Source organism: Capra hircus, chromosome 2, assembly GCF_001704415.2.
Source record: "Capra hircus breed San Clemente chromosome 2, ASM170441v1, whole genome shotgun sequence".
Classification (NCBI taxonomy): domain Eukaryota; kingdom Metazoa; phylum Chordata; class Mammalia; order Artiodactyla; family Bovidae; genus Capra; species Capra hircus.
The window spans coordinates 129,840,670-130,129,027 of record NC_030809.1 but is presented as its reverse complement, the minus strand read 5'-3'; the positions used below and the strand labels follow the sequence as shown (position 1 = coordinate 130,129,027).

At 38.8% G+C, this 288,358-nt stretch overlaps 5 protein-coding genes across 12 annotated transcripts; 2 read left to right on the top strand and 3 right to left on the bottom strand.

The window, feature by feature from the left end:
* PMS1 (PMS1 homolog 1, mismatch repair system component) lies at positions 73,219-183,639 on the bottom strand. Of its 2 annotated transcripts, XM_005675860.2 has the most exons (13): positions 183,533-183,639; positions 175,722-175,873; positions 171,086-171,268; positions 157,318-157,420; positions 128,059-128,222; positions 99,918-100,034; positions 96,530-96,652; positions 95,452-95,595; positions 94,359-95,248; positions 82,428-82,913; positions 79,011-79,141; positions 74,199-74,359; positions 73,219-73,563 (listed from the first exon to the last, which is right to left on the bottom strand). In XM_005675860.2, the coding sequence occupies exons 2-13, from the start codon at positions 175,851-175,853 to the stop codon at positions 73,399-73,401; spliced, it is 2,799 nt and encodes a 932-aa protein (XP_005675917.1). In that variant the 5' UTR covers positions 175,854-175,873; positions 183,533-183,639; the 3' UTR covers positions 73,219-73,398. The 2 variants fall into 2 exon arrangements, with proteins under 2 accessions (XP_005675917.1, XP_013823220.1); XM_013967766.2 differs by lacking the exon at positions 171,086-171,268 and having other exon boundaries at positions 73,222-73,563.
* On the top strand, positions 183,738-198,935 carry ORMDL1 (ORMDL sphingolipid biosynthesis regulator 1). Of its 2 annotated transcripts, none has more exons than XM_018065586.1 (4): positions 183,738-183,840; positions 185,426-185,606; positions 190,605-190,756; positions 193,607-198,935. In XM_018065586.1, exons 2-4 carry the CDS (start codon positions 185,433-185,435, stop codon positions 193,740-193,742), a joined length of 462 nt encoding a protein of 153 aa, XP_017921075.1. In that variant the 5' UTR covers positions 183,738-183,840; positions 185,426-185,432; the 3' UTR covers positions 193,743-198,935. The 2 variants fall into 2 exon arrangements, with proteins under 2 accessions (XP_017921075.1, XP_017921069.1); XM_018065580.1 differs by having other exon boundaries at positions 183,751-183,878; positions 193,607-198,716.
* On the top strand, positions 202,584-218,806 carry OSGEPL1 (O-sialoglycoprotein endopeptidase like 1). 4 transcript variants are annotated; one of them, XR_001919790.1, is made up of 9 exons: positions 202,585-202,789; positions 204,132-204,372; positions 208,820-209,207; positions 209,984-210,188; positions 210,265-210,413; positions 211,206-211,336; positions 211,461-211,532; positions 214,089-214,272; positions 216,974-218,806. XR_001919790.1 is itself a non-coding variant. In XM_018065560.1 (8 exons), the coding sequence occupies exons 2-8, from the start codon at positions 204,152-204,154 to the stop codon at positions 214,168-214,170; spliced, it is 1,248 nt and encodes a 415-aa protein (XP_017921049.1). In that variant the 5' UTR covers positions 202,585-202,789; positions 204,132-204,151; the 3' UTR covers positions 214,171-214,634. The 4 variants fall into 4 exon arrangements, 3 of the variants coding, with proteins under 3 accessions (XP_017921041.1, XP_017921049.1, XP_005675919.1); XM_018065560.1 differs by lacking the exon at positions 216,974-218,806 and having other exon boundaries at positions 214,089-214,634; XM_005675862.3 differs by lacking the exons at positions 214,089-214,272; positions 216,974-218,806 and adding an exon at positions 213,017-213,169 and having other exon boundaries at positions 202,672-202,789.
* Positions 215,876-268,316, bottom strand: ANKAR (ankyrin and armadillo repeat containing). The gene is made up of 22 exons (XM_018065546.1): positions 267,681-268,316; positions 258,308-258,745; positions 256,557-256,720; positions 255,852-255,955; positions 254,536-254,716; positions 253,251-253,470; positions 247,565-247,766; positions 244,559-244,767; positions 240,555-240,659; positions 239,006-239,247; positions 237,002-237,170; positions 233,163-233,404; positions 232,857-233,010; positions 232,611-232,772; positions 231,122-231,228; positions 228,781-228,903; positions 225,633-225,791; positions 224,489-224,606; positions 221,826-221,935; positions 220,137-220,333; positions 217,459-217,505; positions 215,876-216,147 (listed from the first exon to the last, which is right to left on the bottom strand). The coding sequence occupies exons 1-22, from the start codon at positions 268,279-268,281 to the stop codon at positions 215,900-215,902; spliced, it is 4,302 nt and encodes a 1,433-aa protein (XP_017921035.1). The 5' UTR covers positions 268,282-268,316; the 3' UTR covers positions 215,876-215,899.
* ASNSD1 (asparagine synthetase domain containing 1) lies at positions 275,767-284,794 on the bottom strand. Of its 3 annotated transcripts, XR_001919788.1 has the most exons (7): positions 284,597-284,794; positions 282,337-282,390; positions 281,244-281,319; positions 279,069-280,621; positions 278,613-278,794; positions 277,232-277,313; positions 276,063-276,118 (listed from the first exon to the last, which is right to left on the bottom strand). XR_001919788.1 is itself a non-coding variant. In XM_005675863.3 (6 exons), the coding sequence occupies exons 4-6, from the start codon at positions 280,527-280,529 to the stop codon at positions 275,845-275,847; spliced, it is 1,917 nt and encodes a 638-aa protein (XP_005675920.1). In that variant the 5' UTR covers positions 280,530-280,621; positions 281,244-281,319; positions 282,337-282,390; positions 284,597-284,794; the 3' UTR covers positions 275,767-275,844. The 3 variants fall into 3 exon arrangements, 2 of the variants coding, with proteins under 2 accessions (XP_005675920.1, XP_005675921.1); XM_005675863.3 differs by lacking the exon at positions 277,232-277,313 and having other exon boundaries at positions 275,767-276,118; XM_005675864.3 differs by lacking the exons at positions 277,232-277,313; positions 281,244-281,319 and having other exon boundaries at positions 275,767-276,118; positions 284,597-284,776.

Here is a 288,358-nt window from a genome sequence, read left to right as displayed (position 1 = left end):
CTATATGGGAAAAGAATCTAAAAAGGAGTGGTTATATGTATATATATAACTCATTCACTTTGCTGTGTAGCAGAAACTAACACAACATTATAAATCAACTATACTCCAACGTGTGCCTGCGTGCATGGTAAGTTGCTTCAGTCATGTCCATTCTTGTGACCCTATGGACTGTAGCCTGCCAGGCTCCTCTGTCCAGGGGATTCTCCAGGCAAGAACACTGGAGTGGGTTTCCATGCCCTCCTCTAGGAGATCTTCTCGACCCAGGGATTGAAGCTGTATCTCTTACCATCTCCTGCATTGGCAGGCAGGTTCTTTATTACTAGTGCCATCTGGAAAATCCACAGTCCAATAATTTAAAAAAAAATAAAAAGAATAAATAGAGCATCAGTGAGCTGTGGGATAACTTCAAGTGAAAATACATGTAACTGGATTCTTTGAAAGGGGGAGAAATGGACAAAAATAATCTGAAGAAATGACTAAAATTTTTCCAAATTCAGTAAAAACTTTAAATCAATAAATACAAGTTCAATAAACCCCAAGTGCAAACAATATGAAGAAAACAAAACAAAAAACAAACCAAAAACTCAATGCTCTAAAGCAATTAATTCAATTCAAGGAAAAAGAAGACAAAAAGGCAACCAAGAAGGACAAAATGACTTGCCAGTTGATTAAAGATAGCAGGAATGACAGTTTAATGCCTTTAATGACCAGCCTTTAAAGAAATTGAAAGTGAAAGTGAAGTCGTGTCCGACTCTTTGTGACCCCATGGACTGTAGCCTACCAGGCTCCTCTGTCCATGGAATTTTCCAGGCAATACTACTGGAGTGGATTGCCATTTCCTTCTCCAGGGGATCTTCCCAACCCAAGGATCGAACCCGGGTCTCCCACATTGTAGACAGACGCTTCACCGTCTGAGCCACCAAGGAAGTCCTGGAAAATGGTTATTTCTAATGACTAAAATATGCAGATGACACCACCTTTACAGCAGAAAGTGAAGAGGAGCTAAAAAGCCTGTTGATGAAAGTGAAAGAGGAGAGTGAAAAAGCTGGCTTAAAGCTCAACATTCAGAAAACAAAGATCATGGCATCCGGTCCCATCACTTCATGGGAAATAGATGGGGAAATAGTGGAAACAGTGTCAGACTTTATTTTTGGGGGCTCCAAAATCACTGCAGATGGTGACTGCAGGCATGAAATGAAAAGACGCTTACTCCTTGGAAGAAAAGTTATGACCAACCTAGATAGCATATTCAAAAGCAGAGACATTACTTTGGTGACTAAGGTCCGTCTAGTCAAGGCTATGGTTTTTCCTGTGGTCACGTATGGATGTGAGAGTTGGACTGTGAAGAAGGCTGAGCACCGAAGAATTGATGCGTTTAAATTGTGGTGTTGGAGAAGACTCTTGAGGGTACCTTGGACTGCAAGGAGATCCAACCAGTCCATTCTGAAGGAGATCAACCCTGGGATTTCTTTGGGAGGAATGATGCTAAAGCTGAAGCTCCAGTACTTTGGACACCTCATGCGAAGAACTGACTCATTGGAAAAGACTCTGATGCTGGGAGAGATTGGGGGCACGAGGAGAAGGGGACGACTGAGGATGAGATGGCTGGATGGCATCACGGACTCGATGGACGTGAGTCTGAGTGAACTCCGGGAGATGGCGATGGACAGGGAGGCCTGGCGTGCTGCGATTCATGGGGTGGTAAAGAGTCAGACACGACTGAGCGACTGAACTGAACTGAAAGTAAACTAACTTTTAAAAAATGACATTGTATAAATAGTCAAATTTCTAGATTAAACTAAATTTAGTCAAATTTCTACATATTTCTACTCGACTGTTTCTTGTATGTATGAGTGTGGTCAGAATCATGAGATATTTGCACCAGTTCAGTTCGGTTCAGTCGCACAGTCATGTCCTGTCAGCTGTCTTGTAAAACTTCAAAAATTGCAAAGTATTTACTGTTATTTCCTACAAACACAATGTGGCTATTCAGCTGTGGATTAATTAAAAAATCTAAGTGGTGTGTTCTCCTTCTACCTTATGTAACATTTCCTTAAGAGTTCTTCTTCCCATACATTTTCTAGTTTCATGATTCAAATAAAAGGTTTCATTAATATGTAAATCCATACCCAGTATTTCATAGGGAATTTTATTTAGAAAAGGTATATTAGAAGCTTAACTTAAATTCATGGAATGAATGTTACCTCTCCTTTACTTGAGATGCTAATAGTGCTTAAAAAGGAAATAGATATGGAGGTATGCTTACATCAGATTTCAGTTTTAAATAGTGATTAACAATAAAGAAAACCTGGTCATGCTTCAATTTTTACAATAAAGCAAGATAATCATAAATATGATAATGTATTACTAATGCATATTAACCCAAATAAATTTCTATTTTATGTAGTAAATAAGTGAATTTTAAAGAATTCAAATTTTATTGCCAGAATAGATCTAAAAATCAGCTATTGAAAATCAAAAGGAATTTTCACAGTGTTCTACAATTGTAGTTTTATCAGGTTTTAGAAAAGCAAGGAAAAATTTAAACTCAAATGTCACATATTACAGACTAGAAGATCATCAGTGCATTATCTGGGGTGTTAAAGAGGAGGGTAGAGAGAGAAAGATGAGAGTGGTAATCAGGAGATTGAAAGAAAACAAATACAGACCTGGGGACATGCCTTTTTTTTTTTTTAATCATCTCTGCAAACATTCCAAATTCTTATGACAGTGTAGTTGATTAGAAAAGTATAATTTGGCATGAAGTTGTTGGTTTAAATTCAAATTGGCTTGCCTAGGTCCACTTTCAGGAGAATACTCAAGTAAGTATATTACTGTGAATCAAGACTTTTGTCATACTATAAAGCCAAAATGTTAAGAACTGTAAGAAATACACTGCATCCAATGCTGGTTAAGGCTGCAAATGTTATCGTTAACCTTGTTAAATTAGTTACTAAAAAACATTCTCTTATTTTCAGATTTCTTATATAAAAAGTAAGTAAGTAAGTAAGTAAGTAAAGTCGCTCAGTCATGTCCGACTCTTTGCGACCCCATGGACTGTAGCCTATCAGGCTCCTCCATCCATGGGACTTTCCAGGCAAGAGTGCTGGAGCGGATTGCCATTTCCTTCTCCAACGGATCTTCCCGACCCAGGAATTGAACCTGGGTCTCCCGCGTTGCAGGCAGACGCTTTACCGTCTGAGCCACCAGGGAAGCATTAGCATGGCTTATACGCAAAGAGTGCTTTCAATGTTTGTTCTAAAGTAACTGAAATATGTTTCATTTGCATATTAATTTATTTGACAAAGTATCATAATTCAAATAAACAACTGCCCTATCCATTTCAAATGATAAATTCTTGAATCAATAAAATTTGGACCATAAGGCTAAATTCAGAATATGCCCAATTTCAGAATATATACACAGGAAGCTAATCCAAAAACAGAGCTAAAGTAAAACATATATTCTAGATATTTGACCTGTGTTACAGAAACCATTTTTATAACTGAAAAATACCTTAACAAATTCTAAATGTAAAATTATTATAATTATCACTACTGAAATCAGTATTTACTGATAAAGAGTTTGAGATACATGGAAAACAAAGTTAATTAACCATTAATAAAATATCAATTCAAATTTTTGTATATAAATACTACAGCTTACCATGTTGGTGTCGACTTCTTTGCTGAAAAATAAAAGATAATTCAGAAATCAAATGATGTTAAAACATTATAAGGACATGGGTTCATCTTTTAAAAGGCTTGGGAGAAAAAAAAAATCAATATTGACACATATAATCTAAGCTATTCCTTATGACACCTACCATCATTGAGCATGAACTATATGTGAAATACTATCTATAACTCTGCACATGGATTATTTGTGATCTTTAAATCATCCCTACAAGCTGGAATTTTCTAAATTTTATAAATAAGGTGACCATATAATTTACTGACAAAATTGCTACATTTCTGAGAATAAAGGCAGTGAGCATTATAACAATCATGCTAGGAGGACAGGTTATAAATCATGATTGTTGTAGGAAAAGTATGGTACATAGTCACTATACAAATCAAGAAACTGCCTCAGAGAGGTGTATTTTAAAACTTAGTTTGAAACACAGTATAAGAGAGGATTCTAAGTTTTTTGTACAAATTGATAAGGTAATGCATGACTATGGTTCTGAATAATTATACAGTAATAATCATTACACTTCTCCAATGATTTATAGCACTTGCTTTTTACATTCTCACAGGTTAAATATGAGTCACCTATTTAATTACATTGATACCTGCTTAATCTTATGTTACTAACACACTGCTTCATGTACTGAAACCATATAATTATTACCTGGCCCCACCCCTTCTTCTACACCTGCTGTTGTTGCTTATTTGTTTTTTCCAGATTAAAGTTTAAATCTAGATAATCAAACTAGATAATCAAAACAAGATTGAGGAAATAAAAATTCAAAGAGAAGAAAAAAGTTTTTAGAAACAAAAATAGAAACTGGCAAAATGTTGGTTAATTTAACAATTAACATGACACTAAGCTGTGGGTTAAAACACTGAAATAAATTTTCAGTAACTATAGTATGAAACTGCTTTGTACATTCTGTGGGTTAAACTAAATTTGTCTTAATCAGGGAGAAAAAAAGATGATTATTACCTTTGCTAAAAAATGTATATTCAAGAATTTATTTTAAACGTTTAAACATAACCATTAAAAACAATTACCACCAAACAAAAATCAGGACTATAAACTACTACTTCCAAACCAGGGGAGATGGAAAAGGGAAATTAATTTTATTATTTCCAACAGAAAGCATTAATAGGAGGAAAGACAGACACAGACACATTAGTCTGATAAACAAAAAGCACAAAATAAGATAACAGCAGTGTGTCTAAGTAGATCTGTAACCACAATACATGTAACAATTTAAATCAATCCACTAGCAAAAATATCATATTGTCAAGGAGATGAATAAAGCTATATACCCAACACTGCTATAGGGCTAGAGGCAGAAAAGCCATGCTGCCACCTGGTTTCAATTTTCTACATAAAAAAGGATGGTGATCTAGTATAAAGTAGTATGGGCTCTCTTTTACAAATTCTCTCCCCAATACCCTCACCAAAATACTATCACCCATATTGAATAGTAAGATCTCCTAGCCTTTGGGTTTCTAAAATGCTACTAAGCCGGCTTACCCTCCAGGAATGAGATTAAAATATTCTTCCCTTAGGAATATGACCAGCCCAAAGAAAAAGCCTAAAGATAATCCTTATATTCTGGTTTCTCCAAAGCAGCAGTCAGACACAGCTTTTCCATGAAGCCTTCAATAAACAAGCCCCACTCAGCGAGCTATTTAATGCCACTTACTCTTAATATAAGAAGGCAGCCAAGATCACACATCTGAGAAAACTCACTAACATAAAAGACTGATGGGAAAAACTGAAAGAACAACTTGTAGGGAACAAAGGGATATGAAACCTGCAAGAGAGTTAACATTTCCCATGGAGAAAAAGGATCAGTGGTACAATCCCTGAAAATGTGGGTGTATCTAACAAAATTTTAAATGCTTTTACCCTTTGACCTAGAGGTCTTATATCCAGAATCTATCCTGAAAATACATCTCCACTAGTTAAAAAAATATGCACAAGGTTATTCATTGTGTCATTAGTTGTAATAAAGACCAGAACAATACAAATGATGATATCAGAGTACTAGCTGAACAGACTGTAAAATATACATATGACACAGCCATAAAAGAAATGAGGAAGCTCTCTATGTATTGATTCAGAGCAATCTTCCAGATAAATTGTTATATAAGAAAGAGCAAGGTGTGGAACAATGAATTAGGAAAATTATAACTAAGAAAGCAGGGAGAAGCTATATATGTGCAGGTATGTATGTGAGCATGTTTTCTTTTTAAGCTTTCGCTTTATTATTTTTTTTATCAGTTCAGTTGTTCAGTCATGCCCAACTTTGCAACCGCATGGACTGTAGCACTCCATGCTTCTCTGTCCATCACCAACTCCTGGAGTTTACTCAAACTCATGTCCATTGAGTTGGGGATGCCATCCAACCATTTCATCCACTGTTGTCCCCTTCTCCTGCCTCTTTCAATCTTTCCCAGTATAAGTGTCTTTTCAAATGAGTCAGTTCTTTGCATCAGGTGGCCAAAGTATTGGAGTTTCAGCTTCAGCATCAGTCCCTCCAATGGATATTCAGGACTGATTTCCTTTAGGATTGAGACTGGTTGGATCTCCTTGCAGTCACAGGGACTCTCAAGAAGTCTTCTCCAACACCACAGTTCAAAAGTGTCAATTCTTCAGTGCTCAGCTTTTTTTTTAGTCCAACTCTCACATCCATACATGACTACTAGAAAAACCACAGCTTTGACTAGACAGACCTTAGTCAATGAAGTAATGTCTCTGAGTTTTAATATGCTGTCTAGATTGGTCATTGCTTTTCTTCCAAGGAGCAAGTGTCTTAATTTTACACTGCAATCACCATCTGCAGTGATTTTTGGAGCCCAAGAAAATAAAATCTGTCACTATTTCCCCATCTATTTGTCATGAACTGATACAACCAGATGGCATGACCTTAGTTTTATGAATGTTGACCTTTAAGCCAACTTTTTCACTCTCCTCTTTCACTTTCATCAAGAGGCTCTTTAGTTCTTTGCTTTTGGCCATAAGGGTGGTGTCGTCTGCATATCTGAGGTTATTGATATTTCTCTCAGCAATCTTGATTCCAGCTTGTGCTTCATCCAGCCCAGCATTTTGTGTGATGTATTCTGAATATAGGTTAAATAAGCAGGGTGACAATATACAGCCTTGATGTACTCCTTTCCTGATTTGGAACAGTCTGTTGTTCCATGTCCAGTTCTAACTGTTGCTTCTTGACCTGCATTCAGATTTCTCAGGAGGCAGGTCAGGTGGTCTGGTATTCCCATTTCTTGAAGAATGTTCCACAATTTGTTGTGATCCACACTGTCAAAGGCTTCAGTTCAGTTCAGTTCAGTCACTCAGTTGTGTCTGACTCTGTGGGACCCAATGAATCGCAGCACGCCAGGCCTCCCTGTCTATCACCAACTCCAGGAGTTCACTCAGACTCACGTCCATCGAGTCAGTGATGCCATCCAGCCATCTCATCCTCTGTCGTCCCCTTCTCCTCCTGCCCCCAATCCCTCCCAGCATCAGAGTCTTTTACAATGAGTCAACTCTTCGCATGAGATGGCCAAAGTACTGGAGTTTCAGTTTTAGTATCATTCCTTCCAAAGAAATCCCAAGGCTGATCTCCTTCAGAATGGACTGGTTGGATCTCCTTGCAGTCCAAGGGACTCTCAAGAGTCTTCTCCAACACCACAGTTCAAAAGCATCAGCATAGTCAATAAAGCAGATGTTTTTCTGGAATTCTCTTGCTTTTCCTATGATCCAACGGATGTTGGCAATTTGATCCTCTGCCTTTTCTAAATCCAGCTTGAACATCTGGAAGTTCATGGTTCATGTACTGTTGAAGCCTGGCTTGGATGATTTTGAGCATTACTTTGCTTGTGTGTGAAATGAGTGCAATTGTGCGGTGGTTTGAATATTCTTTGGCATTGTCTTTCTTTGGGATTGGAATGAAAACTGACCCTTTCCAGTCCTGTGGCCACTGCTGAGTTTTCCAAATTTGCTGGCATGTTGAGTGCAGCACTTTGACAGCATCATCTTTCAGGATTTGAAACAGCTCAGCTGGAATTTCATCACCTCCACTAGCTTTGTTCACAGTGATGCTTCCTGAGGCCCACTTGACTTCACATTCCAGGATGTCTGGCTCTAGGTGAGTGATCACACCATTGTAGTACCTGGGTCATGAAGATCTTTTTGTACAGTTCTTCTGTGAACTCTAGCCACCTCTTCTTAATATCTTCTGTTTCTGTTAGTTCCATACCATTTCTGTCCTTTATTGTCCCCATCTTTGCATGAAAACTTCCCTTGGTATCTCTAATTTTCTTGAAGAGATCTCTAGTCTTTCCTATTCTCTTGTTTTCCTCTATTTCTTTGCATTGATCTTTGAGGACGGCTTTCTTTTCTCTCCTTGCTATTCTTTGGAACTCTGCATCCAAATGGGTATATCTTTGCATTTCTCCTTTGCTTTTTGCTTCTCTTCTTTCCTCAGCTATTTGTAAGCCCTCAGACAGTCATTTTGCCTTTTCTGATTTCTCTTTCTTGGGGATGGTCTTGATCCCTGTCTCCTGTACAATGTCACGAACCTCCATCCATAGTTCTTCAGGCACTCTATCAGATCTAACTCCTTGAATCTATTTGTTACTTCCACTGTATAATCATAAGGGATTTAAGTCATACCTGAATGGTCTAGTGGTTTTCCCTACTTTCTTCAATTTCAGTCTGAAATGGCAATAAGAAATTCATGATTTGAGCCACAGTCAGCTCCTTGTCTTGTTTTTGCTGACTGTAGAGAGCTTCTCCATCTTCAGCTGCAAAGAATATAATCAATCTGATTTCAGTATCACCATCCAGTGATATTGCATAGGAACCTGGAATGTTAGGTCCATGAATCAAGTAAGTTGGAAGAGGTCAAATAGGAGATGGCAAGAATGAACATCAATGTTTTAGGAATCAGTGAACTAAAATGGACTGGAATGGATGAATTTAACTCAGATGATCATTATTTTCCATAAAGACAGTTTGTTTATCTATTTGTGGCTGTGCTGGGCCTTCGTTGCTGCACAGGCTTTTCTCTGGTCATGGGGCGTGGAGGCTGCTCTCTCGTTGTGGTGTGCAGGTTTCTTATTGCCTTGCCGTCTCTTGTTGTGGAGCATGGGCTCTGGGGTTCACGGGCTTCAGTCGTCATGGCGTGTTCGCCCAGGCGTTGCAGCTTTAGGGCTCTGGAGCACAGGCTCAGATAGCTGTGGTGCTGGGGCTGAGCTGCTCCGGGGCATGTGGGATTTCCCTGGATCAGGAATTGAACCCGCATCTCCTGCACTGGCAGGCGAATTCTGTACCACTGAGCCACCAGGGACTCCTGAACGAATGCCTTTGTACATTTTTGCAAAAAGAAGTAATGAAAAAACAAAACCTAATGAAAATGGTTGTTTGTGAGAAATAGGAACAGAATGGGATAGTGGAGGGGAGAAATACTTTTTCATTCAGGTGTTTACTTTGAACATTATACAAATGTTTTACATAGCTTAAAATGAAACTAAATACAAGTAAACTCTGAGACTGAAAACTGAAGCAAAAACAATGAAACTCCCAAACTGTGTAACAAACCAATAGTAAAACCAGATGAAAACCTTATGATATATTCTCAGAATGCTGACTTTCAGACATTTAAAAACAAGCCAAACATGCAGATTCAGTGCTTAAATTTCATCCAGGACTTTTATAGTTAGTAATAACTAATGGTTTCAGATAGTACTACTGAAGCCAAGACCAAAAACAAGGAAAGCCTTTAAAGTTTTGTGAGAAATTTTATTTTATACTAGAGTTCTCTATCCTATGTAAGTGATTTTGATATGCCAAGTCTCAAAATATTCAATTCTCAGGCACTATTTTTCAAATAAACTAATAGAGGAGGCACGCTCCTAAAATAAGGTAGTAAAACAAACCAACCTAGATAGTGTATTCAAGAGCAGAGACATCACTGTGCCGACAAAGGTCTGTATAGGCAAAGCTATGGCTTTTTAAGGAGTCATGTACAGATATGAGAGTTGGCTCATAAAGAAGGCCGAGCCCTGAGGAAACAATGCTTTTAAACTGTGATGATGGAGAAGACTCTTGAGAGTCCCTTGGACTGCAAGGAGATCTAACCAGTAAATCCTAAAGGAAATCAACGCTGAATGTTCGTTGGAAGGACTGATGCTGAAGCTGAAGTTCCAATACTTTGGCCACCTGATGTGGAGAACTGACTCACTGAAAAAGATCCTGATGCTGGGAAAGACTGAGGGCAGGAGGAGAAAGGGGTGATAGAGGATTAGATGGTTGGACGGCATCACTGACTCAATGGACATGAGTGTGATCAAACTCTGGGAAACAGTGAAGGAAAGGAAAGCCTGGCGTGCTGCAGTTCGTGGTTGCAAAGAGTTGGACATGACTGAGCGACTGAACAAAAACAGCAAAATAAGAAAGAGCAAGACATGGGATCCAGGAAATGGAAATCAATTCAAGAGAGATGTAAAAGGAATCCCCAGATGATGGTAGACCTCTGGATATAAGCTGTGTATGACTCACTGATGACATTCAAAATTAGAGCAGGCCCAAGTCTCTAGTTAGTCTAGTCTAGTCTAGTTAGTCTCTAGTTAAAGTGAAAGTGTTAATCGCTCAGTCACGTCCAACTCTTTGTGACCCTATGGACTATAGTGCACCAGGCTCCTCTATCCATGAATTTGCCCAGTCAAGGATACTGAAGTGGGTTGCCATTTCCTTCTCCAGGGGATCTTCCTGACCCAGAGACCAAACCCCAGTCTCTTGCATTGCAGGCAGATTCTTTAACTAGGGAAGCCTCTAGTTAGGTGACTTTAAGAAAATAGAAACAATAGGCTGCAAGATGTGTATAAATATACTGAAAGGCAAGTTAGATAACGGGCAGATTTGGGGGATGAATGAATAACAGATGTAAAAATCTTGAATAAAAATGTGTAGAAATTTTATTTTTATTTACTTTTACAATGAAAAAAAAAAGAGTCTTTCAAAAAACTGCTACTTATTAAAGCTGTTACACTATACAAGTAATACTTTTATCCCCAACATAGCAAAAAAAAGTTATAAAGTATAGAAAAGCATTTGGGAGAAAAAAAACCACCTAAAATTCTACTACTCAATAAATAATTACTGAATGCCCTTTATAAACCCTGCTCTGTTTCAGAGTCTGTGATTCAGCAATGACTAAAATCTTGTTTTCATGAAGATTAGATTCTAGAGAGTAGTGAGAAATGACTAAACATTGACTAGGTCAGTGATAAAAAGAAAAAGTAGGATAAGTAGCAAAAAGTGATAGGAGGAGAGCAATGCTATTTTTTATAGAGTGACTAGGGAATTCTTTTTTGATAAAATGACACTCAAGCAGGAATATCAAGGAAGTCAGTCAACAGACAGTGCTGATATTTAGAGTGTTTTTGAATGAAAAGTAACTAGAAAGACCCTGAGAAAAGAGCATGTTTGACACTTTGAAGGAGCATCCAACGGCCCAGTGTAGCTACAGAAATGAAACAGGGAACCCGATGCAGGGTATTAAACTCAGAGAGAAAATGGAAGTTGCAGCTGGGAGGCATAAATAAGACTTTGCAGGCCATGGTGAGGACTCGAGATTTCACTGTGACAAAGCACTAGAAGCTCTGTGCAGAGAAATGAATTTCAATGGTTTCTGTAGGTAAAGCAGCTTTGGCTGTTATGTGGAGGACTGATGATAAGGAAGGAAGAGTGAAATTAAAAGGTCAGTTAGGAAGCTCTTTAAATGTTCTTGGTGAGAGATAATAGCACCTTATTTAAGACTTAAGTGTAATTCCCTCTAGTATTTGCCCATACAGTTTAGCATATGTAAAATTACCATCATTGGGATTAACAGATATGTACATTTAAGTGTTATGCTTATAGGAAAATATTTTCAAAATTTAAAATTGTCATACAAAGTAGTAATTATGTGTTTGACAAATATTTTCTTGATTCTTTGCAAATTTAAGTGTTATGTCAAGAAATTTTAAATTAAAAAACTGGAGAAACTATATCCTAAATATTAAAAAATAAACGAATGTTTTAAAAAAATGATAGTATATCTATCTATCTGCTAAAATGAAAAGTGAAAGAAAGTGAAAGTTGATCACTTGTGTCTGACTCTTTGCAACCCCATGGACTATGCAGTCCTTGGAATTCTCCAGGCCAGAATACTGGAGTGGGTAGCCTTTCCCTTCTCCAGAGGACCTTCCCAACCAGGGATTGAACCCAAGTCTCCCACATTGCAGGCAGATTCTTTACCAGCTGAGCCACAAGGGAAGCCCAAGAATACTGGAGTGGGTAGCTTATCCCTTCTCCAGCAGATCTTCCCATCCCAGGAATTGAACCAGGGTTTCCTGCATTGCAGGCAGATTCTTTACCAACTAAGCTATGAGGGAAGTCCATATGCTAGAATAGTATGCAGCTATTAAAAATAACACTCAAAATTATAAAACATGGAATAAGGTTTGTATAATGGAAAGTTCAAAAAGCAAAATAAGACTATATATACCAAATGTTCTCAACTATTATATATATATATGTATATATATATATATATCTCAAATACACTGGAAGAAATATATAAAATATTTTTCTATGTGGTAAGATTATGGATATTTTATTTTCTTTTGTATCTGTATTTGAATTTTCTTCAGTGAACTGGAATTAACTTTGTAATTTAAAAAATACTTTCATATTTTGAAAAACTAAGTAAAGGGGAGCAGAATCTGTGACCCGCCCCCCCCCCCCCCAGAATAAAACACTTTCACACATTATTTTGAGCTAAAGGCAATCAAAATCCCAGCAGATTCAAGAAAAGCTCTTTTCCTCACCCTTCAACTGCCTAAATTTATACTGGAAAGGGGGTTGATATTAGGAAGGGAGCGATTATCAGAGGTGCTTTTTAACCTAAGACACTTATCTGCATAACAGCACAGCTTTTGTTTTCTCTGCTTCCTACAATGGGGCATTCCTTGCCTTTGCATCCCCGGGCCCCTGCCCCTTCCCTTTTCTCAGGACGTTTGGCTGCATTTTCATTTTCTATAACTGTATTTGGTGTTGGCTGCGCTGGGTCTTTGGCGTTTTGTGCAGGCTTTCTCTGGTTGCTGCGAGCAGGGACTCCTCTTCGATGCGGTGTGCAGGCTTTTCATTGCAGAACATTGGCTCTAGGTGCACGGCCTTCAGTAGCTGCAGCTCATGGGCTCTAGAGTGGAAGCTCAGTAGTAGTGGTGCAGGGGCTCTGATGCTCTGAAGCCTGTGGAATCTTCCTGGACCAGGGATGGAACCCATGTCCCCTGCATTGGCAGGTGGACTTTTAACCACTGTGCCACCAGGGAAGTCCTGGCTGCATTTTTGTATTTGGCTGAGTCTTTATATCTTTATGATGATCCTGTACATATGTAATTTTTTTTTCTCTTGTTAACCTGTCTCTTGTCAATTTGATTAGAAGGACAGCCAAAGAACCTAGGAAGGTAGAAGGAAAAAGGCAGAGCCTAGAAAGTCCCTTCATAAGGAATACAGAGAATTGAAAGATATAGGTTCCAATGCCTGATATGACACTAATCAGCTATTTCTTGGACTAGTTTTTCTCTTAAACATCAATTTCCTCACTTATAAAGTGAAGATAATAGTATCATACTCAAAGAATGACTCTGATAATTATGAGTTTAGTCAACACAGTATCAGTTCATTTCAGTTCAGTCATGCTCAGTCGTGTCCGACTCTTTGCAACCCCATGAATCACAGCACGCCAGGCCTCTCTGTCCATCACCAACTCCTGGAGTTCACTCAAACTCATGTGCATTGAGTTGGTGATGCCATCCAGCCATCTCATCCTCTGTCGTCCCCTTCTCCTCCTGCCCTCAATCCCTCCAGTATCAGGGTCTTTTCTAATGAGTCAACTCTTCACATGAGGTGGCCAAAGTACTGGAGTTTCAGCCTCAGCACCAGACCTTTCAATGAACACCCAGGACTGGTCTCCTTTAGGATGGCCTGGCTGGATCTCCTTACAGTCCAAGGGACTCTCAAGAGTCTTCTCCAACACCATAGTTCAAAAGCATCAATTCTTCTGTGCTCAGCTTTCTTCACAGTCCAACTCTCACATCCATACATGACCACAGGAAAAAACATAGCCTTGACTAGACAGACCTTTGTTGGCAAAGTAATGTCTTTGCTTTTTAATATGCTATCTAGGTTAGTCATAACTTTCCTCCCAAGGAGTAAGCGTCTTTTAATCTCATGGCTGCAATCACCATCTGCAGTGATTTTGAAGCCCAGAAAAATAAAGTCTGACACTGTTTCCACTGTTTCCCCATCTATTTGCCATGAAGTGATGAGACCAGATGCTATGATCTTCGTTTTCTGAAGGTTGAGCTTTAAGCCAACTTTTTCACTCTTCTCTTTTACTTTCACCAAGAGGCTTTTTAGTTCCTCTTCACTTTCTGCTATAAGGGTGGTGTCATCTGCATATCTGAGGTTATTGATATTTCTCCCGGGATCTTGATTCCAGCTTGTGCTTCTTCCTCTTAACATATTAAATGCTTGATAAATACATTTCAAAAATATGAAAATGTGATGGTTTGAGAATTCATATTTCAAGTAAAATGCTAAATCTCACTGTTAGGGAACCACTGACCGAAAATGCCCATCTTGGCAAGGCAGGACAATAAATGCTTGCATGAATTATCTCACAGTAGGAGGTCCCAATAAGGAACACAGAACTGACAAGCTACCTACTGCCAACTGAAATAACTCTGGAGGGGCCAACAGGAGGAAGGACAGTATGTCTTGCCAGCCTCCCAGAAACCCTCATGCTAGAAACCATCTTGACTGAAAGATGTGTGCACCACCAGGAAGAGCTTTGAATCAGACCAAGTATGGGCACAAGCAAGATGACTGGCTAGAGACAACCTGGAAAGCTAACCCAATTACCATGAAACCTGAGGCTGCAAGCCATCTGGTAGAGTAGTTCTCCTGGGTTTCCGTACCCTGCAGCCCTCAGCCCAGGCACCCCTTTCTGATAAAGTCTTTTGTTTTATCAGTACAGGTGTCTCCTTAGCCAAGTCAACAATTCACTTCCAAGTGTTAGACCAGAGCCTGCTCTCAGGCCCTGGAAGGGGTTCCCTTTTGGTAACATCACACGAAGACCTGATCCAAAATGAGTGGAAAATGTTATCTACTCTTTTACTCTGCTCACTGTTGTCTGCAATCCAGCTCAAACTGGAGAAAAATGACTTTAAAATTAATGCAAAAGGTAAACTAAATTGTTAACTTCTGTCCTTGGGACATCTGCCTGCCTGATATCCTCCCTAATGCTGGAAACAAATTTTCAGTCTTTGCTGCAAAAATCCATATTCCTAAAGCTGAATGTAAATGTTAAAGAAGAATCCTCAAGTTCTCTTTTGTTTAAGCTGATGCTACATGAAAGGGATTAAAGCAGTTTCCCACTGCTGCTGAGGGCTTAGAAACCATGTTGTTCTGACTCAATTTAACAGGAAATCATCAATGGGCTATTGATTGAGGATGGGCTTCCCTGGTGGCTCAGACAGTAAGAATTCACCTGCCAATGCAAGACACTCAAGAGATGTGGCTTTGATCCTTGGGTCAGAAATATCCCTTGGAGAAGAGAATGACTACCTACTCCAGTATTCTTGCCTGCAGAATTCATGGACAGAGGAACCTGGTGGGCTACAGTGTATGGGTTTGCAAAGTGTTGGACACAACTGAGCAACTAAGCGCAACAGAACAATAGACTGGGAACAGGAAGCACTTTTAACAGAATAAATACCTAAATTTATTTTAGCCAAAGATTCACTTTGGCCAAAGAGTCAATGTAATCCTGTTGACTACAGATTTTGAAGACAAAGGATAAAAATTTCCTTTCATGACAGGAATCTAAAACTACCTTATTTGCTACAGATTTTTTTCCCAAAAGGATGAGGTTAGATTTTGATGTGTGTGGCAGGCAGGGGAACTGTGACTCTCAGTTACATCCGAGCTACCTACTTCTAGCTATACCCTTTACTCAGCCAGCCCTGGACTGAGGTAAACTTCCTTATTTTCATTTTTTTTTTTTTGCCAGTCTTTTTATTTTTATTTTTCCATGGTTTCTTCTTTTTTTTTTTTTAAATTTTATTTATTTTTTTATTTTTTAAATTTTAAAATCTTTAATTCTTACATGCGTTCCCAAACATGAACCCCCCTCCCACCTCCCTCCCCATAACATCTCTCTGGGTCATCCCCATGCACCAGCTCCAAGCATGCTGTATCCTGCATCAGACATAGACTGGCGATTCAATTCTTACATGATAGTATACATGTTAGAATGTCATTCTCCCAAATCATCCCACCTTCTCCCTCCCTCTGAGTCCAAAAGTCCATTATACACATAAAAAGAATAAACAATTTCAAATTACTTCTCTAAGCAGCTCCATAGGAATGGAAACATGGTATACTGTGTATGAGGGCTTCCCAGGTGGCACTAGTGGTAAAGAACCTTTCTGCCAGTGCAGGAGACTCAAGAGACGTGGGTTCGATCCCTGGGTCAGAAAGAGCCTCTGCAGCAGGAAATGGCAACTCACCCCAGTATTCATGCCTGAAAAATTCAAGAGGAGCCTGGTGGGCTACAGTCCGTGTGGTCGTGAACAGCTGGACATGACTGAGCACATGGAGCATACTGTGTATTGGCAACTAAAGCACTGATTTCTAAGGAAACACAACTGCAGTTGTCTCTACTTTCAAGATTAAAAATCTAGGTTTTGAGAACAAATAAATTATGAAATAGTTACAGTACATAATGTATCTTATTCTTATCAAAGACTGTATCAAGTTTTCTTTTAGATGGAAACTTCAGTCCTGAATTTAAATATTTATTTGTAAATCTTACTTATTGGTGATAGAGTTTTAGAATCAGAGGGTTCTATTTAACCCCATCCTTCTCTTTTGGATAAAAATGTGACAGAGATACATAAATATACATTAATTTAGTAGCAATAAATTAAAATAATTATATAGTATTTTTATATATATGCTCTTGTTCCATCAAATAATTCTGTTAAATGATAAAAGTATTCTTTTCCCCATATTTCAAGTGAGAAAGCTGGAAAAGAATCAAAGGTGATAAATGACTTTCCTACAGTCACTGAACTAGTAAGTTCCAGAGTCATTGTTTGAACATAGGCCTCTTCACTCTAGATCCAGTGTTCTCTGTAGTATAGAAAATCAACTTTTTTGCCATATTTTCTGTTGAGGTAGATTTTATTGTAGTACATGTGAGGATTAAGGACTGAAATTCACTATAGTCCATTATTGCACACAGATTTCCAAAACCATTCCTTCTTTTCACATATCTTATCCCAAAAGTGACTTTAAAAAACAGGTTCTGTCTTTAACATGGCCAAAATGACCCACCAGGAAACTGTTTTTATATTTCCCACTAAAGAATCCAGTTAGGTACTCTTTTCCCATGCTCTGTTAACAAGTTTAATACATTTAGAGATGAAGTTATGATTAACACAGACAGCATATTAAAAAGCAGAGACATTACTTTGCTGACTAAGGTCTGTCTAGTCAAGGCTATGGTTCTTCCTGTGGTCATGTATGGATGTGAGAGTTGGACTGTGAAGAAGGCTGAGCGCTGAAGAATTGATGCTTTTGACGTGTGGTGTTGGAGAAGACTCTTGAGAGTCCCTTGGACTGCAAGGAGATCCAACCAGTCCATTCTGAAGGAGATCAGCCCTGAGATTTCTTTGGAAGGAATGATGCTAAAGCTGAAGCTCCAGTACTGTGGCCACCTCATGCGAAGAGTTCACTCATTGGAAAAGACCCTGATGCTGGGAGGGATTGGGGGCAGGAGAAGAAGGGGACGACAGAGGATGACATGGATGGATGGCATCACTGTCTCGATGGCCGTGAGTTTGAGTGAGCTCTGGGAGTTGGTGATGGACAGGGAGGCAGGGCGTGCTGCGATTCATGGGGTCGCAAAGAGTCGGACAAGACTGAGCGACTGGACTGAACTGAACAGAACTGATGGAGTGAAGATGAAGCCTAACTGACTGCACGTATTCTGTGAGGTCGGATGACCCCCTATGGGAGTAGGATGGCCACCAGAGAACACCATGAACTTAAAAATAGCTGAAGCAGTCTATACAGTAGTCACAGAGGAGCCAGGACATATATATTAATATCCATATATTGACTCATGGCTAGGGTTAGCTCAAGACCCTCCTACTTGGACAAGGTTCTGTGTCCAGAAGGGAAAGAGAAAAACATTAATGGCACAAAAATTGACTGATGATCAAAAAGGAAATTCTACAGGATTTGGACGGGGATGACCTGACCCCTTCCCCATACTGGATAATGACGCACCTGCCTCCCAGTTCTCCACCAGGACCGGAGGCCGCCTTACTGCCCAATCCAGGGCCAGGTGAAGTTCCCGCAGCAGCCACTGCTCTTCCACCAGCTCTCCCAGAGTACATAGAGCCACCCTTTCGGCGGGCTGCAATCCCAGCTATGGAGACCTCTGGTCAACGCCCCCAGAATTCCACCTCGGCTGGACCTCTTAGATTGTATCCCCCTCTACTGGTGAGAACTGATGGGAAGGGGGAAGAAACCACAGCAGTTAGACAGAGGCTGCGCCCTGCCAGGGAACAGGGGGAAAGAAGCCCACTGCAGATGCCCCTCAGAGAGCTACGACAGCCTCCAGTTCAGGACACATGGGGCACTACCATCAGCTCCCTGTAGCCTAGTATTCCCAGCCATTTTCCTCCACGGATACATTAAACTGGCACAGACAGGCTCCACCATACTCGGGGCAGCCACAAGCCATGATTAGGCTGATGGAGACTACTTTTCGAACCCACTGGCCCACATAGGATGACATAATCCAACTACTAGTCTCCCTTTTCAGCACTGAGGAAAGACACGGGATCCTAACTGAGGCCAGAGAATGGCTAAGAGAAATGGCACCTGAGGGTACTGCAGACCAGCAGCGGTGGGCAGAACTAGCCACCCCCGATGAGAGGCCCAACTGGGACTGTAACACAGAAGAGAGGGACCACCTGGAGAAATATCAGCTGACTATTTTACAAGGTCGCAAGAGGGGGCCCCAAAAGCTATGAGTATCGCAAAACTATCCGAAGTGATTCAAAGAGAAAGCAAATCACCCTCTGAGGTCTGCGAAAGACTGTGCGAGGCCTATAGATTTTATACACCAATAGACCCAGCCAGAGGCTGCTGGGTCTCAGATGGTGATAAATGCAGCCTTTGTGTCTCTAGCCTACCCTGAAAATGTCAGATGGGGGGATTCCAAGTGACTCATGAATTTGTATACATCCCTGAATACCTGGTACCTTTGTTAGGAAGAGACTTGCTGTCTAAATTGGGGGCACAAGTCACCTTGCCCCCCACGAAAGACCCACTGTTCCAGTGGGCACAACTACCTATTCACACTTCCTCTCAGTAACCCCTCAAGATGAATGGACATTGCACGATCTCCCGGAAAGGGAATTGGACAGGCTAAGCACTTGAGAGACAGAGAGAGAGAGAGTTAACTCAACAATTCCTTGAGGTCTGGGTGGAAGACAACCCACTCCAGGCTTGCAAAACAAGCCCCTCTGGTAATAGAATTCAAACCTGGTGCAATTATTTCAGCACCCACCTGGGGCTGCCAGACCCTGCCAAGCCGCTTACTCTTTACATGACTGAAAAGGGCAAGGTGGCCAAGGGAGTGCTGTCCCAGATTATGGGGACATGGGACAGACCAGCGACTTACCTCTAATCAGCTGGACAATGTTGCCACTGGGTGGCCGGTATGCTTATGGGCAGTTGCTGTGGTTGCCTTACTGGTCTGGAGGCACCGAGCTGACTTTGGGCCAAGATTTGTTCGTAAAGTCCCGCATGAGGTCATCAATCTCCTGTGAGAGTGTTTATCCCCATAATAGCTGTCAACATCCCGGATTACTCAATACCAGGGACTGTTACGTGAGAACCCCCACGTTTACTACTGAGCCTTGTCAGGTTCTGAATCTGGCCACTCTCTTTCACGTGGGAGAAGGAGGGCCCTCACATGATTGCCAGGAAATATGCCAGCAGACCTGACTTGAGAGATCAGCCAATCCCAGACCCAGATTTGGTCCTGAACACCAATGGCACCAGCCTGGTGAAACAAGGACAGTGATTGGCGGAATATGCAGTAGTCATGGAAGAAACCATCATGGAGGCTAGCTCTTTGCCATCACTCTGGTCCGCTCAACAGGCCGAAATATACGCTCCAATCCAGGCCCTCCAGCTGTCAAAAGGTAAGAAGACAAACATTTATGCAGACTCCAGGTATGCTTTTGCCACACTACTGGGCTCTGTATAAGAAGAGAGGCCTTTGACAACTAGTGAAAAAGATATTAAAAATAAGGAAGAAATTAAGACCCTATTAGATGCTGCCTGGAAACCAGAAAGGGTTGCAGTCAAAAGGAGGATACCCCCTGGCTCAGGGAACAGACTGGCTGATAAGACCACTAAACGAGCAGCCAAGGGCGTGGGGGTGACAAGTGAAGCCCCTATTAAAGCTCTCATATTGGCGGAGCTACCTGAGCTAACGCTAGACTCTCCAAACACACTGAAGCCCAAAAGCAACTAGTCAAAGCAGAAGGGGCCATCAAGACTGAAAAGGGATGGTGGGAATTGCTAAGTGGCTAATCATTGGTACCGGAGGAGCTGGCACCCACTCTGGTAAGCCAAACACACCAAGCGACCCATCTAGGCCATGATAAACTGGAAGAGCTAAGTTGAAAATATTTCTTGGTTCCCCCTATGCAGGACAAAATCTCAGAACTGCACTGTCTGCTCACAGGTCAACGCTGCCTCTCGGCATAGACATAAACCTCCAGGGATTCAGGTAAAAGGCACACTGCCCTTTGAACACCTGGAAGTGGACTTCACTGAAGTGAAACCTCACCGACACTACCATTACCTGCTGGTCATGGTACATACGTTCTTGGGATGGGTAGAAGCTTTTCCTATCCGGACTGAAAGAGCATCAAAAGTAGCCTGGTGCCTGCTTAGGGAGATACTTCCCAGATTTGGATTTCTTACCAGCATTGGATCAGACAATGGCCCCGCTTTTGTAGCTGATTTAGTATAACAAGTAAGCCAAACTTTAAACATCAAGTGGAAATTGCATACAGCATAAAGGCCCCAGAGTTCTGGGATGGTGGAAGGAACCAACTGGACACATAAAGAGACACACTCCAAGTGGATCTTAGAGACTGACTGTTCCTGGGTGGACTTGTTTCCGACGGCTCTGCTCAGACTCAGGATGACCCCACAGTCCCATGGCTCTTTTCCATACACAGTTGTGTATGGGATGCCCGCTCCCACAATAAAACAGGTGTCAACAAATTTGCCCCAGGTAAGGGGAGATGAGTTTCTCAGCAGATGGAACAACTGGGTAAGGTAATAAATCAGGTAACTAAGATTGTACAAGAAAGGGTGCAGTCCTCATTGGGGAACAGATTCCCAATTTTGTGCCTACAGATCAGGTGTGGTCAAGGACTGGAAACTCGACTCCTTGGACACACATTGGAAGGGTCCATATACTGCTGTTCTAAGCAGCAATACTGCAGATGGTGACTGCAGCCAAGAAATTAAAAGACGCTTACTCCTTGGAAGAAAAGTTATGACCAACCTAGCTAGTAAATTCAAAAGCAGAGACAGAACTTGGCCGACTAATGTCGATTTAGTCAAGGCTATGGTTTTTCCTATGGTCACGTATGGATGTGAGAGTTGGACTGTGAAGAAGGCTGAGCATCGAAGAATCGATGTGTTTGACCTGTGGTGTTGGAGAAGACTCTTGAGAGTCCCTTGGACGGCAATGAGATCCAACCAGTCCATTCTGAAGGAGGTCAGCCCTGGGATTTCTTTGGAAGGAATGCTGATAAAGCTGAAACTCCATTACTTTGGCCACCTCATGCGAAGAGTTGACTCATTGGAAAAGACTCTGATGCTGGGAGGGATTGGGGGCAGGAGAAGAAGGGGACGACAGAGGATCCAGAGAGGCTGGATGGCATCACTGACTCGATGGATGCGAGTCTGAGTGAACCCCTGGAGTTGGTGATGGACAGGGAGGCAGGGCGTGCTGCGATTCATGGGGTCACAAAGGGTCGGGCATGACTGAGTGACTGAACTGAACTGAACTGCAGTTCAAAGTGTGGGTGTCACTCCCTGGATCCAGCTCACGAGAGTGAAGGGAGCATACCACGCAGATCCGGAGGACGCCGAGTGGACTGCACACCAGGACCCCACTGAGCCCCATGAAACCAAGATCATCTTAATGAAGAAACAGAGATGAAGCTCTACAATCAACTGCTGCTACAAGGACTTGCTGCTATCATCTTGAGACTAACCATAGTTTCATTACAAAGAGGGACCTGCGCTATAATTAAAGTTGAATGTTGTGTATATATTCCTGATTTATCTGGCTATATATCAGCCACCCTAGATGACATGAAAGTTCAGGTAAAAGTTATGTCTGATGATAATCTTCCTTTTTGGACTTCAGTCCTATCTTGGGTGAAGGGTATTTGGTGGAAAACTATATTTACCATTGGTACAGTTGTCTTGATTGTTCTGCTTTGTGACCCTGTATTTTACAATGTGTTATGAACTTTGCAACACAAAGGTTGATGGCGTTCTCCCAAATCGGAGGTCGGAGAGGCAGGATGCATTATATCCCTATAAATGACAATCATACTATGAGTTAAGAGCGTCAAGAGGCGGGAATGAAGGAGGAAACAGACAGAACAGGCTCCATCTTTGGAAGCAGGACTCCATCTTGGGCCGAACTGTGGACTTTGAGCTAGGCACCCAGTATCTATGGAAACGACGTACCAACTGGAAAACCAGGCCCTCTGGATGGAAGAGCCCCAGGGCTCATACATAGACTCTCTGTTGCCTAAAAGAATACCCTAATTTTCTGTGTAACCGAATAGAATCATAAATTCTATTACGCTTATTGGGGTATGACCACAGGCCTATTGATAATTTCCCCCTGTTAACCACCTAGGCTTAAGGCATATGAATCACGGGTTAACTCTGATGGTATCTTTCTTTTCCTTTGTTCAGACTAGTTTCAGGGAATTTGGGGAGGTGGGTTTGGGCATGTATGCTTAGGGTACATAAGGTATTTCAGAAAAACTGGCCAGGGTCCTTGGCTTAGAGGAGACTCTGCTTTGGGCCTGCCGGTGTAATAAACTGCACTCCACTATCTGCATTGTTCTTCTGAGTGAGTTTGTTTCCCGGATCGCGTGGCTACAACATTTGGTGCACAGGCCGGGAAACCCCTCACTTAAGACAAGTCCCATTTGGGACTACGCCGAGGCCTTGCGCCTGGAATCTTCTGGGGGGGTGGGGGGAGGCGCCTGGCCCTTCTGGAAGGATTGTGCTTCTCAATGCCAGGCCCTTCCATGTTAGCAGGTAGTGGACAGCAGCAGGGCAACTGAGCGCTCAGGTGAGGAGGAACCCTCCCGGCAGGGTGGAAGAGGGGGCCTGGCCACCCCCCTGGGAGGGATTAGAAGGGGCACAGACCCACAGGGGCCTGGAATAGGCAGGTGGCAACGATTACTTGGTGCACAGGTTGACGAGCGTGTTAGGGCTTAGGAAGGAAATTTGTGAAGGTCATTTAGGAGGCGGTGTCCATGCCGTCTTGGGGAAAATTATTACCAAGCAATTCCAGGGGATTTTTAGGAGAAGAAACTTGGCTTTTTGCGCTCGTATTCTGCTCTCCCCAAGGAGATGTCCCATCTGCTATGAAATTCTTGTCCCCCTCGGAACTGTCAGGCTAAAGGACGGGGATACATAAGTGAGTACGAATTGGCTTTTCCAGAGATGACCTGGGACGTGGGATATTTAACCCATCTGTATTTTCATCCGTAGCTGATCAAGCCCTCCAAGGCAGAATGGACTTTAAAATTAAGGGAGAAACCGTCTTGGATCACGTGTGCTGGTTTGGCTGTGCTGACAGGTAGGTGAAGACACGCCGATCCCACTTCTCCCTCTGGGATCTGGCAGGTAAGGCTCTTCTCACCCCAATTAGGAAGGAGGCAGAATGGCAATTTAAGTGTCATTGAATGGAAATATCAGAAGTACATAGAGGACTGAGAACTTCGTAGACAGAACGAAAAGGAAAAGGAGAAGGTCCGAGAAGGGAAGCAAGATGAGGGGAAGTGAATCTAAGGCAACTGTATTGGGCTGCATGATTAAAAATTTAAAGATGGAAAGAAAAGTTATGACCAACCTAGATAGTGTATTCAAAAGCAGAGACGTTACTTTGCCAAGCAAGGTCCATCTAGTCAAGGCTATGGTTTTTCCAGTGGTCATGTATGGATGCGAGAGCTGGACTGTGAAGAAAGCTGAGCTGCGAAGAATCGATGCGTTTGACCTGTGGTGTTGGAGAAGACTCTTGAGAGTCCCTTGGAAGGCAAGGAGATCCAACCAGTCCGTTCTAAAGGAGGTCAGCCCTGGAATTTCTTTGGAAGGAATGCTGCTAAAGCTGAAACTCCATTACTTTGGACACCTCATGCGAAGAGTTGACTCATTAGAAAAGACTCTGATGCTGGGACGGATTGGGGGCAGGAGGAGAAGGGGACGACAGAGCATGAGATGGCTGGACGGCATCACTGTCTCGATGGCTGTGAGTTTGAGTGAACTCTGGGAGTTGGTGATGGACAGGGAGGCAGGGCGTGCTGCGATTCATTGGGTCGCAAAGAGTCGAACATGACTGAGTCACTGAACTGAATTGAACTGAACTAATGTGGTGAAGATGAAGCCTAACCGCCTCCACGTACTCTGTGAAGTCCAATGACCTCCTATTGGAGTAGGATGGCCACCAGAGAACACCATGAACTTAAAAATAGTGGAAGCTGTCTGTACAGTAGTCACAGGAGAGCCAGGACATATATATCAATATCCATATACTGACTCATGGCTAGGGTTAGCTCAAGACCCTCCTACTTGGACAAGGTTCTGTGTCCAGAAGGGAAAGGGGAAAATATTAATGGCACAAAAATTGACTGATGATCAAAAAGGAAATTCTACAGGATTTGGACGGGGATGACCTGACCCCTTCCCCATACTGGATAATGACGCGCCTGCCTCCCAGTTCTCCACCAGGACCGGAGGCCGCCTTACTGCCCAATCCAGGGCCAGGTGAAGTTCCCGCAGCAGCCACTGCTCTCCCACCAGCTCTCCCAGAGTTCGTAGAGCCACCCTTTTGGCGGGCTACAATCCCAGCAATGGAGACCTCTGGTCAACGCCCCCAGAATTCCACCTCGGCTGGACCGCTTAGATTGTATCCCCCTCTACTGGTGAGAACTGATGGGAAGGGGGAAGAAACCACAGCAGTTAGACAGAGGCTGTGCTCTGCCAAGGAACAGGGGGAAAGAAGCCCACTGCGGATGCCCCTCAGAGAGCTATGACAGCCTCCAGTTCAGGACACATGGGGCACTACCATCAGCTCCCTGTAGCCTAGTATTCCCAGCCATTTTCCTCCATGGATACATTAAACTGGCACAGACAGGCTCCACCATACTCGGGGCAGCCACAAGCCATGATTAGGCTGATGGAGACTACTTTTCGAACCCACTGGCCCACATAGGATGACATAATCCAACTACTAGTCTCCCTTTTCAGCACTGAGGAAAGACACAGGATCCTAAATGAGGCCAGAGAATGGCTAAGAGAAATGGCACCTGAGGGTACTGCAGACCAGCAGCGGTGGGCAGAACTAGCCACCCCCGATGAGAGGCCCAACTGGGACTGTAACACAGAAGAGAGGGACCACCTGGAGAAATATCAGCTGACTATTTTACAAGGTCGCAAGAGGGGGCCCCAAAAGCTATGAGTATCGCAAAACTATCCGAAGTGATTCAAAGAGAAAGCAAATCACCCTCTGAGGTCTGTGAAAGACTGTGCGAGGCCTATAGATTTTATACACCAATAGACCCAGCCAGAGGCTGCTGGGTCTCAGATGGTGATAAATGCAGCCTTTGTGTCTCTAGCCTACCCTGAAAATGTCAGATGGGGGGATTCCAAGTGACTCATGAATTTGCATACATCCCTGAATACCTGGTACCTTTGTTAGGAAGAGACTTGCTGTCTAAATTGGGGGCACAAGTCACCTTGCCCCCCACGAAAGACCCACTGTTCGAATGGGCTCAACCACCTATTTACTCTTCCTCTCAGTAACCCCTCAAGATGAATGGACATTGCACGATCTCTTGTAAAGGGAACTGGACAGGCTAAAAAGTTGAGAGAGAGAGTTAACTCAACAATTCCTTGAGGTCTGGGTGGAAGACAACCCACTCCAGGCTTGCAAAATAAGCCCCACTGGTAATAGAATTCAAACCTGGTGCAATTATTTCAGCACCCACCTGGGGCTGCCAGACCCTGCCAAGCCGCTTACTCTTTACATGACTGAAAAGGGCAAGGTGGCCAAGGGAGTGCTGTCCCAGATTATGGGGACATGGGACAGACCAGCGACTTACCTCTAATCAGCTGGACAATGTTGCCACTGGGTGGCCGGCATGCTTATGGGCAGTTGCTGTGGTTGCCTTACTGGTCTGGAGGCACCGAGCTGACTTTGGGCCAAGATTTGTTCGTAAAAGTCCCGCATAAGGTCAACACTCTTCTGTGAGTGGAGCCCCATAAATAGCTGTCAACATCCCGGATTACTCAATACCAGGGACTGTTACGTGAGAACCCCCACGTTTACTACTGAGCCTTGTCAGGTTCTGAATCTGGCCACACTCCTTCATGTGGGAGAAGGTGGACCCTCACATGATTGCCAGGAAATATGCCAGCAGACCTGACTTGAGAGATCAGCCAATCCCAGACCCAGATTTGGTCCTGAACACCAACGGCACCAGCCTGGTGAAACAAGGACAGTGACTGGCGGGATATGCAGTAGTCATGGAAGAAACCATCGTGGAGGCTAGCTCTCTGCCATCACTCTGGTCCGCTCAACAGGCCGAACTATATGCTCCAATCCAGGCCCTCCAGCTGTCAAAAGGTAAGAAGACAAACATTTATGCAGACTCCAGGTATGCTTTTGCCACACTACTGGGCTCTGTATAAGAAGAGAGGCCTTTGACAACTAGTGAAAAAGATATTAAAAATAAGGAAGAAATTAAGACCCTATTAGATGCTGCCTGGAAACCAGAAAGGGTTGCAGTCATACGCTGCAGAGGACCTCAAGAGTAGGATACCCCCCTGGCTCAGGGAACAGACTGGCTGATAAGACTGCTAAACCAGCAGGCGACGGCTTGTGGGTGACAAGTGAAGCCCCTATTAAAGCTCTCATATTGGCGGAGCTACCTGAGCTAACGCTAGACTCTCCAAGACACACTGAAGCCCAAAAGCAACTAGTCAAAGCAGAAGGGGCCATCAAGACTGAAAAGGGATGGTAGGAATTGCCAAGTGGCAAATTATTGGTACTGGAGGAGCTGGCACCCACTCTGGTAAGCCAAACACACCAAGCGACCCATCTAGGCCATGATAAACTGGAAGAGCTAAGTTGAAAATATTTCTTGGTTCCCCGCCTCTCTTCCCTATGCAGGACAAAATCTCAGAACTGCACTGTCTGCTCACAGGTCAATGCTGCCTCTCGGCATAGACATAAACCTCCAGGGATTCAAGTAAAAGGCACGCTGCCCTTTGAACACCTGGAAGTGGACTTCACTGAAGTGAAACCTCACCGACACTACCATTACCTGCTGGTCATGGTACATACGTTCTTGGGATGGGTAGAAGCTTTTCCTATCCGGACTGAAAGAGCATCAAAAGTAGCCTGGTGCCTGCTTAGGGAGATACTTCCCAGATTTGGATTTCTTACCAGCATTGGATCAGACAATGGCCCCGCTTTTGTAGCTGATTTAGTATAACAAGTAAGCCAAACTTTAAACATCAAGTGGAAATGCATACAGCATATAGGCCTTAGAGTTCTGGGATGGTGGAAGGAGCCAGCTGGACACTTAAAGAGACACTCTCCAAGTGGATCTTAGAGACTGACTGTTCCTGGGTGGACTTGTTTCCGACGGCTCTGCTCAGACTCAGGATGACCCCACAGTCCCATGGCTCTTCTCCATACACAATTGTATATGGGAGGATCGCTCCCTGAATAAAACAGGTGTCAACAAATTTGCCCCAGGTAAGGGGAGATGAGTTTCTCAGCAGATGGAACAACTGGGTAAGGTAATAAATCAGGTAACTAAGTTTGTACAAGAAAGGGTGCCGTTCCTCTTTGGGGAAGATTCCCAAATTTATGCCTGGGGATCAGGTGTGGTCAAGGACTGGAAGCATGACTCGTTGGCCCCACATTGGAAGGGTCCATATACTCTTGTTCTAACCAGCCGTACTGCAGTTAAAGGTGTGGGTGTCACTTCCTGGATCCAGTTCATGAGGGTGAAGAGAGCATACCACACAGACCCAGAGGAAGCCGAGCAGACTACACACCAGGACCCCACTGAGCCCCATGAAACCAAGATCATCTTAACGAAGAAATAGAGATGAAGCTCTACAATCAACTGCTGCTACAAGGACTTGCTGCTATCATCTTGAGACTAACCATAGTTTCAGTACAAAGAGGGACCTGCGCTATAATTACAGTTAAATGTTGCGTATATATTCCTGATTTATCTGGCTATATATCAGCCACCCTAAATGACATGAAAGTTCAGGTAAAAGTTATCTCTGATGATAATCTTCCTTTTTGGACTTCAGTCCTATCTTGGGTGAAGGGTATTTGGTGGAAAACTATATTTACCATTGGTATAGTTGTCTTGATTGTTCTGCTTTGTGCACCCTGTATTTTACAATGTATTTGAACTTTGTAACACATAGGTTGATGGCGTTCTCCCAAATCAGAGGTCGGAGAGGCAGGATGCATTATATCCCTATAAATGACAATCATATTATGAGTTAAGAGCGTCAAAAGGCGTGAATGAAGGAGGAAACAGACAGAACAGGCTCCATCTTGAAAGCAGGACTCCATCTTGGGCCGGACTGTGGACTTTGAGCTAGACACCCAGTATCTATGGAAACGACATACCAACTGGAAAACCAGGCCCCCTGGATGGAAGAGCCCCAGGGCTCATACACAGACACTCTCTTCCCTAATAGAATATCCTAATTATCTGTGTAACCAAATAGAATCATAATATCTATTACACTTATTGGGGTATGACCGCAGGCCTATTGATAATTTTCCACTGTTAACCACCTAGGCTTAAGGTCTATGAATCACGGGTTAACTTTGATGATATCTTTCTTTTCCTTTGTTCAGACTAGTTTCAGGGAATTTGGGGAGGTGGGTTTGGGCATGTACACTTAGGGTATATAAGTTTTTTCAGAAAAACTGGCCAGGGTCCTAGGCTAAGAGGAGACTCTAACATGGGCCTGCTGGTGTAATAGACTGCACTCCACTATCTGCATTGTATTCTGAGTGAGTTTGTTTCCCAGAATGTGTGGCTAGAACACTGCTGCTGCTGCTAACACTACCAGATATTAAAACTTATTACATGGCAATAATTATAAAAGTATGGTTCTGATAACAAAATAAACTCAACAATATTAGTAACAAAAATAAATAATAACTCATTTATTTGGCACATATTATGAATCAATCACTGTGTTAAATAAAATATGTTTTATACATATTTGTATTTTATTTATGACACATAGGCTTCTTTCCTGGTGGCTCAGAGGTTAAAGCATCTTCCTGGAATGCAGGAGACCCGGGTTCGATCCCTGGGGCGGGAAGATCCCCTGGAGAAGGAAAAGGTAACCCACTCCAGTACTCTTGCCTGAAGAATCCCACAGAGGGAGGAGCCTGGTGGGCTACAGTCCATGGGGTCGCAAAGAGTCAGACACGACTGAGTGACTTCACTTTCACTTTCACTTTATGACACATATTTAGTTCTCTTAATAAATTTATAAGTAGTATCTTGTTTTACAGAAGAGGAAAGAAAAGTGCACAGGTAAAGTAATAGTTAAGGGTATGGAGCTAACATATTTGCATGTACATAACTGCATATAATAATTTAGTATATGATAAACACAGCATTTCAGGTGAATGTTCATTTACATGATTTATTTATTAAGTTAGCTGGCTAACATTTTAGGAAAAAAAGTAGAGACTCATATCACTTTTATACAAAATTAATTTCTGTATGAATTAAGTTATTAAATTTTAAAAGTACCATAATTATATTTATATAATTTTGAATTAAGAATACTGAGAACAATAACCTAAGAGAAACTCATAATATATTTGGTTCTATAAAGTAAAAAAACATCTACATAGCAAAATTTGCTCTCATCAAATTAAATATTAATTTAATTAATTAATTTTAACTAATTTAATTAACTAAATTTAACTAATTTAAGTTAAAATATGCTGCACTCAGTATGCCAGCAAATTTGGAAAACTCAGCAGTGGTCACAGGACTGGAAAAGATCAGTTTTCATTCCAATCCCAAAGAAAGGCAATGCCAAAGAATGTTCAAACTACCACACAATTGCACTCATCTCACACGCTAGCAAAGTAACACTCAAAATTCTCTAAGCCAGGCTTCAACAGTACATGAACTGTGAATTTCCACATGTTCAAGCTGGATTTAGAAAAGGCAGAAAACCAGAGATCAAATTGCCAACATCCTTTCGATCATAGAAAAAGCAAGAGTTCCAAAAAAGCATTTACTTCTACTCTACTGACTATGCCAAAGTCTTTGACTGTGTGGATCAACAAACTGTGGAACATTCTTCAAGAGATGTGAATACCAGACCACCTGACCTGCCTCCTGAGGATTCTGTATGCAGAAGCAACAGTTAGAACTGGACATGGAACAACAGACTGGTTCCAAATTGGGAAAGGAGTACATCAAGGCTGTATATTGTCGCCCTGTTTTTTTAACCTTTGCAGAGTACATCATGAGAAATGCTGGGCTGGAGGAAGCACAAGCTGGAATCAAGATTGCTGGGAGAAATATCAACAACCTCAGATATGCAGATGACACCACCCTTATGGCTGAAAGCAAAGAACTAAGCCTCTTGATGAAAGTGAAAGAAGAGAGTGAAAAAGTTGGCTTAAAATGCAACATTCAGAAAACTAAGGTAATGGCATCTGGTTCCATCAGTCATGGCAAAGAGATAGGGAAACAATGGAAATAGTGTGAGACGTTATTTTCTTGGGCTCCAAAATCACTGCAGATGGTGATTGCAGCCATGAAATTAAAAGACGCTTGCTCCTTGGAAGAAAAACTATGACCAACCTAGACAGCATATTAAAAAGCAGAGACATTACTTTCCCAACAAAGGTCTGTCTAGCCAAAGCTACGGTTTTTCCAGTAGGCATGTATGGCTGTGAGAGTTGGACTATAAAGAAAGCTGAGCACCGAAGAATTGATGCTTTTGAAATACGGTTTTGGAGAAGACTCTTGAGAGTCCCTTGAACTGCAAGGAGATCCAACCAGTCAATCCTAAAGGAAATTAGCCGTGAATATTCCTTGGAAGGACTGATGCTGAAGCTCCAATACTTTGGCCATCTGATGCAAAAACTGACTCACTTGAAAAGACCTTGATGGTGGGAAAGATTGCAGGTGGGAGGAGAAGGGGACAACAGAGGATGAGATGGTTGGATGGCATCACTGACTCAATGGACATGAGTTTGGGTAAATCCCGGGAGTTGGTAATGGACAGGGAGGCCTGATGTTAGGGAGAGTGGACACGACTGAACAACTGAACTGAATTAAATGTTAATACACATAATAAACCAGTAATATTGGCTTTAATATTTAGAACAAAGTCTACTCTCTCCAATATAGATCTTCTTACAAATAATAAAAATACTGGCATTCAAATAGAAAAAAATGGTAAAGAAGAGGACACTACCAGAGAAAAAAATGGAATGATCAATTAACACAAGAAAACATTTTTATATTTAGTAGTAATCAGTGAAATTCACATTAAAATAATTGGTAATATTTTACTTGCCTAATGGGCAAAGATAGCTGGTATTAGGAGAAATATAGTAAAATCTCCACTCAAAATTATTGCTGATATGAGACTTACTGACAACATGTTTCAGGGGAATAAATATGTGATGTGTAAAGTATCTTTTTAAAAAAGTCATATTCTTAGATTTTAAAAATCTCACATCTTATGAATTTACCCTAACCAAATAAATAGGCATACATTTTTGTAAAAATATGTATATATAATGGGGATAACTAATTGGAAGCAAACTAAACTGCAACAATTCAATACTGTTTCAGCAAGTTCTATCAAATCAATATGTATTAGAATATACTATGCTATGACTAAAATGGTGATTTAAATCTTTATATACTGACATGAAAATGTATACAAGATTAATGATAAGAAAAGCAAGATACAGACAAGCATACTTAACACTATCCTAATTTCATTAAGGGATAATATACGAAAAAAGCGACAGCAGATTCCCAGATAATAGGGATGGAAAAGTGCGATAGCCAAACAGGAAAAGACACAAAATTTGGATCGTAAATAAAAATTTAAAACTATTATATATATGGAATTTAGAAAGATGGTAATGATAACCCTCTATGTGAGACAGCAAAAGAGACACAGATGTATAGAACGGATTTTTAGACTCTGTGGGAGAGGGAGAGGGTGGGATGATTTGGGAGAATGGCATTGAAACATGTATACTATCAGGTAAGAAACGAATCGCCAGTCTATGTTCGATACAGGATACAGGACGCTTGGGGCTGGTGCATGGGGATGATCTAGAGAGATGATATGGGGTGGGAGGTGGGAGAGGGGTTCAGGATTGGGAACTCATGTACACCCGTGGCTGATTCATGTCAATGTATGGCAAAACCGATACAGTATTGTAAAGCAAAATAAAGTAAAAATAAAAATTAAAAAAATAAAACTATTATAGAAACAAGTTTGAATCCATGGTCTAATATCTTTGAAAGGAGTATGGATCAAAAAAAGAGCGGAGGATGAAAAACTCACTAATTATCCCATTTCTGATAATACAGTCACCAATTACCTCAGTGAAAAGAATAACGTGATGACTTAGTCATGAGCTACTATTTTATAACTTTGCACCAACAACTGGACACTCCTTTCAAAAACATTTAGCACAGAGACTTCCCTGTGGCTCAGTGGTGAAGAGTAAGCCTGTCAATGCGGGGTACATTGGTTCAGTCCCTGGTCTGTGAGAATCCAGCTTACTGCAGAGCTCCTAAGCCAGAGCATCACAGCTATGGAGCCTGTTCTTTAGAGCCCAAGAACTGCAAATACTGAGTCCACATGTTGCAACTGCTGAAGTCTGTGCACCCAGAGCCTGTGCTCTGGCCACCACGGTGAGAGGACCATGCACAGCAACAGGATAGTGGCTCCCACTCTCTGAAACTAGAGCAAGGCCCGTGCAGGGGTGAGGATCCAGCACAGCCAAAAATAAAAACAAATAAATAGAATTATCTTTAAAAATTAGAACAGACATATTTTATAAAACTATAACAATTAAAAACTACATATTAACTCTGAGACAGACAAACAGACTAATGAAACAGAATAGGAAATCCAGAAATCAATGGAGGAAGGATGGAACTCTGTAATAATAAATATCATTAGGATAAAAGAAAATTGATAATTCATATGATAACGAGCACTATTTGAATATACACAAAATAAACTCTAGATGAATTCAGTCCGTAAGTGTGACAATGTTGAACTTTATCTGAGGCTTGTGTTCCCTAGAAGAAGTGATAGCTGAGAAATCCTTTTATCTTTTTGTGTTTGCAGAACTGACTACAAAAGGCCACCCTGCCCTCATATATTCTTGATATGACCCACATCTACCCTTCCTCAACGATTACAACTTCCTTTTCTTCCCTTCTTTATAAAACCCCAAGTCCCCTTCATTTACTCTGAAACGGTCCTTACTGATGAACATTGTCCCTATTGCAAAAGTTTGAATATAATCATCTTAATTGCCTGTTGCCTCTGACAAATATGAAGAGCTAAGTAGTAAAACTTTTAAAAGAAAACATGAGAGAAAATCTTGGTAATACTGGGGGGCAGGTAAGAATTTCCCAAGTAGCAAAACATGGATAAGCCTCAAAAATACTGTTCAGTGAAAAAAGTTGCAGGAAAATATTTGTGTTCACATGTGTATAATTAGGGATACAAACTAATGTGACAAAACTATGGACAGGAAGAATGCAGAGGATAGCTATTAACTTTTTGTGAGAGAGAGGTGAAGATGGTAGGAGAGGAGGAGTTTAGCTGGAAACATATCCTCCTTTATAAAAAGATTTACAGCAAAGTTTCAAATAATTTGGGAATTTTGTTAAACTGTAGATTCTAATTCTTTAGTACTGAGGAGATAGGGGAGGTACTAAGATTCTGCAGTTCTAATAAGCTATGTGGTTAACTTTATTAAACCTATGTAGTGAACACAAAAGGATCTATATTTTTACATGTTAGAAATAGTTCATTAGCAAATATGAAGTTCAGGAGAACTAGTAACCTCCATAAGGTGCCACCAAGCAGTAGTGAATAATCCCTCTGTTAACTTTACATATGGTATAAGGCTGTTCTAATTCTGTGAAACATAAAATAATATGTAGAAATATATAAACACATGAAAATAAGGAAAGTACTTGGGATTCTAAGAAAAAAGGCAGGATAGTAACTTAAATTCTTATAAAACTATTTTATAGTGAATTATTAATAAATACTTTTTTGTCATTTACATCCAAAAAGTTGACAAATTTCATAGTTAACTTAATCCTAACCTCTTCATCTGTCATTGATGAGATACTCCTGAGGGAGACTTTTTGAGGTGTTCTACACTGTATTAAAAAAAGAGGACTATAATAGCATTCATTTACATTAACATTTAAAATAACTTCAGATTACTATCTATAGTAACATACATAAATGATCTCACACATATAAAAAAGAGTAAACTCTGCTTCATGAATGGATATTTTCTGTATCTGAAGAAGTGGGTTTAACAAATTTAAATTATACAGTCATTAAGCAGAGAATATAATAAGGTCTATGAAGGCCAGGGCTTTGGTGTGCTTTGTTCTTTACTGTTGTGTCAGAATCTAGAATGCTCCTGGTATATAAAAGCTCTCAACAAATACCTGTCAATGAATAAGTTAAATTTCATTTAGTGACTTCAGTATACCAGGATATTGTAAAATATACAAAGATAAAATCAAAAGGTGGCCTTAACCTGTTAGGGTTTTTAAATCTAGCAGAGAGAACACAGACACATAAACTTAATTAATATATTATACACTATAAAATTATATATTTTATAGTATTGATTATTTAGAAACCTATTTATATGTTTTTATATAGTAGAAAAAAGCATGGTAATGGAGAAAAGAAGGAAAGATATGTATTCAGAGAGAGGATTTATATGATGAAAAATACATAATATGAAAAATAAATGAGGTAGTATGGATGGATGGTAAAATATATGCAAGTTGCTATGAAAACACATTAAGGAGTGAGTGCTCAGGGAGATCGAAATTAATTTTCAAGAATAAATATTAATTCTGAGTCTGGAGAATCCTCATGGACAGATGAGCCAGGCAGGTAATCCTGCCTCATGGACAGATGAGTCCATGGTGTCACAAACAGTTGGACAAAATTGAGCGACTAAGCACAGCACAGCACTGGGTCTTGAAAGATAAGGATAAGTAAAAGTTTGGTGGGTGGACTTGGACTGATGTGGAGAAGAGCAGGCATTAGGTAGCAAGAAATTGGAGACATACTCTGAAGACAGTAATAGATAGAGAAGCAGGAAAAAATGGGTTTATTTTGGAAAAGTTCAAGCAATTTAGCATTTCAATGTTCAGGGTATCAGACAAAAATGATTGGAAATGAGGCTGACAAGACAGAAAAGAGGGAAGACTAAGACATATTTGGTATATCAATCATGCTAAGAAATTTGACTTATAACTGATTAATATCAAAGAGTGATTTGATTAGATTTCTATTTGAGAAAGATTCTTCAGTAGCAACATCAAATATGGACAAGAAGTTCATATGCTAATAACTTCAGATTACTACTTTAGATTCCTAGCTAGGAGAAAAAGAGACTGGAGGTTATTTAAAATGGTTGAGGCCAAAAGTGATTAGAGCTGAACTAGGGCAGTGGCCTTGGGAGGCGGAGAAGACACAGAAATGCAGGAGATTTTATGAAATAGAACCGACAAGATCATCAGGGAGGTGTTAAGTCCTATATCCATGACTTGGGAGACTGGACTGATTGTGAAATAGATATTATGTGTATACTGGCACATGTGTGAACTAAAAGCGTACACAAAAGACTGAAAGATGTGAAGTAAGCATGTGGGCACACAGGAAAGTTAAAATATGTAATATATAAAATGAAATATATACTGGGGAAGAGTGGAGAAATAGCTCCAGAAAGAATGAAGAGGCTAAGACAAAGTGGAAATGACACTGAGTTGTAGATGCGTTTGGTGATGAAAGTAAAGTCCAATGCTGTAAATACTGCATAGGAACCTGGAACATTAGGTCCATGAATCAAGGAAACTGGATATGGTCAAACAGGAGAGGGCAAGAGTGAACACTGACATTTTAGCAATCAGTGAACTAAAATGAATGGGAATGGGCAAAATTTAATTCAGATGACCATTATATGTACGTTTGTGAGCAAGAATCCCTTAGAATGGAGTAGCCATCATAGTCAACAAAAGAATCCAAAATACAGTTGAACTGTTCAGTTGCTCAGTCAGGTCCAACTCTGCAACGTGGACTTTGTAAAGTCCATGGTTTTTGCATGGCAGTCTTCCCTGTCCTCTACTACCTCCTGGAGTTTGCTCAAACTCATGTCCATTGAGTCGATGATGCCATCCAACCATCTCATCTTCTGTAGCCCCCTTCTCTTCTTTCCCAGTACCAGGGTCTTTTCCAGTGAGTCAGCCTTTTGCATTAAGTGACCAAAGTATTGAAGCTTCAGCATCAGTCTTTCCAATGAATATTCAGGGTTGGTTTCCAAAACCCAGTAATTGGGAGCAATCTCAAGATGACAAAATGATCTCAGTTCATTTCCAAGGCAAACCATTCAACATCACAGCTATCCAAGTCTATGCCCCAACCACTAATGCCAAAGAGGTTGAATGGGTCTAAGAAGACTGACAAGATCATTTAGAATTAACACAAAAGATGTCCTTTTCATCATAGGGGACTGTAATGCAAAAGTAGAAAGTCAAGAGATATCTGGAGTAACAGGCAAATTTAGCCATAGAGTACAAGATAAAACATGGCAAAGGCTAACAGGTTCTGCCAAGAGAATGCACTAGTAATGGCAAACTCACTCATCCAACAACATAAGAGACAACTGGATGTCAATACATGGACATCAACAGATGGTCAATACTAAAATCAGACCGATTATATTCTTTGCAGCCAAAGATGGAGAAGCTTTATACAGTCAGCAAAGAAAAAAAAAGACTGGGAGCTGACTGTGGCTCAGATCAGGAACTCCTTATTGCCAAATTCAGACTTAAATTGAAGAAAGTAGGCAAAACCACTTGACCATTCAGGTATGACCTAAATCAAATCCTTTATGATTATACAGTGGAAGTAAGAAACAGATTCAAGGGATTAGATCTGATAGACAGAGTGCCTAATGAACTATGGACAGAGGTTCGTGACATTGTACAGGAGACAGGGATAAAGACCATCCCCAAGAAAAAGAAATGCAAAAAAGCAAAATGGTTGTCAGAGGAGGTCTTACAAATAGGTGAAAAAAGAAGAGAAACAAAAGACAAAGGAGAAAGGAATAGATACACCCATCTGAATGCAGAGTTCCAAAGAACAGCAAGGAGAGATAAGAAGGCTTTCTTAAGTGAACAATGCAAAGAAATAGAGGAAAATAATAGAATGGGAAAGACTAGAGATCTCTTCAACAATATTAGAGATAGGGGGCGGTCCTAAGATGGTGGAGGAATAGGATGGGGAGACCACTTTCTCCCTCACAAATTCATCAAAAGAACATTTCAATGCTGAGTAAATTTCACAAAACAACTTCTGAGTGCTGGCAGAGGACATCAGGCACCCAGAAAAGCAGATCATTGTCTTCAAAAACAGTGAACCTCTCTGGGTGTCCCTCAATGTGGAGAAACTTTTCATCTCTAACCTAGTTGTTTTATCATTGGTGCTGTATAGATGGAGAAGTCTTGAGGCTACTGTAAAAATAAAACTGAAAACCAGAAGCAGGGGGCTAAAGTCCAAATCCTGAGAACATCAGAGAACTCCTGACTCCAGGGAACATTAAGCAATAGGAGCTCATCAAACGCCTCCATACCTACACTGAAACCAAGCACCACCCAAGGGCCAACAAGTTCCAGAGCAAGACATACCCTCTAAGTTTGTTGTGGTTAGGTCTACAGCAACACAGGAGCACACCCCTGAGCTTCAATATACAGGCAGCTCAAAGTTACTCCAAAACCATTGACATCTCATAACTCATTACTGGACACTTCATTGCACTCCAGAGAGAAGAAATCCAGCTCCAGCCACCAGAACTCCGACACAAGCTTCCCTAACCAAGAAACCTTGACAAGCCACTGATACAACCCCACCCACAGTGAGGAAACTCCATAATAAAGAGAACTCCACAAACTGCCAGAATACAGAAAGGCCACCCCAAACGCAGTAATATAACCAAGATGAAGAGACAGAGGAATACCCAGCAGGTAAAGGAACAGGATAAATGCCCACCAAACCAAACAAAAGAGGAAGAGATAGGGAATCTACCTGAGAAATAATTCCGAATGATAGTGAAAATGATCCAAAATCTTGAAATCAAAATGGAATCACAGATAAATAGCCTGGAGACAAGGATTGAGAAGATGCAAGAAAGGTTTAACAAGGACCTAGAAGCAATAGAGTCAGTATATAATGAATAATGCAATAAATGAGGTCAGAAACACTCTGGAGGCAACAAATAGTAGAATAACGGAGGCAGAAGATAGAATTAGTGAAATAGAAGATAGAACGGTAGAAATAAATGAATCAGAGAGGAAAAAAGAAAAACGAATTAAAAGAAATGAGGACAATCTCAGAGATCTCCAGGACAATATGAAATGCTCCAACATTCGATTTATAGGAGTCCCAGAAGAAGAAGACAAAAAGAAAGACCATGAGAAAATACTTGAGGAGATAATAGTTGAAAACTTCCCTAAAATGGGGAAGGAAATAATCACCCAAGTCCAAGAAACCCAGAGAGTCCCAAACAGGATAAACCCAAGGCGAAACACCCCAAGACACATATTAATCAAATTAACAAAGATCAAACATAAAGAACAAATATTAAAAGCAGCAAGGGAAAAACAACAAATAACACACAAGGGGATTCCCATAAGGATAACAGCTGATCTTTCAATAGAAACTCTTCAGGCCAGGAGGGAATGGCAAAACATACTTAAAGTGATGAAAGAAAATACTGATTACTGCACCCAGCAAGGATCTCATTCAAATACGAAGGAGAAATCAAAAGCTTTACAGACAAGCAAAAGCTGAGAGAATTCAGCACCACCAAACCAGCTCTCCAACAAATGCTAAAGGATATTCTCTAGACAGGAAACACAAAAAGGGTGTATAAACCCGAACCCAAAACAATAAAGTAAATGGCAACAGGATCATACTTATCAATAATTACCTTAAACGTAAATGGGTTGAATGCCCCACTCAAAAGACAAAGATTGGCTGAATGGATACAAAAACAAGACCCCTATATATGTTGTCTATAAGAGACCCACCTTAAAACAAGGGACACATACAGACTGAAAGTGAAGGGCTGGAAAAAGATATCCCATGCAAAAAGAGACCAAAAGAAAGCAGGAGTAGCTATACTCATATGAGATAAAATAGACTTTAAAACAAAGGCTGTGAAAAGAGACAAAGAAGGCCACTACATAATGATCAAAGGATCAATCCAAGAAGAAGATATAACAATTATAAATATATTTGCACCCAACATAGGATCACTGCAATATGGAAGACAAATGCTAACAAGTACAAAAGGGGAAATTAACAATAACACAGTAATAGTGGGAGTCTTTAATACCCCACTTACATCTATGGACAGATCAACTGAACAGAAAATTAACAAGGAAACACAAACTTTAAATGATACAATAGACCAGTTAGACCTAATTGATATCTATAGGACATTTCACCCCAAAACAATGAATTTCACCGTTTTCTCAAGTGCTCATGGAATCTTCTCCAGGATAGATCACATCCTGGCCCATAAAGTTGGGCCTTGGTAAATTCAAACAAATTGAAATCATTCCAAGCATCTTTTCTGACCATAATGCGTTAAAATTAGATCTCAATTACAGGAGAAAAACTATTTAAAATTCCAACATATGGAGGCTGAACAACATGCTGCTGAATAACAACAAATCACAGAAGAAATAAAAAAAGAAATCAAAATATGCATAGAAACGAATGAAAATGAAAACACAACAACCCAAAACCTGTGGGACACTATAAGAGCAGTGCTAAGGGGAAAGTTCATAGAAATACAGGCATACCTCAAGAAACAAGAAAAAAGTCAAATAAATAACCTAACTCTACACCTAAAGCAACTAGAAAAGGAAGAAATGGAGAATCCCAGGGTTAGTAGAAGGAAAGAAATCTTTTTTTTAAATTTTTTTTATTTTTTGCTATTCTTCTTTTAATAGGCCCTCAAGTACAGAGTCCATTATAAGATAGGATTTCATTTTTATCATGTATAACAGTCTACAGAAAAGCAGCTAGTGTTTAAAGCAAAAGAGAGCTCACCAAAATCCTTCAAGTGCAGGAAGGAGAGAAAACACAGCAAAACAAACCCTTGATGTCAAGTTATATTTCCAACAAACATATCCTTTTAACAATTAAAAACAAAAATTCATTGCTAAGAAAATTTCTCTAGGAGATTAATCTTAACATTCAAGGAAAGAAATCTTAAAAATTAGGGCAGAAATAAATGCAAAAGAAACAAAAGAGGCCATAGCAAAAATCAACAAAGCCAAAAGCTGGTCCTTTGAGAGGATAAATAACATTGACAAGCCATTAGCCAGACTCATCAAGAAACAAAGGGAGAAAAATCAAATCAATAAAATTAGAAATGAAAATGGAGAGATCATAACAGACAACACAGAAATACAAAGGATCATAAGAGAGTACTACCAGCAATTATATGACAATAAAATGGACAATGTGGAAGAAATGGACAGATTCTTAGAAAAATACAACTTTCCAAAACTGAACCAGGAAGAAACAGAAAATCTTAACAGACCCATCACAAGCACGGAAATTGAAACTGTAATCAGAAATCTTCCAGCAAACAAAAGCCCAGGTCCAGATGGCTTCACAGCTGAATTCTACCAAAAGTTTAGAGAAGAGCTAACACCTATCCTACTCAAACTCTTCCAGAAAATTGCAGAGGAAGGTAAACTTCCAAACTCATTCTATGAGGCCACCATCACCCTAATACCAAAACCTGACAAAGATGCCACAAAAAAAGAAAACTACAGGCCAATATCACTGATGAACATAGATGCAAAAATCCTTAACAAAATTCTAGCAATCAGAATCCAACAATACATTAAAAAGATCATGCACCATGACCAACTGGGCGTTATCCCAGGGATGCAAGTATTCTTCAATATCTGCAAATCAATCAATGTAATTCACCATATTAACAAATTGAAATATAAAAGCCATATGATTATCTCAATAGATGCAGAGAAAGCCTTTGACAAAATTCAACATCCATTTATGATAAAAACTCTCCAGAAAGCAGGAATAGAAGGAACATACTTCAACATAATAAAAGCTATCTATGACAAACCCACAGGAAACATTATCCTTAATGGTGAAAAATTGAAAGCATTTCCCCTGAAGTCAGGAACAAGACAAGGGTGCCCACTTTCACTTCTATTATTCAACATAGTTCTGGAAGTTTTGGCCACAGCAATCAGAGCAGAAAAAGAAATAAAAGGAATCCAAATTGGAAAAGAAGAAGTAAATCTCTCACTGTTTGCAGATGACATGATCCTCTACATAGAAAACCCTAAAGACTCCACCAGAAAATTACTAGAGCTAATCAATGAATATAGTAAAGTTGCAGGATATAAAATCAACACACAGAAATCCCTTGCATTCCTATACACGAATAATGAGAAAGTAGAAAAAGAAATTAAGGAAATAATTCCATTTACCATTGCAACAAAAAGAATAAAATACTTAGGAATATATCTACCTAAAGAAACTAAAGACCTATATATAGAAAACTATAAAACACTGATGAAAGAAATCAAAGAGGACACTAATCAATGGAGAAATATACCATGTTCATGGATCAGAAGAATCAATATAGTGAAAATGAGTATACAACCTAAAGCAATCTACAGATTCAATGCAATCCCTATCAAGCTACCAGGGGTATTTTTCACAGAGCTAGAACAAATAATTTCACAATTTGTATGGAAATACAAAAAACCTCGAATAGCCAAAGCAATCTTGAGAAAGAAGAATGGAACTGAAGGAATCAACCTGCCTGACTTCAGGCTCTACTACAAAGCCACAGTCATCAAGACAGTATGTTATTGACACGAAGACCATAATATAGATCAATGGAACAAAATAGAAAGCCCAGAGATAAATCCACACACATATGGATACCTTATCTTCGACAAATGAGGCAAGAATATACAATGGATTAAAGACAATCTCTTTAACAAGTGGTGCTGGGAAAACTGTCAACCACCTGTAAAAGAATGAAACTAGAACACTTTCTAACACCACTCACAAAAATAAACTCAAAATGGATTAAAGATCTAAACATAAGACCAGAAACTATAAACCTCCTAGAGGAGAACATAGGGAAAACACTCTGCAACATAAATCACAGCAGGATCCTCTATGATCCACCTCCCAGAGTAATGGAAATAAAAGCAAAAATAAACAAATGGGATCTAATTAAAATTAAAAGCTTCTGCACAACAAAGGAAACTGTAAGCAAGATGAAAAGACAGCCTTCTGAATGGGAGAAAATAATAGCAAATGAAGCAACTGACAAACAACTAATCTCAAAAATACACAAGCAACTTATGCAGCTCAATTCCAGAAAAATAAATGACCCAATCAAAAAATGGGCCAAAGAACTAAATAGACATTTCTCCAAAGAAGACATACAGATGGCTAACAAACATGAAAAGATGCTCAACATCACTCATTATCAGAGAAATGCAAATCAAGACCACAATGAGGTACCATTTCACACCAGTCAGAATGGTTGCGATCCAAAAGTCTACAAGCAATAAATGCTGGAGAGGGTGTGGAGAAAAGAGAACTCTCTTACACTGTTGGTGGGAATGCAAACTAGTACAGGCACTATGGAGAACAGTGTGGAGAGTCCTCTAAAAACTGGAAATAGAACTGCCTTATGACCCAGCAATCCCACTGCTGGGCATACACACCGAGGAAACCAGAATTGAAAGAGACACGTGTACCCCAATGCTCATCGCAGCACTGTTTATAATAGCCAGGACATGGAAACAACCTAGATGTCCATCAGCAGACAAATGGATAACAAAGCTGTGGTACATATACACAATGGAGTATTACTCAGCCATTAATAAGAATACATTTGAATCAGTTCTAATGAGGTGGATGAAACTGGAAGCGATTATACAGAGTGCGGTAAGCCAAGCCAGAAAGAAAAACACCAATACAGTATACTAACACATATATATGGAATTTAGAAAGATGGTAATGATAATATGGGTTATCATTATTATCATTACCATCATAACCCATGGTAATGTCTCTTTTGCGAGAAAGCAAAAGAGACAGATGTATAGAACAGACTTTTGGACTCTGTGGGAGAGGGAGAGGGTGGGATGATTTGGGAGAATGGGAGGATGGCATTGAAACATGTATACTATCATGTAAGAAATGAATCGTCAGTCTAGGTTCGATACAGGATACAAGATGCTTAGGGCTGGAGCACTGGGATGACCCAGAGAGATGATATGGGGAGGGTGGTGGGAGGGGGGTTCAGGGTTGGGAACTCATGTACACCTGTAGCAGATTCATGTCAATGTATGGCAAAACCAATACAGTATTGTAAAGTAAAATAATAATAATAAATTTAAAAATATATTTCTAAAAAAAGAAAAAATATTAGAGATACCAAGGGAATGTTTCATGTAAAGATGGGCACCATAAAGGACAGAAATAGTCTGGACCTAACAGAAGCAGGAGAGATTAAGAAGAGGTGGCAAGAATACACAGAAGAACTATAGAAAAAATGTCTTAATGACTTGGATAACCATGATGGTGTGGTCATTCACCTAGAGCCAGACATACTGGAGTATGAAGCCAAGTGGAACAAGTAGGAAGTATTACTAGGAACAAAGCTAGTGGAGGTGATAGAATTCCAGCTGAGCTATTAAAAATCCTAAAAGATGATACTATTAAACTGCTGCATTCAATATGCCAGCAAATCAGGGAAACTCAGCAACTCAACTGCACTTATTTCACAATGCTCAAAATCCTTCAAGCTAGACTTTAACAGCACATGAACCAAGAATTTCTAGATGTACATATTGGATTTAGAAAAGGCAGAGGAAATAGAGATCAAATTGCCAACATCCACTGGATCACAGAGAAAGCAAGGGAAAGAAAACATCCACTTCTGCTTCACTGACAATGCTAAAGCCTTTTGACTGTGTGGATCACAACAAATGGTGGAAAATTCTGAAAGAGATGGGACTACCTCACCACCTCACCTGACTCCTGAGAAATCTGTATGTAGTTCAAGAAGCAACAGTTAGAACCACACATGGAACAATGGAGTGGTTCAAAATTGGGAAAGGAGTATGTCAAGGCTATATACTGTCACCTTGCTTATTTAAATTCTATGCAGAGTATATCATGCAAAATATTGGGCTGGAGGAAGCACAAGCTGGAATCAAGATTGCTGGGAGAAATATCAACAACCTCAGATATGCAGATGGTACCACTCTAATGGCAGAAAGAGAAGAGTAACTAAAGAGTCTCTTGATGGGGTGAAAGAGGAGAGTGAAAAAACTGGCTTAAAACTCAACATTCAAAAAATTAAGATCATGGCATCCAGTCCCATCACTTCATGGCAAATTATGGGGAAAAAGTAGAAACAGTGACAGACTTTATTTTCTTGGGCTCCAAAATCATTGTGGGTAGAGACTGCAGCCATAAAATTAAAAGACACTTGCTCCTTAGAAAAAAGCTATGACCAACCTAGACAGTGCATTAAAAAGCAGAAACATCACTTTTCTGGCAAAGGCCTGTATAGTCAAAGCTATGTTTTTTCCAGTAGTCATGTATGATGTGAGAGCTAGACCATAAAGAAGACTAAGTGCTAAAGAACTGATGCTTTCAAACTGTGGTGTTGGAGAAGACTCTTGAAAGTCCCGTGGATAGCAAGGAGATCAAACCTGTCAATTCTGAAGGAAATCAGTCCTGAATATTCATTGGAAGGACTGATGTTGAAGATGAATTTCCAGTACTGTGGCCACCTGACGTGAAGAACTAATTCACTGGAAAAGACCCCGATGCTGGGAAAGATTGAGGGTAGGGAGGAGAAAGGGGCCACAGAAGATGAGAGGGTTGGATGGCATCATCAACTCAATGCACACGAGTGTGAGCAAATTCCAGGAGACAGTGAAGGACAGGGAAGACTGGAGTGCTGCAGTCCATAGGGTTGCAAAGAGTCAGATGCGACCAAGTGACTGATCAACAAATATATTGGGTTGGTCAAAGGGCTCATTTGGGTTTTTCCATAACAGCTCATAGAAAAATCCAAATGAACTTTTGGGCCAACCCCATACAATGTGTGAGAGAAAAGATGGATGTAGATCCTAGGTGACGCTAGTGGTGAAGGACCTGCCATCCTGGGGTCAGGAAGATCCCTAGAGGAAATGACAACCCATTCCAGTATTCTTGCTTGGAGAGTCCCCATGGACAGCAGAGCCTGGAGGGCTACAGTTTATGGGGTCACACAATATCAGACACAACTGAAGCGACTGAGCTTGTACACAAGAATACAATGTGTGAGAGATAAGATGGACATAGGTGGGAAATCATGTTTGCTGAGATGGCTTCTTTAAAAGCAGTCCTCATTTTTAACTTTAAGTTACCTATACACTAACTTTTTATACAGGTCATGGGATTCTCATGGCAAGAATACTGGAATAGTTTTCCATTCCCTCCTCCAGTGGACCACATTTTGTCAGAAGTCTCCAGTATGACCTGTATGTCTTGGGTGGCCCTGCATGGCATGGCTCATAGCTTCACTGATTTTCTAAAGCAAACCAACCCTGAATACTCACTGCAAGGATTGATGCTGAAACAGAAGTTCAATATTTGGCCACCTGATGCAAATAGCCAACTCACTGAAAAAGACCCTGATGCTTCAAAAGATTGAAGGCAAAAGAAGAAGAGGGCAACAGAAGATGAGATGGTTGGATGGCATCACTGATTCAATGGACACAAACTAGGGCAAACTCTGAGAGATAGTGAGGGACAGGGAGGCCTGGCACACTGCAGTCCATGGGGTCACAGAGAATTGGACACAACTTGGTGACTGAACAACACAATAAGCTACATTTACAATTCAGGAAACACCTTCTCTAAGTGAGTTGATTTATATACATATATATGTAATAAATATGTATAAGTATACAAAGTAGAATAGAGTATAACAAGTTTTAAAGGAATATTAGCTACTTTATTTTACCCTGAACCACTTTTAGTCCCTATTTTCTTTTTATTTCATTCAATTCTGAGTTCTAAATAGGGTATGGTAAAATCTCTGGGAAACATATATCTTTCAAATTCGTCAATGATATCTGTCACTTCGAGCATTTTGTTGAAATAAAGATGATCTGTTTATTCAAAACAAGGAGAAGCTAGAATAGGAGCTTTCATTAATTGCTTATATGCCCCAGGAAATATATAAAACTTACCCACTCCCAATAGGTATTACATTAACAGTGATTTCATATCTAACTTAGAAAGATATTCTGTATCATTGAGAGTTAGTGCAATCTGTTTCTCAAACAGAGTTGTGAGAGAAGAATTTGAGAAGAAAAGGATAAAGAAATTTAAAAAATTTCCAGAGTTGGAGCTGGACCTTCAAAACATTCTCTTATTGTTTTCTTTGAAGAACTATAAATCATCAAAAAATTGCAAATAGAACTACCTTATGACCCAGCAATCCCACTGCTGGGCATACACACTGAGGAAACCAGAATTGAAAGAGACACATGTACCCCAATGTTCATCGCAGCACTGTTTATAATAGCCAGGACATGGAAACAACCTAGATGTCCATCAGCAGATGAATGGATAAGAAAGCGGTGGTACATATACACAGTGGAGTATTACTCAGCCGTTAAAAAGAATTCATTTGAATCAGTTCTGATGAGATGGATGAAACTGGAGCCAATTATACAGAGTGAAGTAAGCCAGAAAGAAAAACACCAATACAGTATACTAACACATATATATGGAATTTAGGAAGATGGCAATGACGACCCTGTATGCAAGACAGGAAAAAAGACACAGATGTGTATAACGGACTTTTGGACTCAGAGGGAGAGGGAGAGGGTGGGATGATTTGGGAGAATGGGAATTCTAACATGTATACTGTCATGTAAGAATTGAATCGCCAGTCCATGTCTGACGTAGGGTGCAGCATGCTTGGGGCTGGTGCATGGGGATGACCCAGAGAGATGTTGTGGGGAGGGAGGTGGGAGGGGGGTTCATGTTTGGGAACGCATGTAAGAATTAAAGATTTTAAAATTTAAAAAAAATAAATAAATAAATAAATAAATAAATAAATAAACCAAAAAAAAAAAAAAAAGAAAAATACCTGTATTTTAAAGCAAACTTCAAACAAAATATGAATCATTTTAAACTATGCAGTGGCTTGCTTTCATTAACTTAATAAAAAGTTAACTATGAATTCATAGTATCATTGTTAGTATCTAATCATTAAGATAGCATCTGAATAAGATGCTGTTAAGAGTAACTTACCAAAAATGATATACAGTTGTTATACTTAGGTGCACAGTGATAGGCTGCATATTTTTAAAATGCTGTATTTTTTTTTTTAACTGTAAGCTTTCCTTAAGAAATAGATGAAAAGATATAGGGATGGGAACTAATAATTACTACATATCTCTTACGCATCAGCCATTGTACTAGTTGCTTTATATTCCTTCTTAGTTTTTTAAAAACTCTGCAAAGTAAATATTATCTCTATACAAGAGAGAGGAAGCACATAGAAGTTAAATAGTCTATACTAACACAGCTAGTAATAAATACAGCTGGAAAACAATCCTGAAGCTGTCCAACTCCAAGGCACATGTCCTTACATTATACTGTATTAATAACTCTTAAATATAGGACATATATGCCTTATATTTGAATAAAAGTCATAGATTTAAGACGAAGTTCTATGTCCCTGACTGATCATGTGCTTCTTTAGACCTACCATCTTCACTTGTCATTTCTGTTTCTTTTTCCTTTGAGTAAAAGAAAAATGTAGTATTAGGGCTAGTATCAAAATATATATGAGTAGGTAGTTCGCCCCCAAAATGTATATCCCTAAACTGCCTCAAGCTCAATCAGAAATTAACTCAGGGCACTTAATTCCTTTCAAAATCCAAATATCCAAGTGGCTCACATTATAGTTTTTCCTACTTCAAGACAGAATACATCTCAACTTTATATTATTCACACTGATTTAAATACCTTTCAATCTAATTCTTCTCAACACTTCACCAGAATCAACCAAATTAAGAGGAAAGTATAATTGTGGTTGGCAAAGAGAATACAAACAAAAGGTTATTTGGAAATATTCAGGCCCAAGTGAAATGTGGGAGAAAGTACAGAGACAGCAATAAATATAATGAACCTAAAAATCTACAAAGAAGGATAATAAAATATGCATTCCCCCCTCCCCGGCTAAACATCAGAATATTTTCTGCTAAAAAAAAAAGAAAGATAAAATTAAATAAATTTAAAGCATCTTTTTGTCCATATATACCATAAACAGCATTCTCATTAAGTATGGAATTGATATTCTCTAAAGTCACTAACATATTTTACTGACAAATATTAAAATTAGAAAACGGAAAATAAAAATATATGCTTCAAAATTTTACTTTAAGTTTAGAAATAACATACTTTTATACCTTAAGAATGTCAAATTCTTCTTCAAGTCCTTCTGAAGAAACTTCTTCTTCTATATTGAATGAATACAATGAACGTGAGATGACTAAGACATTTGGCTATAAATGGAATTTCAGCCATATGACTTTTTTTCAACTGACATTTCCTCCTCTATTCTTACTGATTCCAATTCATTTTTCTGATTCCAACAGAGTTTTAATCTAATATTCATAAACTACAGTTCTGATGACTATTTTCAAGCTCAAAAGCTGCTTTCCCAAAGTTGAAATCTTTAGTCTTATGTTCAGGTCCTCTCAAACTCTGTTCTGAATGAACTGTTATTTCCCAAGACTCTCCTTTGGATGGGGCATGGGACTAGTATTGGCTTGTCAATATCAGCAGATTTGAAACTGAAGGGAGAGAATGCTACATAAAATGCCATGACTCAAATTTGCAGCTGTAGATTGCCTTCTAGATTAGGCATAATTCTAGATGATATACATAAACAGGTAAAACTATATCCAAGAAAGTCAGAACAGCTAGTGACTTTAATACTAAGATCAACACCAAAATCAGATTGATTATATTCTTTGCAGCCAAAGATGGAGAAGCTCTATACAGTCAGCAAAAACAAGACCAGGAGCTGACTGTGGCTCAGATTATGAACTCCTTATTGCCAAATTCAGACTTAAATAGAAGAAAGTGGGGAAAACCACCAGCCCATTCAGGTATGACCTAAATCAAATCCCTAACGATTATACAGTGGAAGTAAGGAATAGATTTAAGGAACTAGATTTGATAGACAGAGTGCCTGATGAACTGTGGACGGAGGTTTGTGACATTGTACAGGAGACAGGCATCAAGACCATCCCCAAGAAAAAGATATGCAAAAAAAAGCAAAATGGCTGTCTGGGGAGGTCTTACAAATTGCTGTGAAAAGAAGAGAAGTGAAAAGCAAAGGAGAAAAGGAAAGATATACCCACTTGATGCAGAGTTCCAAAGAATAGCAAGGAGAGATAAGAAAATCGTCCTCAATGATCAGTGCAAATAAATAGAAGAAAACAATAGAATGGGAAAGACTAGAGATCTCATCAAGAAAATTAGAGATACCAAGGGAACATTTCATACAAAGATGAGCTCAATAAAGGACAGAAATGGTAGGGACCTAACAGAAGCAGAAGACATTAAGAAGAGGTGGCAAGAATACACAGAAGAACTACACAAAAAAGATCTTCATGGCCAAGATAATCATGATGGTGTGATCACTCACCTAGAGCCAGAGATCCTGGAATGTGAAGTCAAGTGGGCCTTAGGAAGCATCACTATGAACAAAGCTAGTGGAGGTGATAGAATTCCAGTTGAGCTATTTCAAATCCTGGAAGATGATGTTATGAAAGTGCTGCACATTGAGTGCAGCAAATTTGGAAAACTCAACAGTGGCCACAGGACTGGAAAAGGTCAGTTTTCATTCCAGTCCCAAAGAAAGGCAATGCCAAGGAATGCTCAAACTACCGTATAATTGTATTCATCTCACATGCTAGTAAAGTAATGCTCAAAATTCTCCAAGCCAGGCTTCAGCAATACATGAACCGTGAACTTCCTGATGTTCAAGCTGGTTTTAGAAAAGGCAGAGGAACCAGAGATCAAATTGCCAACATCTGCAGGATCATGGAAAAAGCAAGAGAGTTCCAGAAAAACATCAATTTCTGCTTTATTGACTATGCCAAAGCCTTTGACTGTGTGGATCACAATAAACTGTGGAAAATTCTGAAAGAGATTGGACTATAAGACTATTAGCAGATTTTTTAGCATGAACATTGTGGTTCAGAGGGATAGCATAATATTGATATATTCAAAGCACTTAAAGAAAAAAAAATCCAACCAAGAAAACTGTACATGGTAAAGCTACTATTCAGAATTTAAGGAGAGAGAGAGTTTTCCAGTGAACCAAAGCTAAATGAATTCATCACCACTCAGTTCAGTCACGCAGTCATGTCTGACTCTTTGTGACCCCATGGACCACAGCACACCAGGCTTTCCTGTCCATCTCCAACTCCCGGAGCTTTCTCAAACTCATCTCCATCAAGTTGGTGATGCCATACAACCATCTCATGCTCTGTTGTCCCCTTCGCCTCCCACCTTCAATCTTTCCCAGCACCAGGGTCTTTTCAAATGAGTCAGCTCTTCCCATCAGGTGGCCAAAGTACTGGAGCTTCAGCTTCAGTATCAGTTCTTCCAAGTTCTTCCAATGAATATTAAGGACTGATTTTCTTTAGGATGGACTGATTGGATCTCCTTGAAGTCCAAGGGACTCTCAAGAGTCTTCTCCAACACCACAGTTCAAAAATATCAATTCTTTGGTGCTCAGCCTTCTTTACGGTTCAACTCTCACATCAACACATGACTACTGACAAACAACAGATCTGACTATACAGACCTTTGTCGGTAATGCTGTTTTTTACTATGCTGCCTAGGTGTGTTGTAGCTTTTCTTCCAAGGAGCAAGTGTCTTTGAATGTCATGGTTGCAGTCACCACCTGCAACCCATTTTGGAGCCCAAGAACATAAATCCATCATTGTTTCCATTGTTTCCCCATTTAATTGCCATGAAGTGATGGGACTGGATGCCATTATCTTCATTTATTGAAGGTTGTGTTTCAAGCCAGCTGAGTTATTTCAAAGGGATGGAATTGCAGCTGAGTCATCACCACTAAACTAGCCTTATAAGAGATGTTAAAAGGGACTTTTAAAGTAGAAATAAAGGGTGCTAGTTAGTAACAAGAACATATATTAAAGAACAAGTCTCACTGAAAAATAAATATACAGGAAAGAGAGTAAATTAAGTAGGTCACCCTGCTTATTTAACTTATATGCAGAGTACATCATGAGAAACGCTGGACTGGAAGAAACACAAGCTGGAATCAAGATTGGCAGGAGAAATATCAGTAACCTCAGATATGCAGATGACACCACCCTTATGGCAGAAAGTGAAGAGGAATTAAAAAGCCTCTTGATGAAAGTGAAAGTGGAGAGTGAAAAAGTTGGCCTAAAGCTCAACATTCAGAAAACGAAGATCATGGCATCTGGTCCCATCACTTCATGGCAAATAGATGGGGAAACAGTGGAAACAGTGTCAGACCTTATTTTGGGGGGCTCCAAAATCACTGCAGATGGTGATTGCAGCCATGAAATTAAAAGACGCATATTCCTTGGAAGAAAAGTTATGACCAACCTAGATAGCATATTCAAAAGCAGAGACATTACTTTGGCGACTAAGGTCCATCTAGTCAGGGCTATGGTTTTTCCTGTGGTAATGTATGGATGTGAGAGTTGGACTGCGAAGAAGGCTGAGCACCGAAGAATTGATGCTTTTGAACTGTGGTGTTGGAGAAGACTCTTGAGAGTCCTTTGGCCTGCAAGGAGATCCAACCAGTCCATCCTAAAGGAGATCAGCCCTGGGATTTCTTTGGAAGGACTGATGTTGAAGCTGAAACTCCAATACTTTGGCCACCTGATGTGAAGAGCAGACTCATTTGAAAAGACCCGGATGCTGGGAAAGATTGAAGGCAGGAGGAGAAGGGGACAACAGAGGATGAGATGGTTGGATGGCATCACCAACTCAATGGACATGAGTTTGGGTGGACTTCATGAGTTGGTGATGGACAGGGAGGTGTGTTGCGGTTCATGGGCTTGCAAAGAGTCGGACATGACTGAACAACTGAACTGAACTGACTGATGATTAAAAAAAAAACAAACTCAAAACGTGGGAATAGAGAGAACATATCTCAAAATAACAGGTTTCCCCGGTTGCTCAGATGGTAAAAAATCCACCTGCAATGCAGGAAACCTGGGTTTGACCCCTGGGCTGGGAAAAATCCCCTGGAGAAGGAAATGTCTAACCACTCCAGTTTTCTTGCCAAGAGAATTCCATGGACAGGGGTCATGGCAGGCTACAGTTCACGGGGTCAAAAAGAGTCAGACATGACTGAGTTACTAATACTCTCTTTCACTTTCACCTCAACATAATAAAACCAAAAGCCATATGTGACAAACTCTAGCTAACAAGCTAATAGATAGAAGCTGAAGGCTTTTCTCTAAGATGAAGAACAAAAGAATGATGCCCACTTTTATTCAATACAGTATTGGAAGTCCTAGGCATAGTAGTCAGAGAAGTTAAACTGGAAAGGAAAAAGTAACACTGTCACTGATTGCAGATGACATGATACTATATACAAAAAACCTTAAAGACTATCAAAAAACCATTAGAACTAATAAATGAATTCAACAAAGGTGCAGTATTCAAAAATCTGTTTTGTTTCCTTACACTAACAATAAACTATCAGAAAGAGAAATAAGGAAAACAATCTCATTTGTAATCACATCAGAAATACCAAGAATAAATTTAACCAAGGAGGCAAAAGACCTGTATATTAGTTTTTTTTTTCTTTTTAAAATTCTTTATTCATTTATTTTAATTGGAGGCTAATTACTTTACAACACTGTAGTGGGTTTTGCCATATATTGACATGAATCAGCCGTGGGTTTACATGTGTTCCCCATCGTGAACCCACTCCCACCCCTTCCCAAAGAACTGATTAATTCTTTGTCAGTTGCTTCGTTCCCCATCCCATCCCTCTGGGTCAAGTGCACCAGCCCTGAGCACCCTGTCTCATGCATTGAACCTGGACTGGTGATCTGTTTCACATATGATAATATATGCTTCAATGGTATTGTCTCAGATCATCCCACTCTTGCCTTCTCCCAGAGTCCAAAAGACTGTGCTATACATCTGTGTCTCTTTTGCGTCTCACATATAGGGTTATCATTACCATCTTTCTAAATTCCATATATGTGTGTTAGTATACTGAATTGGTGTTTTTCTTTCTGGCTTACTTCACTCTGTATAATAGGCTCCAGTTTCATCCACCTCATCAGAACTGATTCAAATGTATTCTTTTTAATAGCTGAGTAATATTCCATTGTGTATATGTACCACAGCTTTCTTATCCATTCATCTGCTGATGGACATCTAGGTTGCTTCCATGTCCTGGCTATTATAGACAGTGCTTCGATGAACATTGAGGTACATGTGTCTCTTTCAATTCTGGTTTCCTTGGTGTGTATGCCCAGCAGTGGCATACTGCTTTTATATATAGTATCATGTGATCTGCTGGGTCATATGGCAGTTCTATTTCCAGTTTTTAAAGGAATCTCCATACCATTCTCTATAGTGGCTGTACTAGTTTGCATTCCCACCAACAGTGTAAGAGGGTTCTCTTTTCTCCACACCCTCTCCAGCATTTATTGTCTGTAGATTTTTGGATAGCAGCCATTCTGACCAGTGTGAAATGGTACCTCATCGTGGTTTTGATTTGCATTTCTCTGATAATGAGTGATGTTGAGCACCTTTTCATGTGTTTGTTAGCCATCTGAATGTCTTCTTTGGAGAAATGTCTGTTTAGTTCTTTGACTCATTTTTTGATTGGGTTATTTATTTTTCTGGAATTGAGCTGCAAGAGTTTCTTGTATATTTTTGAGATTAATTCTTTGTCAGTTGCTTCGTTTGCTATTATTTTCTCCCATTCTGAAGGCTGTCTTTTCACTTTGCTTACAGTTTCCTTTGTTGTGCAAAAGCTTTTAATTTTAATTAGGTCCCATTTGTTTAGTTTTGCTTTTATTTCCATTACTCTGGGAGGTGGGTCATAGAGGATCCTGCTGTGATTTATGTCGAAGAGTGTTTTGCTTATGTTTTCCTCTAGGATTTTTATAGTTTCTGGTCTTACATTTAGATCTTTAATCCATTTTATTTTTGTGTATGGTGTTAGAAAATGTTCTAGTTTCATTCTTTTACAAGTGGTTGTCCAGTTTTCCCAGCATCACTTGTTAAAGAGATGGTCTTTTCTCTATTGTATATTCTTGGCTTCTTTGTCAAAGATAAGGTGTCCATAGGTGCGTGGACTTATCTCTGGGCTTTCTATTTTGTTCCACTGATCTATATTTCTGTCTTTGTGCCAGTACCATACTGTCTTGATGACTGTAGCTTTGTAGTAGAGCCTGAAGTCAGGCAGGTTGATTCCTTCAGTTCTATACTTCTCTCTCAAGATGGCTTTGTCTATTCAAGGTTTTTTGTATTTCCATACAAATTGTGAAATTAATTGTTTCTAGCTCTGTGAAAAATACCACTGGTAGCTTGATAGGGATTGCACTGAATCTATAGATTGCTTTGGGTAGTATACTTACTTTCACTATATTGATTCTTCCAATCCATGAACATGGTATATTTCTCCATCTATTTGTGTCCTCTTTAATTTCTTACATCAGTGTTTTATAGTTTTCTATATATAGGTCTTTTGTTTCTTTAGGTAGATATATTCCTAAGTATTTTATTCTTTTCATTGCAATGGTGAATGGAATTGTTTCCTTAATTTCTCTTTCTGTTTTCTCATTGTTAGTATATCGAAATGCAAGGGACTTATGTGTGTTAATTTTATATCCTGCAATTTTAGTATAGTCACTGATTAGCTCTAGTAATTTTCTGGTGGAGTCTTTAGGGTTTTCTATGTAGAGGATCATGTCATCCGCAAACAGTGAGAGTTTTATTTCTTCTTTTGCAACCTGGATTCCTTTTATTTCTTTTTCTGCTCTGATTGCTGTGGCAAAAATTTTCAAAACTATGTTGAATAGTAGTGGTGAGAGTGGGCACCCTTGTCTTGTTTCTGACTTTAGGGGAAGTGGTTTCAATTTTTCACCATTGAGGATAATGTTTGCTGTGGGTTTGTAAAAGATGTGATATAAAAAGACTATAGGACATTAATGAAAGAAATTGAAGATGATATAAATAAATAGAAAGATATTCCGTGCTCAAGCGCTGGAAAAATTAACTGTTAAAATGTCCATACTACACAAAGCAATATAAAAAATTCAATGCAATCCCTATCAAAATTCAAATTTAGCTTTCACAAAAATAGAACAAAGAATTCTAAATTTTTTATGGCACTACAAAAGACCCTGAATAACCAAAGCAACCTTCAGAAAGAAAATAAACTGCTGAAGGCATCATGCTACCTGATTTCAAACTATATTACAAAGACTAGTAATTAAAACTGTATGGTGCTGGTGTGAAAACAGATACGTAGATCAATGTAACAGAATAGTCCTGGAAATAAAGCTATGTATATAGCATGCGTATATATATATATAACCTATTAATTATATATTATATATATAACTTATTAATTCATGATGAAGAAGCCAAAAATATACAGTGGGGAAAGAACAATCTGTTGAATAAATAGTATTGGAAAAATTGGACAGTCCCATGTAAAAACAACGATAGTGGATCACTAACTTAAACCATACACAAAAATTAACTCGAAATGGATTAAACATTTGAACATAAGATCTGAAACCGAGCCAAGTGCGGCATGGCATACAAACACAGCTGGTGCACAAAACCCCCATGGTGCAAAGGGCAGGGCTCGGGTGTTGATAGAGGGGAGGCATACAAACTTGAGAAGTGCACACAAACCTCCTGGCACAGTCCAGAGAACACATAACCCCCAGAAGGCAGGTGGTAAGACAGAACAAATGCATATAAGCCCGGCGACCATGCAGAAGAAGGCATGGGGAGCCGAAACAACTCCATACTAGTCTCACAATGCAGAAGCCAGCCCGGGGAGCCGAAACAAGTCCACACAAGTCCCGCGATGCAGAATGCCACCCAGGAAGCTGATACAAGTGCACACAGTCCAGCCCCGTGACACAGAGGGTGGGCCTCAGGAACTGAGACAAGTGCACACAAGGCCTGCGACTCAGAGGGTGAGCTCAAGGGGGCTACGGGAAGCCCACACAAGTCTCTGTGACACAGAAGGTACAGGAAAAGATCCACACAAGCCCTTACTCAGCAAGCTTGCGCCAGAAGCACAGGGCAGGACAGGGGAACAGAAGCACTGGCAATGATCCTGGGGACAAGTAGGGGACTGGCAGCACTGCAGATATGCTGAGAGGGTCACTTTGAAGCAGCTGCGTAAATAGACGCGCCTAACACTGCCCATATGCTGATCAGGAAGCAACAGTTAGAACTGGACATGGAACAACAGACTGGTTCCAAATAGGAAAAGGAGTACATCAAGGCTGTGTATTGTCACCCTGCTTATTTAACTTATATGCAGAGTACATCATAAGAAACGCTGGGCTAGATGAAGCACAAGCTGGAATCAAGATTGCTGTGAGAAATATCAGTAACCTCAGATATGCAGATGACACCACCCTTATGGCAGAAAGTGAAGAGGAACTCAAAAGCCTCTTGATGAAAGTGAAAGAGGACAGTGAAAAAGTTGGCTTAAAGCTCAACATTCAGAAAACTAAGATTATGGCATCCAGTCCCATCACTTCATGGCAAATAGATGGGGAAACAGTGGAAACAGTGTCAGACTTTATTTTGGGGGGCTCCAAAATCACTGCAGATGGTGATTGCAGCCATGAAATTAAAAGACGCTTACTCCTTGGAAGAAAAGTTATGACCAACGTAGATAGCATATTGAAAAGCAGAGACATTACTTTGCCAACAAAGTCTGTCTAGTCAAGGCTATGGTTTTTCCAGTGGTCATGCATGGATGTGAGAGTTGGAGTATAAAGAAAGCTGAATGCCAAAGAATTGATGCTTTTGAATTGTGGTGTTAGAGAAGACTCCTGAGAGTCCCTTGGACTGCAAGGAGATCCAACCAGTCCATCCTAAAGGAGATTAGCCCTGGGTATTCCTTGGAAGGACTGATGCTAAAGCTGAAACTCCAGTACTTTGGCCACCTCATGCAAAGAGCTGACTCATTGGAAAAGACTCTGATGCTGGGAGGGACTGGGGGCAGGAGGAAAAGGGGACAACAGAGGATGAGATGGCTGGATGGCATCACCAACTCAATGGACATGAGTTTGAGTGACTCTGGGAGTTGGTGATGGACAGGGACGCCTTGCTTGCTGTGATTCATGGGGTCGCAAAGGGTCGAACATGACTGAGCGACTGAACTGAACTGAACTGAACTGAACACTGCCCAAGCCAGAACACTGACCAAAGGCATACCGAACCTAAAGACACTCCAAAACCTACTACTGGACACTGCACTGCCCTTCAGAGAGACAACAACCAGTTCCATCAACCAGAACATAGGCACAAACTCCCCCTACCAGGAAAACATCATAGGACACTAACGCAACCCTCTTCACAGGGGTGGACTCCACAACCAAGATCTACAACCTTGAGAGTCTTTAAAAAATTTTTTCTTTTTAATTTTTTTTCTCTCTTATAAATCACACTGTTTATTCCTGCAACATATCTCCACCTTCACATTAGCCTTTAGCAGTGCTGTGGAGTTTTCCTCTTTGTTTTTCTTGTTATAAAAATTAAAAAGTTCATTTTAAGATTCTTTCTTTTTATAAATCACACTGTTTACTCCGCAACATATCTCCACCTTCACATTAGCCTTTTGCAGTGCTGTGGAGTTTTGCTCTTTGTTTTCCTTGTTTAAAAAAATTTCACTTAAATCTTTTCTTTTTTTCTTCTAAATCACACGGTTTATTCCCTCTACATATTTCTACCTCAAAAGATATTAGCCTTTTGAGGTGCTGTGGAGTTTTCCGCTTTATGTTTCTTGTCAAAAAAAAAGAAACAAAAGAAAAAAATTCATTTTAAGATTTTTTTCTTTTTTCTTGATGAGTTTTTGATATATTCAACTGCTTTTCCTATAGTTCTTTACTGGCTGTAGCTATTCCTGAATATATATAAATCTCTTTCACATACATCTATTAATCTTTCAGTTCAGTTCAGTTCAGTTCAGTTCAGTCTCTCAGTTATGTCTGACTCTTTTCGACCCCACGGACTGCAGCATGCCAGGCTTCTCTGTACATCACCAACTCCCGGAGCTTACTTAAACTCAGGTCCATGGAGTTAGTGATACCATCCAACCATCTCATCCTCTGTCATCCCCTTCTCCTCCTGTTTTTAAATGTCTATAAAATCATTCTTTATGAAACAATAAAGCCCCCTTAAGAAACTAATGTAAAAAGCAATATCTAGACAAATAATGGCATGAATCAAAAATAAAATTTAATATTCAATAAAGAATATTAATCTATTTCTCACTCATAGTTTGATCCCATGGATAGGTGACAGTATTTACAGGCAAGAATGGAAAATTCTAGTGATTATGTGGAAAAGCTGAAAATCAGATTTCCAAATTAATATTTTCCTCAATCTCGAAGGCATGATCATAAAATATGACTCAAGTATGTTATTTAGTACTAGAACATTTTAATGAAATAAGACCTAGATATTACATGAGTAAGTTTATAATAATTAAAAAAAAAACCTAGCCTACAGTATTATTTACATGAAAATTTCAGATGCATTTGCAACCTCTCATTTTCTGTAAGATCAACATGACATTTCAGTTATAAAACTCCTCAAGCTGGCATAAGATAAATATTCTGTTTATCTATCTCTGCATGCATTATGTGTGCATGTTTAGTTGTGTCCAACTCTTTTGCAACCCCATGGCCTATAGCCTGCCAGGCTTCTCTGTCCATGGAATTCTCCAGGTAAGAATAGTGGAGGAGGTTGCCATTTCCTCCTCCAGGGGATCTTCCCAACCCTGGGATCAAACCCGCGTCTCTTGTGTCTCGTCTCCTGCATTGGCAGGTGGATTCTTTACCACTTGCATCACCTCTAAACTTAGTGGTTTAACAGATTATCTTTCATGGTTTGGGCAGCTGATGAGCTCAGCTGGGCAGTCCTCCCTTGGGTACCTCAAATAACCAGAGGGAAGCTGAGACCATAATCAATGAAAGGTGTCTCCACTCAACATCCAGCACCTGCGCTAGGATGACTGAACAACTGGGAATCAATTAGTCAAGCATCTCATTTTCAACATGCCCTCTTCACCTGGCAGGCTTGTACTTTTTCACATAATGGCAGGCTCAAGGTAGGCTGACTTCTTACGAGGTGACTGACTTCCCCAGAAGTTTCAAGAGACCCACGAGAAAAGCAGCAAGGCATCTGACTTCGCTTTGGGAGGCATATAGCCTCACTGCTGTTATAATCTAATTAATGGTAAAAGGAGTCAACAACTAGCCCAGATTCAAGGGAATGGAGGAGTAGATTCCACCTCTTAATGGGGAGATGGCTTGTGTGTATAAGAAGGGAAAGCTGATGGTGGTTATTTTGGAGTCAGCTACCTCAGTAGTGCTTCCCTGGTGGCTCAGACAGTAAAGAATCTACCCGCAATGCAGGAGACCCGGGGTTAATCCCTTGGTCAGGAAGATCCCCTAGAAAAGGGAATGGCAACCCACTCTAGTATTCTTCCCTAGAAAATTCCACGGACAGAGGAGACTGGTTACAGTCCATGGGTTCATAAAGAGTTGGACACGACTGAGTGACTAACACCCACCCACCTCAGTAATATTTTGAGAATACAGTTGACCCTTGAACAACACAAGTTTGAATTATGCAGATACACTTATTCGTGACTTTTCTTCAATAAGCATACAGCCAGATGTTAGTATTACCAGGTTACACATCTGTGGAAACAGAGGGCCCACTATGGACCTGAGCATTCATGGATTCTGGTATTCCCCTCAGACCCCAACCCACACAGATACCAAAGGTCAACTTGTATATATATCCTACTTCTTTATAAAGAATGATGTCACAAAAGAAAACCTAAATTTAACTTCCTAACAAAAGTAGAGAGCCATAAACACATTCATAATTCTGACTGACTTTCAGCATATTCGGATTAACAGTTTATGTGCAGTCTATTTCAAGAATCTAGCATTTGGCCAAAAATTATGTGCACTCTTGTTAACTCAAATGTAGTTCCTGAACCAGCAGCACCTGGCAACTTGTCAGAAATGCAGAATATTAGACCCTATTCCAGACCTACTAAATCAGACATATATTTTACAAGATGTGTAGGAGATTCATATGCACATTAAAATTTGAGAAGTGCTGACTTAGGCTATACTCATATATAGCCATCACTTGGTATCCATGAAAGATTGGTTCCAGGATTCCCCACAGATCCCAAAATCTATGAAGATGCTCAAGTCTTTCATATAAAATGGCATGGTATTTGCATATAACCTATACAGACCTTTCTGTATATTTTAACTCATCTCTCTCTAGATTACTTACGAAATATACTACCATGTAAATACTTTGTACATAGTTGTAAATATAATGTAAATACTATGTAAATATTTGCTCAGTAATGGCCAATTCTTTGTGATCCCACAGACTGAAGCCCACCAGATTCATCTGTCCATGGAATTCCTCAGGCAAGGATACTGGAGTGGGTAGCCATTCCCTTCTCCAGGGGATCTTCCCAACCCAGGAACTGAAGACATGTCCCCTACAGCTCCTGCATTGCAGGCAGACTTTTTACCATCTGAATCGCCAGGGAAGCTGGTGTATGGTAAATTGTTGGTATATGGTAAATTCAGGTTTTGCTCCTGAATATTTTTGATGCATGGTCAGTTGAATGTGGAGATGTACAACTCACAGATACCGACAACAGACCTACTAGAATACGCAGAGTATCCTCAAACTCGTCAGTTGAAGAAACCTAGAAAAAATGAAGTATTCATCTTCAACTCTGGGGGCGGAGAAGGACGGTATATTTCATTTGAGTTTTAAATGGGAAAAGTAGTTAAAACTTGATTACTCCTATAGAACCTTTGAAAAGTTGGAAACCTCATGTGTGAAGGTTTGTGCTTTAATCTTGTTTTTATCTGGGACATCAAGGATCATCACTATGTATGGAGGGAAAAGTTCGATTTATGAGTTTTTTTATATGACTAGGGAAGCTAAGAACAAAAGACTAAAAAGAGTGCAAAAAACTTTGAAATAGGTAGTGATATGTTATATACATTTAGTTATTAAGATGTAAACACACATGGAAAAAATTTTCACTATTATTAGCAAAATATTTAAAATATGTTTCTAGGCAGGTTAACATCATTTCTTGTCATAGATAAAATAAAAGCACATTTAGGAAAAAACTGTTCTTTTAAAGGAAATAAAATTAACTTTTGAAAACATACCATTTCCTTCCCAAAATACATTCCATCCATTCAAGTCCATTTCTTGCCAGTTTCTTCTTAATTCATCATTCATTTCTATGATCTAAATTGCAAAACAATTAAGATGCCTATGAGAAACTTCATAAAAATCCAGTAAGTTCAACATTCAAATAAGTTCAAGATAATTTGAAATTTGCCAGTCATTACTTTATCTGTTAAGTATCTGGATGCAAATGTTATCTAGAAAAGTATATTTAAGTCCGTTATAGATAAAACTATTTTAGGAATAGCTAACACTTCAGTTTGTTTCCAAATGGCATCAGATACAAGCCTAGATTAAAACTTAAGCACCAGATTTTCCAATTTTTAAAAAAGATACTTAACACTTTGAATAGTTCGGTTCAGTTGCTCAGTCGTATCCGACTCTTCGCGACCTGAGGGACCACAGCACGCCAGGGCTCCCTGTCCATCACCGACTCCCAGAGTTTACTCAAACCTATGTCCATTGAGTTGGCGATGCCATCCAACCACCTCATCCTCTGTTGTCCCCCTTTTCCTCCTGCCTTCAATCTTTTCCAGAATGAGGATCTTTTCCAGTGAATCAGCTCTTCACATCAGGTGGCCAAAGTATTGGAGTTTCAGCTACAACATCAGTCCTTCCAATGAACATCCAAGACTGATCTCCATCAGGATGAAATGGTTGGATCTCCTTGCAGTTCAAGGGACTCTCCAGAGTCTTCTCCAACACCACAGTTCAAAAGCATGAATTCTTTGGCACTCAGCTTTCTTTATAGTCCAACTCTCACATCCATACGTGACTACTGGAAGAACCATAGCCTTGACTAGACAGACCTCTGTTGACAAAGTAATGTCTGCTTTTGAATATGCTATCTAGGTTGGTCATAACTTTTCTTCCAAGGAGTAAGCATCTTTTAATTTCATAGCTGCAATCACCATCTGCAGTGATTTTGGAGCCCAGAAAAATAAAAGTCTGACACTGTTTCCACTGTTTCCCCATCTATTTGTCATGAAGCAATGGGACCGGATGCCATGTTAGTTTTCTGAATGTTGAGCTTTAAGCCAACTTTTTCACTTTCCTCTTTCACTTTCATTAAGAGGCTCTTTAGTCCTTCTTCACTTTCTGCCATAAGGGTGGTGTCATCTGCATATCTGAGGTTATTGATATTTCTCCCAGCAATCTTGATTCCAGCTTGTGCTTCCTCCAGCCCAGCGTTACTCATGATGTACTCTGTATATAAATTAAATAAGCAGGGTGACAATATATAGCCTTGATGTACTCCTTTTCCTATTTGGAACCAGTCTGTTGTTCCATGTCCAGTTCTAACTTGCTTCCTGACCTGCATACAGGTTTCTCAAGAGGCAGGTCAGGTGGTCTGGTATTCCCATCTCTTGAAGAATTTTCCACAGTTTGTTATGATCGACACAGTCAAAGGCTTTGGCATAGTCAATAAAGCAGAAATAGATGTTTTTTTTCTGGAACTCACTTGCTTTTTTTGATGATCTAGTCGATGCTGGCAACTTGATCTCTGGTTCCTCTGCCTTTTCTAAATACAGCTTGAACATCTGGAAGTTCATGGTTCACATACTGTTGAAGCCTGGCTTGGAGAATTTTGAGCATTACAATTGTATGGTAGTCTGAACATTCTTTGGCATTGCCTTTCTTTGGGATTGGAATGAAAACTGACCTTTTCCAGTCCTGTGGCTACCACTGAGTTTTCCAAATTTGCTGGCATATTGAGTGCAGCACATTCACAGCATCATCTTTCAGGATTTGAAACAGCTCAGCTGAAATTCTGTCACTCTCACTTACTTTGTTGGTAGTGATGCTTCCTAAGGCCCACTTGACTTCGCATTCCAGGATGTCTGGCTCTAGGTGAGTGATCATATCATCGTGATTATCTGGGTTGTGAAGATCTTTTTGTATAGTTCTTCTGTGTATTCTTGCCACCTTTTCTTAATATCTTCTGCTTCTGTTAGGTCCATACAATTTCGGCCCTTTATTGAGCCCATCTTTGCATGAAATGTTCCCTTGATGTGTCTAATTTTCTTGAAGAGATCTCTAGTCTTTCCTATTCTCTTGTTTTCCTCTATTTCCTTGTATTGATCACTGAAGAAGGCCTTTTCTCTCCTTGCTATTCTTTGGAACTGCATTCAAGTGGGTATATCTTTCTTTTTCTCCTTTGCTTTTCACTTCTCTTCTCTTTACAGCTATTTGTAAGGCCTCCCTAGACAGCCATTTTGCTTTTTTGCATTTCTTCCTCTGGGGGTGGTCTTGATCCCTGTCTCCTGTACAATGTCACAACCTCCATCCATAGTTCATCAGGCACTCTGCCTATCAGATCTAATCCCTTGAATCTACTTCTCACTTCCACTGTATAATCGTAAGGGATTTGATTTAGATCACACCTGAATGGTCTAGTGGTTTTGCCTACTTTCTTCAATTTAAGTCTGAATTTGGCAATAAGGAGCTCATGATCTGAGCCACAGTCAGCTCCTGCTCTTGTTTTTGCTGACTGTATAGAGCTTCTCCATCTTTGGCTGCAAAGAATATAACCAGTTTGATTTTGGTATTGACCATCTGGTGATGTCCATGTGTAGAGTCTTCTCTTGTGTTGTTGGAAGAGGGTGTTTGCTATGACCAGTGTGTTCTCTTGGCAAAACTCTGATAGCCTTTGCCCTGCTTCATTCTGTACTCCAAGGCCAGATTTACCTGTTAGTCCCAGTGTTTCTTGACTTCCTACTTTTGTATTCCAGTCCCCTCTAATGAAAAGGACATCTTTTTTGGGTGTTCATTCTAGAAGGTCTTGTAGGTCTTCAAAGAACCATTCAACTTCAGCTTTTTTCAGCATTACTGGTCGAGGCATAGACTTGGATTACCATGATACTGAATGGTTTGCTCTGTAAATGAACAGAGATCACTCTGTCGTTTTTGAGATTGCACCCAAGTACTGCATTTCAGACTCTCTTGTTGACTATGATGGCTACTCCATTTCTTCTAAGGGATTCTTGCCCACAGTGGTAGATAAAATGTGTCTAGTTAAATTAACCCATTCCAGTCCATTTTATTTCGCTGCTTCCTAAAGATGTCAAGGTTTAGTCTTGCCATCTCCTGTTTGACCACTTCCAATTTGCCTTGATTTATGGCAATGGCACCCCACTCCAGTACTCTTGCTTGGAAAATCCCATGGATGGAGGAATCTGGTGGGCCGCAGTCCATGGGGTCACTAAAAGTTGGACATGACTGAACGACTTCATTTTCACTTTTCACTTTCATGCACTGGAGAAGGAAATGGCAACCCACTCCAGTATTCTTGCCTGGAGAATCCCAGGGACGAGGGAGCCTGGCAGGCTGCCGTCTATGGGGTCACACAGAGTCGGACACGACTGAAGTGACTTAGTAGCAGCAGCAGCAGTAGCAGCATGGACCTAACGTTCCAGGTTCCTCTGCAATATTGCTCTTTACAGCATCAGACCTTGCTTCAGTCACCAGTCACATCCACAACTGGGTGTTGTTTTTGCTTTGGCTCCATCTCTTCATTCTTTCTGGAGTTATTTCTCAACTGATCCTCAGTAGCATATTGACCACCTACCAACCTGGGGAGTTCATCTTTCAGTGTCCTATCTTCTTGCCTTTTCATACTGTTCATGGGGTTATATTTATGATTTTCAGTGATTGTATTTGTTATGTAAAATGTTATACTGTATACACGGTCTCCATATATACCACCTGTAATTTTCAAGGAAAATTACAGAAATTTTCAAATTTCATTAATTTTAAAATTAAGATGTTTGTGTTAGGAGGTACAAACTGTGATACCTGAAATTCTACCTGTACCTGGGACTTTTTTCCTAGCACTGTCTGGTTTCCAACAACTCAAATACTGGAGTCTTTCCCATTATTCCCTTTAAAAATTTGGGGGCCCTCTCTGGGACACATTTCTGGGAGTAATCCTTTTTAATTAATGGATAATTGAGGAAAGAGAAGTTCATAGAGATATACAGAATAACAAAATTTGCATCATACATTTATACCAGACCTAAGCTAAATTTTGGAATCATTTTCCAGCTTACGGTCTATTGTAAAAGGCCCTACATGCTCAATTGCTGTTGTGTTTGACTCTTTGTGACCCCATAGACTGTAGCCCACTAGGCTCCTCTGTCCATGGAATTTTTCAGGCAGGAATTCTGGAGTGGGTTGCTATTTCCTTTTCCAAGGCATCTTCCCTACCTAGGGATTGAATTTGCATCTCTTGAGCTTCCTGCATTGGCAGCGGGATTTTTCACCACTGTGCCACTTGAAAAGCCGAAGAGGCCCTGCAACGGCTTCTTGAAAGAATAAATTCATTTTGCATTTTCTTTCCAGTACTTTATATCGGATTAAGTTAGTAGTTAGGACAAGAGTTTACCACCAATTTGCTATATACATTATGTACTTACTTTATATGATCTCATTAATCTTCTCATCAGATTTAGGATTGTAGGTACAATTGAGACTCCAATCCCAGAGCTCATGTTCTTTACCATTTTCACACTGTTTTGACGTGAGAAACAGGTCCTACTCATTAAGGTCAAGATAAGTATTTGAGAGGGGCTCTCCTGGAGGCTCAGATGGTATACAATCCACCTGGAATGCGGGGCACCTGGGATCAATCCCTAGGTTGGGAAGATCCCCTGGAAGAAGGGAACGGCTACCTACTCCATTATTCTTGCCTGGAGTTCACGGACAGAAGAGCCTGGTGAGCTACAGTTCATAGGGTCGCAAAGAGATGGACACGACATAGTGACTAAAGAACAAAGTATTTGGGGAAAGAAGTAATTACAAAACAGCCTCTGTCGCCTCTCTAAGGAGTGCTAGATTAACTGAGGCAGTTTGTGAAATCTAGGGGGCAGGATGGCTGTGGGAGGGGTGTTCTGTTGAGGTCCTGCCTCCCAGCTCCTGGGAAGGGCGTGGAAGCCCCGCCCCGACGCGCGCCCTCCCCATCCCCTACAGGAAGCCACCCCGCCCAGCTGCCAACCTCGGGACAGAATGGCTCGAGCGGGCCGTGGTCACGCGAAGCCCTGCTCACAGGATGGAGGTGACGGCCGCTGCAGTTTGGGAAGCTGATTTAAGGGAGAGGCGAGGAGATCAGGAAGGAAAGGAAAGCCTCACCCCCAGCTGCCCGTTTTTATCAGTAGGTTACAGCTTGGCAAGGAAGAGGGAGTACTCCTAAGGTGTCTCCCAAGAGACTCCTGAGGCCCAAGGGTTTTGCTTGGAATCTGAGTCTGGGCTTTAGCACTAGGGTGACGTGGAAGTCACGCAGAGATAAAGCCTGAAGGCCGCTTTGGATAGATCTTTCTCCTTGTGGGTAGTCATGTGTGATCCAGCAATGTCTATAAGGTTTCAAATTTTAAACATACTAGAAAATGTTAGACTTGAATTGGGAGATCTTAGCCAGATTTTATGGCTTCAGATTGCAGGAATTGCCATCTATTCCACTGCAGCCTGTATTTCTTAACTAAGAATGTTAATACGATCTATTTATTGAAGTTGGAGATGGAGTTTGACTCACTAGTATAAAAACCGAAGTTGCTGAGATGAAAAAATACCAGTAATGATATTAAGGTATTTAGATGATCTAGACATATTCTTGAAATTCTAGATTAATTTTGGCAAACTAGTGTTTATGGATTCATAGTTGCCAAAAAGAATCTTTGGGATGGTAATAATCCAATCAATTTTACAGGTGAGAAAATAGAACCCAGAATTACTAACTCTGAGTTGCCTGAGTGGCCACAACTGTTCTAGTACTTTACTAGTTTAACTTCAAATGTTGATATTACCATAAACAAAAGAAGAAGTACTGAGAGAAATCATACATTTTACTGCAAAACCGAATAAAAAGTGACTCAAGATATCAATTACTTCTGTTCATGGACATGAATAATTAAGAGTGACCTGTTAAATTTATTCTCCATCTTTTGGGTGATATCACCTTTAACATTTTTAATCATCAAAATCTTCATTGTTTCTTTTAATACTAACACCACAATACTGAGCTCTCTCCAATTCTGCCTTGAAATTGTTTTCTCTGCTTGCTTATACTTTTAATCACACTTTTTACTCCTCCTTAAGCCACTGTAAATTAATGTAAAATTCCTTTTTCTAGTTTTGAAAGTCCCGTTTCAGTGGTTATCAACTTTGAGCAACATTAGGAGAGCCACAGCCATATCTTATATCAAAGTTCTCCTAACAATCTCAGGTCCATTTCGTTTAGCCCATACTTTTTCATCTCTGCACTGAAGATGCTGAATTTGACTCCGAAGTACACAGTTATTTCTAACACACTAACTTCCCCCCTTGTCATGAATATTCATTAGCAGGACATGGGATTTCAGTTAGTTTTCAGTTAATATGGCCAGTATTATAATTGACCATATTTAACTGCTTCTGAAAAGGTTCATTTTTTCCATAAAATCTTTTAAACTAATCAGTGGATGAGTGGGGAGTAGATTTCCACCCTACTGAAATTGGACTCAGAATCACTTTAACTCCCCCATTTCTCCTTTTGTTATATATTTGTCTCCACGTTTATTCAGTGACATTACAGAGTGTCACACTCAGTGCTGAACACATCACAAGACACTCCTTGCCCTCCAGATGAGAAATACCACTGCAGTGTGACGTAACCGTTACGGGGTTAGTGAGCATGTACTACGCAGGAGGTGCAGTGGTAAGGAATCTACCTGCCAGTGCAGGAGGCGTAGGAGATGGGTGTTCGATCCCTGGGTCAGGAAGGTTCTCTGGAGTAGGAAATGGCACCCCGCTCCAATATTCTTGCCTGGAGAATCTCATGGACAGAGAAGCCTGGTGGGCTACAGTCCATGGGGTCACAAGGAGTCAGAAATGACTGAGAACACACACAGCATATACTACGGAAGCGTAGAGGGGCACCTGCTCTCTTGGAGAAACCTGTGGAAGAAACTAGGAAGCAGTTAAGGAAGTATACAGGGGGAGAAAAATAAACATATTTCAAGCAGGAGGAACAGTATGTGCCAATGCATTGCTTAGTGCAAGAAATCCTACATTGCTGGTTCCTGAGAAATGGAGATTGGATACGAATGATAGGCCGTACCTTCATCGTAAAGGATCTCCTAGGCCTCTAAGGATTTGGTAGATTTTATCCCAAGGATGTGGGAAGCTAATAAAGCTTTTAATCAGGGAAGCACACATTAAGATTCAGAGAATACTTTAGCCAAGTTAATGGCAGGTAGAGAGAGCAGGCTGCTTGAGAATTCAGACAGTGCAGTTGATCCAGACTAATGAGATATAGGCTCTGTGGTAACAAATAGAGAAAGTTCACTTGACAATTATTGACGCCTTCATTGCCTTGTGAGGATCTTCAGTTTAGATTCTCTGGGATGAGGCCATAATAGAATTAGAGAGAGGTTTCACATTTGGCTAGTTGGTGGTGATAATACATTACTGGAAGAATGGAGAGTCATTTTTCTGTATTCCTTATTCAAAGTGATCTCTGTTCATTTCCCAGGCAAACCATTCAGTATCACAGTAATCCAAGTCTGTGTCCCGATCAGTAACGCTGAAGAAGCTGAAGTTGAATGGTTCTATGAAAACCTACAAGACCTAGAACGAACACCCACAAAAGATGTCCTTTTCATTATAGGGGACTGGAATACAAAAGTAGGAAGTCAAGAAACACCTGGAGTAACAGGCAAATTTGTCCGTGGAATACAGAATGAAGCAGGGCAAAGGCTATCAGAGTTTTGCCAAGAGAATGCACTGGTCATAACAAACACCCTCTTCCAACAACACAAGAGAAGACTCTACACATGGACACCACCAGATGGTCAATACCAAAATCAGACTGGTTATATTCTTTGCAGCCAAAGATGGAGAAGCTCTATACAGTCAGCAAAAACAGAAGCAGCAGCTGACTGTGGCTCAGATCATGAGCTCTTTATTGCCAAATTCAGACTTAAATTGAAGAAAGTAGGCAAAACCACTAGACCATTCAGGTATGACCTAAACCAAATCCCTTACAATTATACAGTGGAAGTCAGAAATAGATTCAAGGGATTAGATCTGATAGAGTGCCTGATGAACTATGGACGGAGGTTTGTGACATCGTACAGGAGACAGGGATCAAGACCATCCCCAAGAGAAAGAAATGCAAAAAAGCAAAATGGCTGTCTGAGGAGGCCCTACAAATAGCTGTGAAGAGAAGCAAAAAGGAAAGATACACCCATATGAATGCAGAGTTCCAAAGAATAGCAGGAGAGATGAGAAAGCCTTCCTCAGTGATCAATGCAAAGAAATAGAGGAAAACAGTATAATGGGAAAGACTGAGAGATCTCTTCAAGAAAATTAGAGATACCAAGGGAACATTTCATGCAAAGATGGGCTCGATAAAGGACAGAAATGGTATGGACCTGGACAGAAATGGTATGGACCTAACAGAAGCAGAAGATATTAACAAGAGGTGGCAAGAATACATAAGACCTGTACAAAAAGATCTTTACGACTCAGATAATCATGATGGTGTGATCACTCACCTAGAGCCAGACATCCTGGAATGTGAAGTCAAGTGGGCCTTAGGAAACATCACTACCAACAAAGCTAGTAGAGGTGATGGAATTTCAGCTGAGCTGTTTCAAATCCTAAAAGATGATGCTGTGAATGTGCTGCACTCAAAATGCCAGCAAACTTGGAAAATTCAGTGGTAGCCACAGGACTGGAAAGGGTCAGTTTTCATTCCAATCCCATAGAAACTACCATACAATTGCACTCATCTCACACACTAGTAATGCTCAAAATTCTCCAAGCCAGGCATCAATAGTATGTGAACCATGAACTTCCAGATGTTCAAGCTGTATTTAGAAAAGGCAGAGGAACCAGAGATTAAATTGTCAACATTCGTTGGATCATCAAAAAAAGAAAGAGTTCCAGAAAAACATCTATTTCTGCTTTATTGACTATGCCAAAGCCTTTGACTGTGTGGATCACAACAAACTGTGGAAAATTCCTCAAGAGATGGGAATACCAGACTACCTGACCTGCCTCTTGAAACCTGTATGCAGGTCAGGAAGCAAGTTAGAACTGGACATGGAACAACAGACTGGTTCCAAATAGGAAAAGGAGTATGTCAAGGCTATATATTGTCACCCTGCTTATTTAACTTATATGCAGAGTACATCATGAGTAACGCTGGGCTGGAGGAAGCACAAGCTGGAATCAAAATTGCTGGGAGAAATATCAATAACCTCAGATATGCAGATGACACCACCTTTATGACAGAAAGTGAGGAACTTAAACAGCCTCTTGATGAAAGTGAAAGAGGATAATGAAAAAGTTGGCTTAAAGCACAACATTCAGAAAACCAAGATCATGGCATCTGGTCCCATCACTTCATGGGAAATAGATGGGGAAACAGTGGAAACAGTGTCAGACTTTATTTTTCTGGGCTCCAAAATCACTGCAGACGGTGACTGCAGCCATGAAATTAAAAGACGCTTACTCCTTGCAAGGAAAGTTATGACCAACCTAGATAGCATAGTAAAAAGCAGAGATATTACTATGCCAACAAAGGTCTGTCTAGTCAAGGCTACAGTTTTTCCAGTGGTCATGTATAGATATGAGAGTTGGACTGTGAAGACGGCTGAGCGCCGAAGAACTGATGCTTTTGAACTGTGGTGCTGCAGAAGACTCGCGAGTCCCTTGGACTGCAAGGAGATCCGACCAGTCTATCCTAAAGGAAATCAGTCCTGAATATTCATTTGAAGAACTGATGTTGAAGGTGAAACTCCCAATACTTTGGCCACCTGATGTGAAGAGCTGACTCATTTGAAAAGACCCTGATGCTGGGAACAACTGAAAGCAGAAGGGGACGACAAAGGATGAGATGGTTGGATGGCATCACCGACTCGATGGACATGAGTTTGAGTAAACTCCAGCAGTTGGTGATGGACAGGGAGGCCTGGCGTGCTGCAGTCCATGGGGACGCAAAGAGTCGGACACGACTGAGTGACTGAATTGAACTGTGGGATCTGGTTTTCAAAGAACACATGCACTATGAATACTCAAATCTAAATTTTGTTAAAAATCTGTATCTTCCCATGTTCTGACAAATTTCGATCCCACAGCCCAACGATTTCCATTTAAGAGACAGCAACTTCTCATTTGTTACCCCCCAATAGAGGTAAATAACAGGATTTTTGAAGTTACTTTTTATCTTCTTTCTCTAAATTGTATTTCCTTACTTTTTCCTCACCCCATTACTTTTCCCCTTTTCCTTTACACAAGATTGATAACTTGTCAGATACGCCAGAATGTTTTATTTTTCCCTGCACAGGATGGAACCCAGTGTATTAGTTCAGGCTGCAATAGCAAAATACTATAGACTGGGCTTTAAAAGCACAACAGGCATTTTCTCATAGTTCTAGAGGCTAGAAGTCTAAGGTTAAGGTGCTGACATAATTGGTTTCTGGTAAGAGCTCTACTCCTGGATTAGAGGGCCGCTTTTTCTCTCTGTTCAGCAGCTGGAATAGGAATTGGGATGTTGGTGAAACGGTAACAGGGAATAAGCAAACTCTGTGGTATCTCTTCTTAAAAGGGCACTAATCCCACCAGGAGTGCCCCAGCCCTAACCTCACTAAACCTAACTGCCTCTTTAAAAGGTTCATCTGCAAATGCCATCTCACTGTGGGGTCAGGGCTTTAACTGAAAAATTTGGAGGATACAATTTAGTCCATGTTGTTGATGTTCAGTCATCCAGGCATGACTCTCTGGACTGTAGCATACCAGGCCTCCCTGTCCCTCACCATCTCCCGAATTTGCCAAAGTCCATGTCCACTGCATCGGTGAAAGCATTCAGGCATCTCATTCTCTGATGCCCTCTTCTCCTTCTGCCCTCAATCTTTCCCAGCATCAGGGATTTTTCCAATGAGTCAGCCCTTTGAGTCAGATGACCAAAGTAATCATCTGATGAGAACAGTTGACTCACTGGATTGAGTAAATCAAACACCCAAGATCAGTTAAGTATTTTTCAATTTAGAGTTTATAACCAATAGTTATTATGAAGGTTGTTTCTTGATAATAAAATGTATTAATAGTCTATATTAATTTTTTATAGTTTTGAAAAAATTTTCAATATACAAACAGGCCAGTGATTCCTTATTTACAAAACAACCATTTTAACACATGATAGTACACAGATAATTTAAACCTGATTCATTATTTTATGACCATATTGACTTCAACATTAACAAATTTTCTTAAACATAATTATGTAGCTTCTGGAAGATGGGTTAAATGATGAAAAAACGGGCGACCATGAACACACCCTTTAATTTCATTTCTAAACTGGTGCTTCATTCTGTAGATAATATCGTGGATGTCCTCTTTTGATAAGTACATGGGTAATTGTCTAGACAGACGTACTGCTTCTCCCTGTGAAGAGAAAGCCATACATTTTACTGTGATATACATGAAGCAGAAAACAGGTTTTTACTGGCAAATAGGAAGACAGAAAATTGATTATATTCTTTAATTATTTACTCACTCAATAAATATTTACTAAACAACAATTATGTGCTAGTCACTGTTGTAGGTTCTATAAATACAGCAGAGAACAAGAAAAGCAACATCCTTGCTCTTCTGAAACTGACAATCTAGTGCAGAGAAGCAGAAAGATAAAAAGATAACCTAGACAACCTAGGGGGGTGGAATGGGGTGGGAAATGGGAGGGAGGCTCATGACGGAGGGAGTATCTGTATACCTATGACTCATTCATGTCGATGTACGGCAGAAACCAACACAACATTGTGAAGCAATTATCCTCCAATTAAAAATAAATAAATTCTTTAAAAGACAAAATTTCAGCAAGTAACTGCACAAAATTAAACTGAGTCATATGATAAAGAGAGTATGTTTAGGGAAAGTTTCCTCCAGGTGACATTTAAGCAGCTTCTCCTCTTGTAAACAGATAACAAACCTTATAGGATTTCAAAATCATTTACTATTTTATTAAGAAAGAGTTAAATACCTTAAAATCTAGCCAATCTACATAAGCTAATAATACATACCTCTAAATAACTTATCACTTTTCGAGGTCTACATTCATAAACTTCCTTTGCATTTTTGTTTAATATAGCATTAAGGATTTCTTTTAAATCCATCACTCCATAGAATGGAAGGCAATTAGCCATTCCTTCTATTTCCAAGTAGTTTTCAGCAATGGAAACTCCTAAAAGAAAAATATATATAAAACTACATATAGTTAAATTTTGTTTTAACTGTATTCCAGAAAATGTCTAAGAAAAACAAAATCACTGTTAAAATATCTGGTGAACATTCATTAGAATCTAATATTGTCAGAAAAAGTTTTGTTCCCTAGTTGAAGAACAAATAATAATTTCCCAGAGGATTTCACATTCACATTAAGTCATAAGTGCTCAAAGAAACCACATGTACTTTATATCATTTAATCTCAGATATTATTGTTCTGTTCCCTACATTTGTTTAGAACATTTCTTACTTTGGAGAGAAAATGGAGTCCCATGATATTTATAAAAATAAAACTGGCTTAAATGTTTTAGCAACTGTTGCTATTCAAATTCTATCCTACTGGTTTAATATCTAAAAGCCTGAATTATTTTGAATATTAGTTTATCTTACAAGTTATTATAAAAATATAGTAAGTTATTTTTTCCAGCTTTATTTAGATATGTTTGACACATAACACTGTGTAAGTTTAAGGTACACAAAGTGTTGATAAATATACATATAAGCTACAAAATAATTACCACTATAGTAACTTATTAATATATTAGCAGTTTGAGGAAATGAAATACTAATGTTTAGTTTTTAGAATAATGTTTAAATCTGACATATCTATTATTTGAACTTCCCAAACATCAAATTTAGCTTTAGAACACATTTTATGATTTTTAGAAAACAGCAAAGATTTGGGTTTTTTGGCTCTATCTGTGTAACAGTATTCTTAATATTGCAGACCACAAAATGTTAGAGATAGTCCAATGTTGGATAAGCTATCAAAGGGAAAATTTTAAAAGAGGAGTGATGTAGCTTGAAGAGTTTCAGGTCCTGAGATGAACCCATTCCTAACCTGCCATTTACAAACTAGTTCCTTGACCTGAATGGCAGATGCACTGGTGGTATAACAAACAGAGCAGGCATCCTAATGTTCCTCCCAGGAAACAACTGGAGAACAAGATAAGATGATACATAATCAAGTGTTCAGGGATAAAATACAGAGTTCAGTAAAGGGAGACAAAATGAGAGTCTGAGCAACCAACCGAACTTAAATGGGACTTCAAACAGGGATTAGACAGGCAAAGAGGAAGTAGCAAAATATCCTAGTAAACATTTTTTATATATATACAGATAGAAAAAATTTATCAGTCAAGAAACTTTTCATTATTGCTAGTTCTATATTGTCTGCAGTATGATGAGACTGAAACATTTAATACTGACTACCTAAATGCAGGAAAATTTTGTGGATATGGGTAAAAATTGCTGTGTGTGCTTAGCCGCTCAATTGTGTCTGACTTTTTGCAACCCCATGGACTGTAGTCCACCAGGCTCTTCTGTCCATGGGGATTCTCCGGCAAGAATACTGGAGTGGGTTGCTGTGCCCTCCTCCAGGGGATCTTCCCAACCCAGGGACTGAACCCAGGTCTCCTGCATTGCACATGGATTCTTTACCATCCTGAGTTACCAGAGAAGCCCGGGTAAAAAGTATATGGGAACAAATGAGGAAATTGAACAATATGTTAATCTCTGTGTTTGCAGAATATAGAATATAGATAAGGAAAACTTGAGAGACATTTGGAATCCCGTTCAAGAAGTTTTCATAAAATTCTGTGAAATGCTTCCCCATTTTCTGAAAATACTTTAATAAGTGGTCTGACAAGCTTGCAGTTCCCAAAATGGGTAATTCTCACTGATACAGAATAAAAGCTATTCTCATTAACAATCGTATTTCTTTAAGGTCACATTAAGAATCCTTTTCCTTAAAGCCAAATGTATTCTTCCTCTTTTTCAAGTGCTTTTATCCAAAGATGTTTTCTGGCAACTGGCAAACTGCTGATCAAAAGTTAGTCCAATACAGTAAAACTTGCTAAAAGACTTGAGTAATAAGTCTTTTTTAAAAAATGACAAAAAATAATGAAGAAAAAACAGCTAAAAACAAATGAAGAAAGGAAACATGAATATTTTTACCTCGATCTGTTACAGAGAAGAGAAACAATGCTGATGATAACCTGAGTAAATTCCACTCAAGTCAGCTTGCAGATGACTAGCTTATTCATTTTTATATCTTTGGTGCCATGCAAAGTACCCCGCATTTATAGGACTTTTAAAAACACTATCTACAAGTTAAGAGCTGAATGTGTTCCTGAAACAGAAACGTACTGGGTAACTCAAAAAAAAACATGCTCCTGAAACAGACAGGCTAATTATCCTAACTTAAACAAAAATCGTTGTGATAACATCTTTCATGAAAAAAAAAGTACTTGCCACCAATACCACAAAGTTATTTAGGAAAATAGACTAAGAAAAAAATATCTTGCTACACGCATACATAAACTCCATACTTCAAATAAATCTTTAAATGTCAGAAGCCCTGAGGAAAAAAGATTTCTAGGAGGACCTAAAAAATGAGTGGAAGTATTAGCCGCTCAGCTGTGCCCGACTCTTTGTGACCCCATGGACTGCAGCCCACCAGGCTCCATCTGTCCATGAGATTTTCCAGGCAAGGATACTGGAGTGGGTTGCCATTTTCTTCCCTAGGGGATCTTCCCAACGCAGGGACTGAACCTAGGTCTCCTGCAATGCAGGCAGATTCTTTACCGACTGAGCTACAAGGGAGGAGGTGCTGGAGAATAGGAAGAGAAGAGAAAATTTAAACACATACCATTAAACACATACCACTGGCATATACAAGTAAATATATAAATTTTAATAGGAAATAAACATTAATTAAGAGCTAGGTTTTAAAGGCAGATTGCTTGGGTTCATATCCTGGTTCTATCATTAATTCTGTATACTTAAGCAAACTAAACTTCTCCTGCCTGGATTTTTCTAACTGTAAAAAATGTGCATAGTAACTGAACCACAGGCCTTTAGAAAGATCAAATGAATTAATGCATGTAATACTTACAGACTAATGCCATGCAGGTAATAATTATTAGCTGCTACCGATGCGGAAACATTGAGGCCAGCTGATTTTCCCTACAACATGTATTTAAATGGCAGATCTGGCACTTGAACTCTTTACTCCAAATCTAAATATCCAGGATTTAGGTAGGGGGTAATAAGTTCTGAGTAGGTTTTCTTAAAACTGCTAGTCAATAAAATTAAAGTATGGAACACCAAAGCATTTTCTGTATATATCCTATTTCATGGTTTTGTGTATCACTTTTACTTATTTTCTCTTCATGTCTCAGTAAACCATTCCTTTAAAATTTTCTGACATTGTTTTGTTTATCTACACTTTGCCCATGGGAAGTTTAGGGGCGAGTGGGCCAGGGGACAGTGGAATCACTCATCCTGGAACCTTTGTGCTTGATCCCAGACAGAAGGCAAAGTAACAGGACAAGACTGGCCTGCATTTGCAGATGGGTTGGGCTTCCCTGGTAGCTCAGAGGTTAAAGCATCTGCCACCAATGCGGGAAACCCAGGTTCGATCCCTGGGTTGGGAAGATCCCCTGGAGAAGGAAATGGCAACCCACTCCAGTATTCATGCCTGGAGTATCCCATGGACAGAGAAGCTTGGTAGGCTACAGTCCATGGGGTCACAAAGAATCGGACATGACTGAGTGACTTCACTTTCACTTTCCTTATCACTAGCGCCACCTGGGAAGCAGGAGTAGATAGGGCAGAGGAAGTTAAGTATGGAAACTATGAAAGAACAGAGAAGGGGCCAGCCAGGAAAACTGAAGTCTCCTAGCCAGATGAATTTTCCTTTTTCTCCTCACCTGGTGAATTTCCATAGTAAACAAACAGTATTATAACAGGCTTTATAGCAAAGCCTGGACCGTAAAGAAAGCTGAGCGCCAAAGAATTGATGCCTTTGAAATGTGGTGTTGGAGAAGAATCTTGAGAGTCTCTTGGGCTGCAAGGAGATCAAACCAGTCAATCCTAAAGGAAATCAGTCCTGAATATTCACTGGAAGGACTGATGCTCAAGCTGAAGCTCCAGTACTTTGGCCACCTGATGTGAAGAACTGACTCACTGAAAAAGACCCTGATGGTGGGAAAGATTGAGGGCAGGAGGAGAAGGGGATGACAGAGGATGAGATGGTTGGATGGCATCACAGACTCAATGGACAAGAGCTTGAGTAAACTCTGGGAGTTGCTGATGGACAGGGAAGCCTGGCGTGCTGCAGTCCATGGGGTTGCAAAGAGTTGGACACGACTCAGCGACTGAACTGAACTGATAGCAAAGCCATGGGAGCAAATCATTCACTCTCCAAGCAGTAAGACTGTTGATGTTAGACACCTCATTGGGAAAACAAGTAAATCATTTTAGAAAAGAGAGATGTCCAATTTTGTAAGCTGATTCCAGTATTCTACATGTTTATTTCTGCTTCATCAGCTAAGAAGTATTTAATAATTCAGTTAGACACAGCAGGCAGTATGCATGCTGTGACAAAGGATGGCAAAAACTATAGTTGTTAGTTATGGAAATGCTATATATAACACAAAGCAATGGACTGAAAGAGATGCCAAACTTGCTTGTTTCAGGTAGCTGACATCATACTTGTGGTGAGACAAAAACATACCATCGTATCTGTAAATTATGAAACCCGAAAGTAACTTTTGGAACAAGATTTATTTTTCCGACTCAGGAAATATTAAACCACAGTATCATACCTGGTATCAATTTTATCTTGAAACCATTTGCTGTAAGACGAGGATCGGACAGGTAAATTGATCCACTGTACCTTTGGTCATCTGCTGTCATTTTATGTAAAATCTCTAAATAATGGGATCCATTAAAAAGACTGAAAAAGAAATTATGGCCCTTTAACTTCTTAAATATTTAAAGTGAAATAAGAGAATTTATGGAAAAAAGTTAATCTGAAGGCCCTTTAAAAAGTGTTATTATCAGTAACCAAAATACAACGGTGTAAGCAGCCCTGTGAGAAACTCTACTGCTTTTACATTTGCTTAATACTTCACAGACCTACCACATACAGTGTACAAAAAGGAAGAATAGACAAAAACCAGTTTCTATCTTCTACAACTTTACAAACTAAATGTGAAATTTAAAAAGTGCTCTTTCGATATAATACAAATGAAAACTTTATTTATAAATAATGCCACGGCACAATATATTGTCAGGTTATTGATGCAGTCCACCTTGCATAATATTCTGTCATTAGTCAAGGCTTCTTCAATAAGAAGACGATAAGCAAGTAACCTTTTTTCCCAGGAACTTAAAAATTTAATAATTCAAGACTCTGGAGAGATTTGTCCTGTATACTATAGGCATGATATGTTTGCTAAAGGTGGCCTATAACATGGTTCTGAGTGGTAAAAGCATTAAACAAAATTTTGAGGTGGTGAAAGATTATCTAGGGCAGAAATTAACCTTTCATGTTGGTTTTGGGCCTGCTCAGGGTGCTTCATAACATGTTATTCACAATAATGTGTCTGTTGACACCCATCATATGGTAGGTGTGTAAGGCACTATTCTACATTCTATCTGGTACAGGATGATAAGCTGCTTCTTGTTCATTAAAATCCTGAACTCCTCGAAAAAGCAAATGGATAATGTCTTTGCTTATCATCTCTGAAAGGTTGAGGAGAGCAGATACCACAGAGAGGAGAACTATCTATAACTATATATACAGATAGTAGCGGTGCTCTGTCTGGTGCAACCCAATATTCAGAAGATCAATCTGCGAGCCAGCAGTGGTGGCAGTGGTGGTGATGATGATACAGTGTAGAAAGCAGTGGTCCAGGATCCAGAGTTACTGTCAAGATTGGAATCTTACGTACACTGCTTATATACTGACTGTATGAACCTTGTTAAGTTACTTGATGTTTCTGTACTTGTTTCTGTATTAAAATGTGGATACCTCTCATTAGGTTATTGTGAGATAGGATCATGAAAGCAAAAACCTTAGTAAAGTTCCTATCATACAGTAAGAGAGCAATACATATTAGCCACTTTTGTTATTACTATTGAGCTCTTACTTTGTATTTCATAGATCTCTATTCTGCTGAGAGAGAAACTATACAACCTGCATTAGAAATCTGATGCAAAAACAGTCTAACACATAATTATCCTATTTATGACTCAGTTTTTAACAACTTATGACTGGGATGTCACATTTCAGAAGAAAGGGGAAAAGAATTTTGAATGAAGCTTTGTTGCTATTCAAATATGAAAGATTATTCTCAGGCTGTATGGACCCAAATGATAATTTTAATGTAACTTTTAATCTGTCATATATTTTAGTACTTTTAATGTATTTTAAAAATATCATAAAGAAAAATATTTTAAAAAACCTGTAATTTGTACAAGCACAAAACAATTTTTGGTATAAATGAAAATTTACAAACATCATTTAGAAAAGCAATCGAGTATAAAATTTGAAATACACTCTAGCTCTTTTAAAGGGAAGAGAGAGAAAAGTACTGATTTTGTACAAAAGTACAAATTTTGTTACTGTTTAAATTAAACCTAAGGGTGTATTAATTCTTTTAAATTCTTCCTTTCACAACTTCCTAAGCCAGTTTAAAGAGAATACTGTGAAAGACATTGGACTTTAGTTACTGTGATTACTACTGCAGTATTCTCTTTAAACTGGCTTAGGAAATTGTCAAAGGAAGAATTTTAAAAAATTAATACACCCTTAAGTTTAATTAACAGTAGTTTGACAGTACTTTTCTCTCTCTTCCCTTAAAAAGAGCTAGAGTGTATTTGAAATTTTATACTCAAAGACAGCTTTATCAAATGTTTTTCTGTTTCTAGCCCTGTTTTTCTTTCTGGAGGAAGTGTCTGTAACACAAGAGTTTGAATACATTTTTAAAATGAGTTTTATTTCCGTATGTTCTGATACAGAACTTTGTCCTACAAAACAAACTCACATTTTTTAAATTTTAGGTCACCTCCTTTATCATAACTTCTACCTATGTAAGCCTAAAAAGAGAAATATTAAGTATATTAAAGTGAAATGTTAGTATTTTAGTTAATAGCTATGTTTTAAGAGAAAACAATTTGTTCATGTAAGATATGAACAGGAAATACTCCATTTATATTCTATAATAATGTAAGTGCAGGCAATAGCTATCTGTGGATAAAACCATTTTGGAAAAGTTAACCGGGAACTTTAAGGTGGAATGTCAGGTTGTCAGCAGCTCATTTCAGTTCAGTCGCTCTGTTGTTTCTGACTCTGCGACCCCACGGACTGCAGCACACCAGGCTTCCCTGAACCCAGTGATGAGTGCCTTTTGATGTGATGAAATATGAAGCACATAGCATCACCCATTAAGCAGTCTTACCAGAAAGTATCTATTCAATCCTCCTGAGGAAAAAACAAGTTAAACACCACAAGGAAACAGACAGACAAATAGAGACAATGGGATATTCTAACAAATAAGTGATTAAGTATCCACAATAAGTTAATGGTATGATATTAGAAAAGATTTAAAATACATAACAAAATGTAGTGGCTGGACCTGGGTTAGATGTAAATTAAAGTTAATAATCCAAAATATACAAAAATACATTTTGAGACAATCCCAATGAATTAGTATTGTATAGGGTATGAAAAAAGGCATTGTAGCTAGGTAAGAAAATGGCCACTTTAGCAATACACTGAAAACTCTTTTAGGTAGGAATCATTCTAAATCCTTTAGCAAAAGGAAAAACATACATGGGCATATATAAATATCAAAGACAGACAGAGGAAATGTGGGAAAACCTTGATAACTATTGATTAAGGCAAGCACTGTATAATTCTATGTTGGTCTATGTTTGAAATGCTAAAACAAAGACAACACAAGAAGTGCCATGGCAATCCAATGTCAGAATTACCCTGGGGAAGTTACTAACGTATGGGTGGTGGGGGACTGAGCTTGCTATTTATTAAGTGCAGAAGTAATCTAGAATATTCTAAAATTATTTAAAAGCAATTAATTCTACTAAATATTAGAAATCAAATTATACAATTTCTTTAAATAAATACCACTTTTCCATACTAGGAAATTCAACTTTTCACCTTCAATTTCAATTAGTAAATGTTTTTAAGGGTAAAAAAAAATATTACTTCACCATACCTCTCTGTTAATATAATTGGTTTTTCCAGTGGCTCTGCAGGAAGTTTGTGATTCTCAAGAAGTCTTTTAAATAGCAGAGCTTCTTCCACTCTATATGGATTTAACAACATTATTTCTGTTTTGGATGTAATTAGCCAAGCGTCAGGAAACTTGAGATTGTGGATCAAGCAAAATTCATCCTCTTCTTCTAAGTCAAATTTCTTCTGTGTATCAAAATTCTTTTTTAAGTTTTCCATAGAGAAGGGAATCTGAACTATTTTAATGTTTTGGTTCTGTTTTTTTTCAATTTGGGCCTGAAAGAGCTCATCAAGTTTTGGCTGATTAGATAGTGAGGTTTTCAACTTGTGCTTCTGTGCCAAATTCCAAACACTGGTGGGTTTCATCCTTTTTTTGCCATCTTTTAATGATACTTGTGACTCTTGTTCGATGGCTCTCTTGATTTGCTTATTGTATCTTTCCAAGTCTTTAGTAGCTTTCTCTTCATATCTATGAATAAATATAAAAATGATCTAATAAAGTCATAATGAGAAATACATTAACCATCTGAAGTAAATGTTATAAAAAATAAAGAGGTGGCATTCCAGGCACAGTAATGCAAAGGGGCTCATATTGCACTAACCCACCAATATATAACCATGATAAGCTGTGAACAAAACAAAGCAATCAACTATTTAATACAGGCACTGAAGAGTATAGAAAAGCAACAGAATTTGGAATGGATTCAACCCTTGAAGAGATCCACATTTATACCACTTTTAACCAGACGCAGTCCCCAGCATTATGGGAGAATAGCAAGACCTCGGTCAGAAAGCTGAACTCACAATAGACTGAGTCATCAGAGCATAGAACACCCTGCTTCGAAAACAACTGGAAATCGAGGAAGAAAATCTCAGAAAATCCTACGTGTGAGAATCTAGAGGAAAGTAAGCACTAGACCCTAAATGAACTAAACAGAGATTTCAACAGCTGCGTGCTGCAAAATAAAGAAGAGTTTGGAGCTTAAGTTTCACATAATCAGATGACTCGGAGAACAGTTTGTGCTTTCAATTAAAATTGGAGAAGGGCTACTTCTTAGGGAAAAAACACACAACTATATTATAGAACTCAGGAAGTTACCCTAAGACTAACAGCAAAATTTAAAGTCTCTGCCTCAAGTATAAAACAAAGCCTCCCCAAGCTCCAGGGGACCTGTCAGTAACTTAACTGTGTGGTAGAACAAAACCCAATACTTTTCAAAAGATAATAGAACCCAGAGTTTCTCCAACATATCATCAAAAATGTCCATTATACAAGCAAAAGGTAACACTCAAGCAATAAACCAGAACAATGTGAGTTATGGGAAAGAAAAAATGAACAGTAGAAACCATCTTCAAGATGATACAGATGTTTGAATTTCAAACAGAAATTTTTAATGGGTTTTTGACAGATGAATCATGGTAGAGAGTTATGACAAAACATGGTTCACTGGAGAAGGGAATGGCAAACCACTTCAGTATTCTTGCCTCGAGAACCCCATGAACAGTATGAAAAGGCAAAAAGATGTAACACCAGATGATGAGCCCTCCAGGTCGGTAGGTGTCTAATATGCTACTGCAGAAGAGGGAAGAAATAGTTCCAGAAAGAATAAAGAGGCTGGACCAAAGCAGAAACAATGCTCCACTGTAGATGTATCTGTTGGTCAAAGTAAACTCTGATGCTGCAAAGACTTTATAGGTATTTGGAATGTTAGGTCATGAATCAGGGTAAATTGCACATGGTCAACTAGGGCTTCCCTAGTAGCTCAGCTGGTAAAGAATCCACCTGCAATGTGGGAGACCTGGGTTGGACACCTGGGTTCGATCCCTGGGTTGGGAAGATCCCCTGGATAAGGGAAAGGCTAGCCATTCCAGTATTCTGGCCTGGAGAATTTCACTGACCGTATAGTCCACGGGGTCACAAAGAGTCGGACATTATTGAGAGACTTTCACAAGCAGGAGATGGGAAGAGTAAACATCGGCATTTTAGGAATCAGTGAACAAAAATGAACAGGAATAGGTGAATTTAATTCAGATGACCATTGTGTCTACTACTGTGGCCAAGAATCCCTCAGAAGAAATGGAGTAGCCCTCATAGTCAACAAAAGAGCTCAAAATGCTGTAGTATTTGACTGCAATGTCAAAAATGACAAAATGATCTTAGTTCATTTCCAAAGTACACAATTCAGCATCACAGTACTCCAAGTCTATGCCCCAACCACTAATGCCAAAGAAGCAGAAATTGAACAGTTCTATGAAGACCTACAAGACCCTCTAGAATACCAAAAAAAAAAAAAAAAAAAGTCCTTTTCATAAAAGGGAACTAGAATGCAAAAGCAGGAAGTCAAGAGATGCCTGCAGTAACAGGCAAGTTTGGCTTTGGAGTACAAAACCAAGCAAGGCAAAGGCTAACAGAGGTTTACCAAGAGAACACACTGGTCATAGCAAACACCCTTTTCCAACAACACAACAGACAACTGTACACATGGACATCCCCAGATGGTCAATACTGAAAAAAGACTGATTATGTTCCTTGCAACAAGACAGAGAAGCTCTATACAGTCAACAAAACCAAGACTAGAAGCTGACTGTGGCTCGGATCATGACCTCCTTATTGCAAAATTCAGACTTAAATTGAAGAAAGGAGGGAAAACCACTAGACCATTCAGGGATGACCTAAGTCAAATGCCTTATGATTATACAGTAGAAGTGAGAAATAGATTCAAGGGATTAGATCTGACAGAATGCCTGAGGAACTGTGGATGGAGGTTCATAACACTGTAGAGGAGGCAGTGACTAAAACCATCCCAAAGAAAAAGAACTGCAAAAAAGGAAAGCGGTTGTTTGAGGAGCCCTTACAAACAGCTGAGAAAAGAAGTGAAAGGCAAGGAGAAAGGGAAAGATATACCCAGCTGAATGCAGAGTTTCAGAGAATAGCAAGTGAACTCACGTCACTCAGTCGTGTCTGACTCTTTGCAACCCCATGGACTGTAGCCTACCAGGCTCCTCTGTCCATGGGATTTTCCAGGCAATAGTCCTGGAGTGGGTTGCCATTTCCTTCTCCAGGGGATCTTCCTGACCCAGGGATCGAACCCAGGTCTCCTGCATTGTAGACAGACACTTAACCGTCTGAGCCACCAGGGAAGTCCCTGCAAGAGAATAGCAAGGAGAGATTAAAATAAAGATTTCTTAAATGAACAATGCAAAGAAATAGAAAAAAACAATAGAATGGGAAACACCACAGATCTCTTCAAGAAAATTAGATACCAAGGGAACATTTCATGCAAAGATGAGTACAATAAAGGACAAAAATGGTATGGACCTAACAGAAGCAGAAGATATTAACAAGAGGTGGCAAGAATATACAGAACTATACAAAAAAGATCTTCATGACCCAAATAGCCATGCTGATGTGATCACTCATCTAGAGCTAGATATCCTGGAGTGTGAAATCAAGTGGGCCTTAGGAAGCATCACTATGAACAAAGCTAGTGGAGATGATGGAATTTCAGCTGAGCTATTTCAAATCCTAAAACATGATGCTGTGAATATGCTGCTCAATATACCAGCAAATTTGGAAAACTCAGCAAGGGCCACAGGACTGGAAAAGGTCAGTTTTCATTCCAATCCCAAAGGAAAAGGCAATACCAAAGAATGTTCAAACTACTGTACAATTGTGCTCATTTCGCATGCTAGCAAAGTAATGCTCAAAATCCTTCAAGCTAGGCTTCAACAGTATGTGAACCAAGAACTTCCAGATGTACAAGCTGGATTTAGAAAAGGCAGAGGAACCAGAGATGAAATTGCCGACATCCAGAGAAAGCAAGAGAATTCCAGAAAAACATCTGCTTCATTGATTATGCTAAAGTCTTTGACTGTGTGGATCACAACTGGAAAATCCTTGAAGAGATGGGAATACCCGACCACTTTACCTACCTCCTGAGAAACCTATATGCAGGTCAAGAAGCAACATTTAGAACTGGATATGGAATAATGGACTGGTTCCAAACTGGGAAAGGAGTACATCGAGGCTGTATGCTGTCACCCTCTTTATTTAAGTTCTATGCAGAGCACATCATGTACTCTGGGCTGAATGAATCACAAGCTGGAATCAAGACTGCCAGAAGAAATATCAACCTCAGATCTGCAGATAACATCACCCATATGGCAAAACGTGAAGAGGAACTATCGAGCCTCTTGATGAGGATGACAGAGCAGAGTGGATAAGCTTAAAAACTCAATGTTCAAAAAACGAAGATCATGGCATCCTGTCCCATCACTTCATGGCAAACATATGGCAAAAAAGTGTAAATGGTGGCAGCTTTTATTCTCTCGGGCTCCAAAATCACTGCAGACAGTGACTACAACTATGAAACTCAAAGATGCTTGTCCCTTGGAAGAAAAGCTATGACAAACCTATTCAGTGTATTAAAAAGAAGTGACATCACATTGCTGACAAAGGTCTACATAGTCAAAGCTATGGCTGGACTCAGGTAGATTATGATAAATTAAGGATGTATAATATATTACCCAAAGCAAAAAATCTGGCAAAGCCAGTAAAGAAATTTAAAATTAGATATGAAATTATATTCATGTAGTGGTCATGTATGGATGCGAGAGTTGGACTGTGAAGAAAGCTGAGTGCCAAAGAATTGATGCTTTTGAACTGTGGTGCTGGAGAAGACTCTTGAGAGTCCCTTGGACTGCAAGGAGATCCAACCAGTCCATCCTAAAGGAGATCAGTCCTGGGTGTTCATTGGAAGGACTGATGTTGAGGCTGAAACTCCAATACTTTGGCCACCTCATGCAAAGAGTTGACTCATTGGAAAAGACCTTGATGCTGGGAGGGATTGGGGCAGGAGGAGAAGGGGACGACAGAGGATGAGATGGCTGGATGGCATCACTGACTCGATACTCATGAGTTTAAGTGAACTCCGGGATTTGGTGATGGACAGAGAGGCCTGGTGTGCTGCGATTCACAGGGCTGCAAAGCGTCGGACATGACTAAGCAACTGAACTGAACTGAACAAACTGTCTTGTCACTTTAGCACAGTACATCTAACTACAGAATTCAGATTCTTTTTAGATGTCCATTCTTCAAGATATGCTGCTGGGCTTGATTCTCAATAAATTTCAAAAGATTTAAATCTGACAGCATTTTACCCGTCCATGATAAAATTAATCAGAAATTAGTGGGCTTCCCAGGTGGCACAGTGGTAACAAATCTGCCTGCCAATGCAGGAGACAAAAAAGACGCGGGTTCAATTCCTGGGTCGGGAAGATCCCCTTAAGTAGGAGATGGCAACTCACTCCAGTATTCTTGCCTGGAAAATCCCACGGATGGAGGAGCCTGGCAGGCTACCGTCCAAGAGGTCACAGAGAGTAAGACATGACTAGGCACTCAGCACACACAGCACAGCAATACGATATTTAGAGTAGAAAAACTCCAAGTATTTGGAAACTAAACAACACAACTTAATTCATAATATCCAGAATCTGGAAAGAACGCACTTGTCATCAGCTGGAGACTGAGAAGACAAACTGTGGTATACTTACACAACTGAGTACTATTTATCGATTAAAAAGAATACAGTATATGGATACATTCAACAAACCTGAATGAAAACCTCACAAACATTTTCTTGGGGGAAGCTGGACACAAAGGAGTACGTATCATTATGATTTTATATATAAGAAGTTCAAGTACTGGCAAAACCAAACTAATGTGACAGAAATCAAAACAGTGGCTGCAAGTGGTGACTGGCTTGTAGGTAACAGTAAAGAACCTTCTGGGCTGAAGGAGGTGTTCTGTATTTTGTTTGTGGTGGTGGTTTCATTGGTGAGTACACGTGAAAACACATTGAACTATCTACATATAGTTCAGATCTATGCAGTTCACAGCAGCTAAATTTTACCCAGTTTTAAAAACCATTTAACGTACAGGAAACTAAAAAGGGGGCGGGGGGGAAGAATTAAATAAAACATTAAGGAGTCAACTGCAGATCTGAAGAATTCCTTAAATATGTGGTGTAACATCAACACAGAAGAAACGATGCTCTGAGCACAACAAAACTTACATATATTTAGTAATTATATTGTTGTTTAGTCACTAAGTCATGTCCTACTCTTGCAACCCCACCAGGCTCCTCTGAACATAGGACTCCCCAGGCGAGAACAGTGGAGTGGGCTGCCAGTCGCTTCTCCTGGGGCTCTTCCCGGCCCAGGGATCAAAGCCACTTCTCCTGCATTGTGCAGGGGGATTCTTTACCACTGAGCCACTATGGAAGCCCTAGTAATTATACACTAATAAAATCAAGGTCAGTCTAATAGTAATGCTCAAAATAAAAAAATCTATAATTAAATTTATAAATTTATAATGTAGTTTTATGGCTAAATGTTAATTTTTTCAGTTACTATTTCTCATTTTAGAGTTAGCAATAAAAAAAAAAAAAGAAGTTCAAATGAACTGAACACCAAGGTCCAAGATAAGGGACCTTTTAAAATTATACTGGGTTAAAAAGTTAAAAGGAAAAAAAAAAAAAGAAAAAAAAAAAAGTTAAAAGGTCTTTTCTATTTTGATTAATAATAACAGAGATAAAATGAACTTCTAGGGCCAAAAACAGTCTTGTATAGTGGTTATATCACCCCTTTTCTACTGGTCTCACTCTCAAGAGTTTACAATTCTCCATACTTAGGCTGAGTTTGGGCAGTAGTGTTTTTAGAGACCTCTATGGGGGATTCTAATACAAATCTAGAACTAAAAACCGCTATTTGTATTCAGCAAATGGTCCTGGCTAAGAGCAGAGACCTTAGAGCAGACTGCCTGGCCTGCCTTTGCCATTTAGCAGCTCTACACAATGAATTAACTTTCCTGTGCTTCAGTAGGCTCATCTGTAATATCTAGATAATATACATCTTTTTAAATACTTCACAACTTTCATGTGAGGAATAAAATGAGTTGAAATGTTTTAGGTACTTAGAATAGTTCCTGGAACCTAGTGAAGTCACTCAGTCATGTCCAACTCTTTGCGACCCCATGGACTGTAGCCTACCAGGCTCGTCCATCCATGGGATTTTCCAGGCAAGAGTACTGGGTTGGGTAGCCATTTCCTTCTCCAGAGGATCTTCCCAACCCAGGGATCGAACTCAGGTCTCCCGCGTTGCAGGCAGAGGCTTTACCATCTGAACCAGGGAAGCCTATCATTTACTGGAACCTAGTAAATGATAACAAATATATGGTATCATTATTTTCTATCAAGAAACACCTATCTTATAATGAATGGGGCACACAGTTGATTAAAGATTGGTAATTATTTAAGAAACCTTGCTAAAAAGATTTTTAAATGCATTTTTAAATGCAGACTAGAGAATGTAATTCTGAGCTTTAGAAACTCTTAAGAAACTGTTGAGTTATATTGTAGGTAATATACATATATTTTAAAGGAGAAATTTGAATAGGTATGTATTAGAAAATAAAAATAATACTATTGGGAGAATGGTATTAAATGTAGAAAGTGAGACTAAACACAAGAGACGTGCACATCGTGTAGTTTGTACTCAGTACATATTTGCTGAATAAATAAATTTTAGCTGAATAAGAACGTTAAAAAAAAAGACTTTATTTCACTGTAAACTAGGTAAACGAAAAATGCTTCTTATAGTTGCTGACTAGGCAGGCCATGTTCATAATTATTAATGTTATTTTCTTCCATTTCCACTTAGAATCTGAAATTCTAAGTTACAATGCACAAAGTTTTCAATACAGTTTACCTTCAATTAGTACTATAAATAAGTATTTTTAGCTCCGGGACATTCAAATTCAAAATTTTCTCCCACAGTGGGGTGAGTTCAAGATGAAGGTTACCATTTGTAAATAACTATAATGTGCAACTTTTCACACAGGATACTAATCTTTTGATTTATTCAAGAAGTCAATTTAATTAGTTCCTTGGGAAATATAAAAAGTTATGTCCAAAGGAATATTAAGTAAATATTACGTTAAAACAGATGTTATCTTTGACTTTATGTCATTAAGGGATTTAGTAACTTAAATGAGAAATATGAATTCTGATTTATCACTAACCAACTCAAGTGACTCTATCTCAAGATTACATGTTATTGCAAAGTTTATTTACCATTTTTAATATTATCCCAATTACAGTATTATTCTTAGTTATTCTAAGTAGAAATATATTCACGGCTACTGCAAACAAAAGTTCAAGGCAACTGACTGAGATACTAGTAGGAGGACAAAGGGTTTTCTAGTCCACTAGAGGAAAAGAGATGAAAGCAAGGTGGGGTAGGGTGGGGTGGGGGAGAGGAATCCAGAAAGGGAAAAAATTTTAGATGTAGGAACCTTCTACTGTAAAGTTTATCCTAAGCTTAAGCTGTTGGTAGAAAACCCTGACCCTAGGTCTTATTCAAAACTCTTCGAACCTTCCATGATCTGACCTGACTGGATCCTACGATCTTTGTTTTTGGTAACCGTTCCCTTCTCCAGGGGATCTTCCCATCCCAGGGACTGAACCCAGGTCTTCTGCATTGCAGATGGATTCTTTACTGTTTGAGCCACCAGGGAAACCCTTCTTTACCACACTCCCCTGTGGTATAATACATTCCTGTCATAAAGGGCATCTTTCCATTCCTCAATAACACTGTCTTCCTTCTAGCTTCTGGGCATTCTTATGTGCTGTTCCTACTACACAGAAAATTCTCTATACCATCCTGATCAATTTCTATTCAGGAAGTATCTCCTGTCCTATAGATATGATTAAGCCTAACTGCTAAGTGTTTTCATAACTCATTTCTTTAAGACTGTACTTTTATTAGTGAAAGTATGTTCTATTTATTAATCACTGTACCTGAAATGATTAGCTAGAGTACACCAGCCTTGTACACAGAATATTCTCAGTATTTCCTGAAAGTGAAGTTGCTCAGTCATGTCCGACTCTGCAACCCATGGACTATAGACTACCACGCTCCTCCATCCATGTGATTTTCCAGGCAAGAGACCTGGAGTGCGCTGCCATATCCTTCTCCAGGGGATCGTCCCAATCCAGGGACTGAACCAGGGTCTCCTGCATTGTAGACAGACACTGTACCGCCTGAGCCACCAGGGAAGCCTAAGTATTTCCTAATTGAAAGAAATAAGGAAAAAAAAGACAGGAGAGGAAAGGAAAGGAAGGAAGAAAGAAAAAAGGGAGGAAGGAGGATGGCAAAAAAAACTGGAAACAAGAGAAAAAAGAAAAGGAAAGGAAGAATAGACGGAAGGACTGATTATCTGCAGGAGACTGCTCTCATATTCCTTAGCACTCCTTGTAGAACTTAAGACCATGGAAAAGAATTCTAAGATAAAGACCAGAAGAGAAATGGTAGTTGATGCAATTTTTGAGCGTTAAACATTTTTGCTCTAACTTTTCACTTATCATGATTGTCAACCTGGTCTGCCATGATCATCAGACTCTGGCTCTGGATGATTCTAACAGAGCTTTCTGTGACATGTAGTAAGCTCTTTGATCCCAAGAAACCTAAATTTTCTCCACACGTTTCTATTTCTGACCTTCAAATTAAATTTAATCTTGAATAAGCAAATGAAAAATAATGTCAATCCCAAGAGAGAAATTTCCTTTTCACAGATTAAAAACTCTGATTAACATCATGAACATTATTTACTATGTGCTAGTCATTTATAACACATAATATATCTTATTTAATCCTCACAACAACCAAAAAGATACTGTGCACACATTTTTACATAATGCTAGAAAAGAGAGGAACATGAGGTTTGAACCCAGGTGTAGCTTCAGAGGTCTTCAACAATGCTCTTCTGTTTACCTTACGGCAATAAGACAGAGAAAACTTTGAATTCCAGAATGCTGCCTGATCATTTTTAGATGAGGTCTATTAACGAGAACCCTTGTATCTTAACACGTTGGGGCCTGCAAGGAGAAACAACGCTGAGACTGGGGTAATACCTGCTGTTCTGAGGCTGAAAGGGAATAGCTACCTTGAGCTGCTGCACTGTACCTACTTCCATGAGAACTGGGAACATCTATGCTTTTTTTCCCCTATTCTTAGACAACTCTCAATTCATCACTTTCTGATCAATGCCATTCAATTTTCATGGGCTTGCTGTATTAAAACTTAAATGCTCTCATCGTTAAATTGAATGTGTCATTTTAAAACTAAAAATAATAATAATAATCATAATGTGACCTTCATTTGCATCTTGACATAACTTTTAAAATTTGACACTTATGAAATAATTAGAAATTTGAACATTGAAGATTAAGAAATTAATATTTTAGAAAGTGATGACAATTGTATTACAGCTCTACTTAAGAGTATCTTAACCAGCAAGGACCTACTGTATAGCAAATGAAACTCTACTCAATGTTATGTGGCAGCCTGGATGGGAGTGGAGTCTGGGAGAGAAGGGATACATGTGTATATGTGGCTGAATTGCTTTGCTGTTCACCTGAAACTATGAAAGCACTGTTCACTAATTGGCTATATCTTCATACAGAATAAAAGCTTAAATAAATTAATTAAAAGAATATGTTTATCTTTTATAGGTACATATTAAAACATATATATAGCATACATAAATATGTTAAAAGAAAAAACACAATCACCATCCCCACTAAAAAAAAAGAAAAAGGTAGAAGCTAAGAGTTGGGCATGACTGAGCGACTTCACTTTCACTTTTCACTTTCATGCATCGGAGAAGGAAATGGCAACCCACTCCAGTGTCCTTGTCTGGAGCATCCCAGGGACGGGGGAGCCTGGTGGGCTGCCGTCTATGGGGTCACACAGAGTCGGACACGACTGAAGTGACTTAACAGCAGTAGCAGCAGCAGAAGTTAACTTATAGAGGTTTTGCCTATTGGTGTTAATAGTGATCTTTATTACTTTAATATTGATAGGGTTTTTATAAGACTGAGTAAGTTAATAAAAAAAGAAAAACAATTTGTCAAGTATCTATGTAGTTTATCACCAAATATAAACTCTGGATGACCAGTTACATGTAAAAGTTTTCCCAGATGTCTGACATAGTACTGAGATACCTTAGGTAATAATATATGATTGGAACTATAATTGCACTCTTTCATTTTCTGGTGAGCTAAATCACTCAAAACATAATATCCTGTGATTATACCAAGTGCCTTCAGTCAACTAGAAACAACCATCATGTTTTTTTGGATTTATTCAGATCATTTGATCTAAAAATGGCAAATAATATATAGTTTTTAAATAAGAGATCAAGCCACCTATTAACCTACTCCTCCAAACCCACCATAGTTTATAAGTTGCCAATAAATAAAAGATTTTAGAAGAAAGTCTTTTGAGTTATACTGAATAGGAAGAGTATTAAGATCATTAAATTAAATCTGCAACAATGTTATGCTTTTTGTATTGTTACATGTTTTAAAGAGCAATTTAAAAAGGGAATAGTCAAGATCTTAAAAAAGAAATCCTGTTCTAATAGAAAAGTTTAAAACAGTCCTGTAATAGGAAGATTAGTATAAAAAAGAAATAGAAGAAAATAGTAGTCTTAAGAATGTAAAACTTTTAATTACAAACTTAAACCAGAAAGTAGCTTTTTTATATAAAAAAATAAAAATAAAAATAAAAAAACAAGCAAAAAGAAAAAAAAAGGTAAAAATCTCTAAATTAACAGGTAAGAATTAAGGATTTTAAAATTAAAAAAATAAAAAACTGAAAAGACAAAAAAAAATTAAAAAAAAAAAAAAAACCCCAAAAGTGATGCCAAAAAGGTACTCTAGGACAAGCCACAAGGTATTTTCCATTCTGCTTTTCCATAAATAAGAAGAAAAAGGAGCTTTTTCAACCCAGTAAGTGATATAGAATGGAAATATCTGAACATTCAGGTCACATGAGAGCTCTGGAAACTTACTTCAACTTCTCCTCTTCACTCAATGTCTTCCACAGTTCTTCAATTTGTACTGTTGCCTCTTCCAAACTGGTCTTGGAATTTTCTGTGAGAAACTGAGCACGACGATCTTGAACAAAAAGGGCGCTTGCTGACATGGGTTTCTTGATTACTCGACTGCTAATTAAATCATAAGCTGTAAGCTGTCCAGATTTGTTATCTACCACATTTGATTTTTTGTTACAGGAACTTTCACAGAGATTCTTTTGTTCAGGACTTGTATTATTATTATTACTACTTACATTACTCCCTAAACTATTCTGAGGCACTAAAATTTTCACAGGTTCAATGTTTTCTCCTCTAGAATTAAGTATATTTCCCTTGCTCCAGTCATCTACACAAATTTCCAAAGACTTCTCAGGAACTGCTGCTTCTTCATTTTCCCCACTGTCATCTCTATGGCTTTCATTGCCATTTTCTGATTGGGCTTGCCCAACAGAATCCACAGAACAAGTTTCACTATTCTCCTCTTGGGTGTCCTCACACGATGAATCATTCTTTGGGGTTTCTTTAAATGTATTTCCATCATTCTTACCAATGCTAGAATTTTCACTATTAAAATGATCGCCATAATGGTCACCAATATGTACCTGATGATTTAAACAATAATTAGTGTTTTCCCCAGATGTATCATTACGCACATCATTCTGGAAAGGAATGGCTGAAGTATCAACATTTGGATAATTATTTCCAGATGTTTCCATCTTAGTAAGAAGCACATCTGTTTCTGTTGTTTTACTAACAACCATGTCAGCTGAGGAAACATCTGTTTTATTACTTTCATAAGAATTTGTACTAGGTAGTGATCCATAATGAGTCGTCATCAGATTTTCAAGAGCGATTAAAACAGATTCCTAAAAATACAAATTAACAAGCATTAGTGGAAATTATGAGACTAACATTAAAAAATCTACAGAAAAGTAGATTTATAGAAGATGTACAGAAAAAGTAAAAAGATTTACAGAAAAGTAAATCTAAATCTTTTTCATATGAAAATAGCTAGGACTGCATAAGTTTATAAATAGTATAATACAAAAAATTATCTGAAAAAGGTTACCTTATTCTGTAACAATACTTGACTTTTATCAGGTGTTAAATTCACATCTACATCAGCTGTTGGAACGTCAATTTTCAGAAAGAAAATGGGATACAAACGAGTAGATTCCTTTAGACATTTCAGATTGTAATAATGTCGGATTAGCTAGAAATACATGTAATGAAGACAAAAAAATGACATAAATATACTAAAGTATTATTCTTTAAAGTATTTATAAATAAAGATAGCATTATTTAAGTAATATTATCCTTAAAATACCACCAAAAGAAGCATCTTCAACTGAGAAACTGAGTGGATGTAACTGCTTATTAGGAAAAGTAGTATCTAAATACTAATACTCATTTAGAGGCTTTGAATTTACTTAACATGAAGTGCAAGCAGGCATCCGATGCAACTGACTTCATGGAAAAGATCATAGTGTCAGGATGTTTTCAAAGTCCTGAGTTCAAATTCAAATTCTGTTACTTCCTGGCTATGTGGTCTAAGGTAGTCACTAACATTCAGTTTCTTCACTATGAAAGTAAAAGTGAAAGTCCCTCAGTCATGTCTGACTCTTTGCAAACTCTAGGACTATACAGTCCATGGAATTCTCTAGGCCAGAATACTGGAGTGGGTGGTCTTTCCCTTCTCCAGGGGATCTTCCCAACCCAGGGATCGAACCCAGGTCTCCCGCACTGCAGGTGGATTCTTTAGCAGCTGAGCCACAAGAGAAGACCTTCTTCATTATAAATAAGGATAATAATTCACCACAGAATTGTTGTGAAGAGTCATATGTAAGGTGAAAGTGAAGTGTTAGTTGTTCAGTTGTGTCTGACTTTTTGTAGCCTGACAGGCTCCTCTGTCTACGGAACCCTCCAGGCAAGAATACTGGAGTGGGTAACCATTCCCTACTACAGGGGATCTTCCTAACCCAGGGACTGAACCCAGGTCTCCTACATTGCAGGCAGATTCGTAATCATCTGAGCCACTAGGGAAGTGCCATACTATATCTATTTTTCCTTTTCCTTATTTTAGAACAAATTCTTACAAGTAGTCCTTATAAGAAGCTGACAAAATACTTTTTTCTTAAAAAGATTACCTTCAATATATCTTTTTGGTGTACTGGTCGACTGTTTATAAAGATGAAACTCCTTTCTGGGGTTGAAAGACTTGTGCAAGAGTGGTCTGCATCATGCTTTGGAAGAAATCCACTTAGAAAAATCTATAATTGTAATAAATAATTATAGTACTGATATGCAATGTCAACAGTAAACATGAGTCCATGGATCTGGTTATACACATTTAAAGGTATAAACAAAATTAACAAATGGATTTTCATTTTAAGGTCTAAAGAGCCATATACTCCTTGATAACCAGGTCATGAGCATTAAACTTAAATTACTGAAGCATGTTAAATTGGTGTTCTCAGCTAACTTTCCCTTCTTGAAATTTTAAGGGAAAACTGGCATTCACTGAAGTTTCATGAATACATATCTCTGTCATAGGACATACAGTATAAATACTGCTGCTCTCTCCTCAACCCTATTTCCTACTATTTTCAAAAAATTTTCTTTCCTTATATTGTAACTTTACTCCAGCTGTTAATCCTTTTCTTTTCAGCCACCATTTTCTGTGAAGAAGTAGCTGTTTCTATCTTTATTTGCCATGAAGTCAATCTGACTAGTTTTTCATTACTGAGGGAAAAAAAGATCTTTTACTCTTTGACACATTGCAATGTTGTACTTTATCTTCATTTTTGTTTAGAGAACTATTTCACAAATGTTTGAAAAGGAGGGGTAAAATAAAGAAGGATCCTAGAAAAAATACCAATGAGAAGGGAGAGAGATTTAGTGAACAGAAAGCAAGGAAAATGCTCCTACTTTTAGAGATAATACAAAGAACTGTTAGGAATACAGCATAGAGCCAGACTGAAATGGTTTAAACTCCGGCTGCTCTACTAATATGATCTTGGTCAAATTATTCAAAATACAGGCCTATAATCATCTCTTATCTGAAACAACTGGAATCAGATGTTTAATTAACCTGTTAAGAAACAGTAATAGTGAGAAATTTTCTGCTTAGGTTTAAAAAAGCAAGAGTGTCAGAGGGTTTGCTATTTTTAGTTAAGCAGAAACCATGAGGCTCCTTACCAACATAGGCTGTAGGCTGCCACCTAAGTCTGTGGCTATCCCTGCCCTTGGAAATAAGTGTTTAAGGAGGTGGATGCATTACCGACTTTAGAACACTAAGTGCGTTATTGTCACATTGCCAAACTGTGCCAATTTAAAAAAAGTTAATACACAGAGCAAGATAATCCATTATAAAATGAAACTACTTCATTGACTATAAAACTTCACAACCCTTATAAATGGTTGCATCATTTACCAAGTAATATGAGAGCCTTCTTAAAGCACCTGCTGAGCATCAGGGAGAGCTGTTCAGCCTCTGAAAGACTTACTGGGCTTGTTGATGGGAAAAAAAACAAACCAGAATAGGTAAAAATAAAGATTACAATGAAGAAAACATCAGTAACATTGCTAGTGTTTTTCTTCCACACCATCTTGGTTGGCCACTGAATAAACAGTATTACTTCCAAATACTGAGCTTTAAAAATGGCTTAAGATAGATAACCTTAAGAACGAACATATGCTAAGTTATATGGAAAACTAAAATCAAATGGCAAAGTCTTATAAAATGTTACAATAAGTGAAAATCAGGCTAGTTTGTGGGGAAAAAAAATCTCTGTAAGAGACCAAATCAGTGCAACAAAATAAAAAATAAGATAGGCCTTATAAGATTCTATACCCAAGTATCACTCAAGTAAAAAGCAAGAGGAAAATCAAAGGCAAAATATAAACAAAGGAATACTCCCCTGATTGTTCTTCAACTATGAACCCTTCTTTCCCTCCCTTCATCTCCAGCCTTCTATCATCTAGCTTCTACCTCAACGACACTTAGTTCTACTAAGTGTCTACTTGAATCTCTGCAGACCCTGACACCAATGGAACTCTCTCCTTTGGGAAGCATGACACTGTTTCAGCCTTCTCTTTTGGATTTTCTACTTCCTCTCTGAAACTTCCTCTTCAGTGGGATTTTCTTTCCCTTTGCTTACAGCCTATAAGGGTGATAGTCTCCGTCAGTCTCCTCATCAGACCCCTTTTTCTTGCTCTCTATCCCATCTGAGCAATTTCATTCCCATCTATACAACATACACCAGTGATGCTAAGATATGGATGTACAGCCTTTATTTCTTTCGTCTCCAAATGCTCACACAAATTTTCTTAATCTTACCACATTCAAAACTTGATAAAATATTTCAGCTCACTTTCATGCTGCTGACCAATAGCTTCTCTTGTACTCCTTTACCAAAGTAAAGACCTCTGTCTCCTACTCAGTCTGTCAAACCAACAAGTTTCCAAGCAATACTGATGCTGCTGGTCTTCAGACCAAACTATGACAGGTAGACTCTCTAAAGCACAACACAGGTAGCAGGTCTGAATCTCCTGTCACAAGCTTCCTGGGTTACCAGCATGGGCAACAAAGTTCTAGGAAACCACAGAGAACCCAGCAAAATTTAGACAGTACCCTTATTATCCCAAGTCAGCTAGGACCAGTCCAAAGTGACACTAGTGTCTAAATTATTAAACAACTATTAAGAGTGCTCCGAAAAACAGACCCAAGTCAGATCATGGCTACCTTCCTTCAGTTCAGTCACTCAGTTGTGTCCGACTCTTTGCGACCCCATGAACCGCAGCATGCCAGGCCTCCCTGTCCATCACCAACTCCCGGAGTTCACTCAGACTCACAGAGAGAATTCTTAATACATTAACTGAGCACAAGCTCCATCCAAGACACTAATAAAATGATAATTATTAAGAACTCAATATTGTACAAGAGAATAGGAGGGGAACTAGTAGCTAAGAGACTGCAACAGATTATAAAAAAGAAAAGAAGTCATAATAATGTATCGTCTGTATAAGTTTTCAACTTCTAAAATGAATCTTCAAATATAAGATGGTTACGTAAGACACAGGTTCTGAAGCTATGACACGAGAGTGGAGCGGGCACTACAGCGAGCGAGCAAGCAAGACTGGGAGTGTTAGCAGCCACATCCAGCGTTACAGGGCCGAAGAAACTCTAGCGCCGACAGGCCAGAAAATAAAGCTGGAAGACACTCTCAAGGTGGGAAAGGGAGAACAAAGGTAAGAGGGCTCAACTCCGCTTCTTCACTGAGGAAAGCAGAGGTGAAGATTCTAAACTGAAAATCATTTAAACAATTAATGTAACCATGATACTTAAAACCAATAAACAGAAGAGATAAAAATAGGAAGTAGGGCAGGGAAAAGAGATTTAATATGGGCTTCTACATCCTTTGTCATTAAAATTTTTAAAGAGACACTTCTTCCTACCTCAACCTGACAAAAAGGAAATAATTAAACAGCTTCAGTGGTAAATTAGAATTATTAAAGAACATCTCTGTTGTATACCTGAGATTCTTCACAGTGGTACTGAAAGGATTCCATATTGCCCATAACAGCCGTCCCCAGAACAGACATGAGAGCCATTTTATGATCCGATACTCTAGTTTTCTGCCAAATAATTGCCTAGGGACAAAACAACACAGACAACTTTTAGCACAACCTGGATTTAGTAAACTCAAGTACTTATACAATATATTTCTGTATTTGGCATTCATCCCTTTCTGTATCATTTATAAGGTATCTATAGGCTATAAAGTTTGAAAGAAGTCTGGTTCTGAGTTTCAGTAGCTGTATATCCTGTAGCGTAGAGTCTATTTTAACTTACCTTAACCTCAATTTTGTTTTCTCTACAAGCTGACTAAGAATACTTATCTCCCAGAGTGTTGGAAGATGAAAATATACGATGTAGGTAAACACAGAGGCCAGAGCATGGCATGAAACAATTTCATTAAATATTAATTTTCTCCCCCCTTCTAATCCTAAACTTCAGAATATATATTGCAGAGTGTATTTAAATTACATTGCTACTTCAAGTAAACATTACTGTTTTATTGAGGACGGACATCAATGCTATAAAATTTCTGTAAACAGTTAACCTGGTATAAAAATTTAGGGTAATGCATGCTTTTTAAAATTACCATTTATATACAGAGAACTTTTAAAAAGCTAACTAAACCTCACAGACAGAAAGGCTGAATAATGGACTTGTATTTTTTTCACTATAAGCATGTAGTAGGATAGCTTAAGAGAATGATGGCCCAGAGAGACAGCACTAAAGTGTGGCTGTGAAGTGCATGTTGTAACATACTGAAATTTTTCCAGTTAATGAGGTTCAGTTATAGTCAAATCTCCTGAGAAACCATCAATATACAGACACATTCATTCAACAAATATTCACTTAGAAGTCTTAAGTCCTATAGAAAATGTGTAAAGGACTTAGGAGAAAACACCAGCATTCAAGAGTCAGGCAGAGGAAGAGGAAGAGATTGAAAAGCACTGACCACAGAGGCAAGAAGAGTCAGGACAGTATGGTGCACTGACCAAGGAAGGTTTTTTAGGAAGAAGCAGGGCTTCCCTGGTAGCTCAGTGATAAAGAACCTGCCTGTCAATGCAGGAAACACAGGTTGATCCCTGATTCACGAAGATCCCACATGCCGCAGAGCAACAAAGCCACGCGCTACGACTAAGAAGCCCACGTGCCACAGTGAATGAAGCCCGGTGCCCTAGAGCCCGTGCTCCGCAACAGGAGAAGCCACCACAACGAGAAGCCCATGCACCAGAACGAGAAAGCAGCCACTGCTCACCGCAAGGAGAGAGACATGGCCACAGGATTTAGCAATCAGCAGTGAAAGCAGTTCTAGAGTAAATGAAGCCAAATTTTAGTTACTGGGTAGTGACTATACAGAAAACACATGAAAGGGACAGCTCTTTTAGAAGTTTGGCTGTAAAGTGGATAGTAGTAACTGGAGGCAGGTGGATCAAGGAAAGCTCTTGATGATACATTTGAATAAAAAGCAGTGAGGGAAAATGGGTTTACACAAGCAGGCTTGTAGAATCAAACGGAGGGAATTGAGAACGTTCTCCTTTGTTCGTTCTTTCTCTCTCCCTCTTTTTTTTTGTAATGTAGAAAGGTTATTTGTTACTTATCACAAAAGGTTATTTGCAAAATGACACTGATTTAAATATCTGGTTGTGGAGAAAGTTTAAAAGAGAGACACTCTGACTGGCTAGATCAAAGGATCCTAGCCAAATGAATTCCTTAACATAACCAGGAACCTATGTAGGCAGGAAAAAATACTAACAATATTATACATAATAAAATGAAAGGGGAAGCAAGTGAATTTATGTTCTTCTTTAACTGGCATATCAGGGGATAGTAGTGAAGGACAAGCTGACAACAGTCCCTGACTCTGCTTCTTGATCTGTACATCTGTAAGCCATTTTTGTTTTTAGAATCTCAAAGACCAATCTCCTTGGGAAAAGAGTGTAACAACTGCTTAAGAAGACCAATTACCCAATAATTAGTATAACAGGAAACCCTTTTATCTATTCCCAGGGTTTTATTAATACTAAGCAAGTAGGAGTTACAATTTATGAAAAATTTACTTAGTAGGCACTAACTACCATCATAGAAACCGTTAATTTTCACAACCATTTCAGGCAGGTATTAGCATTTCATTTTGCAGATGAGGAAACTGAGGCTCAAAGAGATTTATTTACCCAAAGAATAATGATTTATACATAATCCTTCTGGCTCCAAACTTTTACTTTGCCAATATCTGTTTTCTCACCAGTCAAAGGTAGTAATAAGTTAGAGCCAACTCCAGATCCTAACTGGGAATTCTCAAATAGTGTCTTTGACAAATGTATTTTCATGGATGAATATGTGATATGTTATAAAATCTCCAGTTTCTTAAGAGTACTAATACATTCTCAAAATTATTTTAAAAATTCATTTAAAGTTAAATAAATAATCTACTGTTAGAAGAAGGACAAGGAGTAAAAGCAGGGTCTCCATATCAAAGAAACCAGAATAACAGAAGTCCAAAAAGATTGGGAGCTACTCTCAGAGCATCATAGAGTCAGAATATTTTTTAGAGTAGTCTGTCAGTACCAATCCTAATCTTATTATTGACAAGATTATTGATAATCCTTATACCTAAGCATTTCTAAGTTTCCAATAATTTTTATTAATATTCATATAAATACAGATATGCAGTTATTTGTCCCAAAGTGCACAGTAAAATGACAGAACTAAAATGTAGGTATTTTTCTGTTGTACATGCCAATTTTTCATTATCTATTGTTTTGAAAGTGATCTGAATTAGAAAAAAAGACTTTACTTAGAAAATTTTTTTAAAGTACATGAAATCAAATGGAAAAATAAATTGTAAAAATTTAAAAATTAACATATAGCTTCAATGTGTATATTTTTCAACAAAAAATTATGTCTTGGTAACTACATTAACAGTTCAAGAATCTAGACTCTCTAAAATTGGAACTGCTCCAGGAAACATAGGCTGTCATATAAGTATGTTTAATCTTTAATTTCATCACATAATATATAAATGCTCTGGTTAAATTAAAATTTTTGGAGAAAATTCTAAATTTATTCAGCAAATATTTATTAAACATCTACTTTGTAGTAGATTCCTGGGAATCCTAAAAGCTGGGAATACAAAGATAGGAGGACAAAGTCCCAGCTTTCAAGGAGCTAAAAATACAAAAGGAGAATGAGGTATTAAAGTAATTATAATGCATTATGAAAACTGCAAATATAAAATATAGTGGGAACATTGTAGATGAAACCTAAGTCTACTTCACAGAGCAGTTGTGTGTGTGGTGAGACCTGAGAGTTTGACACCCACAAGTTATAGGAAGGGCATTTGTGATTGGTGCATATGTGAGCATATGCAAAGGCATGAAAGCACAGAGATATGCCCTGCTGGAGATGAAGCTAGACAGATATTAGATAGATACACAAGAACAAGATCATGAATGACCTAGCACGTCAGGTAAATAAAGAAGTTTACAATTTCTTTTATCCACAGTGCAGAATCAATGGACAAACCTAATTGGGAAAAATACCATGATCAGATATGGATCTTTGGACCTTGAGGACTTTCTGCTAAGTGAGATAAGTGAGACAAAAACAAATATTATATGACACTACTCATATGCAGCAGTAAGAACCAGACATGGAACAACAGACTAGCTGCAAACTGGGAAAGGAGTATGTCAAGGCTGTCTATTGTCACCCTGTTTATTTAACTTACATACAGAATACTTCATGAGAAATGCCAGACTGAATGAAGCACAAGCTGGAATCAAGACTGCAGGAGAAATATTAATAACCTCAGATATGCAGATGACACCCCCCTTATGGCAGAAAGTGAAGAAGAACTAAAGAGCCTCTTGATGAAAGTGAAAGAGGAGAGTGAAAAAGTTGGCTTAGAACTCAATATTTAAAAAAACTAAGATCATGGCATCCAGTCCCAACACTTCATGGCAAATATATGGGAAACAATGGAAACTGTGACAGACTTTATTTTCTTAGGCTCCAGAATCACTGCAGATGGTAACTGAAGCCATGAAATTAAAAGATGCCTGCTCCTTGGAAGAAAAGCTATGACAAACTTAGCATATTTTAATAGCAGAGGCATTACTTTGCTGACAAAGGTCTGTCTAGTCAAAGCTATGGTTTTCCTAGTAGTCATGTATGGATGTGAGAGCTGGACTATACAGAAAGCTGAATGCCAAAGAACTGTGGTGTTGGAGAAGACTCTTGAGAGTCCCTTGGACTGCAAGGAGATCCAACAAATCAATCCTAAAGGAAATCAGTCCTGAATATTCACTGGAAGGACTGATGCTGAAGCTGAAACTTCGACACTTTGGCTGCCTGATGTGAAGAACTGACTCACTGAACAACACCCTGATGCTGGGAAAGATTGACGACGGGAGGAGAAGGGGACGACAGAGGATGAGATGGTTGGATGGCATCACTGACTCAATGGACGTAAGTTTCAGCAAGCTCTTGGAACTGGTGATGGACAGGGAGTTTGGCATGCTGCAGTCCATGGGGTCACAAAGAGTTGGACACAACTGAGGGACTGAACTGAACTGATCACTCCTATGTAGAATCTAATAACAAACTCATAGAAACAAAGTAAAATTGGTAGTTATCAGGGCATAAGGGTTAGGGGGATAGGACAGATACTATTTAAGAGTACAGACTTGCAAAGAGTAGTAAATAAGTCCTAGTGATCTAATGTACAATACAGTGAATACAGACAACAATTATGTATTATAACCCTCAAACTTGCTGAGAGACTAATAAACTTTATTACTCCAACCACTAAAAAGAAAAATTAATGTGACAGAGATGCAATTACTGCTACAATGGCAATCATATTATAATATAAATGTATCAAGTCAACATGTTATACACCTTAAATTACAGTTTTATGTCAAATATAAAAGAAGAATTTATGTCAATTTAAAAAAAGATCTTTGGCAAGAGTGATTTAGTGAGACCTTCAACTAAAGCAATATGGATTAAAAAATGTGACTGTAATATTTCAACTCAGAGAATCTCAAATTTTACTGAGCACATACAAAATGGATGAGGTTCAGAGTCACAAGATATTCTCATAGGCACTGAAGATGGTGTGTTATTTCTGGCACATGAGATATAACAGTGCTGCTTTCTCTTCCACTCACAAAAATACAATGGAATGCAAGTCAGTAAAAGTGACATTTACAAGATTCAGTTCAGTTCAGTTCAGTTGCTCAGTCGTGTCTGACTCTTTGCGACCCCATGAATCGCAGCACGCCAGGCCTCCCTGTCCATCATCAACTCCCGGAGTTCACTCAGACTCAGGTCCATCGAGTCCGTGATGCCATCCAGCCATCTCATCCTCGGTCGTCCCCTTCTCCTCCTGCCCCCAATCCCTCCCAGCATCACAGTCTTTTCCAATGAATCAACTCTTCGCATGAGGTGGCCAAAGTACTGGAGTTTCAGCTTTAGCAGCATTCCTTCCAAAGAAATCCCAGGGGCTGATCTCCTTCAGAATGGACTGGTTGGATCTCCTTGCAGTCCAAGGGACTCTCCAGAGTTTTCTCCACCACCACACTTCAAAAGCATCAATTCTTCAGTGCTCAGCCTTCTTCACAGTCCAACTCTCACATCCATACACGACTACTGGAAAAACCATAGCCTTGACTAGACGGACCTTAGTTGGCAAAGTAATGTCTCTGCTTTTGAATATGCTATCTAGGTTGGCCATAACTTTTCTTCCAAGGAGTAAGCGTCTTTTAATTTCATGGCTGCAATCACCATCTGCAGTGATTTTGGAGCCCCCCAAAAATAAAGTCTGACACTGTTTCCACTGTTTCTCCATCTATTTCCCATGGAGTGATGGGACCAGGTGCCATGATCTTCGTTTTCTGAATGCTGAGCTTTAAGCCAACTTTTTCACGCTCCTCTTTCACTTTCATCAAGAGGCTTTTTAGTTCCTCTTCACTTAGTGCCATAAGGGTGGTGTCATCTGCATATCTGAGGTTATTGATATTTCTCCCAGCAGTCTTGATTCCAGCTTGTGTTTCTTCCAGTCCACTCTGCATAGAAGTTAAATAAGCAGGGTGACAATATGCAGCCTTGACGTACTCCTTTTCCTATATGAAACCAGTCTGTTGTTCCATGTCCAGTTCTAACTGTTGCTTTCTGACCTGCATACAGATTTCTCAAGAGACAGGTCAGGTGGTCTGGTATTCCCATCTCTTTCAGAATTTTCCACAGTTTATTGTGATCTACACAGTCAAAGGCTTTGGCATAGTCAATAAAGCAGAAATAGATGTTTTTCTGGAACTCTCTTGCTTTTTCCATGATCCAGCGGATGTTAGCAATTTGATCTCTGGTTCTTCTGCCTTTTCTAAAACCAGCTTGAACATCAGGAAGTTCACGGTTCACAATTACTTCTCTAATTTTTTAAAAGATAAAACATGTGCGACCTTTGGTATTCTACTAACATTAACACCGTGGCTAAGAAATACTGGACCGGGTAACAGAACTAAGCACACTGCTAAGAGTACAAGACAGCAGAGATAGACTGAAGGGCATGAAATAGACTCGATGTGACCGGGTGACTCACCACACACGAAGAGGAAGGGGAATCGGGAATGTGACTGAATCCGTAGTACCAGAAACAGTGTCAAGTACTTAGAAGGGTCCAGTAAACAATTTGCTGAAGGAGTGAGCAAATGAATACATTTTTCTAAAGTAATCCTAATGGCGCTGAAAACTAGCTCTTTGTTCTTAAATATAAAGACTGCTGGTTGTCATACCACTACACGGATCTCTATTATTTTAGGAAAGCCAAAGCAGCCTTTGCTTTTCTTTCTTTTCTTTTAAGTAACAGTTTCGTTATAATAGAATTAACACACGATACAATTTAAGTATACAATTCAATGGTTTTTAGTATATTTACAGAGTTGTGCAACTAAATCACCACAATCTAATTTTTTAGAACAATTTTACCATTGCAAAAGGAAACCCTGTACCCATTAGCAGTCATTCCGCATGTCTCTGCACTTCGCCTGAGAACATCACTAATCTATCTTTATAAATTGCCTATTTTGAGCATTTAATGTAAACAGAATCATACAATACGCAGTTGTTTATGAATGAATGGTTTCTTCACTTAGCATAACTTTTTCAAGTTTTATTGTTGTATTAGCAATTCATTTTTTTTTTAATCCAGTTTTATTTAGCTACACAATGCTGAAGACCTTACAGATTGTCTCAGGAGTATCCTATAGTAGTGATACAATTTAATTTACACAAAAGGGTAAAATATATGAATTTAATTTTGAGTTTATAGTCAGGGAAGAAGTTAGCATAATTAATATTATATGATCTGAAGAAATAATAAAGCTAACAAATTCTTAGCTCAGTGTGAATCAATCAAGCTAATTAGCATCATTTAGCTCACACAGTCACTGGTTTTGTTTTGTCTCCTTTTACTTTCATCCCACCACCACCTCCCCTCTGGTAATCACTTATTGGTTCTCCATGAGTCTTTTGGCTTGTTATCTGTGGTCTTTTGTTTTTTAGGCTCTGCATTTAAATGAAATCATAGTTACTCTTTCACAGTTCTTTCTCGCTTAGCATAAAACCCTCTATATCCATCTATACAGTTGCAAATAGTAAGATTTCATTCTTTTCTCATGGCTAGGTAGTATTCCAACGTGTATATATACTACATCTTCTTTATCCATTTATCTGTCAATGGACATTTAGGGTCCTTCCATATACTGACTATTGTAAATAGTGCCACAATGAACAAAGGGGTGCATATATTTTGTCAAGTTAGTGTTTTTATTTTCTTTGGAAAAATACTCAGAAGTGGAAGAGGTGACGTGATAGTTATATTTTTAATTTTCTGAGAACATTCCATGCTGTGTTCCTTAGTGGCTGTACCAATTTACATTCCCAGAGGCAGTGCATGAAGTTTCCCTTTTCTCCACAACCTCACCAGCACCTGTTATTTGTTGCTTTTTGATAATAGTCTTTCTGACGGATGTGAGGTGATATCTCACTGTGGTTTTGGTTTGCATTTTCCTGATGAATGGTAATTTTCAGAATCTTTTCAGGTGTCTGTTGGTCATCTATACGACTTCTCTGGAAAAACATCTACTCAGGCCTTCTGCCATTTTTAAATCAATTTATTTGTTTCTGATGCTGAGTTCTTTGTATATTTTGGATATTAAGTACCTTATCAGATATACTGTTGACAAATATCTTTTTCCATCTGATAGGAAGACTTTTCATTTTGTTGAGTTTCCCTTGCTGTGCAAAGCTTTTTAGTGTAGTCCCATTACTTTATATTTGCTTTCATTTTCTCGCCTGAGGACAGAGATCCAAAAAAATATTGCTCAGACCAATGAGTGTGCTGCTTGTTTTCTTCCAGTTTTATAGCTTCACATCTTACGTGTAAGTCTTATTCATTTTGAGTTTATTTTTGTAAACTGTGTGAAATAGTAGTCCAGCTGATTCAAGTAGCTGTCTAGTTTTCCCAACACCATATATTAAACAGACTATCTTTTCCCTGTATATTCTTATCTCCTTTGTTGTAGATCAAATGGCCATGTACTTGTGGGTTCATTTCTGGACTCCACTGTCTTCCATTGATCTTTGTGTCTGGTTTCATGCCAACATCATATTGTTTTGATTACTGTAGCTTTGTAGTATAGCGTAAAATCAAGGAGCATGATAACTCCAGCTTTGTTCTTCTTAAGACTGTTTTGGTTATTTTGTCTTCTGTGTTTCCATACAGAATTTAGAATTATTTCTTCTAGCTCTGTGGAAAATGCCTTTGGTATTTTGATAGGGATTGCACTGATTCATAAACTGCTTTGGGAAGTCTGGTCATTTAAAAATACTGATTCTTCCAATCCATGAACATGTTTTACCTTTGCATTTGTTTGTATAGTCTTCAATTTCTTTCATCAGTTATCTTCTAGTTTTCGGAGTACAGGTTTTTATCACCTCCTTGGTTAGGTTTATTTCTGGGCACTTTATTCTTTTTGATGCAATTGTAAATGGGGTAGTTTTCTTAATTTCCCTGATAGTTTACTGTGAATGTATAGATATGCAACAGGTTTATGAAAGTGAATTTTGCAACCTACAATTTCATTGAAATTATTTATTAGTTTTAGTAGTTTTCTGGGGGCATCTTCAGGATTTTCTATATATAGTATTATATCATACACTCCAGTATTTTTGCCAGGAGGATCCCATGGATGGAGGAGCCTGGTGGGCTGAGGTCCATGGGGTTGCGAAGAGTTGGACACAACTGAGCGACTTTACTTTCACTTTTCATTTTCATGCATTAGAGAAGGAAATGGCAACCCACTCCAGTGCTCTTGCCTGGAGAATCCCAGTGACGGGGGAGCCTCGTGGGCTGCCATCTATGGGGTTGCACAGAGTCAGACACAACTGAAGTGACTTAGCAGCAGTAGCATACACAAAAAGTCAAAGTTTTACTTCTTTCCACTTTGGATTCTTTTTCTTATCTAACTGCCATGGCTAAGACTTCCAATCCTATGTTGAACAAAAGTGGTGAGAGTGGGCAATCTTGTCCTGTTCCTGATCTTAGAGGAAAATCTGTCAGATTTTCACCTTTGAGTATGATACTAGCTGTGAGATTGTTTTGTATGGCCTTTATCAAGGTGAGGTACATTCTCTCTGTACCTACTTTGTTGAGAGTTTTTTTTTTTAATCATACTTGAATGTTGAATTTTGTGAGTAGCTTTTTTTGCACCTGTTGAGATGATCATATAATTTTATCCTTCAATTTGTTAATGTGGTATATCACACTGATTGAAGCATGGATACTGAATCATTCTTGCACTTCTGAGATAAATTATATCTGATCATGGTGTATGATCCATGTAACATATTGCTAAATTTGGCTTGCTAATATTTCATTGAAGATTTTTGCATCTATGTTCATCACTGATACTGACCTGTAATTTTCTTCTTTTTCTAGTGCTTTTGTCTGGTTTTGGTATCAGGGTGAGGCTGGTCTTGTAGAATGAGTTTGCAAGCATTCCTTCTTCCATTATTGGAGACAGTTTGAGAAGGGTAAGTGTTAATTTTCCTTTAAATGTTTGTTAGAACTCACCTGTGAAGCTGTCTGATCCTGGACATTTGTCAGGATTTCATTCCTTGTTAATGGCTAAATGATATTCCCCTATATGGACATATATTTGAAATATTACTGCCTCTTATTATGGACATGTGGGTTACTCCCACTTTTTGACTATTATGAAAGATGCTGCTATAAACATTCATGTACATGTTTTTGTGTGACATACATTTTTCTTATGTATATACCTAGGAATGAAACAGCTAAGTAAAGTGGCAACTCTTTATTTTTTGAGAAACTGTCAGACTGTAATCTTTTCATTTGCTCCACACATCTTTGTGTTTGTGTGTGTGTTTATGTGTGTGTCAGTGTGAAAAAACAAAGAGGTGCTGGCTTTTGCTATTATGGCTATTATTTTAAGCCAGCCAGGAGCTGCTGATTTAAGGAACAATGCTTAAAACAAGAGAAAGTAGGTTAAGATTCTGAATAATCTGCAACTGCATAGAAATTAAATGTCATCTTCTTCACAATTTCTATATCACAAGTTATTTTTAACAAAGAGTAGCTGAGCAATGAAAACTTATTCACAGAAAATTTCTATCTTTAAAGCTATGCTAGCTCTATGATTCATACATACGTACAGAATATATTTTAAATGAGTAGATATGAAAATATTTCAAGAAAACTAATGTTTTCAAATTCCTGCATTTAATACAGCTATAAAACCTGTGATACTTCTAATGGAAACATATTATGTATTTTAGTTTGTATTAGGGACACCTCAGCTATAAATCTTAGCTGCTGATTAATGCAAAGATGCTAATGCACTGCCTGACCTACTAAGAAGTTAGTATACAGAATTGTAAAATGATCACTTAAGGAAATGGGTTCTAAACAAGCTATGAAACATGAGAACCACTGAATGTGAAAAAAAAATTAAAGTAAATACTGCTAGTAGTTCCAGAGCATTATTTCACACTGGGTAATTATTTTATCAGATCAAGTGGGCTGATTAAGAAGCATTTTCTAAGTATTTATAGTTAGGCTAACAATAAAGAAGTCTGCCAATAAATTAAACTTTCACTATGACTTAGGCAATTAAGATTCATTTTAAAAATGGGACTTATTATTAAAGAACTAAACAATAAAAGGTAGTAATCAAAAAGCTAAGGATATAGAAAATAACAGAATTTTTAAATGCTACATTTTTTACAGCAAATAGTTTTTAGTTTGCTTTCCCCACCATTTCACAAATCCTGTATTATTTTCTAAAATACAAATCTGTTCATTTCCTGAAGCTTTTCATATATTCTGCCACTAGGCTGATAGCTTGCTGCTGTTGCTGCTGCTGCTAAGTCGCTCAGTTGTGTCCAACTCTGTGAGACCCCATAGATGGCAGCCCACCAGGCTCCCCCATCCCTGGGATTCTCCAGGCAAGAACACTGGAGTGGGTTGCCATTTCCTTCTCCAATGCATGAAAGTGAAAGTGAAGTCGCTCAGTCGTGTCTGACTCTTAGTGACCCTATGGACTGCAGCCCACCAGGATCCTCCGTCCATGGGATTTTCCAGGTGAGAGTACTGGAGTGGGGTGCCATTGCCTTCTCTGGGCTGATAGCTTAACATGTGCTAAAAATACACACACATACCCCGATATGTTTTCTATCTAGGTCACACAAAGCTGGAGCATCTGGATGTGCCAAGTAAGAATCTGACTCTAGTCAGTATGATGACAGAGCAAAAACATCTCAATAAAAAATATATTATTACACGCATACGACGTAATTGATTGAAGTTACCCAAATATATCTTACCACTGTTTCTACTTCATTGATATATACTATCTGAAGCTAGATGAGAATATTCATTATTTAATTAGTAAAGCTCAACTGTGAAAGCAATGTGTGATAATGGGAAAAAGCAGGTTACACAAAGATAATGTATAATTAACCAAAAACTGTAATGCTAATAAGACTGCCTGAGCAAAGGTGACTCCTAGACTACGAAATCGTATATATATTGGTGAAGTGTGCAACTACTTTTCATGCAAATTATTTGCAGAGATGTACTAGGAGTTCATGTTTCAATCTCTTAAAAGTCAGAAGTATTAACTACTTCCATGGTCTTACTAGTTAATGTAATTGGATCTGCATATATTGCTACCTACTTTTGGACATGTATTTGCACTGAATGGTTCAAAAAAGAACAGGGGCAAAAACACAATATAAGAAAAGATTCTTTTTATACTGGCAATATAACAACATTAGCTATTGAAGCTTATAGAAACTTTATTGCTGAATGTTTTGAGTCTGGTGTAAAATTAATGTTATTCCATCATAATACCAATACTATTATCACATTCTATCAACATAATAAGGATTAATATAATTTGATTCTTACTAAGTAGCTCAGTTCAAAATTGGTAAAATTTATTTAGAACATTCAAAATTTAAAGCCTCTTATGCAGGAATTCCCTGACAGTCCAGTGGTTAGGACTTAGCGCTTTCAATGAGGGGGCCCAAGTTCAACCCTGGTCAGGGAACTAAGATCCCACAAACCCATGGCACAACCATAAAGAAAAAAAAGATGACTCCCTCCCCCTTTAAGAAAAAGAAATAAAATCTCTAATGCCTACTTTACTCTGCTTATTGTTTATTTTATATTCATGTTTTAGAATACAGTATGCATAATATTTTTTCATTCTACCTATTTCATACTTTCTGATTCATGTAAAAAAAAGTCAAAAATTTAAGCAAAAACTTGAAAACATAAGTTAATTTTTGTATAACACAAAGGGAGATTGTAGATACTCTTTGTGGTCTTTAAAGCAAGAAATATTATTTCCAATTGCTAATCAAATCTTATCTACATCAGAAATGTTTTTCTTGCCCATAACCTCTTATACATACTCTGTGCAATTGCCTGGACTACTGAACCAGCTTGTTCTGTTACACAACTACAAAATGTAATTGGGTCCATTCTTCAAATGCCATAAGAATTATCATTGTCTGTTAGTCTCCTACTAAATGTCCTTAAAGTTTTTAAAAGAATTTTTTATGTGGACCATTTTTAAAGTCTTTGTTGAATTTATTACAATATTGTTTGTATTTATGTTTCGGTTTCTCAACCATGAGGCATGTGGGATCCCAGCTCCCTGACTAGGGACTGAATCCACACCCCCTGCATTGGAAGGCAAAGCAATAACCACTGGACCTCCAGGGAAGTCCCTACATGTCCTTATTTTGTTTCCATTCACCACCTGGCAAGAAGTTCATATTCTCATGCAAAGTCCGAAAGATTCTTTAGAGTTCAGACTCAACCTTTCCAGCCTCATCTCTTTCTTTCTTATAGCAGCTCTCTCTGATCTCTCATGACTCCTTGACCTTGCATATGCTTTGAATACTTTTGCCCACTGAGTCTTTCTCAAGAATTAGTTCTAAAACCACCTATTCTGAAAATCTTTTTTTGAATCCAACCAGGGTTTAATAACTGTTTTCCGATTACTTGTATTCTTAATACTGTTTGCAAAAATCTTTCAGATCAGTCTTTCTGATAGGCTCTTTTTAATATATATTTATTTATTTGGCTGTTGGGTCTTAAGTTATGCATGTGAGATCTAGTTCCCCAACCAGGGATAAAACCCAGGCCCCTGAAATTGGGAGCACAGAGTCCTAGCCACTGGACCACCAGGGTTAAGTCCCATCTTATCAGCTCCTTAACCTTGGATCTCTGAGGCAATCATTACATCCTCCCATATTTAACCATACAGAAAAGGTTATTTGCATGTCAAGCTGGTACTGCTTTATATGATATTTGATTTCAGCTTTTCCTCCTTATTTGCACTGAATAGAACACCTTCCTATTACATTTTGTTTTTCAAGAGACTTTCTCTCTCTAAACCAACTCTTTCTTCTCCCTAACGTGTTAAAGGAAGCCACCCAAACCATCTCTTCTGCAATGCAACTCCATCCTGTTCATGCTTCTCTAGTTTTCCTTTTTTCAGATCAAGACCAGTAACAGAAAATTTAGACAGAAAATCAGTAAGGAAACAAAGGATTTGAACAACAATACAGATCAAATGGACCTAACAGATATATGGAGAACATTCAACCCCACAGCACCAGAATACACATTCTTCCCACACTCAAGAGGATTTTTCTCCAGCATAGATAATATGTTAGGTCACAAAACAAGTCTTAAAATTTTTAAACAGTTGAAACATACCAAGTATGTTTTCTGATCACAATGCAATCAAACTAAAAATCAATACAAAAAGGAACACATTTACAATATGTGGAAATTAAACAACATACTCTTGAACAACCACTGGGTCAAAGAAAAAATAAAAAAGGAAGTTATAAAATACCTTGAGACAAGGGAAAAGGATAATACAACATACCAAAAGTTAAGGGAGCAGCAAAAGCAATACTAAGAGGGAAGTTCACAGAAAAACACTTACTTTAAAAAAGAAAGATGTTATATAAACACCCTAACTATATATCTCAAAGAGCTAGAAAGACAAAAACAAACTAAGCCTAAAGATAGGAAAAGAAAAAAAAATAAACATTAGTATGAAAAATAAACAAGATATAAAATAGAAAAAAACAACATAAAAAGAAATCAACAAAACCGAGTCAGTTTTTTTAAATGAGACACAATTAACAGACCCTTATTAGCTAGTCTAAGAAAAACACATTCAAATAAATAATACTGAAAGTGAAGAGATATTACAATTAATATCACAGAAATAAAAATAATCATGAGACAATATTAACAATTATATGACAACAAATTGGATAACCTACAAGAAAGGCTCAATTCCTAGAAACATGAACATATCAAGATGAAGTTATTATGAAAGAAGAAAAAGCCTGAAGAAATGTATAACTAGTATGAAGCTTGAATTAGTAACCAAATACCCCCCAAGAAAGAAAATCCTTTCTTGGAAGAAAATTTCTTTCTTTCCAAGAAAGAAAATTCTAGGATCAGATGGCATCACTAGTGAATTCTACCAAACATTTAAAGTAACATAAATTCTTCTCAAACTCTTCCTAAAAACTGCTAAGGAAGGAAGAGGAAGGAAGGAAGAAAACATCCAAATTCATTTTATCAAGCCAGCATTATCTTGATATCAAAGCCAGATAAGAACACTATCAGAAAACAATTGATTAACATCCCTGATAAATACAGATGCAAATATTCTCAACAAAATACTAGAAATTAAACCAAAAGCATATTAAAAAGATCATACACCATGGTCAAACGAGACATCTCTAGGAGGCAAGGATGGTTCAACATATCCATTTCAATTAATGTAATATACCATAATAACAAAATAAAGAATAAAAATCACATGATCATCTAAACAGATGCAGAAAAAAAACCTTAGACAAAACTGAAAGAATCTTCACAATTAAAAACATTCAACAAACTAGGAATAGAAGGAAGTGATGTTGCTCAGTCGTGTACAATTCTCTGATCCCACTGACTGTAGCCTACCAGGCTCCTCCATCCATGGCATTTTCCAGGTAAGAGTACTGGAGTGGGTTGCCATTTCCTTCTCCAGGGATCTTCCCGACCCAAGGATCAAATCCAGGTCTCCTGCACTACAAGCAGACGCTTTACCTGCTGATCCACCATGGAAGCCCACGGAGGGAAAGAAATTCAAAATAATAAAAGCCATCTAGGTAAAGCCCACAGTACTCGGCAGTGAAAAACTGAAAGCTTTACCTTTGAGCACAGTAACAAGCATACCCATACTGCTATTTCTATTCATCAGAGTTCTAAAAGGCCTAGCCAGAGCAATCAGACAAGAAAAAGATAAACCAATAAAAGGGATGCAAATGAGAAAAGAATAAGTGAAGTCGTCCCTGTTTCCTGATGACAAGGTCCTATTTCTAGAAAACCCTAAGACTTCATAAAAACCCTGTTAGAACTAATAAATTCAATAAAGTTACAGGATACAAAATTAATACAAAAATTGGTTGTGTTTCTATTAACTAACAATGAATTATCTAAAAAGGAAATTAGAAAAACAACCTTATCAACAATAGCACAAGAAAAAAATACTTAGAAATAAATTTAACAAGACCTATATGATGATAAAAACTACCAAATACTACTGAAAGAAACTAAAGATGATACAAATGGAAAGGCATTCTGTGCTCATGTATTTGAAGACTTAACATTGTTAAAATTTCTATACTACTCAAAGTGATCTACAGATTTAATGCAATCCCTGTTTTTTTAAAAAAACCTAGTGGTATTTTTTACAGAAGTAGAAAAACACAATTCTAAAACTCATATGGAACTATAAAAGAGCATGAATAGTCAAATGATTCCTGAGAAAGAACAAAGCTAACAGACATCACAGGTCCTGAGGCTGAAACAGATTAAAAAGCTACAATAATCAAAACAGTATGGGAGCATACAGGATGACATAAATACCAACAGAAAAAATTGAGAGCCCAGTAAAACATCCATGCATATAAGGGGCAAAAATACAGTGAGGAAAGGACAGCTTCTTCAATAGACAGTGCTGAGAAAACTGGATATGCTCATGCAAAAGTTGGACCCTTTTATCACTCTACACATAAAAATCAACTCAAAACAGATTAAAGACATAAACAAACACCTGAAACTGTAAAACTAGAAAAGAACACACAAGAAATGCCTTATGACACTGGTCCTGACAATGATTTCCTGGATACTACACCAAAAGTACAAGCAACAAAGAGCAAAAATAGTCAAGTGGGACTACACAAAATAAAGAAGCTCCTGCACAACAGAGGAAGCAATCAACAAAGTGAAAAGGCAAACCATGAAATGGGAGAAAACATTTACAAACTATACACCTGATGATTTATTCCAAAATACACAAGGTACTCCTACAACTCAAAAACAAAAAAAATCTAATAATCCAACAAAAAAACAGGCTAAGGATTTAAATAGACATTTCTCCAAAGAAGAAATACAAATGGTCAACAGGTATATGAAAAATGCTCAGTATCATCAGTGAAATGCAAATCAAAAGCACAAAGAGGTATCACCTCACACCTGTCAGGATGCTGCTGCTAAGTCGCTTCAGTCGTGTCCGACTCTGTGACCCCACAGACGGCAGCCCACTAGGCTCCCCCGTCCCTGGGATTCTCCAGGCAAGAACATTGGAGTGGGTTGCCATTTCCTTCTCCAATACATGAAAGTGAAAAGTGAAAGTGAAGTCGCTAAGTCATGTCCGACTCTTAGCGACCCCATGGACTGCAGCCTACCAGGCTCCTCCATCCATGGGATTTTCCAGGCAAGAGTACTGGAGTGGGGTGCCACTGCCTTCTCCGCCTGTCAGGATAGCTATTACCAAAAAAACAAAAAAAAGGAAAAGACAAGTATTGGTAAGAATATTGGTGGAGAAACTAGAACCCTTTATAGTTTGTGGAGATGCAAAATGATGCAGCTGTTATGGAAAACAATATGGAGATACTCCCAAATATTAAAAACAGAAATATCATATGACCTAGATATCCAACATCTGGGTATTTTCCTAAAGATTTGAAGGCAAATCTCAAAGAGATATTAGCATTCTCATGTTCACTGCAGCGCTATTTACAATGACCAAGATGTGGAAACACCCTAAGTGTTCACTGATGGATGAATGGATAAAGGAAATGTATTATATACAGACAATGAAATATTATTCAGCCTCAAAACAGAAGGAAACTCTGCAACATGTGACAACATGGATGAATCATGAGGAACATTATGCCAAGTGAAATAAACTAGTCAGAAAGACAAATACTGCATGATTCCATATATATGAGGCATCTAAAATGGACAAATTCATAGCATCAAAGAGTCATCTAAGAATGGTGATTAACAAGGACTGAAAATCAAAGTGAAAGTGAATTCGCTCAGTTGTGTCCAATTCTTTGCGACCCCATGGACTGTAGCCTACCAGGCTCCTCCGTCCATGGGATTCTCCAGGCAAGAGTACTGGAGTGGGTTGCTATTTCCTTCTCCAGGGGATCTTCCCAACCCAGGGATCGAACCCAGGTCTCCCACATTATAGGCAGAAGCTTTACTGTCTGAGCCACCAGGGAAGACTAGGACTAAGGGTAGGAAACAATTGGAAGTTACTAACAAATAAGCATTGATGCGTTTGCACTGTGGTGTTGGAGAAGACTCTTGAGAGTCCCTTGGACTGCAAGGAGATCCAACCAGTCCATTCTGAAGGAGATCAGCCCCTGGGATTTCTTTGGAAGGAATGCTCCTAAAGCTGAAACTCCAGTACTTTGGCCACCTCATGCGAAGAGTTGACTCATTGGAGAAGACTCTGATGCTGGGAGGGATTGGGGGCAGGAGGAGAAGGGGACGACTGAGGATGAGATGGCTGGATGGCATCACTGACTCGATGGACACGAGTCTGGGTGAACTCCGGGAGTTGGTGATGGACAGGGAGGCCTGGCGAGCTGCTATTCATGGGGTTGCAAAGAGTCGGACACAACTGAGCGACTGAACTGAACTGAACAAATAAGCATAAAGTTTCAGTTAGGGTTCGTAAGTTCCAGAGACCTGCTGTACAACATACCTCTACCCAACAATACTATATTGTACACTTAAAAATTTGTTAAGTGCATAGATCTTATGTTAAGTGTTCTTAATACAATAATACTGAAAAAAAGAAAAAAGAAGACCAAACCCATAGATTCTGAGCTGCCAACACTCTTCTAATCAGCTGGTTCCCTGGTGCTGAGTTGATGGCATTTCTTTTCCCATACATCCTGTTCAGGCAAATATCCCAACAATTACCTTATGGTTCTTTATTTTTCTAATTCTGTCCTTTTATTTAAAAAACCAGCAACAAGTTTTAAAGCTAACAAATAATATCCAGTCTGGAGTTGATCAGCTTTTCTTTCTTAACAGACTAGTCAACAAAAACTTTGTTGATGAGGTAACAAATAACTTCACTTCCAAAGTTTTCCTTGATTCTATTACGTTCTTTCTGGAGAGAAATCAAAATTATGCCAGAGTAATTCGTGAGTGCATTGTCACTCAGTCGTGTCCAACTCTTTGCAACCACGTGGACTGTAGCCCAACAGGCTCCTCTGTCTATGGAATTCTCCAGCTAAGAATACTGGGATGGGTAGCCATTCCCTTTTCCAGGGTATCTTCCTAACCCAGGGATCACATCCAGGTCTCTTGCATTGTAGGCAGATTCTTTACCTTCTGAGCCACCAGGGAATTCATGAAAGTGCTACATACTGGAGAAGAAAGACAGATGCACCCATTCAGGAATAAAACAGGGATGTAATATTACCATTTTCCTAGGCATATAAGTTAAATAAATCAGGTATCCTCATCCTTGTATCTTCATTATCTACGTGCAGTCTCATGGATTCTTCCTTACAATAGTGGTCACCCTCTTTGTTTTCCATGCCCAATCTGTTTATCCTGATTCAGCCACATAGTGTCTGGATTTTTGTCATAGCTTCCTAACTAAGGTCTCTGCTCATAGCTTCCTATAATTCCTCCCAGCATATTACTACCAAAGTAACCGGCACAGGTAATACCCTGATCAAGTCACTTCCCTGGTCCCAATTTGAATCCCAGGGACGGGGGAGCCTGGTGGGCTACTGTCTATGGAGTCGCACAGAGTCGGACATGACTGAAGCGACTTAGCAGCAGCAGCAGCAGCATTAAAGACCCTTTATAATCTAGACTCAAATTGTCTTTCAAGATTTATCTTCCTATATTCCTTTATATAAAATACCTATTCACATAACATGACTTATTCACTGCCTCTAAATACTTTCCTACCTACATCTTTTATATTCACACTATTTCTATACCTAGAATGATCTTGATCCATTTATCCATATTAGCAAAGTATACTGTAGCAAAATCAGCCCATGACCCACCCATTTGTGGAATCCTAGGTAAGACCACTTTGACAGGTTGTTCCTACTCCACTGAATCAAACACCCACCTGCCAAGTGGCTAAAGTCAGCCCTCCCTCTTCTGTGACTTTCAAGCAGGCCTCCAGAAAGAAAGAGAAAGGTCTGAGTATAAAAGTTGATGCTTGATGTTTTGCCCCTCTCTGTTCCAGTTGTTATTTTTAATTCTATTGATATCATCTACCCCTGTATCTTCGGTGCTTTAATGTCCATGTTAACAATCCAGTATGGGCTGGTGCCACCAATGGGATGGAATGCTCCTGTCCTGCGTGCTCTCAACCCTTGCACTCATTAATTTAACGTATATTTTTTGAGTACCTGCATGAAGTACAACTGTCAGCACTAGGGACACATCAGTGAAAAAAGTCAAACATCTCTCCCCTCAAGGAAGTTGTATCCAGAGGAGGAAAGAAAGACAATAAATTAAGGTAGGTACAATATACAGCATGTTAGATAGAAGTTTTAATAAGAAAAAATGAAGCAGGAAAACGTGTGTGGTGTGGGGGAAACAGTTATCATTTTAGGGAGACTAAAGAAAATGTCACTGAGGAAGTTCTAAGTAAAGAACTAAAAGCCGAGGACTGAGCCAGATATACAGAAGGACGTCTGAGGCAAATGAACGACAAACAAAAAGGTCCTGAGTTGGAAGCATGACTGGCAGGTTCAAGGGAAAAACAAGGAGGCCAGTTAGCTGGAACCAAGAAAATAAATAAATGAGATCAGACATAATAGTGGGTCAGATCACCCATAACGGGTCAGCAAACTATAGCATAAGGACCAAATCCAACCTACCACCTGCTTTTTAAAGTAAAGTTTTAATACCTTTACTTTCAAGCTACAACAGCAAAGCTGAACAGTTGTGAGGCAAACTGTGTGAGTTAGAAAACCCCAAATATTTATACTGTGGCTATTTACAAAAAAGGTTTACTAGACTTCCAGGTGCCTCAGTGGTAAAGAATCTGCCCACGATGCAGGACACACAGGTTTGATCCCTGGATCAGGAAAACCGCTGAAGAAGGAAATAGCAACCCATTCCAGTATGACTGCCTGGGAAACCCCAGGGAAAGAAGAATCTGGCACGCTACAGTCCACAGGATTTCTTTTACAGAATCACTCTAGTTGTTAGGCTCAGAATAAAGACAGCAAGGTAGGAAGCGGAGAGAACCAATTAGAATATTATTACAAAAATCCAGGTGAGCGATCATGGTGGCTCGGATCACAGTGGTAGTCACACACATGGTGAAAAGTGTTAGATTTTAGATATATTTTGAATGCAGACCAACGGAATTTATTCTTTTATCAGATTAAAGTGTGAGAGAATCAGTAGTTAAGGATAACCCTAAGCGTTTTGGTTTGCCAACAGAAAAGACAGAGTTCTCATATACTGATGGGAAAGGGTATGTAAAGAGCAATTCTGAGAGACAAGGTAGGGAGCTTTACTGTTTGTCATGTTAAATGTGAGGAGCTTATTACTAAACAAAGAGAAATTTGGGGAGGTAGTTAGAGCTATGAGTTTGGAGTTCAGGAAAGTTACAGAATGGAGATAAAAACTGAGGAGTCATCAGTGTATAAATGACACCCAGAAACATGAGATGCACTCATCAAGAAAATGAATACATACGTGTGTGTGTGTGTATATATATATGTGTGTGTGTGTGTGTGAGAGAGAATGAATTATATACATAAACTCCACAACTGAGCCACAGGACACTAAATGCTTACAAGTTAGGATATGAAGTGGAACTAGAGACTGATAACAAATGGTAGAAAGATGAGGGAAAAAACCAAGGATGTGTGTTGACCTAGAAGCCAAGTGAAAAAGTGTTTCAAGGATGAAGAAATAAACTGCGGTAAATGTTAAGTAAGATAAAATCTGAGAAATGACCACTGAATTCAGAAATCTGAAAGTCAGTGGTGACCTTGGTAAAAGCAGTTTTGGTGGAGTGGTAGAAAGTCTGACTAGAATGGGTTCGAGACAGAAGGTAAAGAAAACTAATTAGAGACAGTAATACAGACACTTACAAGAAGCTTTGCCCAAGTGAAGGAATCAGCCTTGCCTAAAAACGTGAGGCATACATCTATAATAGAAGAGAAGGTTGAATGTTATAGGCACAATTGCAGACAGGTGGGTAGTTTGTAAAAGTTCTCTCAATTTTCTCAGTAAAATAGGCTGTAAGATCAAGTAAGCGTGAAGACAGGGAAGAAAGACTTGGTTGTCTGAGAAGAGAGATGAAATAGCTCTTTGGGATTTTGCAACTCAACATATGGATCATAGACCAGCAGCAACTGTACCACCTGGAGACTGGTTGGAAATGTATCTCAAGTCCTTGCTGAGCTACTAAATCAGAATCTGTTCTGTTAACAAGATGCCCAGGTGATTTGCTTATACAGTAAAATTGGCTTAAAGCGCTGTGGATATAGGAGACCAGGAGAGAAAATGGACTACAGAAACACAGTATAACTACCAGGCAGATTAGTTATCATGAATTTAAAGTGGTATTATTCATTTTGATTTGCATTTCTCTAATAATTGGCAATGTTAAGCATTTTCTCGTGTGCATTTCGGTCATCTCTATATGTCTTCTTTGGAGAAATGTCTTAGATCTTTTGCCCATTTTTTGACTGGGTAGTTTTTTTTTTTGTCTGATAATGAGTGTATGAGTTCTCTGTACATTTAGGAGATTAATCCCTTATTAGTCACATCATTTGTAAATAGTTTCTCCCATTCTGTAGGTTTTTTTGTTTTGTTTATGGTTTCCTTTGTTGTGCAAAAACTTTGTTAGGTCTCATTTGTGTGTGTGTATGTATATATACACACTAAGATGTAAAGTTGGAATATTACTCAGCCATGAAAAGGAATGAAATAAGGCATTTGCAGAATCATGGGTGGACTTAGAGATTATCAGACTAACTGAAGTTAAGTGAGTCAGAGAAAGACACATATTATGCGACATTACTTATATGTGAAACCAAAAAAAAAAAACCACAAATGAACTTATATACAAATTAGAAATAGATCCCACAGAAAACAGAAAACAAACTTATGATTACCAACTGCCTATCTATCCCTCCCCCACATCCCACTCCCACCTGGCAACCACAAATTTGTTTTCTCTCCGTGAGTCTGCTTCTGTTTCACAGGGAAGTTCATCTATGTCATATTCTATACGCCACATATAAGCTGCATCATACAGTATTTGTCTTTCTCTTTCTGGCTTACTTCACTTGGTATGATAACCTCTATGGCATTATTTTGTTCTTTTTTATGATCCATACTCAGTATATTGTAATACTAAGTGAGAATTAAAAGGAAAACAGATATAAGTAAAATGCAGCCCTCCCTTCCACAAAAGGCTGTTGGGACAGAGAGAGAGAATACAAATCATTTTCAATGAAGCAAAAATCACATAATAGTAATAGAGAAAATGCTATGGAAAAAGTTACAGAATAAGTTTTGTTGAGGGACAGGGGAAGGCTTTAAAGATTTCTTAAAAATAGTGTCAGCAAACATCAAAATTAGAAATCAACTAAACTAAAATTTGACTTATATATGTCTCTTATCTTTTCTATATAGTATTTCTCAGAAGTCAGGTGAAAAATAAAAGGATTTAATATAACAGAGAAGAAAACATGAGAACCATTAAAAATTTTATCCTTAACTTGCAAGTAAAAACAAACCAAAAGACAACCAACCAATCATAATTGATAATTAGCCCCAAGTTAACCTTAAAACATATCTGAAGGGACATTCACTTTCACCAATGAAAAAAGAAATAAAAACAATTTCACCCAAACTTTCAAGGTTGGAACTGGAGGGATATATTCTTCAGAAGAAAGGAGCATTCAAACCATAATCCTGAACTGAAATTTCTCTTTGATATACTGCCTCCACAACACTGGAGGGGATGGGAGAGGGAGGTGGCCTTTAACACTGGTCCAGTTATGAGCAAAAGACTTCTCCTTGATTCCTCACAGCACAGGTGAAACAAAATTGGGACATTCACAAAATATGAGTAAAAGGCTAAAAGATGCAAAGTAGAATAAAATGAACAAAGGGAATACCACAAATGTATGGGATACAGATTATAAATTACCATTTATTTATCTTCAGTTTATTACCCAATAAATGTGTCCCTTCTTTCTCATTCTTAGTCATCATTCTTCCAGACTTCAAAAATAAATAAACTGATCTCAATAAGCCTTAACAGTCATGTCATATAAAGGAGAGATAAGTAAAAAGCCATTAATTAATTTTCCTCTTGTGACAGAAAGACCTTATATCCATAATATCCAATTCAGCTTTTGCAATACTAGTGGGCCTCTAATTATCAAGACAGAACTAAATTCAAAATAATTTTTAAAAACACAAATGATACTTTAGGCAAAGGAAAATATTCCCCGAAATCAACAAGTATGAAGTATTAAAGTATTCATTATTTGAAATCACATATTTATCATTATGTTTGAACTAGTACTCTATAAAATTACTCATGAACATATGAAACAGCTAATATTAAGTGGGTTTCAGATCTTACCAAATTGAGAAAAACTCCTAATTCTATGAAATAACTATTTTATAATTGAAAAAATACATACAGCAGGACCTCACAGGGATTCAGTTACAAAACTAAGGCTGAGGACTGTAGTGCTTATCTAAGGAATGGCTCTAGCATTTCTCCAAATAAAATCTACTTTAAATAAAGTCATTGAATCCACTTGTAAATTATTTCCCTTTGGCTGTTTCAATATGCTTTCAAGGAACATGGTGATGAAAGAAGAAAAATACCTCTTTCTAACATAACCATACTGGCAAGAACATCAACATTATCAGTATTCAAAGAATGTCTTGGCAGGTTATAAACCTTCATAAAAAGAAGGAACACTAATCCAAGATGTCAAAATAGCAATAGTACTTCTCATATTATGTGCAATATGATTGTTTGTAATGCAGGAAAAAATTTCAAATAAAGAAACCAATATCACCACGTTTAAATTTTAAGCTAAGGCAAAAAAAAAAAATTTCTCAGAAAAGCAAATAAAGTATGACAAACATAAGCATGCTTATAAGAGTAGAACTGAACTCAACGTTCAAAGAGATTTATGATAATGTGTTGATGCTATTTTTGGAACTTAATATATTTAACATTTGAGGCACAACAGCATATTAAGAAATAAAAGAGTGAAATAATAATTTATACTAGAAGAAAAAAACTTAGAAATATAACTGAGTCCATGATTTCCTTGTGTAGGTAATACTTAATTTTACTACGAGACTTCATTTGGGCTATATTAGCAGGCACAATTTATTTTAAAGTCATAAGAAACTTTTAAATACAGCACTATCTTCAGATCTCATAATCTAGCTCTATTTAGATACTCAACGCTAAAAACTGATGCCAAGACAGTGACATTTTACTTACAGGACTTGCACCTTCAGAAATGTCAAATTCCCCTAGAGGAAGGCATAGCCAGTTAACTCAGCATGTGCATTTAAAAAAAGATGCCTGATGAAACTTTTGATTAAACAAAGACTAAACATACTGTGTCCACAATTATTATAAAACTATTTCATGTGCTATTTTCCACTTGAAGGTTTTTACTTGCCTTTAAGCTTTCATGTGGCTCTTCCTGTCCACAAACTGATTTATAATTTTACTGTAAGACTTTTGATAGCCTTACATTACTTCAATGGTGCAATACTCTCCAAGATTTGCACTGCATCTGAAATTATTGAAGGCCACTGAGAGGCCTGTGTTTGCTCAATATAAGCTCAGATATGGTATACTTGAAAAATTATAAAATACATTGTATTGAAAAGTACTACTTTCCATTTTCAAAAGAAAATACCTACACTGATGATCTTACACAGGCTGGGAAAATAATATAATAAATTTATCCTAAGTTTAGAAGATATATCTTTGACTTCAAATAGTCATCTCCATTACATTAGACAATAATCTTATTTTATTCTTCTGTTTTCTCTTCCTCAAAACTTTCTCTTTGGTTGCAGTCACTATTCCACTATAAAAATGTAGCTCCTGTCTTCATGTTTTACCTTTCGCCATCTGTTTTCCTCTCCTGATCATTGTTTTTCTTGCCTTTGATATTTTCTTAACTTGGGTACATTCAACTTTTAATAACGAAATGTTCTTTGGATCAAGAGGTCATAGGGTTATTTATATTAGCAGGATGAGCCTCCATCCATCAACATTCTGAGGAATTCTAGTATGATAGAGCTGGAAGAGATTTCAAGGTATCATTTGGTTGAGCTCTATGCCAGCAGTAACAGGTGGCTGACTATTCTTAATGTTTTTCTTTCTTTTTTAAGATGACTAAAAATTCTGATCATAAATATTCCACTGTAACTTGGTTTAATACGAGAATCTTCTTGGACTTCCCTGGTGGTCCAGTGGTTAAGAAGCTGCCTGCCAAGGCAGGGGACACGGGTTCGATCCCTGGTCTGGAAAGATTCCACATGCTGCGAGGCAACTAAGCACACACGGCACAACTACTGAGCCCACACACCATGACCACTAAGCTTTCGCACTCTAGACCCCACACGCTGCAACAAGAGAAGCCACTGCAAGGAGAAGCCCATGGACTGCAACCAGAGAAAGCCTGCTCGCAGCAGTGGAGACCCGGAGCAGCCAGAAATAATTAAATTTAAAACATATGGAATCTTCTTAATAACAAGCAAAAAGACATGGAGCAGAAAGAAAACTGGATGAAAAAGCGCTCGGATCTCAGTAGATTACTTACTGTAAAGTAGAAAACGGGGCTTCCCTCATCTGCCTGCCAATGCAGCAGACACAGGTTCGATACCTGATCCAGGAAGATTCCACATGCCACAGATCAACTAAGCCCATGTGCCAAAACTCTTGAGCCTGTGCTCTAGAGCTCGGGAGCCAACACTACTGAGCCCACATGCCACAACTACTGAAGCCCACATGTCCTGGAGCCCATGCTCTGCCACAAAACAAGCCACTGAAATGAGAAGCCCACGCACCGTGACTGGAGAGCAGCCCCTGCTCGCTGCAACTGCAGAAAAGCCCATGCAACAACAAAGGCCTGCCACAGCCATGAGCAAACAGACGAACCAGGAAAACCGCTAGCTGATGCTTAAGATTTATTAGCAAATCAGAAACAATTCCTTAGACCATTCTGAGCTTCAAGTTCCCCATACAAATAGAGGTAAGGCTGTCTAACCTACAAGGTTATTTTAAGTGCTCTGAAACGCAGAAGAGAACTACACAATGTAATAGAGTATTACAATAGGAAGACAGAACAGGAGAGTGTGAAGAATCTACACTCAGTAGGCACGTAAAGTTTCAAAACCCAGCTCAACAATTTACCAGCTGTGCAATACTGAGCAAACCTCTCTAAGTTCAGTGCAGAGGACCACTGCAAGCTGATAAAATGTCTCTTCACTCAGCAGTTGCTGCGGAGTACAGGGGTTTCAGGCACCTAGCACAGGTACTGGCCCTGTGCACACCCTCAATAAATGTTCTCTCTCTACTCCCCACTAGGTTTACAAACTTCTACTCCCCTTACAGTAAATATTTTGAGGTACACATGTGGAATTTTATGAAACAGAACATTTCAGAAGATATGTAAACCTTCCTTTCCCCTAAGATTTATCAACAAGAGAAATTCCTCATCAGCCCTGTTTGAAAAATGGAAAGAAATGGGTAGAAAATAAAAGGTAGAAAATATTACTAAACAGTGAACTTTTTTTTTGTTTGTGTTTTTAAACAGTGAACTTCTTAAAGGAAAAGAACAAGTCTCAGTCATCTTCATATTTAGGAAGCACTCAAACATTTCTTGGATGAAAAAGTCTCTTGATAGAATAACTTATCTTAGAAATTAAATAAAAGGTTCAATCAGATTTCACATAGATGTGAGGTAACAAAGATGCTCTTTATACAATAAAGAAAAAAACTAAACAAATGTGGACAAATTTTGAAAGACTCTTACACATCTGATTTAGATAAAATGCACTGTCCCATTACTATGTCATATATCAAAAAATTCCACAGAAAGTACAATACTACTTACCTTGTTATGTATAAAAACAATCCTTACATCAGGTTTAAGTATACCATAGCTTATAAGGAGATCTTGGATCTTTTTTATTTCATCTTTACATTTTTTAGCAGTTGAGTAAAACTGCTTTCTTACAGGTAGATTCTTAAATAATCGTAAAGCAGTTACAGTTGTACCTGTTGGCAGATAAGAAGAAAGCATATTTAGATGTAGAGTGAACGTCACAGATCTTCAAATCTACATACAATCAGTAATTAACTCCTTTTTATTACTGAAGGCCATTTCTCTTCAAACTGTGGGAACCCAAAGAAGGCTCAGCTGTGCGAGCTATTCTGACCTCTTGCTTGGCTCTCCTGCTTCTAACAGGTCTGACCCATTAAGTATGATCTCCTATGTGGGCTTCTTACGTGGCGCTAGTGGTGAAGAACCTGCCTGACAATGCAGCAGACTTCAGAGCTGTGGGTTTGATCCCTGGGTCAGGAAGATCCCCAGGAGGAGAGCATGGCTTACCCAGTCCAATATTCTTGCCTGGAGAATTCCATGGACAGAGAAGCCCGGCGGGCTACAATCCACAGGGTTTTAAAGAGTCAGATATGACTGAAGCGACTTAGCACGTGTGATCTAAACAGGAATAATCTTATTTCTACCACTACAGAAAAACATGGGCTTACTACTGATAGAATGTAGTATCTTGAGAAATCTGCTGATATTCTAACTACCTGGGAATGATGCTTATTCTGCACTGTAAAACATACAGGTGATATAAGGCTAAACAGCATATGTATAACCTTAACTATCAATTAAAAATTCTTATCTGTTGTGCAACACCATTAATTATCAGAGAAATGTGTACCATAATTACAACAAGGTATCACCTCTCAATGGTTAGAATGGCCATCATTAAAAAGTCTATAAATAATAAACTCTGGAGAGGGTGTACAGAAAAGAGAATCCTCTTACACTGTTGGTGGGAATGTGAATTGGTACAGCCACTATGGAAAACAGTATGGAGGTTTCTTAACAAAAGCGACCATGTGATCTAGCTACTCTGCTTCTGGGCATATATCCAGAGAAAACTCTATTTCAAAAAGATACATGTACCCCAATGTTCAAAGCAGCACTATTTACAGAAGTCAAGACATGGAAGCTACCTAAATGTCCACTGACACATGAACAGATAGAAAGTGAGGTGATAAGGAAGTCCAAGCTGGAGGGGCTATGTATACACAGAGCTGACTCACTCTGTCATACAGCAGAAACTAACAAAACATTATAAAGCAATTATACACCAAACAATTTAAAAAAGAATAAAAAGAAGATGTAGTACACATACACACACAAACACACACACAATGGACTGAGCCAGAAAAAATAAAATAATGCCACTTGCAACAATATGGACAGACCTGGAGATTATCATACTAAGTGAAATAAGCCAGAGAAGGACAATGCATGGTATTGCTCATACATGGAATTTAAAATATGACACAAATGAACTTATTAACAGAACAGAAATAGACTCAGGGACACAGAAAACAAATCAAAAGGAAAATAGCAAGATGGAGAGAAAATGAGGAATTGGGGATGAGTAGACACAAACTACTATATATAATATAGGTAAACAACAAGGTCCGACTGTACAACACAAGGAACTATATATTCAGTATCTTACTTATAATAACATAATAGAAAAGATATGAAAAAGAATATATATGTGTATAACTGAATTACTTTGCTATACACTAGAAACTGCTGCAGCTGCTGCTAAGTCGCTTCAGTCGTGTCTGACTCTGTGCGACCCCATAGACGGTAGCCCACCAGGCTCCCCCGTCCCTGGGATTCTCCAGGCAAGAACACTGGAGTGGGTTACCATTTCCTTCTCCAATGCCAGAAACTAATGCAATATAAATCAACTATACTTCAAATTTAAAAATTCTTATCTGAAATAATATCTAATTGCCTGGTTTAATTTATCTCATCTTCTGAAATATGGAAAACTAGGATAATTGAACAAAAGTTTTTTTTTAATTGTGAACTTATTTAACCAAAAACTTGAGGGGGGGGTCAAGACGGCAGAGTAGGAGGATACAGAGCTCACTTCCCTCTACTAACACATCAAAAATATATCTACGTGTGGAGCAGTTCTCACTGAAAACAAACTGGAGACTGGCATTCAGACTCTTCCACAACCAAAGGTGAAAGAAAGATGCACGTGACACTGACGAGCACGGGAAGGGAAGCGAGTCTGTGCAACTGCCTGCCCCTTCTGAGAGAGGGCGCAGAGAGGGGAGCGCACACAGGCCCAGGGGCAACTGCCTGCCCCTTCTGAGAGAGGGCGCAGAAGAGGAAAGCGCACACAGGCTCAGAGGCCCTTCCCGGGGAATAACCAGCTGGAACCAGTTACTGGGCTCCCTATCCCTGGGGTTCAACACCAGGAAGGTGAGTCCCTTCAGGTGGTTTGAAAACCAGCAGGACTGACAGGGTTCCAAGAAACCTAGACTCCACTCACGAAGAGTGAGCATATGCTTGCTTACTCCTGAAACAGGACAGAGGAAGCAGGTCTCTGGCCTGTTTCCCACTACCACCCCAGCACACACCTTGGACGAGTTGAGCGGCCACTCTGGCTTGGGCTCATCCTATGGCACAGCCCCATACTATAACAAGGGCTGCCTTAGCCAAAGGAAGTGCACAGTTGCAGGGGACCAGGGTGGCTTGGATCTGGGGCAGCATCCAAACAGGTCAGGGGCGATCGTTGCCGGCACTTGCAAAGGAGATGGACTGGGAACAGTCCAGAACTCTGAGTAATAGGGCATCCATGGTGCATGCCCAGTCCACACAGGGCATCTGCCCTGGCCCTTGAGAATGTAGTTGTAGAGGGTGGAGCTGGCTCAGGCCCGATGCAGCATCTGAACAGGGAAAGGCAACCACTGTGGGTGCTCCTGGAGAGAGTGGATCAACAGCAGTCTGGTATTCTAAAATGGTGCCAGAACCACCAGGGCATGCACCCCGATCCATGACAGGTGCCCACACGTGCCCCTCTTGCTTCAGCCCCCCTCGAGGGCACGTGTGCCAATGCTGGGAGGGGGAGCGCACATACTTAGAGAAAACAGAGCCAGCTCAGACCTGATCCTCAGGCCTTGTATTCCAGCAACATGGAACCTGATCTCATCCACAATCGGGTAGTATTGGTCACTGGGCAGAGGAGAAGCCCCAGCTCACACTTGACTCGGTTCCAGCCCATCTGTCTCTATCCCTAGACCCAAAGAAGCTGAAAGCTGCCAGCACTCCGTGGAGGAAGATGTAATCGTATTCATATAAAACCTAGCTCTCCTACCAAAGGCACCTGGTACTAACTAGGGATGCCCCAACCCAGACACCCCTACAAGGCTGCAATAGGTAACTGTTTCACCAAGTTTCACAGAGACAGAGAAAAGTGAGCAAAATAACAAGACAGAAGAATTTGCTTCAAATGAAAGAACAAGACAAAACCCGTGGAAAAAAAAAAACAACTAATGACACAGGTAAATAATTTACTGAAGAATTCAAAGTATAACTAATTAGAATGCTAATCAGACTTGGGAAAATAACAGATGAAAACAGTGAGAACTTTAACAAGGAACTAAAAAAAAAGTCAGAACTGAATACAATAACTGAAATGAAAAATACAGTAGAAAGAAATAACAGTAGACTTGGTGATACAGAAGAACACGTTTTAAGTGGTATGGAAGACAAAATAATAGAAGTCATCCAATCAGAACAACAACAAAAAGAAAAACAAATTTTTAAAAATGGGAAGAGTTTAAGGGACCTCTAGGACAACATCAAACATATTAACACTTGCTTATAGGGTCCAAGAAGGAGGAGAGAGAAAGGGGTCGAAAATATATTTGAAGAAGTTATGGATGAAATTTTCCCAAACCTGAAGAAGAGATATCCAAGGACAGGAAGCATAGAAGGTTCCAAACAAAATGAATCCAAACAGAGGTACATCAAGACATATCATAATTAAAATGGGAAAGGTTAAAGATAAAGGGAGAATTCTAAAGGCAGCAAGTGAACCCTCATAAGGCTCACTGGATTATTCTGTAGAAACTCTGCAAGTAATCAGGGATTGGTATGATATATTAAAGTGCTGAAAGGAAAAAACCTACAACCTAGATATATTACTCAGCAAGATTATCATTTAAAATTGAAGGAGAGATAAAGAACTTCTCAGATAAGCAAAGCCTAAAAGAGTTCATCATAAACTCTTAAAAACGACCCCAAAAGATATGTTAAAAGATAGTTTCTAAGGAAAAGGAAAGGTTACAACAAGAAAAATTAAAATCTATAGGAAACGTTAAAATCCTACTATATAAATATAGGGGAGTCCCTGGCAGTCTAGTGGTTAGGACTTGGCACTTTCACCACTGAGGGCCCGGATTCAATCCCTGGCTGGGGAACTAAGATCCCACAAGCTATATGGTGCAGTCAAAAAAAGAGAAAAAAAGGGAAAGAAACCCCAAAACCAAAACAAAAAAATCCACAAAAACAAATACACAGTAAAGGCTATAGATCAACCAGTTACATGACGTGCACTCATCTTCTCCTGCAAGAACACCAAAACTGCAATTACCTGCTGAACAACCATCAACAGGATAATGTTGGAACCCACCAAAAAAAGATACCCCACATCCAAGGGCAAAGGAGAAGCAACAAGATGCTAAGAGGGATGCAACTGCATTTAAAATCAAACCTCATAGCTGCCAGAGACTCTTGGACGGCACGAACAAAACCTTGTGTGCACCAGGACCCAGGGAAAGGAGCAGCGACCCCCACGAGACTGAGACAGACCTACTTGTGAGGGTGAGGGTCTCCTGCACAGGCGTGAGTCAACAGCGGTGTGCCACAGGGACAGGGGTTCAGGCAGCAGCAGTCCTGGGAGGTGACACGTGTGGGGTAAGTCCTTCTGGAGGAGGTTGCCATCAGCCCCACCATAGAACTGCCAGGTGGACAATCACAAAAGTGAAAAGTGTAGTCGTTCAGTCATGTCTGACTCTTTGCGACCCTGTGACGGTAGCCCGCCAGGCTCCTCCATCCATGGGATTTTCCAGGCAAGAATACTGGAGTGGATTGCCATTTCCTTCTCCAGGGGCTCTTCCCTACCCAGGGATCGAACTCAGATGTCCAGCACTGTAGACAGACACTACCACCTGAGCCACAGGGAAGGCCAATCCACAAACTGGAGAACAACTCTCTCTGGTGGAGGCACAGGTCAACTGTGGCCTGCCGTGGGGTCAGGGACACTGACAGCAGCAGTCATGGGAGGCACAGTGTGCTGGCTGAAGTCCTTTGGGAGAAGGCCACCACTGCCCCTATCAAAGTTTGCCGCAAGACAGAACACAACCCCACCCATCAGCAGAAAGTTGGATTTAAAATTTACTGAACACAGCCCTACTCACCAGAGCAAGACCCAGTTTTCCCCATGGCCAGTTCCTCCCATCAGGAAGCTTATACAAGATTCTTATCCTCATCCATCAGAGGGCAGACAGAATGAAAACCACAATCACAGAAAACTAACCAAATTGATTACATGGATCACAACTTTGTGTGGCCTAAAGAAACTATGAGCCATGCTGTGTAGGGCACCCAAGACAGACAAGTTATGATGGAGCATTCCCACAAAACATGGTCCACTGGAAAAGGCAATGGCAAACTGCTTCAAAGTTCTTGCCTTGAGAACCCAAGAAACAATATGAAAAGGCAAAAAGATAGGACACTGAAAGATAACTCCCCAGGTCAGCAGGTGCCCAATATGTTACTGGAGAAGAATGGAGAAATAACTACAGAAAGAATGAACAGACTGAGCCAAAGCAGAAACACCACCCAGTTGTGGATGTGACTGGTGATAGAAACAAAGTCCGATGTTGTAAAGAGCAATATTGCATAGGAAGCTGGTCCGTGAATCAAGGCAAACCGGGAGTGGTCAAACAGGAGATGGCAAGACCGAACATTGACACTTTAGGAATCAGTGAACTAAAATGGACCAGAATGGGGGAATTTAATTCAGAGGACCATTATATCTACTACTTTGGGCAAAATCTTTCAGAAGAAACGGGAGTAGCCCTCACAGTCAATAAAAGAATCTGAAGTGCAGTACTTGGATGCAATGTCAAAATTGACAGAATGATCTCTGTTCATTTCCAAGACAAACCATTCAATATCACAGTAATCCAAGTCTATGCCCTAAACACTAGTGCTAAAGAAGCTGAAGTTGAATGGTTCTATGAAGACCTACAAGACCTTCTATAACTAACACCAAACAAAGATGTCACAAAAAAAGATGCCCTTTTCATATTAAGGGACTGGAATGCAAAAAGAGGAATTGAAGAGAAACCTGGAGTAACAGGCAAGTTTGGCCTTCGAGTACAAAATGAAGCAGGGCAAAGGTTAATAGAGTTTGACAAAAGAATGCACTGGTCCCAGCAAACACCCTCTTCCAACAACATAAGAGATGACTCTACACATGGACAACCACCAGATGGTCAATATCAAAATTGGGTTGATTATATTCTTTGCAGCCAAAGAAGGAGAAACTCTATACAGTTAGCAAAAACAGGACTGGGAGCTGACTGTGCCTCAGATCAAGAACTCCTGATTGCAAAATTCAGACTTAAATTGAAGAAAGTAGGCAAAACCATTAGGCCATTCAGGTATGTCTTAAATTAAATCCCGTATGATTATACAGTAGAATTGACAAATAGATTCAAGGGATAAGAACTGATAGACAGAGTCCCTGAAGAACTATAGACAGAGGTTTGTAATACTGTACAGGAGGCAGTTATCAAAACCATACCAAAGAAAGAGAGATGCAAAAGGGCAAAATCATACTCTTAGGAGGCCTTACAAACCGAGCAAAGAAGAGAAGCAAAGAAGAGAAGCGAAAGGCAAGAGAGAAAAGGAAAGACAGACCTATCTGAATGCAGAGTTCCAAACTGAGAGATAAAAAAAGCCTTAAGTGAACAATGCAAAGAAACAGAGGAAAAGAACAGAATGGGAAGAGATCTCTTCAAGAAAATTAGAGATACCAAGGAAACACTGCATGCAAAGATGGGCACAAAAAAAGCTCTTAAAGACCCAGATAAGCATGATGGTGTGATCACTCAGCTAGAGTCAGACATCCTGGAGTGCAAAGTCAAGTGGGCCTTAGGAAGCATTACTAGGAACAAAGCTAGTGGAGGTGATGGAATTACAGCTGAGCTATTTCAAATCCTAAAAGATGATGCTGTGAAAGTGCTGCACTCAATATGCCAGCAAATTTGGAAAGCTTAGCAACACAACTGCACTCATTTCACATGCTAGCAAGGTAACGCTCAAAATCCTACAAACTAGGCTTCGACAGTACGTGAACCGAAAACTTCAAGATGTTCAAGATTGATTTAGGAAAGGCAGAGGTACTAGAGATCAAACTGCCAACATCCCTTGGATCACAGAAAAAGCAAAGCAATCCCAGAAAAACATCTGCTTCACTGACTATGCTAAACCCTTTGACTGTGTGGATCACAACAAACCACAGAAAATTCTTCAAGAGATGGGAATACCAGATCACCTTACCTGCCTCCTGAGAAATATGTACATAAGTTAAGAGGCAAGAGTTAGAATCAAACATGGGAAAATGAGCTGATTCAAAATTGAGAAAGGAGTATGTCAAAGCTGTATACTGTCAACCTGCTTATTTAACTTATATGCATAATACATCATGTGAAATGCTGGGCTGGAAGAATCACAAGCTGGAATCAACATTGCTGGGAGAAATATCAATAAATTCAGATATGCAGATGATCCTTCCCTTGTGGTTCAGCGCGTAAAGAATCCACCTGCAATGCAGGAGACCTGGGTTCAACCCCTGGGCTGGGAAGATCCCCTGAATGCAGATGATACCACCCTAATGGCACATAGCGAAGAGGAACTGAAGAACCTCTTGATGATGGTGAAAAAGGAGACTGAAAAAGCTGGCTTAAGACCCAACATTCAAAAAGCAAAAATTATGACATCCAGTCCCATCACCTCATGGCAAACAAACGGGGAAAAAATAAGAGTGACAGACTTTTATTTTCCTGGGCTTCTAAATCACTGTGACAGCTGATGGCAGCCAGGAAACTAAAAGACGATTGCTCCTTGGAAGAAAACCCATACAAACCTAGGCAGCATGTTAACAAGCAAAGATATCACTCTGCTGACAAAGGGCCATATAGTCAAAGCTACAGTTTCCCACTAGTCATGTACAGATGTGAGAGCTGGACCAAAAGAACAATGAGATCTGAAGAAGCGATGCTTTCAAACCGTGGTGCTGGAGAAGGCTCTTGAGAATCCCTTGGACTGCAAGGAGAACAAATCAGTCATTCCTTAAGGAAGGCACAGAAGAACTGTACAAAACAGAGCTTCACAACTCAGATAATCATGATGGTGTGATCACACACCTAGAGCCAGACATGCTGGAATGTGAAGTCAAGTGGGCCTTAGAAAGCATCACTACGAACAAAGCTAGTGGAGGTGATGGAATTCCAGTTGAGCTATTTCAAATCCTGAAAGATGATGCTGTGAAGGTGCTGCACTCAATATGCCAACAAATTTGGGAAACTCAGCAGTGGCCACAGGACTGGAAAAGGTCAGTTTTCATTCCAATCCCAAAGAAAGGCAATGCCAAAGAATGCTCAAATTACTGCCCAATTGCACTCATTTCAAACACTAGTAAAGTCATGCTCAAAATTCTCCAAGCCAGGCTTCAGCAATACGTGAACCGTGAACTTCCAGATGTTCAAGCTGGTTTTACAAAAGGCAATTTCTAACCAGAGATCAAACTGAACCAGAGAGCAAATTGCCAACATCCGCTGGATCACCGAAAAAGCAAGGGAGTTCCAGAAAAACATCTATTTCTGCTTTATTGACTATGCCAAAGCCTTTGACTGTGCAGATCACAATAAACTGTGGAAAACTCTGAGAGAGATGGGAATACCAGACCACCTGACCTGCCCCTTGAGAAACCTATATGCAGGTCAGGAAGCAACAGTTAGAACTGGACATGGAACAACAGACTGGTTCCAAATAGGAAAAGGAGTACATCAAGGCTGCATATTGTCACCCTGCTTACTTAACTTATATGCAGAGTACATCAGGAGAAACTCTGAGCTGGAAGAAGCACAAGCTGGAATCAAGATTGCTGGGAGAAATATCAATAACCTCAGATATGCAGATGACACCACCCTTATGGCACAAAGTGAAGAGGAACTAAAAAGCCTCTTGATGAAAGTAAAAGAGGAGAGTGAAAAAGTAGGCTTAAAACTCAACATTCAGAAAACTAAGATCATGGCATCTGGTCCCATCATTTCATGGGAAATAGATGGGGGAACAGTGGAAACAGTGTCAGACTTTATTTTTGGGGGCTCCAAAATCACTGCAGATGGTGACTGCAGCCATGAAATTAAAAGACGCTTACTCCTTGGAAGGAAAGTTATGACCAACCTAGATAGCATATTCAAAAGCAGAGACATTACTTTGCCAACTAAGGTCCATCTAGTCAAGGCTATGGTTTTTCCACTGGTCATATATGGATGTGAGAGTTGGACTGTGCAGAAAGCTGAGCTCTGAAGAATTGATGCTTTTGAACTGTGGTGTTAGAGAAGACTCTTGAAAGTTCCTTGGACTACAAGGAGATCCAACCAGTCCATCCTAAAAGAGATCAGTCCTGGGTGTTCATCAGAAGGACTGAGGCTGAAGCTGAAACTCCAATACTTTGGCCACCTCATGCAAAGAGTTGACTCACTGGAAAAGACTCTGATGCTGGGAGGGATTGGGGGCAGGAGAAGGGGATGACAGAGGATGAGATGGCTGGATGGCATCACCGCCTTGATGGACATGAGTTTGAGTGAACCTCAGGAGTTGGTGGTGGACAGGGAGGCCTGGCGTGCTGCGATTCATGGGGTTGCAAAGAGTCGGACACAACTGAGCGACTGGACTGAACTTAACTGAAAGGAAGGCAATCCTGAATATTCATTAGAAGTGACTGATCCTGAAACTCAGGCTCCAATACTTTGGCCTACTGATGCAAAGAGCTGACTCACTGGCTGAGAAAGACAAAAAATTTTAAAATCAACTATAACTATATACAGGATATGGGATAAAAATGAAGATGCAAAATATGAATAGAAAATATGAACAGAAAATGTGGGAGAAAGGAGTAAAAAAAATGTAGATCGTTTATAATGTGTTTGAACTTAAATGATTACCAGTTTAGAACTAGTAGATTTAGCTACAGGTCAACATATATAAACCACATACTGCTAAGTTGCTTCAGTTGTGTCCGACTCTGTGCAATCCTATTGACGGCAGCCCACCAGGTACCCCGGTCCCTGGGATTCTGCAGGCAAGAACACTGGAGTGGGTTGCCATTTCCTTCTCCAGTGCGTGAAAGTGAAAAGTGAAGTTGCTCAGTCGTGTCTGACTCTTAGCAACCCCATGGAGTGCAGCCCACCAGGCTCCTCCATCCATGGGATTTTCCAAGCAGGAGTACTGGAGTGGGGTGCCATTGCCTTCTCTGATAAACCCCATGGTGGTTACCAAACTGAAAACTGCAACAGGAGTTTCCTGGTGGCCTAGTCGTTAGGATTCCAGTCTTCCACTGCCACAGCCCAGGTTCAATCCCTGGCTGGGCAACAGATTCCACAAGTTATCAGGTTCAGCGAAAAAAAGGAAAAAATTTATAGGGTGGCTCACTGAATTTAAAAGCAAGATCTAACAACATGCTGCTTAAAAGAGACTCACTTCAGAGCTAAAGACCCACATAATCTGAAAGTGAGGATATGGAAAAATTTCAAGCAAATAATGACAGGAAAGCTGGGGAAATAATACTCATATCAAAAAGCATTTTAACACAAAATCTATAACAAAAGACAAATAATAAAGGAATCAATATAAAAACAGGGTTTAACACTCATTAACATATATGCCCCTAATATAGGAACACCTAAATACATAAAGTAAATACTAACATATGTAACTAGAGGGGGAAGTGGCAACCCATTCCAATATTCCTGCCTTAACATCCCATGAACAGAAGAGCCTGGCAGGCTACAGTGCATGAGGTTACAAGGAGTCAAACGTGACTGACCAACTAAGCACAAACACAACATATATAGATGGAGAGACTGCCAATGATATAATAATAGAAGGGGACTTTAAGAACCCACTTACACTAATCATCTAGAAAATAAATCAATAAGGAAATAGTATTGGGTTGGCCAAAAAGTTCCTTCTTCTTCTTTTTTAAGTTAAAAAAAAAAAAAAGACATTTTTCATTTTCACCAAGAAATGAACAAGGTATTCACTATTTTGTTCCACTACCTTCTGCCATTTTTCAGGCAACTTCATAATTTCATCTTCCCTAAACTTATCTTTTGAACAAAGAACTGTTTTAAGTGCCTTTTACAGTCTTCCAGTGAACTGAAATTTTTTCCATTAAGAGAATTTGTAAAGACCAAAACAAATGGAAACCTGAAGGTGCAATGTCTGCTAAACATGGCAGATGAATCAGAACTCCCCAGCCAAGCTGCAGCAGTTTTGCCTGGTGATCAAATATGTGTTATTCTTGTGTTATTCTGATGTCTTGTGTTATTCTTCACTATGCATTCTCTGTTGACTGATTCTGGACACTATATACACAACATACTCTTTGGCTGAAGACTGGCCTTTGGTGTAGTTGGTGGTGGTTCACTTCACTTGCCCCACGTTCTCTTCTGTTCCACATTACTGTACAACATCCACTTTTCATCATCTGTCACAAATCGTTTTAAAAATGGAACATTTTCACATGCGGAAATATGGTCAAGAAGTTCTTTCTTTTTTTGGTTTGGAATGCAAACATCAAAATGACAAGCTGGTGCAAATAATATTCAATGTTGATTTGGATATTCTTTGTATGATGGCTATTTCCTGCATTGAATAACATTGATTGTTCTCAGTTAATGTCTCAATTTGATTGCTGCCAACCTCAACTGGCCTACCCAACTGTGGAACATTGTTCAGTGAGATATCTCCAGCACAAAACTTTACAAACCACTTTTGACATGTTTAATCAGTCACAACACCTTTCCCATACACTGCACAAATCTTTTTTTGCGTTTTAGTTATGTTTTATCTTTTTTTGAAACAATAAAGCATAATATGCTGAAAATGTTGTTTTCTCCCATCTTGAATATTAAAATGGCTATACAAAAATTCACCAATATTGATAAGCTTCTTAAAAACTGCATGCTGATATGACTCGAAGATTTAAGAGAAAGAAATAAAAAATTTAAGAGAACAGAAATTATATCAAACATTTTGCCTGACCACAACAGTATGAAACTAGAAATACATTATAGAAAGAAAATGGGAAAAACACAAACCACATGAAGACTAAACCACATGTTACTAAAAAACCAATAGATCAATGAAGAAACTAAAAAAGAAATCAGAAAATACCTTGAGACAAATGAAAATAAAAACAGTTCTCCAAAATCTACCCAATACAGCAAAAGCAGTTTAAAAACAGAAGTTTACACTGATACAGGCCTATCTCAAGAAATAAAAAATCTCAAATAAACAATCCAAACTACCATCTAAAGGAATCAGAAAAAAGAAGAAGAAGCAAAACCCAAAGCAGCAGAAGGAATGCAATAACAACATTCAGAGAGGACATAAAGAATCCAAGAAAACAATACAAAGATCAATGAAACAGAAAATTGTTTCCTTAAAAACACAGACAAAATTGATAAGCCTTCAGCCAGGTTCATCAATAAAAAGCTTTCAAATAAATAGAATTAGAAAATGAAAGAAGAGAAACAACAACAGAGATAAAACACATACACACATAAGACAATAGATACCAAAAAAAAAAAAAAAAAAAAGCCACACATAAGAAAATATTGTAAACAGTTATATACTAACAAATCAGACATCCTACAAGGATAAATTTCTAGAAACATATAATCTTCCAAAACTGAACCAGGAAAAAACAGACAATCTAAACAAACTGATCACTAGTAATGAAACTGAATTTATAATAAAAAAAACTCCCAAGCAAAAACTTCCAGGACCAAAGAACCTCACAGGCAAATTCTACCAAACATATAAAGAAGAAATAATACCTATCCTATCAAACTATTCCAAAAACCTGAAGAGGAGGGAACATTCCCAAATTCATTCTACAAGGCCTCTATTAACCAGATACTATAAAAATAAAATTATAAGCTAATATCTCTGATGAATATAGATATAAAAATCCTCAACAAAATATTAGCAAACCAAATTCAACAGTATATGAAAAAGGATAAGACACCATGATGAAGTGGGATTTATTCCAGGGATGCAAGGATGGCTCGGCACCTGTAAATCAATCTATGTGATATACCACATTAACAAAAGGATAAAAATCACATGACAACAGACACAGAAAAAGCATTTTGACAAAACTGAACAACCATTCAAGATAAAAACTGTCACCAAAGCTGGTATAGAGGGAATTTATATTAAAATAGTAAAGACCACTGATGACAAATCCATAGTTAATATCATGCTCAAAGGAATAACACAAAGAGTCCAAATCTTGCCTTTTCTATTTAACATAGTATTGAACGTGCTAATCACAGCAATCAAACAATAAGATGACCTGATATTATACACAGAAAACCCTAATGTCTCCACCAAAAAACTACCAGGACTAATAGATGAATACATTAAACTTGAAGGACACAAGATTAATATACAGAAATCTGTTGATAATAATGAAATAACTAATAACTAATAATTAACTATCAGAAAAAGAAAATAAGAAAACAATCCTATTTAAAACTGCATCAAAAATACCAAGGAGTGGCTTCTGGTTCAAGATGGCGGAGTAGAAGAACATGCGAGGGAGCATCAAAACTGCAACTAGCTATTGAACAACTATCACAGGAGGCTGCTGGAACCCACCAAAAAAAGACAGCCTAAGCCCAAAGACAGAGAAGCAGCCGCAGCAAGATGGTAGGAGGGGCGCAATCACAATAAAATCAAATCCCATACTGGCCAGGTGGGTGACCCACAGACTGGAAAACAGTAATAGTGAAGAAGTTCTCACACTGTTGTGAACGTTCTGGAGCTCACATCAGATTTCCCAGCCTGGGGCTCTGACAAAGGGACTGGGAATTCCCAGGGAATCTGACCTTGAGAGCCAGGGGATTTGATTATAGGACTTCCAGAGGACTGGAGGAAACAGAGACTCCAGTCTTGGGGGGCACAAACAAAATTTTGCATGCACCATTACCCAGAGGACAGGAGCGCCGGCCCCAAACAACCTGATGGCGCTGGAGGCCTCCTATGGAGGCACGGGTCAGCAGGGGCTCACCACAGGGACAGGGGAACTAGAAAGTCCCCCTTGGTATAAACCTTTTGGGGTTTGCCATTAACCCTACCACAGAGCCTGCAGACCCCAGGGCTAGGTCGACTAGGCCAAACAAGTACCAGGAAGCGCAACTCCACCCATCTGCAGATAATTGGATTAAAGCTCTACTGAGCAAGACCCAATTCTTCCCATTACCAGTTCCGCGCATCAAGAAGCTTACACAAGCCCCTTAGCCTTAGCCATCAGAGGCCAGACAGAAGCAGCAAGAAGCAGTGTCACAGAAGCTAACACAAAAAACCATTATTACAGAAAGTTAATCATGATGAAAAGGCAGGAAGTTATGTCCTAGATAAGGGACAAGATAAAACACCATAAAAACAACTAGATGAAGTAGAGACAGGCAACCTTCCAGAAAAAGAACTCAGAATAATGACAGTGAAGATGACCCAAGATCTGAGGAAAAGAATGGAGGCAAAGATTGAGAAGTTGCAATAAATGTTACCAAACACCTAGAAGAACTAAAGAACAGAGATGAATAATACACTAAAAGGAATCAACAGCAGAATAATTGAGGCAGAAGAATGCATAAGAGACCTGGGGGACAGAATGGTGGAAATCACTGCCACAGAACAGAATATAGAAAAAAGAATGAAAAGAAATTAAGACAGCCTAAGAGACCTCTGGGACAACATGAAATGCTCCAACATTCACATCATATGGGTCCCAGAAGGAGAACAGAGAGAAAGGACCTGAGAAAACATCTGAAGAGATAATAGCTGAAAACTTGGTCAAGCAAGTCCAGGAAACACAGAGAGTCCCAGGAAGGATAAACCCAAGGAGGAACATAGCAATCAAACTGACAGAAATTAAAGACAGAGATAAAACATTAAAAGTGACAAGGGGAAAATGACAAATAACATACAAGGGAACTCCCATCAGGCTATCAGTTGATTTCTCAACAGAAACTCTACAAGCCAGAAGGGAATGGCATGAGATATTTAAAGTGATGAAAGGGAAGAACCTGTAACCAAGAATACTCTACCCAGCAAGACTCTCCTTCAGATTTGATGGAAAAATCAAACGCTTTCCAGACAAGCAAAAGTTAAAGAGAATTTAGCACCACCAAACCAGCTTTACAACAAATGCTAAAGGAACTTCTCTAGGCAGGAAGCACAAGAGAAGGAAAGACCCTACAGAATATAAACCTAAAACAACTAAGAACATGGTAACAGGACCATCCATATCAATCATTACCTTAAATGTAAACGGACTAAACACACCAACCAAAAGACATAGACTGGCTGGGTAGATGAAAACATGTGCATGTATGGATTTCTACTTATCACATCACTCTGCTTGCTGCTAAGTCACTTCAGTCGTGTCCGATTCTGTGTGACCCCGTAGACAGCAGCCCACCAGGCTCCCCCATCCCTGGGATTCTCCAGCAAGAACACTGGAGTGGGTTGCCATTTCCTTTTCCAATGCATAAAAGTGAAAAGTGAAAAGGAAGTCGCTCAGTAGTGTCTGACTCACTCTGCTTAACCCCTCCAAATTGTATGTAATTAATTTATATTGTTACGTTTATCATGTTCCCATTATGGCATGCAATTGTAATTATCGTTTATTTTTTCTCCGGATATTGATTGTGAAAGCTGATAAACATCTTTTACTACTGTGATTATGTGACTGTTATTCACTTAATACCACTGTATCGTGACTGGTCAACAGAAAAGTAATAGAACTCTGTATCACCAAAACTGGAATCTAACAGAAAAACCTGCAATCACTTTTTAAAATCGAGATGCATATCAGAATTATCTTGAAAGTTTTTGAAAAATACAAATGCTCAGGTATTGCTATTTTCTCCAGAGTTCCAGATACGTTTCTAATGAGCAGTCATGCTTAAAAACAACTGTATTCTATGATGGTCTTTTCCTTTTATCTAGTTTTTTTTCAGTTTTTCTATTTCATATTCAGTGCTCCCATTTCATTTAGTTTACGTTCTCCAGTTTCTCCAATTAGAAAAATTTCCCCAATTTCTCTCTTTTTTTAATAGTCTTTCTTAAACATTTACGAAGTGTAGTGGAAAAACTTTTGTATAAATACAAATATGCATAATATGTATTTTACAAAACTTGCAAATTTTTGCCTTACTAAAAAAAAATGACATTTTGATTCCACTTGTTTGACTTAGTATGAATAGAATGCTAGATTTCTAATTAATAAGTAGATATGCAACAAGTAACAAAGGTTTACTGTATACGACAGGAACTATAGTCAATAACGTTGCTTTTTTGTATAATCAAATCACCTTGCTGGGCACCTAAAACATTGTAAGTCAACTCTACTTCAATAAAACATATATTTAAAGGTTAAAAAAAAAACCTAGGAATAAGGAATAGAACTGCCTTATGACCCAGCAATCCCACTACTGGGCATATATCCTTAGAAAACCATAATTGAAAAAGATACATGTACCCCAATGCACACTGCAGCACTATTTACAATAGCCAGGACATGGAAGCAACCTATAAATCTGTTGATGAATGGATAAATACGCTGTGGTGCATATATACAATGGAATTATTATTCAGCCATAAAAAGGAACGAATTTGAGTCAGTTCTAGCGAGGCAGATGAACCTACAGCAGGTTATACAGAATGAAGAAAGTCAGAAAGAGAAAAACAAACACTGTATATTAACACACATATATGGAACCTATAAAAATGGTACTGATGAACCTATTTGCAGGGCAGGAATAGAGACTCAGACATAGAAACAGACTTCGGGACACAACGGAGGAAGGAAAATGTCGGATAAATTGAGAAAGTAGCCTTGAAATATATGCATTACCATACATAAAACAGACAGCTGAGGAAGTTGCTATATAACACAGGGAGCTCAAGCTGGTGCTCTGTGACAACCTAGACAGGTAAGATATGGTAGCAGGTAGGAGGGAAGTTCAAGAGGGAAGGGACATATGTATACCTATGGCTGATTCATGTTGGTGCATGACAGAAACCAACATGACACTGGAGAGCAACTATCCTCCAATAAAAAATAAATGGATTTTTTAAAATACCTAGGAATAAACAACCAAGGAGGTGAAAGATCTATAGTCTAAAAACTATTAATATAAAACAGTGAAAGAAATTAAAGGTACAAAGAAATGTAAAGATATCTTGTATTCATGGTTTGAAAAATTAGTACTGTTAAAATGTACATCCTACCCAAAGCAATCTACACATTTAATGCCATTTCTGTCAAAATACCCCATGATATTTTTCACAGAACTACTATAAATAATCCTAGAATTTATATGAAACCATGAAAGCTCCTAAAGGATCAAAGCAATCTTGAGAAAAAAGAACAAAGCTGGAGGTATCATATTCTCTGACTCCAGACTATACTACAAATCTTCAGTAATAGTATGTATGGTACTGACACAAAACAGTATGTATAACTGTTGCTGTTTAGTCACTAAGTCATGTCTTTTGCAACCCCAAAAGACTGTAGCCCATCAGGCTTGCAGGCCATGGGATATCCCAGGCAATAATACTGGAGTGGGCTGCATCTCCTTCTCCAGGGGATCTTCCCGACCCAGGGACTGAAACCACATCTCCTGCATTGGCAGGTGGATTCTTTACCATGGAGACATCTGGGAAGCACATTGTATGTACAGTACTGGCACACAAAAACAGGCACACAGATCAGTTAAACAGAATAGAGCCCAGAAATAAATTCAGATAGTTATGGCCAATTAATGACAAAGAAGGCAAGAATTTGCAATGGAGAAAGGACAGTCTCTTCAGTAAGTGGTACCGAGAAAACTAAACAGCTACATGTAAAAGAATGAAATTAGAGCATTTTCTCACATCATTTACAAAAGTAACCTTGAAATGGATTAAAGATCTAAATATAAGACTGGAAACTGCAAAACATCCAGAAATTATGGGCATAACCCTCTAAGATAAATCATAGCAATATTTTTTGCTGGAGTATCTAAGGCAAAGGAAATAAAAGCAAAAATAAACAAATGAGACTGAAAATATTTTGCATGGCAAAGGAAATCATTAATAGAACAAAATGGGAGAAAAACAGGAGAAAATACTTGAAATAATAAGACCAATAAGGGATTAATATCAAAAATACAAAAACAGCTCATACAACTGAATATCAAAAACAACTCACCTGATTAAAAAGTGAGCCAAAGACCAAAACAGACATTTTTCCAAAGAAAACATACAGATGGCTATGAGACACGTGAAAAGATGCTCAACTGTGCTTAATCATTATAGAAATGCAAATCAAAACACAAGTTATCAACTTAAGAATGGCTATCATATGACTGCAAATAACAAACCGCCAAGGATGTGAGGAGAAGTGAAACCTAACACACTGTTGGCAGAAATGTCAACTGGTGCAGCCAACTGACTATGGAAATATACTATGACAATATACTATGGAAAACAGTATAGAAATTCCTCAAAAAACTAAACCTAGAACTACATTATGATCCTGCAATTTCACCCCTGAGTATATATCTGAAGGAAGAAATAACACGAAGGCTAAAAGATACATGCACCCCAATAACCACAGCAGCATTACTTACAGCTGCCAAAATATGGAAGCAACCTAAGCATCCAACCACAGATGTATGTATAAAAAAGATGTGAGGTGAAAGTCGCTTAATCATGTCCGACTCTTTGCGACTCCATGGACTATACAGTTCATGGAGTTCTCCAGGCCAGAACACTGGAGTGGGTAGCCATTTCCCTTCTCCAGAGGATCTTCCCAACCCAGGGATAGAACCCAGGTCTCCCACATTGCAGGCAGATTCTTTACCAGCTGAGCCACAAGGGAAGCCCATAAAAAAGATGTAGTATAAGAGAATACTACTCAGCCACAAAAAAGAATGAAATTCTGCCATTTGCAACAGCACGTATGGACTGAGAAGGTAGTATGTGTAGTGAAATAAATCAGAGAAAGACAAATATTGTATGATTTCACTTATATGTTGAATCTAAAACACAACGAATGAATACAATAAAGATTCACAGATGTAGAGAACAAAATATTGGTTACTAACTGGATGAGGAGCAAGATAGGAGTCGAGGAATAAGTTACAAGCTGCTTTGTATAAAAGAAATAAACTACAAGAATATATTGTACAGCACTGGGAATGTAACCAGTATTTTTTATAATAACTTTAAATGAAGTATAATCTATAAAATTAATCACTACACTGTACATCTGAAACCATTATAAATCAACAATATTTCAATAAAAAAAGGAAGAACTCAAATAAAGGTATAAAAATTATACCGCTTAAATATCAGGTTAATAATTAGCTTCTGTTGGGGAAAAAACCCATGAAATTAGTACTAGATGCTTTTTCAAGGCCATATACCTTACTATTTTTTCAAACACGAAGCAACTTCGACAATGACCAGTCACCAGCTAATCCAGACTTAATAAATCAATCTCCACATGTCATTCTAATGAATGTACAGTAGGGCTGAGATACAAAGCACTGAAAAGCCAAAGAGTCAATTTAGTTTACAGTTTCTCAAACTTGGCACTGCTAACATTTATTGCGGGGGTGGTCCAGTGCATTTCAAGATGTGTACCGGGATCCCTGGCCCCTACCTCCTAGATGCAGCCAGCAGCCAACCCAGTGTGACTATCAAAAATGCCTCCAGACACTGTCATATGTTCCTGGGGGGGGGGCGAGGAAGGGACCATCATTGGTTGAGAATCAGTGATTCAGTATACAGCAACTAGCATTAAAAATAAAAAAATACTAAAATACAAATAAACTAAATGATAACAAAGTACATCACCCATAATAAGTATATATTTTGTTTTGATTGGATTTGTATAAACTAGGTTGCTATGTAAAATGTATTTCTTACTGTGAATCAGAATCAAAACACCTGAAAGTTGCTGCAAAGGTGCAGCAACTGACCTACTGCGACCTACTCTGACCTACTGCTCATAACAAATGGCAAAAACACAAATGGCAATCATGAAGGAAATATAAGATTTAGAAAGCCTAGCTTAAAATCAGGATTCCAGGAAAAGAAAAAGAAACAAATGCAGATGTATTCAAATAAATAATAGAAGAAAATTTTCTTGAGTTAAAAGTTTGAGTGCAGATTTCAAGAGCTTATAACCATTACAAATAGGAATTAAAACAAACTAAAAGACACCACATTCCACTGGAGGTCCTAAATTTTAAGGAGAATGAAAAACTTTACAAAAACTTCAGAAAGAACAAGTGCTTTATTAGGAAAGACTAACATTAAGTTTGCTATCTATAATACTAGAAGATAGACAATTTCAAACTGCTGCTGCTGCTGCTAAGTCACTTTAGTCATGTCCAACTGTGCAACCCCATGGACAGCAGCCCACGAGGCTCCCCTGTCCCTGGGATTCTCCAGGCAAGAACACTGGAGTGGGTTGCCATTTCCTTCTCCAACGCATGAAAGTGTAAGGTGAAAGTGAAGTCGCTTAGTCGTGTCCGACTCTTAGCGACCCCATGGACTGCAGCCCACCAGGCTCCTCTGTCTATGGGATTTTCCAGGCAAGAGTACTGGAGTAGGGTGCCATTGCCTTCTCCAATCTCAAACAGCTGAGGGGTAAATAAGAAATTTATACCAAGATAAATATGATAATGCATATGGGCAAAGCATAGACTGTTCTGTACCTGCAAAGATTTAAAAGTATATTAGCCAAGTGTATTTGATGAAAACAGTGGAGGATGAACACTAACCAAATGACAATTACATAAAAACCAAAGAATTCATGATAAGAAAAGAAAATAAACTTATTGAGCAAAATATCTTCAGATAGAAGATGGCAATGTGGCTGGCATTGGAAATATAACTGTTAAAGAAACACTAATAAACATTCTTAAAATGTAAGCGATACAACATAGGGGAAATCCTAACTATAGCTTGGAACTCAAGGTTTTAAAAGAAAAAATCCTTAGTGATACTGGGTAAAAACTGGAGAAAAGGGTTAGGAATAAAAAAGATAAAAGCTTACATGATCTTATTTAACTTTCACTACGGCTATCTCCTTTCTTCCGAATGTCCTTCCTTCCATTACTTCAGCACATCAGACTTCTTTCTACCTCAAGGCTTTTGGACATGTGTTCTTTCCCCTACCCTCTGCATTGCTAACTCCTTTATCAAGCTTCAGATCTCAATCTAAGTAACACCTCTTAGAGAATCCACTCCTAAATGCCCTATCAAAGGTTGCTGCTCCCAAAGTTAAATCATGTTTTCTCTCTTCCTAGAGATTATTGATATTTGAAAAAGCATGTGCCTGCCTCTTCTTTTAGAATACAAGTAGCATGAGAACAAGTTAGGGTTAGGGTCTGCCACGTTTGTCATTATTTCTCTAGCAATTCAAACACTGACTAATAACCTGTAGGCATTTTATTTAAAAATTGTGAATTAACAACAAAACAATGCATGGATGAATGAATGCACTGAAGAAAGAAAACAAACAAGGCAGTAAGAATAAGCTTTGTTTGAATTGTTTCTGCAGTTAAAGAATTACACATGGTATTTTTATAGTTTTTGAAAGGGAATTTACTACAAGAAAAAAAAATAATAAAACAAAGTTAGGGAAAAAGATCTTTGTGGAATAGGACCAAAGAAAAGCCGTATTTCTACTTGGCTCACACTTGATGTTCTTCTGCTTCTTTTCTCTTGATCAGGTGCGTCACTAGCATATCACCGTCAGTCTCCCTTATCAGTGGGTTCCACATCTGTAGATTCAACCAACTACTGAGCAGAAACAGTTGGGAAAAAAAATTCCATAAAGTTCCAAAATGCGAAACTTGAATTTGCTGCAACCAATGGCAACTATTTACATAGCTTTTACATTGTATCAGGTCTTATAAATAATTTAGAGATGATTTAAAATGTATGGGAGGATGCGTGTAGGTTATATGCCAACTACTACACCACTTTACATAAGGGACTTGAGCATGTGAGAATTCTGGGGTCTGTAGGGTGCCCTGCAACCAATCCTCTGTGCATACTGAGGGAAGACTGTACAAACAATTTAAAGTGGGGTTTTCTTTTCTGGCCTCCCTCCAGGGTATTTTCTTGGCCTAAATGCAAGTCGCTTTCACACACAGAACAGAAGTCCTTGGAACACCACAGTATTCCTCACTAGCAACACTGTGGTGCTCCTATTCTCTGCCTTGGCGAAGTAAAAATACCACTGCTAAATTCTGAGGTAAAGCTGACAGAGAATAAGGCGTGCACACACCCAGCAATCAGAACAGGTATGCACTCTGTCTCCATTGCTAAAGAGAGGTCACACTCACACCAAAATTCATCTCACACCATATTCTGAGACCTCTTATGCCTCCTCATCTCACTCTGAGTTCTCCCTAGATATTTCCTCCACTTCCACAGCTTTAAATGCCATTCATATGCCAATAATTCTCTTCAGCAAAGCTGTAAGAAATACACTTTTATGACCCTCTAAAACATAAAAAAACAATATGCCAATTAAACTATGCTACAATGTCCAAATAACCATCCCAGGCAACACAGAACTAGTCACACCAGCCTTTCATTGCTCTGAAATTTCTTTTGAAGAGCCTCATGGATAAGGCCATTTCCTCGGTTGTCTTGAATTTCAATACTTGGCCTGTGATGGTAATCCCTTTCTATTTAACACAGCTTTTTTCACTTGTGGCTATTTTCCCTTTTAGGTCTCCTAAAACACTTGTTTTGGAGGAAAATGTAAAGTTGTTGTTTGTCCCTGCAACCAATACACAAACTACAAACAATGCACACAACTGCTTATCCAAAAGGGAGTTCAGTTCAGTCGCTCAGTCGTGCCCCACTCTTTGCGACCCCATGAATCACAGCACGCCAGGCCTCCCTGTCCGTCACCAACTCCTGGAGTTCACCCAAACCCATGTCCATTGAGTCGGTGATGCCATCCAGCCATCTCATCCTCTGTCATCCACTTCTCCTGCTGTCAATCTTTCCCAGCATCAGGGTCTTTTCAAATGAGTCAGCTCTTCGCACCAGGTGGCCAAAATATTGGAGTTTCAGCTTCAGCATCAGTCCTTCCAGTGAACACCCAGGACTGATCTCCTTTAGGATGGACTGGTTGGATCTCCTTGCAGCCCGAGGGACTCTCAAGAGTCTTCTCAAGCACCACAGTTCAAAAGCATCAATTCTTCGGCGCTCAGCTTTCTGCACAGTCCAACTCTCACATCCATACACAACTACTGGAAAAACCATAGCCTTGACTAGTGGGACCTTTGTTGACAAAGTAATTAGGGAGGCCATTAATTATAAGCCACAATCTGTTTTCTGAGATGTCAAAATGTGCATCTTGTAATTAAGATATACATGTCTGAGACCTACAATACTCAACTTATATATAGGTACTTATTTAAAATTATTACCTGGATACAAAATTACTACAAAGATACTTCAAATCACCATGCCTAGATCTTTCCCCTGGAATCTGATACTACATTTATCCTCCCTTTCTCATATAACATTGACATCAAACAGCTTCCAAAAACAAGTACTCTATATTGAACTGACTCTTTCCTCTATCTCTTACTACCAACACTGCCTAAGTCACCTAGGCCTAGCCATTCTATGCCCAAAATATCTCTCAAATTTATGTCACTTCCCTTCCTTCTCCTCAAACCTTAGTTCAAGATAACATCTCTTACAGTAAGACATAATTATGGTAGGAGCTGTAATGTCCTGCCAGTTTATTTTGTAAACAGCATGATATCCATCCTCTACCTAAAGTTTCAGTGGCCCAACATTGGTTTCAAGAAGGCGTACAAACTCCTCACCATAACATAACATCATAACACCACAACACCACAAGCTAACCTAATATCCAAGCTACCATTTTCTAACTTCATCTCTTGCATCTACTATCTCCAAACATTCCCACAGAACTCTGCTATGTCATTCTTAGTATACCAGTTTAATCTACCTTATTGGCTTTTCAGCTTCACTTCTTGTATTATTTTAATGATACTTTAGTTCTAGAATTTTCATTAGGTTCTTCCTTAGAATTCCATTTCTCTGCTCAAATTTCCCACCTTTTTATCAAATTGACTATCTTTTTCTCTAAATCCTTTAACATGAAAGTTCTTGTTTCCTAATTCAAGCATATGCAAGTTTGTATCAACTACTTTTTCTCTTGACTATGAATCCCATTTTCCTTTTTTCAAGTCTCTCAATATTTTTATTTTTATGAGACATGATGCATAAAGGAACAATAGATACTGAAATAGATATTTCCCCCAGAGAAGGTAATTCACTTTCTCTGTCAAACAGTTAGAGTGAAGAGTAGATCTCTTCAATACAAAAGGAGTTCATCTGGGTTGGAGCTGAGTGGCCCTTTAGTTCCAGTTCACTTCTGGTTTCAAACATCTTGAAGATGGAGTCAGGTCTCTTCCTATGGCAAGGCTTTGGGATTCAAGCACTGTAAGACTTGAAGATACTTCTCTCTCTAGCACAGTCCTAACTCTCTTCATCACTGCTTACTCAGCAAGAGTCCTGATAAGATTTGGCTTCTCAGGGGAACTAGTATTTGAGGATCAATCCTATCCTCCAATCTGTCACATCAGCCCGGATGTAACTAATAAATAAAGTTCAGCTGGTTTCTCTTAGGGCCATAAACAATCCCATATAGCAGGCTTGCTCCACTGCCTGCCTACACCTCCAGGATCAGTTAATACTCTGAGGGACACAAGCAGCCACCAATCTCTTTGTATCTAGGTGTGTCTGCTGCTGCTAAGTCTCTTCAGTCGTGTCCGACTGTGCGATCCCACAGACGGTAGCCCACCAGGCTCCCCCGTCCCTGGGATTCTCTAGGCAAGAACACTGGAGTGGGCTGCCATTTCCTTCTCCAATGCATGAAAGTGAAAAGTGAAAGTGAAGTCGCTCAGTTGTGTCCAACTCTCAGCGACCCCATGGACTGCAACCCACCAGGCTCCTCCACCCATGGGATTTTAAACCAGGCAAGAGTACTGGAGTGGGATGCTATTGCCTTCTCTGCTAGGTACGTCTAGGAAGGCACAAACGTACATCTTGAACTTGGTTCATTTAACTTCTTTGTGACACAGTTTTCCAACAAATTTTAAAAAAACAACTTTTAAAATCATTTGTTTTCCCCTGTCATTACACAGAGAGAAGTCGTCTCATGACATCTTCTAAATCCATTCTTCTCTTATTGAAATGTTATATTCCCTCCTCTTCTTACCGACCATCTTCAAACTGAAATATTATGTTTTCTGAAAAACTTGCTTACCGTCCTCTAGATAGCTGTCATTACTTCTTTACTCATCTATATTCTCCACTAGTCTGTGAATTCCTTTCACTCACCTGTGGTCTCCACTAGCCTGTACAAATATAATGACTATACTGTAGCTGTGGACAGACAGTGGTAAGGAAAGTAGGCAGAAATCAGAGCAAATATGTGTTTGCGAAAGGAAAAAGATGTATGTTGGCTTTTAAATATGTTATGCATTGAAGACCACAATGTACCTAATCCGTACATTAACTGATAATTTATTGCTTCACCAGCTAAAAATCTTTTCTCTGAACAAATTGAGAATTACCAATAAGCCAAGAATTATATACATATGTTTGACTAAAACTTAATGAGGGAAAACTTTGCTGATTCCAAATGAAATGTATATCCTTAAAAAATACCAAGCAATATTGGCCAATAGGGAGGAGGCCTTAGTATACTATCATATTTTACAAGAGAACTGCTCAGCTCTCTAACTTTAGCACATTCTATAAACACCAGAATTAAACTGCAGTCCTGTAATATGCTCCCTGTTATATTTTTACATGACCCTATGTTATGCCATAAGGCAGCTATTTATATTCCTAATGTAAAGAGGTATGGTTGCTTGAATATATCAATGTTTTCTTAAATTATTCAATGAATAAAGTTCTATTCTCAAGAAGAAAAAAAAAATTCTTCAATATGTACACAATCACACATACCAAGCATTTACAAAGAACATGATGCTCTACTCTAATAAAAGGGTAGGGAAAAGATATACCCTGATCAGAGTACTTTAAATATACTACTTTTGATATCTGAGAAATTCCTAAGGCAGAATTACTAAGAGGTATTAAAACAGTCTGTCTAGGATAGTAAATCAATTTAGAAAGCTTAATGCTGATTATCTAGGGTAAAGGAAATAGAATCGATGACAGAAAAAAAGATATCAAAACAAGTCATTTAGTCAGAGTTCTTGGTAAAATAATTTAAAAGCTAGAAACTTATTTTTACATCTCTTGTTAATTTCTTAAATGTCTTAAAACTGAAGTGAACAGAAGGTAAAGGCAATTTAAAATGATATTCCATTAAACACAAATTATTTTAAAAATCCACAAAATAAACACCTATATCTGGAAAAATCAGAACTGGGACATCTAGTAAACAATTCTGAAACATTTTAAAATATGTTTTAAAGGGGTAATGAATTTTAAACGCCTAAGAAAGATGTTGCTGTTAGCTGTCCCTCCATCTACAGTTAGGTTATCTACAGGTATCACCGTCCTATCAGATGATATGAGGAGTGAACTGCTAAGCAAGGACATTCACACCACAGCAGAAATTAATCTGCAAGAACCCTAAATGCACAGGTATTAATTAGGATGGTTGTACTGTAGTTTTATCTTACACAGAAAATATTTAAATGGAAGCTGAATGACAGCTGGTGGTGAAATGTGAGTCTGTGATTTAATCGCTCAGAAACCATCAGCACTAAGGCAATATAAGTGTAAAGGGCTTTTGAAAGCGCTTGTGGGTTTCTATAATATGCCTACCTGGAGCAACAACAAACTAGGGGTTTGATTTTGTGTTGTTTATCTAGGCAATTGGTGGGGGGAAGTGAGTTATGAAAGACAGTAACTACTTTCACAACTACTGACCTTCTAAGTAAGTAATTTCTTAAGAGGTTCATTTAGTGACTGTAGAAATTTCTTAATATGCCTACATGGTCTCACTAAAAGTAGAGAAGGCTTAGGTCAGCAAGAAAAAAAATGAATCAGCAAATGGGCAAAGATCAGAAGGATTCCATATTTAAGGACTGTGATTTCATGGTTCCCATGGAAACGGATACAGAAAAGCATGAGAAGTATGCGTAATGCAGAGGCACTGGCCATTCAGACTAGACTGGCTACTACTAAGATAAAAATAAATACATTTAAGTTTTATACGGTGACTAGATTACTTCAAAGTACTCCACAGGATAGCCACTCAAATATCTCCTAATGGTTTCTTAACTTGAACTCCTAAGAACTGAAGTAAGAGCATTTCTGGATAGGGACCATATTAAAAAATGCCTTCTCTTTGTCTTTATTTTTAGTACATAAAAAAGAAAAGAATCACAATCTATTACTTTTAATTAAAGCATGCACAATATAGTACATCAAATTAAATTGCTGTTAGACTTGAGTTCATTTTTATTTATCAAATAAATGAAGGGGGAAAGTATGTTTTCTTAAGGGTTCCTATTAACTCTTTCCTTTATGTAGATGAAAAAATATTAATTTTTAATGAGCAAAAGTATAAATGAAGATTTATAAAATAAGAGTAAGAATGAGAAAATTTGGTGTCAGTATTATGATACAAGAAAATAAATTTCAATGAAGAAAGAAATCATTTGAAAAAAATAAATCCAATAATTTAACATTAAAATTGGAGGGAAGACACCACAGAAAAAACTCAGTGCTTTGATAAATTAGAATGAGGAACCAAAAAATTAAAAATGAATTTACAACACAAATCGACAACAAAATACTAACAACAAAATACTCAACAACACAAGTCCTTTTTCAGATCTCATAATTCTTTTGGGCATGACTCTAAACAGGCCATATCTTTAATATTCTCTCAACTTTATACATCCTATTACCAGAACTTAACAGTAAAAGATTCAAGTAGATATGTGACAGTCACAACTGAAAAGATATTTTTCTCTAGAAGTAAACAGGTAGCTGTTCAGTCCCTAAGTCATGTCTTACTCTTTTGCAAACCCATGGACTGTAGCCCGCCAGGCTCCTCTGTCCGTGGGATTTCCCAGGCAAGAAAACTGGAGAGGGTTCCCATTTCCTCCTCCAGGGGAACTTCCCGAACCAGGGACTGAACCATGTTTTCTGCATTGGCAGGTGGACTCTTTACTGGTGAACCACCAAGCAAGCCCAAAATATGTAGGAGAGGAACTTAAAAAGATGTCAATTAAAATGTACTAACATTGTGCAAGTGTATAAAATACTAAAGAACTAAATTACAAATAGCAAGTATAATGTATTTATTTGCTTCAAATAATATGTGAAACATTAGCAATGAGTTGATAATTACTGAAACCGAGAGACAGGTACTTCTTCCATTTATACGTATATTTGCAGTTTTCTATAAAAAAAATATTTTAAATTATTTAATAATATCTTGATTAGTATGGTTAACTGCCATACATTACTAAATCAATAATGTTTACTGCCATGCATTACTAAATCAATAATGTTTTAGTCATTTCCAAAAAAATATTATCCTTCATATAAAGAAGACACTAATAACCAAGTAAAACAACTGCTCTTACAATTTTTATAGAATAACCAATTCATGTTGCCCAAAGTCTTTCACACAGTTCCTCTTGAGAACAACTCTATGTATTTAAAAAAATCAGCAGCTAGAGTAAGGCTAAATGTTCAATCAGAAGTTAACCAGAATTTATGAGAATCAAACCCAAAGCAATACCTTTGAATTTAAAGAGAAAACAATTTAAAAAAATAAACAAGAAAAAAGCAAAGAATGCTACAAAGCTTCTGTCTTACCTTGACCAAGATGTGAAGGTTTTTGAGAAATTATGTGACCACCACCATCTAAAACATACTGGGTACTAAAGTTATCAGCAGCTGTCTTTGTTGTAATTGAAACCTAGAATAAGAAAAACTCAAATAAAATTATGACTTTATATACTGCAGTGGGCTCATTATAAAATAAGGTTTAAAATAATAAACATATATTCTCTCAACTGAAAAAAGTTTGACTTAATAAGTTCTTAGAACCACTTCTCTTTGAAATATTCCTTAGTGATACACTAATAAACAATAGGTTAGCTTACATTTTTCATGTTGCAAATTACTGATTTTTATTTCAAATATATTACCTTAAAACACACACACACACACATCAGTATACTTGAATGGCTATTTGTACTGTATGTATTAAATGACTTAACATCTGTAAAATCAAATACTTCAATTGCATTAGGGAAGCTTGCTTTTCAACAGACAATTCCCTCAAAGTTGTTGGCAAAGTGAAAAATTCTTTTGTAAAGTGATCATTCACTCCTCCCTTTATATTGAGTATAAAACTGCACTTCTGTATTTCAAGTTAATGGCTCAAAAGAATAAAAATCAATAAATCAAACATATATGTTGATATATCAGCAATGTTTCTTAAACCCTAGCTTTAAACTCACTGTTTAAATGGAAACGTTTTATTATTTAAAAAACTAGAATTAAAACATGTAAAAAGGATTCCATTCAGCATGAAAATATTTCCTAAGCTATTACAGTCCTAGAAATATAAATTTAAGAATGTCTGAACTCTTCTGAGCCATCCTCACCCTCAGCTTTCTATTTCCCACCTTTGTGAGATCACTAGAAGAACACATGCTGTAACAATGGTAAAACATTCCATTATGAGAAAATACCATAGTTGGTGAGTGGGAATGCTGGCAAAAAAGCAGGGTGGATTCAACACAGCCTTCTCACATTCTGAGTGAGCAATGACGACCCAAAATTGGGAGCAGTCTTTCTCAGTCATCCTTGGACTAAGCAGAGCTGACTATCTTAAAATACATCTATATAATTTAGAAAGAAGCCACAAAGATTCAGCACCACTACTGGAATTCATCTAGGTCCAGTTGGGTCTACATTTGATGATTCTGTCACCAAGTCCTAACCATGCCCTGATTTATGATAGGCCAGATGGCTCTGTGGAACATATGGGTACCACGAAGGCAATACCAGTCACCACAAATATATATACATATATATAATATATGTGTATATATATATGTATATATATGTGGCATATAAATATATTTTATATATATATTCAATATCAGTATTTATAAACATATATATATTATGTATAATATATACATATGGCTTCTCTAGCTCATAGTACTAGCAGAGTCTGTTAGATTTTCTCCAAGGGTGATGTCCATAAAATCACTATTAGAGGTTCATTGCTGCAGGCTGCTATTTCTGTCATAAATGTTACCCCCCAAACGGAGTACCTGAAGACTTCCCTGGGGGTCGAGTGGTTAGGAATTCACCTGCCACACACTGGCAGGGGATATGGAGTTTGATCCGTGGTCCAGGAAGATTCCACATGCTGTGGGGCAACTAAGACCGTGAAGCACAACTACTGAGCCTGCGCGCTCAAGCCCGTGAGCTGCAGCTACTGAAGCCCGTGCACCAGAGCTGGTGCTCTGCAGCAACGGAAGCCACCACGGTGAGAAAGCTGAGCACCGCGGCAGAGGCGCACCCACGCGCCATGACTAAAGGAAGCCTGTTCACAGCCAGGGAGGCCCAGTGCAGTCAAAAATTCAACCCAGGCCAATAAAATAAACAACAATAATCTTGCTACCAAAAAAAAGCTGGACCTGAAACAAAGTTGTGAGCCTCTGTATACTCTTAAGTGATTATTCTATTTCCAATAATACACTTCATGGTTCAAAACTTGTATTTTAAAAGTTTTCCTGATAACCAATCTTAATCTTCCCAGCTACATCCCAACTCTACTGTGTCCAATAGTGATTCCCTCATCAAGTTTGTTAAAAACAAAGAGGACAGAAATCGCTAGAGATTTTCTTTCCTATTTCTAATTTAATCACTTTATGATTGTCCCTCTAAAAATAATTCTACATTTAACCAAACACTGCTCCAAAATGCCAAGGTCAACTGAATTCTATTTCTATTCTCCAAAGAGCTAGCCACCTGACGTAAGCTGGCGTCACTGAGTAAAGGCAGCCCTGAACTCTGAGTTCTAGTACTAACTTTGCCAGTGGCTTGCTAGATGGTCCTGAATAAATGATTACACTATCATCTTAGGAGAAAGGTGATGATAAGATGAAGATGATGCTCATACTTTATAAGGTTACATGGGTTTCTGCTTTAACTACTTCAAAGCATTTTATAGATTTAGCCTTAAACCACTAGGGAATAGTAAACAAACTCCAGCCTAGATGAATAACCTGAAGTGCTAAAAGGCAAAATAGAACCTTAGTGGTCATAGTGCAACATTTATGTTAAAGAAGTTAAAAAAAAAATAATATCATCTTCCAGTGTTAAAATTTTTAAAACTAAATCGTTTATGGTACTATGAAAATTTATTTAGATAGGATAGCCTTTGTAATTCCCTGCAAAAGACAGTGAAGGATAACACATACACACACAAAGTTTCACAAATTCATAAAACACAGTGTGTTCCTCAGAGGAAGGAATTATATTTCAAGAGTTCATTTCATCATATGACCCTGTGTCCTGGACAGGAAACCTTTTTTTGGACCAGGCACAGGTTCAGAATGTGTTAGCTGCTGTTAGCTGTGCAGCAGCTAACACATCTGAATTGGTAATAACTCCACCATCAGAAGCATCTCTAATATTACAAATTATTACTGGTGCTTCTGACTAGAGACATTGAGGAATTGTGGCAGTGAATGACTCCAGTGGTGTTCCCAAAAGAAGAAATAAATTTATTCTAAAGAATTTTAAAATAAGAAGTTTATTTTAAAAGAAGTTTTAGAAGTCCTTAGAGGTTATATTAATTATCAATTGTTAAAAACTGACTCTCTGGTCTAGTTAATGAGTTTCAAGAAATTATAATACTATCACAAAGTTAAAATTGCATAAAAGCATTTAAGCTTTAAATAACTACTATTTTTCTCAATGTTTCAGAAAGTAAGTAAATTAAAAGCTTAGGATACATCTTTGAATTCATGAAAAAAAAAATCCTCTCCTAACAAAATTTCATTTAAGATAATTAAAGTTCTGTGGAGGTTTTTTGGTTTTGTTTTGCTTCTGCTGACTTTTGGACAAATATTTTGGCACAAGAGCACAAATCTGAAAACTAAGGTAAATGGTCCTCATGATTCAGCTGAAAAGTGAACTGCACATGGATCACTGACCTGTCTTTTTTCTTCCTCAGTGTGAGGATGCCTGCCTGTCTGCCTACAGCTGTACATTATGACTTCAAAGCCTTCCCCCAGATACTCCACTGTGGGACACTAACAACAGGGAGATACTGGTCCTGGCTTTTTCCCCTTTCAACAGTTTCATGATCAGTGAGAAAGTTGCATTTAGGAAACATGATATACCAACTGCTTCAAAAATTCTGTGCCTATTCTAATTAAAGCCTTACCACAATGGCTCTCAGGGACACAGGAGGTATCCTGCACTTTGTCACAGGGAGCAGGAAACATCAGAATGAAGCTAGAGGCATCCCTCTACTCTTCCACAGCTCTGTGGGACCACAAATAAGGGCATCCCAACTTCCATCTCGGAGAAGGCAGTGGCACCCCACTCCAGTACTCTTGCCTGGAAAATCCCATGGATGGAGGAGCCTGGTGGGCTGCCGTCCATGGGGTCGCACAGAGTCGGACACAACTGAGCGACTTCACTTTCACTTTTCACTTCCATGCATTGGAGAAGGAAATGGTAACCCACTCCAGTGTTCTTGCCTGGAAAATCCCATGGATAGAGGAGCCTGGCAGGCTGCAGTCCATGGGGTTGCACAGAGTCGGGCACGACTGAGCAACTTCACTTTCACTTTTCACTTCCATGCATTGGAAAAGGAAATGGCACCCCACTCCAATGTTCTTGCCTGGAGAATCCCAGGGATGGGGGAGCCTGGTGAGCTGCTGACTATGGGGTCGCACAGAGTCGGACACGACTGAAGCGACTTAGCAGCAGCAGCAACTTCCATCTTCAAAACACAATGACTTAGCTTCTTATTCTGCCCCATTTAAGCCATAGAGGTTTAATGTAACATGAAACAAAAACAAACTTATCTATCCCTTATCATCTCATCACAAAATGTATAATGAATTTGACAGACCAACCTAACACTCAGCACATTATAACCACTTAAAAAATTTTGGATGAATGAATCAATAAACATGAGCGTTATGCAAGAGGATGGTCGTCAACTCTTCTAATTCTTCCAAGGGAAAAACAAAAGAAAAAAAATAAATTTAAGCTACAGAATAAATACCATTGGTGAGAATTAGAAGGAATTTACCTAGGCATGGCTATTAAATATGAGAAAGAATTTCCCAAAATGTTGAGGGGTTCGCATAAAACACTTTGAAAGTGAAGTGGAAATACTGATTACAAACAAGAGAATGAGCAAGCCTGATGATTCCATCACCTGTGTGATACAGATGCATACTACTTTTCACATTCAAGTCCAGGGTAAAAGTAATTTCATCTGCATGGCACATGACCATATTCAAGATACTTTAATATATATTGTTTCATTTGATCCTCAAATGATTATCTCCACTTTACAGATTAAAAAAATAAAGACTCAGAAATGTTTTATGCTTTTGGCCAACTCTTATTCACACTCTTGGAAATAATAATTAGGTTTCTGAGTCCCTGTCCAGAGTTTGTTCTAATTTGAAGAAAACAAAACAAATTAAAAATATTGTATGCTGCTGCTGCTAAGTCGCTTCAGTCATGTCCGACTCTGTGCAACCCCAGAGACAGCAGCCCACCAGGCTCCGCCGTCCCTCGGATTCTCCAGGCAAGAACACTGGAGTGGGTTGCCATTTTCTTTTCCAGTGCATGAAAGTGAAAAGTCAAAGTGAAGTCACTCAGTGTGTCTGACTCTTAGCGACCCCATGGACTGCAGCCTACCAAGCTCCTCTGTCCATGGAATTTTCCAGGCAAAAGTACTGGAGTGGAAAAACTGAGTTGTGACTTAGCTTCCATTTAAAATCTAGTTCAAAACACTTTTGAGTTTCTTATACATTTCTTTGGAGAAAAAAATAGTTTTAACATAATATATATAAAATATCAGCCTAGAAGGAGTTTATTGTGTGTTTTATTATGTAGTAGAAAGAATACATACAAAGGGTCTTCTTAAAAATTATTATGGACATGTCAAAATAGGATTTTCACTACCTCTAGCTCATTCTAGTCAGTATGTCTAGTAATACGTACCAGGAATGTAACACTGAAGACTGATGAATATCCCAAAATTACTGTTCCACAACAATAATAAATTTCAAGAGATGTTATGCTTAATGATATAATTTTTAAAAATATATGAATCACCTTGCTTCAGTCACTGATAACATTCATCAGATTATGGAAACAGGTAATTCCAGTTTTAAATACCACTCTGTTATAAAAATTTATTTTTTACTCTTTTGGACTGATTGGAAGTCATTTTATAACTGACAAATTAGGAAAACTGCTCATTCTTTTAAAATGCATAAATTAAAAAAACAGAATTAGATGTATTTTAAGTTTCAACAGCCAATTTTGTTGAAAGTCTACTTAATTTTTCTTTTTATAACTAAAATTATGATTAACTTTAAAATAATCTAACACAAGATAATTCCAACAGTTCGGAGTTTTGAGTGATGGCTGTGTGACAAAACTATATCCCAATTATCTATCATCAATTTACCCAGTCAGAGATGATTTACATCTGTATGACTCTATTTTTTATATAAATTTATTTAATTGGAGGTTAATTCCTTTACAATATTGTATTGGTTTTGCCATACATCAACATGAATCCACCACAGGTATACACGTGTTCCCCATCCTGAACCTCCCTCCCTCCTCCCTCCCCATACCATCCCTCTGGGTCACTCCAGTGCACCAGCCCCAAGCATCCAGTATCATGCATCGAACCTGGACTGGCGATTCATTTCATATATGATATTATACATGTTTTAATGCCATTCTCCCAAATCATCCCTCCCTCTCCCTCTCCCACAGAGTCCAAAAACCTGTTCTATACATCTGTGTCTCTTTTGCTATCTCGCATACAGGGTTACTGTTACCATCTTTCTAAATTCCATATATATGTGTTAGCATACTGTATTGGTGTTTTTCTTTCTGGCTTACCTCACTCTGTATAATCGGCTCCAGTTTCATCCATCTCAACAGAACTGATTCAAATGGATTCTTTTTAATGGCTGAGTAATACTCCATTGTATATATGTACCACAGCTTTCTTATCCATTCATCTGCTGATGGACATCTAGGTTGTTTCCATGTCCTGGCTGTTATAAACAGTGCTGCGATGAACATTGGGGTACACGTGTCTCTTTCAATTCTGGTTTCCTCAGTGTGTATGCCCAGAAGTAGGATTGCTGGGTCATAAGGCAGTTCTATTTCCAGTTTTTTAAGGAATTTCCACACTGTTCTCCATAGGGGCTGTACTAGTTTGCATTCCCACCAACAGTGTAAGAGGGTTCCCTTTTCTCCACACGCTCTCCAGCATTTATTGCTTGCAGACTTTAGGATCGCAGTCATTCTGACTGGCGTGACATGGTACCTCATTGTGGTTTAAATTTATCTACATCAGTTAGTTTGGCCAATAGAATAACCAAATCACTAATTTTTATTATGTAATCGCAATCTCTATCAAAAATTTTTCAAAATAAACTGGAGCCTTTAAAATAAACATGTAACTTCTATACTTGCAACTTCAATTCTTTCTGAATGGTGAAGAATATTGTTTAAAAAGTAATATTTTTCCCCCAAAAAAAGCACTCATTAATTTGTCTTCCTAAATAATAAGTTTTAATTTTAAAATATAATTGACTTTAAGAACTATATATTACTTTCTGTGTTTCTGAAATACTATTCAGAAGCCTCCAATATACATTTCAACTTGACTACTCCTTGATAAAATCTCTATTGAGCACTATGGACCTGAGTATATTCATTATTTTAATATGAGGCAGTTTTAAACTTACTAATACCTTTTTAATCATGCTAGTAAGAAAGCAGCATGAGCTACTGTGGAAAACCCAGTACTAAGAGGTATGAAATTATAAATGAATTTTTGGCTTTGCCATGGAGACATTATGTGTCTCTAAAGAGATCATAATTTTCTTATTCCATTTACTTCACTGTGCACAGTTCCTCTGCAATAAACCACTCACATACAGTGGATAAAGAAACTTTATCTGACTTATTATTAGACTGTTTTGAAGTTGGGTTAAGAAAACCTGGCATTATTAAAAAGAATGCATTTGAATCAGTTCTAATGAGGTGAATGAAACTGGAGCCTATTATACAGAGTGAAGTCAGTCAGAAAGAAAAACACCATTACAGTATACTACACATACATGTGGAATTTAGAAAGATGGTAATGATGACCCTATATGCAAGACAGCAGGAGAGACACAGATGTAAAGAACAGACTTTTGGGCTCTGTGCGAGAAGGCGAGGGTGGGATGATTTGAGAGGGTAGCGTTGAAACGTGTATATTATCATATGTGAAATAGGTTGCCAGTCCAGGTTCAATGCATGAGACAGGGTGCTCAGGGCTGGTGCATTGGGATGACCCTGAGGGATGGGATGGGGAGAGAGGTGGGAGGGGGGTTCAGGACAGGGAACACATGTACACCCATGGCTGATTCATGTCAATGTATGGCAAAACCACTACAATACTGTGAAATAATTAGCTTCCAATTAAAATAAATAAATATCACTGGTAGCTTGATAGGGATTGCATTGAATTTGTAAATTGCTTTGGGTAGTATACTCATCATTTCAAGACTTGTATGGAAATACAAAAAACCTCGAATAGCCAAAGCAATCTTGAGAAAGAAGAATGGAACTGGACGAATCAACTTGCCTGACTTCAGGCTCTACTACAAAGCCACAGTCATCAAGACAGTATGGTACTGGCACAAAGACAGAAATATAGATCAATGGAACAAAATAGAAAGCCCAGAGATAAATCCACACACCTATGGACAGCTTATCTTTGACAAAGGAGGCAAGAATATACAATGGAGTAAAGACAATCTCTTTAACAAGTGGTGCTGGGAAAACTGGTCAACCACTTGTAAAAGAATGAAATTAGATCACTTTCTAACTCCGCACACGAAAATAAACTCAAAATGGATTAAAGATCTAAATGTAAGACCAGAAACTATAAAACTCCTAGAGGAGAACATAGGCAAAACACTCTCAGACATAAATCACAGCAGGATCCTCTATGATCCACCTCCCAGAATTCTGGAAATAAAAGCAAAAATAAACAAATGGGATCTAATTAAAATTAAAAGCTTCTGCACAACAAAGGAATATATAAGCAAGGTGAAAAGACAGCCTTCTGAATGGGAGAAAATAATAGCAAATGAAACAACTGACAAACAACTAATCTCAAAAATATACAAGCAACTCCTGCAGCTCAATTCCAGAAAACTAAACGACCCAATCAAAAAATGGGCCAAAGAACTAAATAGACATTTCTCCAAAGAAGACATACGGATGGCTAACAAACACATGAAAAGATGCTCAACATCACTCATTATTAAAGAAATGCAAATCAAAACCACAATGAGGTACCACTTCACACCAGTCAGAATGACTGCGATCCAAAAATCAGCAAGCATTGGGAACACATGTAAGAATTAAAGATTTTAAAATTAAAAAAAAATAAAAAACTAAAAAACAAAACAAAACAAAAATCAGCAAGCAATAAATGCTGGAGAGGGTGTGGAGAAAAGGGAACCCTCCTACACTGTCGGTAGGAATGCAAACTAGTGCAACCATTATGGAGAACAGTGTGGAGATTCCTTAAAAAATTGCAAATAGAACTGCCATATGACCCAGCAATCCCACTGCTGGGCATACACACCGAGGAAACCAGAATCGAAAGAGACACATGCACCCCAATGTTCATCGCAGCACTGTTTATAACAGCCAGGACATGGAAACAACCTAGATGTCCATCAGCAGATGAATGGATAAGAAAGCGGTGGTACATATACACAATGGAGAATTACTCAGCCGTTAAAAAGAATACATTTGAATCAGTTCTGTTGAGATGGATGAAACTGGAGCCGATTATACAGAGTGAAGTAAGCCAGAAAGAAAAACATCAATACAGTATACTAACACATATATATGGAATTTAGAAAGATGGCAATGATAACCCTGTATGCAAGACAGCAAAAAAGACACAGATGTGTATAGCGGACTTTGGGACTCAGAGGGAGAGGGAGAGGGTGGGATGAGTTGGGAGAATGGCATTGAAACATGTATACTATCATGTAAGAATCGAATCACCAGTCTATGTCTGATGCAGGATATAGCATGCTTGGGGCTGGTGCACGGGGATGACCCAGAGGGATGTTGTGGGGAGGGAGGTGGGAGGGGGGTTCATGTTGGGATCGCATGTACACACGTGGTGGATTCAGGTCAATGTATGTCGAAACCAATACAGTATTGTAAAGTAAAATAAAGTAAAAATAAAAAATAAAATAAATATAAAAATTTTTTTAAAAAGAAAAGAAAACCTGGCATTTGGCTTCAGAAAACCTCATTTTCTTATCAACAATATGGGGAGACTAAATCATAGAAGACTAAGCTGGAGACTAGCACTGGGGAGTGCTCCAGAGATGATCATTTGTGGGGACAAGACAGAAAGAGAAGTGGGGCTGTGCCAGTCACAGCAGGCCTTGGCAGGCCCCAGCGGGGCACTCTGGAGCAGAAACAGCATGGCAGAGTTGTTTCTCAATCAGAATAGGGCCTTCACAAGGTTGCCCTGTATGAGGTGGGTAAGGGTCCACTACTAATACCGGAATCCTTTGTATCAGAAACAATCTAAATCATCAAAACATCTGTGATGAAAGAGTATATACTGTAAGAGTCCATTTAGAGCAAATTCAAGTACAGGTATGACTAATCTCTGTCTCACAGATCGGAAGAGCCACTACCTTTTGAGGCATATTAGCTGGAAGCAGGAATGAGAGAGGCCTTCAGGGGTGCTGATAATGGTCTAAATCTTGATCTGAACTGCACATACATAAAAATTTACACATACACGCACACACATCTATGTGTGATTTTCCCAAAGACTTACAAGACTTATAATATTCCATAAAATACTGGAATATTTTCTAAGATAAACTTTGGACTCTGAAATATGTAAATCGAACATAATTTTTTAAAGCCTACAGTTTTCTATCATTGTGATAATTTGACAATTCTTCTACTCCTTTTGTAATTTTGATGAACAAAATTATTTTAAGTATTTATACTTAAGACATTCAAATACCTCAAAAATGAATCAAGAGATCAAATGATAAATTTGGATATTAAGTGGGCTTAATTAATCAAATGAAAAAACAATGCTGTGTACCACTGGATAAAGACTTGCCAAACTGCCATCTAAAATCGTAACTACAGTGAAGAGTTGGATAAATTATGACTTAAGTACAATGTATTTTAAAAGACTAAGTATAGTACTGCCACCTAGCAGACAAAGTTGGTAATGACCAACCTCAATTCTGAAAGGCTAATATACACATCTTATAGGAAATATACGGAGAAGGAAGTGGCAACCCACTCCAGTACTCTTGCCTAGAGAATCCCATGGAGAGAGGAGCCTGGTAGGCTACAGTCCATGGGGTCACAAAGAATCGGACACGACTGAGCGACTTCACTTTCACTTTCTATAGAAAATACAAAAAGGCTGAACAATACATTATTTAACAATACCTGTCAAAATAGAGCTTAGCAACTATTTGCCAAATTTGGACACCAGTTAAAAAATCAAATACTTTACTCTCAAACAAATAATACAATTTTTAAAACAGCCCTGAGAACTCAAACAACAGTATTTAGTACTGGGAGCTTCAAAGCCTCTCTGGTACAAATCACATTCCAATTTAAAAAAAACAAACAAACAACAAAAAAAAACCAGATGCTTTCTACAAGATTCCAGGACTATACGTTCCAATATACAGTCTATGGGGATAAAAATGGGCAATGGTCAGTAAATTTTGGAGACTCAGCAAACTCTAAATAAAGCCAGTGCTGAGAAAGATAGAGAAAGCACAAGGTGCGCAAGATTTTGGATAGAGATTTTTTTACACAGTATACACTTAAGCAATGGCAAGGTCTTTTCTCCTTTAGTGATGTCTGAACATCTGGATTCTAAGCAGGGTCCTCTGAGCTAGAATAGCATAACTTCACCCTTTAAACTCTCCCTCCTCCACAACCCACAATTTTTCTTTCTTTCAGCTTACAGAGCCCTGCAGTTAAAGACTAAGTGAATACCTAGATGGGACCTTACCACCAAAAATGGAGAAAACCTACTTTATGCAGACACTCTAAGGGCAGGGCTGAGGGAAGACGGAGAAGCCTGGAGAAGGGGTCACTGTTGGGGAGACTAGATTACTAAAGAGACAATGAAAGCAACAATATCTCATATCTTTGCCACTTTTCTGAGACAACAGTTCAGTTCAGTTCAGTTCAGTCGCTCAGTCAACAAGTCCCATCATTTTACTGCACCTGAGCATTCTCACCCAAACAGCAGTCAGCACAAATGAAAGGATACATGGCCACCAGGCAAACGCAGGCAGCTAAAGAGACCCTCACAATTACCACGTAGAACAGCCACACTGGCACACAATCACACTGTAAAACAGACCCTAACACAGAAGCGAACAGTCCAGCACAAAGCAACTAGTGATCAAACGCAACTGATATACATGGAAATGGAGAGTAAGGTTCTAGATAGCCTTTGCCAAAAACCAGCTGTGCGATCCAGGGAAGAGGCAGTGACAGAATTGATACTATGCAACGCAGTGGGTCAGACACCAGCTGAATGAAGGGTTTATACACACTGAAAACATCCAGCAGTCAGGAGAGGAAAATTCTAACCAGGGTTTAGCCCAAGCCATTGCATATCTCCAGTGAGTACTGAGTGTGTGCTCAGTCATGTCTGACTCCTTGTGACCCCCATGGACTGTAGCCCACCAGGCTCCTCTGTCCATGGGACTCTCTAGGCAAGAATACTGGAGTGAGCTGCCATTTCCATTTCTCTAGGGCACAGTCCAATTATCTGTGTTGACCAGCGTAGTATTTCCAGAGTGTGTTCCACAGCAGAACAGAATTAACAGTGATAGCTATCTCATTAACTGGGTTTCATAGCCAAGTGTGCAGGAAATGTCCCTATTGTAAACCACCAACCTCAGAGATTCATAATGTACTTTAGTACAGTAAAGGCTCTGAGAAATGCTTATAGTTACCTGTATAATTTTAATACTTTTCCAAGCCATTAGATGATTAAACCATTTTTTTGCTCATATATATATATATAAATATATATATAAAACCACTGAAAAACACTCTTTACCATTCCTGAAAAAATTAATTACAGTAGTCCCCCTTACCCACAGGAGACACGTTTCAAAATCCCCAGTGGAGGCCTGAAACTGCAGATGGTATCAAACCCTACATACACTAGGTTTTTTTTCTAAATACACATATCTAAGATAAAGTTCAATTTATAAATCAGGCACAGTAAGAGAATATCTGAATTGCTGGCATCCCTACTCTTGTACTTTGGGGCCATTATTAAGTAAAATAGGGGCTCCTTTGAAAACAAGCACTATGACACCTTGACAAATCTGGTAACTCACCCAGCTAGAAAGTAACTAAAAGGCTGTAGTGTGTACAATGTGGATACATAAGACAGATAATTCACATCCTAGGCAGGACAGAGCAGAACTAAACCATATTTCATCATACTACTCAGAATGGCACACAACTTATGAATTATTCCTGGAATTTTTCCACTTAATATTTTCTGACAGTGGTTGACTGCGGTAACTGAAACCACAGAAAGCAATACCAGGGATAAGGGGGGATTATTGAACCATTTGACCCAGCGATTCCACTTCTGGGTATATACCCAAAAAAGTGAAAGCCAAGGACTCAGACATTTGTACACCAATCTTCACAAGAGTCAAACCCTGGAAACAACCCAAACGTCTCTTGATAGATGAATGAATAAATAAAATACGGTTTATACATACAATGGAGTATCATTCACCCTTAACAAGAATGAAATTCTAATACACATTATAACATGTATGAACCTTAAAGACATTATGCTAAGTTAAATAAACCAGACACAGAAGATAAATACTGTATGATTCCAAGTATAAGACACACCTAAACAGTCAAACTCATAGAGACAGAAAGTAGAATATTGGTGACCAGTGGATGGAGGAAAGGAGAATAGGGGTTTATTGTTTAATGGGTACAGCTTCAGTTTGGGATAATGAAAAGGTCCCAGAGATGAACAGTGGTGATGCCTACACAACAGAGCGAATGCATTTAGTATCACAGAACTGTAAACTTAAAAATGACTGAACTGGTAGATTTGATGTCTATTTTACACAATAAAATAGTAAATGTTACATGTACTTTACACAGTTAAAAAGAAAACTGCCAAATTCTGGGTGAGTTTTCTCTTAATTCTAATACCATGTTATTATGAAACTGCTAAAATGATCAATACAAATTACCTTACCTCAGCTATACAACAAATTGACCCCAAGGCTTCTCCACGAAAACCATACGTTGTCAAATTTTCAAGATCTTCATGACTACTTATTTTGGAGGTGTAGTACTTCACTGCCATTACAGGTGCATCAATAGCCTTGATACCCTCACCATTGTCTCGCACCTCAATTTTATCAAATCCATAGTTTTCCTATGAAAAGTTCAACAATACTTTTAGTATATAAAGACATTAAACTATTATCACATTTAGAGACAGAAGGCAACACAAATGAAATGGTTTTGCCATTTATCTATCTCTTATGGAAACTTAGGACTTCCCTGGTAGCTTAGTTGATGAAGAATCTGCCTGCAATGCAGGAGAACGAGGTTCGATTCCTGAGTCAGGAAGAAACCCCAGAGAAGGGATAGGCTACTCGCTCCATTATTCTTGTACTTTCCTGGTGGCTCAGATGGTAACGAATCCAGCTGCAATGCAGGAGATCTGGGGTCAATCCCTGGGTTGGGATGATCCCCTGGAGGAGGGCATGGCAACCCACTCCAGTATTGTTGCCTGGAGAATTACCATGGTCAGAGGAGCCTGGTGGGCTACAGCCCATGGGGTTGCAAAGAGGTGGACACGACTGAGCAACGAAGCACAGCACAGCATGTAAACTTAACATTAAGGAAGTTAAGAGATTAAATTCTTAACTCTACCAATTCCTAGTTATGGTACAATGGGCAAGTTCCTTGTTTTCCTTGGACTCAGATTTAGTGTAAAATAATATCAGTATGATCTTCAAGGTTCCCTTGAATTGTTTCCATATAATAGGTATTTACATTTAAATTTATGTTTAAACTTCCCCAGAAATATTCTTCAGTTATATAGACCTTTGTATATATTATTGCAGCTGTTCAGTCACTAAATCGTATCCAACTCTTTGCAAGCCCATGGGCTGCAGCCACCAGGCTTCTCTGTTGTCCTCTACTGGAGTTTGCTCAAATTCACATCCACTGAATTGGTGATGTTATATAACCATCTCATCCTCTGCTGCCCCCTTCTCCTCCTGCCCTCAATCTTTCCCAGCATCAGAACCTTTTCCAATGACACGGCTTCCCATCAGGTAATCAAAGAACGAGAGCTTCAGCATGAGTCCTTCCGATGCATATTCAGGGATGATTTCCTTCAGGATGGACTGATTGGATCTCCTTGCAGTCCCAGGGACTCTGAAGAGTCTTCTCAAACACCACACTTCAAAATCATCAATGATTCAGCACTCAGTCTTCTTTATGGTCCAACTCTCACATCCGCACATGACCACTGGAAAAACCAAAGCCTTGACTATATGGACATTTGTTGGCAAAGTGATGTCTCCGCTTTTTAATATGCTGTCTAGGCAACCCACTCCAGTGTTCTTGCCTGGAGAATCCCAGGGATGGGAGAGCCTGGTGGGCTGCCGTCTACGGGTCGCACAGAGTCGGACACGACTGAAGTGACTTAGCGGCAGCAGGTGTGTCACAGCATTTCTTCCAAAGAGCAAGCATCTTTCAATTTCATGGCTGCAGTCACCATCTGCAGTGATTTTGGAGCCCAAGAAAAGAAAATCTGTCACTGCTTCCACATTTTCCCCTTCTATTTGCCATGAAGTGATGGGACCGGATGCCAAGATCTTAGTTTTCTGAACGCTGAGTTTCAAGCCAGCTTTTTCACTCTCCTCTTTCACCCTCATCAAGAGGCCCTTCTGTTTCTCTTCACTTTCTGCATTAGAGTGGTATCATCTACATATCTGAGGTTGTTGGTATTTCTCCCAGCAATCTTGATTCCTGCTTGTGAGTCATCCAGCTCAGCATTTTGCATGAAGTACTCTGCCTATCATCCATGTGTCCTGGGTGGTCCTGCATGGCATGGCTCATAGCTTCACTGAGTTACGCAAGTCCCTGCGCCATGACAAGGCTGAAGGGTGCTTTGTGTATATATAATCTCCCAAATAAAACAGAACAACATCACCATCAAAACAACACCTGATTCTTCCCACCAAGAGCCCAGCAACTATCAGTATTCAATCTGATTTTTAATATTTTCTCTCTTGAACTAGCTATTGTAGTCATAAATAGAAATCTGTTAATTATGACTTTCTGAATTTCTTTCTGCAAATAGTTACCTAACAGATTGCTGAGAAAATACACCTAATTAGCAATTTCAGTGAGTTTTTAATTTGGAAATGGAGAAGGAAAAACAAATCATAGCTTAATATGGGTAATTTAATAAAAATATGCATACATTGCAAATACAAAGCATAAATTCCTATGGTCATCACATTTTCTATGAGTACACATTTTAAATTTGGTAGCAAACTTCTATCATAAGCTTTACTTCACAGAGTTTTATGTGTATGGCCATAAATGCAAGTTATATAGGGAAAAAAAATCTTCCTACAATTATAATGACTATTATTTAAAAATAATACAGTACCTTTTTAATAACCTAAAATTATATGATACCGTGTCATTCTTTTTTAGATAAATTATAAATACAAGGTTCCGGGGAGAGTCACCTAAGATTTAGTTTCTTATCTCTCCCTTAATCTAAAATTATGATCCTGGTGATAGCTTGTCTACTTTGTTTTATAGAAAAATAATTAACTATAGAAATGTCAGTCTTTCAATACAAGTAAAAACTCAAGGCATCTGAGTAAAATAATACAAACATCTGTTTAGGAGTCTGAAATAATGTCAACACATTTAATTTACTTATTATGAAAACATTCCTACCCAGGACAGCTATTACTATATGAAACTATAATAAAACAGATCTTATTATATAGAGCAAAAGAGTTGCTTTAAAATTCTACAAACCAGAAACGGATGTCAAGAGACTTAAATATATAACCAGATAAAAATGTGTACTTTAATTTCCTTTTTAAAGAAGACGTCTGTTGGCTCTGTAAAACTGTTTTTTAAAACTGTATTTTTCTTCCAAGACCTTTCAGAATAAGATTTATGTTTGCCTGCTTAAGATTCTTACATTAAATTTGTGTTATAATTATCTAATCCTATTTAAGTATTATCAACTATATTTTAATCAGACTGAACTATATAAAATGTTTAAGAAAAAGGAAATGTCTTTCATTTTTTTCATATTTATAAGTGAAGTGAAGTGAAGTCGCTCAGTCGTGTCCGACTCTTTGCTACCCCATGGAGTATATAGCCCACCAGGCTTCCCTGTCCATGGGATTTTCCAGGCAAGAATACTGGAGTGGATTGCCATTTCCTTCTCCAGGAGATCTTCCCAACCCAGGGATCGAACCCAGGTCTCCCGCATTGCAGGAAGATGCTTCAACCTCTGAGCCACCAGGGAAGCTTTTACTGTATCATTTAAAATCAAAGTACAAGTTTGACATAGGATAGAACAGTGGTTCTCACCATCAACCAGAAACTTCTTAGAAACACAAATTTGGGGCCCTACCTAGAATATGAAATTCTAGGGCCCAATAACTGTTTTAACAAACTCACTAGGATTACTGATGCACCCAAGTGTTGTGAGAACCACTAGCACTGACGAAAAATCTTGAAAGGTTTTAGAGTCAAAAAGATCTGCAATATAATCTCAGCTCCACTACTTACTACCATACTTACATGACTTTGGGAAAGTTCTTAGAACCTTAGTTATTTGTAAAATGGGTAGCAGTAGCTAATTTATAGTTTTTATAAGGATAAAAAGGGATAATATATATATATGTACATGTATATGAAAAAGGAAGGTCTCTTTCCTACAAAGATATTCATATCAGTATTCTTGCTAATGCCATAATACCAGAAAAAATATGAATATCTGATGATCAGGAGATTATAAAAATATGCATTCTTACATTCACTCAAACAAATTTATTTACCATTTATGTACCAGATACTGAACAGGTATAGAGAACACAAAAAAATACAGACCTTACCTCCATGAGCTAGTAATTTACAATAGAGGTGGTAGAGGTTCAGACTCATTGCAAGAAATCATAGTAAGTGTCATAAGTCATATTAACTCAAATGATTTAATATGTAGCACTTAAATTTAAAAATGTGAAAACTATGAAGCAACAAAGGACACAGTTCTGAAATAAGATTAAGTAGAAAAAACAAAATACAAATGAGAATATATAAAACAAATAACCACATACAATCAAGGGGAAGTAATAGCAGAAAATATGGACAAATTAAGTTCATTTATGTGAAAGAGTCCTCAAGAATAAGCATTCCTTTATGACTTCCTTTAGTGTTACTGTATATTGATTTAAACTAAAATGCATTTTTAAGGATTTACTCTTAAATAAGACAAAGTATTCAATGTTCTAAAAATAATTTACTGGTATATAAAGAAATAAAAGGTAATAGGTGTAAGGAGAAAACATCTGTCCAACTCTTTTTTTGCTTTAAAGGTTAGTGTTAGTTAGTGTTAGTCACTCAGTCGTGCCCGACTCTTGGTGATCCCATGGACTGCAGTCCACCAGGCTCCTCTGTCCATGAGATTTTCCAGGCAAGGATACTGGAGTGGGTTGCCATTTCCGTCTCCAGGGGGTCTTCCCAACCCAGGGATCGAACCTGGGTCTCCTGCATTGCAAGCAGATTCTTTACCGACTGAGCTACAAGGGAAGCAGCATCTCAAGAACACTCACCAGTTTAACATCTATGCTTGTGGCACCGGCATCCAGGGAGTTTTCAATGAGCTCTTTTACAACACTGACCACGGAAGTGATTATTTGAGAGCTTGAAAGGAGGCGAACTGTTGCTGCGGACAACTGTTTCATTCTAGCTTTCAGCACAGTAGCTAGAAAATAAACCATAAGATGTAAAAATAAATATTGTTAAACATTCCTAACAGAACTGATAGCAGTTTGGTTACAAGTCTCATTGTATGTCAGGCTCTACTGTTAAGCACATACAGTATTAAATTACTTATTTATTATGAATATCCTTTAAACTCAATGCCATTATCATCTGCATATTGTAAGACTAAGGCACAGAGAAATTATTTGGTAAGTCACACTATGTTACTAATTGAAGAATGGTAAGAACAATCGCGTAATAAGTGTAATGTATGACCTGCCTGGCTAGGAATGACCAGATGGTGCTGTTAACTGATACGCAGATAATGTCAGTCATGTGCCTTAATGGTAGTGGCTCTTGAACATCATTAGTCATCGATACATTTCAATGAATTACAATTATCTCTTTTAATTAGTGAGCTCTTTTAGAGTTAGTAAATCTAGATTCCAGAATTACCCTTAATCTAAACTAGTCACATCTCTGACATATCACATCAGATTACCATCCTATAAACTACTGAGCCTAAAACATCTTTCTAATCATGTGGCTCCCCAAAGCCAAAATAAGATAAAGCTCAAATCCATGTGCTGGCATTCAAGGTCCTTTACATGCCGATCCAACTTGTACATCCGAATCTCTCTACCAGTAATTGTTTTAAACCATAAAACTCTCTGTCTTGAAACTTTTGCAAAGAAACAAAAAACCTCATATGGAAGTCATATATACAAAATCTGCAGGAAGTGGGGTTTGCATCTACTTTAATGCCTAACTTCAGAAAAGATTTCAATAAATTAAAAAATACTAGCTTGACAACATACAAGTTCCTCTAGAGTTAGGATTTTATCTGACAATAAAATGGGGGAGGGGAGAACCCGAAGTATGTCCTTAATTTACCATGACTTGTTACATGTGCACGCGATGAAACGATCCTATGGAATCTAGGTCCAAACAAAACAACAATACCAAAGACAAAAAGGTTTCTGTTTAGGATTCTTTTTCAGGCAACTTAGATATAAACAAGCAGAGTGACATAAAGTTTAAGAATAAGTAATTGAGCAAGAAATGGAATATAGCCACTAAGATTACACAGAATTTTGAGGAATGTATTTCTGGGAAGTAGTCAATATACTGACTTCTGAATGGTGCTAACTGTTCACAATTCATAACTACATTTTGCTTTGCACAAGGCAAAGCTGATTAGCACAATGGAGAAATATGCCAGACCAGAGTCTAAAAAAACAGGTTTGGGTGTTCATCTTTAGTCACATAAACTGAAGATTACTTAAATCCCTCTGTAAAATCAACTCATCACTTGTATGCTGTTGTTCAGTTGCTAAGAAGTATCCAACTCTTTGTGACTTCATGGACTGCAGTGCCCCAGGCTTCCCATCCTTCATATCTCTCAGAGTTTGCTGGAACTCATATCCATTGAGTCAGTGATGCCACCCAACCACCTCATTCTCTGCCACCCTCTTTGTCTCCTGCCCTCAATCTTAACCAGCATCAGCATCTTTTCAATGAGTAGGGTCTCCGCATCAGGTGCCCAAAGTATCGGAGCTTCAGCATCGGTCTTTCCAATGAATATTCTAAAGGGTTGATTTCCTTTAGGATTGACTGGTTTGATCTCCTTGTAGTCCAAGGGACTCTCAAGAATCTTCTCCAACGTCACAGCTCAAAAGCATCAATTCTTCAGCACTCAGCTTTCTTTATGGTCCAAATCTCACATCTGTACATGACTTCTGGAAAACCACAGCTTTGACTACATGGACCTTTGTTGGCAAAGTGATGTATCTGATTTTTAATATGTTGTCTAGGTTTGTCATTGTTTTCCTTCCAAGAAGCAAGCATCTTTTAATTTCACGGCTGCAGTCACCATCTGCAGTGATTTTGGGGCCCAAGAAAAGAAAATCTGTCACTGCTTCCACATTTTCCCCTTCTATTTGCCATGAAGCGATGGGACCGGATGCCATGGTCTTAGTTTTTTGAATGTTGAGTTTTAAGACAGTTTCTTCATTCCCCTATTTCACCCTCATCAAGGGGCTCTTTAGTTCCTCTTCATTTTCTGCCATTGGAGTGCCATTACTTAAATACCTCTGTAAAATCAACTTACTACTTGTATAAATGAGGATAATCCCTCATTAGTCTGTTGTGAGAATCATATAAGAAAATACACACAAAATGTTGTGGAAATGATAAAGCCATATAAAATATACAGTATTCTCATTACCATGATCATTATATACAGAAACACTGAAAATCCTTTTCTAACAATTAACTTCTAATTACACTATGCATGTAATTTGGGGGTAGCCCAGTCTTAGAAGTAGCTGTCAACAACCACCTTTCAGTGTTTCTTTGTGGCTCTCACTGGCTGGGAGGCCTTCCCAGTCAGTCAGGAAAACAGCACACAGTCAGCTGCTCCATTGCCGTAACAGTCACACAAATTAATGCTGTCACAACGAAAGGCACCCTCTGTCCTGTTCCCAGGCTTCAGACTGGCCTCAGGTCTAAAGGAACAGAACTGCATGGTACTATTAGCAACTAGCACACACAAGGTCGTCACCAGCCACTTGTGATGGCTCACACATGAAACAGGGCTACTCCAATTGTGATGTGCTAATGCACTCTGGATGTCAAACTTGGTATAAAATACGGAAGTTTAATTAATTTTTTACATTGATTAAAATTAAATTATATTCTGAATATATTGGATTATATATAAAATTAATTTCCCTTAATTTTTTCCCCCTTTTAATGTGACTTACCATAAAATTTAAAAGTGTGTGTGCATACATATATGCAACCCCATGGACTGTAGCCCGCCAGGCTCCTCTGACCATGGTGATTCTCCAGGCAAGAATACTGGAGTGGATTGCCATGCCCTCCCCTCCAGGTGACCTTCCTAACCCAGGGATTGAACCCAGGTCTCCTACACCGCAGGCGGATTCCTTACCATCTGGGCCACACCAGGGAAGCCCATGAATACTGGAATGGGTGGCCTATCTCTTCTCCAGGGGATCTTCCTGACACAGGAATTGAACTGGGGTCTCCTGCATTGCAGGCCAACTCTACCACTGGGCTACCGGGAAGCCCATACATGGCTTGTAATAGTTTTCTACTGCAGAGTCCTGGAGAGAGTAGTGGTTACAAGAGCAATCTCTGAAATCACACTGCTTTGGTTCTAGCTTAGCTTTTTACACTAATAATTATATAAATGTTGAGAAAATTAAACTCTTAAATTTAATCATCTAATCTACAAACTAGAGATAATAATGGTATCACATGGCTGTGCTGAGAAGTCAGTTCAGTTCAGTCGCTCAGTCATGTCCGACTCTTTGCAACCCCATGGTCTGCAGCACGCTAGGCCTCCCTGTCCATCACCAACTCCTAGAGTTTACTCAAACTCATGTCCATTGAGTTGGTGATGCCATCCAACCCTGTCGTCCCTTTCTCCTCCTGTGAAGTAAAAAAAAATAATGTATACAGCTTATTGGGCTTCCCTAGTGGCTCAGTTGGTAAATAATCTGCCTGCAATGCAGGAGACCCCGGTTCAATCTTTGGGTCAGGAAGATCCCCTAGAGAAGGAAATGGCAACCCATTCCACTACTGTTGCCTGAAGAATTCCATGGACATAAGTGTTAGCAGGCTACAGTCCACGGAATCGCAAAAGTAGGACACGACCGTGTGACTTTCACTTTCATACAACTTATTATAGTGCTTGGCATATACATGCTAAAAGATCCCGGGATCTTTGGACTAAACTGAATTCCTCCAAACTAGTAAACGAATCCCACCCCCACCTCTACCTCCCTCCAACAGGAGCTAACATAGCTTGAAATCAGATGAGGCTTGGGGTTAAGAAGTCTGCTTCCTCAGTTTGAGTCTCAAGGATGTAAGAAAAACACTTATTAATCAAGTTTTGGGGTATTAACTTAGCCTCACCTCAACCTTCCCTTTCTGCACAATCTTTTTATTCATCTCATCATCTTTGTCTCATTCTCTATAACTTCTCTTTCAAAATCTATTTCCTGTTCCCAAGTCCCTAATTTCACCCCAGCCTTCCTCCTCTTCTGTCTACTGAGATCAAGGCAGACCACAGCATGATCTCTATTTTCACACACTTTACCTTCTCACCAGTGTTCTTTGGTTTCTTACAATGTTTACATACTCTTCCTCCCTCAGTCTCAGACTAATGTCTCTTTCTTCTAAGCTAACAATTTCACCTAGTTTCTTCAGTCCCACCCCACCTCTAGTCATCCTGGCCTTGAAAGCAAAAACAAACCAAAAATTCTTCCCTCAACCCTATTACCTCTATGATTATCTTCTTTCTTTATGAAGCCAAACTTAAATAAGTAACCTATACTCACTGTCACCAATTCTCTATCACTGACTCACTTCTAAAACCCTTGCAAAACAGCGTATACAATCCACTGTTAGGATTCTGTTCTCAAGTTCACCAATGAGCTCTTACGTCATCAAACCCTTTTCTCAGAACTCATGTTCCTTGACATCCCTGAAGCATGTGACATTGATGATACTGTTCAATTCTCAAGAATTATATCATCCACCTATACCTCTTGAATCTCTTCATATTTTCTTCACTCTCTTCCCAGAAAATGGGCATTCCATAATCCACATTCTTCTTATATACCTTAAAACCCAAAGCTGCAGCTATACAATCACATCTAAATCTACATCCCAACAGTGACCTCTCTCAAGACAAGTGTTTCTTACAATCAGCGTCACTGATACCTCAAAATAGGTATTTATAAAAGAGAACTTCTCTTCTTATTCCCCCTTCACACCTCCCACTTAACTTTGTTATTTATCTTATTAGCACATTGTTCTTACTGACAGCAGTCAAATATGTCAATCTTGGTTTGCCAGCAATCCCACCCTATTTGCACCTTCACACTCTCCTAATGCAAAACTATCTATCATTCTAGACCCAATTTCAGTATCATTTATAACCTGGTCCTTTATGATCACTGAGCCAGGAATGACCCTTTTTGCTCACCCTACATTCTTAAAGAACTTGGCTCACTTTACACACCTGTGTCCTTACCTAAACAATGTCTGAATGCAGGGAATTATTATTTCTGGATGCAACACAAGAGTAATCAGAGTACTTCACAAATTAATAAAGTGGGTCACAAAAAATTATTTTATCAGCACTTACCTCTTGCAAAGGTAAACATTAGGAAGAGTGACCTCCCTTCCTTTATGTATTCTAATTTGCCTCCATATCATCCCCTGCACATCACTTGTACCTCCTAACCAGGACCTAATGTCTAGAATCCAGGACCTAATTTCTAGAATCCAGGACCTAATTTCCAACCACTTTCTAAATATCATTATTTAGATGACAGGGAGGCACCCTAAACTTAACATGACCCAAGGGGATCTCAGATCTTTCTCTTTCTTCTTGAATTTATTTGATAATAAAAACAGCTTACATAAGCTACTTTATAAATTAATACATACAAAATTAATCCTCACAAGTTTATGTATACTGTCATTCCTCCATCACAAACAAGATTTAAAAGCTTGATAACTTGTTCCAAGATCACACAGCTATTAAGTGACAGAGGCACACCTGCATATCTTGGCATGCTTGACTGCAAAGGCTATGTTCATCCATTCTCACAAAGCAAAATTAGAAACCTTGAGTCATCCTTGAAATTCTTCTCACTCTCTACATCCTGCCACCCAAGTCCTATCTATCCTACTATTTAAATCTCTCTCAAACTAGTTCTTTCCTCTCTAAAGCTACGGTACTACCTCTGTTCAGCCTCTTAACAATTTTCCCCTGAACTACTGCCATAACCAGGTAATTGATATTTTCCTGGGATCTCAAGCACCTACACTGTTCTTTATATAATTTAATCATGTTGCTATCCTACTTAAAGTTTTATAAAGATTTCCAACTATTAGGTTAAATCCAAACTCCTTAACAACTGGACCTCTATCTCTCTGATCTCATCCCACTCTTCTCCAAATAACACACTAGACCAGTCACACTATACCATTTGTCTCTCTTAATGTAGCAGCCCTGATTCCCTCCTCAGAACATAAGGTTCCCTTTCTCTACTACTGACTTCTAACCATACTTCTAGATTTAGTTCAAGTACCACCTCCTCAGGAAGCCTTTCTTATCAGCTCCAATCCTTGCCCCAACAAATTACACCCTCCTTCCTCTGTTCTCCCAGAGCACTTTTCCCTTATTTCTAACCCCAAACTCATCACAGATTATTCTAAGTATTCTATTTCTGTCCCTTCCTAACTGAAAGCTCTTTGAGAACAGAGACTGTATATTAATCTTACATCCCTAGCATAACTTTTGGAACAAGCACTCTACTGAATGTGTACCGATCGGCATCTTTTTAAAAGGGATATCAGGCTTATGAATCACAGCACAGAATGCCTAAGAATGTCAGGAATCAGTCTTCCCTATTTGCTGAGGGGTAAATCAAACATTCGCAAAAGAGGGCTGATAATCAGGAAAATCAATTAAGGACAGCAACGTATCTAAAAAAGAGGCAAATATCAGAGAAGTCATAGATAAACTTTAGGGAGAATACAATGAAATAATTAAAAGGAAAAAAACAACTTGTTTCATAGGGCCAACAGAAATGCTATATATACATACATATATAAACCCATATATATATAGGGTTTCCCAGGTAGTTCAGTGGTAAAGAATCTGCCGGCCAAAGCAGGAGACACAGGAGATGCGGGTTCAATTCCTGGCTAGGGAAGATGCTCTGGAAAATGAAATGGCAACCCACTCCAGTATTGCCTGGAAAACACCATGGACAGAGGAGCCTGGCACGTTACAGTCCATGGGGTCACAAAGGGTTGGTCACGACTTGACAACTAAGCAACCACGCATATATATAGTCCACCTTCTCTTACACCAATTTTGAAATGCCCACTGAAAGTTATTTCAGCATTACAAATAAACTCTGTGTATTGCCAAGGTAATAAAATTCAACTTCAAAGATAACTACAAATAACCTGATTTTTTTCCTCTTTTATCTTGAATAAGACCAATTCTCAAGGGAATTCCCAGGCGGTCCAGTGGTTAGGATTTCACTTCGCTACCAAGGTCCGGGTTCAACCCCTTGTTGGGAACCCCTGCAACCCACGGGGAGCGGCAAAATAAATAATCTCTTGGAACCCATATTTCCTCACCAAACAAGTACCCGTCTTCTGCGTGTAGAGAGACCCAGAATGACCTAAGTAAAAATCATCGTCAACCGAAAAGTTTGCTTGCCCCACTTGCATGATGCTACTACATACAATATCATGAAGCCTACCCTCACACTCAAAGACAGGCTGAATTATGGCTGTCCGGAGGTAAAATTCTCCCCAGCAAACTTTAAGACCTGCACTCACAAGGATCTGAGGAGTGGGCTGAGACATCGTTTAGTCAAGAAAGCCCAGACACTACGGAGGCCCGCAGCTGGTGGGAGGCCGCTACCCGCGTGTGCGCGCCCGCTAGCGCCGCTGCGCCTGCTTCCCGCTCCGCGAGTGGAGAGGGGGAGGGGCGCCCCCGGCGGCCCCCGGTGCTCGCGCCAGACCAGGACGAGGTCAGAGGAGGCCGCTGTCGAGCCTACGACAATGTAACAGTGAATGCCCGTTGGCCACACGACACTACCTGCTTGCTCGCGCGACGTGGGCAATTACAATCCACTAGCGGACCGGCCAGCGTCCCGACGGGAGCCCGGACCCGGCCTCGCTGACTCCCGACTCACCCACAGCGCGCGCGGGGCGGGGCAGACACGGAGCGCACCGCCCTCAGTCCCGCCCAGTCCGGCGAACATGGGATTGGCGCCGCCCTCAGCCAATCCCCGGGCAGCGCTTTCCGCAAGGAGCGCTTCCGCCAGCCGCGCCGCGCTGCGCGGCGCTGAGGCTGACCACTCGCATCCGGCCTGAGGAGACGCCGCCTTCGCCTCCGCGGCGCTGGTATTGTTTCTGTCCGGCCGCCGGGAGTGGGGCGGCGGGTGAGTGGCTACGAACGGCCGCAGGGGCTGTGATGCCGCCTGTGCCGTGGGGAGCTTCTAGCAGGCCCTCGGCTTGAGGGTAAAGGTGGAGTTTGGCTCCATCCGCCGCGCCCCGTCTGGCGATGCGGGCCAAGTGGCCCCCAGGACTTGCTCCCCAAATCCTCGTCGTCGCGTCCCGGCCCTGACGGGATGTGCAGCTCCGAGAAGAAAGGGTGGGGAGTCGGGGCGGTTTGTCGATAGCACAGCGGCTTTTGCTGAGCTTCCACTACCCAGGAGCTCCGGCCGCTGGGGAAGGCTGCCCTTGGCTGTGTAGCGGGCGGTCGCTGGGTTCCCTGCATCCGCGAGGGCAGCGCCGAGAGGGTTCTTTGCTCTGTGAAGTCATTGTTTGCTAGTCCTGAAGTGGCGCGGCAGACTCCCTGGAAAGGTTTTCTGCCCTGGGGTAGGATCAGTCTTTGCCTTCCGCCTCAGATGTAGATTTTAAGGTCTTTCGAGCATTAAAAAAAAAAAAAATCTGTCGAAAGTGGGAAAAGCACCCTGTGTGGTGGCATGTTCTAAGTACAATTTATAGCGTATAAAAATTATATATTATGTACGGTGGATATTTAGACTGGAAGACATATTTACGCGTTTAAATTTGAGACTGACTTGATGATTTTAGTGTAACTTTCATCACCGTAAGCCTATAGATTTTTGGAGGGAGAGGGCCATTGTACTCTGAAAATACTTGTTGGATGGAGTTAGGATAAATTTCTCTCTCAGTGCTAACTCTGTAATGGAAACGGTTTGTGTATTTTTAACTCAGCTGTTCCCAATACACTGTAGCACGGCCCCCCTCTCCCCCAGTCTCAGAAAGAAAGAAGGGAGGGGGAAGAAGGAAAGAGAAAAAAACAGTATTTTAGGGACGGTGACCAGAATTACAATGTGCAGAAGACAGACTCCTTGTTTTAACCTAATTGTATCACAAGATTGAGAGAGAAACCTCATCCTTTGACCATGTAAAATTTCCACCTCTTTGTGTTCCTCTCATTTTCAGTGTTCCTGAAGGAGTGATTTGAACTCTGACCACTCTATGGATACATTGTTAGGTGTAAGAGTCTGGCTACTCAGAACAGACTGGTTTAGTTTAACTTTGTTCTTTTTTGCATATTAGTTTATTCTGTTGGTGAACTTCCTGAATTTTAACTTTGCTCTCATGATATAAGAAAATGTAGGTTTTCTCTTTCAGTTTGAGGTTTCCTGCCCATTGTTTCATTTAGTAAAACCAACATGCTTGAAGACAAGCTTTAGGAAAGGAATTTTAACTTTATTATTTTCAACAAGAAGCATAAAAATAAGTCTTGTCTGTCTTAGCTTAGAATCGGATGTGAATAACTATTGACCTCTTGGGCATGTGAAAGTAGCATATTTTGGAGGGTCTGTTCTATTTTAGAACGATGAGGAGGGGAAAAAAGTAATCCCAGTAGCACACTTATTTTGTCATGTCAGAATTAGGAATATTTGAGTTTCCAGTTACAACAGTGTTGATTCATTTCATTGCTTTTCTACAGCGCAAACATGAATGTTGGCGTTGCCCACAGCGAGGTGAATCCGAATACCCGGGTAATGAACAGCCGTGGTATGTGGCTGACATATGCATTGGGAGTTGGCTTGCTTCACATTGTTTTACTCAGTATTCCCTTCTTCAGTGTTCCTGTTGCTTGGACCTTAACAAATGTTATACATAATCTGGTAAGAATTTCACCTTATACTAAACACTTAAAACCTTAAGGTTTAATGATTTTTCAGAGACTGGGTGGGGAAAAAATGGGGAGTTATTGTTCAATGGGTAATGTTTTGTAAGATGAAAAGTTCTGGAGATGGATGGTTGTAATGGTTACATAACATTGTGAATGTACGTAATACCGTAGAACTGTACACTTACAAATGGTTAAGATGGTGTATTTATGTTATGTGTATTTAAACAATTTTTTAAGAAGCTTAAAGTTTTATACTAAAAGAAAAACACATGACTCAGTTTTTAAACAAATTGACTTATATAAAATTAAACCATTTATATAGTTCAGTGATTTTTTTGTATCTATGACAGTTTTGAAAAATTCTTATCTCAAATAAGGTTATATTTTTGTATCACTTTATATTTAAACATTGGACCCTTTTTATAAGACCTTTTATTTTCTTCCTGTTTTATAGAATCTGAAAAAAAAGTCATTTTAGCAAAAATTACAAGATGCTTTAACTCAGACTACTATAATATATTGATTAACCAGAATGCATCATAAGTAATTATGTTTTTTGGTTAACTAGAATCTAATGAACATCTTTGGTCTAAATCCTTGTTAAGTCTTTCTAAATTGTATAAATATACTTTTCTGTTTCAGTGTAGAAATTTTGAGTTTAATCTGTCTTAAATGATTCAAAAACTTATGGTGCCTTAAGCTTCTTCCTGTTAACTATTGCTTTTGTATTATATGATAGCTCTACAAAGTACCAGAGATTAGACCGAATACTCTGGAAATTGCCTATTTAAAAACAAAAAACCTGATAGTGACTTTTTTTGTCTTTCACAAACTATTAAAATAGAATGAAAGGGGAGAAATCTAGTTATTTGAGACTTTTAGTTGAATCCAGATTAACTCTATTTGTTTAAAAATATATCCAAAATGAGAAACTTAGAACTAAAACAGAAAAGTGTAGGAGAAATAGATGTTTTTTAATTAGTATGATTTATTTTAAATCTTCTGGAAAGTATATGAAGTTGGCTGTGTGTGCTCATTCGTGTCCAGTTCTTGTGACTTGGTGGTCTGTAGCCCACCAGGCTCCTCTGTCCATGGGATTTTCCAGGCAAGAACACTGGAGTGGGTTGCCATTTCCTCCTCAAGGGGATCTTCCTAATCCAGGGATCAAACCTGCATCTCCTGCATTGGCAGGCGGATTCTTTACCACTGAGCCATCTGGGAAGCCTTGAAGTTGACTGGAGAAGGACAAAGATGATGTGGTAGAAATAAATGAATGTCCAATTAGTTTATTTTATATGATAGACTTTGAAAGGAATGTTTAACACTATTTTTAAATAGTGATCTCTGAAATATTTGATGCTAGTCTTATCCCTTTTATTGGAATTCTTTTCCTTTGGCTTCCATGGGGCTGCTTTTTCCTGGATATATTTTGGATCTTTCCTTTACTACTTCCTCTTGCAGTCTTCTCTTTTCCTCTCAAGTATTGCTATTACCAAGGTTTTCTTTTTCATCCCTTCTTATGATATATATTCTACCTAGGTTACTTAATCTATCTGTATTTTCAGTTTCTACCTGTTAAATGATGATGACCATGTTAATACTGCCAGATCATCTTGCACCTTAAAACCAAACAAGTTTAAATTATACTCACTCCTGACATATTCCTTGCCACCCACCACGATCTGTTCCTGGACTTTGTTCCTAATCTAATCTAAAGGTACCACTATCTGCACAGCAAGCCAAGCCACATAGCTGAATGTCAAAGGTAAAGTGATTAATACAGTGTATCATCCAAACCAAGACTGTTTTGAGAGTAAAAGAGAGCTTGAGAGCTCTAGTAATAACAACCTTGAGAGAGTAAGTATAAATCAGGATTACCCATGCAAACTAGTATATATGGTCACACTAGTCTTAGGGTAACTTTTTTTCTTTATATTCCACAGCCATTTAGTCAAAGCCCTGTCCAGTTTTACTGTCTTCAGCTTGATCCTTACTGACATTGTTATAATTCATGCCCTTTTTTCCACTCAGGTAGATTACTCCTACTTGGTCTGCTTGATGCTCCTCTACTCTACTTTCCTTCATTTGAGTTTGGCAGAGTGATATTTTTAAAATTCATGTTTATTCAAGACACACTCTTAAGTCTTTCAGTGATTCTGTTGCATTCATAGTAAAATGCCAAGTTCTTTGTGTGACATAGAAAACTAGTTGAAAATAGTACAGAGGCAAGAAAGAGACCCAATCTTAACACATCTCCAAACACAACTACGGTCTCAAAATAATGAAAATCATCTCTCACCTTTCTGCTTTGACTTAGGCTCTTCTTCCACTATTTTAATACCCCTTCCTCCTTCCTGCTCTGCCTGGCTGATCCCTGCTTGTCCAGGCAAACTTCTCAAGTATCACCTTTTCTAGGAAGCTACAAAATCCCCATGCTGGATTCTTTTTTCATGTGTTTATCATACTGTTATAATTAGCAATTTATCTCTTCTATTTTTTAACTTCTATATCTCTAAAGGCCTATTTAAATGTTGCTGAATAAATTATGTATGTTCTCACATAATTTTCCCTTCTCCAGTGGCACATGTATTAAATGAACTTAAGAAGTCATCAGCCCACTTCATGTTTTCAAGTTGGTTGACTGAGATTGAGACACAGTATATGGCCATGGACAAAGGACGAGTAATTGAGAACACGTAGGGAAGTAAACTTCCGACTTCGTAGTCCTCTATACTAAAAACCTGACTAACCAGCCATAAATGTAGCAATTACATGATTACATGATGCCAAATGTAAATTTCTTTTGATGTTAACCTACATTAAACCAATTAAAAGTGTGAAATATGTACTGCACGCTTTTTAATACTGAAAAATAGACCTAATTGTTATCCATGGTTAGAAAAAAACATGGCCTCTGTCTTTATAAACTATATATTAGAAACCTACAGGAGTTGTTTTACTCAGAGCTATAGTTCACTCTTACAAGTTCTAATACTTCACAAAGTTCTTATCCTGGCTTTTAAAATAAAAGAAAACTCTTTTCACTTTGAGTCAGTAAATATTTGTTAAGGTCTAATCATGAGCTACATACTTATTTCCCTAATTCTTTTAATGTGGGTATAAATCATCACTAAAATTTTCTAGAAAAACAATAAAAATAATGGAGTAGAAGATAAATGGTTAGATAAGATTTTTTTCATTAAAAAGAATACATAAAATAAACTGTTTGAATATTATCTTCTAGACGCTGGTGAGTGCATGTGGTTTGAAGGACATAATAAGAGAATTATTTTTTCTCTTCAATAACTTCTAATACATATATGGTCTAAAGCAGAGATTCTTAACTTTTAAGGGTCACATTCTGCTGAGAATTTGAAAGCACAGAATTTCTGTTTCATAATCTCTTTTAAAACCAACATGAAAATGATTTCCTTGTGCTTACAGAATAAATATTCCTTGGTTTAATGTCATCTTGGCTTAATATCTAATAGTTGCTTTGTATGAGTCCCTATTCCTGAGGTATTCAGGCTAATGGGAAAACAAACATTATAAAAATAACTTCAATATAATGTATTGTGCTATAATAAAACTATTTTCAATAAAATTCTACATATGCACATAGGGAAGAGGTTAATTAATGCTAATGTGAAGCGCTTCACTAAGGAATTATCATTGAGCTGAACCTTCAGAATAAGGTAGTTGACAAGGCACCATCAAGGCTTTTGCTTTGCATTTCCTGTATTTCATTACACCTTTGACAGAAATGTCTGTCTTACATTGTAGTTGTTTGTGCATACCTTTTTTTTTTCCTTACCATCTCAGAAGATTGAACTTTCTCAAGGGGTTGCACATGTCTTGTTCAATTTCATATATGTATACAGGTCCTGTGTTCTATACGTATTAGCCACTTATTAACCATTTGTAGATTTACATCCGGTTGAACATGAATCCATGCTTCTGTTGCTTATGTGTTATTGCAGGTAAACAACTTTTAAACTGCCCAATGGAATAACTAGGAAGTAGACCAAGCTTTAAAGAAGGGCTGTCTTAACCTATTAATAATAACGTAAAATTTCAAATCACTGAGTTTTCTATTTTTTCCATATATTTATTAAAAGTTGAAGTTAAAAAAAAATGATAGTCACATCATGACTTTATTGGGTAAAACTGTTCCACAATAATATATATGCTTTATTCTTTTACCAGTGCGGGGGTACATGGTAATCCTGTTACCTATAAATCTAAGTGGATATCTCCAGGAAACCAAATCTAGTACACATTGTTTTTTTTCCTAATTAACCACAAAATTAGATACTTAAACGTATCACTGGCCAGAATGGCTCTTAGTAATTTTTTTTACTTTAATTTTTAAAAACTACCTTCTAAAAACACACTATTGAGTTACAGTGGTGATTTTAAAAGCAGGTTGTGTTAAACATTATACCTAGTATATCAAACCATCTTTGTTCAGACATCTTGAAAAAGAACTAGTGAGACAAAGACTAATGTTAAGTATTTTCAAAATAATTTTCCCCTACACAGATTATAATATTTGCCAATTTATATGTTTTTATCATTATATAAATATCATCAGACTTACTAATATAACACTCTAAACTTTCCAACACACTGGAGATAAGGTAATCCTATTTCCTAATAGGAAATGTACTAGGAAATCTAAATGTAATGATGCAAAGCTACCCTAATGGTACTTTTCATTTATTTTCTGTTTAATAAGAGATGAAAACAGGTTATTTTTGGTGGACTTTATAGTGGTTTTCACCAAATAATATTTCCATTTAAGCCCACAGAAGTCTAGTTTTACTATGAAGAAACTGGCCACAATCTTTCACAATAATATGAAATCTTAAAACTTGAGCTGTTAAGTTTATCATGCAGTCTGACACAGCCTGGAACTATCTTGATGCTTAATGACAAATACTCATTTTGTATTTGATATTAACTATATACCCCCTTGCTTGTTTTTCAGGGGATGTATGTATTTTTGCATGCAGTAAAAGGAACACCTTTCGAAACTCCTGACCAGGGTAAAGCAAGGCTCCTAACTCATTGGGAACAACTGGACTATGGAGTACAGTTTACATCTTCACGGAAGTTTTTCACAATTTCTCCAATAATTCTGTAAGTAGTGGAAATTTTCAGGTATGAGGAGGTCTGGATGAGATGAAGCCATTCTTTTATTAAATTTGAAATAGAAACAGATTATTTTGTTGAAAACATCAATAAATTGTTACTTCATAGAGAATATAAAATACAGGCAAAATTTTTAACAAACTGTTAAAACTAGTTTTCACTTCAGTCAAACATATATGGAGACAACATTACATGTTCCTCAGTATGCCAAGACATTCTAGAATGTACAAGTCAAATATATTCTAGTTCATTTTCTTAAGCTGCTTGCAAGAAAACTAAACACATAATCTTGTTCTGTTGTCCACTATCAGATTAATCTCCCTCAACAAAGATTTAGATGATTTCAGATGAATTTCATTGACTACCTGCCGCATTTGAATGCTCAAACTCCTTGGGAGAGAGAGTATGGTTTAGAGAAAACAGAAGTTAGGCTTTCATTGTAGGACAGACCTGGGTTGAATCACGTAGCTGTCACTTTGCCTGCTTGGTTTGCTCATATATAAAATTCTAGCCAATGGTACCTAACTCAATTTGATGATATAAAAAATGAATGAGATAATACCTATCTGTAAAGCATCTAACCTTATCTGATTTCCTCCTGCTGCTGCTGCTAAGTCGCTTCAGTCCAACTCTGTGCGACCCCATAGACAGCAGCCAATAAGGCTCCCCCGTCCCTGGGATTCTCCAGGCAAGAACACTGGAGTGGGCTGCCATTTCCTTCTCCAGTGCATGAAAATGAAAAGTGAAAGTGAAGTCGCTCAGTCGTGTCCGACTCGTAGCGACCCCATGGACTGCGGCCCACCAGGCTCCTTCGTCTATGGGATTTTCCAGGCAAGAGTGCTGGAGTGGGGTGCCATTGCCTTCTCCAGATTTCCTCCTAATATCTGATATTCAGGATCCTCCACAAGATGGTTCCTACTTTATTTTTCCTTTATGTGAATATTATACCTTAACCCAACTCCCACCTAGCCTCACTCTTCTAAGCAGCATTTCTTAAATATGTTTTATGTATAATCCTATTTCTGTGCCTTAGTTCAAGTCATTTTTTCCACCTCAAATGCTTTCTCCTTTCTTACCTGTCTTGTTTTTCTTTCAAGATTTAAATTGTGACCATCTCAGTGAGGTCTTTTCCTTAGCAACCAACCTTCAGTGAAATGCTCTGCTTTGAACTTCCATAGTAGTAGTTATATATCCCTAATTTATGCCACTTTATATTATTTCTCTATTATTTTATTTCTGCAAAGAATTTATAAGTGCATACAGTGCTTTGAATTCTACACTCAGATGCTTGCATACGATAGATATTTCACATATATCCCAATCACTTATCCAATCACAAAGAATATATATAATTACATATCCATTATAGAATCAGTGTGGTCTGCAGTAACTGGAAAGACTTCTTAGAGGCATTGTTGTTGGTCAGTTGCCAAATCGCGTAAAGCTCTTCACAACCCCATGACTGCAGCATATCAGGCTTCTCCCTCACCATCTCCCGGAGTTTACTCAAACTCATGTCTGTTAAGTCAAGGCATTAGAATCCCTTAAAATGGAACTTAAGGTAGGTTAGGTGTTACATTGATGTTTAAGATAGGGAAGGCATTTTCAAAGAAAAGAATGAAGTAATCATAAAGTGGTAGATTTCTTTTTCCTTATGTAGATTTCGTTCCACATAAGAGGAAATTTTTTAAGTTTTTAATTATTTTAGCCTGACATCAAAAGAAAAATATGTATGGTCTAACAAAGATTAATGCAATAACAAGAATAATGGCTATTCAGAGAGCCCTAAATTTGTATTTTAGCTCTGCTGCCCTCTAGCTATCTGACTTTCAGCCATATTCTTGAAACTCTCAGTGTCCTCATCTATAACATGTTGAAGATTGCATTATAATACGGTTGACCATTGAATAATGTGGGGCTTATGTGTGCCTAGCTTCAGTATAGTTAAAAATCTGGAGTATAACTAGTCAGCCTTCTATATCAAGTACAGTACAATGCTTTATTATTTACAGTCTATATCCTGTTTATATTAGGATACTCTTTTGGTGGCTTCTTGATGTATCCTCATTCTGACATACCCTTGGGTCAAACTTGGGCATTCTGAATTGATGATTTATGGTCTTAAAGGTGGCTTAGGCTTCTTAAAACAAATTCTCAGATATTGGATATCCTGAATATATACACTCAGATGTTCAGTTATAGAAAAACAGCTGGAATCTTACAGTAATATCTTTCAAGTTGCCAATTACACTGGTTATATACCTGTTCAACTACAGTATGGAAAAAAACATCAAAAGGGCAATCAAGTATTTGTTTGCTTTCAAAGATGGCTATTATAAATTATACTAATGCACTAACACCCTGTTTTTCACAACTTTACAGCAGTGGCTTTTAACCTTTTGGTGGGTCACAATGAACCATTTGAGAATATGATGGATGCTTTGAATCTGGATCTTCTCTTTAGATATATACACATTAATACAAAACTATACCTAAAGTTTCAAGAAGCATACAAACCCTAGTTTGAAAGTCTTCTGCTTTAAAGGATGCTAAGTAGTAACTGTCTTCCATTAAATACATTTTACACAATTGCAAAAATGCAAAATGTGCATATATGCCTCTATTCAACCAATGTTTCAGTCTCAATTAAAACTAATTTAGGCCCCCAAACTAAAATGTTTGCTCTTGTTCTAGTGCTCAAAAAAAAAATGGTTCTACTTTTAGGTATTTATGTTTCAGTGGCCTTTTTCCCACCTTTAAATATTTAAAGATTTCTAAGCAATTTCACTTTTATATATTTTATATATATATATATATTCTTAACTTTTGTTTCTACAGATATTTTCTGGCAAGTTTCTATACGAAGTATGATACAACTCACTTCATCCTAAACACAGCTTCTCTCCTGAGTGTGCTAATTCCCAAAATGCCACAGCTTCATGGTGTTCGGATCTTTGGAATTAATAAGTATTGAAATGTTTTGAAATGGAACAAAAAGCTTTACAGCCACCGAGTTTTCTGTAAGCAAGGAGTGGTTAGTAAACTGCATAATGTGAAATGAGAGGTAGCTACATTAGACGGCCAGTTGCTAGTTCTTCATAGGCTATTTTGAAGTGTAGATTCTTACAGGAAGATGCCTCTGTTTAATGCACCTGGTATCTTTCTGAAGAGAGGCATTATGGGCAGGCTGGGCAGGCCCAGCTTATAAGTTAAATGGCTGTAAAGTAAGGGTGTAGTAGATAAATCCAAGGAAGTAGAGATCAGAAACTAAGTCTGGCTTAGCTTAGAATGAATGGGCATTATGTTTGGAGAAGAAAATTTTCAATCATTCAGTCATGGTCAGTTTAAGCCGACTTACATGTAAACCAGAATCATCTCTTTACAAGTTTATTATAAATTGTTTTTATTACCATACATATTCCTCTTGTGTTATATAAGAGGATATATATCCTTTGTTTTATACAAACCAATTCCTACCTTATGAACTTTTTTGGTTTTGCAGGCTCAACATTGTTTGATAAATGACTTTTATTTTTACATTTATTACTGAGTTCATGAAAGTTCACTTTCATGACTGATTGATGATAGAAGATAGTCAGGCATCTTAGAAGCAGCCTCTTAGCTGGCCTTCTAATTTTGGAATAGAGTGGGTTTTGCTGCCTTTCCAGATACAAGGCTGCTAAACCAATTAAGAAAATAATTTATTTTTCATAATTAAAGTATATGGTAACTTAAAGTCTCTGCTTATTTGGTGGAGCAATTTAATTGTTGCCATCTGCCATTCTTTAGTAAAGAAAATTAAAATGGACAACTACCTAGCCAACCTGTGACCTGGCAGAAACTGCTTCTCTAGTAATAGTATCAGAGTAAATAATGGAGTCTTCTTGTAGCAGGTCTGCAGTGAAAGAGAACATCATCTTTTCTTAGTCCTCCTGCTCTCAATCCCCATCGTTTACCCATTCGTATTTTACCTTTCAATATGTGAGTCTTAGTGTAGATAACTCAGATTTCCAAAGCAGCAACCATTGAATTTTTGTCCCATAGAGAAGCTTTCTATAGTTGCTAACATTAATTCCAAGAAATAACTATATACTACTTTGGGAAGTAAACATGTCAAAAAAAAGTTCTGATATGGAATAAAACTGAAAAACCTAGTAACATTTGTAAGCAAGAGTGAGTATAAAGAATTATAAAACCAACTTAAAAGTCAGTTTGTTTCACACTGACTCTTAGGGGGAATGATCATTGTTTTATATTTTAAAAGTGTTGAGTTTAGAAATCAGTTGTATGATAATGCCTTTGTATGTTTGTATTTTTAAATAACCAGTAATCTATACTTTAATAAAATTTTTCTTTGGTATAAGGTTATTGCAAAAGCTTCTAAACTCAGTCATTAAATTATGCTTAAGTTTTTTGTTTTAAGCAACTGAATTTGTAAAAGTGAAAGTGTTAGTGGCTCACTGGTCTCTGACTTTTTGCAACCCTGTGGACTATAGCCTGTCAGGTTCCTCTGTCCATGGAATTCTCCAGACAAGAATACTGGAGTGGGTAGCCATTCCCTTCTCCAGGGGATCTTCCCAACCCAGGGATTGAACCTGGGTCTCCCACACTGCAGGCAGATTCTTTACCATCTGAGCCACCAGGGAAGCCCTTGTAAAATTAAGGCACCTAAAAAGTATTCTTTCATTTTTCTTCATTTTAAAGTTTATCTCAAAAGGCTTAAATTTTTTTCCACAGACTTCAGAGACAGAAATCGGCCTCTGATACAGGTCTTCTGCTGTTTCCGCTACTTTAGCCCTTCAGTGTGTTAAAAGATATTTATTCAATAGATATTTGAAGACCCACTCCATTGTAGGAACTATTTTAGGTATTGTGGGTACAGTTTGTAGCAAGACAAACCAGATCCCTATGTGCTTACATTCAAGTTGGAGAACAGATGAGTAAACAAATACATATTATTTTACATAGTGATAAATGCTATGGAGGGGTGGGGGGTGGGGAGGTAAACCAGTAAAAGGCAGGGGAGCCTGCCTCAGAAAAGTCTTCCATAAAGATCCTAACTAATGCGACATTTAGACAGAGACTTTCCTGATGTAAAGGAGCAAGCAATACAAAGATCTAGGGAAAGAGGCTTTCGAGTACTGGTGATGGCAGGTACTAAGGCTCTGGGGCAGGAAGGAGGTGGTATGTTTGAAGGACAGTCACTGTCCCTGGAAAGGAGTAATAAGCAACAAGGATAAGAATGGTACCAAATGAGTTCAGAGAAGTAGGTAGGGGTCGACCAAGGTAAAGAGCAAATTTTATTCTAAGCCTGGCAAAGCCATGAGAGAGTTTTGCACAGGAGAGTAAAGGGATCTGGGGTTTTTGTGGTGGTTTGCTTGTGTGTCTATGAAGGTCACTGGCTAATATTGGAAATAAACTGTAAGGGAATGGGAAGCAGGGAGAACAGTTGGGAAGCTACTACAAGCAAGAGGTAGCTCAGACTAGGGAATTAGCTGATGCAGTGGTGAGAAGTGGTAAAATATGGGATACACTTAGCAAGTACAATACAGAACACTGATACAATGAAAGTAAGTTGGGGGAAGGGAACTAAAATAACTCATAGTTTTTTAGCCTTAACACCTAGGTGAGTGGTTGAATGGTAAATAAGAAAACCGTTCCTAATTTCACAAATTTGTACAGTTTAGTGTAAGAGAAAACTTTTTTAAACATAATCTATAATGACTATTATTTGGAATAAAATCAACTGCTATGCTATACTTGCTCCTAATTTCAAGTCAGGACACATAATACCAATTTCTAAATAGGTCTGAGTTCAGAAATGCTGCTAATTTTAGCATGCACTGGTGACTCTTGACTGCATCAGTTATTCCTTTGGAGTTCCAATGGTGGTGGTTTATTTCCTTCATTCCTTCTACATGTATTTACTGGAATTCTTTTGTAAGGAAGATTTTCCCCTTCTCTCCCATTTATTCAGTCATTTATATTATGAGCTCATGGATGTTTTATTGTTTGTTTATAATCTATTATAACGATTAATTTGTTGCTCAAATTGTCCTCCAGCTTTGACCAATGGGAGTTTCCACTGGAACGTCCAAAGTTAACCCCTGTATTCTTTTCACTTGCCCCATTTTTCATTTTTGTTTTTAAGCATAGAATGGTATTTGTTAGGTTTATGTCACTATTGTCTGTTAAACTAGAAAGATCTTGAGGGGCATAGCTCTCTCCTTAACTAATATCTGTGTGAATTAGCCTTACAAAACTATATGATGCCAAGAGTTGGAAAAGACCTTAGAGGCTATGTAATTCAACCCCACCCTTTACGTTCAGTTTTCATTGACCACCACGCCTCTGTTCAGTCCTGTGTTGGCACTAATAAAGGAGGACTTAAAAAATACAAGGCTGCATTTTTGCAATGGAATTTATAACCTGTTTTACATTTAGCCAAAATTTAATGCTTGTTCCACATAACTTTTCAGCTTTTAAACTGTTACCAACAGCACTGAATAAATAGTACCAGAGCGCTCACCATTTTCCATTATGATATGGTTTTAAATTTTTCCCACTGTCCTGATAATTCTGCTCTAAGTCGCAGTTTATTATATATCGCACTAAGGCAACTACAGATGTGATGTCACTCCAACAGTACCGCTTCCCTTGTTCTGGATACTCTTTATTCTTAATGAAGCATATTTTAGCTGTTTTGAGAGCCACATATCACTGATTCACTTGATGGTCACTAAAATCTCCGGTCCCACATGCAGTGCTGTTCAGTGATGGTTTTCCCTTCATGTACTTACTTAATGGATTTATCTATATTCCTATAGATCCCCATGTTGTTGGACTTTAACCTATTGATTCATCTTGTCTAGCTGATGTTGAATCTTATGCAATATATTTCTCTTCTGTCTCCTATATTAATCTCTGTGTGCGTGCGCACGCTCAGTCATGTCCTACTCTTTGCAGCCCCATAGACTGTAGCCTGACAGGCTCCTCTGTCCATGGAATTTCCCAAGCAAGAATACTGGAGTGGGTTGCCATTTCCTCCTCCAGGAAATCTTCCTGACCCAGGGATCAAACCTGTGTCTCCTGCATTGGCAGGCAGGTCTTTACCACTGAACCACCAGGGAAGCCCTATATTAATATGTATCACTAGTAAATACGACTCCAAAATATCCTCATGCAAAAGACCAATGCAGCAACTCAGCATAGACCAATGCAGTTTAATATTCTTTCCAACAGGACAGAAAAGTGTAATTCCCAAAACAGTTACATGTATATTACATATTGGTGTTGGAAGTGTAAACAAGTTCAGTACTGGGGAGATAGGTCTAGGTTTAAAAGAAAAAACAAAAAGCAATTTTTGAATAGCACTGGGCCAAGAAGTAAGGTAGGTAAGAGGATAGCAAAGATAAACACCTTCATTTTGCTTGATGTCAAAAAGTGAGATGTCTCAGATTTTTATTTTACTCCATAATTACATTTCCAGTTAAAAACGATACAGCAGGTAGTTTGTTACGGGGAGTTTACAAGTTTTTGTCTAGGGCTTCCCTGGTGACTCACTGGTAGAGAATCCACCTGCCAGTGTAGAAGACACAGGTTCGATCCTTGATCTGGTAAGATCCTACGTGCAACAGAGCAACTAAATTCTGCTCCACAACAAGAAAAACCATCACAATGAGAAGTCTGCACCACAACTACAAGTAAGCCCGTGCAGCAACAGAGACCAGCACAGCCAAAAATAAATAATTTGTTAAAGTTTTTGTTTAGCTACAAGTGAATTAATTCATAAGAATTATAAACATCAAACTTACAACACTGAATTTGGGTGTACAGTACACAGCTCAACTGAAGGGTGATACTTTAGCTCTTAAATTGGGTCTTTGGTTCACAGAAGTTGATTATATTATTTTTGACACTTTCATAATTAAAATATTCCATAATTTAAAAGTTAATAATATATTTGGATTTTATTTTATGTTCAGAATAGTATAATTTATTCTATTTTTTGACTCATTCAAGCCTTTAATAAAACAACTAATGCTTATGAAAGGGACTCAATCTGTAGCTCTAAAGATCTATGTAATCTCAAGTTAGCACATAAGCTAGTTTTGTTACTATGACATTTAACTGCATAATTACATGGATAAAAATAATTCTCAAATTCAAGAATTGAAAGAAACATCATAATGCTTAGAATGAACTCTAAAATATGAAAGGAATTTTACAATATATAAATTTTTTGAATTTCCAATTACGTTGTTGTTCAGTCACTTAGTCTTGTCCAACTCTGTGACCACATGAACTGCAGCACTCCAGGCTTCCCTGTCCTTCACTGTCTCCAGAGTTTGCTCAAACTCATGTCCATTGAGTTGGTGATGGAAATTCTCACATATGCTACAACACTGGATGAACCCTGACATTAATGCTAAGTGAAATAAGCCAGTTACAAAAGGACAAGTACTGTGTGACCTAGAGTATGAGGCACCTAGAGTATTCAAAGTCATAAAGAGAATGGTGGTTGCCAGGGGATGGGAAGAAAGGGAAATGAATTAGTGTTTAACGGATAGTTTCGGCTGGGGAAGATGAAAGAGTTTTGGAAATAAGATGGTAGCAATGGTTGCACAACAATGTGAATGTATTTAATGCCACTGAACTGTACACCTTAAAATGGTTTTTCTAACACTTTAACATGATTTTTTTAAAAAATAATAAATTTGTGATACAAGCATCATGGTTCAGCAAACAAAATAAAACATGTTCCAAAGATGAGACCTGCCTGATGGATGGTATTGCTGCTGCTGCTAAGTCGCTTCAGTCGTGTCCGACTCTGTGCGACCCCATCCTCGGATTCTCCAGGCAAGAACACTGGAGTGGGTTGCCATTTCCTTCTCCAATGCATGAAAGTGAAAAGTGAAAGTGATTACTCAGTGATGTCCGACTCAGCGACCCCATCCATGGGATTTTCCAGGCAAGAGATGGATGGTATTACCATTAATTAAAGAATGTAAAGAGAAAGTGTTAGTTGCTTAGTTGTGTCTGACTCTTTGCTTACAGACCTCATAAACTGTAGCCTGCCAGGCTCCTCTGTCCATGGGTTTCTCCAGGCAAGAATACTGGAGTGGGTAAGCCATGCCCTTCTCCAGGGAATCTTCCGAACCCAGAGATGGAACCTGTGTCTCATGTCTCCTGTCTGAGCCACCAGGGAAGCTGTGATGAAAGAATGTTCCACATCAAAAAAGATATTTGTTAGCAAATAAAGGCAAATGACTTTTTTTTTTTTAGCACAATTCAACCTATGAAGAACATAAGACAGGTATGTGACTCAAGTGGAAAGGGGTGCATCAAGCCTGAAATATTAGCCATTAAAAGCACCAAACTCATTTCTATTGCTTCCATTCCATTATGCCAAACAATCTGGTTATAATTTGGATCTGGCTTTCATTGTAATTTGATCAACACAGAAAAGGTAAGGATCAGCAGGCTCTAGGATCAGCTATCCTAGACCCTTCATCATTTCTCTTAATACATTAGTACTATGGTTTTTACATAGCAGTTTATTAGCAAATTGTGTGACTCAGCACTCCAGAGTCCAATCACTTCTAGACCTGATAAACTGATTTCAACCCTAAAAAAGAATCAGATGTTGAAACCCAAAAAGCACACTATGGTCCTGCTAAACTGGATAAATCTGTGGCAAGTTGTCCCCTTCCCCAAGTGACTCTCCTCTCTTAATGCACATTTTCCATAATGCTTAACTGTAATTGCCTATTATCAGACCTATGGGGCTTCCCTGGTAGCTCAGTGGTAAAGAATCTGCCTGCCAATGCAGGAGATGCCAGTTCAATCCCTGGGTTGGAAGATATGCTAGAGTACGAAATGGCAACCCACTCACAGTATTCTCACCTGGAAAATTCCATGGACAGAGGAGCCTCACAGGCCATGGGTCTCAGAGTCGGACACAACTGAGCATGCACATACGTTAGACTCCATTCCTTGAAAATAGAAAATGGATATTTTATCTTTTATCCTTAACAACTGGTAAACTGACTAGAAAAAGGAAAGAACCCAATAAAGATGTGATATGTGAAAATCCAATTTAGTATGACATAATTAATAAAAATTCTTCTATATAAAGTTTTCCTCTAAAGTTTACAAGTGGAAAGCTAAGCAATACCAGAGAATGTGAACATACTTATAATTCCAAACTCAATTCATGTTGCAGTTACAGTGGTTAGGCCATGTTTTCTTGAGAATGCCCATGAGAGTGGCATTCAAACCATATAATGTGATCTGCGTGAAAGCCCAGACAAGCCCCAGAGAGCGTACGTCTTTCCCCCAATAACTTCTCCAGTATAATAAAGAATATGGAAGAATTATACTTTCACTTGCCAAATATCTAGGACTGGTGTAAGTGCCATTCTTTCCACTACCCATATTCTTCCTGTTGTTGTTCAGTCTAAGTCATGTCCAACTCTGCTACCCTATGGACTATAGCCTACCAGGCTCCTCTCTCCACAGGATTTTCCAGACAATACTGGGGTGGGTAGCCATATTCTTCTCCAGGGCATCTTCCCAACCCAGGGATCGAACCTGCATCTCTTACCTTGAGATGAGGAGCCACTGAGCCACCAGGGAAGCCCCAAATTCCTTCCTAACGTCCTTAAGTTCCGCTCTTGCACCTAATGCAGCATTCAGACTCGACAGAAGAGTACCCAGATAAGGAGTGCCATAATAAGGTATCTATTGATACAACCAAACACAGCAGTGATAACTCTGACAACACAGGAGAGCATTGGGATAATGTAATTCAAGCTGCAAGAAAAACACCACCAGATGTGAACGATTTTATGTTCAGCATAGATCCCAGTGTATAAGAGAAAGTAATTCCTGGCCTATCATATGCAATCAGGATGACATTATTCTTTAACCTTTAGGTCTTAATTTTTCTTTTTTCCTCTTTTTGGGTCAACAACACATCCTAGGGAAAATATGAGCTATTTAATGTTCTATCAGTTAAGAGAACAGACTCCAGGGCAGATGGCCTGACTTCTAATCCTAGTTCTGCATTTACTGTGTAACCTGCAAATCACCCAAACTCTGTTCTCCAGTTGTCTCATATGTAAAATGAGGACAGTAACTACGTCATGGGGTTGTTATGAGGATTAAATAAATCTGCAACAGTGCCTAGCGCACAGTAAATGCCACTTTATTAATTATGTTTATTATTGTCATACATAAATGAAATTTTTGATAAACATTAAGTTCTACCTTAAAAATTCTTAGTAAATGCTGATAATAATAAATTTCATACCTGGTAATTATGAATTACATATCTGCCACTAGACCATAACTGTGACTTTCCCTACCTCATACCAAGACCTTCACACCAAGAAAGGCACAAACTTGTGCCAGCCCTGACCAGCTTTGAATTTATAAAGACCTTGCGGTAAAATCTTAATGCCTCGCAGGGAAGAAGAAAGAATAGATTCGGACAAAGCTATTCAAATGGTAATAAGTTCACTTACGAATAAAAACAAAAGAAGACTGAAGGAGGTTAAAGAATAGGAGTACATACTATGCTGAAGATTGCCTCCAGAGTAAGCAACAGTGGCATCCAAATTCCAGCCTAAGGCAAAAAAATTTTTTTTCTTTTACTGTAGCGTACGTAGTGTTTAGAACTAAATGCTACGTAGTCGAATCTGCGCTCTCGTAGTCGAATCTGTCTCCGCTGTATCAGTAGCCATGTGACCTTGCAGACGTCTTCTTACGTACAAGTCTGGGAGAATTGCTTGAGCGCACGCAGAGCATTTAGGGAAAAGACAGCCTTTGCGATGGTACTTATTCTGAGTGACGCCCTCGGGGAAACAGCTCCTGACCCTGGCGACGGGACGAGGGCCCCGTGTTCATGACATCACTTCCGGGGTGGCAAGTTCAGGCTTTCCTGCGCCTGGTAAAGGGCATTCAATCGGCTTTGCACGGGAAGGAGATGAGTACTAGCTACTAACGTTGACGAGTAAGGTGGGTGAGATAGTTCAGCCCTCTTCTCTCTGTTGCTTTCGCGCGGCTAGAAGAGCGGTTCCGGTTAGAATCCCCCGCTTCTTAGAGCAGAGACCAGCGCGGGCCAAGTCCCCAGACAGACCAGATTCATTTGGGACCCAGCTTGGCTCCAACGAGAAGGGCTTCGCACAAGCTTCCTTGGCTGGATTTAGTGACTGTAAATCTAAGTTTTCATGGCGCGTGTGTTGGGACTGCATCCTCTGCAGCTGTCCTCTGTGAATAGGTCGCTCATCTCCAATCCCTGGACGCCCCCCTGCTCCTGTGGAACAGTAAACGTTCCAATATTTGCTCCCCACCCTCTATTTTGTCCACTAGTGTGATAGAGAAAGAATCTACTAAATCTCTAGAAGGTTCTAGAACAAGGTGATTTGGGAGACATGAGATTAGATACTTGGCAGTGTGAAAAAAACAAAGTGCTTTAATGATGGACAGCTGTTATTGGAGAGAAGAGGATTTGGGGAGATCTCTGTTGGTGGCTCACTGATAAAGAATCCCTGAGTGGAAAAGATCCCCTGGAGGGAAAAATGGCAAGCCACTCCAGTATTCTTATCTGAAAAATCCCATGGACAGAGGAGCCTGGCAGGCCACAGCCCATAGGGTCGCAAAGAGACACAACTGAGCACGCACACTAGTAGGATAAACCTGTGGCAAAATGGAGATTTAATTCGAAAAATTGCAATTAATAGATAAAATAGGTATTAGGTTATGGTCATTTTAGTTGAGGTGTTCTTTTAAGATGAGCTTAATGAGAACGCTTGTGTCTAAACTTACACGCCTGAATCTTACTGTGTATTTAATGCGAACTCTTGTTTTTCAACCACGCGATTAAATTTTTCGTTTGAAAGATGTTTCCAGGAAACGGGATGCATTAATTTTCATTAGTTTTGCTTTGCCTTTATTGTTTTGACTTTTTAAAACAACAATTTGTCTTAATGTTGGCTATAAAAAATAAATAGCACTTTTGAAGGGATTATGTAACTATTGTACTGTAATATTAGTTCTTTTATAAAGAATAATCGTTTGCTAAGAGCAGCATACAAGTATTAGTAATACAGAAATTTTATATATAATTTTATGTCTATATAATGTTCTCCTTAACAGAGCATTATATTAATTCATAATTATTTATATTAACAGTTTCTTACAGCCTTTAAAATATTGTGCTAACTTTTAACAAAACTTTACTAAATTTTTATAAAACTATATATTGAAAAATAAACCAAGTTTTCAGGAATTTTGCTTTACTGAAAGGGCTAGTGGCAAATGTCAGGTCCAAATAATAGTTTGTTTCTTTCTCCTCTAGGAATTACCCGTACAGTAAATATGCTAATATTGAATAAGACAGCAGGAGTCTTTTTTAAACCATCAAGAAGGAAAATTTATGAATTTTTAGGAGGTTTTCATTTTCATACTGGAAAACTATTTCTTCATAAACTAGTATTGGGAATTGAAACCAGTTGTGATGATACAGCAGCTGCTGTAGTGGATGAAGCTGGAAATGTTTTGGGAGAAGCAATACATTCCCAAACTGAAGTTCATTTAAAGTGAGTAGGCATTATCTTGGTAGTTTCCACTTTTTTTGAAAAATAAAATGAAATAAAATCTTAATTTATTACATATAAAATGCAAATTTTAGGATCTAATTTCTTCTTTTGTGCAGAAGTCTTAAGAACCTCCACAGTAACTTCCTGACCTTAGCTAATCCTGTTGCCAAAAAGAAACAAACTTCGGTGTTTCTTGAATTCCCATGAATTCCCATGGCTGATTCATGAATTAGCCATGAATTCCCTTCAGCAATGCCATTTCCTTTTGTCCAGCTGTATGTTTCGTGGTCTCCACTGAACTCCTAGGAAAGTATGACCTGACCTACAGCCTGTGTTAATCACTGAAAAAGAAAATCCTATATCCACAAATATAAATATATATATATGTCACGTCGATACTTAATAATATACCGTTGTATTGAAACACAGAATGGTGCCAGGTTTATAACCTCAGCTGTTTCCAGAGGGCCCCCAGGCAGATTGCATAAACAAATGGGCTGGGAATAATGTAGAAAATAACTGTAGGAGGTCTACTCCGCTCCAGCCAATTGTTGCCATACAGGAATGTAGGCCTTGTGTTATTTGATCATAAGAATTTTCAAGAGAATGGAAATCCAGAATGTTATGGTAATATCTCCCAAATTTTAAAAATTAGTCGGTAACGCCAACTTACTAAAATACTGTGCAGTACAACTACGCCTTCAAGCCATTGATTTCCAGCGTCTGAGTAGTGGAAAAGGCTGGCGTTTTGAGACCATAAACTTGTATTTGAATCATGAATTAGCAGTCGGTATTGGCTCTGACTTTGGAAAGTTCCTTATCCTCTCTGAATCTGTTTTATTTTATTTTTTTTTAATTGGAGGATAATTGCTTTACAATGTTGCATTCTGTTCTGCCACACACCACCACGAATCAACCTAGAGTATACATATGTCCCCTCTCCCTTGAATCTCCCTCCCACCCCTGCCCCTATCCTACCCCTTTAGGTTGTCACAGAGCACCAGGTTGAGCTCCCTGTGTTATAGACAGCAGCTTCCTCCTAGCTGTCTGTTTTACACATGGTAATATGCTTCAGTGTTAGTCTCTCAATTTGTCCCACTCTCTCCTTCCCCTGCTGTGTTCCCAAGTCTCTTCTCTATGCCTGTGTCTCTATTCCTGCCCGTTAATAGGTTCATCAGTACCGTTTTTCTAGATTCTGTATATATGTGATTATATAAATATTTGTTTTTCTGTGACTGCTTAACAGGCTTTAGGTTCATCCACCTCACTAGAACTGACTCAAATCCATTCCTTTTTATGGCTGAGTAATGTTCCACTGTATATGTATGTGTGTGTGCACGCGTGTATACTGTGTATACCACAACTTCTTTATCCCTTCATCAGTCAATGGACATCTAGGTGGCTTCTGATTCTGTTTTCACATCCATAAAATAGGAAAGATAATACCTGCCTTACGGGATTGTGGGTTGCATGATACTTAGAACAACAGAATACTATAATTAGAAATAGTATACTTGAAGAGGCAGAGTAGGCCTCTAATGGTTATGTATTATATGAAAGCGGCTGTGGTGGGCCTCAATAAGGCGCAGTGAAATACTAGCAAGTCCTTGCCTCCAAGAAGCTTAACCTAATCTTTGAGACATTATATATAGAACTACAGGGACAGTTAGCAGTGCAAGGCAGCATAAAGTAAGCATCACAGAAGTAGTACAGATAATAACTCACTACCATACCTCAGTTTCACAATCCTTTTACTATTTTGGGGTTATTGGACCTCTGAACAAAGGAATGTTAACTGCACAGAAAAGCCTCCCCTGACCACTTTATCTGAATTAGGTACTCCCACCCCGTTTATTCTGTATCATCATGTCCTGGTTATTTTCATAATAGTTCTTTTCATAATTTTTATGTTTACTTACGTACAGTGTTTCCCCCAAATAGACTAAGCTCCAAGGTGATGGAGGCTGCGTCTGTATTAATCACTACACTGTGCCCAGTGGCCGGCACAACACTTGACATGTTGCACGGGTCAGTGGCCTTGAGAGACAGATAGGCCTTCAGTGAATGGAGATGGAAAGACTGTTGTAGACTGAGATAGTCTCATTGGCAAAGGCAAAGAAGTGAGAAAGTGCTGGACCAAAAAAACCTTTCAGTTTAGCTAGGGTGTAAGTCACGTGAGAAGAATATACAAGCTGTTTGATACCAGCTCATCTCAGCATGTATTGAACACCTACAATTGCAAGGCAGCCTCTGAGGCACTGTGGGTACAAATATATGATTTTTTTTCCTCTGAGCAACTTATCATATAAAAGGTTTAGATTCTGAGTCAGCCACTGACTAGCTTGGAGACCTTGCACCATTTTCTGTGACTCAATGTCCCTATCTGTGGAATGGGGATAATAATGGCTCCTCGCTCATAATATTGTTGTGAAGATTAAATGTGAATTCTTTTAAAGTATATAATGTAGTTCTTGTCAAATAGGAAGGGCTGCAAAAAACCCCATCAATTACTGGTAACAATAGTACTTCTCTTTCTGTTGTATGTTAGTGAAGAAGACAAAGAGGCGAACAGGTTGTTGTAAAACAGCATATAAAGTGAAGTAATAGAGGTCTGCTCTGGAGAGGAGTTCCTTTCTTCCAAGCCAGAGACCTGGAGGACAATCTTGACTTGTCCCTCACCACTCTGTACCCAAATCAGTCATCCGGTCATGGTAAATCTACCTTCCAAATACGGAAACTTTCCTTTCCCTTTTCTCAGACTTAATTCAAACCCTTATTGTTTCTTGTCTGAACTCCTGGCTCTAGCCTTGAGGCTAAATGGTTTCCATGCCTCTTTATTAGCTTTATTCTTTAATCATCCATTTTCCATACTGTCTAAAAATTATTTGATTATTAATTTACTTGTAGCAATCATTGTTAATTCTTTGAGAATAAAGCCATTGTGTTTTTCATCTCTTTCATCTCTGAGGCTTAGCATAATCCTTAAAATACATAGAAGAGGCACAGAAAGAAGGGAAGTGTAGGCAAGTGGGGGAAGGAAGAAATACATAGAAGGGAGAGGATTTGGATTTAAAGTCTCCCATATTCCAGTCATCACTGCTTTTTTTTCTGGCAACACAGTATAGTACAACTCCAAGGATCGGATAAAGTATCTGGAGAAGTATAGTTAGAAGACTTTGAACAGAGTGACTTAATGAGTGAGGGCTTTTTGACATTGCTGGTGACAGTCAAACAGCCTGACCTCACCAGTACTTATAAACTTAATTAAATGTGGAAAGTGAGGAAAAGGAAGGAGATAAAGATGAGCCTTGAAACCTAAGCAGTTCGGAGGTTATTGATGCCATCAACAGAATTGAGGAATATAGAAGAAAAAGTAGCTTTAAAGAATTAAGGAAAATTGTATTACAATATGAATGTGTTGAAATAAGGTAATTCCTCTTAAATAGCTCCCTCATTGACTGACACATACATATTTCAACTATTAAATAAATCATTGAATGCCGTTTGTATAGAACCTGCAGATCTTACAGCATCAAATCATCAAACAGTTGAAGTTCTCTTTTTGAGAGTAGAGGTATGTCTTGCAGACCCTCCACATTTTTGCTCTGCCTTCTGATCAGTCACATGCTGGCAGTTTTTTGCTAACAACCTTTGCCTTCTAATTCTTTACTCTTGACATTTGCAGTGATAGTCCACTGCTTGTCCTACATGGACCCAAAATCAAAATTGGATTCTTGGATCAAGATTGGATTCCCAGACTTTATTTCAGGATTGCAGGCTGTCTACTGTCCTACCATGAGCTCAAGTGCAGTGTGTTTAAAAATAAACTCGTCTTCATCACAAAACTGTCTTCGTGTTTCTGTTAGGATTTCTTTTCTCCCAATCATTCCGGCTCAGGATTTACCTTTGATGGCTTGGTTCCCCCTTCCCCTGATACCCAGTTAAAATTATTACAGTTTTCGGTTCTTGGTCCCTTTCCATTCTCATGATCACTCAGTTTAAGATGTAATAACCTTACACAAATACCTTTGCAATAACCTCTTTAAAAATCTTCCTGCCTGCATATAGATTCCTTCCCCCAAAATCCTGATTTCCTTTCCTAAAACCCAATTTTATCCTGTCCTTTCCTTATTTAAGACATCTTCCTTAGAATGCGTCTCATTTTGGTGGTTTGATTTATCAAGAAATAAATCTGTGGGAGTTTGTTGTGTACAGTTTTGCAAAGTCAGCAACAGTAAATTCCATCCTTAATCATTGCATGTTGAGTTCTTATAAGGTACTACATATTATAAGGCACACATAATTAGAAAATCCTTGACTTACTGATGTTTTTAGCTATATAATGATAATTTGAAAACATGCCTTCAGCCATAGTACATACTTTTTCTTCCTCTATTTTTATAATCTTAAACTTATAAAAGTTGGGGTTTTTTTGTGTGTCTTTCAGAACAGGTGGGATTATTCCTCCAGTAGCTCAACAGCTTCATAGAGAAAATATTCAACGCATAGTACAAGAAGCTCTCTCTGCCAGTGACGTCTCTCCAAGTGAACTCTCAGCAATTGCAACTACCGTAAAGCCAGGACTTGCTTTAAGCTTGGGCGTAGGTTTATCATTTAGCTTACAACTGGTAGACCAGTTTAAAAAGCCCTTCATTCCCATTCATCACATGGAGGCTCATGCACTTACTATTAGGTTAACAAATAAGGTAGAATTTCCATTTTTAGTTCTTTTGATTTCTGGAGGTCATTGTCTTTTGGCATTAGTTAGAGGAGTTTCAGATTTTCTTCTTCTTGGAAAGTCTTTGGACATAGCACCAGGCGACATGCTTGACAAGGTAATTATTTAAGAATTAACATCTCCATTCTTTTTTGTTAGGTGTCTGTTTCAGCTAAATAGTAATAGATGAACTATCACTATTCATCTAAATATTTCTGGATAATATTAAACTGAAAATATTATGTGAGCAAAACAAAAAGAGTAGTGTATGATTTTATGAAAGATTCCTTCTTACCCATTCTGAATAAGATGATATGAGGTTTACATCAGTATATAAAGGCTCTAATAGTTTGCATATATTACATTTATGGTTTTAGTCAAATAACATGAAAGAAAGTGCTTTGTGAAGTGTAATGTGCCTTTTAAAACTGAAACGAGGATATATAAAATGACATGACATTAAAGATGCACGATGTTTTATTATTAAATGTTATCATTGCTGATACCACTGACAAGCAGATTTATTCTCCTTTGTTTTAGCATTCGAAAAATGACTTCCTTATATAAAAAACCTGCTTCTATCAAGCTGAAATTCAAAAGAAATAGGGCAGGTTCTTATTCTGAAGTTTATAATTGAGCAGTCATTGTCATTTTCAAACCTATTTTCCATCCCCAATAAAAGGGCAAAAGTAGATAGGAAGGCAGTGATTGGCCACTATTGATCACTTGTCAGAAGGAGCAAGATGTCTGTCTTGACCGACCACCAGATATAGTCCTTAGTTGTAGAAGTATAGCATGTCTTATTCATCCAGGGTAAAAATCATTTCCTTTGTATCTTGGTTTCAGAATGTATAGTTTCATGATGTTACAAAATTTTTTGTTTGTTTTTGGTAGGTAGCAAGAAGACTTTGCTTAATAAAACATCCAGAGTGCTCCACCATGAGTGGCGGGAAGGCTATAGAACATTTGGCCAAACAGGGAAATAGATTGCATTTTGATTTCCAACCTCCCATGCAACGTGCTAAAAATTGTGATTTTTCTTTTTCTGGACTTCAACATGTTATTGATAAGATGATAATGCAAAAGGAAAAAGAGGAAGGTATATTTGTAATTAGTAAAGTTGGACTGATAAGTAACACTGGATGGTACCTAAAAATACCTGCTCATTCCTGCAGGTATTGAGCAGGGGCAGATCCTGTCTTCAGCTGCAGACATTGCTGCTGCAGTCCAGCACACCGTAGCCTGCCACGTTGCAAAAAGAACACATCGCGCTATTCTGTTCTGCAAGCAGAGAGGCTTGTTACATCAAAGTAACGCAGTACTGGTAAGCCTTGTCAGAGAGTAGCAGTAATCCTTTACAGTGTGTTCCTTTCCTTTCCAGAGCTTAATTGACCATAAGCGTAGGATGAAAAGATCTTTATGCCATATGTTGTCCCTGACAGTAAGAGATTATGTAGAATAGAAACTAACAGCCATTTCTTGTACAGGTGTGGCTCTTATAGGACATCCGCACAGCATGTGTGGCAAAAATGTCCAAGGCTGCATCTTACTGAATTTAAAAGAGTGTTTACAGTATGAAACAAAATGGAGTATAACTGCTATCGTTGTTCTAGAAAAATGGACTGTTTCCTTCAAATTTATGTTCCTTTGATGAAATCCCTTTAAATGTGCTTAAAAGGCTTGATAAATTTCCTGTGTCACTGTATCTTAAACTTCATCCTTTTGAAAATTGTAAAGTGGGACAGTATTTAAACAGTAGGTTCACAAAATGGAATATTAGACAAATATCAAAGGTAATAGTTTAAGAATTATGTAGTAAAATTTAAAAAATGCTTATAAGCAAAAACTACAGGGTCTAAAATACTGTATAATGATTGTACTGTGAGGAAGGGGTTAGAAGAAAATGTACAGAAATGATAGTGATCATATGGTAATATTGAAGTTTTTTTTTTCTTTTCCAAATGTTTATTATATACATATACTACTTAATCATTTACCCACCTACCAAAATGTGATATTGTCTTATTGTTTAATGCCGGTATTTTCCCTAGGTTTAGCTCACAGCTTACCTCATATTCATGTGTGATATTTGTTCACTTTGGTTGAACTTTTTCAGGTTGTATCTGGAGGCGTCGCAAGTAACTTATATATCCGAAAAGCTCTGGAAATTGTGACAAACGCAACACAGTGCACTTTGCTGTGTCCTCCCCCCAGACTCTGCACTGACAACGGTGTTATGATTGCGTGGTAAGCCACAGGGTATTAGTGGCTCACTCAGAATTATGTAGATACTAATTGCTATTTCATCATGCTAAATTTTCTTCCTTTAAATCTTCGGCTAGTTATTTTATTTTTAATGCTTCTTATTTAGGAATGGTGTTGAAAGACTACGTGCTGGCTTGGGCATTTTACACAACACAGAAGGCATCCGCTACGAACCAAAGTACGTGGTACCATTCATAATCTCTGTGCAGCTGTACCATAAAAATCAAAGCCTGAATTTTGCTTTTACAGTTAAGGTTTTCATTGACATTCTAGTGGTACTTGAAGAAAGATTATATTAATTTTTTTTCTTCTAACCTAGGTGGTAGATAACTTACAGGAAATATTTTTGTTATAGCAAGAAATTAAACAAATGTTGGCCAATTATAGGTTAGAAACACGGAGTAGGTAAGGATGATGAATGCTTTCGTTTGGGACCAGAATGGAAACCATGTCCGTGACCTGGACTTCTGCAGCGTCAGGACCATCTCAGCACCAATTGCCATGCTGAAAATAACAGAAACATGCAAAAAGTATTCAGGTGTGAGACGGGGTTGTGAGTATACATCTCCACAGGATGCTGAGAAAGTGCCAAAAGATGGTTTATTTTCTGCAGTCCTTGGATTTCCCGTCCCAAATTGAAGTTCCTCGGAGTAGCACAGTTTTTCAATTTGTTATCAAGTTCTGGTCTAAGTTAATTCTGGAATAGTAAAAATAGTAAAGCATGATTATATTTCATAATCTAACGTAATTCTGTTTTAGTATTGTTTCATCTGCCGTTTTAAAACTTGTCAGCATGTTAGTATGTAACTGTCAGCCACGTGAACCGTAGACTATTAAAGCTGATCATAAATGGACAGATTTTAGTTAGTAGTGACAAAAAGAATCCCTTTAGTTGATGGCCTAGCCTCAGGTGGAATTCACCATCTGACCCAACACAGCCTTCTTGTGGCAGTGTTGAGGCTGGAGATGATGGCTTTTAGGTTGGGGTCCAACTGAAGTCTAGCATATGCTAAACACGTAAAAAAAGCAGAAATCTGAGGCCAAAGTTATTTACTAAGGAAGAACAGAGGAAGAGGGTAGGATCTAAAGCCTCTCCTGCCGCCAGTGACAAAGGAACATAGAACGGAACGAGCCTGCTTTTGAAACCTCAGAGGAGAGCTGGTGGAAACCTGGTGAATTTCTGAAGTAGGAATGGATAGTTTAGCTGTATGGTAAACTTTTTAGCCTTTTAGCTTTGTAGAGCATAGAGCATTTTTTGTAATTTTTTTGTTTCAGCTTTTAAGTTATTTACAGTATTTGAGAGCAGTAGAACTCTTTCAAAAACATCTCAACCCCAAACTCACTAAATTGTGTATATTAAATATGTATAGTTTTTAACATGTCAATTATACCTCAAAGAGATTTATTTGTGCATTTTTCTTCTTTTAGAATAATGAAAGAGGTTTTAAAATACTGCCAAATTTAGGTTTCCAGTCTTCCTTTACGTGTTTTGCTAGTTTGAGGTTCCACTCTATATGTATTCAAGAACCACCATCACATATGATAGTTACACACTAGATGCATATATTTTTTGTCAGAATTCTAAACAAATAGTTTGCAGAAGTAGTAACAGATCAGTTAGCAAGTATTTGAAATAATGTGATTTGTCTGGTTTTGATGCAGATGTCCTCTTGGAGTAGATATATCAAAAGAAGTTGGAGAAGCTGCTATAAAAGTGCCACGATTAAAAATGAAGATTTGATTTTTGCTTAAAAAATCCCTAAAGGTTTTTATTTTTTTGTATATAAAATATATAATATTCATTGTTCATCAAGACTTTCTTGTTATTACTTTTCTTATGTTTGATGTTTAACCTGCTCTTCTGAGAGACAACAGTAATAGTCTTACAAGAGAGTATAGCGGTTTGGTTTTTCTATTATCAAAAACCAAAATAAAACATCTTGTGAGGAAAATAATACACTGATATTGGCAGGTGAAAAGAAAAATCTTGGGAAAAATTGTAGCAGTTCTGCTAACTCATGGCCCCATGTTAACACAGGCATAGATCTTTTCCCATCTCTCTCATATCAGAATAGTATAAGTTCCTATGGAAACATTACACTGACTTTTCTAGTGAGACAGCAATGTTTGAAAGGCGATGGCACCCCACTCCAGTACTCTTGCCTGGAAAATCTCATGGGCGGAGGAGGCTGGTAGGCTGCAATCCATGGGGTCGCTGAGTCGGACATGACTGAGTGACTTCCCTTTCACTTTTCACTTTCATGCACTGGAGAAGGAAATGGCAACCCACTCCAGTGTTTTTGCCTGGAGAATCCCAGGGACGGGGGAGCCTGGTGGGCTGCCGTCTATGGGGTCGCACAGAGTCGGACATGACTAAAGCGACTTACAGAATTCTAGGACAAAACAAAAGGAGACTTTCTGTAATAGAATGTAAGTTAATAATTATAAAAATATATATTAGTAAGTATCTTCTCTGGAGCAAATGGGATTTCTATACATTTCTTAAGATCCATCTGAGATTTTTAAAAATATGACATGCAAGTAATCCCTCAAGGGTGTATTGTGCTTTTTAGTTGGCCACATATATTAACATTCTCTATTTCAGAAAGTATATTTAATCAGTGAAAATACATGAGATGAAAAAGGTTTGGTTTTTTGGTTTTTTGATAATGTCCTTTGAATCTGAACTTTTACTGCAGATATCACAACAGTTCATGACTTTTTTTCTGCCCAGATTAAAGGAACTGAATGTACTGTCCTTTGAATATAAGGATGATGCCACCATCTGTTCAATGTCCTTTGAGAGGTTTTGCTAGTAGAGATCTATGTTACACCATCCATAACTGGATCAAGTTGTTAAAATCCATAGGGTCACAAAGAGTCAGACACAACTGAAGCGACTTAACGTGCGTGCACAGGTAAGAGGCAGGTGATTTGATGAATTGAGACCTTTCTCATTTTACATATAATTTTTAAAAATAAAAAGAAAATGCAAAGTAATAAAAATAATCTTTATTTTGGCCCTGTACTTAAAGAGAAATACTGTAAAGTTTTAAACATGGTAGGATGGTCTGTCTAGGCCAAGATACTCAGGAAATGCCTAAGTTATTGAATGCAATAATGATCCTCAACTTTGAAGCCACCTGAATCTAGTGACAAAATTCAAAATTTGCTTCTAAAGGCTTTTTTTTTTTTTAAGGTCTACAGAGGCTTAATGTTTCGTTGATGTGAGTTCTTAACAATGCTGAATAAATGATACTGGTTTTTATCATTTGAATTATTTATCCCTTTCTAGTATAAAATTCTCCCCAGATTTTTCCCTGGAATTCCTGTATTTTAGTCCCTCCACCAGGAAGTTGTGACTCTGGACTGTTAAGATAATTTAGAATTGAATTTGGAGATTAAGGAAGTCTCTTGTGGCTCAGAGGTTAAAGCGTCTGCCTCCAGTGCGGGAGACCTGGGTTCGATCCCTAGGTCGGGAAGATCCCCTGGAGAAGGAAATGGCAACCCACTCCAGTATTCTTGCCTGGAAAATCCCCTGGACCGAGGAGCCTGGTAGGCTACAGTCCACGGGGTCGCAAAGAGTCGGACACGACTGAGCGACTTCACCTTCACCTTCACCTTATTGTAGAGTGGTTAAAAGCACAGGCTTTGGCCTGTGACACATAGAAAGCCCTAAGTACCTGTAGCCAATATCCCAATCACCATCATCATCATTGTTATGTGAAGGCATGTTGGAGAAAATAACTGCTGATTAACATACATGTTCCAGTGCAGACCAGATAGACGATAGAGACAGCTGAGCAAAGTGGACAAAGAAAAAGCAGTGCTCTGAAGGACTCGCTGAAACCCAGTTAGCTTTTATGTCAGATCTGTTTGGTGCTGTAAAATATGAGAAGCAAACATACATCAAAGCTTGCACCTACTGGAAACAGTACTCTTTGGGCAAAGACATCCTGTGACTCTAAGCCACAGAGAATATCATCTATTCCAGCTGCAAACCAAGGATACTCTGTAGGTATGGAGTCTGGTCAAAAGTGGTGGCCATACTTTTTAGCCATGCTTTTATGCTTGATAGGAAGTGATTTCAGATTTTTTTCAATGTTTTTAAATGTATACATTTCAGATTTTTAGAAGGCTCATGCATCTGTGGTATCTATCATTTAATGTCTTATGGTAGCACAATGAGTGTTAACATGTAGGCTACTTTGAATCAGACCTTTTTAGCCCAGCATACCAATTTAAAAACTCTTTGTAACATTTGATTATATATATATATATATACACACTAATTGTGTCACTTGTGTCAGCTGGTTAATGGTTTTAGGTGCAGGCATTCTTTTATAGAAAATGCTACTTAATCTTTGAAGCCATATATCAGACCTGATGTTAAATTCCAGTAGACATGCTAAGGAAATTTTGTTAAACATCAATATCAAGAATTTGCATTCAAAAAGATTATTCAGTTATGTATATTTTAGCACAGTTGAAAATAAACAATTTTACAAGATTGCTCAGGAATCCTTTCACACTAAAATGCTTTTATTAGCCTTCTCCAGGCTCCGGATTAGCTTTCTGTACATGTTTCCCAAGTTGGTTCAAAAGCACTATTCTTGGTCTTGATACTGTTATGATATCTGATGAAATTGCAGATGAAAAGGAAAAAATATTATGAGAAACAGTAGTCTTTTTTGTTGTTTTGAAGAGTCCCATGAAGTTAGTTACAGGAGGTATAAAAGTCAGAGAATCTCTTGGTTGAACTTTTGGTTTTAATTTTCTTCGGTGCTCTTTCCCTAAAAAGGAAAGAGCCATAATTAACTGTCTCTTAAGCCTAAGAGCCCTAGGAGTAGTCTCATTGCTTTTAATTCTATATATTTCTGTTTCTTCACATCGCTGAAACATACTAAGAGGGCAGATCAGTAGCTTCCAGACTTTGAGATGCTGGAATGCAAAAATCTGTGGAGATCAATATATGTTGCAAACTTTTTATCATGCCAGGTTGGCACTAATGAAAGAACAAATGCCAGCTACTTTAAACATCATTTTGGAAAAGAAGGGATATTTTCATGTCAAAAGAAGGTGTAAAAGCCATTATCTTAGAATGGAGGACTTTACTTGAATGAAATTAACTTTATTAGACACCTAGTTGTCCTTTTTCCTTTTTGTCGTATGTTATCACAAACCTGGTCTGGACTTTGCAGACCATTACTGGAATACATATTATTCAGAAGCCAATTTTAAAATGAAGGAATAATGGAACTAGCTTTATCCTTCTAGGTAAATTACTCTTGCACTAAAGAACTGATACAAAAACCAGACCGTACAGAAACCATTCTACTACCGATGATATTCAAAAATATAGCTTCCACACATCCCTACCTTCCCTCAGATACTCCCTGATAAATGAGGTTCTTCCCTGTCCTTTTCTTTTCCTATTCTCTGTCTTTGCATTTGTGACTCCAACAAAGTGATCTTGATTTCAGAAAATTCTGTCTTTGCTTTTACAGTGAGGTAATATACCATGTGGACTGATTTTGGGTCCTACACTAAGCACACATGATGAGGCACGAAGCATGTACATAAAGGCAGTATGTGATTTATTTTCTCTGTTACTAGTAGGAATTGGATACTAACATGATAAGATCTGGATTCTGATCTCACGGGCCTCGGCCACTCAGCCATCAACTCTATAAACTCATCTATCAACTCTATAAAACTGAACATAATATCAAGGGAAAGAATGTCATCTCTGCTGTAAGAACTTACAGGCAAGTGGTACATGAAACAGAGTAATAGCAAGATGGTAATTAAAGTCATACTGACATGTTGTTTCAATAATGACATTTCTATGCATGGCTTATGAGAAAACGCAGAGTAAGACAGGGATTTCTGTCAAACAACATAAGTGGGGAAGCCTTAAAAGGAATGATTAACACAGCACAGGCTTGTAAATGGGAAGATATTTTAGGTACGTAACACTAGAAAAGCAGAAGTTTACCGGGAAACATCTTTTGGTAGCCTCTACATTTTGAATTCTTAGAAATAAAGCAATTATAAAAGGTCTGAATAGAAAGTATCTCTGAGATAAAAGAAAAATCAATTACCTTTCTTAAAGACAGGAATTATGGATGGTCCTCCATTTTTTTCCAGACTGAAAGGAAAACACTTTTATCACAAAAACTAGAAATATATAAACACTTAATATGCCCAGGTACCATATTCAGTGCCTAGTGGTCTCATTTATACATGTTACCTGTACTAACTATGCATGTTACCTGTAAGTGCTTTATAGTCCATCAGTCATTTATTCACTTACCACCCAAAACGTGTGGAAGATTCAGTATGCTTGAAGTGAATAGGAAAAGTTTCATGGAAGAAGAGACACTTCAGCTAGGTTTTGAATAAAATAGGTCTTTAAATAGATGAGTTGGGGGAGGGTATTCCAGACATGGGGAACAGAAGATGAAAAATTACTGCAAAACAGCATGGCTTGTTCAAAGGGCACTAACTACTTAGGCTAGTGTGATCAGAATTAAAGTTATCTGGAAACTTTATTTTCAAAGTAATGTGGTGCTAATAAAGTATTTCAAGCTAAAGAATAACAAGGTATATCTAAGTTGATATGGTGTGGCTTTAATAGAAGTATTTTAATCATTATCCTGGACATGTAACATATAAATATGGTGTTACAAAATTTCCCTGGCAATAAAATGTAATTTTAAATATTAAATATTAAGACTGCTTATGACAGATGTGCTCCTGGTTAATTTGATGAGGAAGGAACATTTGCTTTTGTCAACTTGATGGATTGAAGACAGGCCCCCGTCTGTTCAATATGCCGACTTCGTGGCTGTAGGGTAACATGAAACTGGCTAGTACTTTAGGCTCAGATTATTTTCACATAGGGTCAGTTAACAGTACGATTTTGTCTACATACTTCAAAATTTACACATCCAAAAACTCTTCTAATCTGCCATTCTCGGGGCTGAATGAGGGTGTGGGAATAGAGAAGTGGTCTATACTCCAAAACAGTGCTGCCGTGACCCCAACCAAAATCAATCTACTTTATGTTTCCAGTAGTGGTATCAAGGAATATTTTGTGGAAATTAATAATCTTTTAGCACATTTCCCATAGTTTCATTTAAATAAAATTCCCTTGTAGGATTGTTATGAAAATTAAAGGGAATAGTCAATCTATATAAATACTGTAAGGAGAGTACGTAGAATTATTAGTTATGAGAGTAATTGTTATTTGTTTACCAGTTCTCCCTTACTTGGTAGTCATTCCCGTAAGTTTACTGATCACTTGTTATTGTTTATAATCCTGAAAATTGAGAGTTCACAACTCCAGGGGATGCCGTTCACCTCACAGTAACTGTAGATGGCAGTAAAGTGTACTGAGGAAGGAGTATCTTACTCTAATTCCCAAAAAGTTGCCATATGGGCTAGCTGTGGGAATGATTGTATAAAATAATACTTCCAATATTTAAATTAATTTTTTAAGTAAATATTATTTTAAACATTTTTTAAATTAAAAATTTTTACCCAGAAAATTAAAACAATTGTAATTTAGTTTTTCCTGGATTATATAAAATTAGATAATAAGTTTTGGGTATTCAATTTTTCAAAGAATTCAAATTAAAGTGACTGAAGATATACTCATTTTTCTCTATACTTAAAATTGATTTATAGAACCATGATACACTACTGGATTCTACTGTCTTCTATTATTATAGAGTTCATAATATATCTTGAGTAGTTCTGTTTCTTGTGTGTAAATAGCACTATTTGCAGAGACTTAATTCAGCTGTAATTAAAGAAGAGAAAATACGCCCATTGTAAGGAGATTCTCCTCTCCTCTCTTTTTACAGAAACTTAAGTTCATGGCAGAACTGCAACACTGAAGCAAAACCCTCTGAATAAATGCCTGGCAAACTTTGCCATAACTTTAGCCACTGGGTCTGATTAGCCCTGTTTATACCCTGTGAATTTGGCATAGCTTTGAATTAGGTGTAAAAGCCCCATTTGATGCCAAGGTCATAGTGGCATTCCTGGTTGCCTCAGAGCTCTCAGATGTACCCCAAACCTACCAAAGAATGACTTCCTGAATCACCCCACTAGGCTCCTCGGTCCATGGAATTCTCCAGGCAAGAATACTAGAGTCGGTGAGTGAGTGAAGTCGCTCAGTCGTGTCCGACTCTTTGCGACCCCATGGGCTGTAGCCTATCAGGCTCCTCTGCCCATCCAGGCAATAGTACTGGAGTGGATTGCCATTTCCTTCTCCAGGGGATCTTCCCAACCCAGGGATTGAACCCAGGTCTCCCACATTGTAGACAGACGCTTTACTGTCTGAGCCACCAGGGAGGTCCTTACTGGAGTCGGTAGCTATTCCCTTCTCCAGGGGATCTTCTTGACCCAGGGATTGACCCCCAGTCTCATGCATTGCAGGCAGATTCTTTACTCCTTTGAGCCACCAGGGAAGCCCAAACTGAATTTGGAGGCAACTAATCTTCCAAAACTTCTTGAAAGGGGATGAATAACCCTGACCAGACAGGACCCCCAAGATCAGTTGTATTCTTGTCTGCACTCTAAATTCTGTTGCTAAATTGGAATTAAAAAGAGGCTTTGGCAGTAGACATTTAGAATGAAGTCTTTCCTTTGTTATACAGTGCATAGATTCATATCAAGGATAGTTCCCTTTGTTTGATCTTCCTTAAACTAACTTCCTTAAAAATTCGTCTCAGTAATTTCACTACTGCCACTGCAAATATAGGAATAATACCTTAGGGAAGGAAGTCCCACTTTTTGTTGCATTTCAAATTCCTTTAAAAATGCTGGGTTTATACTTGCATCTCTGCTGATATAATTTGTTATACGAAGGAACTGATTAGGCTTATTCCTGCATTCCTTTAATAAGAGTCGGAAAGCATTTGCATTGTAAGTTAAGTAGCCAAGAGCACTGGAGCAAGCCATGCGAACCTAAGTGAAGAAGAAACAATTTCCCCTTAAACACTGAGCTTTGTTCTTAAAGTATCTAACCCAGTGTGCTCATTAAATATTCCATAGGAAATCTCTGTAGAGATCATACAGCAAATAGGTATGTCAGCTGATGGCAATTTATAGACAAAACATAGCCATATTTTTCGGGAGGCCTGTGAGTTGCCATTGATTTCAAGTAGTTGTTCTTAGTCCGGGCTGCATTTTGGAATCACCAGTAGTTAAAAAAAAAAAAAAAGCCCACCAACTAAATACAGTCTCTCTTAGTAGAATCTGGTGTTACATGTATTTTTTTAAGTGCCACAGGTGATTCTAACGGGCAGCCCAAGTAAGAACCTTTGAGTTTGAACTAAGGTAGTAGGTCTCGGTGTTCACTGTGAATTGGAATCACCTGGATAGCTATGAAAATCTTGTCTGTATTCCGCCCCCTAGAAACTGATTTAATTATTTTGGAGTTCAGAGAACTGAATATTGGGACTTTTCAAAACTGCACAGGTGATTATAATATAGGAAACTAGGTAAGAAACCAGAGCATAGAAGTAGGTTAAAAATAAGCCACCCAAGGAAGCAACTCAGTTATCCGCTGGCAAAGCCAAAGACACAAGCCCAAGTTCCAGGCCATGGGACTCCAGAAAAAGTAATCCTTCCTTTGCAGGAAATACTCTCTGCATTTCACTCTGAAGTAATTTGGTTGTTCATATAATAAAATACACCCCTGGGAAGTTCTTAGGAAAATCTCCTCGTGGTGGCATAAGAAACGTTGAAAAAATGAACATAAACCAAGCCCATGCAGGGTACCAGAAGGCTGACATATTGGTCGTTACTCTGACGTATGGCTTCTGTCTATGCCCCCAAATCTTCCCTGGCTTGCACAGCGGTCCTGGAGCAGCAGCCTCAGCTTCTGGGAACATGTTAGAAATGCAAGCTATAATGCTAACTCTACACCAGATATATTAGATCAGAAACTTTGGGAACGGAGGCCAGCAGTCTATGGTGTCACAAGTCCTCCAGGTGATACAGCCTTAAGGTTGGAGAAATACTGCCTTTCAGCCCTTCCAGGAAAAGAAACAGAAGCCACACACTATCATAGGCAACTGGGCTTCACACACCCTCACTCTTAGCTGTTGGGCGTAAGGAAAACGTTCCAATGGATTCCACTCTCACTCATTACAAATAATCACAGAAATGACTGAGTGACTTTAATTATAAAACATTTTATAAATAAGTATTTTTGTGTCATCTGTGTACTTACTCATAGACTGAACCTTAAAGCCTGAAGTTAAAACCAATGTGCATATTTTGTGGGAACCAGAATTGTGAATAGCAAAGGTAGGACTAGAAAAGTCATAAAATTTTGAGTTAGTAATATGAACTGTAAATAGTATATAGCACTCAGCCTGTGGAGAAATTGGCCCTCAGAAGTGAGAGGCAAATTATTTTTAGGATATTCTGTTTTAGAATTACTTTTTCTTACCTCTTCTTGTCCTGAGTACAAATGATAGCAGAGCTGTTGGACTGTCCCTAATGTGGTAAATGCTTCTGGAATACCAGCTCTAGAATGAGCCAAGGTAGCTATTAGGTTCCCTATAAATTAAACAAGAAAACATGCATGTGCCATTTAATTGATACAAGCCAATATACTGTGCCTTTGTTCATTTGCATATATGAAAGTATTAAAAAGCTTTTGAGTCACATCTCTACTAATGAAGAACTGCTGAGGAAAAATATGTGTGTGTTAAATATAAACTTTCCCCAAAATTATGGTTTGGTTTTCTGTCACAAACAGTAAAAGTTAAATAGGTTCATTTAAGTGGGAAGAATTTTGAAAAATCAGAGGTTTTCTTCTTCTTGGCTTCAGAATATATTTTATTTTGAGGGTTCATGTTTTTTAATGATTATGAACATAATGTTTGAACTACGTAAGAAAATTTAATGTCCTTTTTGCAATTCAAATGGTTTTAAGAGCTTAATTATATTTTTAAAATCAAGCAATATATTGCTTATTGACATTTAAAATAATTGAAGTTCTTCCCATAAAAGCAGTGTTTTGAGATTGACGTAATAAAGTGATCTAGTAATTAAATAACACGGAGAAGGCAATGGCACCCCACTCCAGTACTCTTGCCTGGAAAATCCCATGGACGGAGGAGGCTGGTGGGCTGCAGTCCATGGGGTCGCTAAGAGTCGGACACGACTGAGCAACTTCACTTTCACTTTCACTTTCATGCATTGGAGAAGGAAACGGCAACCCACTCCAGTGTTCTTGCCTGGAGAATCCCAGGGACGGGGGAGCCTGGTGGGCTCCCGTCCATGGGGTCGCACGGAGTCAGACACGACTGAAGCGACTTAGCAGCAGCAGCAGTAATTAAAGAAATGTGCAGCTGCTAACTTAAAATTGTTTCATTACAATTTGTGTTTTATTTTTAGAGATTTCATGTGATATTCTTTCACAATATTGTTGCTGTGTTGGAATAAGTGTAACACAGTAAATCTATTTTTACATTTGTGGGTGGATACTTTATTGAGGTAGTCACTGAGTTTTTGTTCTCCTTTTGTTTTTTCCAGCCTCCATTAAAAGCCAGAAAGACTTCTGTATTTATCGCCTCAGGATGAGGAGAGTTGGGTGGTATGGTCTAAAGCAAAAATTATCTAACGATAACCTTACTTTCAGGCTTATATTTTCTAAAGCCTGAGTTTATAGAAGGCGAGGAAGGGAAAAAGGTGTCTTTACAGGATGCTTGAGGCTGGTGCACTGGGATGACCCAGAGAGATGATATGGGGAGGGTGGTGGGAGGGGGGTTCAGGATTGGGAACTCATGTACACCCGTGGCAGATTCAAGTCAATGTATGGCAAAACCAATACAGTATTGTAAAGTAAAGAAAATAAATAAACGGAAAAATAAATAAATAAATAAATAAATATAGGGAGTAAGAAATGGGTAAGGGCAGAAAATCTAAGACTAAAACAGATAGCAGGACTTTTTGTGAAGAATTGCTAAGTGGTACACGTGGGAAAACTGAACTGCCAGCAACAGAAATGTCAGTTTATGTAAAATTTCCGTGCTTTTGGAGCCTCTTCTAGAAACCTTACCAACTTGGACTTGAGCATATCATTTATTTTACTTTATCCCTGAAATCTAAATATCTGGCTTTGCTTGAGAAATCCCAGATATGCATATGACTCTGGAGGTGCATATGACTCCAGTGGTGGAGTGCAGAGGAAGCCAGATAATTTTTGAGATTCAACATCTACCAGCCTGGGAAAATTAATATTTGAAAGCTAAAATAATATGGCATTTCTTGCACAGAGGAGTTTATGAGGTAAAATTTAAACCCACTACAATTGTTTTTCAGAGTCATAGAATTACTATGACTAAGAATGTTATTTAGATAAAATATATTTAATAACTCATATTAAACATGTATTTTTTTTCTAGCTAATTTTTGTTTGCTTGAATTTACCTTACAGCATACAAATGTAACTTTGTGGCAGCAAGTGAAAATTTTTTTTGGTGTGTTCAATAATCCCTTTCAGTTAAAAAACAAAATATTTTTTGGTAGCTGTCTCTCCATATGGCTGTCATTTTGATACTGTTTTATGTTATATTGAGCATGACAGATCAAGCAAACTAACATATTTCTCATCTGGAGAGTTAGATCTGGATAGATATACTCAAACAATTACCACTAACTATGTCAAGAGTGCTGCTAGACCATTTTGCTCTGCTACATTGCATAGCAACATAGAGAACTCAAACACTAGCCAAATATGCACATTTAGTGGAAAGGAAACAGACAGAGGCTATCAGTATAAGTCTGCCAGTATGACTACAAATTAGTGTATGAATTTTGTTGTTGGTAGTTCATAGTTGAATTCTCATTTTACATTCTGAAAAAGTTAATTAGAGGTTTAAAAATAATTAGGAAATCAGAAAGGCTCTAATTGGGGTGCAGAATAGACTTTGATTGTTCCATGTAGACTCAACTCTGGAGTTCCACGTAGACCTACACGAATTCATTCTTAAAACCATGTGACAGAGTGTCAGGCTTACTTTATTACTCCTCAGATTGCCAAAAAAAAAAACTTTTTTGAAAATAGTTTTATGTGGATATGATTGACTTCTAGGTATTTCTTACCTGTCAAGACAATAGTAGAGGAATCAGCTGAATATAGACTATCAACTAAAATGGTAACACCTCTTGCAGTCAAAGTAATGTGGTCCACGTCTATAATGACTTTAGCTAATACAATAATCTAAAAACAAAAAGCATAGAATCATTGAACATTTTCTACTCAGCTTCTGTAATTAACCTTTTATTTCTGAGGGGATGCTTCTCAGGAAAGTAAGAGGGTCAATTTGGTATGATCCAGTAGAAGGAAGTAGCAACCCACTCCAGTACTCTTGCCTGGAGAATCCCATGGAGGGAGGAGCCTGGTAGGCTACAGTCCATGGGGTCGCAAAGAGTCGGACACGACTGAGCGACTTCACTTCACTTCAGTAGAAGAAAAGCAAGCTGTGTGGGGAGGACCCAGAGTGTGTTTCCCTATCTGATTACTGAGTAACCATGGTAGGCGATGGTTACAATGTTTGCAACTTTTGCATCTGTACAGTATGGGTTCACAGAAAACACTTCTCTCAAAGAAGAGAGAATAAGATCAAGAAGAAGCCAGAGACATATGGTTGTCTACATGGTTGAAGAATCACATGATCAGCTAGAGATCTGCAGTTAGAAAACTTGTTTCTCTACCTGCTGCCTGGTAAAATAGGGGTGATGAAAATAATACTACATGCCTGTCAACCTGATAGGGTTGTTTTAAGCATCAGGTGAGGCAAAATCGCCTATTAATTTGTAAAAAACAAAAAAACCTACATCGTGTTTAGTCGCCAAGTCATGTCCAGTTCTTTTGTGTGACCCCCTGGACTGTAGCCCACCAGGCTCCTCTGTCCATGGGATTCTCTAGGCGAGAACACTGGAGTGGGTTGCCATTTCCTCCTCTAGGGGATCTTCCCGACCCAGGGATCACACTTGCATCTCCTGCATTGGCAAACGGATTCTTTACCACTGAGCCATCTGGGAAGCACCTAACCTTGTAAAATTCTACATAAATGAAGGACTCCTCATAAGAATGGAATTCTTATGAAGTGGAAGGGGGTGGTGTAAAAAATACTGTGAATTTTACAAAATCAGTTCATATTTTCCAGATCCAGTGTTTTTTCTAGCTTCCCAGTTTTCGCTAAAAAGATATATTGATTTGAAATTTTAGCCATCAAATTTATACCTGAAATGCTGCCATTGCCTTCTCAGTTTCGATTGTTGATTCAAGGAAAGGTTCAAAAATTGATATGCTCATTTTTCCATTTTCCAATATTAAGTATTGTTGAAAGCGATTATTGAAGGCAAAAAGGGTTAATGCATAGCCTGCTCTTAAACAAATATTCTGGAAACAGGAGAGATGCATTGTCTTTAGCTTCATTTATCATGTTACTCAAGGCAATAGGTGTGTTTTTTTTTTTAATTTTTATTTTTTTACTTTACAATACTGTATTGGTTTTGCCATACATTGATATGAATCCACCACAGGTGTACATGAGTTCCCAACCCTGAACCCCCCTCCCACCACCCTCCCCAAGGCAATAGGTTTTGAATTCTTGCATATTAAGATACATTTCATTCTTATCTCTGGGAGTAAAATAAGACATAATTAGGGAAAACAGGTAGTAGAGTTGCCCTAGAATGTTATTGAACAGATAAAACAGAGAATTAGGTAGTGGTATCAGGGAGAAGAGAAGAGAAAAAAATTTTAATTTTTAAATGGAATGTTAGATAACTGATTATTTAAATGAATACCTAAATGGTAATAGGAATCTCCATAATTTTATTAACCTTCAACTTTTTAATCACATTTTTATTTCAACATTTCAAAATACAATTGATAAATTAAAATTTCTCTTGTATAGCATGATATTGTTGAATTTTATGCATTCTGAGATGATACCGCTCGTTTCTTAAATTTACTTGTAAAATTCTGCTGTATTCTAAGGGAGAATAAAAAATGATTTCCTTTTTAAAAATCTCATTTTAACATTCTGGGACTGGGCACAGAGCAAAAGTCAGTTTTCCCTTTGGCAGTCCATTTGCCAAAGATTTACAAGTATGGTTGACCTTCCAGAAAGACCCAAAAGATAGAATCTTATCACTAAATCTTATTTTTAATATTCCATTTGAACACTGTGGTACACAGAGAGAGAACCATTATTCTCAGTGTGAGAGAACGTTAATCTTAGTGAGTGTTCTTCTGTCACTGTTAAACATATTGAAATGCTATAGGTACATATGAAATATTCACCGATAAAAGTATGTGATGCCCGAGATTTGCTTCAAAAGTAATATATGGATAGTGAGGGAATATATAAATGAGATAACTGCTGAAGACAGGTCATGGGAATATGTGAGTATGCTACCTTGTCATTCTATTTCTGTTTGAATTTTTCCATAATAAAAAGTATATACTCACCAAGTACTCTGATACAAAGTAGCTCCAGTACTTTGGCCACCTGACAAGAAGAGCCAGCTCATTGGAAAAGACCCTGATGCTGGGAAAGACTGAGGGCAGGAGGAGAAGTGTGCGACAGAGGATGAGATGGTTGGATGGCATCATCAACTCAATGGACATGAATCTGAGCAAACTCATGGAGATAGTGAAGGACAGGGAAGCCTGGCGTGCTGCAATCCATGGGGCTGCAGAGTCGAACATGATTTAGCAACTGAACAACAACTTACACAGGAGTCCCCTGATCACAGGCAAGAAAAAAGGTATTAGGTATAAAGGGGAAGGGTCCAGAGAGTGGCGCAAGTGGTAACAACCTGGGAGGGACTGTGGAATGATGGAAAGTAGAACGGGCAGCAGAAGGAAAGGGAGAACGGGCGTCTCTGAGGAGCGGGTTAACGAGAGTAGCACGCAGATGGAACAGAAGAGAGGGCGCAAACGTGGTTCAGAAAGCCGTCAGATGATTCCTGCCCTGTTATTGCCCATATTACAGCAGTACTGCTCATCTTTTTGTGTACTACAGTAGAGTAAAATTCCGTTTAAAAAAATAATAATACAGTGACTTCATTTCTCCCCTTTACCGCTCTCCTTTCTTCCTCAAAATCTCCTGGAGCTGAGACATAATTGGCAATGTTCTTTCCTCATTGCTCAATGCATGTAGAATAACAATAGTTTGGGAGTTTCTCTATTTCTCTAGGGTTAGTGTGGCCCATGGACCAGTGGTAGTTCACGAAATAGTTGACAAAAGGATTATACAAACAGAATACTTGAAACAGCTCTTCCTTACAGTTAAATACCAATTAATAATAAAGTAAAAAAATTGAAATCACCATTAGGCATATCCCAGTAATTATTATTGCATCAATGGATCCTAAAACCAGTGAGCAAAAGTACATTTCATAACACAGTATTTCCATAGTCTCAGAGACACTCACCTCCAAATACTTGTTAATTACAAAGGGAAGAACAGTAACTAAAGGGAGAAATATGGCGCCATCAGGCACCCAAAGTTAACACGGCCAGTTATAAGACATATCAACATCGTGTACTCCCTGCAATGATGCACTGGGAAAGGCAGTGAAGAGTGTTCTCAACCAAAATGCATGACCTCAGTTTAACCATTAGAAACAGCAGATAACTCAAATTGAGGGACATTCTAGAAAACAATTGGCCTGGACTCATCAAAAATATCACTCATGAAAGGCAAAGGACTTGAGTGTCACAGATTAAAGGACAGTAAAGAAACATGATAACTAGATGCAATGTGGGATCCTGGATTGGATTTTGGAATAGGAAAAGGACATTGGTGAGAAACTGGCAAAAGTTAAATGAAGTCTGCAGACTAGCTAGTAGTATTGTATCAATGTTAATTTCCTGATTGACATCCAAGAAAGCTGTGTACTTTCAGAACACTCTGTACTATTTTTGCAGATTTATGGAAAGTCTAAAATTATTTCAAAATTTACAGTTTGGTTGCTTTAAAATTATCTCCTCATAACTGTTTGCTGGGGGAAAAGCTATTCATTCATCACAAATAATTTGAGAACCACCACTCTAGAATACTGGGTAAGAAGTAGATGACTGAAGGTTGAAAGGTCATAAAATTAAGTTGAAACGATGCATCCAGGACAGAAGAGATTTGTTTTTTGGCTTGCCACCAAGCATTAAAATTGCTACATTTCAAAGATGAAATACAACAACTATGAAAAATATGGAACAATATTATTACAGCATTATAAACTAACAACCTACCAAAGATATTTTACATTTTTTAAATAATCCATTTGAATATTGCGTGAAAAAGACAATGGAATTTTGAGGATGTAGTCTAAAAATCATTTTCTTCTAAATGAGCTCTAACATTTCGTAAAGTTATTACCTTATCTTCTGAGTGAAGAAGATAAAGGACATCAGCATAATCAAATCCTTCATTTTCTTGTAATTCCTTCTGCAAGAGATCATTCCTTAGGACAATGCATGCCAAGGAAAATGCCACTTCAACCTACATATGTAATTTTCAGAAATATATTTTTCACTCATGGTTTATCAAATGACACATTTCATCATTCAAATATTTATATAGGATATACCAATTCAAAGATACCATAGAATCCCATTAATTCCATTTCTCTGACTAGTATTTAGAGAGTAGCAATTACAACTTCTGGAAAAATTCCCCTCATAATTTTTAACAGCTGAGAAAATAATCTTTCTGGGTACCGCACAACCACAAAGCTCCATGTGAGGGCACAGGCGGAGGTAACCAGGGCCTGCAGTACGTGTGAAGAAATTTATCATAAGTGCATAGTTGCATTCCTTTTTTTTAAAATTTCCTAGCATGGTGCTTGTTAGCTACTGACCATTGAGATGTAATGCTCTAATGGAATGCTTTCAACTGAAGCAAAGCATTGGGGAATAATCCGGAGGAAGTTTTCTTCTGGTTCTGGAGTCGTTTAAGGCACATTCTGAAGCCCTTTAAGGAGACTGTTAATGAACCTTGGTATTACTGGGCTCAGTAGTAAATTTTTAAGTACTACACCACGGATTTCTATAAAAAGCATTGTGAATTTGAAAAGCATGATTATTATTGCAAAACTATTTACATTAGAATCTTGAGGAAAAGTATTAAAATGTTAAATATTGTTCTGTTTTAATAAGTTTAACAACTCATTGAAAATATATGCTGAAATATAGATGCAACTGAAGTAAACTGTTTGCCATGAAAATGTACATTTTTAAATAAAAAATGTATTTTATATGTCATTTTCCTTAGTCTTGAGGAATTTATTTGTACTTTGAAAGTCAGTGCTGCTGCTGCTAAGTCGCTTCAGTCGTGTCCGACTCTGTGCGGCCCCATAGACGGCAGCCCACCAGGCTCCCCTGTCCCTGGGATTCTCCGGGTAAGAACACTGGAGTGGGTTGCCATTTCCTTCTCCAGCACAGGAAAGTGAAAAGTGAAAGTGAAGTCCCTTAGTCGTGTCCGACTCTTAGCGACCCCATGGACTGCAGCCCACCAGGCTCCTCTCATGGGATTTTCCAGGCAGGAGTACTGGAGTGGTTGCCATTGCCTTCTCCGGAAAGTCAGTGAAGTTTTTACATATAATTCAAGCCAAAAAGTGCTAGCATGTGCCTCTTTGTTTCCCTAATCAACTTCTGTAATGACATTATCTCTTTCATGGCAAGAAAAGCCAGATAACATAAAACATCTTTTCTGATAACAAAATAACAAACACTTTCCTTAAAAGAAGTCATGCTATATTTACTTATATATTTTCTTCACATGTTATATTTATTTTTCGATTTCTAGCACAGCCCTTACCAAATTTTAAAGAGAAAATAAATTTTTGTCACTACAGTTTGTGTGGCCAAGTATAGATGTCCTGAATTTCTAAAACCTTGGTAAAGGATTTTAATAGATGTGCATGTCATTTTACTAAAGGCATTTAACTAGAAGTAAATGGAAGAATGGATGACTCTTCAGCAACTCGTAGTAATTCCTAGCAGTGTCTACCCTTGAGAAAAGTATTGCTGCCAGCCAACACAGGTTGCTTGGTGGAAGGTAGGACTGTTCTGATGGTGTAAGCACTGACAGGATTCATTTACATTTGAGAAATTTTACTACATAAATCACACATCCTCATTATCCCCACCCAGGTTTAGCAACCAGTATCTGAGGAAGAAGGGAAGAAATTCTATGAATAATCAAATATCTGAGGAATAAAACTTCTTCGATAAGTAAGGACAGAAGACTAAGACTTTCTTGTTAAATCTGAAGAAACCACATTTTGATAAAATTTAGTAATATCTTTGCTACTATCTTTGTAGCAATTTTTTTCACTTTAATGAAGAGTTTTAATTTCCTTCATATTTTTGTTTTTGGCATTCTAGTCTTAAAATCTAGATAGGAAAATTAACGCAATTCCCCAGAAATCAGGTTTGTTTGATTTTTTTCTTTTGAAGTATCAAAGAATCCACAAAACCTCTTTCTGTGGCAACTGTTTTGTTTAAAACTTCTGGGATTTTGTGATCTTGTGTTCATCAGAAAAAAACACAATTCTGTAAAGCAATTATCCTTCGATGGAAAAATAAATGTAAAAAAATTAGGATTTTGTTTAAAAGGTTAGATATTATACTTCTGAGCTTGCCTAAAGATAAAAATTATTCTTTAAAAAGTCATTTATGTTAATTTTTACTATATCACACAAAAGTCTTGTATATACCTTAATATTAGGAGAAGGGTGATTTCTCAGTAGTTGAATAAGTACTGGAAAGGCATTTTCATCTACAACAAATTGTTGACTAACGGGATTGCTTGTATGAGCGACACCTGTAAGAACCCACATCTCAGTGAGGTAACGTTTTTTCCATCTTAGAAATGTTACAGTCAAACATAGCTCAATCTGTTTGGTTCTCAATGTGTCCTTGCATAATATGGTTGGTAAATTACAAAAGGAAAAGCTTTATTGATGCTGTTTTACCTTAATTAACTTTTTAAAAGGCAAAGTGAATAATCCTGGAAAATTTACTGTTAGAACAGTTTTCTAATAGTCACAAAACTAAGAAATTAGAAGTGCTGGACTATCAGGGAATAATAATGTAATAGCTATCATTCATGTAAAGAAAAAAAATTAGGTGCAAGGTACTTCAGCTTATAGCTGCTACTGTTTTCCATTAAAAGTTTGTTTTTATAAAAATAACTTGAGTAATCACCTGGTTAAAATGTCTGGATTCCTTAAATACTCATACTGAAACGATAATCTTATTTCTCCTAAGCATACTTCTTTAATTTGCAGCTCTAATCTCAATTAAGAGACTCAAATCATCTTTCTAGTGGACATGAACGAACAATTCAAAGTTTGTTCTTTTACCAATAAATGCCACACTACAGATACAGTGGGTTTACGTACTTAAATGTAAGTACAAGATCGGGCCCCTTTAGGAACAGTGAAGAGAAAGCACCTGCTCACTATTACCCAGTGAAGTTTGAAGCAGCTAAGGGAAGAGGAGCAGCAAGGAACACTTTTGTTTCATTGTCCCCTACTCCCCCTTCCCACTGGCCACCAGGAGATGCACACAGGCAATCATTACATGACTGTTCTTCATTCAGCAGACAAGTACTGAGTGCCCGGTGCTCTAGGCACTGAGGTAGGGAGTGTTGCGTGCATGCTGTATGAAGTACCTAAGGTAAAACTGGCAAAATATTGTGCGAGAATTGTACACTGGAAACTGTGAAACATTGCTGGGAGATATTAAAGGCCTAATTAATGAAGAAATATGTGTGTTCATGGAAAGGTTAATTCCTTTGCAAAGAAAGGAACAAGACCAGGTGGCCACTACCTAAACAGAGAATGGCTATGCAAAGAGTGGAACAGAAAAACGTGCTGCAGCATGAGAAACACTTCTGTATCTTCCAGAGCATATAGTTCCTAAGATTCAAAATAAGAAATATTGTTCTCTTCAACGTGAAAATAAGAGATTGCTTTAGGTCAAAATAGCCAAGGCTCATGGTCCTCATTTCTCACTCTAACCAGAATTCAAAGCAAGACTGATATACTATGCTTAATTACATCAGCTCTACTCATTAAAGTCTTTGAGAAATAAAAATATTATAATAACAGGTTAGATATGGTTAAGGGCTGCAACAGTAGGGATGGGGAGGAAGCGTAGTACCTCACTATGATTTTTAGAACTGAGAATAAATGTACAAACCAATACAGATGGATCCCACTGCTTTGATGACGCTCAGCAGTGTGCCATCGGCTATTTTACTAATCCTTAGTAAGCGGACCAGTGGTGCGATCCCATTCCCTTCACATATTTGATTTTGGTGGATCTTGCTGTCCTTACTTAGAGCTATGACGGCTTCACCTCCTGACAAAGAAAAGCAAGAAGCATGTCTAACCCTCCAAAGTCCTGTTCTCTATTGTGTAGATTTATGCAGAGAACATAGCTTACCAACATACTGCATTTTAGCTGATGGCGATAAAAGCATATTTATGATAAAGTTGTATCCAATCTGTTCTGCCATATACTTTTGCTGTTTCAATGTTTGTCCTGCCAAGGCCCAAAGTGCTACAGCTCCTTGTTCCTTAACATCTATTTGAAATGCCTATTAAAAAAAAAAAAATATTCCGTTCAGGCAGTGAGGATTTACTGAATACCACAGGAGTGTGTGTTTAATGTGGTTTCAGGTTTCTTTTCACTTAACTAAATTCAATATTGAATACTTCAGGGAAAAATGAAAAGTAATGCAGCTCCTACCTTGAGAAGTTTTAAAAGACATTTACTTAATGATTTCTCTAGAAACGCTCTCTGGATAGCAGGGTTGTGACTTGCCAGTGCTTCCACAGCCATTGCACCCTTCACTTGGACACTGAGCTGCTTTCCTTTAAACAGAGCCACCAGAGGAGGGATGGCTCCTTCCAGAGCCATAGCGTCCTGAACTTCCTTGTTGTCACGAGCAACCTCGGCGATTGTAACAGAAGATACAGCTGTCAACATGTCTTCAAATGAATTCAAGAACCAGTTAAATAAACCTTTTAAAAAGTAGGGATATAAGCATGCAGCGTATCACTAGTTTTCCATATTTAAAAGTCGAGTTTATACAGTCTAGAAAATTTAGATAATAAAGAAATAAAACTCTTCAGACTTTCCCAGCTAATCACAAACATTCCATGTAATATCATCCACTATTCTTGTAAATATATAATATATATTATATAAATATAGATAACGCTGTGCTGAGTCACGCAGTCGTGTCCGACTCTTTTGTGCCTTTATGGACTGTAGCCCGCCAGGCTCCTCTGTCCATGGAGATTCTCCAGGCAAGAATACTGGAGTGGGTTGCCATGCCCTCCTCCAGGGGATCTTCCCAACCCAGGGATCGAACCCATGTCTCCTGCACTGCTGGTGGATTCTTTACCGTCTGAGCCACCAGGGAAACCACAGATAACTTTAGATAGTATTGTACTTAACACTGCTGCCGCTGCTGCTGCTAAGCCGCTTCAGTCGTGTCCGACTCTGTGCGACCCCATAGACAGCAGCCCACCAGGCTCTGCTGTCCTTGGGATTCTCCAGGCAAGAACACTGGAGTGGGTTGCCATTGCCTTCTCCAATGCGTGAAAGTAAAACTGCTCAGTCGTGTCCGACTCGTTGCAACCCCATGGATTGCAGCCTACCAGGCTCCTCTCTCCATGCGATTTTCCAGGCAAGAGTACTGGAGTGGAGTACCATTGCCTTCTCCGTGTACTCAACACAGTTGTACTATAAACACAGTATCCTGCATTTTAATTTACCAGTAAAAAAAAATTTCTCCCATTCTTTATGAATATCAGTGTCTCCTAAATATTCCATTAATGTATATCTCACATTTCCTTAAACATTTACATTTTTAAAAATAATGGGTTGGTTCTAACTTTTCGCTGTTTTAAACAATGCTTAGGAAACATCTTGGCACATTTCCTTCCTGTTCGTATATTTTTCCCCTTAGCACAGAGTCCTAGGAATTATTGGAATAACTGAATACATTCACCGTAGATTCATTTTCTTTTTCCTCCCTTTTCTCTTTTTTAAATTGAAGTATAGTTGACATACAATATTATGTTAGTTTCAGATGTGCAGGAAACTATCACCCCAAAAAGTAACTGTCTATTCCCATACAAAGTAATTTCAATATTATTGACCACATTCCTTATGCTGTATATTACATCCTCATGACTTATTTTATAATTGGAAATTTGTACCTCTTAATCCCTTGCACTTACTTCACGCAACCTCCAAACCCCTTTGCCTGTGGCAACCACAGTTTTTCTCTCTTTATCTACAAGAGAAAAAGTACGCTTTTTTCTCTGTATCTACTTTTTGTCTTGCTTGTTCATTTGTTTTCAGTTTTAGATTCCACATACAAGTGAATGCAGTATTTCTTTGTCTGACTTATGTCACTTAGCAGAATACCCTCTAGTTCCTTCCATATTGCTGCAAATGGCAAGATTTCATTCCTTCTGTGGCGGTGACTATTCCATCGTGTATATACACCATCTTCTTTATTCCTTCATCTGTCAATAGGCACTTGGGTTGCTTCGGTATCTTCATTGTTGTAACTAATGCTGCATGGAGCATGAAAGTGAAAGTCGCTCGGTCCTGTCTGACTCTTTACAACCCCATGGCCTCTACAGTCCATGGGATTCTCCAGGCCAGAATCCTGGAGTGGGTAGCCTTTCCCTTCTCCAGGGGATCTTCTCAACCCAGGGATCAAACCCAGGCCTCCTGCATTGCAGGCGGATTCTTTACCAACTGAGCCACATGGAACATACGGGTGCTTTTATCTCTATAAATTAGCCTGTAAGTTTTCCTTGTGTAAATACCTAAAAGTGGATTTGCTGGATCATTTATTATTCTGTTCCATCTTGGCTGTACCAATTTACATTCCCTCCAACGGTGCACCAGAGTTCTTTTTTCTCCACACCCTTGTTATTTGCCAACGCTTGTTATTCGCTATCTTTCCAATGACAGTGCTTTGGACAGATGTGAAGTGATACCTGATTGTGGTTTTGATTCACATTTCCCTGAAGATTAGTTATGTTGAACATCTTTTCATGTGTCTGTAGGAAACTGAAAATGTCTTAAAGGGTGCATGCGAAATCTCACACGCTCCGAGGTCCAGTGCAGAGAGGCAGTAGTGTGAAAGGTGCCTGGGACAGACCTACTTGCTCATCTTGGAGAGCCCCCAGGGGAGGCAGGAGGCAGCTGACACTCCACAGGGGAATCAGACACCGAGACAGCTAGTTCTGTGATCTCCCTCGACTGTGCTGATGCTGGCAGGCACATTTTGGAATCCTCCTTCTAGCCTATCAGTGCTAAGGGCCTGCCCCTCCCCTCCCGCCAGCTGCTTGTACCAGTTCACGACAGGCCTCAGAACTAGCTACCCATCAGAGCCTGCCCTGCCCACCAGTTGCCCACAGCATCCACACAAGGCAGGGCCTCTCAGCCAACGAGTCCTGAGGCCAGCCTTGCCTACCAGTGTGCCCACTGTAGCTGGCCCCGTTACAACAGGAGGGGCATTCAGCCCGCATAAGGGTCCTCTCTGAGCATCTAGGCCTGATGGCCAGAGGGTAGCATGAGGCTGGACTCCATAGGACATCTCCTACGTGAGGCCGCTTCTCCAGCCTACCCAATACACAGAAATAGAGAATTAGGCAGAATGGGAGACAGGTGAATATATTCCAAATGACTTTATGAATTTGAAACAAAGGAAAAGAACTTTCAAATGATTTCACTACAAGAAAGAAGTTCTTAGATGATAATTGCTTAATTTGAAGTACTAAAGTAAAAGAAAACCTTCTGCAACAAACCCCTTATCCATAACCTTGTCTTACATTATAGCCAACATAGTTATTCTGTATTCATTCTCAGAGAGCTAGACTAGAAAGAAAGATGATAAACTGAGCAGGAAGGAAAACATACAAGCTTTTCCCCAATTTTTTATTCCTCCCACTTTCTCCCAATTTTTTCTCCCCCCATATGTGGGGGAAGACCACAGACTCGAAGTTTACACTGTTATGTGTATGCTCATTGGGATGAGAAAACTCTTACAGAGTCTAAGAGAGCATTTGCAGCAGCTGCAGAAACTGCCTCATAGCTTCTGGTGTTCTTGGTATTTATATGCACTTCAGAGTCTAACAATTAGCCTAATTACCTCCTTACCTTGAATTTTGATATCCAATATCTCACAACAAATCTAAAGTCCTTACGTAACCTGAAAAATAGCTTCCAATGATCAACATGTGTCTTACTCACCCAAGAAGATGTCTACTGGCCTCCCTGGGCATATTAACTGCATTATTTTTATTACTTGTGCCAACGTTTCCATTTTTTTAAATGTCTAGTTCAACATTTTAAAAATTAATGGCTTTGAGAATCAATTCCTTTTATAAATTCAGTGGTTTAAATGTAAGTGTTTCAGAAGTTAAGTTATGTTACACATGTCTAGATCCATCCTAAGTTAAATCCAGGACATCTGTTCATAAATGATAGGTCCAAACTTTTATTTGCTTCACTTAATATATCTGGTCACTTTAAAATATATAGAAGTAGAGACTTACCTGAATCAGAACTCAGAAATGAAATAAGGTATGGGATGCCTTTATGGTCCTTCACTGCTCTTTGGTTATTTTTGTTTCCCATACATAAGACCCGCATACAGTTCATCACATTCACTAGCACGCTTTCTATGTCTAAGTTTAAGAGATTTATCAGAGCTGGGATTCCATTCTAAAAATAAAATAGTATTTAATTATAATCAAATTCATTTAGGAGGTCTGCCATCTTTAGTTAGAAACACAAGTCTATAATCTTTCTTGATATAAATGTCTGCTTATTTAGGACAGAACAATTGCCCATAAACAAATGTGTTTACCGATATGGTACATTAAGTGACAGTTGTCACAACTTTGAGCGTGTCTTTAATTTTAAGGTGAGTATTCTATAAATATATTTTCTCTCATTTTTGGCCATTCCATGCAGCATGTAGGATCTTTGTTCCCCAACCAGGGATCAAACCTGCACTGGAAGTGCAGAGTCCCAACCACTGGACAGCCAGGAGAGTTCCTATAAATGTATTTTCAAATAGCCTCATTTATACCAAAATAATTTGAGGCTGCAAGTTCACTGTAACATTTAAGTATCTAAAAGTGAAACAACTGAGTAATATCAATTGAATACAATGCCCATTTGGAAATATCTGTCATTGTATACATTGCACTGGTAATTGGCAGTTATATTTATGTAACACAAAATACTCTTTTTAAATGTAAATATAGTTTACTAATTTCAAGTGGAGTAAAGATGGCATTTCTCCCTACTAACAGTAATAATGCAAGAATATTAAACAAGGCAAGAAACAGAGGTGTAACATTATTTTCAATAGCTAGGAGACATCTGTAATGCTGAACGATAATAAATGTTTATGAGTAACCAACAGAGATTAGAGAGATCTCCCATGGCCACTGGCTACAGGAAATACTGGCAGGACACAGTTTTCTAAAGTAAATGGCTCTACTTTAAGGGACAGGAAAACACACACACACACAATTCCCTGTCTGGAACAATAGGAATGGGTGTGGAGGATGGCAGCAGGATCTTCCCTTGACCAGTTAGTCATAAAGTGTTGCAAGTTAAGGAAGGCAAAGATAAATAGAGAATTATACTGATAAGATGTTTATAAGAAGACTTATTGGTGAGATAAAAAGAAAGAGACAGATTTTTGCACTGTGGAGGAAATAGAAACGACATAATGGGTACTATATCGCTGTCAGCTAAGGGAAAGCAAAGCTGAAAGGACCCCATGCATACAAGCCTGCAGCCTATGTCATATTCTTGCAGCCTAGAACATGGACCTGGGCTCTTTCCCACATGCATTTCCTGCAAATAGCGAGGTTAGAAAGAACTTATCTCATTCAAGCTGAGTACTGATCAAAAAGGACCTAGAACAGGATCTGTTCAAACATATTATAAGAGGAAAAATAGGAAGAACTTATGACAGATGAAGAATGCTCATCAGGAAAAATATATCACAAAGTAGATGAAAAACTTTAACTGAAAATGCTTTTGATATTATCAGTGAAAAAATTATATTAGGCGACCACCTTTATAAAACAAGGACGCACAGAAGAGACAGCAGTGCTCAGGGAAGATTTTTTGAGACAAGAGACAGTGAAATGAGTTGGAAAAGCCCAGGAAAGATGTGAAGAGATATAAAAGACAAACAGTAGTCCACACAAAAAGAAACAAGGCCAAAAACATAGCAAGAGACAAGGAGGGTAGGACTGGGTGGGGGGGAAATGAAATAAAATCAAACAGCGGGACTTCAGGACAGGGTTGACACACAGCCCTTCACTGTGCCTGTTCTGAGCACAGAGCTCTTGTTCTTGCTCTTGTTCACTTTGGTCCTCATGGTATTGTGGCTGGTTTGCTCTTTGCATCCTCACTGAGATTGGAATTCTCCCCTGGGAGTTTATGAGGGCCACTGCAGAATGAAATGGGCATCTTTCTAGCTTCCATGTGAGAGAGTCACTCAGTCAAAATGATGTTCTATGAAAAGAGCTTACGTGTTTGGCAATGACATCCTTGTTTTCAAGTTGAGCAATATCATATAGAATGACAGCGCATCGGGAATGTAGCTCAGGTTCCTCAGAAACCAGGAGGTTAATCAAAGCTGGAATGGCTCCCGCCTCTACTAAAGCATGCACTATACTTGGGTGGGTTGAGATATTACTCAATAACCCAACTGTTTTGCACTGTAATTTTATTTTGGAGCCTTTTAATAGATTGATTAATGCAGGAATGGTGCCTACAATGAAAAGATCAAGAAAGAGCATGGTTTGTAACTATTTGTAGTCAATTTACCATGATAGACTTAATATTTATGGGCATTGCCATATAAACAATTAGCAAATAATTTGATGAAATACTTATAAAATTATCATTTGAAACCACACCAATGCACTTTTCCATCTTGTCTGTAGTGTGGGCAGTTCTCATTGTCTACACATTTGATTTTCACGCAGCACACAATCATACATTTCATATTGGCAACACTAAGCCACCTTTGAAACACTGAATTTTGGCTTAAGATAATTGAAAAATAAATTATTTGGGCTACCATATGGTAGAGTTCACTTTTGGTTATTGCATCAACCATTGCAGTGGTATATGCAATTATTTGAGCACTTTGTTATATTTTACCCATATTTTATATAAGCAGCTGTGAAAAATGAAAACAATTGGTTCAAAGATAGAAATCACTGGGCACGGTTAACAGAAAATACTGCTTCCGTTGGATGCTTGTTACTTAGGTTCAGTGAAGGAAAAACACTAACAAGCATGCCTGAAACAGGGGAAACATAATGGGTATAATTAGGGATATATGTATGTGTTTAGCTACCTTAAATGAAACCTGCATCATGACCTGTTTATCTGTGGTTCACTTTTTTGAACAAAAACTTTGTGTACTTGTTTTTAGGAACATGCTAGGGGACTGCCTATAACTTTTTCATTCATTCATTTATTCAATCAATATTTCTGAAGCATCTCATTTGGGCCCAATATTCACATTAGAGTAATGGCTACCACAATGGATAGTGTAGATAGAATATTTCCATCATTTCAGAAAGTTATAATGGGTAGTGCTGTTCTCAAAACAATCCTATGAGGTAGTAACTATGTTACTAATGAGGAAATTAAGCATACAGAAAAGTAAGCAATCAGTCTAAGTTCTAAATGCAGAGCTGGTTACAGACCCAGGCCTGATACTGTAACCGCTGTTTTTATAAATAAAGTGTACAAATAGAGAAAAGGGATAATTTTTAAGTGAAAGTAAACATAAGGGTAGTATGGTGAATTAATTTACTATAACTTTTAAGCTTGCAAAGTTTTAGAGAAATGAGCTTTATATAGTTTTTAATCCTGTGCCACTTTCACTTGAAATATAAAATTCAAGGCTTACAGGTAAAGGGAATTATCTTAGAAAAAACAAAACTGGAAACTTAAGATCAACTAAAAAGTTTTCTTCACAATTAAAAATACATTTTAGAGTTAGTGAACATATCTCTCCATTAAATAGCATAAGTAAAAGATAGTTAATAGATTTTACATCACCTGCATCCAAAATACATTTCCAGTATTCATCATTTGCTAAGCAGATTACTTCTAAAGACATGACAGCCATCATCCTTCGTTTATAGCTTTCACACTGCAGCATTTCTAATAAGTATTCAACAGAAAAATACACGTTGTAATTTCACAAGAGGTAAGAGCATGATTGATTCTGTTTCTGTATAGACCAACTGAAGCCGTGAGTTGAGATCACCAACATCACCAACTGCATTCTTTAAGAGGTGCGCTGAACACCCGTGATCTTCAAAGTTTATAATCTATATAATACATCCTAATCTATATAAAACCTGTATAAAATATCCTAAAATTATTTATCTTTGGCCTGAATGACTTAGATTGGCTAGTCACATGGTTCAAAAATCATCTGGAAAATAATATAGCTCTTATGCCTGAAATCAGTTGTTGAATAAAATTTGAGTATAGGTTTTCAAACATAGCAAAGTAAACTACATTACTGTCAATAAAAATCTGTTGTTTTGTTCAGTTGCTAAGTTGTGTCTTACTCTTTGCGACTGTAGCATGCCAGGCTCCTCTGTCCACAGTCTCCCTGAGTTTGCTCAAATTCATGTCCATTGAATCAGTGATGCTATCTAACCATCTCATCCTCTGTCATCCCCTTCTCCATTTGCCTTCAGTCTTTCTCAGCATTAAATCATATATGAAGCTTTATACATGGTCTGAGTATGAAGAAGATACTTTAAAAAACCCTGAATGAACTTATACTCCAGATAAAAAATAATACAAATATACATGATTCTAAACAATTTATCTGGTGCAAACAAAGCCTCATAGAAATATCTTCATTCATCTCTTTTTACCCAGCCCCCATAATAACAAATCTAGTTCCAGCTCCTACCTAGGTAGTTGACTCCATGGTATTCTCTTTTAAAATTCAGGTTCCACTCCAAGAGCTAATCCTGGAAAGTTCTAGTAAATGCTAATTCTTCTTTTACTGACAGTGGAAATGGCCAGCGTGGTGAGAGGGAGCGATTATAGAGCATGAAGCAATGAAGCAGTGGCTAGACGTTCATGGCTATTGTTGTGTTCACGTCATTATCAGGGCTTCCCGACAATGGCTGTAGAAGGAATGGTTGTCAAGAATTTTTTTGTACCATTCGGCTATTACTGTTAGGGGCCAGAATGTCTTCAGTTCATTCACTCAGTCATGTCTGACTTTCTGCAACCCAATGAACTGCAGCACACCAGGCTTACCTATCCATCACCAACTCCCAGAGCTTGCTCAAACTCCTGTCCATCGAGTCAGTGATGCCATCCAACCATCTCATCCTCTGTCTTCCCCTTCTCTTACTGCCTTCAATCTTTCCCATCATCAGGGTCTTATTTCAATGAGTCAGTTCTTTGAATCAGGTGGCCAAAGTACTGGAGCTTCAGCTTTAGCATCAGTCCTTCCAATGAATATTCAGGACTAATTTCCTTTAGGATCAACTGGTTTGATCTCCTTGCTGTTCAAGGGACTCTAGGGAGTCTTCTCCAATACCACAGTTCAAAAGCATCAATTCTTCAGCACTCAGCTTTCTTTATGGTTCAACTCTCACATCCATAAGAGTGCTGAAAAAACCATAGCTTTGACTAGACGGATCTTTGTTGGCAAAGTAATGTCTCTGCTTTTTAATATGCTGTCTAGGTTTGTCATAGCTTTCTTCCAAGAACAAACGTCTTTTCATTTCATGGCTGCAGTCACCATCTGCAGTGATTTTGGAGCCCAAGAAAATAGTCTGTCACTGTTTCCATCTATTTGCCACAATGGGACCAGATGCCATGATCTTCATTTTTTGAATGTTGAGCTTTAAGTCAGCTTTTTCACTCTCCTCTAGCACTTTCACCAAGAGGCTCTCTAGTTCCTCTTCACTTTCTGCCTTAAGGGTGGTGTCATCTGCATTTCTGAGGTTATTGATATTTCTCTTGGCAATCTTGATTCCAACTTGTGCTTCATCCAGCCCAGCATTTCACATGATGTACTCTGCATATAAATTAAATTAGCAGGATGACAATATACAGCCTTGACGTACTCCTTTCCCAATTTGGAACCAGTCTGTTGTTTCCTGTCTGGTTCTAACTGTTGCTTCTTGACCTGCATACAGATGTCTCAGGAGGCAGGTAAGGTGGTCTGGTATTTCCATCTCTTTAAAGATCTTCCATAGTTTTTTGTGATCCACACAGTCAAAGGCTTTACCATAGTCAATGAAGCAGAAGCAGATATTTTTCTGGAATTTTCTTGCTTTTCTATGATACAACTTACCACTGTGTTTCAAATGTGTTAGCCTTTATCAAAAGTAACAAGATACTCTTCTTCTCATATATATATATAATCTATAGATATGGTATATTTATACTATTTATATATAAATATACATAATGTCTATATACATATCTATGGATAGTATGTATATGCATATCTATATGTCTGATATAGATATACAGATATATATTTGAAAGTAAGTGAAAGTCATTTAGCCATGTCCAACTCTTTGCAACCCCATGGACTCTACTGTCTGTGGAATTCTCCAGGCCAGAATACTGGAGTGGGTAGCTGTTCCCTTTTCCAGGGGATCTTCCCAACCCAGGGATTGAACCCAGGTCTCCCACATTGCAGGCAGATTCTTAACCAGCTGAGCCACCAGGGAAGCCCAGATACAGATTTAGATAGATATATATTATATATACATTTCTATAGATAGATAGATATGTATCATATATACAATGTCACAGCAAACATTATCCTCAATGGTGAAAAATTGAAAGCATTTCCTCTAAAGTCAGGAACAAGACAAGGGTGCCCACTCTCACCACTACTATTCAACATAGTTTTAGAAGTCTTAGCCTCAGCAATCAGAGAAGAAAAAGATATACAGTGATATATATGCACACAAATAAACATTGAAAACCCTGTCCAGTATCTCTTGGGCTGATATAGTATATGTACACATTTATTTCTCTATCTATATCTATAGATAGTATATGTATAAATATATGCCTATGTATCGCCTAAAGGTGATAATTTCCTTATTTTATTTCATCTGCTTAGTTTGCTCTGTACCCATTGGTCATTCCTCCCACATTTTCCTGCCGGTCTGGGTACACTCTTTCCATTCTGGGACTTCCCTTTGCTATCATCTTTGAAATTCGCTTTGCTTTTCTCTTGGTTCAGATTCCCAGTTTCCAGTTAGTCGGACAGAATTCCCTCTTTAGATCTGTAGGTCTTTCCTGGTTAGCCTCTGCAGAAAGCTCTGCAGCCGGCCAAGTGGGGATCCGTAGTGCGAGTCTGAGATGTGCTCAGCTTTCCCACAGTTGGCTTGGAATGGGTTTCTCTGGTCTGCTAAGTCCTAGGATTTGCCTGTCTGCTTTCAACATTTTATTGCTTCTTCTGGTTTTCTCTTCAGTGCTTGTTTGCTGCTATTTAATCGCCATGTAATTTTAGTTGGGACTTAGGAGGAAGTAAAATTAGATGTGTACATTCAGTTGGCCAGTAATTCTTACCTTTATAGTATTTCTGGCTAGATTGAATAAAAATTGAGTGGGGGGAAACTCAAATAGAATTTTTTCATACAACATTATCAAAATATGAGGAAAGATGTTGCTAAAACTCTGTCTAAAATTAGGAGGTGAGGAATGAATTTTGTATTATCCACTCAAACTTTAATTTCCTAATTCTTCTTCTTCTTCTTTTTTTTTTTTTTTTTTTTTGATGGAACAGAGGACAGTTGCTTTTGGAAAAAGTTGGAAAAGTAAAAATAGATGTAATTGTATAAATTATCATCTGGGTTATTATTCTTTTATTTTAACTCAGAAATAAAACTAATTTTTCACATAGAAAAATAAAAATAGTTCAGTTTTGTTGTATTTTTGGTTTTATCTCAAAATATGATGCATGCTTTATTTGTTCTATTTCAGAGTGAGTATCGATAATTAAATTGAATAATGATAAGAACAGTTATTTATAAAGAAGGTATGTGCTCCATACTCACCTACCAATGTTTTCCAAACTGGGAGTTCAGGAATGTTTAACTCTATTATATGCTTGAGCACCTCTGTGTGAAAGGTTAGCACTGATAAATGAATGATGTTATTTCCTTTAATATCTGTTTTTCTCCAGTTAGCACCAAGAGAAAGCAGGTATTGGATAGAGTCCAGGGCTCCCGATGTGGCAGCAAGGAGCAGTGGAGTACACTGATTGCTAAAAATGGAGGAAAACCTGGTAATAGCTGAGCACATGTATAGTGTCAAAATCACTTTCTGTAAAGCTATCCAAACCACTGTTGGAGGAACTCTGACGGCTACATCACCTTCTTTTCCTTACACAGTACTCTTCTGTAGATACCACAGGTAAATAGATTTGCCTCCCTGGCCTTAGCTGTCCCCACCCTCCCTCCCAACTTAGTTATCACGCCTTGTAATCTGTTCAGAAGTTGACACAATCTGTACAGAGTTCTTAGAATATGCCATCTCATTGATTCCTCACAACAAGTCTATGAATGAAGGTGAAAAAGCGAGGCAAGTATGATCAGCCCATTTTACAAATGATGAAACTGAGGCTCAGACAGTGTGTCAACCAATCTCTTTAGAACTCATGTCCACTTCTCAAATAACAGCGTCCTCAGTGTGGCAGAAACCAACACTTTTGTCAAAAACCTCAGGATCTGCTTTGTGGACAGTGAAGGTCTTTTGGTTGGGCACAAAACAGGCCAGCCCAAGGCCACGTTTCCTCGCTTCCCATGTGAAGAGGTATGGCCACACGACTGAGTTCGGCCTGTGTGGTGTTAGTAGAAGTTAGCTGGCGATTCCTCAAAGAGAAATGGAGTGTGCCATTACTTTTGCTCTCTCTTTCTCTCAAGGCTAGAATGCAGGCATAATAATGAAAGCAGAAGTGGTCATTCTGTACCAGAATAGGGGAACCACACATGAAGACGCAACAACAGGACCTCTGGGTTTCTCCTACTGCCAACCTGTTACGCCAGCATTCGACCATCAGCCTAGACTTCACGGAACAGAACCACATTATCCTTTTTTAAAACACAGATACTTGGGGTGTGTTTGTCAAGGCAACCTCTACTGTAACTCTACTAACAGATCTATTGAATAACAATGCGACCTTAAGCAAACTGGATCACCTTATTGTCTGTAAAAGAATGAGAGTACCAACAATCAGCTTATTAACACGGCCTTCATACATTGTCTCCTTTCCTTTTTTCACCATCTTGCTGCTAAGTCGCTTCAGTCGTGTCCGACTCTGTGTGACCCCGTAGATGGCAGCCCACCAGGCTCCCTCGTCCCTGGGATTCTCCAGGCAAGAACACTGGAGTGGGCTGCCATTTCCTTCTCCAGTGCATCCAAGTGAAAAGTGAAAGTGAAGTCGCTCAGTCGTGTCCGACCCTTAGCGACCACATGGAGCCTACCAGGCTCGTCCATCCATGGGATTTTCCAGGTAAGAGTGCTGGAGTGGGGTGCCATTGCCTTCTCCTTTCACCATATTACATGACCTCAAATATTAATTTTCTAGTCCTTACACCCATGCCTTCTGAACCCGTTTCTCTTGCTGCCTGTCCTTGTACTCACCAACACTCAGCTGGCCCAGGCCTCTCCTCTATCCTCTTTTTCCTGGGCCCAGGGAAAACTTGTCCTTTATGAGTAAACATCTCTTCATTTTCTCCCTTTTCTATTTGAACAAGAATGTTCTCTTCCTGTTCCTTTCTTTCTCCTACTCAGTGGTAGGAATAAAGGTTACTTCTATAATACTTCTAACACCCTCGCTCTGATTTCCCTCACTTGAAAAACAGGTTATCAGACTACATTACCCTTTCCAGGTCCTCACTGCCACTGCCCTCCTGCCAGTGGGTCCCTTCCCCCATCCTAGCTCTTGCGTCGGCTGCCTCACCAACATGCCTCCTTTCTGAGATCAGTGACTTCAGCACCCATGCTAGCCACCTTCTGTGTCCTGATCTCGCAGGTCCCCGTCACACCGTCCTAATCTGTCTCCATATCACACATGGTCGCACTTCTCAGGAGCTCCACATAGATCTCAACCTTGGTAACTGTCCTCTCTATAGATCCTTTGCTTCTTCCTTATGTTCGCAGATAGCTTCTTACTTCAGCTTCTCATTTTCAACTGTTGGACATTTTTAGTGCTTCCAGTCTTTTACCCCACTTGCGCTCAAAGACACTGTCAAAACACGACAGAACTAAGAACTGCTCTCAGATCTCCACTTCTCTTGGCTCTTTCCAGAGCCTATTTGCCAGAGAATCTATTAGCCAGAGATCCTGGTTTCCAGAAAGCTTTCTCCACACACATCTCTGCCCCAACCTAGGGAGGATTTATTTCTACAATGAATAATAATGGACAAGCTGTTTGAAGATTCAGAGATGTCTGAAACTCTGCCTAAATCAAAACAGTAACCTGGTAGCTGGATTACTGGCCAAGAAAATACCCTCAGGAGAAGTCTACCTTCACCCCAAAGGTTGTGAGTTAGCTAAATTGTAAAACAGAACATTGTGTGGGATGTTTCCCTATCGCAAAGTTGTCTTCCCTCTTTGTATTGTCTTTCTGTCTTGGATACCACTAGATATTTCTCCTGTTGTCCATGGTCTGTCCATCTTGGTCTGGAGCGGCCTCCTGGTTGTATAAGGCTCAGTTTAGAACAACTTCTCCTTCCCTTGTTTCGTGTTTCTTCTAAGACACTAAGTAGTTAACTTGATAAACTAATCTGTAGAACCACCCTTTCGGAAAAGGTTAGGAAAAACTTCCTAGGACTTACTTCTTCCTTATTCTTCCAGAAAACTTGTATAGGTTAATAGAAGTTTGCTGTTTATAAATTCTAAAAATAAATGGTAGAAGAAGATAGCAACCAGAAAAGGCAGCAGAGTAAGCCTGACATAGCCTTTGAAATCAGTCCTAACAACCATTCCTTTTAGGGTCAGTGTTTGGGGCAAGACACGAAAGCAGAAATTTGTATTTTTACAAAAGATTAGTAACTTACTCAGCTGTTGCCTCAGCTTCTAGTAAACTAGGATCCTTCCTGCAGAGAACAATTATGATGCAGATATTGTCATAGAAAGCAGCAAAGTGAATTGGCATCCAGCCTCTTTTTTCAGAAAGTGTATAATCAGCTTTGAAACAGAGGAGACAGATGGTTGTTTCTAAGGAGCAAGTCTGTGCTGCCAGGTGTAGAGGTGTTGGACCTAGAACGGACAGACAGTTACTTCAGTGCTCAAAGACCTGACATTCCTAAAAAACATGCCTTTTTATTAATTATGTCCAACCACAGGGCTTAGTTCTGTGTGATATAAAAGCTCTAAGAAGATCCCTAAAAGGATTCAGGCAACTCTATATTTCTTTAACTCTGTATACCTGACCATTAAAAATAGATACTTCTTTATAAGTTATGAAGAATAAGTGTAACACTCAAAATATTAAATATTTGAAATTTTAAGTCAATATATAAAATAGTCTTATCAGTGTTATAAACTATTTCTTGTTTAAATTACTTTTCATTTTATTCAAATGCTTTGTAGTATGATAAAGTTCTTTAAAATTAAATATATATATATGCTCATAAAAGATCTCTATGTCACTAAATCCCAGTGGGTATTTTTCAATTCTTATTTTCTCAACAGTAAGTTGAACACTTCAGTTTTAAAATGGTTTCTTCCCCTGGCTTTTGAGATATGAGACCCTCTTATTTCTCTCCAATCCCTCTGGCTACTTACTGTGCAGTCTCTATCGGGACCCTCTCATTGTCCTGACGTCGAAATGAGCCTTAAGATTTTATCTCCTCAGTGGCTTCATTTACAGCCTATAAGTTGATGACTCCTAGGATTATGCCTCTAGATCTGATTTATTCTCCAAGCTCCAGATATGTTATCTCACTAGGCATCTCCACACCCCCTTCAAACGTATCCTATTCAAAACTGAACTCCCATCTTTTCCTCCAAACTTGATCCTCTTTCCTTGCTCCCTAATTCATGAAGGATGTTGTCTTCCAGCCAGTTCTATAAACTAGAAACCTAACCTCTCATTTCAACTTCATAACCAGCTCTCATTACTAAGTCTGGGGATTCCGAAGAGGCTCAGCATCCGCCTGCCAATGCAGGAGACGCGGGTTCAATCCCTGGATTGGGAAGATTTGCTAAAATTAGAAATGGCAACCCGCTCCAGTATTCTTGCTGGGATAATCCCATGGACAGAGGAGCTTGGTGGACATCAGTCCAAGATATTGTAAAGACTTGGACACGACTGAGTGACTAAGCACGCACGCACATCACCAAGTCTAAGTATCTCTAGAACCTCAACTGATATCCCCACTTTGCTCTTGCCCTTCCCAACACTTGTCAAAATGTACTGATCTTTTTATCTCATGTTTAAAACTTTTCAGTGGCTTCCTGAGGCCACTTGATCATGAGTACAAAAACAGGATGCACTAGCTCCAACTTAACCTGAACCATCTCCCCTCCAAGAAGAAAAAGAAAGGAAGAAAGAAGGGAGAAAGAGAGAGCTAAGATAGATGGAAAGACGCACAACATGCATACCTTGCTCTCTTCATCCCTGTAGCTCCTCAAACATACAGTGACTGACCACACACTCCAGGCTCCCAGGAAAGTACTGCTCTATGCCTGTTGCCCAGCAAAATAGTTAATAGTGCCCATTCATTTTCAAACTCCTTGCTTTGGATGATGAATTATCTGATCACTCTGGGCTATTTCTGCTGTCTAAAAGCTTCCTTCTCCCAAACAATACTTCTGTGATTGGGGTCTACCTAAATCTTATTTATTCCTCAGCCAAAATGGTATTTCCTCAGGGAAGGACTGTTTTTCTTCCAACTCAGAAAATTTCAATGGCTTCCTGCCTGTCTTAGCAGTCTAAGATCTATATCACAGCCTTTAATAATACATAACATCTGAGCCAAACCTGATCGATTAAAATTATTGCTTAGTCTTCTAGTTTCTGGTCTCGCCTGTAAGGAGCTTAAAATTCCCCAATCCATCCTAACAGCAAGGAAAAACTTGAACAAGCTGGAAAATGAACAGCTCTTCTCAGATCCATTAGAGAAGTGAGGTCACAGGGCAGAAATGCTGCTCCTAAGACTAAGAGAGGTAGGCAGGAAGATTACAGAGAACCACAGCTTACTGGAGCAGAAACCCAAGAGCAGAAACCTCCACAGGATCTTCTCCTTCTCCTCTCTATCCTTTTCGAAAAAATATTTCAGCACAACCTAGGGGCAGGAATAATAGTCTTAAATCCCCTTCTTACTCCTTTTAAAGTATGTTTAATAGGAATTCGGGACCTTGGCTCTTACCCAAGCCCTCTGAATCAGTCTTCATTTAACAAGATACATGTGATTCCTACACACGTGAAAGTTTTACCCTATAATAGTGCCCCCCTCTTTGACATAAGCAATGTCTGATGGTATTTTTGGTTGTCACAACTGGAGTGTGGGTCACTAGTGGCCTTTAGTGGGTAGAGGCCAGGGACGCTATTGGACATTTCACAGTGCACAGGACAGCCCTCACATCACAGAATTGTCGAGCCCACCACATCAGGAGTGCTGAGGCTGAGAAACACTGTCCTAGTCATGCTCAAATCAGGGGCATTCTGGAGGGATTTATATAGTCTAAAGAAATTCTCAGGTAAAGAAAGTACTCTGGCCTAAAGAACAGATGCTTTCTTGGGACCTTTCTCTCTCTCTCTCTTTCCTGAACTTCTATAGTTCGTTGCTCTGTACTAATAATGTCAGTGATTTTGAAATACTTCCCTGCCGTCATCCATCATGTGTCCACTCAATAACCATTCCTGACTACCTACTATGCCGGGCTTTCTTCTAGGTTTCCATGGCAAAGTAAACCAATCCTTGCCCTTTATAGACCTTATATTCAATTCAGGGAGTCAGAGTAAACAAATAAATATTATACAAGGTAGCCATAAGTAGTATTTAGAAAAGAAAAAGAAACAAATGGAGCAAGATTGCAAGAAGTATACCATTGCTGAAAGCGTTTGTTGCTCATCCGTGTCCTATTCTTTATGGCCCCATGGACTGTAACCCACCAGGCGCCTCTGCCCATGGGATTCTCCAGGCAAGAATACTCGAGTCAATAGCCATTGCCTTCTCCAGGAAATTTTCCTGGCCCAGGGATCAAATCCAGGTCTTGTGCATCGCAGGCAGATTCTTTACCATCTGAGCCACCAGGGAAGCCTTACTCAGCTCTAAGTTAGATGGGCCAGTAGATAAGCTTCCTTTTTCCCCTCCAGGCCACTCACCTCCCTCTACCATCCTTCTCGCTCTTTTCAGACTTTGCAGGCCTCTGCAGATTTTGCAGCCCCTGCCCTTTGTCTTCTTGTCTGTAACTGCCCGTGGGGAGCCCTGGCAGGAGACTGGAGGAGGAAAAGGTGAGGTCAGGATACCTAACCTCCCTGGTCACCTCTGGTTAGCTGTTCTTCCGGCAATGGCTAGAGGCTGGTTTGCATAACTATCGCCCTTCCACTGGCTTCCCTGGCGGCTCAGATGATAAGAAATCTGCCTGCAATGCAGGAGACCCAGGCTTGATCCCTGCGTCGGGAAGATTCCCCAGGGAAGGAAATGGCAACCCACTCCAGTATTCTTGCCTGGAGAAGCCAATGGACAGAGGAGCCTGGTGAGCTACAGTCCATAGGGTTGCAAAGAGTCAGACACAACTGAATGACTGTCACTCTTCCCCTTACAAAATTCAGGACTTTGCAAATGATTTCTTTAAAAATAAACCCTCTTTGAATTATCTTATTTAGAGTATGAAGGTATAGTCTTTTATATATATATATATATATATATAGTCTTTTATATATATGTAGGGTGTATCCTTTAAAACTTTTTCTGATTTCTGCATATGCAACACTTGGGTTAAAGTCTCTCACAGCAAGAATGATGCATTCTCAGACTGCCCAGAATGTGCCTGTCGCTAGGTGGCAGCATATCTAAATAGTACTAACTGCTCATTCTGGGGGGCATAAAACCCATTTTAGGCCCTGATTTTATAAAAATAAGTAGAGATAATTTGCAAATACCATGGTTAAAAAAGGATCTACTGTCCAAACTGAAAAAATATGAATGAATAATCACAGGTAGAAAAAATACACACTTCAAATCGTATAGCAAGATCATTTTGTGTTATCCTCACGTGGCAGAATTTGAAGATTATATACTATAAGTTTTAATACATGCAGTGAACTTTTAAAAATGTGAAATATTTTGCTTAAGTCTTACCGTTTCTTTCTTTTTTCATGTCTACTTTTGATGACTCTGTTTTAAAAAGGAATACACATAGAAGTATGATTATTAATACGTAGCAGTTTCCCAAATTAGTCAAAATTAACTCATATGGAGGTGAACAAAATGACTATGTTGAGATGCAGGTGACAGGGTTACATCAAACAAGACTGAGAGTAACTTCTGGCAAAGCCATCTAGGCGTGGGTATGCGCCTGGTATGGCATCAGACGACCCAGGAGTGCTGCCTCCCACGTGGCTGGCCAAAATTCACAGGGGACAGCTTTGTGTTGGTGAAGTCATAATACACAGACATCGACAGTGGTTAGATATTTTCCGTACCTCAATCTCTACTCAGTTCTCAGCAAATGGAAATCGATAGTCACAATATGACACAGAAACTTTAATTATGAAAGCTTTTTTTTTTTAACATCAAAAACTCTTAAAACACATCTTCAAATAACAGGCCATCTACTACATTTTGACTGAATTTTGCTCTATTTTAACTAAGTTCATTGTCTGCTGAATATTTTAATTGAATAATAGAAGCATCTTAGTGCCAAAGCATTTCAGTTATACTGACAGAGTACGAAATTGTTCAACAGTCAGTAGAATTAAAGCAGCACATTTTGTTTTGGTGTGAAAATTTAACACAGCTTCTTAAGACAACACATTAAAATATAAAAGCACCATTTCTTATTGCCAGTATTGTTGCATCAGACCTTATTTCCCCCCTTCAGTTATGGAGGGCTTCTACTTTCATTTTCAATTTTATTATTTTTATATTGGTTAAATTTATTCCAATGAACATATAAATATGTATATAATTCTAATAATCAGGAAATTTTGCTTTTTAAAGTTTAAACCAGGTTAGCCTTAAAGGGGTCATTAATCCTAAAATTATAATTACAGAGGGATGTTTTGTTATTACATATGTTTATGCAGTACGAAGAAACTATGACCTGCTTAAAAACCTGGGATAAGAACAGGGTGTTCTGTCGGGATCTCTAATTATCTCCCTTTTCTCAGACTTTCTACAGTACATCACTGTATATTAATTACGTCAGTGATTATCAGATACTTCCCTGAGTTCACCATCATGCCATTCATTCAACAAGTATTTCTCAAGCATCTACCAATGCCAGGTTTTCTTGTGGGCCCTAGGGTACCATGGCAAAGTAAACCAAATCCTTGCCCTTCATGGAGCTTATATTCAGCGAAGGAAACCCAATAAACAAATGAATAATACTATATAAGAGGGCAACAGGTGATACTTAGAAAACTAAAAGGAGCCCCTCTGAGATAAATAAAACCGAAACAACTGTGCTCCAGTCTCCAATACTAAATTTTAACCTTGTGTTAAAATCAACCTGCATTTGTAATGCTGAAGTAAAAGAAAAACATTTCAAGAGATAAAAACATTATGGCACCTTGGTTAAGTATAATGAAGCGTCTCTGATTGACGTTGAAGTTGGCATTGCACAGCTGACAGATGATTGGAACTCTGTTGTGTAGAGCAGCGTGATGGAAAATAGCATAACCTGCTTCGTCTGAAATATTGATCGTCGAGCTTGAGGTTTTACGGCTAAATGTATGGAAAACAGCATATAATCCTCTTTCAACAGCAGACTTCATACCAAACGGGATACTCTAAAATTATGAGGAAGGTCAGAATTAGTGTTTTCAAAATGCACCTAAAATTTAGTGAAAGGACAAAAAGGACAATGAACTACATCAATGTAATCACATGATTGGTGTTCAACTACAGTAGAATTTTCACAAGACCCATGTGTAAAGTGTCTCACTGGGCAATGAAGTTGTTAGGGCTATAAAGAAACTCTGAGAACTTTAAAAATATTTTGGGGAAATTTTTTTCCTTCCTTTTTTTTAAAGGAGAAGTTGTAGATCTTTCTTCTCAGGAGACAGTTCAAGCAAGATAGACAAATACCCTTCTGAAATATTTAAAAACCAAATGGTCATCAAATTCCTTCTCTAACTTAAGAGCAGTCTAACTTAGAAGTCCAGAGACTTGAAATATATAGCTACAAGAGTAGTATTCTTTGCTTTATATCTCAAAGTTGAGACGTGAAAATTTCCCATTTTTAGATGTTCTGACTACTCAATATTTTAAAATTAAACTAAGTTTATCACTACTTAACACTTATGGACATTAAAAGAAATAAATGCCAATGTGCCCTTTGAAATTGGTGAGCTCACCACTTAATTTATCAGTTTCAAAAGTTGTAAGCCAAGGCATATTGAAGCAGAAATATGATTTAGGATGCCAGGGTTGTTCCTTAGATTTAGTCCCTACAACTGAAGCCTGACTCTGCAATTTACTAGCTGTGTGATTTGGGAAAGACCCTCAACTCACTGCATGTCAAATTTCTCATTTGTAAAATAGGTTTGATAACACATAATACTAGTGTCTAGAAAGAGTTTGTTGCAAGAATTTGTAGCAGTGCCTAGCATACAAAATAAGCACTCCATAAATATCAGCCATTATTAAGATTAATCATAATTCCATTCATAAACAGTTTGTTTTGTAACTTGGCCAGAAATGTAGAACTCAGAATTTTCAGCTACTAAAATGCAGAATCTTAATTGTATATTAAAGACTTCATTTAACCCATTATTTATTCCTATGATAACAGTTTGAGATACCTACTTATTTATAATTTCTTATACTAAATTATGTAGTAACCACTGAAATACCTTGCATTTCATAGCTTTCTTGAAACCAAATTTTTTCTTAAATTGTTCATGTAATTGAGCATCTGTCAGTGGAAGTCTTTTTAGCCTCAAATTATTCACTATTTCATTTATGGCCCCCCACCACTGTGTTTTATACAGTTGCTGATAGAAAATTTCAAGTTCAAAACTGATCACATAGTAGCTGTTAAAAAAAAATAAAGAAAAAATTTTAAGTTTTTCTGACTTGGAATGCTGGCAAAACTTTTTCTATAACAGTTAACAATTTTCTATGACAAAAACACAGCCATCCCCATGTAACCACTGTGTTCATTAGAATAACAAATTACCATGTCTAAGGATTATTACAGAGACTGTATCAAGGTGTTATTGTCATTTAGACGCTAAGTGATGTCAACCTTTTTGTGACCCCATGGACTGTAGCCATGAGGCTACGGAGGACTGTAGGCGCCTCTGTCCAAGGGATTTCCCAGGCAAGAATACTGAGGTAGGTTGCTGTTTCCTTCTCCAGGGGATCTTCCCCATCCATGGAGCGAACCCTAATCTCCTGCACTGGCAGGTGGATTCTTTACCACTGAACCACCAGGGAAACTGTATCAAGGTTTATGGAGTCATAAATCTAGCATTTAATACTTCAGAGAGTTTGCAGTCATTCGCGGGGGCTGTTATTGTTCCGGGATCTCCATCCTGAAGTTTGAAGTTCAGTTCAGTTCAGTCGCTCAGTCATGTCCGACTCTTCGCGACCCCGTGAATCGCAGCACGCCAGGCCTCCCTGTCCATCACCAACTCCCGGAGTTCACTCAGATTCACGTCCATCGAGTCCGTGATGCCATCCAGCCATCTCATCCTCGGTCGTCCCCTTCTCCTCCTGCCCTCAATCCTTCCCAGCATCAGAGTCTTTTCCAATGAGTCAACCCTTTGCATGAGGTGGCCAAAGTACTGGAGTTGCAGCTTTAGCATCATTCCTTCCAAAGAAATCCCAGGGCTGATCTCCTTCAGAATGGACTGGTTGGATCTCCTTGAAGTCCAAGGGACTCTCAAGAGTCTTCTCCAACACCACAGTTCAAAAGCATCAATTCTTCTGCACTCAGCCTTCTTCACAGTCCAACTCTCACATCCATACATGACCACTGGAAAAACCATAGCCTTGACTAGACGGACCTTAGCCGGCAAAGTAATGTCTCTGCTTCTGAATATGCTATCTAGGTTGGTCATAACTTTTTTCCCAAGGAGTAAGCGTCTCTTTGCATTTTGACAGTTTCCTGGTTTCGGCTTTCAACAAGTTGTGATACTGTGAATAGATACTAAAAGTTCCTTACCTTTTCCCATTAAATTTCACGACTGGTATTGAGTAATGTTCTTTGTATCCTGAGTCTTCTGCCAATGCATTAACAGCACAATCCCGTATTTTTTCTAAGTTATTCTAAAATATAAATTATGTTACTAAAAAAACAAGTATAAACAATTGAAAGAATTATTTTAGATGAAATTTTAGGCATGTAAAGAACAAATTTTTAATAAAATATCCCAAGAGACCCTGATAATAACTGAATGTATATAATCCCTAATTTGGATTCAAGGGAAAATTTTTTTTATAAGAAATATAATATGGAGAAGGTAGAAAAGCAATGACAATTGAAATGTATTATGTTTTCCAGGTGAAGAACTATTGTTCTCAGACTCTGGAGGATCTCTGTTTTAATGCTAATCTTTGAGAAAAAATGAAGAGCATGTAGTTAATGTTCAGGGATTTCTTCTGTACTTGGTTAACTATTCCAGGGCAGATATGGCCTATAAATTCTGCAGGGATGATAGTTGTGCCTCTGAGTTTAACACAGGGCCTTACACAGGCCTGCACTAAATTCGTGTTTGTTATGTAATGTATGAAGAGACTAGCGAGCTGCGGAGGTCATCGTCTGCAGAGCTGCCTAGCACCTGCACCGACAGAAACTCGTTCTGGTTGGAGAACAGGGTGAAAGAGCTGTGAAGTGACGAACAGTTTCAGGAACAACAATGATTTAAACCTTAAAATCTTCCAAAGCATTCTCAATTGAAGGGGTGCTGATATCAAATTCAATTCCTCCATGAACATGAAAATACTGATCCTCTTTGTAGTGAAAATTTTGGCATTTAAAATCTCGTCCATAAATAAATGGAGGCAATTCTCGCTCTGTCTTGACCTTGTCATCTCAAAAAAATAAAAACAAAATTTTGTTTAAAAGTTCAACAATAGAATATAAGCAGTCATATTTTGGAGGTCTCAAACCATTTTTACATAAAGTGAAAAGAATCCATGTGAAATGGAAATCTTCACAATTGTACTCTATAAAATTTATGCTCAATGTATATTTTAATATTGACATATATTTATATCATATGTTCCAGGCATTTTTGATAGTTTTCTTGTACAGACATTTCAAAAGAATACTCAAAACATTAATTTACTTATTGATTACTATGTGTGAGCTCACGACTAATATTATACTGCCATTATCAATAGAGATTTGAAACTCTGTGCCATGGAGACTCTCTAGTTAAATAAACAAAAGTTACCTTAAGGAAGAGAGACATTATAAAGAAAAGGTGGGTATCTCTCATATGACAAAAATAATCAATTCATTTTTCTAGAAAGCTACACATTTAACATTTATTTTTTAAAACTAATTTTCTAAAATCCTGGCAAGGGTTAGTTTATTCAGTATTTTGACTTGTTAGCAGAATATAGTTTCATCAATATAAGGTATATATTTCAAGAAATGCAAAAGGTCCAGCAAATTACAAAGAAAAATGTAACACCCAAATCTCACCACACGGAAATTAATTATTAACATTTAGTCATATTTGTTTCCAATAATTTAAGTAGTAAGTCATTACAGGTACAGCTAACATCCTCTAAAGAGCACATTGGTTCCATACACAAGACACTGGCCCCGCCTGCATCCCTGGACAAGACTGTCATGAGTTCATTTTTAAATAGTTCACAGGTATGGATTATAAGCTTCACTATCATAATTCTCATGACACAGATTTTATTAAATGATTTGCAAAATTTCTACTGAAAATCTGCCATCTGAATAGAAAACCTGCTATAAATAAGCCTATATGTTTAAGCACCAATGAAAATATGCAATTTGTGTGCTAATCTGGGTGGGAGGAATAGTTTGCTCTGTATTTCTGTCAAATTCCATATAAACATGACCCTATTTCAGCTCCCTCTACTCTTTTGTTATAGGACCAGTATATTACTAAAGTTTTTTTAATATATTTTCATCTTTTTTTTTCAGAAATGTAAGATCATTCATGATCTTTTACTGCTCCATATTAACCTGGGTCAGTTTCTAAATTTCCTGAAAAACACAATAGGGATGTTGAGTAGAAGTGCACTGAATTTATCCTTTGCATGAGCTATGATATAGCATTATCCTGGCATGGACATAACATACGTCAGAAATCATTTTGTCTTTCAATCATCCTCATAATTGATAAAAATATGTACCTTGTACTATGTGAATATACCAGGCATTTTTAATTACTTTGGAGACATCACATTTTGTTTTGTATTTGTTTATATTTTAATTGAAGGAATTGCAAATTTCTTTTTTGTAATTGCTTTACAGAATTTTGTTGTGTTCTGTCAAACCTTAATATGTTTTTCATTTTTAACATGCTATAGCTTGGTTATATGCTTGGATCCACATACTATAAACAAAATTGAATTTAAACATAAATTCAATGTATATCTACATTTTAAATATAATTTTGGCAATACTCTTACCTGAAAAAGGCTGAAGCAGACCACTTAAATATGGAACTTTCATCTTCTTTTTTAAGCTCAGCAGGAATGGAGTCAGAAAACATATTAATTTTAGGTATCCTATCCCTTTCCTGATTTCTTTTTTCTTCTCAAAGTGTTTTTGAATAATCTTTTTTTGAAGATATAATCTTTGCTGTAATCTCTGGTAGGTACAAATATCAAGATTATCCTGATTACATTTTATAGCATTAGTAAGCCAATAGGCCGTTTCAAATATAAAAACATTTTCACACTGTTGAACTTGTGTGGTGCTGAATGTCATCTTTAGTAGGATATATTCTGCATATTTCATAAATACAGCTTTTTCTTCAGGGCTATTGGGATTATACGTTGGATCATCATTCATGTCTTCATCATAGATTCCATCAAAGTCTGGATCCTTTGTAATATCAATCAAACCTTCACAGTAAAAAAGACAAATTTAATTTTGTGAAATTTTCATACTTGGCTGCTGGATAAATAGATTGAATACGGTTTCATCTCAAAATTCTACCAAAACGACAGCAAAGGAATAATGAAATACCATTGAAACTGTCAAAGAAGAGAAGCAGGCAGATACATGGTAACTAAGCAGAGTAAAGAAAGAGAGAAGCTGGTGGAATTAAGAAGAATTGATTTTCATTCTCTTTGAAGGAATAATACAACACCATGGAAACATAATAACGCGTCTCATCTTCAATTAAATAAAATATGGAAGAACAACGAGAAATGTGATCTTCCTTTAAGCAAAGAATCAGCTTCTTACTTGGGCATAAAGTATATTTGTTTATTCAGTTCCTATAATACACATTTCTTTTCCTTGCTGATAACAGAAGCTAAATATATACAATAAATAACTTTCCCACTAACTAATCGTAATAAAACAAGAATTAAAACTTAGTTTTACTCTATGCTATAAATGACAAATTTCTTGCATTTCCTTTCCATTTATAATGAAATCGTCATTTCTTGTTGTCAGATTGACAGCCCCCTTCCCCTTCTCTCAAAGCAGGAGACAGAAGGAAACAGACCGGTCAGAAAGATAATGGCATCCGGGGAGAGGCCCCCCAGCGATTTACTAAAGGAAATCAGTCCTGAATATTCATTGGAAGGACTGATGCTGAAGCTGAAACTGCAATACCTTGGCTACCTGATGTGAAGGGCTGACTCATTGGAAAAGACCCTGATACTGGGAAAGATTGAAGGCTGGAGAAGAAGGGGATGACAGAAGATGAGATGGTTGGATGGCATCACCAACTAGATGGACATGAGTTTGAGTAAACTGGGAGCTGGTGATGGACAGGGAGGCCTGGCGTGCTGCAGTCCATGGGGTCACAAAGAGTCAGACACGACTGAGTGACTGAACTAAAATGAATAAATATCTTTACTTGAATGTCCTAGAGGCACTCCCAAACAAAATCCATTTTTCCTCTCCCCCAAATTTGCTTTTCTTTCATTCCTTATCATAGTTAAAAGCACTATTTATCCATGAGTTCCTCAAACTGAAAGGGCTTCCCTTGTGGCTCAACTGGTCAAGAGCCTACCTGCAATGCGTGAGACCTGGGTTTGATCCCTGGGTTGGGAAGATCCCCTGGAGAAGGGAAAGGCTATTCACTCCAGTATTCTGGCCTAGAGAATTCCATGGACTATATAGTCCGTGGGGTCACAAAGAGTCGGACACGACTGAGCGACTGAACTGAGCTGAACTGAAGCACTGTGCGGGGCTTCCTGGTGGCTCAGTGGCTTGGTGGTTAATGATCTGCCTGCCAATGCAGGAAACTCAGGTTCAATCCCTGTGTCAGGAAGATCCCCTGGAGAAGGAAACGCAACCCAATTAAGTGTTCTTGCTTGGAAAATTCCATGGAAGAGGAGCCTGGCAGGTCCATGGGGTTGAAGAGTCAGACACAACTTAATGACTAAATAACAACAAAGTGCTGTAGGTGTAATGAGAATTTAAAGACAAAAAACACACATTTCTGTGCTCTTGAGTTCTCGAGCACAGAAAATCTAATCAGGAAGACAGAGATGAAGCTAACAATTCCAATAAAAAGTGGTACAACGTGCACAGAGGAGGTGGTGTCTGAAACAAGCATCAAAAAACGAGTAGCAATAACCTGGGAAGGAATGCAGAAGAGTGGGGAGAGGGAAAGAGCATTCCAGACAAAGGTCAAGGAATAAAAAAATAACCATTTCACTCTGCCAGCTTTGTGTATTAAACAAGGTCATCAGATCAAGGGACCCGCCCTAATGAGTATGCTTTCTCAGAAAACTGGAGGACAGGACCAGATTTTTGGTGTGCTGTATTCTCCACAACTGTTGCCACTGGTTTTCTGAGGGTGGTGTTTCCTGGTGGTTTTGTGCTGAGCAAAGCTATCAGACAGCTGAAGTTGAACTTGTCCTCACTGATGCACAAAAGTTTTCCTTCCCCCCAATATTGTCAGCTTCCTGCAGAGTTCCTTGGAAATCCATTTTAGCACAGATTTTAAGACAATCACATGGTCAGTTGCAAGGTTTGAATCCAGATTCGCAGTCAAGAGAGGAGGTGCTGTTTCTCCAACCATGAAAGATGAAATAGCAAGTCTTCCCAGCATCTTGCTGCTCTACAGCGGCAACTACAAGGACTAAACTGGGAGCCTGGGACTAAAGCCACATTGCCATGAGTCGCACTCTGTATTAGACACCTGTGTTCCCTGGCAGTCTAAATTTCACTCTGGCTCTCATTGCGTGGACTAGCTCCACACAATATAACCTGACCACGCCTTGCCTCAGATGCACCATGTGGCCCTTACTTTTGCCCTGGGGTTTCTCTTCACTGCTGTGTTAGACTCCTGATGGAATCCGGTCAGCCACTCTGATGGATGAAAAAATCTGTACACAGAGTTAACCCCCATGTAATCTTTGACCAATGCAGGAGAGGAGCCAGGGAATACACGTTCCCCTCCTCCATCCCGCAGGCTAACAATCCTGAAGTATATTCTGTGTGACTCCTCAGCACAGCATCCCAGCCAAACCAGAACTAATCATCTAAGTGGTGAAAGCTCACCAGTGTATCCTTGGGTTGATGATTCCTCCTTTTCTATGCATTGCCTGTCCGTTGGAGTCATTTTCCATAAACTACCCTGACTTAAGTCCTCATTTCAGACCCTAGTTTGGGAGGCAACCTAGGCTAATCCACTTTGCGCTGGTATGCTGGTATCTGACCCTGTACATCCTTAAGCATGCAGCATAAAAGCCCCATCTCCTAAGGGTCCAGGTACCTTTCCTGCAATCTGATGCTTGGCCCTGCAGGATTTCACAGGGATGCTCCTGACGTGGTGGCTGATGGGAACCTGTACCAATCCCTGCTGTCTCGCTGAGGTTCCCCCCTGCAGACCGCGCCAGCACTCTGCTGTCTGTGTCCTTTACCATCGTTTGCACTATACGGTTGTTACAGGGCCTGGGGCATGCTGGCGCTGCTGGGTCTTCAGCAGACTCCTGAACAGTGGTCAACGGAGAAGAAAATCTCTGTCCACATAAGATGCACTTCTTTGACTGATCGGCAGCCAGTATTACAAAGTGCTTTGGTGTAACAGAGTATTTCTCCCAAGGTGAATGGTGGTAGAATGACTGGATTTGCACGATTTCTAGCCTTATTCATTTTCAGTGAAAAGGGATCATAGGCAGAGACAGCAGTCAGAAGGCAGTTGCAGTATGTCAGGCTAGAGAAAAGGATATTCTGTATCAGGGTGTTGTAGCTGAGATGAACCAAAGTGGATGATTTTGAGACAGTTTAAAGGGAGGATCATAATAGTCAAGGCATGAATTCTCTTCCAGGAAAGAAGAATTAAGTAGACATGTCTAGGACTGATATTTAGCTATATACCGATATGGCTACATTGTTAAAATACTGGAACCTTTGATATTGTTTGGTAAACTGAATTGCTCTAGCCCTGAGCTCTTTGAATGCCTCCCTCCCAGGGACGGTCTAGAAAGCTTCATGATCCAGGAAAGGGTACATATGGCAAGCGGGAGGCCTCTGAGATCTTGTTTCAGCATTATTGCTGATGCCCGTTCTAGCTGGCCAGTGCTTATGCGGTGCTGATGATTAATTCTGAATATCACCTCTGAAAATGTAGACAATGGAAGACAGACAACTTCAGTCTCTGGGTGCTCCCCAGCTCCACCTACAACTTGATTAGAATGTTTCCATGTGGCTCTGATCCCCTCAACCAGGAGCACCCCCATGAGGGAATCCTCATAGAGGGTGGCCTCAGATGTGACGGGCAGCTGGATTCAATAGACCAGAAGCTGGGCTGCGAAGTTGCTTGATAGAATTGATTTTATCATCGACTAGGCGGGAGCCCTCTGTCCTTAGATATAAAACAGGGCGTGTGCTCCCTCCTGTCCTGCTCATGTCTCTTCTTGCGCCCGACGCTCTCATGGGATGGCCCAGAGGCTCTAGTGACTTTTACATATGAATGGCTGAATCCTCCATGTGCGCCTCTAACCCTCATCATGCCACAGAATTTGACTTCTATAATTGAAGTTTCCACCTGGGTGCTGGAGGGCCTAGAGGAGCTACTCCACGTTCAAGGTCAGGAGGGGCAGCTATGAGGAGATACTCCTTGTCCAAGGTGACGAGATACTCCTTGTCCAAGGTAAGGAGCAGTGGCTGCGCTTTGCGGGAGCAGCTGTGAAGGGATACCCCATGTCCAAGGTAAGAGAAACCCAAGTAAGATGGTAGGTGTTGCAAGAGGGCATCAGAGGGCAGACACACTGAAACCATAATCACAGAAAACTAGTCAATCTAATCACACAGACCACAGCCTTGTCTAACTCAATGAAACTAAGCCATGCCCTTTGGGGCCACCCAAGACAGGTGGGTCATGGTGGAGAGGTCTGACAGAATGTGGTCCACTGGAGAAGGGAATGGCAAACCACTTCAGTATTCTTGCCTTGGGAACCCTGTGAACAGTATGAAAAGGCAAAATGATAGGATACTGAAAGAGGAACTCCCCAGGTCAGTAGGTGCCCAATATGCTGCTGGAGATCAGTGGAGAAATAACTCCAGAAAGAATGAAAGGATGGAGCCAAAGCAAAAACAATACCCAGCTGTGGATGTGACTGGTGATAGAAGCAAGGTCCAATGCTGTAAAGAGCAATATTGCATAGGAACCTGGAATGTTAGGTCCATGAATCAAGGCAAATTGGAAGTGGTCAAACAGGAGATGGCAAGAGTGAACGTCAACATTCTAGGAATCAGAGAACTAAAATGGACTGGAATGGGTGAATTTAACTCAGATGACCATTATATCTACTACTGTGGGCAGGAATCCCTTAGAAGAAATGGAGTAGCCATCATGGTCAACAAAAGAGTTTGAAATGCAGTACTTGGATGCAATCTCAAAAATGACAGAATGATCTCTGTTTGTTTCCAAGGCAAACCATTCAATATCACAGTTATCCAAGGCTATGCCCCAACCAGTAATGCTGAATAAACTGAAGTTGAATAGTTTTATGAAGACCTACAAGTCCTTTCAGAACTAACACCCAAAAAAGATGTTCTTTTCATTATAGGGGACTGGAATGCGAAAGTAGGAAGTCAAGAAACACCTGGAGTAACAGGCAAATTTGGCCTTGGAATACAGAATGAAACAGGGCAAAGGGTAATAGAGTTTTGCCAAGAGAACGCACTTGTTATAGCAAACACCTGCTTCCAACAACACAAGAGAAGACTCTACACGTGGACATCACCAGATGGTCAACACCGAAATCAGACTGATTATATTTTTTGCAGCCAAAGATGGAGAAGCTCTATACAGTCAACAAAAACAAGACCAGGAGCTGACTGTGGCTCAGATCATGAACTCCTTATTGCCAAATTCAGACTTAAGTTGAAGAAAGTAGGGAAGACCACTAGACCATTCAGGTATGACCTAAATCAAATCCCTTATGATTATACAGTGGAAGTGAGAAACAGATTTAAGGGATGAGATCTGATAGATAGAGTACCTGATGAACTATAGACTGAGGTTCATGACATTGTACAAGAGACAGGGATCAAGACCATGCCCATGGAAAAGAAATGCAAAAAAGCAAAATGGCTGTCTGCGGAAGCCTTACAAATAGCTGTGAAATCAAGAGAGGCGAAAAACAAAGAAGAAAAGGAAAGATATAAGCATCTGAATGCAGAGTTCCAAAAAATAGCAAGAAGAGATAAGAAAGCCTTCCTCAGCAATCAATGCAAAGAAATAGAGGAAAAGAACAGAATGGGAAAGACTAGAGATCTCTTCAAGAAAATTAGAGATACAGAGGGAATATTTCATGCAAAGATGGGCTCGATAAAGGACAGAAATGGTATGGACCTAACAGAAGCAGAAGATATTAAGGAGAGGGGGCAAGAATACACAGAAGAACTGTACAAAAAAGATCTTCATGACCAAGATAATCATGATGGTATGATCACTCACTTTGAGCCAGACATCCTGGAATGTGAAGTCAAGTGGGCCTTAGAAAGCATCACTACGAACAAAGCTAGTGGAGGTGATGGAATTCCAGTGGAGCTATTTCAAATCCTGAAAGATGATGCTGTGAAAGTGCTGCACTCAATAGGCCAGCAAATTTGGACAACTCAGCAGTGGCCACAGGACTGGAAAAGGTCAGTTTTCATTCCAATCCCAAAGAAAGCCAATGCCAAAGAATGCTCAAACTACCACACATTGCACTTATCTCACACGCTAGTAAAGTAATGCTTAAAATTCTCCAAGCCAGGCTTCAGCAATACATGAACTGTGAACTTCCAGATGTTCAAGCTGGTTTTAGAAAAGGCAGAGGAACCAGAGATCAAATTGCCAACATCCGCTGGATCATCGAAAAAGCAAGAGAGTTCCAGGAAAACATCAATTTCTGCTTTATTGACTATGCCAAAGCCTTTGACTGTGTGGATCACAATAAACTGTGGAAAATTCTTCAAGAGATGGGAATATCAGACCACCTGACCTGCCTCTTGAGAAACCTATATGCAGGTCTGGAAGCAACAGTTAGAACTGGACATGGAATAACAGACTTGTTCCAAGTAGGAAAAGGAGTACATCAAGGCTGTATACTGTCACCCTGCTTATTTAACTTCTATGCAGAGTACATCATGAGAAACGTTGGGCTGGAAGAAGCACAAGCTGGAATTAAGATTGCTGGGAGAAATATCAATAACCTCAGATATGCAGATGACACCACCCTTATGGCAGAAAGTGAAGAGGAACTAAAACGCCTCTTGATGAAAGTAAAAGAGGAGATTGAAAAAGTTGGCTTAAAGCTCAACATTCAGAAAACGAAGATCATGGCATCCAGTCCCATCACTTCATGGCAAATAGATAGGGAAACAGTGGAAACAGTGTCAGACTTTATTTTTGGGGGCTCCAAAATCACTGCAGATGGTGACTGCAGCCATGAAATTAAAAGACGCTTACTCCTTGAAAGAAAAGTTATGACCAACTTAGATAGCATATTCAGAAGCAGAGACATTACTTTGCCAACAAAGGTCTGTCCAGTCAAGGCTATGGTTTTTCCAGTGGTCATGTATGGGTGTGAGAGTTGGACTGTGAAGAAAGCTGAGTGCCAAAGAATTGATGCTTTTGAACTGTGGTGTTGGAGAAGACTCTTGAGAGTCCCCTGGACTGCAAGGAGGTCCAACCAGTCCATGCTAAAGGAGATCAGCCCTGGATGTCCTTTGGAAGGAATGATGCTAAAGGTGAAACTCCAGTACTTTGGCCACCTCAAGCGAAGAGTTGACTCATTGGAAACGACTCTGATGCTGGGAGGGATTGGGGGCAGGAGGAGAAGGGGACAACCGAGATGAGATGGCTGGATGGCATCACTGACTTGGTGGACGTGAGTCTGAGTGAACTCCGGGAGTTGGTGATGGACAGGGAGGCAGGGCGTGCTGCGATTCATGGGGTCACAAAGAGTTGGACACGACTGGGCGACTGAACTGAACTGAACTGACTTACCTAGTTTCTGCCTAGAATCTCAAAAGGGGTCATTGTTTCTTTGCCAGTCAGTCTGTCGTGTCTGGCCTGTGCTTTGCTTGACACATGCCAGCTTGGAATGATGGTTCTGTAGTCCCACCTCATCTCCAATGGGGGCCTCAAAATGATTTTTGTGAAGACAGAAAAAAGGCAAAAACCCAATTTTTGTCAGGATTGTCAAAGCTCTAACATTGTTAAAAGCTGCCATCCGCTCCTGCTGATCCTTCATACCCTCCATGGAGCTCAGATCTTCACAGAGCTCCTGTCACCATCCCGATCAAGGAGAGCAAACCATGAAACCTAGTTTCCCAGACACGTCTTGGTCAATGCAAGCAGGCAGAAACAGCATCTGACTTGTGCCATGGTTTCCAGCCTTCCAGTGACTAGTTAGTAGATTACTAGACAATTTCCAGGATAGAAGCGTCATTGACTACGAAAATTGTATCCCAGTTTAGTTATATTTTATTTATGTGACCTGAACTAGCCTTGAAGGTCCTAAACTACCAGAAATGATAGGACTTGTGGGTGAATGCTAACAAAAGTTTTTAAGATTTTGACCATACCATATTCTCTTCAACAATGTATCTATAGGATGTCAAAATATCAGTACCCTCTAAGAGAGTACTATCAGACCAGTCAAAGGAATGCAGAAATTGATGGAATTTACCAGCTATTACTGGCAGTCTTTTGCGTTACTTCACCCTAATCATCCAAAGATCTGAGCAACAAGGAGAGATTTTTAGGTTCCAGTTACGGCTATGATTTTTTTAGTAGCCAGTGACCCTTTAGTCCTAGGAGCAGAGGATATAAGCACCTATCCAGTGACATTCGTGTTGATTCCAGCAATATCACAGACTAATTCTCTCCCAGAGGAGGAGAATTTCTGCCTAAACTCACTACTCTTGGACTCTCCTCTCAACAGAAGTTGATGAGCTTGCATGGAAATGAGAGCTATTACCAGACATAGAGGTACCATCTCCAAGAGAAGGTACTGCTTGCTGGTACGCAAAAACTTCAGGACCTGAAACACTACTGGATACCCAACCCGTAGCAGGCAAGTCAGGCTGCCTTGTTGTCATCAAACTAATCTTATTCACATGCATTTGAACTTCACGGCAGTCTAGCCACAGATGTAGTAAAAAGCAAATGAACACTTCTGTGGTTCGGGTTCTAACCAAGATTCAAAAGGTGACATTGAAAAAAAAGATTAATTATTGAAAAGATAGATTCTTTGGAATTAAAAAAAATCTCTTTTAAGAAATGTGGCTAAAATAAAACCAAATCACATATAAATTACTTTTAATTTATAAAAGAGGATTCTAATAAAGATAAAACATGTTAAATTCTCTTACCTGCTGAACTAAACTCTGCAAATATATCTCTGTTTGTTTGAGGCTTCCCATCTGGATCAATGTCCATGATGGTACGCCACAATTCAGAAAATCTAGCTCGTTTTTCTTTGGGCATATATATTCCATGCCATAGTGCTTTCAACATGTAGTCAATATTGATCAGAATTTGGCCAATTCTGGTGTCAAAATAAGCTGGGGGTAACTGACAAGAAGAACTCTGATCATAATTAGCTTCTAAACTGATTGAAGGAATTTGATTTAAGCAATAAATTCCAACAGCCAATTCTCTTATGATCTGATGGACTTCTCTATAGTCTAAGAGGGCAGTAGGGTCCACAGGAGTCAGTAGGATTGCAGTGGAGAAGCCTACGTTATTCATTTGACTCATAATTCCACACGGCATGTCTAGTTGAGAGCGAACATCTTCTTTGGCAGACAACCAGCTAACTAGTGCAGTAGTTAGCAACTCTTGTACTTCACTCCGATCATATTTTTCAAAAAAAGCAGAAGCATTTCTCTGTACAGCTAAATTTTCCAGGTAAGTTTCTTCATCTTGATTTTGATCAAATCTAGGTGCTCCTTTTTTGGGCAATCTTAACATTTCTAATGAATTCTAGTGTGTCCTTTTTGAAGTTTCTGCAACGAAATGAATAAAAAGGAAAAGACAAGCAATACAGTTTATCATGGCAATGAAGCTGAATTTCTCAAGAAATAAATCTGTACCTTTCATCTTTATGGTTAATTATGTAATGGTCAACCATTACATAATTGACATACATTATGTTAGTTTCAGGTGTACAACATAGTAATTTAATACTTGTATATATTTTGAAATGATCACCACAAAAAAATCAAGTTAACATCTGTTACCATACATAGTTACAGAATTTTTTTTCTTATGGGAACTTTTAAGATTTACTCTTAGCAACATTCAGATATGCAATATGTTATTATTAGCTATAAACATTTATTTATTTTTGGCTGCTCTGGGTCTTTGTTGCTGCAAGGGCTTTCTCTGGTTGTGACGAGTGGGGGCTAATCTTCATTGCAATATCCAGGCTTCTCAATTGCGGCGGCTTCTCTTGGTGTGTGGGCTGCAGACGTCGCAGCTCACAGGCCCTAGCGCGTGGGCTCAGCAGCTGTGGCACAGGGACTCAGCTGCATCTGAAATCTTCCCGGACAAGGCACTGACCTGTGTCTCCTACACTGGCAGGTGGATTCTTATCCACTGTGCCGCCAAGGAAGTCCTGCTATTATTAACTATCGTTGCCACGCTATACATTACTTCCCCATGACTTATTTATTTTAAACCGAAGTTTGTGCCTTTCGACTCCCTTCACCCATTCTGCCCACCTCACCCCCTGCCTCTGGCAACCACCAAACTGTTCTCTGTATCTATGCTCGGGTTTGGTTTTTGTTTGTTTTGAGATTCCACATTAAGCAAGATCATATAGCATTTGTCTTTCTCTGTCAGACATACTTCACTTAGTATAATGCCTTGAAGGGCCATCTGTGTTGCCACAAATGGCAAGATTTCATTCTTTTTTATGGCTAAACAATATTTCATTGTATATGTGTAAATAAATGCTCCACTTTCTTTATCCATTAATCTATCAATAGGTTGTTTTTATGTCTGTTGTAAATAATGCTGTAATAAATATGGAGGTCTATATAGCTTTTGGAGTCAGTGTTTTCATTTTCATTGAATAAATACACATAAGTGGAATTACTGGATGATATGGTATTTCTATGGGCTTCCCTGGTGGCTCAGACAGTAAAGAATTTGCCTGCAGTGTGGGAGACCTGGCTTGGATCCCTGGGTCTGGAAGATCCCCTGGAGAAGGGAATGGCAACCCACTCCAGTATTCTTGTCTGGAGAATTTCATGGACAGAGGAGCCTGGTGGTCGACAGTCCATGCAGCCACAAAGAGTCAGACACGATTGAGCAACTAACCCTTTCTTGGTAGTTTTAATATATTTTTCAGGCTTAAACTAATTGCAGCATAAGAAAGTTGAAATCTGAGTTAAAATGGTAAAACTTTTAACATTAATCATAATATGCTTTTCAAAAGAAGTAAAAAGAAACGAGGAAGTATATCCAAAAGAAACAAGTTTATATATAAGAAGATACTGCTGCATACCTATTCTGTTGTTGTTGTTGTAGAGGCGTTTTCACAAGGTCAATTTTTTCAGGGTTTTTGTTTTGTTTTGTTTTTAAAGCAAGAAAACAAACACTTGCTTTAAAAAAAAAAAAAAGCAAAGACGAGAAATACTTCCTTAACGTTGTATCTCTGTTCAATAGAAATGGGATTCTATGCAGTGCTTCTCTATTTCTGGAATAATAACCTAACTACTATTTACTATTTACCCAGCTCATTATATACAAAAATTTTCATTTAACTGGCCTCTCTGAACAGCGATTCTCAAAATCTAGGCTGTTTTGAAATCACCCGGGGCTTGTTCCGGCAGGCTGCTGGACCCTACTCCAGAGATTCTGAGTGGGGTAGGAGTGGGGCCAGAGCATTTTCATTTCTGAAAAAGATGCTGCTGGTTCTGGCAGGATGCTTGGAGAACCCAGTTCCGTGACAGGCATCGGGAGCCCAACTCCGCAGAGGCAGAAACCAGGCTAGGAAGAATAGAGGATGGGCCGGAGGTTTCACCCCTTCAGAATCAGAACAAACTGATTCCTCAAGGCCATCGTCAAGTCCAAGCCCTGTGCCCACACAGACGCGGGGAAGGGAAAGGACGGGGAAGAGGAAGAAACCTGCTCTGAGACGGCAGTTTGTCCAGGACAAGGACACGTCATCCACACCGGCTCCCAGAGGACTCCCGGGGTCAGGGACTGCAGTCTTCTCCAAGGGTCTCTAGCCTGGATCCGAATTCACCGTCTGGAACCCCGAGTGACCGCGGACGAGGGGAGGACTGGGCGCGACTCTGCCGAGCAGAGGCCTGGGAGGCCCGCTTCCCCCGCGGGGTCCTGGGAGCCCGGCCTCGCCTGCGGTCCTGCCACCCGCGCGGGCGCCAGCCGTTGGCCCTCGGGCTTGGGGCCGCCGGCCGGGCGCCGCCGCGAGAGGGCGCTCTTATACACCCATGGGTGGGGCCTCGCCCAGAGGCCGCGGGCGCCCATCCCGGCTAAGATTCGTCCCTCACCACCCCACTCCCGCCCCACCCGTTTAGAACTCAATCTGGGCTCGCGAAGTTAAGTGGGCCTTAGGAAGCATTACTACGAACAAAGCTAGCAGAAGTGATGGAATTCCAGCAGAGCTATTTCAGATCCTAAAAGATGATGCTGCGAAAGTGCTGCACTCAATATGCCAGCAAATTTGGAAAACTCAGCAGCGGCCACAGGACTGGAAAAGATCAGTTTTCATTCCAATCCCAAAGAAAGGCAATGCCAAAGAATGTTCAAACTACCGCACAATTGCACTCATCTCACGCTAGCAAAGTAATGCTCAAAATTCTCCAAGCGAGGCTTCACCAGTATGTGAACTGTGAGTTCAAGCTGGATGTAGAAAAGGCCGAGGAATCAGAGATCAAATTGCCAACATCAGTTGGATCATAGAAAAAGCAAGGGAGTGCCAGAAAAAAAATCTGCTTTATTGACTACGCCAAAGACTTTGTGTGGATCACAACAAACTGTGGACAGTTCTTCAAGAGATGGGAATATCAGACCACGTTACCTGCCTCCTGAGAAGTCTGTATGCAGGTCAGGAAGCAACAGTTAGAACCAGACATGGAACAACAGACTGGTTCCAAATAGGGAAAGGAGTACATCAAGGCTGTATATTGTCATCCTGCTTATTTAACTTCTATGCAGAGTACATCATGTGAAATGCCAGGCTGGATGAAGCACAAGCTGGAATCAAGATTGCCAGGAGAAATATCAATAACTTCACATATTCAGATGACACCACCATTATGGCAGAAAGTGAAGAGGAACTAGAGAGCCTCTTGATGAAAGTGAAAGAGGAGAGTGAGAAAGTTGGCTTAAAACTCAACATTCAAAAAATGAAGATCATGGCATCTGGTCCCATCACTTCATCGCAAATAGATGGGGAAACAGTGGAAACAGTGACAGACTTTGTTTTCTTGGGCTCCAAAATCACTGCAGATGGTGACTGCAGCCATGAAATTAAAAGACGCTTGCCCCTTGGAAGAAAGCTATGACAAATCTAGACAGCATATTAAAAAGCAGAGACATTACTTTGCTAACAAAGATCCATCTAGTCAAAGCTTTGGTTTTTCTAATAGTCATGTATGGATGTGAGAGGTGCACCATAAAGAAAGCTGAGCACCAAAGAACTGATGCTTTTTAACTGTGGTGTTGGAGAGTCCCTTGAACTGCAAGGAGATCCAACCAGTCAATCCTAAAGGAAATCAGTCCCGAATATTCATTGAAAGGACTGATGCTGAAGCTGAATCTCCAATACTTTGGCCACCTGATGTGAAGAGCTGACTCATTGAAAAAGACCCTGATGCTGGGAAAGATTGAAGGCAGGAGGAGAAGGGGACGACAGAGGATGAGGTGGTTGGATGGCATCACCAACTCAATGGACATGAGTTTGGGCATGTTCCAGGAGTTGGTGATGGACAGGGAAGTCTGGCATGCTGCAGTCCCTGGGGTCACAAAGAGTCGGACACGACTGAGCAGCTAAGCACACAACACACAGCATGGTGCTCAGAGCCCAAGTCCCGTTCAGTCGAGTTGCTGACTCGTGTCCAACTCTTTGTGACTCCACGGACTATAGCCTGTCAGGCTCCTCTGTCCATGGAATTCTCTAGGCAAGAATAGTAGAGTGAATTGCCATGCCCTCTCCAGGGGATTTTCCCAACACAGGGATTGAACCCGGGTCTTCCTCATTGCAGGCAGATCCTTTACCGTATGAGCCACCAGGGAAGCCCAAGAATACTGGAGTCGGTAGCCTAGTCCTTCTCCAGGGGATTTTCCCAACCTAGGAATCTAACCTGGGTCTCCTGCATTGCAGGCAGATTCTTCACCAGGTGAACCACCATCTCTATCATTTCTTACTTTGACAGTTTGACTCCAAGGAAGCACAGAAGTGTGGTGTTGACAAGGCACCAGGCTCTGAGGTAGTCCTGAATTGGAATCCCTCCTCTACCATCATTCTTTCCTTCAATAAACACTTACAGAACGCTGGTTATGAGCTAGGCACTGGAGACCCTGGAAAAGGCAGACATAAAGCCCCAAGGTTAGTTCCTCCAATAAGCACACAGCTGTATTTAAACAATGCCATAAGTGTATGATGTAATAACAGCATGTGAAGGAATGCTAACTAAGACCAGGGCTGGGAAAGGCTGCCCTGAGGAAGTGATCTTTTAAGCTGAGCCTGATAAAGATCTATCCACGCAGAGAGTTGGAGAAGCAGCTTTCCAAGGATAGGGAACAACAGGTGACGAGCAATTGAGCTGAGAAAAAAGTTCAACTTTTGAGCAATGGAACAAAACTCTGTATGGAGAACAAGAAAGATGTGGACGCAAAAATATGATGAGGAGGTAGGTGAGGGCTAAAGATTTTGAACTTTATCCCAAGAGTCTGGGCTTGATTTGTGGCAGTAGAGGGTAGGTACAGGCTTGAGTAGGGGCGTTTGAGAAGGAGGGCTGATTGGTAACAGATCGAGTAGTGGGAAAGTTTAAAAAGACGGTGGTCATGTAGCAACACCTAAGTTTGTCAGACATGCAGGATCAGGGCAAGATTAAGAGTTCAGTTTTACCTGTGAGAACCAAGCAGAGATGTCAGATGTGCCTTAGATACAAAGGTCTGAGTTAAAAGCAACAACTTGGGTAACACGAATACACAGGCTGGCTTAGGGTAAATGAAGCCAGGGAAATGGCTGGAATCACCATGAAAGAGAATAGACTTGAGAACCCAGGATGGAGACCTGAGGGATTTAATTATTTAAAGGTCATGTGGAGAGGGTGGAGGCAGGAAAGAATACCAACAGCGAGCAGCCAGGAGAGCAGAAAGCCAAGTCTGGTCATAGAAGCCAACTTCACCGGATGCTGCTCTAGGTCAAGGGAGATGAGAACCCAAACCTTTCACTGAATTTAGCAACAGAGGGGGTTTTGGTGGGAGAAGGAAATGGCAACCCACTCCAGTGTTCTTGCCTGGAGAATCCCAGGGATGGAGGAGCCTGGTGGGCTGCTGTCTGTGGGATCGCACAGAGTCAGAGATGACCGAAGTGACACAGGACGCATGCATGCATGCATTGGAGAAGGAAATGGCAACCCACTCTCGTGTTCTTGCCTAGGGTCCCGTGGGCGGAGCCTGGTGGGCTGCCGTCTATGGGGTCGCACAGTCGGGCACGACTGAAGCGACTTAGCAGCAGCAGCAGGGTTTTGCTTAACTGTTTGAAGGTAGAATTTCTCTTAGTCCAACCATGTCATTATTTTAGCTGCTGTGGTGGTAGTATTAGTAAATTTGTTATTGCTTTCCCAGGGCAAGGGATGTCAAACCACGGTCTTCTTTAGGAATTGCATGTTTGCACTTAGGAAGTGAGTAATGTAAATTTCTTTACCTAAAAGGTTTTGTTCAGGTATGCAGATAGTTTGTTTTATGTGGGATCTTGGGAAAGACTTTTGCTTTGTTTGAAGGATTAACAGAATTTCATTCCAGTTTATGGGGTTAGGTATCAAAAAAGTTGTAAAAAATCAGGCCCTCTGGGGATGGAACAAAAACCAAAAAAAACAAAAACCAAAAAACATGCAGAGAGTATCCTGCCAGAACAAGTGAATTAGAGATTCCCTTTAGAGATTCAGTTGATTAAATTAATACACATAAAATTCAGACTAGTGCCTGGCATATTTAGTATTGAACTATATTGTTATAAAAATCATTACACTGAACTCTGGGGTGCAGGGCAAACCTCAAGTTTATCTACTCCCATTAGGAGCATCAATTTAGTGCTCAGGACCACGAAGTGGTCCAGTTTAAAGCTATTCAGGTAATATCTGAATCTGGTTTGAACACTGCATTTGATGGGAAATAAATTCAGAGCGTGTGAAAATCTTTTGACACATGCTTGTGGTAAGTTGCTTCAGTTGTGTCCAACTGTGTGACTCTATGGACTGTAGCCCACCAGGCTCCTCTGTGCATGGGAATCTCCAGGCAAGAATATTGTTGAGTGGGTTGCCATGCCCTCCTCCAGGGGAGCTTCCTAACAGGGATCGAACTCACGTCTCTTACGTCTCCTGCATTGGCAGGCAAGTTCTTTACCACTAGAGCCAGCTGGAAAGCCCTGACACACGCCTGCTAGTATCCTTTCTTTCCCACTATACTTAGGAGAACCACAGTGTCCAGACCTAGAAAGGGTGTCAGCCTTAAGCGGGGATGGATGCCAAATGTGACCTTGGTATCATGGTCACGAATGAATACTGTGGGTAGAAGTCTGGTTGGAGTGGACTTCAGTAAATAGGTAAAAAGGTTGAAAGGGTGAAGGTGAATGGGAGGCAAGAGATGGAAGATGTAGGACCAGGGATATGCATTTTAAATTGGTATATATTAGAACATTCTAAATACATTTCTCTAATAGCAAGAAGGGAGAAAAGGATGGGTGCACACACACGTAAATTAGGACTTTTGGTGTTGGAAAACCAAGTCGTCCTTGGCTTGATTTTGATTTCTCCGTGAAAAGCCCAGGTCATGAACTGACAATGGGAAAACAGAGGGACATTAGAGATCTGTGGGACAGGAGAATATTCAAAATAGTCTTCAAAAGTTCTTGGAGCAGGGCCGTGAGCTGTCTAAAGAGATGTACCACACATCACTCAGGAGTGTGAACCTCAAAAGCCTTAGTTCTCTCATCTGTTAAAGAATAACAAATTGACTTACTAGTATTTCTGGATGTAGCTACCATGAAGAGTCCATAAAAGCTGCCTTTTTTCAGTGACGCTGGTGGGACATAACCATGTAAGAGTTCAAAACAATATTAATATCACAGTTTAAAATATCCAGGTTGTTCTTTCAAGTGTAATCTCTTTCTCTGGAGTATCAATTTGATTAAATTGGTTGCACTACTCTACAAAGTTATATAAAAATTCATGTAATGAACTTTAAAAACACATTATGCAATAATAAAGCAGCAGAGTATTTTATTTTTTATTAAAAAAACCACCATTCAGTAAATGTTGTTACACTATGAAACATCTAGTTTTCAACAGAAAGGTTTTCTAAGGAGATGATTTGGAGCCTTCCACATTTATCAGCTGCCTTTTCATTATTCTTTTCCATTTTTGCAATTCTGGATCCAAATTGCATGGCCCGCTTTGGCAGAAGAGCAGAGGCTGTTAGACCAAGTTCCACTGCTGCAAGACGCAAAATTAGTTTTTCACCAATTCCACGGGGTAAAGTCAAGTTTGCCTTTTCCCAGACTGGTAGGGAATTTAGAAAGGAGACAACATTTTCATCCAGGAAAGGAAATCTAAAACAAAAAGTATAACCACAATTAAAAAAAGTTATCTCTTGTGATTGTTTGTATTTTATTCAATATGTTAAAATTTAAGGTATAAATTAATTATTGAAGGCACAATTTTTCTAAATTAAAAATATTCTATTTATATAACTTTACAGCTAAAATTTAATCACGTTAAAAACTATTTCACAACACTTATCTAATTGTAATACACATTCTAAAATGTAAAAAATTTTTCCCTCAATAAATAAAACAAATTAAGCCTATGATATCAAGAAATAATTTCAAATTGTTTCATAAGGTATCTTCAGGAATGCCTTGAAAATAAGCATGGTCTTGAACTGATAAGTCAACCTGTGTCTGCTCTTTACATGTCTAAAGTAACTGAACTTAAGGAATACAACTCTCTGCTCTTTAGGTTCCCCTAATTTCCTAGCAAATTCTGTTGTTTGTTTAAAATACTTGAATCCCTCCCCCATCCTCAATTACACTAGTGTTTTATATTTCACTTTAGCTTAAGCAGAGAGATGGGAGAGGGTAAAGGCATTCTTTAAACAGAATATTTTATAAAAATGAATTGTGAAACAAATTTAAACGAGAAACTAATTAACAGAATATGGTTAATATGCATGCCAAAATCCATAAGAAACTGGTTTAGTTCAACTACAATTCTGCATTAGCTGTTTTAAACATTCTTCATATCCATTTTTATCCATGAGTATCATGTGGTGGGGTGGCAGGGGGTCTTTTAGAATTAACTGCTTTTACTGAATAAAATAAATTCTCTTTTCTCTAACTTAGCTGAAGTGGACTGAATTATCTCTTATATACAGATACACTTCAAAAGGAAAACATTTTATACACTTTGTATTGTGGTGTTACTTATTCATTTATGATAAAATTTTGAAAATTATGTTAATTTTACATGTCAGAACTGGCAACATGGGAATAACAAAGTAGAGACAAGAAACAATGACGTCCCAGAGCTGGTATATTATGATGTTCCAACTCCCACAAAGCTCATTTGGACTCCTTGCATGCTTGTACCCCTGCAATAACACTACCACTTAATAAATTAACCTACTTGAACAAACTTCTGCTTTTTATAATTCAACGACACACCTTTTTCCTTAATGCTTCAAAAAGTTGTATTCAAGCCTTTGTTTACTATCATCAGAAATATGTTGCAGGTAAACACAAATCCCTAAGATTCAAAAAGAATACACACATGTAAATGCCTTGACCTCTGAAACTATTAAGATAGCTTGGAATGTTTATGACTAAATTGTGTTCAAAACACCTATGATAGAGGGGACTCCAGTACTGGAACCACTGTTTAAATCAGTATGGATCTTGTTTTATTGAGCTTCACTGAGACTGCTTTTTTTTTTTTTCCTTAACAAACTAAAAGTTTGGGGCGACCCTGTGACGAGCCAAGTCTATCAGTGGTGCCATTTTTCCAACAGCATTTGCTCACTTCATGTTTCTGGGTGACGTTTTTGGAAATGCTCCCATATTTCACATTTTTCTTGCTATATCTGTTGGGCTTCCCTTGTGGCTCAGTGGTATAATATCTGCCTGCCAGTACAGGAGACCTGGGTTCAATCCCTGGGTCAGGAAGATCCCTGGAGAAGAACTGGTGGCAACCCACTCCATTACTGTTGCCTGAGAAATCCCTTTGGCAGAGGAGCCTGGTGAGCGACTATGGGGTTGCAAAAAGAGCTGGACATGATTCAGCGACTAAACAACAACAAAAACAAGAACAATTATATTTCTTATGGCGATATGTGATAACATAAATAATCTTTGATGTTATCACTGAGATTGCTTTTTGTAGTTTTAAATTAAGGTATATATATAAAAATTTAGACAAATGTTATGTTTACTTATATCTAAATACATAAATACATATTTTAAATACTAAATACATATTTACGTCTAAATACAGCAAACATAAAAGCATGCTGCTGCATACTCAATAAACTACAGCATAGTATAAAGATAGGTTTTGTATGCACTGGAAAACCAAAAAATTCATTTGACTTGCTTTGTTGCAATGATCTGGAACTGAGCATGCAGGATTTCCAAGTATGCCTGTACATACAAGAAATGTCTACAAAGTCAGGCTCTGTAACACTGGAGGAGGAAGCTTGGGAAGAAAGCAAACATTTGAAACAAAACAGAGCCCTTGAAATGCCTCCCCTCAGTATTTCTCTACCTCAAGTTTTACAGTCTTTCACTGTAGCCTTTAATCACGTCATTGTACCACCTTTGAAAATTACTGTAAAGCCATTTCTTGGAGAATGAGTTCTGGAAACACTGTTCCTCTGGCTCCTCTCCATCACTGCTTCTGACTAACTGTAATACAAAGCCAAGATACTGCTGCTCCTGTTGCTCACTGGGACAAGTATCCAAAGAAAAAGGGACCTACAAGTCTCCTTTTTAGGTTCAGTCCACCGCTTTCACAAAATTACCGAACAACCCCGCAACAGACAAGAATTACCTTGCTTCTTTTCCATGATCACTGATAACTCTATCATCACGACCAAGATTCCTAGAAGAAATTCGACCCAGTTCCATTTCGATTTCCTTATTCAGTCCTTCCAGCCCATGTGCCAGGAAGCGGACCCGATGACGAGAATAACCTGCAAGCTGCTCATCTGCACCGATTCCAGTAAGAACTACCTACGAAGGTTGAGAGAAATCTATGTCACAATATTACCTACCATGCAGTAAGGAAAGTAAAAGCTTAAAAAAGTAATAACCCCAAAGATAACATTTTCAGAAAAAATCTACAAGGCAAAGACATAAGATAGTAAAGTATGCCCAGTTTTTACAAAGTCATATACTTTGTGTTGTAGTTTAAATGCAATTAAAAGACGCTATATTCTTGCGACTTGCGTTAAAAGCTTTAAGGGTCAAAATTAGGTCTCAGAACTTCTGAGCAGCTGTGCCATACCTTTGCACTGCTCTGATACGGCTGTGCTCCATCCTGGGTCACTAACCAGCCAGCTCCTCGGGAAGCAAACCAGACTGCACAGCCAATGCTATCATCCAGGACTGTATCCAAGGGCTGGATTAAGTGCGATATTCGAGTTCTTCTTAATCTTTGCAGTTCTTCTAGAGAAACATTAATTTCAACAAAATTCCAAATCCGTGAAGGGTTGGCAGCTTGCAGTTCCTTCAGTCCTGCTCTTCCTGTGACTCGATCTGGTACACTGAACTGTTCACCTGGGCTGGCGGCAGCAGCAGCAGCACTTTTGGAGAATTCTTCAGAGGGTATTTCACAATGATTTTTCTGTTTTCTCCCTTTTTTGTTAAAATTAACTGGTACAGTCTTTTCTTTAGTCATGAAAGCCACATTAAGAAGATCAATTGGTTCATCTAAAGGAATATGATGGTCAGCAAGGGCTGCGATGACCATGGAATCAATCCCTCCAGAAAACAGAATTGCGATATTTGCTTTCCTGTTATTAGTTTTCAAAACGTCGCTTGGTGCCGGGTTTTTATTCCTAGGTAAACACAAGACACGTCTCTTGACTGCGATGCTCAGGACACCAATGAACTGCTGAACTACTTCCTTTGTGTGTCCATCAGTAAGAAAGACCCGAAGGGTCTCTCTTGTCAGTGGACTCCTGGAAATGCTGCTGCAATGGGTCTCAAATGCAGCTTGCGGCAACGCCTTATTTAAAGGGACAACAGGTTCTTTAAGATACAGTTTGGCTTCATTTACTGCCACCAAGACAAATGTTGGCAAGTCTGCTGAAATCTCAGTCAGGCTATTAACACATTCTCTGATATCATCCCCACCAGAATTGTATTTCCAAGGATACAACTTTAAAACGACAGACTGGGAAATGGAAACAGATTTGAGATCAATTCTGAAAATTCCAGATGCTGGAACCTCCTGCCACTGATCAGCCACTCCAGATGCCTGGGTGCCAACTGAAGAGAGGCAGAAACTCTTGCCCAAGTTACTAAAATGCCAAAGCAAACTACGACGACCAAAAAAGTCCCTACCAAACCATAAAGAATGGCTAGATGCTTGATAATATATAAAAGACCAAGGACCTTGGACTTTTGAGAAGAGCGACAAAATATCAGATTCATTCTTGCAAGAGCAAAGATAATGAAACATGATTTGAGTATCATTCTCTTCGGCTTCAACCTTGATCCCACTAAAGACTTCTCCATTCCACAGGAATACATTGCCTCTTTCATCTTCCACAGGCTGGGCAGTCAATACACCTCTTAAGTGAAGGACGTGGCCAGAGAATAAACACTGGTAGTTAACACTGGACCTTAGTAACTGTTTACTACTATTGGGCCCCCGTCGTTTAAGATTACACAGTAAATCCTCTTTCAAATCTCTGCTAAAATGCTCAACAGAAAAGCTTACTGCACAACAAATGCCACACATTGCTATGTAAAATCAAGTTGGCTATTTCTTGATTTTGGTCTTCTCTGAGTTTTCTATTTCTTGATATTCTTTCTTCAGCTCATCCAATATATCTGTGGGAGAGGGGAGAAGACACAGTAAAGAATAAAAATTCTTGAAGCTTTACCTAGTAATTAAAAGGCAAAACAAGCTATTTTTCCAAGACTGAACCACATATGTACTGTGCTAGTTTCAATAATAATTTACAACAGACTTCTGATGAAGAATGTTTATTATTTAGGAATCTAGTTTCTGCTGTTAAATGCTTATTTTGACCCAGGCATTGGGCTATGCACAGTTTATACACATATCATTTTATTTAAATTCCCTAAGACTTGGCAGGCTCAAAGTGATTCACTCAAAATCAAAAAGGCAGAAATTGGTAGAATAATCTTTCATACCTATATCTGACTAAAATTCCAAAGCTTACATTAATTATTGTGGCTTTCTAACATATCTTATAGTTCTTAAATTTGATTTTATTGTTACTGTTAACTCAGCATTGGAAGGCTAACTTGAAGAAAACCAAACCATTCCACTAATTTTATTAACTGGTATACCACCATCCAATCTTTAGATATATATATTTATACATTCAGCTGTAGGCAGTATAATTTAGCCACCATCATGAATTTCCACAGAAAGCCCACAAAAGAATTTCTTTTTGTTTCTGTATAATGTACCAAAAAAACTTACTTTTGCTTTCAGAAAGCATTTCTGTTCGGTCTGCAAGAAAGAATATGTTGCTGTTCTGTTGCTGCCTATATACTTTCTGCAAAACATAATTTAGGCTAATATCATGATTTGGTCTAAAAGGTAGATGTCAAAACTCTGAACCCTATTACTGCTTAGTATTGAACTTCAGTAACATGTTCAGAACAATACCTTGGCAAATAAAGATAAACAAAGAACTCACCCATTATCCAACTATCTAGAAACTGCTACCATTAACACTGAGGTAAAACTTTTTTTTCTCTGAATATACTTAATATCATTTTTCGTCAGTAATATTATAGTTTATCTGGTCATTTAGATGTTGCCAACTTTTCACTATTATAAATCAAACTTGTGATGAATGTCTTTGTAACTAAATTTCTGTGTACTCCATGATACTTTCCTAATGTATCAATTCCTATAAATAGGAATCAAACTGGATTTGCTGGATCAAAATATTATACAGCTTTAAGACTTTGACACATTTTGCCAATTTGCCTTATACAAAGTTTGTTATCAACTGTACCTTAACTGCTATTACTCCACATATGAGAAATGTCTAACCTGTCTGTTATCCAGTAACCTTTAAAAGCTTTAAAGGGCTCAAATCATTTCTTAACTTTAAAACACAATGTTTGGCAGCATAATGACACACTAAGCAGAAGCTTGCTTATCTATGAATACATTAATGAAAATGGAGTTAAATAACCACATTAAGGATTTGGAAGCTTGGAGTAAAAACCTGAGGAGGTAGGGAGAGGAAGTGGTAGCATTTATCTTTTTAAAAAAATAAACAAACAAAAAATAATTATCCACATTCACTTGTATAGCTTCTCCTCTTCTCAACAGATTCAAAGTTTATGTCAAAAGAATACACCAAATTCAAGTACAAAATAAATACCATTATTGACTAAAGCTCCAGGATAACATAGTACAATCAGTATCATTTGATTCACAGGTAATGTCAATTGCATATGTTGGGGAAAGATTATCAGCAACTATGATTAATACATAGATTTATACAGATGATATCAAATCCCCCCACATAGTATTCAGAGTAATGCTAATAACTCACCCTGTTCTTCTTCAGGTTAGAAAGTTCATCCACAACAACTTTTTGTTCTTTAATCTATTGAAATAAAGAAAACGTACTAAATCAGAGATTATCAAAGAATGCTCAATAAGAGCCCGTACTCTTGCCTGGAAAATCCCATGGACGGAGGAGCCTGGTAGGCTGCAGTCCATGGGGTCACTAAGAGTCGGCCACGACTGAGCGACTTCATTTTCACTTTTCACTTTCATGCACTGGAGAAGGAAATAGCTACCCACTCCAGTGTTCTTGCCTGGAGAACCCCAGGGATGGGGGAGCCTGGTGGGCTGCCGTCTATGGGGTTGCACCGAGTCGGACACGACTGAAGTGACTTAGCAGTAGCAGGGCTCAACTAAATGGAAACTAAATTTCTTTTAAACTCTTTTCAGTAATGATAGTGATACTGCAAACATGATTGATTACACAGTGTCACTATAGCTTCTAAACAGTGTTATTTTGTAACCTCTGATGCCTGGGTATCTGTCATACATCAGTATAAGTGGCATGCTGCTGCTGCTGCTGCTGCTAAGTCGCTTCAGTCGTGTCCCATCCTGTGCGACCCCAGAGATGGCAGCCCACCAGGCACCGCCATCCCTGGGATTCTCCAGGCAAGAACACTGGAGTGGGATGCCATTTCCTTCTCCAATGCATGAAAGTGAAAAGTGAAAGAAGTCGCTTAGTCGTGTCCGACTGTTTGCAACCCCATGGAGGAGCCCACCAGGCAAGAGTAAAGGGCATGCTATGGTAGGAATCAGAGCAGGCTGTGTGCAGTCTGAAAATTCATTCCCCACAGATGTGTACCCTTCTGCCTTCCAGCTGCCAGTCACTGTAGTGACTGATTACAGAGATTGAGTTGAATTCCAAGACTGAATTTGTACAACTTCCTTTTAAGGCTTACGTTTGAATAGCACTTTCCCATTCATTTTAGGAATGGTAGGTATACTTTAGAACTTCAGACAAGGAAACTGTAACAGAGGAATCAGAGATGTGCCCAAGATGCCATTGTCAGTTTGGGACAGAACCAAAGTATTATCTCAGACATCTATTACCTGAAAGATTACAGCCATCCTCATTTCAAATATTAAAAGTTTTTTTTTTTCTTTTTTCCATTTATGGCGTTATATTGACTCCCTTTTGCGAGGGGAGGAGCAGAAGAGCAACAATGAAAAAACATTTTTAGGAGCATGCTGCTGCTGCTACTGCTAGGTCGCTTCAGTCGTGTCCGACTCTGTGAGACCCCAGAGACGGCAGCCCACTAGGCTCCCCCGTCCCTGGGATTCTCCAGGCAAGAATGCTGGAGAGGGTTGCCATTTCCTTCTCCAAGGCATGAAAGTGAAAAGTGAAAGTGAAGTTGCTCAGTCATGTCTGACTCTTAGCTACCCCATGGACTGCAGCCCACCAGGCTCCTCCATCCATGGGATTTTCCAGGCAAGAGTACTGGAGTGGGGTGCCACTGCCTTCTCCGCTCCAGCTAAATGAAGGATAGGTGAGAAGAAGGTAACAATGGCTAAGGAGAGACGAGTTAGGAAACTTTTGCAGGATTCCCTATGGCAGATGCAAGGGGCGGGTTTAAGATGGTTAAAAGTGTACACAGTGATAAAGGGACACCTTACAAAGGACAGAACTTCGTGACGGATGCAAAGATGGGCTCCCAGGTTACTGGCATGGACAACTGCACGGATGGCGCTGACATTTTCTGAGACTGCAGGCAGCAGATCTGGGGTGGGAGGTAATTTCTAAAAGTTTTAACTAAGAGTACATAGAAAAAAATCCAACCGTGAATCTCAAAGACTTAAGCTTGGAGAGGCATAAGCTGTGATTTCACTACATGATGTGCTGGGAAGGATAAAACTGTCCTGATGTAGAGCAGATCAGGGACGTCCAGAGCTTCTGGGCGGGGGAGAGCATGCCTATAAAGGGAGTCTTTCAGGGTCGTGGAACTTGTCTATATTCCAATTGTGGTGGTGGTCACACAAATTTAGACACGTGTTAAATATAGAGAAAACGAAAAAGAGCCTAATTTTACTGTATGATACTTAAAAAAATTTGTTAGAAATTGATAAAAGAAAACCAACTAAACTTCCGCCTTACTACCATCTGGGTCTAATCTCGGGGCAAGTTTCAAGGTGTCCCTTTAACTGTGCCTCTCGCAGCAGGGCAAAGTCGAGACTGGAGCACGCGGCCACCGAGGCTCGTCTCCGGCGGTGAGCAGCCCGAGGGCCATGTTACCTCGTCCCGCACTCACCTTGCTGCTGAGCTCGTCCTTGTGCAGGGTCGAGCTCTCAGCAGGGACGGGCCCAGCGCCGTCCTCGGGTCGCTCACCCCGGCTGGGCATCTCCGCGGAGAAGCAAACACGCAGGGCGCGAAGCGAGGCGGCACTCCAGCAGTTCCGCGTCCGCAGCGCCTGCGCGTCTGCGCTCCCTTTCAATTTCCGGTGAGTCCTATCAACGGCGTCTGCGTGCTCACTGGAACGCCTGCGCAGGCCGGATCTGGGCTAGGAGTACTCGCGCGCGTGCGCACAAGTTAGGGGCCTGAACGGATCCTAGCGGTTGGGATGTTGAAACGCTCTTTACCCTGTGGCATCTAGTAGACTGTAAATTATATGCGCCCCCTAGTGGTGACTATAAAGAATAGAAGCTCAGGAGAAATACCACTTAATATTTATTATCTAGGAAAAAACCAAGATAATCACGATGGTATGATCACTCACTTAGAGCCAGACATCCTGGAATGTGAAGTCAAGTGGGCCTTAGGAAGCATCACTACGAACAAAGCTAGTGGAGGTGATGGCATTCCAGTGGAGCTATTTCAAATCCTGAAAGATGATGCTGTGAAAGTGATGCACTTAGTATGCCAGCAAATTTGGAGAACTCAGCAGTGGCCACAGCACTGGAAAAGGTCAGTTTTCATTCCAATCCCAAAGAAAGGCAATGCCGAAGAATGCTCAAATTACCGCACAATTGCACTCATCTCACACGCTAGTAAAGTAATGCTTAAAATTCTCCAAGCCAGGCTTTAGCAATACATGAACCGTGAACTTCCAGATGTTCAAGCTGGTTTTAGAAAAGGTAGAGGAACCAGAGATCAAATTGCCAACATCTGCTGGATCACTGAAAAAACAAGAGAGTTCCAGGAAACCATGTATTTCTGCTTTATTGACTATGCCAAAGCCTCTCTGTGGATCACAGTAAACTGGAAAATTCTTCAAGAGATGGGAATACCAGACCACCTGACCTGCCTCTTGAGAAACCTATATGCAGGTCAGGAAGCAACAGTTAGAACTGGACATGGAACAACAGACTGGTTCTAAATAGGAAAAGGAGTACATCAAGGCTGTATATTGTCACCCTGCTTATTTAACTTATATGCAGAGTATATCATGAGAAATGCTGGACTGGAAGAAGCACAAGCTGGAATAGATTCCTGGGAGAAATATCAATAACCTCAGATATGCAGATGACACCACCCTTATGGCAGAAAGTGAAGAGGAACTCAAAAGCCTCTTGATGAAAGTGAAAGAGGAGAGTGAAAAAATTGGCTTAAAGCTCAACATTCAGAAAACGAAGATCATGGCATCTGGTCCCATCACTTCATGGGAAATAGATCGGGAAAGAGTGGAAACAGTGTCAGACTTTATTTTGGGGGGCTCTAAAATCACTGCAGACGGTGATTGCAGCCATGAAATTAAAAGACACTTACTCCTGGGAAGAAAAGTTATGACCAACTTAGATGGCATATTGAAAAGCAGAGACATTACTTTGCCATCAAAGGTCCGTCTAGTCAAGGCTATGGTTTTTCCAGTGGTCATGTATGGATATGAGAGTTGGACTGTGAAGAAGGCTGAGTGCCGAAGAATTGATGCTTTTGAACTGTGGTGTTGGAGAAGACTCTTGAGAGTCCCTTGGACTGCAAGGAGATCCAACCAGTCCATTCTAAAGGGGATCAACCCTGGGTGTTCTTTGGAAGAAATGATGCTAAAGCTAAACTCCAGTACTTTGGCCACCTCATGTGAAGAGGTGACTCATTGGAAACGACTCTGATGCTGGGAGGGATTGGGGGCAGGAGGAGAAGGGGACGACAGAGGATGAGATGGCTGGATGGCATCACTGACTCGATGGACGTGAGTTTGAGTGAACTCCGGGAGTTGGTGATGGACAGGGAGGCCCGGCGTGCTGCGATTCACGGCGTCGCACAGAGTCGGACCCGACTGAGCAACTGAACTGAACTGAACTGAGGCAGAAATATTGGAGAAGGCAATGGCACCCCACTCCAGTACCCTTGCTTGGAAAATCCCATGGATGGAGGAGCCTAGTAGGCTGCAGTCCATAGGGTTGCTTAGGGTCAGACACGACTGAGCAACTTTACTTTCATGCATTGGAGAAGGAAATGGCAACCCACTCCAGTGTTCCTGCCTGAAGAATCCCAGGGACGGGGAGCCTGGTGGGCTGCTCTTTATGGGGTCGCACAGAATGGGACAGGACTGAAGTGATTTAGCAGCAGCAGCAGCAGGCAAAAATATGGAAGCCAAACACAGATTTAAGAGATACACTGTTGGTAATGACCCTGTACAGACTTGATAAAGCTAATGTTAGTTGTTAGGGTTAAAAGATAAATACAGGATTCCCTGTTAAATATGAATTTCAGTAAATGAATGAAATTTTAGTATATATGTCCCATGCAATATTTGCAGTATCTCACTCCTATGAGAATAATTATCCCAAACCTGGAAATAGGCAAGAGACTATCAAGGTGTTCTTTCGTAGCTTTTCTAGATATGACTTTTTATTGACTGGGCTCATTTATATTCTGTTAGGGGTGGAGGGGTGTAACTGGTAGATTTTTGGTAGATATGAAAATAATTTCTATCTATTAGACCAGATAACCCCACAAACTGTGATTTAGTATTCTGCAAGATATTAATCAGTTTTGCATCTAACTCTGCAATCTTATCCTAATTTTTAAAATTAGTATATGTCTCAGTCAGTTCACTCAATCATGTCCAACTCTTTGCAACCTCATGGACTGCAGCACACCAGGCTTCCCTGTCCATCACCAACTCCCAGAGCTTGTTCAAACTCATGTCCATCGAGTCAGTGATTCCATCCAACCATCTCACCCTCTGTTGTCCCCTTCTCCTCCTGCCTTCAATCTTTCCCAGAATGAGGGTCTTTTCCAACAAGTCATTTCTTCGCATTAGGTGGCCAAAGTGTTGGAGTTTCAGCCTCAGCATCAGTCCTTCCAATGAATATTCAGGACTGATTTCCTTTAGGACTGACTGGTTGGATCTCCTTGCAGTCCAAGGGACTCTCAAGAGTCTTCTCCAACAACACAGTTCAAAAGCACCAATATATGTCTACTTTCTCATAAACTCTTTGAATTGGTTTTAGAATCTTACTTATTCCCTCATTAATTAATGAGTTGAATAAAACTTTGATAAATGTTCATTTTATATTCGTACAGGAAAAATGATTTTCTGTTTTTGAAAAGTATACTTTAACATAGGATATCTTAAGTTTTCATGAAGATACCCAGGTGAACCTGTGTGATGGAATCACACTTTATGGCTAAGGAAGTGCACCTCATGAGTTGTTTAAACCCAAGAATATCTTTTATTGGCTCTTAGAGTACATCCAAAGCGGTTATGGAATTAAGATTACTGTCTGTTTTGTCTTTTTACTGATTTTTAAAAATTTTGGTTTTGTTTCTAATTTATGCCTAGCTAAGTTATTCCATATTGGTAACAATGATTGGGAATTTGGTTTTAGAGCCTAACCGTTTGATGACAGGCCTTCATTGGTGGCTCAGTGGTGAAGCACCTGCCTGCAATGCAGGAGACCGCAATTTGATCCCTGGATCAGGAAGATCCCCTGGAGGAGGGCATGGCTACCCACTCCAGTATTCTTGTCTGGAAAATACCCTGGACAGAGGAGTCTGATGGGCTACAGTTCATAGGGTCGCAAAGAGTCGGGCATGGCTCAAGTGACTGATCACACATACACACATTTGG

Coding starts and splice junctions, on each gene's coding strand:
- ORMDL1 (XM_018065586.1), top strand. CDS start 185,433: ATGAATGTTGGCGTTGCCCACAGCGAGGTGAATCCGAATACCCGGGTA. Junction 185,607..190,604: donor CAAATGTTATACATAATCTG/GTAAGAATTTCA, acceptor CTTGTTTTTCAG/GGGATGTATGTATTTTTGCA. Junction 190,757..193,606: donor ACAATTTCTCCAATAATTCT/GTAAGTAGTGGA, acceptor TTGTTTCTACAG/ATATTTTCTGGCAAGTTTCT.
- PMS1 (XM_005675860.2), bottom strand. CDS start 175,853: ATGAAACAGTTGTCCGCAGCAACAGTTCGCCTCCTTTCAAGCTCTCAA. Junction 128,223..157,317: donor ACCTTCACATCTTGGTCAAG/GTAAGACAGAAG, acceptor ATCTGCCAACAG/GTACAACTGTAACTGCTTTA. Junction 95,596..96,529: donor ACCAAAAAGATATATTGAAG/GTAATCTTTTTA, acceptor ATGTATTTCTAG/CTAATCCGACATTATTACAA.
- ASNSD1 (XM_005675863.3), bottom strand. CDS start 280,529: ATGTGTGGCATTTGTTGTGCAGTAAGCTTTTCTGTTGAGCATTTTAGC. Junction 278,795..279,068: donor CGTATCAGAGCAGTGCAAAG/GTATGGCACAGC, acceptor CAACCTTCGTAG/GTAGTTCTTACTGGAATCGG. Junction 276,119..278,612: donor GATCATGGAAAAGAAGCAAG/GTAATTCTTGTC, acceptor TTTTTGTTTTAG/ATTTCCTTTCCTGGATGAAA.
- ANKAR (XM_018065546.1), bottom strand. CDS start 268,281: ATGTTAAGATTGCCCAAAAAAGGAGCACCTAGATTTGATCAAAATCAA. Junction 244,768..247,564: donor GAAGCTGAGGCAACAGCTGA/GTAAGTTACTAA, acceptor CTCCATTTTTAG/CAATCAGTGTACTCCACTGC. Junction 240,660..244,558: donor AGTTTGGAAAACATTGGTAG/GTGAGTATGGAG, acceptor AATACTTATTAG/AAATGCTGCAGTGTGAAAGC.
- OSGEPL1 (XM_018065552.1), top strand. CDS start 204,152: ATGCTAATATTGAATAAGACAGCAGGAGTCTTTTTTAAACCATCAAGA. Junction 210,189..210,264: donor GCAAAAGGAAAAAGAGGAAG/GTATATTTGTAA, acceptor TCATTCCTGCAG/GTATTGAGCAGGGGCAGATC. Junction 211,337..211,460: donor AACGGTGTTATGATTGCGTG/GTAAGCCACAGG, acceptor CTTCTTATTTAG/GAATGGTGTTGAAAGACTAC.